Source organism: Diceros bicornis, chromosome 13 (genome assembly GCF_020826845.1).
Source record: "Diceros bicornis minor isolate mBicDic1 chromosome 13, mDicBic1.mat.cur, whole genome shotgun sequence".
In the NCBI taxonomy this organism is placed as follows: Eukaryota; Metazoa; Chordata; class Mammalia; order Perissodactyla; family Rhinocerotidae; genus Diceros; species Diceros bicornis.
The window spans coordinates 13,699,639-13,937,602 of record NC_080752.1 but is presented as its reverse complement, the minus strand read 5'-3'; the positions used below and the strand labels follow the sequence as shown (position 1 = coordinate 13,937,602).

The 237,964-nt window shown below is 41.8% G+C and overlaps 3 protein-coding genes and 2 non-coding genes across 16 annotated transcripts in view; all 5 read left to right on the top strand.

The window, feature by feature from the left end:
• LOC131413241 (calreticulin-like) overlaps nt 1–653 on the top strand; it is a 24,167-nt gene extending 23,514 nt beyond the window's left edge. The window contains exon 9 of the mRNA XM_058553854.1: nt 1–653. This exon is cut by the window's left edge and continues 305 nt beyond it. The gene's annotated coding sequence lies outside the window, so the exon portion shown is untranslated.
• A 9,929-nt stretch (nt 654–10,582) lies between these two features.
• LOC131413264 (U6 spliceosomal RNA) lies at nt 10,583–10,693 on the top strand. The gene has a single exon (XR_009221927.1). It is a non-coding gene; the product is annotated as a U6 spliceosomal RNA (small nuclear RNA).
• A 1,213-nt stretch (nt 10,694–11,906) lies between these two features.
• Nucleotides 11,907–12,013, top strand: LOC131413256 (U6 spliceosomal RNA). The gene has a single exon (XR_009221920.1). It is a non-coding gene; the product is annotated as a U6 spliceosomal RNA (small nuclear RNA).
• Nucleotides 12,014–31,935: 19,922 nt separating this feature from the next.
• EPS15 (epidermal growth factor receptor pathway substrate 15) lies at nt 31,936–168,595 on the top strand. Of its 6 annotated transcripts, none has more exons than XM_058552386.1 (25): nt 31,936–32,038; nt 69,315–69,356; nt 73,174–73,263; nt 74,216–74,263; nt 77,663–77,758; nt 79,955–80,020; nt 81,476–81,601; nt 83,970–84,029; nt 93,767–93,856; nt 95,810–95,955; nt 98,291–98,447; nt 102,681–102,766; nt 116,005–116,077; nt 129,230–129,391; nt 129,807–130,004; nt 135,435–135,638; nt 136,808–136,924; nt 137,151–137,241; nt 142,019–142,054; nt 143,380–143,516; nt 148,286–148,355; nt 158,523–158,599; nt 160,169–160,331; nt 163,091–163,275; nt 166,170–168,595. In XM_058552386.1, exons 1-25 carry the CDS (start codon nt 32,006–32,008, stop codon nt 166,314–166,316), a joined length of 2,700 nt encoding a protein of 899 aa, XP_058408369.1. In that variant the 5' UTR covers nt 31,936–32,005; the 3' UTR covers nt 166,317–168,595. The 6 variants fall into 6 exon arrangements, with proteins under 6 accessions (XP_058408369.1, XP_058408368.1, XP_058408370.1 ...); XM_058552385.1 differs by having other exon boundaries at nt 142,019–142,078; XM_058552387.1 differs by lacking the exon at nt 83,970–84,029 and having other exon boundaries at nt 142,019–142,078.
• Nucleotides 168,596–187,653: 19,058 nt separating this feature from the next.
• TTC39A (tetratricopeptide repeat domain 39A) lies at nt 187,654–229,606 on the top strand. Of its 7 annotated transcripts, none has more exons than XM_058552375.1 (19): nt 187,654–187,939; nt 196,065–196,169; nt 204,556–204,687; nt 205,527–205,603; nt 206,902–206,969; nt 208,706–208,770; nt 210,799–210,898; nt 212,227–212,292; nt 214,258–214,366; nt 214,868–214,935; nt 215,012–215,071; nt 215,996–216,157; nt 221,011–221,102; nt 222,585–222,705; nt 225,007–225,118; nt 225,530–225,644; nt 226,759–226,875; nt 227,172–227,256; nt 227,438–229,606. In XM_058552375.1, exons 1-19 carry the CDS (start codon nt 187,818–187,820, stop codon nt 227,705–227,707), a joined length of 2,046 nt encoding a protein of 681 aa, XP_058408358.1. In that variant the 5' UTR covers nt 187,654–187,817; the 3' UTR covers nt 227,708–229,606. The 7 variants fall into 7 exon arrangements, with proteins under 7 accessions (XP_058408358.1, XP_058408363.1, XP_058408359.1 ...); XM_058552376.1 differs by having other exon boundaries at nt 187,655–187,939; nt 227,172–227,243; nt 227,438–227,624; XM_058552378.1 differs by lacking the exon at nt 187,654–187,939 and adding an exon at nt 188,541–188,673.
• The last annotated feature ends 8,358 nt before the right edge of the window (nt 229,607–237,964 follow it).

Here is a 237,964-nt window from a genome sequence, read left to right as displayed (position 1 = left end):
GAGGTGGCAACATCTGGGGAGCAACATTACTTGCTCTTTTTGAATGAACTTCGGCTTTGTATTTCTACCCCACCTCCTTTGCTCTGTACGACCTTGCGAAAGTCGCACCACCTCTTGGGGCCTCTATTTCCTTGTCCATGGAAAGGGAGTGATGATTACTAGTTCATGAAGTTGTAGGGATCAAATGAGCTATGTGTGTAAAGTGCCTCATATAAATATACAGTCAACAAATAGTACCTATTACTACTAGCATTATGGTGTTTCTAAAACTAACTGTTGGTAAATAAGCTTCTGTATAAACTTGATCCTCACTTTCAATTTATCCCAGTACATCCCGGGATTTTATTTTGTTTAAATATCTGTATTACTTAGTATTTACTGAGCAGTTCTGATGGTTGTACTTGTGGGTGGTATGTTTTCTTCTTGTAGATGTATCAAGCCTTAAAAACAAAATTAGACTTCCTCTTAACATAAGGAAAGATACTTGGTGAAAGTTCTTTTGCTTCTCTGCTGTTTTGTGACCTAATTTTTAATTAATTATTACTTGTTTGCTGGTTTGCTGGTCTTACATTTATCTTTTCTGTACCATCTGCTCACAACATCATTATCATATGCATTCATGTAGCTCTTTACAGATTGCAAAGTTTTCTGTAAATAAACTTTCCTATAAATTTGAGGAGCTCCTGCAATGCACTCCTTTAACCCGCATAGCAGCCATTGTAGAGGAAACTGTTATTGTATTCCTTTTACAGATGCAGAAACTGCTCAGAACGGTCAAGTCACTTGCTCAGGTTACCTGCTGGGTCAAACAGCTGATAAGGGGCAGGGCCAGTATCTGAATTCAAGTTTGTCTGATTCCAAAGATTATCCTTCCATTGCATTAGGCTGTTGAGTGAGTGACTGAATATCTAGCACTATTGAATACACATAGTAGGCAATGTTCCACACGGAAGAAATACTCTTTTAAGGAAAATAAGCACAAAGTAATTTTCCTCTTTTAAAAATTTTCTCAAAAAAACCAAACACACAAACAAGCAATTGAGTGAAGTGTGACAGCCTTTTTATATTAAGAAGTGATACAGCCAGTGTGGTTGCCAGTTGTTTAAGCCACCATGGTTGATTCCTGGTTCTATTTACTTACCAGTTGTATTACCTTCGGCAAGTAATCTAACTTTCCTGTGCCTCATTTTTCACATTTGTGAAATGGGGTTAATAACAGGACTCGTTGCAAACATGGCTGTGAGGATGAAATGCTGACTCCTTCTGTCCTTTGTTTTACTAGGACTACACCAAAGGCTAATGAGAGTCAGGCCTAGTCATAGCTGTCATATGACAGCACAGGGTCTGTAGTAGGTGCTCAATAAATATTAGTTGAAAGAATGAGTAAAACCGTGGCTAGTGGTCTCAGGGAAGATTTTATGACGGAAGTGATTTTTTTTTTTTTTTTTTTTTTTTTTTTTGGCTGAGAAAGATTCGCCCTGAGCTAACATCTGTGCCAATCTTCCTCTATTTTTTATGTGGGTCACCACCACAGCATGGCTGATGAGTGATGTAGGTCTACTCCTGGAACCAAACTCGGGCTGCTGAAGCAGAGAGCGCCGAACTTAACTGCTAGGCCACAGGGCCGGCCCCCTGAAGGAAGCGATTTTTGAGCCAACTCTTGAAGAATGTGTAAGAGTCTGTCCAGTGGAGAAGGGTATGTGTGGACCAAATTCCAGAGTCCAAGAGCGGGGGACCAGGATTACAGGTATGGGTGGTGAGGTCAGGAAGGAGCAGCAAGAACTCCTTCTTCCTTCTTTCCTGTAGGTTGGTGCCTGGTGTAGTTTCTGGGCCTTACAATCTTTGGAATATTCTGGTTTAGGAAACTTGCCTTCTTGGGGGAAGCAAAACTTTACCTCTACCTTCTTAGGGTCTTCAGCTGAGCCTGAGAATTTAATTGACATAGACAGGTTAACACGGGAAAAGCATACAGGTTTATTTAACGGAAGTTTTATGTGACACTGGAGCCCTCGTAAGGAAATCAAGACCCAAAGAAGTGGCAAAACCTAAATGCTTTAATCCTAGGTCGAACAAAAAGAGGCAGTTGTAGAAAAGTTACCAAATTATACAAGGAGGCTGAAGGAAGATAAGAACTATTTTAACAAGGTCTGTTTGTGTAGAATTCTCTCGGTATCAACTTCCTGTCCTTGATGATAAGAATGTTTCTTTTCTCCTGGTATATGGAGGGCAGCTCTCACATGGGAGTTTTATCTCCTGTTTTCAGGAGGAAAAGGGGAGATCAGAGTGTCCCTTTTGTATCTGCTGTTTTTCAAGTGCCTTTAGCTCAATAGAATCCTTATGCCAAAGTGGCATATTCTGGAGTGACATATTTTGGCACCCTTCCCCTTTCTATCTGTTTCTGTAACGTGAGTCTTTCATTATGAAAAAGGGCAAGGCTTCAGGTGCTGAGTCTGAACATTGTCTTCGGGTTGGAAGGCTGGTGTGTGAAGTGATCCACATTTTAGGGCTGCCAGTCTGATATGAGCATTGTTTACTACTAATGTCTGCTCTGACTGGTCAAGCATATGTTCTACCAATTGCTACATATTTTCAAATATCACCAGGTAAAGATACTGATTTTCATGCAGAATTTTGGGGAAAGAGTAAACAATAAGGATCCATTTGAACATTGTTTTTAAAGCTGTTGCTTTTACTTTTGTTAAATTTTCTTTTGCCTTTATTTTGAATGATTGTACAAACATTATTTCAGAAATTAAGGTAATTTTAACAAGAAAAAATTCATGCATAGTTCCACCCATTCTGCACACAGACTTTGAAATTTTTTTCATTTCCTTCTAGGAGTTGTTTTTGAACACCATCATTCTGCTGCTGAACCATACTCTTCCAGATGAGGTGGTTTTTTTTTTTTTTTTTTTTTTTTTTTTTTTTTTTTTGGTGAGGAAGATTCGCCCTGAGCCAGCATCTGTTGCCAGTCTTCCTCTTTTTCTCCTTTTTTTATGTGGGCTGCCACTACAGCATGGCCGCTAACAGATGAGTGGTGTAAGTCTGCACCCAGGAACCCAACCCGGGCAGCCCAGGTGGAGGGTGCTGAACTTAAACCACTAGGCTACCAGGGCTGGCCCCAGTGATTATCCCTTTTAAATTTTGTTGTTTATTTTTTCCCTTTAATTCCGTTTCCTTTCCACACACAAGCAACTAAGTTCTATTTGATGTATATTTTTTTGTTTGTACATGTTCTTACAAAATGTGAATTTTTGTTTTGCATGGATGTATTTTTAATTTATGTAAATAGTATAGTGTTTTTTTTTATTATTATTATTTTTTAAAGATTTATTTATTTATTTTCCCCCCAAAGCCCCAGTAGATAGTTGTATGTCATAGCTGCACATTCTTCTAGTTGCTGTATGTGGGACGAGGCCTCAGCATGGCGGGAGAAGCGGTGCGTTGGTGCCCGCCCGGGATCCGAACCCGAGCTGCCAGCAGCGGATCACGCACACTTAACCGCTAAGCCACGGGGCCGGCCCATTATAGTATAGTGTTTAAATCTCATTTTGTTTCTTCATATTTTTCACTGAGCACTGTTTCAAAAATGCATGCATGTTGCTGTGTATATCTCTAATCTATTGCTTCTGATTGCTGCGTAATATCTCATTATCCAACATTTAGCACATTTTAGCTATCTACTCTCCCAGTGATAGACAGCCAGGTTGTCTTCGAGTCCCCACTGTCATAAAGAACACAGCAATGACTATTTTAACGCACAACCCTTTATGTGCCTGCAGAAGAATTTCTTTGGAATATATCCCAGGAGTGTTACTGAGGGCTCATGGAATATATGAGTTCTTAACTTGCATAATTTATGTCAGATTGCTTTCCACAATGGCTAAACTGGTCCATATTCCCACCACCATGCATAAAGCTTCCAGCGTCCCCACAACCCCACCAGCTAGCATTAGGAAATTTTTATAGTTTAACGGATAGAAAAGGATAGCACATTGCTGTTTTAATTAACATTTCTCTGACATTTTTGAGCATCTTTTCATATGCCTTTTGATTTTTGGATTTCCTCTCTGTTCGTACTTTTTGATTATTTTTTTCTAGGGGTTACTGCCCTCATTTGCTCACAAGAGTTTTGTATATTAAGTATTTCAAGTATCTTCTCTCATTCTCTCATCTAGTTACTTTGTCCACAGCGTCTTTTGTTGAACAGAAATCCTTATTATTCATCAATATGTCTTATAGTTTGTGCTTTTGAAGTTTTGCGTTTCCCTTCTTTCAGTCACAAACGATAATAGTCTCCCATTTTTTTTATAATTTTATTTTTCACATTTATTATATCTTTAATTCTCCTAGAGTCCAACCTTGTATAAGGAGCAGAATTGTTGAAATATGGTAATTATACTTCAAGCCTTGATATATCAGTTTCTGAGAGGGGGATATTAAAATCTTCAGCTATGATCATGCATCTATCTACTTCTCCTTGCAGTTCTGCATATTTTAAGACTGTATAATACGGTGCATCTATGTGTTTCGCCTGTTGCATGTATGTTTCCCTATTGTTTCTTTTACGAGTATATGATGACTTTTTTTTTAATTCAAACCAGTTCTGCTTGTTAGTTTCCAATATGAAATAAAAGAGATTTCAGAAAGAAACCCAATGTAACAGTGATCTTTGTTATACAGTCTATGCTTCATTCTAGCCTGTGCATGTGTCAGCAAGCACAATAATTCTATCAATGACCCACTGCTTGACAAACAGCGGAAAGACCAGCTTGGAGGACAGGGCTCTGCCCACTGTCTCAGCCTGCTCCCCCTTATCTCAACAGGGCACCCAGACCCCCTCCCTCTGCCCAGGATTTTATTTTATTTAATTAATTAATTAATTAATTAATTTTTTTATTGTGAAATTTTTGTTGTACATTATTGTTTATCAGTCACCATGTAAGTGCATCCCTCCACCCCTTGTGCCCACTATAATGACTTTTTATCACTTGTTATCTTTTGAGACTAAAATTCCTTTTTGACAGATGTTAAGATCACAACCCAGTTCATATTTTCCTGGTGTATCTTTTTTCATCTTTCTATCTACCTCTTTAGGTTTTTCTTTTTTGGTGAGGAAGATTAGCCCTGAGCTAACATTTGTTGCCAATCCTCCTCTTTTTGCTGGGGAAGATTGGCACCGGGCTAACATCTGTGACCACCTTCCTTTACTTTATATGTGGGATGCCTGCCACAGCATGGCTTGATAGGCTGTGCGTAGATCTGCGCCTGGGATCTGAACCTGTGAATCCTGGGCTGCCGAAGTGGAGCACGCGAACTTAACCACTATACCACCAGGCCAGCCCCTATATCTCTTTAGGTTTTAAGTGTGTGTGTGTGTGTCTCTCTCTCTTTTTTTTTTTCGCTGAGGAAGATTAGCCCTGAGCTAACATCTGTGCTAACATCCACTCTACATGTGGGTTGCCACCACATGGCTGATGAGCAGTGTAGTTCCTCACCTGGGATCCGAACCCGTGAACCCAGGCTGCTGAAGTGGAGCGTGCTGAACTTAACCACTATGCCAGGGGGCCAGCCCTTAAGTGTGTCTCTTATAGCCCATTTATTGTTGGATGTAATTTTTAAAAATCCAGTTGGTGAGACTAACTTATTTGCATTTAATGTAATCACTATATATTCAGATTTAATCCAACCATCCATTTACTATGCATTCTTTTTTATTTTTAACCTCCATTTCTGCTTTCCATTGGCTAAGCTGAATTTTCTTCTGTGGGTTTAAAATTTATAGATAATATTTTTACCTTGTGGTGGTAGCCATTAACTTCAGATTCATACCCATGGGTTTAAGAGAGTTCCTCCATTTCAACAGTTTGAACAAAAGCCCAAACAGAAGTTCTAAGCTTGACTCTCAAAGATCTGATGTATCACATGCTCATGTTGACCCAGTCACTGTTGCTGAGGTGGGAAGTGTTTGATCTCCAAAGGAAACACAAGGTACCATTACCAAAAGAAGGTGGAATGGAGGCTGGGAGACCATAAAACAATATATATCCACTTCTTCTTTATATTCAATAAACTTCTTTGAGTCTCAGTTTCTTCATCTGTGAAATGGCAATGATAATACCCATCCCAAAAGGGTGATGTGAAGAGCAAATTGGGTAATAGATATGAATGTCCCTTATGAATCATAAAGTTCTGTACCAAAATTAGTTGTTATTCTTGCTCTTGCATTCCTCACATGGTATTACCATCATTTGTTTAGATGTTGGTATTTATCTGTTCTGCTACATGGGGAAGTACATCCTAGCCAGCATTTTCCCTAAATTGTACTGATGCCTGTAGAATTAATTTTCCTTTCCCAAGAATAATGAATGTGCAAGATGTCAGGATCATGTTTGACCTGGGAGTCAGTTTCCATCCAACGAGTCCTGAAGTTGCAGGGCAGGGTAACTTGCTAGTTAGACTCACCAGACTGCACACAGCTGAAAGCTCGGTGCAATGGTGCCAAACTGGGCTCCAGTTCGTTCTCTACCCGATATTAGATGTGTGACCTTAGGCGGGTCACTTAAACTCTCCGAGTCTGAAAAACGGAGGTCATAAGAAGACCCACTTCTTAAAATTGTGGTAGGGTTAAATAAGATTATATGTAAAATGCCCTGGTCTTGGAGGAAGTCTTAAGCTTGTCAGACACAGATTCAAATCTCTTTATTGAGCACTTACTAATCTCCCTTCTACTACATTATGGCTAGGTTGAGTGCAGGTTATTTCTCATCTCTGAAGTACATTGAATTGCTCTGTTTCCTTAGAGAATAACTGTTGTCTCCATCCCTTATGTCTTCAGAATTTGGACCATAACTTGCCAGCAGGATAGAGTCTCACAAGAGATCCCGTTCTTTAAAGGCGAATGAAGTTGATAATTCTGCTTCTTTTCACATACGAAGATTTAGATTCAGACTAAACTGAATGTTTCAGAGTAAAGTGAAGGATGGTGTGTACCTGCTATGTTTACTGGACTAGGTTCTTCTGCCACATGACTGCTCATGAACCTAAAATAATACCTTGAATTAGGTACTAATGACCCCACTTTACTGATAAGGAAATAGACGGTCACACAAATTAAGTAACTTGACCAAGGTGACACAGTGGATAAGGGGAAGGGAGACAGTCTAGTGTAATGTAAGGAGGAAGGGCTTTGGAGTCGGATCTCAATTAGGATCCCAGCACTGCCATTTACTAGATCTTGAACTTTGGCCTGGTGACCTAATCTCTTGAATCTCAGTTTCCCTATCTGTAAAGTGGGGATTATAATAATATCTACCTCACCAGAATGTTGTGAGGTTGAATTGAGAGACTATACATAAAGCAGAGTGCCTGGCACACAGTAGGGGCTCCGTAAGTCCTTAGGTACTTGATAAGTGTGCTGGGAGCCCAGAGTCCGTAGGGCCCACCCATCGTGCTGCCTTAGAGGAAATGAGAGTCATCATGAGGCTCCTTTAGAACATTTCACTAGACATTCAGATGGTTAGCCTTACAAATCCCTTGGGCTGATTCAAGATGACAGTCCCAGAAAAGAAATGAGGCAGAAAGATACAGTGAAAGGAGCCCAGGTAGGGGAGTCTGGAGACCTGGGGTTTGGTGCTGGCTCTTATTTGGCATGTGTGTGACTTTGGGCAAGGCACGTTGCCTCCCTGAGCTTCAGTTTCCTTATTTATAAAATGGAGACAATATTCTTTGCCTCACGGGATTGCTGGAGGTACAAATGCAGCAGATGGATGCAAACACTCTTTTTACAGTTTTAGAAACACGATGTAAATGTGAGGGTTTTCAATTTGTGTTTACTATTCTCCTCAGAGGGAGAGTAAACAGGACTCAAGACAACCTGAGACTTGCCTCCTAGAGAGCACGCCTTTAAGTGAGGCCTGATTAACTATTTACTGCTGCTGCTGCTGCAGCTACAACTTGTCCTCAAATATCAATTACCGTCCCTGCTAAATCCTCAGCCCTGTGGAAAGGCAGCAGTGCGCAGGCCATCCCCAACTGCACCCTGCCCAACACAGCTGTTTGGAGCAGGACTGGGACTCTGACCCAAAGGCAAGCAACACATGAGCTTTCCAACGAGCTACAAATGTGGCCTGGTTCCTAAAAAAATGAGTTGGACAAATCAATATTTCTCTCTCAGGAATTTGAGTTGGGAAATACAAGGTGATTGAGGCAATTAGTAGCAATAAAAACTATGACTAAAAGGATGTGAAGAGAGAGGCCATAAGGTTGAGTAGAGGTATTTGTTGGACGAGACAGAGTCTGCACTGTGACAAACCAAAGTGATGAGAAAGCAGAAATTATGAGTAAACAGAAGCTATGAAATAGAAAAAGATAATATATGTTTATTCAACAAATATTTCTAGAGTTCCTTCTATGAACTAGGCACTTTGTTAGGCTCTGAATATACAAAAGTGACTAAGACACAGCCTCTGTCTTCACAGCACTTAAGTTTAGTGGGGAAGACAAACAAAACAAGTAAACAAACAAATAAATAATTACAGATCATTTTAGGGGCTAAAAAAAAAACCAAATATGGGGCTGAGATAGAACATGCCAGGAAGGGAGCTACTTAAGAAATAGCATGGTGAGGGAAGTTCTCTCAGAACAGATACTTAAAGTGATACCTGAAGAATGAGAACGAGCCAGGGAGAAGAGTATTTGAGGTAGAGGATGTGTGATGCCTGCCGGGAGGAAAGGGCTTAACACGTTTAAGGAAGCTGGAAAACAAAACAAAACAAAACAAAACAAGCCACATGACTGGAGAAAAGTGAAGGAAAGGGAAGCAACATGAGTTGGAAGGTAAGCAGGAGGCGTGTCACAGGACCCAGCAGGCCTCAGTATGGAGCTGGAATTTAGTCCCAGCCGAGTGAGAAGCCATTAGAGTATTTGAGGTGGGATAGAAACATTATCCAGTATAATGTGGTAGATAACCTTGAAGACCAGTCCAGGTCCAAACTTAAGTTCTACCATTTATCAGCTGTGTGACCTTGGGCAAATTACTTAATCTCTCTGTGCTCCAGTGTCCTTTTCTATAAAATTGAAGAATTGAGTTTTACCTTATGGAGTTATTGTGAAGATTAAATATATATTTAAAGTGCTCATAGCAGTTCCTGGCACATAATAAACACCCAATAAATATAAGCTTGTATTATTATTTTGTTTTTAAAAAGGTCATTATATAGGGCCGGCCCCGTGGCTTAGTGGTTAAGTGCTCGCGTTCCACTACTGGCAGCCCGGGTTCGGATCCCAGGTGTGCACCACTTGTCCGGCCATGCTGAGGCGGCGTCCCACATACAGCAGGTAGAAGAATGTGCAACTATGACATACAACTATCTACTGCGGCTTCGGGGAGAAAGAGGGGGAAAAAAAGGAGGAGGATTGGCAATAGATGTTAGCTCAGGGCCAGTCTTCCTCAGGAAAAAGAGGAGGATTGGCATGGATTTAGCTCATGGCTGATCTTCCTCACAAAAATAAATAAATAAATTAAAAGGTCATTATAGCTACTATATGGAGAATGAATGTGTGGGGGATAAAAGGGAGGCCAGTCATGTGGCTGATGAGTACTTGGGGTGAGAGATGATCAGTGAGATGGTGGTAGTGGAGACACAGAGAAAATGACTAATTTGACATAATTTTGCAGGTAAAATTTTCGTATTTTACTGACAGATTAGACATTGTGGTTGAGGAAAATAGAGGAATCAAGAATGACTCCTAGGTTTCTGGCTAGAGCAACCAGGTGGATGGAGATGACATTTACTGAGAGGGAGGAGCCTGGGGGAAGCAGATTTGGCAGGGAAATTAGGAGTTCTATTTTAGACATGTGAAACTTAAGATGTCAGTGAGCTATCCAAGTAGGTGTCAATTAGGCAGTTGGTTATAAGTTTGGAGACCAGAAGAGAGGTCTGGGATGAAGATATGAATTTAGAATTCATTAGCACAATCTGCATTTGAAGACATAGAAATAGTCAAGATCTAGGAAGAGAGTATACAGAGAGAAGTGAAGGGAGCCAAGAAGAGGCCTGAGGAGCAACCAGTTTTAGGGTGATTGAATAGACAAGGAGAATGAGGAGAGGCCTGCGAACAGAGAGTAAAACCAGAAGAATGTGCTATCAAAAACCAAGAGATGAGGGGCAGGCCCCGTGGCGTAGTGGTTAAGTTTGCATGTTCCACTTAGGTGGCCCGGGGGTGGTGGGTTCGGATCCCGGGTGCAGACCTAGGCACCGCTTGTCAGGCCATGCTATGGCGGTGTCCCCTATACAAAATAGAGGAAGATGGGCACAGATGTTAGCTCAGGGCTAATCTTCCTCAGCAAAAAGAGGAGAATTGGCAATGGATGTTAGCTCAGAGCCAGTCTTCCTCACACACACACACACACAAAAACCGAGAGGAGAGCATGTCAAGAAAATTGCAGAGGTCAGCTGAGTGTGGAACGCTCAAGTAAGGTAAAGATAGAAAAATATTGGTCACCGATGACCTTGACAAGAGCAGTTTCAGTGAAAGGGGTGCATAAGTAAGCATCAAATAGGTTGAAAAATGAATTGGAGGTGTTCTTGCTTTGACGGCACCCTATACTAAAACTGGAACAATACACAGAAAATTGGCATGACTCCTACGCATGGATGACACACAAATTCGTGAAGCAGTCCCTATGTTTTGTATGTGGATTTGACTTTTGGACAATGTTAGCTTTTACATATTAAAAAAAGAAAATTGCATCAACAAGAATGAAAGAGATCCTAAAACTAAATATAAACAGAAACAAATAAACCTAACTAAATTTAAGTAAGCAATATGACCACTCTGAAGGAAAAAAAAAAACTAATCCAAATAACTTTTGAACACCGTATTTTGAATAGACATCCTTATTCTAAAAACAAGACAAAACTGCAAACAAATCTTAAACTCTATTTAGTAGACTGTTTTTGGTAGTGGAATGGACGTAGTGATTCTGAAACTATTTTGTGTGTATCATAACATTGAGCAAATGAAAAAAGACACTGATGCTGTTGAGAGCCAGAGTTCTCACTGTGGGTAAAGGAGGTGCAAATAAGGAATGGGAGAGAGCCCTGTGGTGCTGAATTGGAATTAGAGTACCAGTAATGAATTCACGGTTAAAAATAGTTGAACTATATTACATTGCCATATTGCCATTTCCCCGCCCTCAGCTCTGTTTACTTAAAGGGCCTAGAAGCAATTACACCCAGTAGCAATGAGCATATCTGGTGCCCAGATCTTGGGTTCTAACTACCATTCCCCACTGAAAGAGGAGCTCTTTGGAGAGATGGATGATTTCCAAAGGCAGGCAGGGAGAGTGCAAGACGAACTTGGAATATGGTATTATACCAGAAAGCAAGAAAGTGCCCCCCCCCAAAAGATGGGTATGTGTCAAAAGGACACCAGAGCTAGCTTGAAGGGGCTGTCACCGGCCAAATCTGGGACAAGCTGAACATTAAAATGAATAATGGGGGACCGGCCCGGTGGCGCAAGCGGTTAAGTGCGCGCGCACTCCGCTGCGGTGGCCCGGGGTTCGCTTGTTCGGATCCCGGGCGTGCACCGACGCACTGCTTGGCAAGCCATGCTGTGGCAGCGTCCCATATAAAGTGGAGGAAGATGGGCACAGATGTTAGCCCAGGGCCGTCTTCCTCAGCAAAAAAAGAGGAGGATTGGCGGATGTTAGCACAGGGCTGATCTCCTCACAAAAAAATAAAAATAAAAAAAAAATGAATAATGGCAGTAATGGATTATAATGTATTAAATAAAATAAGAACCCATGAGTCTATACTGATGATGATATATATATAAATAAATAAGAGAGAAGGGAAAGATCTTGCTTACAGTAGAATGCCGAACTAAAAAATGCTGATGGAGTGCTCGCTTCGGCAGCACATATAGTAAAATTGGAACGATACAGAGAAGATTTGCATGGCCCCTGCGCAACGATGACATGCAAATTCGTGAAGCGATCCATATTTTTATACAAAATGGTGCAGCCTCTATGGAAAACGGTATGGAGATTCCTCAAAGAATTAAAAATAGAGATGCCCTACGACCCAGACATCCCACTACTGGGAATCTATCCAACGAACCTGAAATCAACAATCCAAAGAGGCTTATGCACCCCTACGTTCATTGCAGCATTATTCACCATAGCTAAGAAGTGGAAGCAACCTAAGTGTCCCTTGAATGACGATTAGATTAAGAAAATGTGGTATATATATATATACAATGGAATACTACTCAGCCATAAAAAAAGACAAAATTGTCCCATTTGCAACAACATGGATGGGCCTGGAGCGTATTATGTTAAGAGAAATAAACCAGAAAGAGAAAGACAAACACTGTATGATCTCACTCATATGTGGAATATAAACCAACACATGGACAGAGAAAAGTGTATTGTGGTTACCAGGGGCAAGGGGGGTGGGGGGTGGGCACAAGGGGTGAAGGGAGTCATATATATGGTGATGGACAAACAAAAATGTACAAGCCCAAATTTCACAACGTTAAAAACTATTAAAACATCAATAAAAAAAATGCTGATGGAATAATAGAGTTATAAAATCACCATTTTGCAACCATCATAGTAATTGATTCAGGCAAGAATTGTCAGTGAATGTTGAAACTTTTGGGCAAAAGTTTTGAAGAGGAACAGGATATTTACCTAGTCTCAGAGTACATCTCCACATATTACTCATTATTTACATAGGAAAAAATGCTAACTTTACAGTGAATAAACCTGGCAGATACCACCTTAACCAACTGATCAAAGTGAACACCAATAATAATGAGACCAAGGGACACCATGTTTCTCCTCATGTGATGCACTGAGGACACAGCATCCCACAGGTAGTATTCCTGCCCCCTAGGAAAAAAATTACAGTGTAAATCTAATTATAAGGAAACATGAGACAAAACCAAATAGGGAAATTCTACAAAACGTTGGCCTGTACTTTTCAAAAATGTCAATATCATGAATAATAATGAAAGACTGGGGAACTGTTCTAGATTAGAGGAGACTAAAGCGTCATGACAGTTAAATGCATGCAGTACATGATTAGGGATCAGGCACTGGATCGGACTCCACATTTGAGTGGAAACTGCTATATATGATATTATCAGGCCAATTAGTGAACTTTGAATGTGGACTGTATATAAGGATTATATTAATGTTAAATTTCCCGAATTTGAGCTTATACTTGGGTGGGGGTTGTGCAGATATATAACAGAATGTCTTTGTTCTTAGAAAATACACACTAAAGTATTTAGAGTATTGGGGTAAATACTATAATTCAAATGGTTCAGGAAAAAAAGCACATTCATATATATGCATGCATGTGTACATACACACATGCACAGACAGATAAAGAGATTGCAGCAAAATATTAACTTCTGGTGCATCTGGGTGAAGAGCATATGGGAATTCTTTGTAAGATTTTTGCAACTTTTCTGAAGCTTGAAATTATTTTAAAGTAAAAAGTTAAAAAATAAATTAGAAATGAGGAAGTAGAAACAGTATGCAGATGACTCTTGAAAAGTAAAGGGGAGCAGAGAAATAGGACTGGAGAGAGAGTGTTATAAAATAGTTCTTTAAAGATAGGAGAAACTAGAATAGGTTTGTGCTGAGAAGAACAATGATGGGTCTCAGCCCCTCCTATTTATGAAGAGAGATTCACTCAGACACCCTCCCCCAGGCCCTCTAAGACTCTCCTACCTTTAGACACCGTGAGCTCCTCTGAAAACACATTTTATTCCTTAAACTACAACCAGGAAAAGACCTTTGGGCCGCCACTTGAGGGCAGTACAAAATGATGCTGCATGTCATTCTGGTGGTTTTATTGTTTCAGCAGCTGGAACAAAACAAAGCCCTTTACATGATTTTCTCCCAAACGTGACATGAAATAAACCTGGATCTAACAAACCGCTTTTTTTTTTTCCAAATATTTTAAACAAGAAAAGGCCAATATAATTCATGACAGAGGTTTGGGGAGAGGAGAGGTTTTTCTAAGGGTCTCGTGCTTAGGAAAATGCCTGGCACACGTTGTGAGTTATATGACAATAGAAAAATTAGAGCATGTCAGAGTTGGAAGGGATCATAGAGAAGGATAAATCCAGCCCCCTTATTTATAGACAGGACCTTGGGTCCAGAGGAGGGAAGGGGCTTGGCCAAAGCCACCTTGACATGGTAGAGAAAGTAATGGTTTCACACTTGTCTGGTCAGTTTTGACGACAGAGGTTCTGATATTTTCAAATGACACCATAAATATAGCTTGCCAAGACACTGACCACACCATTGGTATGGATATGGAGTTCCTGAAAGAACTGTGACACCTCAGTTGTGAGACTGTGCCCCTTGTGTCTTCCTCTCCCCTGGGAAGATATGACTATTCACCTTCAGCTCTCATCCATTTCAACTGGTCCTAATGCTCCGGACAGGATAGTTCTGATCATATCTAACCTATTTCTCACCCATTTCTGGCAGGAGCTTTCTGGCAGGACCCTAAGGGTTCACATGTTAGACTTTCCTACCAACACTGGGGAATGGAGTTGAAGGCCATTGGAAAGAAAGTGAATGGGCATATGGCAATACATTGTTTAAAAAGAGATAACAGGGCTGGCCCCGTGGCTTAGCGGTTAAGTGCGCGTGCTCCACTACTGGCAGCCCGGGTTCGGATCCCACTCACACACTGACTCACCGCTTCTCCAGCCATGCTGAGGCTGCATCCCACATACAGCAACTAGAAGCATGTGCAACTATGACATACAACTATCTACTGGGGCTTTGGGGAAAAAAAGGAGGAGGATTGGCAACAGATGTTAACTCAGAGCCGGTCTTCCTTAGCAAAAAAAAGAGGAGGATTAGCACGGATGTTAGCTCAGTGCTGATCTTCCTCACAAAAAAAAAAAAAAAAAGAATCCTTTCGGGCCAGCCCCGTGGCTTAGTGGTTGAGTGCGCACACTCTGTTGCTGGCGGCCCGGGTTCGATCCTGGGTGCGCACCTACGCACCGCTTCTCTGGCCATGCTGAGGCCGCGTCCCACATGCAGCAACTAGAAGGATGTGCAACTATGACATACAACTATCTACTGGGGCTTTGGGGGAAAAATAAATAAATAAATAAAATTATAAAAAAAAGAATCCTTTCTTGACTCCATATTCCCTTCTAGCTACTACACCATTTCTCTGCTCTCCATTTCAGCTAAACGTCTCTAAAGGATTATCTATATCCCTTGACTCCAAGTTTTCTCCTTTCATTTTCTCTTGAGCCCACTTTAATCAGCCTTTACTCCTTCCCTTAACTGGAACGGTTCTTGCCAATGTCACCAAAGACATTCATGTTGATAAATCTGGAGGTCAATTCTCAGTCCTCATCTAACTAGCTCTATGATCAGATTAGAAACATTTGCTTACTTCCTTCCTGAAACACTTCTTCCTTGGCTCCAGGACAGACACCACACTCTCCTGGTTTTCCTCTAAACTCACTGTTCCTTCTCAGTCTCCTTTGCTATTTCCTCTTCATTTCTGTAATCTCTAACATTGGAGTGGCCCAGGGCTCACTAGTTGGACTTCTTGGATCTATAGACACTCACTGTACAGATGGTCTCACCCAGTTTCATGGCTTTAAACGCTCCCATATGCTAATGACATCCAAATTTGTATCTCCAACTCAGACCTCTCCCCTGAACTCCAGACTCTTATTCCAACTCCATCCTTGACATTTCAACTTGGATGTCTAAAAGGTATCTCAAATTTAGTCCAAGGCCAAATTCCTGATGTTTTCCCTAAATTAGTTTCTTCTACAGTCTTCCCTATCTCAATAAAAGGCAACTCCATCACTCCAGTTGCTCAGCCAGAAATCTGGCATCATCTTCAATTCTTTTCTTCCTCTCATACCTCACAGTTAATCTATTAGCAAATCCAGTGGGCTATACCTTCAAAATATATATAGATCTGACCACTTCTTACCACCTCTCCCACATAATGCTAACACGCTGCCCCAAGCCATCATCATATCCAGATTATTGCAACAATCACATATTTGTTTTACTGAGTTCTGCCCTTGTTTACCTGTGATCTATTTTTCCCATAATAGTTCAAATAATCTTTTTTATTTTATTTTATTTTTTTGTGAGGAAGATCAGCCCTGAGTGAACATCCGATGTCAATCCTCCTCTTTTTTTTTTTTTTTCCTGAGGAAGATTGGCCCTGAGCTAACATCAGTGCCCATCTTGCTCTACTTTATATGGGACGCCGCCACAGCATGACTTGACAAGCGGTGCGTCACTGCATGCCCGGATCTGAGCCGGTGAACCCCAGGCCACCCATGCGGAGCACACGCACCTATCCGCTTGCACCACCAGGCCAGCCCCCCAAATAATCTTTTTTAAACCCAAGCTATATGATATTCTTCCTCTGCTCAAAACCCTCCAGTAACTTTCCATATCATTCAGAGTAAAAGGCAAAGTCTTTAAAATGGCCTATAAGACCCCACTTGATATGGGACACTATAACTTCTCTGACTTCCTTTCTTAATTATTCATCTTTTCCCTTACTCTGCTCCAGCCATATTGGCTTCATTGATGTTTCTCAAACCACCAGGCACACCCTGCCTTGCATCTGCTGTTCTTTTCACCTTGATTGCTCCCCACTTTAGATATACTCTTGGTCACTCTCTTACTTTAAGTCTTTTTGCAAATGTTTCCTTATCCACGGGGACTTTTCTGACTACCCTTAAAATCTCAACCCCTTCCCCTTCTCATATATGCTCCCACCTATCTTTCTTCCTTCCCTGATATATTTTTCTCCTTATCAACTCAGGATTATATTTATATACCTATATATACATATAATTTATTTATTTATAATTTTATATATAGTTAATATAATTGTCACTCTTCCTCCATTGGAATATAAGTTACATGAAGACAGAGTTTTGTCTATTTTGTTTCCTGCTGTATACTCAGTACCTACAACAGTGCCTAGCACATAGTAGGTACTCAATAACTATTTTTAAAATTAATGAACAAATTCTCATGATAACCCTATGAGGTAGATTCTATTTTTATCACCTCCATTTCATAGGTGCGGGAACTGAGGCTAAGGAATAGGCTAAGGAATTTGCTTCAGATCACACAACTAGCAACTGGCAGAGCTGAAGCTGGAATCAAGGGGTGTTTTCCTTTAAAGCCCACAACTTTAACCACTGTGATATACTGCCTTCTCTATATCCCTATAATCAGTCCTTTTAAGTCTATCACCACTGCCTCTGCTATAGTTTTGGCCTCAATAATGCTTACTTGGATCTCTTTAAAGCCTCCTTGACCCCACTGTTCCATCCTTTACACAGAGCCAGAGTGACATTTCTTTTTGTGTGTGCGTGTGTACAATTAAGTGGTTTTTAGTATATTCTCAGAGTTGCACAACCATCACCATTATCTAATTGCAGAATATTTTCATTACCCCGAAAAGAACCCCTGTATCCATTAGCAGTCACTCTCCTTTCCCCCTTCTCCCAGCTCCTGGCAATTGCTAATCTACTTTCTGTCTCCACGGATTGCCTATGCTGGACATCTCATGTAGATGGAATCGTATGATATGTAGTCTTTTGTGTCTGTCTTCTTTCACTTAGCGTAATGTTTTCAAGGTTCATCCATGCTGTAGCACATATCAGTACTTTACTCCTGTATAGAGCCAAATAATACTCCATTGTGTGGGTATCTATTCATCAGTGATGGACATTTGGGTTGTTTCTACTTTTGGCTATTACAAATAATGCCACTATGAACATTCATATACAAGTTTTGTGGACATATGTTTTTAATTCTTTAAGCTATATACCTAGGAATAGAATTGTTGGGGCATATGGTAACTCTGTGTTTACCTCTTTGAGGAACTGCCAAATTGTTTTCCAAAGTGGCTGTACTATTTTATATTTGCACCAGCAATGTCTGAGGGGTCTAATTCTCCAATCTTTGCCAACACTGAATTATTGCAATAATCTCAACAACTTCAACGTTTTGTATGTGGATATGCAGTTGTTATTGTCCATTTTTAAAATCATAGCCATTTTAGTGGGTGTGAAGCAGTATTTCATTGTGGTTTTGATTTGTATTTCTCTAATGATTAATGAAGTTGAGCATCTTTTTGTGCACTTTTTTGGCCATTTGTATATATTCTTTGGAGAAATATCTATTCAAATCATTTACTTATTTTTTAATTGGTTGAGTTGTAAGAGTTCTTTATATATTCTGGATAATTCACTTATCAGACATGTGATTTGAAAATACTTTCTCCCATTCCTTGGATTGTTTTTTCACTCTTTCTTTTTTTTTTGTGAGGAAGATCGGCCCTGAGCTAACATCCGCACCAATCCTCCTCTTTTTGCTGAGGAAGACTGGCCCTGAGCTAACATCCATGCCCATCTTCCTCCACTTTATGTGGGATGCCGCCACAGCATGGCCTGACAAGCAGTGCATGGGGGCCCGCCTGGGATCCAAACCTGTGCTACCAGCAGTGGAGCGCACGCACTTAACCGCTTACGCCATGGGGCTGGCCCCTGTTTTTTCACTTTCTTGGTGGTGTCTTTTGAAGTACAAAAGTTTTTAATTTTGATTAAGTTCAATTTACCTATTTTTCCTTTTATTGCTTATGCTTTTTGTGTTACATCTAAGAAATCACTGTCAGGGGCCGGCTGGTGGCAGCAGCGGTTAAGTGCGCATGCTCAGCTGCGGCAGCCCGGGGTTTGCAGGTTCGGATCCCTTGCGCACACACGCACCGCTTGTCAGGCCATGCTGTGGCGGCGTCGTATATAAAGTGGAGGAAGATGGGCATGGATGTTAGCCCAGTCTTCCTCAGCAAAAAGAGGCATGGATGTTAGCCCAGTCTTCCTCAGCAAAAAGAGGAGGATTGGCAGATGTTAGCTCAGGGCCGATCTTCCTCACAAAAAAAAAAAAAGAAAAAGATTTTGGGGCAGGCCCCGTGGCTTAGCGGTTAAGTGCACGCGCTCCGCTACTGGCAGCCTGGTTCGGATCCTGGGCGCACACTAACGCACTGCTTGTCCAGCCATGCTGAGGCCGCGTCCCACATACAGCAACTAGACGGATGTGCAACTATGACTTACAACTATCTACTGGGGCTTTGGGGAGAAAAGGAGAAAAAAAAAAAAAAAAGAAATCACTGCCAAATGTGAGGTCATGAAGATTTAGATCTATGTTTTCTTCTTAGAGTTTTATAGTTAAGAAACTCAGTTTCTTCTAACAGTTTTATGGTCTTATATTTATATCAATGATCTATTTTGAGTTGGTTTTTGAATATGGTATGAGGCAAGGGCCCAATTTCATTCTTTTGCATGTGGATATCCAGTTGTCTCAGTACCATGTGTTGAAAAGATTATTCTTTCTACCATTGAATTGTCTTGTTGAAAATCAATTGACCATAAATGTATGGGCTTATTTTTGAAGTCTCAATTCTAGTCCATTGATTTATATGTCTCTCATTATGCCAGTACCATGCTACCTTGATTACTGTACTTTTGTGGTAAGTTTGAAATCAGGAAGCATAAGTCCTCCAGTTCTGTTCTTCATTTTCAAGATTGGCTATTCTGAGTCCCTTGCACTTCCATAGGAATTTTAGAATCAGCTTGTCAATTTCTACAAAGAAGTTAGCTGGGATTCTGATAGGGATTGCATTGAATCTGTAGAACAATTTGGGGAGTCTGCCATCTCAAACTTGTTTTCTAATTCATGAACATGAGAAGTCTTTCCATTTATTTAGGTCGTCTTTAATTTCTTTCAATGACGTTTTGTAGTTTTCAGTTACAAGTCTTATACTTCTTTTGTTAAATTTATTCTTTTTTTTTATAATTTTATGTATTTGTTTCTTTTTCCCCAAAGCCCCAGTAGATAGTTGTATGTCGCAGTTGCACATCCTTCTAGTTGCTGTATGTGGGATGCGGCCTCAGCATGGCCGGAGAAGCGGTGCGTTGGTGCACGCCCGGGATCCGAACCCGGGCCGCCAGCAGCGGAGCGCGCGCACTTAACCACTAAGCCACGGGGCCGGCCCTGTTAAATTTATTCTTAAGTACTTTTTCTTTTTGATGCTATTGTAAAAAAAAATTGTTTCCTTAATTTCATTTTCAGATTCGTCATTGCTACTCTATAGAAATTTTTGTATATTGATCTTGTATCTTGCAAACTTGCTGAATCTTTTTATTCTAATAGATTCTTTTGTTGTTTCTTTGGGATTTTCTACATATACAAGATAATCTCATCTGTGAATAAAAATAGTTTTACTTCTTCCTTTCCAATTTGGATGCCTTTTCTTTCTTTTTCTTGCCTAATTGCCCTAGCTAGAACCTCCAGTAGAATGTTGAAGAGAGTGAAATTTCTAAAACACAATTCTGGATTTTTATTTCTCTCCTTTGGAACCTTTCAATGACTCCATATTGCCCTTAAAATAGACCTCATTTCTCATTAGTTTATGAAGCCAGGTTGCATCTCATCCTAGCCTTGCACCCTTCTAAGCTAAAATCTAGCCCAACTGAATTACGGACGATACTCTTCCCAGCTGCTTGCTCTCTTTTGCTTCTGGGCCTTTGTGCACATTGTTCCTGCTGCCTGATACACTCCTTTCTCCATCCGTCCTCCATCCCTTGCTTCACCAAGGTAATTTCTACTCATGTTTCAGGTCTCAGCTTACACATAGCTCCTACTAGGAAGCCTCCCCTTATCCCATAGTGCAGATGTTGTGTTCCTCCAGTGTTTCCACATCACTGGGATCTTATTCTTTTAACTTTATTACATGGTATTTGTAACTGCCATTTTACTTGTCTGACTTCTTCTAGACTTTTTGCTTCTTGAGGGTGGGGACTACGTCTTTTTCACTTTTGTGACTCCTCTGCCTTGCAGAGTGCTTGGGGCATAGTATGTACTAAAAACTTACACGTTGAAGGAATTAATTAATAGAAAGAAGCCCATTGATATGTTCTTTATAAGTCCCATTCTTCAATAAACTTGTCCTTGGGAATCCTAATGAGTAGTCTGAAAATAAGCCCGCTAGGCTAGGAGTTGCAGGATGTTGTTTAGTGTTCCATTATGGGACTGAGATAATTATTGCATCTTTGAATGTAATATTGCATCTTTGAATCAGGATCTTCTCTGTTAAATAATAAAAAAAATTCTCACAATAGCCTTTGGGTGGACATTTAATTATAGGGATAATTTGTTTTATATAAAATTTCAGATCTATAGCTTTTCTTTTTTTTTTTTAATTTATTTATTTATTTAGTGTGTGTGTGAGGAAGATCAGCCCTGAGCTAACATCCATGCCAATCCTCCTCTTTTCGTCGAGGAAGACTGGCCCTGAGCTAACATCCATGCCCATCTTCCTCCACTTTTTTTTTTTTTATATGGGACGCCGGCAGAGCATGGCCTGACAAGCAGTGTGTCAGTGCACGCCCAGGATCTGAACCCAGGCTGCCAGCAGCGGAGCGTGTGCACTTAACCCCTACGCCACAGGGCCGGCCCCTATAGCCTTTCAAAAGCAATTGGTTTTCTTTTTTTTTTTTTTAACTTTATTTATTTATTTTTCCCCCCAAAGCCCCAGTAGATAGTTGTATGTCATAGTTGCACAGCCTTCTAGTTGCTGTATGTGGGACTCAGCCTCAGCATGGCCGGAGAAGCGGAGCGTAGGTGCGCGCCCGGGATCCGAGCCCAGGCCGCCAGCAGCGGAGTGCACGCACTTAACCCCTAAGCCATGGGGCCGGCCCACAATTGGTTTTCTTGAATCCAGTTCTTCAAGATTGAGGATTTTCCCGACTCCACTACATTTTGATGTAGCAAAAATTACAAAAAAAATGTAGCTCTTTGAATGCTTGTTGTACACTTAGCATGGTACTAAAAACTTTATATAAATTACCATCATTTCATCCTTACAACTGCTCAGTGAAGTGAGGATTAGCATCCTCATTTCACACATGAAGGACAGAGTGGTTAAGCAATTTGCCCAGGTTCCCAGGGGCAGAGACAGGATTTGAACCCAAGCCTGTTTGACACTAAATCATGCTTTTAACCATTTACTTACTTCATCTTACCTACTTATAATGTATAATTTTGCAAATAGAACGGTTGTATCTTACTTGAGGTTAAGCTTGATGGTCAGTAAGTCAAAAATTGTATATTGTCAAAATTATCCCTGAAAAATTCTTGAAGTTATTCAGTATAATACAGAAATACATTGTGTCTGCATAAGGTCAACATAGCCAATTTTTTCTTCAGCCTTAGGTCAAATCCTTGCTTCTTTGGTTGAGCATCAGCTGAAATCCTTGGCTTGCATATAGAGACAATATTGAAAATGACAACAAAAAACCCTTTCTTTAAACACTGCATACTGAGGGTGTATAATTACATTCATATACAGTTAAATGCAAACATGATGCTACTCTACTATTTACATACTTTGATTTTCTGGACTGGGGGATAGAGTGGTTAGTACCTCAAGAGCAAGTACATGCCCTTTTTTGTATCTTTCAGTGCCAAATGTTGCCGTGAATTGGGACAGTCTCCACAGATGTTTAAAATTTGACAGATTTACTTCAAATATCTGTTAGGAGAGAGACACAGACAGTGTTTATTAGTAAAGCTAATGAACACGGGGCAGTTATAAAGACAGTCAAATCCTTAAACATTATTGTCATAACCATAATGTGGTAGTCCGCATTTGTTGAGCACTTCTTTCCATGTGCCAGATACTGGGCAAAGTGCTTTATAATCATTATCCATTTAATTTTCTTAATCACTCTGATGTAGTTTGCATAAAACTGAGACTCAAAGACTTTTAATAACTAGTCCATGGTGTTATAGCTTATAAGTGGAGGACCCCGATTCAATCTCAAATTTGGCTGATTCCAAAGCCCATCCTCTTAACTGCTGTCCTGATGTTAGGGTTCCTGGACTATAAACCCAACCTTCTTTTGAGAGGGAAAAATAGATTCCTGACTGTGCTTTTTAAAAATCAAGGCCCCTAGAAATCCACGATGACATAAAGAAATGGAAAGATATCCCATGCACATGGATTGGAAGAATAAACATAGTTAAAATGTCTATATTACCTAAAGCAATCTACAGATTCAATGCAATCCCAATCAGAATCCCAATGACATTCTTCACAGAAATAGAAAAAAGAATACTAAAATTTATATGGGGCAACAAAAGACCCCGAATAGCTAAAGAAATCCTAAAGAAAAAGAACAAAGCAGGAGGCATCACAATTCCTGACTTCAAAACATACTACAAAGCAATAGTAATCAAAACAGCATGGTACTGGTACAAAAACAGACACACAGATCAATGGAACAGAATTGAAAGCCCAGAAATAAAACCACACATATACGGACAGCTAATTTTCAACAAAGGTGCTAAGAACATGCAATGGAGAAAGGAAAGTCTCTTCAATAAATGGTGTTGGGAAAACTGGACAGCCACATGCAAAAGAATGAAAGTGGACCATGTGCTATCGCCATTCACAAAAATTAACTCAAAATGGATCAAAGACCTGAGGGTGAGACCTGAAACTATAAAACTCATAGAAGAAAATATAGGCAACACACTATTTGACATTGGTTTTAAAGGAATCTTTTCGGATGACATGCCTACCCAGACTAGGGAAACTAAAGAAAAAATAACCAAGTGGGACTTTATCAGATTAAAGAGCTTTTACAAGACAAATGAAACCAGAATCAAGATGAACAAACAACCAACCAGCTGGGAGAGAATATTTGCAAAACATACATCTGACAAGGGGTTGATCTCCATAATATATAAAGAACTCACACAATTGAACAACAAAAAAACAAACAACCCGATCAAAAAATGGGCAGAGGAAATGAACACACACTTCTCCAAGGAAGATATACAGATGGCCAATAGGCACATGAAAAGATGCTCAACATCACTAACCATCAGGGAAACGCAAATCAAAACAACACTAAGATACCACCTCACGCCCGTTAGAATGGCTATAATCACCAAGACAAAAAACAACAAATGTTGGAGAGGATGTGGAGAAACAGGAACCCTCATACACAGCTGGTGGGAATGCAAATTGGTGCAGCCTCTATGGAAAACGGTATGGAGATTCCTCAAAGAATTAAAAATAGAGATGCCCTATGATCCAGCCATCCCACTACTGGGAATCTATCCAACGCACCTGAAATCAACAATCCAAAGAGGCTTATGCACCCCTATGTTCATTGCAGCATTATTCACCATAGCCAAGAAGTGGAAGCAACCTAAGTGTCCCTCGACTGACGATTGGATTAAGAAAATGTGGTATATATATACAATGGAATACTACTCAGCCATAAAAAAAGACAAAATCGTCCCATTTGCAACAACATGGATGGGCCTGGAGCGTATTATGTTAAGTGAAATAAGCCAGAAAGAGAAAGACAAACACTGTATGATCTCACTCATATGTGGAATATAAACCAACACATGGACAGAGAAAACTGGACTGTGGTTACCAGGGCAGTGGGGGTGGGGGGTGGGCACAAGGGGTGAAGGGAGTCATATATGGGGTGATGGACAAACAAAAATGTACAACCCAAAATTTCACAATGTTAGAAACCAGTAAAACATCAATAAAAAAAAAAAAACTTAAAAAAAAAAAAAAATCAAGGCCCCTAGATTTGAAAATGCCATCAACACAAAACAATAATGGTCCCCTTTGCTTCCAGGGTGATTTTGCATCTCTGAGAATCTCCAGACAGACACACTTCTCTGAGCCTCTTCTGGCCCAGCAGTGATTGCCTCTGGGTATTTCCTAACACTTCCTCCATCCTTCTCTGCTAGTTCCTTCCTCTACCATCCCTACCATACTCCATTCCACCAAACATCTCAACATGCCCTGAACATACTTGCTCTTCTTGCTTTGCTGACACATGCTTTACCTGGAAAGACCTGGCCCCATTGTAGGTGACGGTCAGGAGTTTGATGAGAAGTCCCTGGTGGGTTTTAAACAGGGAAATGATAAGATCCGATTTGTGTTTTAAAAAGATCACTCTGAGGGGCCGGCCGGTGGTGCAAGCGGTTAAGTGTGCACACTCTGCTGCGGTGGCCCGGGGTTCACTGGTTGGGATCCCGGGTGCCCCGACACACTGCTTGGCAAGCCATGCTGTGGCGGTGTCCCATATAAAGTGGAGGAAGATGGACACGGATGTTAGCTCAGGGCCAGTCTTCCTCAGCAAAAAAAGCGGAGGATTGGCAGATGTTAGCACAGGGCTGATCTTCCTCACAAAAAAATAAAAATAAAAATAAAAAGATCACTCTCTCCATGATAAGGAGAATAGATGTAGGGACAAACGCGGAATTAGGGAGGTTAGTTAAGGAGCTTTAGCAGTGGTCTAGGAGAAAGATGATGGTGGTAGTGAAGATAGTGAGAAATAGTCAGATCTGGAATATATTTTGAAAATAGAATTGGAATTTTGGATATATATTAGAGGTTGAGCCAACAAAACTTGTCGATAGGTTGGGCTTGGGCTATAAAAGAAAGCACAGAATCAAGGAAGAAAACCGATGAACAAGGCACCCTCTATTTGTGTTATGAGATGTTCAATACAGTCATCATTTTAAACTGAGACACAACTGTGATTATGGCTTAGAAAATCTTTGCCTGAAAGAGTTGTCTATTTGTCATTATGTGGGTGTACGGTGTCTTAGTTTTCTCCGACTACATGAACCTGCTAAGCGCTAGACACTGTGCTAGGCTCTTTCACAAAAGTTTCATCATTTAACCTTCCCCAAAGCCTTAGAAGTAAGAATTAAAATCCCCATTTTACAGAGAAGGAAACTAAGACAATTTATGATTTGACTGAGGTTACAGAGTCAATAAGGAGCTGAGCTGAGATTTGAAGTCAAATTTGACTCTAAAGCCCATGCTCTTGTCACCACAATGATTCAAAGATACAGAATCAGAATTCCCCAAACTTTCCTCCTCATTACTTGAATCCTCTCTGTTGACTCTCATGTGTCCTACTTTAGAGCCTGAGGCTGGCAAACAGGACAGCTTTGTTCTTTCTGTAGCCCATCCACTGACTTGCCTTGTGATCTAGGGCAAGCTTCTTATTTTGATGGTGTCTCAGCATTCCCACATGTTAAGCAGGGCTAGTGATTAGTGAGGGAGACAATGCTTTGAAATCTGCAGATGAAAGGACCTACAGCCTTGAGTACAAATATTTTCTTTCCCATGGTGCTCTTTTGGTTTCTGATAGCTTCCAGGACCCTTCATAAGGAAAGAAAAATAAATAAATAAAGGGAAAAGGAAAGAAAATAGGACAAGTGTAAAACTGCATTTGCTTGCTCAGTAGAAGCCAATGCAACTTTTGGGCCATAAATGTAATAATCTCCCTTATTCTATAGAGCTCAATAAATATTACTAATGGGTGAATAAATTTTTTTTCAAAAAACCATTAGAGTAGGCTTTGGTAAATGACTGAAGATCTTTAAAAACGATTCCTGTTTTATTTCTGTCTTCTTAAACCTAAATATTCTCCAGTAGGAAAAAAGGAGCTAACGCTTACCTAGTATCTGCTGTGTGTCAAGTATCAGACTAACTGCTTTCACATGAAACCTCATTTAATCATCATAATAGCATTATCAGGTAGGTGCTATTATTACCGTCAGTTTATAGGAGAGGAAACAACGGCTTGGTATAGTTCATTGACTTGTCTAAGGTCACAAAACCAGGAAGTTGCAGAGCCAAGACTGGACCGAGCTGGGCCTTCCCAGATCTAAATTCAGGCTCTTCCCAAGACACCCTGTTGCCCTAAAAAATTAGTGATGACGACAATTTTGAACTGTCCTATCACACCCTGGGTGTGTGTGGCATTTAAAAATCTCTTACTGCTTGTTCTTTTCAGTCCCTGGCACAAGGACAGTTATTTGTGCAGCACAATTGTTATTATTGTGCAGCCTCACATATTCTTTCTGCCCCGGGCAAACATGAACAATAATGGGCTATATTTATGAAACCAGCAGCTTGGAAGCATGAGCTCCAGATTACCATTACAATTGTAGTATCATTTTTTTTTTTGGGAGCTTAGCACCATTTATGTGGAAGGCCTTTCTCAAAGTCTCATGCAAATAACCTGGTTCTTTGTATATTCAGACAGCTCTTCACAGTTGTTTTTTTTTTTCCATAGTTTCAATTAATCATCCTGCATTTCTAAATGCTGACATCACAGACATGTAGTGTTCATAAAGAGCTGATATGACAGTCACCTCCAAAAGTTGGAAAATAAAGAAATAAAAGTAGCCGTGGTTTCCCATAAGGGTAGGTTGGGAGAGGGAGTGGGAGTTAGAGCAGGATAGAAAGATGGAAAGATAGGCTGTTGACCAAGCTGTTCATGATCTAAGTTCTCCTCTTCAGGATCATCTTTGCATTTATGGTTATTAGAAATCCAGAGCCTCATCTTCAGCTTTCCCTGGTCCAAAGCCCCATTTTATCAAGTCTTCGTGGGGGTGATCAACGTCTGTAGGACTCTAGCAACATGCCCTAGTAAAAAGCACATCTGAGTCAGATCTATGTATAATTCCTAGCCTTGTGACTATGAATTTGGACAAATTCCTCTTCTGTAAAACAAAATTAATAATAATCCCTATAGGGTTGTCAGGAGGATTAAATGAAATAACACATATGAAAGCAGCTAGTGGTGGTTATCAGTATCCAGATTTAAGTCATCAGATACAACTTTACTTACGTAGGGAACATCTACCTTTCCAATGACAGGGATGTGTGTGTCAGCTGTTCAAGGCACTCCTTTCTTATAGCCAATGTATCTGCACAACTGACTTAGCAATTGTAGAGTTGTCTGAGGGGTAGAGAGTTAAATGTTGATCTAGAAGAATGGTGTCCTTATAACTACCACTTATTGAACATCTATTCCAGGCCAGGCTCTATGACAGGACACTCATGCATGATTTCTAGTCCTTACACCATCCTTACAAGGTATTATCATCTCCAATGTACACATGAGGAATATGAGGCTTAGAGACCCAGAGACATTAAATTGCCCTAGAAAAAACAGGTGAGTCATTTTCCTCTGCTTCGTGAAGCTCATTCTTGTTATAACGAATTAGATCATAACATATCTTCTATTAGCTACATTTTACTCTCTCAAACTAGATTTGGGATATGACCCAGTGCTTTGATGAGATCTGGGACATGCATTTGCAATCTGTCATTGGTGTGTCATTAAAAAAACTTCAGTTCCAGAAGGTCTAGGCCTTTTTGGGAGATTGGACCATCACTCCCATCCCCCACTACATGTTAAGTTTCTAATTTAAACCAGAACCAATGAGCAGAGAAAGAAGCCAGTACAAATTATTGGGGGTCTAGAAGGGGGCCTGGGGCAATTCCCATCTAATGATTTTTAGCTAGTCTTCTCTTGCTGAGGAGTCTGATTATCATTACTATTATTTTCAGCAAGGCCCAAACCTGCTTTAAGTGGCCCTTACTTAAACAAGTTATTTATAAAATATTTGTTCCTTGGTTTTCTTATCTGTGAAACGGGGATAAAATGAGGATCCAAAAAATAGCTACACATGAGACTATACATTCAGTTCCGTTCAACAGACTTTTATCATGTACCTATTTGACTCCACGAGTTGTACTAGATGTTGTATGTAAAAACATTTATAAACTGTGAAAAGCAATATTGTATAAATACAACTTGTTTTTAACTTTACATCACACAATAATTATAACAATAACAATTTCTTATATTTCCTCAACATTTTCCACAATGATTTGTTCATTTTTACACATCAGAGACTGAAGTTCAAATGGGTTAAAGAGTTTGTCTGAGATCATACACTAAGTGACTCCAATATTCTCCTTACTACCCCACACTGCCTTTCTAGGAACCTCTGTACACCAGGGACTCCCTCTATTCACCCAAGAGTAATATCTTGTATCTCATATGGTTTGGAGGAGTCTCCTTGAATAGCAAGTGAATTTGTACTCCATTAGCAATTTATTCCATGACTTTCGGATTTCTTAACTAAATTCGTGTATCTACATCTTTAGGTATTTTCATATATGTTATCTCATTCATCCTCAGAACAACCCTAAGGTTGTACAGCTGGTAAATGGTACAGCCGGGATTGGAACCTGGATGTTTCTGTTGTCTAAGCCTTGTTTATTCCACTACACTATACTGCTTTGGTTATTAGCTGTATAACCTTGGGCAAATCACTTAACCTCTATGACCTTCAGTTACCTTATCTGTAAAGTGGGTATGATGATTACTACCTTTCAGTGTTGTTGTGAAGCTCAAATGTGATAATCTAAAATAGGAAAGTCAAGTAGAAACATCAGTTGTGGTTACAGGTGATAAATGTACCAAGGTGGAGTAATTTAAAACAGTATCTCCCCTTCTCCCTTGAGTTAAAAAGAATAACAGCAAAAAGACGCCAAGGGAGACTCTCTTGAATAAGTGGTTGCTCACCAGACCTGCATGTCTGGCTCTTCGTGGCTGGACCTTGTAAAAGGGGTCTAAGTAGAATCATGGGGTTCTGGCGGCATTTCTGGCATGGTTTGCCTGTGGTGGTAAAGGTCTAAAAACTTGGGTGGGGCTAACTCCATCCTGGGCCTAGTTCAGTTGGCCCTCATGGTACGTCAAGTGGGGACTGCTATGATAATGGAAACGGGTGAGGGCCTGATAGAGTTGTGGTTTGTTGTTGTGGGAAGCTACCATGACTGAGAAAGGAAGACCAATTCTTGGCAAAAACACTATTATTTTTTTTTTGGGAGAAAGATCAGCCCTGAGCTAACATCCAAGCTAATCCTCCTCTTTTTTGCTGAGGAAGACCGGCTCTGAGCTAACATCTATTACCAATCCTCCTCCTTCCCCCCCCCCCACAAGCTCCAGTAGATTGTTGTACATCCTTCTAGTTGCTGTGTGTGGGCCACAGCCTCAGCATGGCCGGAGAAGCGGTGTGTCGGTGCGCGCCCGCGATCGGAACCTGGGCCGCCAGTAGTGGAGCGCACGCACTTAACCGCTAAGCCACGGGGCCAGCCGGCAAAAACATTATTGAAGCCTACTCTATGCTAGTCTAAGCTGTGAGAAGGATATAGTAGTGAGTCATCCCCCTGTCCTCAAGGATTCTACAGTTTAGTGGGGTAACGAAAAGCCCTCAACTAACTCGTAGAAACAAGGCAGAGTATAATGAGGATCGTATCAGAACAACTAAGAGGTGAGGTGGGAGTTCCTGGAAGGCTGCTTGAAGTAGGTGGCATATATGCCAAGCCTGTAAAGATGAGAGTTCCAAGTGACTGGTTGGTTAGTCCGACTGCAGATGGCAGCGTGAGAAAGTGTAGGCTGTGTTACGATTAACACAGGCAGAAACTAAGGCCATGGGCCGGCCCTGTGGCTTAGCGGTTAAGTGAGAGCGCTCCGCAGCTGGCGGCCCGGGGTTCGGATCCCCGGTGTGGATCCCGCGTGCGCTCTGAGGCACCGCTTCTCCGGCCATGCTGAGGCCGCGTCCCACATACAGCAAGTAGAAGGGTGTGCAGCTGTGACATACAACTATTTACTGGAGCTTTGGGGGAAAATAATAAATAAAATAAAATAAAAAAAAAAGAAAGAAACTAAGGCCTTTATTGAGTACATGCCACATACTAGGGTCTGAGGATATGGAAATATATCAGAAACAGTCTTTGCCATTGAGGAGCTCTCAGTCTAGAGGGGTAGACAGATGTAAACAGTCATTAAGGTGATAATGACTTCAGAAGGTAGGGAAGAAATGTTAAAAAGAAGAGGAGAGTGTGTGACTGACTTGGGGAGGTCGGGAGATGCTTTGCAAAGGGAATGATACTTGAGTTGTTCCTTGACAAAGTAGGAGGAGTTTGCCAGGTGAACTGTGGGAGCAGTTAGGAGTGCTGCAGGCACCTGAGCAGGTCCCAGTGCTCTTTTTTTAAAAAATTTTTTATGAGGGGACTAGCCCTGAGGTAACATCCGATGCCAATCCTCCCCTTTTTTCTTGGAGGAAGATAGGCTCTGAGCTAACTCGGTGTCTATCTTCCTCTACTTTATATGGGACGCCGCCACAGCATGGCTTAAGCGGTGCGTCATGCGTACCTGGGATCCGAACCTGCTAACTAACCCCGGGCTGCGCGGAAGGGGAGCGCGCCTACTTAACCGGTTGCGTCACCGGGCTGCCCCCCCGCCCTCGGTTCTTTTGGCAGGCGGCAAGCAGGCAAGGAAAGTATTTCTTCTCTCTCTCACCTAGATTTTTGGCTCCTGGAGGAAATGACTTTTTCAATATCACACCCTAATAGCAGATGGTTAAATGAAAGGTTTTGGAGTCAGACCTGGATTCTAATCCGGCTATCTAATAAACCGTATGACCTAATCTGTGTTTTAGTTTCCTCATTTGTACAATTTATTTGTGTTTCAATTCCTTCCATTCATACAATTCAAAAGTAAAGCGTGTAGCACAGAGCCTGCCATAAAGTCCTTTTATTATTTTCTATCATTATCTCATTTAATCCTCACAAGCATCCTGGACTTTCGGTATAATTTCCCCCACTTGGCAGAGGCAGAAGTTTAGAGTAGGTAGGTGACCTGCCTAAAGTTCACAGGACAATCCAGAGTCGCCTCCGCCTCCGCAGCCAGTCCGCCCTAATTGGACGTCCGCGCCGGGTTTTCCCAGGCTGCCCCAGGGGACAAGCTCCGGTCCGGCGGCGGAAACGCCGGCGCCAGAATTTGGGCGCCGCCGCGGCCTGCGCCGGGCGGGCGGGCGGGGCCAGGAGGGGCGAGGCGGGGCGGGCGAGAGGAGGGAAGTTGTCGAAGTTAAGGGAGACGCCCGCCCGCTCGCCCGGGCCTCGCCTCCGGCCGCTCCCTCCGCCTCCTCCCCGCCCCGAGCCCCCGTCCGCCCGTCCTTCCTTCCCCTGCCGTGCATGATGGAAACACCATGGCTGCGGCGGCCCAGCTCTCCCTGACACAGGTAACGCCGCCCGCCCGCCCGCCGGGCTCGCTCGGCCGCTGTCCCCGGCCCGGCCCCCTCCCCCACCGCCTGCGGTTCACCGACCCGAGCGGGTTCTCTCGGCCCGGGCGGGGCGGCCGGTAGTGAGAGCGAGAGCGTGCGTGTGACTGAGGGAGGGCGCCATCCCGAGCCGGCAGCTGCGCCGCGGCAGCCGCGACCCCGCCCGGGTCGGGGGCGCCCCCGGCCCTGGCGCCCCACAGCTGAGTGCCGCGTGCCCCGGGGTCCCCGCTCCGCTCCACTTAGTTTTCCCCCACCCAGGAAGTTTCCTGATCCCAGGCCCGCACCCCAGGTGAGCTGTGGAGCTCGCGCGGAGCAGCCTCACCCGCGGGTCAGCCCTCGCCCCGCACGAGGCTCGCCCTCCGGGCCGGGCAGCGCGCTTCCCCCGGTGAGAGTCACCCTCCCGAGCCAGACGCTCAGGGCCCCCTCTTTCCTGTCTAAACCGGCCTTTTCCCCCTGGAGTTCAACGAAAGCCCTGCCTTCCCCAGCAGTTTCCTCCAGGCGCCTCTCGTCCAGGAAAGTCTCATCTCACCCAGGTACTTCCCTGCTAGCTCTTTCCCGAATTGAGCCTCTTCTCCTGATCAGGTTTCCTTCTGGGTCAGACCCCCTATTAGTTTTTTCCTACTCAAGTTTGCTTTCACGCCCACCCGGTGGACTCGCACTTGATCGCTATCCAAGCGGATAACAGGGAAACATCCTTTAACAGGTGTGATGGTTCCACCGGTCTTGGGGCTGGGAACGACCGTAGAGATCACTCGTCCTGGGGGAATCTTCACCAGAATCTGTTCTCGGGGTTTCCTGTTGCTTCCTTCAGAGTCCAGTCCTTGTGCTTCCCAGGAAGCCTCTCTACATCACTCGCTCTGGGAGCCTCGTTCCTCCCTCCCTGCAAAGAAAGCCCAGTACAATCTTCCCATGATGTCCAGGGTGATAAGGAGTCCCCGTCAGTCCCTTGCCGCTTCTCTGACCAAACTCACCCCAGCCTCTCACTTTCTCATCCTCTTTTTTCCACAGCTGGTGGCCATGTACTTCCCTGTTTGGGCCCACCCCAACCTTCCTGCCTGCCTGGTAGTATCTCTCTGCCCCTTTGTAGTCTCTTTGGCCTGGATTTGTCAGTGCTTTAAGGCTTTAACAGTGGGATAGGGTATACATTTGGGTCATAGAGTTGTCTGTGTTAGGATCAAGAGGCTTTGGGGAGGTTCACCTAGCACTCTAGGATAGGGAGACTGAGTGAAAAATGTTCTCCCCAGAAACCAGGAGTCACAGTTAAACATGTGCCTCAGGTGAAATAGCTAACTTGAGTTTGCAGGAATTATCAGACTCATAAGTGGAGTCTATTTTGCAGTTTGTTTGGTGTTGCTTATCCTCTTTTGACAAGCAGGTAAGGGGGAAGAATTCTTGGAATGTGGTGTTGGTTGTGAATCTCTTTGGAAGGGTCCCTCCTGAAACTCAAGTTGGAGGAATGGGAACACTGACTTTTGGGTGTTCACTTTACGAGTCTAGTTAGTGACTTGCATTAAATAAGATCCCTTTGGCAGGCTGTTGCTGTCTGGCTCTGTTGGTCAGTTGGGCAGGAGTTTTCCCTTCTTGAAGATTTTGTTCTCTTGAAGACTTTTGTAGATTTGCTTCTTAGTTGTGTGCATAAATTCTCTGGGTAATACTGTGTTTTTAGTTTCTAATTACTGTCATTTATCTCTGGAGATTTTCTTCAGGCTCTGTCAGTTTTATAGACAGTTAAATAATTTAAATATATTCCTGTGGTTATGTATTAACATGTACAGAGTAAATACTGAATCAGGAGTATTATCATTAAATGTCTCACATATGAGAGAACATACCTTGATGGTTCATTTATATTAATAATTCAAAAAGTCAATTTAAAATATTTTGACTTTAAGACATTAAGAGGAAATAAGATATATTGTAAAGGCACAGGAAAAACAACCTTTCCAAGTGTTACTATACTATAATATGCCTCGTTATTTTAAAATTTTGTTGATTTGTGTTTTTTTACTTTAATTTTTTAAATTAAAAAATTTTTAAATTAAAAAATTTGTTTGAGGCAAATAAACTGAGATAGCAATGCAACCTGGTTTCACATTCGTTATTGATCTGTGTTTGTCGCGCTGCGGCCGCGCCCTCCCCCCCCCTCCGGTTCCAACAAATACCCTTAGACATAGGCATACTTAAGTGAGAGATCCTCCAGGGCAGGGACCCCTTTTAATTCATCTCTCTCCCGTCAGTGCCCATCTGGAAGAAAGTGATTAATGACTTTGTCTTATGATTGACTGAAAATTTTAAAGGGCTCTATGACAGTTAGAAAGATTAAACAGATGCTGAAGTTAGTTTCTGCCTCTGGTCATGAGATAATGATGGTTTTGGAGTAGGTTCATTCATTCAGCAAGTATTTGTTAAGGACCGATTATGTGCTAGGCGCTGTGCTGGGATTGTCTTGTTGATGATTTTTTGTTTTTATTAAGCAAAACTGACAGTTGGGGGAAAAATGTGAAAATATTTTAATTTACTCCTTCCTTCCTCTGCCTGCCAGTCAACCCTCCAACTCCCCAACCACCAAAGTAAATTATCTAAATTTTCATATTCTAGCTTCTAGAGAGGATAGAACACTAGAGAAATGAAATGTTAGTTCCAGCCCCAGCTTTGCCAAGAGCTAACTGTATGGCATGGAGTTAAATCTCCAGGCCTCAGTTTTCTTAACTTTTAATATTCATTCAACAGATATTTGTTGAGCATTCTTCATGTGCTAGGCATTATTCTAGGAACTAAGGATATAGTAATAAACAAAATAGATACCAGTTCTTAGAGCTTGGAGGCAAACAAAACATGAAGCTTACATTCTAGTAGCTGATTCAAGGACCTTTCCAACTAACATTCCTTCTTATAGATCATATTCTATAATTTGTAGATCTGTTGGTGACTTTGCTGTGTACCCTTACTGTTTTCTAATTTCAGTTGTCTTCACTAGATGTTCTGTTTTCTTCTTGTCAGTAAGAAGTAAAACTTGAGTGAGAACGATCTTGTGATTTTTGCTTATGGTGGTAGATTACAAAAAAGATATTAATACTTTTTAAACTTTTCCAATTGCCTATTTCTTCCTCAAGCTTAATAATAACAATAATACTGTTAGCTTCTCTTTGGGAGTTACTCTCTGCCAGGAATTGTACTTCACTTAATCTAACACTCCATTTTGCAAATGGGGGAAGTAATTTACATAAACCAGTAAGTGGTAAATCTAAAATTTGAACCAAGGTCTGTAGGTCTTCAAGAGCTATTTCACTGTACTTCTCTGTGTACTAGATGCTTGGCATATCCAGTGCTCCCTTGAATTTTTGATTCTCTTTTTCAGTATATGCCCTGTTGTCCTAATTAGGTAGTAGACTTCTTGAGGATAGAAGCCATATCTTTTGCTTGAGTCTCCAATGCCTTTCATGGTATCTTAACAATACAGTTGTTTGTGTGCAAGTAGAGCTCTTGATGATGATAAAGGTTTTATTTTATTGAAATATGGCATGATATAAGTTTTTAAAATAATCTTCCAGCAGCTTTATGCTGAACTTTTGTTTTAATTAGCAAGGATTCTTTTTTTTAATAATGAAAAAGCCGTTAGAATGGGACTTAATTTTAAAAATCTTAGTATATGGTCTGAAACAATACTATAAGAATACATTTCCTTTTAACCTTTTTTTAATTCTTTTTTCTTTTTTTGTGAGGAAGATCAACCCTGAGCTAACATCCATGCCAATCCTCCTCTAAAATTTTGCCCAGGAAGACTGGCCCTGGGCTAACATCTGTGCCTATCTTCCTCCACTTTATATGGGACACCGCCACAGCATGACGTGACAAGTTGTGCCTCGGTGCGCGCCCGGGCAGCCAACAGCGGAGCGTGGGCACTTAACTGCTACGCCATGGGGCTGGCCCCAACCCTTTTTTTAAATTGCAAGAGTGATATAACTGCATTACAGAAAATTTGGAAATTGGAGGAAAAATGTCCCATAATTTCACAGTTTCTGGTGTTTATTTTCAATTTCATTAAAAAAAAGTACACAATGTGTGTTAATAAATGTTTTTCACCTTAGTGATCTGGTTTAACAATTATGACAGTAAATATAGGGTGGAGTATGAAAATTACAACATGTTCTCAGAAGCAGAAAAGGATTATTTATTCAGCATGACATTTTACTTCCTATTATGTGAAAGGCACAATAATGATATATATATTTTTGCCTGCAATTACGTTCCGGTGTACTCAGGAAATCCGTGCTTCCTTGAGCCATATCTAACCATTCTCAAAAATGGCTTGGAATGTTCTACATTCGGGAGGAGTTGTCACAGTTAAAATTAATTAGGAACAGTTGGGTTTGTCCAATAGACCATCTCCTAGGAATAACCTAAGAGTGTATTCCTTTGTTTTCACTCTTATTTGCAGACACAGTGATAGTAACAGACTAACATGTAGTAGAAAAAGATTGAGCCTCTTTATTTAGCGATGAATCATAGTTCTAATCTGCGCTGTCACTAATAGTCTGGTTTAAGGGCTCAATCTAAGGTGTTTTACTTACTCTTCAAGGAATTAATAAACACAGTTTATACAATTCTTTGTTTTGTGAGTTTTGGACTTAATAAAATTGGAACTCTGGCAACCAAAGGCAGGAAAATTGCTTGAGAGAGAGAGAGAGAGAAAGAGCCAGCGAGTGAGAGAGAGATATAGATAGATAGATAGGGGCCGGCCCCGTGGCTTGGGTTAAGTGCGCGTGCTCGGCTGCTGGCGGCCCGGGTTCGGATCCCGGGCGTGCACCGCCGCACCGCTTCTCTGGCTGTGCTGAGGCCGCGTCCCACATACAGCAACTAGAAGGGTGTGCAACTATGACATACAACTGTCTACTGGGGCTTTGGGGGAAAAAATAAATAAATAAAAAATTGTTTAGATAGATAGATATCTGGTTACTTGGAGAATTGATAGAAATAAATGAAAAGTTAATCCAGGCAGAGTTCATTAGGCAAATCCATACACTGGAATTTCATTTTAAAGTGGTTGAACTTTCAACAAGATAAAATATTATGCCTTTGTTAAAAATTGTGTTTATTAAGAGCTTGTGATAATCTGAGGAATGTTATAATTTGAATGCTGTATTTCAGTAAAGTAGAAACATTTTATTTAGACAAATGGTCTAACCCAGTTAAGCATGCGTAGAAAAAAGACTGGGGCCGGCCCTGTGGCTTGGTGGTTAAGTTCGCGCGCTGCGATGCTGGTGGCCCGGGTTCGGATCCCGGGTGCGCATCGAGGCACCACTTCTCTGTCCATCCTGAGGCTGAGTCCCACATACAGCAACTAGAAGGATGTGCAGCTATGACATACAACTATCTACTGGGGCTTTGGGGGGAAAAAATAAAATAAATAAAATCTTAAAAAAAAAAAAAAAGACTGAAAGAAAAAAAACCAAGATTTTATAGTATGGTTATGGTTTTTATATACCTTCCTTTCAATAGTGAGCGTGTAGTTCTTCTGTAATCAGCTGATTTAGCATTTCTACATGACGATTTTTTGGAAAATTTATTCTTTTAAATTGAAATTAATAACTGTATGTAAAGTAAAAAATCTGTGTTTTAAGATTGCATCTATACTCATATTTCATCTTAAACATTCCTGTGTTTGGATTTAGAGAAATTGGTCAGAATAATATAATAATTATTATTATAGTTGGTTTGGAATTCAGTCAGAGGACTAATTTATAATTTTGTGTGCCGCTTTATAATTTACAAAGCATTTTATGCTCTCTCATTTGATCTTCACAATAACCAGTGAGCTAGGCTATTATTACTATCATTTCAAATTGGAGAATACTGAGGTTCAGAATTTGTGACTCAAGTTTTATAGCCAGTGAATAAAAGAGCCAGCATAAACCCATGTTAAAAATTCAGACAATAGGAGTAAGAGTCTCCTTATCTGGGCCTTCAGTCTCCTCCCTAGAGGCAGTCATTCTTGCCAGTTTCATGTGTGTATTTCCAACAGAAGTCTGTGATGTATATGCAAATATATGTGTGTGTGTGTGTGTGTGTGTGTGTATGTAGTGGCTTATTATTACATTTATTTATTTATTTTTAGCTTAATTGATCTAGGAGATTGTTCTATACCAGCACATATAGATTTCCCTCATTATTTTAAAAACTTCAGGATATTCTCTTAAATGAATATACTTAATTTATTTAACTAGGCACTTAATGATGGACATTTATGTTATTTCCAAGCTTTTATTACCAACAGTGCTGCAGTGAATATTCTTTTACACATCTTTGTGCACGTGTGTGAGTATGTGCATTAGTTTTTAGTGGGTGTAATTGTTGAGCCAGTTTTTAATTTGGATATTGCTAATTTGCATTCAGAAAGGTTGTACCAGCAACTTTTCCTCCAGTCATCAACGTAGTATATTATCAAAATTTTGATCATTGTCAACTTGATATATAAAAATGATATTTGTTAAAAGGCTGCCTTATGCACTGTGCTTTTCCTACCACATAAATTTGAACATTTTAGTATCTTGTACAAAAGTAAGGTAGAAGTGAGGCATAAGAAACTTATCTTTGTGATATAAACAATGCTTTCATAAATTGGACTTGCAATTAAAAAATAAAGGTTGGAGCTCTTTTTTTTTTTTTTTAATTTTATTTATTTATTTTTTCCCCCTAAAGCCCCAGTAGATAGTTGTATGTCATAGCTGCACATCCTTTTAGTTGCTGTATGTGGGACACGGCCTCAGCATGGCCGGAGAAGCGGTGCGTCGGTGCGCGCCCAGGATCCGAACCCGGGCCGCTAGCAGCGGAGCGCGTGCACTTAACCGCTAAGCCACGGGGCCAGCCCTGGAGCTCTTTTAAAAACATTTTTATGTGGTACAAATATAGAAAGAAAAGTAAGCCTTTGTTCCTCCCTATTTAGATTGGGGATTTTGTCATGGGATTTAATGGTACCCGGAGTTTCCCATCTGAAATAATCAAGCTGCTTATTTCTTGTGTGTGCAATAAAAATACAAATTTGGTTAAGAACATACTTTTGGGGGGAAAGCTTCTATATTACAATACTTTGGTTTTTGTAGATCATGGTTTCTCAGTCTTGGCACTATTGACGTTTACGGCCAGAAAATTCTTTGGTGTGGGGAGCTGTCCTGTGCGTTGTGGGATGTTTTGCTGCATCTTTATCCACAAGATGCTGTTAGCACTCTTTCCAGTTGAGACAATCTCCAGACATTGTTGGATGTTTCCTGGGGCAAAATTGCCCCTAGTTGAGAATCACTGGTTTAAATATATGCTTTTTACACTTAGTGATGCGCTAAGGTATATGGGAGATACAGAGGTATATGTTTTCTTGGGATAGTGACAGGGGGAATAGTTTATCTTCATATTTTAATTCTTAAACCTGCCATAAACCATGAATGACTAATGATGCATAGATATTGAGCTTAAAAAACTTAACTGATGATACAACTGGAAATTGTGAACTTAATTTTATGTGTGATTTCTCTGCCTTTCTTAGCATGATCTTATTTTAGTTGTGGAACAATTTCCTAGTGGGCTAAATATTAACGCAAAGATCCCGGAAGAAAAACACTCTTATGCCACTGTTGAGAAGGAAGAGGACTGATGTTTCTTAAACTCCTAATAAGCAGTTGGTACTTTTAGGTGATTTACATATATTATTTCACTTACTCTTCACAGCCTTTCTACAAGTAGGAATTAATGTTTTGAATTACTTACTCAGGGTTGTGTTGTAAGTGGTAGATCTGAGATTTGAACCCAGGCACATCTGTTCTCAATCACATTTGCTATGCTGCTTTCTGTAAATAGTCATTGACAATATTTCAGATAAATTTAGGGATAAGAATGAACATGCACATGATATTATATTCCTCTGTTGTTATGTAAAAGGAACAAATATTCAGAGAGTGGGGTCTGTGTGCCTGTGAGAGAGAGAGAGAGAAGAGATCAATACTGGGATAATAACAACAATAATTAATACTTATTGAGCATTTATGATGTGTCAAGCACTGTTTTCAATAATCCTTACAACCTGATGAACTTTTCAATAATCTTTACAACCTGATAACTGGATCATCCGTATTATCATTGTTTTACAAAAAAGAGAAAATTTAGGCACAGAGGCGAAGTAATTTGTTCAAGTCAAGCTGCTGCCAAATAGTAGAGGCAGGATTATAACCCAGGTGGTGTAAGCAGCTCATATAAATTGAATGCGTCTGTGTATTTTTAAGGGCAAAATATCTCTGACAGAACTAATTATGACAGTGCCGTTCCTTGGTTATAACTGAATATAAGTTCTAGGCTGCAGCATTTTCTCACTTGAAAATCAACTTATCATTGCATAGATCACATCTCTAGAAAGTGATTGTTGTACCAAGTTACAGTGGAGGGTTTTTGTAGACATGATAGAAGATAGTTTTACATTTTTGCAACCTCTAGGAATTGATTACTCGTGAAAACCTAAGCCTGTCTGGGTTAATATACATCATGCCACTGTTTACTTTCAAGCTAATATTCTCTTGGAGATAGTAGTTTGGACTTGGAGTTTCTTCAATATTTTATTGCTGGAGACGATACCATGTGTCAGAGAAAAATTCCTGAGAAACAAACTGTTTTAGTAAAGAAAACCTAGAACCACTAAGTCTAAGGATTTCTGATGCTCCAGACATGAACATTGTTGAGAAGGTGAAATAAAGGGCGACCTTGGGCTTTGCAGTCAGAATGTCTCAGGTTTAAATCCTTTATTTGATTGCGTAACAAATTTATTAGCCTCTATTTTTTTTTTAACTTATAAAATGGGGAATAAATTTAACCTCTAGGATTTGTTGTGAAGATTATGTGAAATAGTGGATATGAAGGTCCGGAATCAGTTTAAATGGTAGCAGCTATTAATAATAATAATAAAATAACAACAACAACAACTACCACCACTAGCCAAATATTTAAAATTGGTAGATTTTAGTTATTAACAGGGCTGTTAATTTTTATGAAATGTTGCACTTAATTGGAATTTTCATAGATCACTGATACTAAGGGTTATTGGTAGCCTCATTCTATCTTATATTCTCTAGGTACAACACAGGTATATCATTATGCATATACTAAAAATATGATACAGGCTTTAAAGGTGCTTCCCTTATTGCTGGTTGATCCTGTTTTATTTCAGCAAACATTTACTGAATGCCTCCTGTGTGTCACCACTGTGTTAGGCCTTGGACATAAAAGAGTATAAGACCTAGACTCATGCACTGAAGTACCTTTTAATCTTTTAGGGAGATAAACACTGACTCTCTGGCGTGATATGTACTAACATAAAGGATGATAGAAGTAAGGCACTGGGTGCTGTGGAATATCCTATGATTATGATGGAACTTTTTGTGGTAATTAGGTTTTTAATTTTTGCATGATTTTACAATGTCTGACGTTGATACTGTAGATGACATTTTAAATTGTATTGAAAGGGACAGCGTAAAACCGTAGGAATGTTTGATTCAAGTCAAATTGTATTTTGGTGCGTAGGGTTCACATTGGGGGGATATAACATCCATTTTTTTATGATTTAGTCCCTGCTTTCTCTTTGTAATGAAGCGAGAATTTTAAATGTAGAGCATAGGACGTTAGGAAGGGGTTTCAAGGATAAGCTTTAAAGGATCTGTGACCTTCTCTAAAATAGTATGTAAAATATTCAGACTCGCAAGATTTCTATCCCATGAATACTGAGAGAAGCTTTATATAGTGGGAAGAACACTGGACTCAGTACAAGACAAACCTTGAATTTGAAATTTTGAATTCTCCCTCTGCCTCTTGTACTCTCTCTGGGTGACCTTGGCAAGTTACTTTAAACTCTGAACTTCCTTTTCTTTATGTATGATGTGTATACATTGTTGGAATATAGGAGACATTCAGTAAATAGAAGTGCTGTTATTATTATTGACACTCATATAAATATTATTTTAAATTTTTTTCATTTCCAGAATTCTTTACTTATTAAAGAAAACTTGGAACATGCAGACAATCAGCAAGAAAAAGCATGGATCACCATTCATCCTATTCTTTAGATTTTAGTTTTTTTACTTCTTGTTTTTTTTCTTTACATGCTTTTTTAAATGTGATTGTAACCTCTCTGTCTCACACATACACCCATACATATATGTATAATTTTGTATTCTGTTTTCTTTAACTTAACATTATAGGTGTTTTCCTATGTGGTCTTCATAGCATCTTTTTTTTTTTTTTTTTTTTTTGTGAGGAGATCAGCCCTGAGCTAACATCCGCCAATCCTCCTCTTTTTTTGCTGAGGAAGGCGGCCCTGGGCTAACATCGGTGCCTATCTTCCTCCACTTTATATGGGACGCCGCCACAGCATGGCTTACCAAGCAGTACTTCGGTGCGCGCCCGGGATCCGAACCAGCGAACCCCGGGCCGCCGCAGCGGAGCGCGCGCACCTAACCGCCTGCGCCACCGGGCCGGCCCCTTCATAGCATCTTTTTAATGTCTTTAGAATATATTTATTGATTGGATGTTTTATAGTTTAGTTAATTAAGCCCTTATGTATACAGGTAATTTATATATCAATTATAATTAAGGCTGTTGCAAGTAACCTTTCATATACCATTCACTGAATTCTTTTCTGTAGAGTTACAGATGGTACTTAATACATAAATGAATTATTTTTCTATGTATACCTTTGAGTTTTAAAATTAAACTTGAGGGCCGGCCCCGTGGCTTAGCGATTAAGTGCGCGCGCTCTGCTGCTGGCGGCCCGGGTTCGGATCCCGAGCGTGCACCGACACACCCCTTCTCTGGCCATGCTGAGGCCGCGTCCCACAGACAGCAACTAGAAGGATGTGCAACTATGACATACAAGTATCTACTGGGGCTTTGGGGGAAAAAAATAAATAAAATTAAAAAAAAAAATTAAACGAGTGATTTTTGTTTATATTTATTAGGTCTTGAATGGCAAAGCAGACAGCAACAGTAGTTTATGCAGATAGCAACAATCTCAAAAATACTGTCGTGAAGGAATTAAGTTTGAGTGTATGTAATTTGGCTGCAAAGGCCATTTGTAGTTTGTAAAAGTTCACTTAGCATAGGAAATTAGCATTAAAACTTGTGAGCTTGAAGAAGATTGGATGATTTCAGTTTGCATACAGTTTTCATCCTTTGCAGGCTGGGTTGCTTTCATTCTTAGTCTATTCTCTACATTCTGTTCTGTGTTTTTTGTTTTTTTTTCTGGCACACTTTTATGCAGGGCGTTGTAAGATCTGGGGGTGGATTCTGGACCATCTGGCACTTGAGAATGGTTCAAAAACTTAACTCTATTGACTGTACTTTGAGCCAGACTTGCTTGAGATTTCCTGGTTTGTCTCTGTGCTTGATAGGTTTTTTCTTTTATACCCTCACAGCTTTTTATGACTTATTTTTAGTACAGGAATTTTACCACTACCAGTGTTCATAGATTAAGGTGGATAAAACTTATTTTCTTATAACCTCACCAAAGGAATTCTTATAAGGAAAACTTCACAAAACAATTTATTTTAAAAAATAAGTGTATAATTGACATGACTTGTATACTTATACATGTTTAATAAATATTTAAAAATTGATTATTTTTTAGTATAATTATAGTTTTTCATCATGAGGCTAGGTGGAGAGAAAATCGTATTCTGCAAATTGTAAATTTACTGAGTTAATTTCTAGTTCTAGTTTAAAAATAATCCACGTGTCAAAATTAATGATAATTTTTTGAACTATCTGCATTTAGGAATGTGAACCATCAAGCACTTTTAAAAAGTACTAGTGGTACTAAATTTATAAAATGTTTAAAAATTGTTTAGTTGTTAAGATACTTTCTTTGAGCTTCCTGCCCTATTTCTTTAAAAATTTCTAAATTTAAAATTTTTAAAAACCTTATTGACATATAATCCACATATCAAACAATTTGCCCATTTAAAATGTACAATTAAATGGTTTTTAGTCTATTCCTGGATGTGTGCAACCATCGCTAGAGTAAATTTTAGAGTATTTTTATCACCTCAAAAAGAAACCTCATACTCTAGGTATCATCCCCTTTTCTTCCATGCTTCCCCAGCCCTAAGCAGCCACTAATCTACTTTCTGTCTCAATAGATTTTCCTATTCTGGACTTAGTATGAATGGAATCATATAATATGTGGACTCTTGTGACTAGTTCCTTTCACTTAACAATGTTTTCGAGGTTTATCCAAGCTGTAGCAAGTATCAGTACTTCATTCCTTTTCATGGCTGAAATTCCATTGTATGGTTATACTACATTTTCCATTTGTTCATTGATGGACATTTGGGTTGTTTCCACCTTTTGGCTATTACAAAAAATCATGCTATAAACATTCATTTACAAGTTTTTATGTGGATATATGTTTTTATTTTTGCCAGATATATATCAGTTCATGTGGTAACTCTATGTTTAATTGTTTGAGGAACTGCCACAGTATTTTCTAAAGCAGAAGCACCATTTTATATTCCCACCAGCAGTGTATGAGGATCAGGATTTCTCTACTTCCTCCCCAATAATTGTTATTATCTGACTTTTTGATTCTAGCCATCCTAGTGGGTGTGAAGTGGTATCTCATTGTGGGATTTGCATTTCCCTTATGACAAATAATGTCCAGCATCTTTTCATGTGCTTTTTAGCCATTTGTATATCTTCTTTTTTAGAAATATCCTTTGCCCATTTTTAAATTGGGTCGTTTATCTTTTTATTATTAATTTGTAAGAGTTCTTTATATATTCTGGATACATGTCCCTTATGAGATATATGATTTGCAAATATTTTTTCTCATTCTGTGGGTTGTCTTTCTACTCTCTTGCTAGTGTCCTTTGATGCACAAAACTTTTTTTTTTTTTTTTTTTTGGTGAGGAAGATTGGCCCTGAGCTAACATCTATTGCCAGTCTTCCTCTTTTTGCTTGAGGAAGATTGTCCCTGGGCTAACATCTGTGCCATTCTTCCTCTATTTTGAATGTGGGACACCGCCACAGCATGGCTTGGTGAGCGGTGTGTAGATCCGTGCCTGGTATCCGAACCAATGAACCCTGGGCCACTGAAGCAGAGCACACACACTTAATCGCTACACCACCAGGCTTGGCCCCAACACAAAACTTTTAAATTTTGATGAAGTCTAATTTTTATGTTCTTTTTTGTTACATGTGCTTATGGTGTCATATCTAAGAATCCTTTCGGAAATCTCAAGTCATGAAGATTTATCCATGTGTTTTCTTCTAAGAGTTTTATAATTTGAGCTTTTACATTCTTTGATCTGTTTTGAGTTAATTATTATTATTATTATTATTATTTTTGCTGAGGAAGATTCACCCTGAGCTAACACCTGTTGCCAATTTTCCTTTTTTTTTTTTTTTTTTTTAATATAAGCCACAGCACGGCCACTGACAAGTGGTGTAGGGCCGCACCTGGGAACCAACCCGGGCCACCGAAGTGGAGCATGCCAAACTTAACCACTAGGCCGCTGGAGCCGGCCTTTAAGTTAATTTTTATATATGGTGTGAAGTAACAGTCCAACTTCATTCTTTTGCCTGGATATCCAGTTGTCACAGCACCATTTGTGGAAAAGACTGTTTTTTCCACATTGATTGATCTTGTCGGAAATCAATTGACCATAGATGCATGAGTTTATTTCTGGACTCTTAATTCTGTTCTGTTGATCTATATGTCTATCCTTGTGTAGTACAACACTGTCTTGATTATGGTTGCTTTGTAGTAAGTTTTGAAATTGGAAAGTGTTAGTCCTCTAACTTTGTTTTTTTTTCCAGAATTATTTTGGCTATTCTGGGTTCCTTGAAATTCCGTATGAATTTTAGCATTGTCTTGTCAGTTTCTACAAAGAAATCATTTGGAATTTTCATAGAGATTGCATTGACTCTGTAGATGAGTTTGGGGGGTATTGCTATCTTAACAATGTTAACAGTTCATGAACATGGGATTTTTTTCCATTTATATATATCTTTAATTTTGTTCAACAGTCTTGTATTTTAAGAGTGTAAGTTTTGTACTTCTTAAATTTATTCTTAAATATTTTATTCTTTTTTATTTAGTCTTAAGTTATTTGAATGGATGGAATTGATTTCTTATTTCATTTTCATATTGTTCATTGCAAGTGTATAAAAATACAATTAATTTTTTGTATATTGACCTTGTATCCTTCAACCCTGCTAACCTCATTTATTAGTTCTAATAGTTTTTTAGTGGATTCCTTAGGATTTTCTATATATAAGATCATGTCATCTGCAAATAGAGAGAGTTTTACAGAACGTATCCTTTCCACTTTGGATGCTTTTTATTTCTTGTTCTTGTCTAATTTCCCTGGCTAGAATCTCCAGTACACTGTTGAATAGAAGGATCCAGAGGGGACATTTTTGTCTTGTTCCTGATCTTGGGGGAAAGCGTGCATATATATATTCAGTACCTTGAAAGTGCCTAATTCAGCCATTGATTGTTCAGGAAACCTAGTATTATTTGAAAGGGGTTTAATTCACATTTTGGTTATGTAGCTCAGGGGTTCTTGAGAGCCGTCCTGTACCTTCAGCATCACCTGAGAACTTCTTAAAAATACAAATTCTTAGACCTCACCCCAGTCCTACTCTGAATTAGAATCGGAAACTTGGAGGTGGGGAATTTACTTAGCCTTTTGCTTAGTAAATGTAGTTCATATTTTTGAAAAACTAATAATGCTGCTAGTTAGTAACACATAAGGTTTTAAGTATATGAAGCATGTAATATTCACAAAGACTCCTTTAGTAGGTATTTTCTTTTTATTTTTCTTACTTTCTTTTTAACATATGTGGAAACAACCCAGAGAGGTTGTCAGTTTTCTTGCTTTTGGGCATTGGTTAAAAGAGGGAGCTCTAGCATTGTACTGCACGGTTTGAATTCTAGTTCTGCCGTTTACTAGCTGTGCGAATTTGGGCAAGTCATTTAATCTCTTTGTGTTTCAAATTCTTCATATGTAAAATGTGAGTAAGAGCGTCTGCTTTATAGACCTGTGAAGATTAGATAATAAAAGTAAAGCACTGAGAATAGTGCCTGCCCCATAAGTCGTTAATAAATATAAATATTGGCTATTACAGTTATTGTTGGTCAAGAGCACCCAGCCATGGCCCATTTCTCATACCTTTCTTCTGTACATTTTTCTTGCTGTGCCTGAATTTCTCTTCCTCTCCTTTGCTTCATTCGTTCAACAAGTACTGGGTACCTACTGTCTGCGAAGCACTGGTATCTGTACTGTGACAAAGTTACAGGCCCCATGGGTTAATATTTCTAGTGAGGGAAACCAACAGAAACAAATAGATAATAAATAGATAGTGATAAGAGCTAGGAAGAACAGTAAAGCAGGATAAGGGAAGAGAGTACTGTAAGGTACTACTTGAGGTAGAGTGGCCAGAAAGGCCCCTCTGAGGAGGTTATATTCTATCAGAGATCTGAATGAAATAAGAAGTGAGCCATATGAATATTTATGGAAATGTTCCAGGTAGAGGGAACAGCAAGTGCACGGGCCTTGAGGTAGTGCACTTTGTAGTTGCTTGACTGGTTCCTTTAAGATTTAGTTTAGGTGTTAGCTGTAAGCGACTTCCTCAGCTTTTTCAATCTTAATTTGTTGGGAAATAATTCAGACATGACTGTTATTGACTTTTCCTCTTCTGTCTCCCTTAGGTATCTCTGATCCCATAGCAACTGTGTTTGCTCCCTCTTGTTGCACTTATCACAATGTATTGTTATTGTCTGTTTTTCCCGCTAGACTCTGAATTCTCAGTATCAGGGATTATAGTTTCTTACTTATTTTAGTATTCTAGTATCTTTTCGACTTCGTATTTCCTCAGTGTATTTCTCTCTGTACTTTGTTTCTGCCTGGTAATAACCATAGTAAGTACAGTTTATTTGAATACTTTATTTGTCTTGCAGTCAGCTTAGTGCATCAAATACGTTTTTGTATTTAGCTGTTGTGTTTTAATTTTTCTTTTTTTTCTGTCTTAAGACTAAGTTCCAGGAGGGCAAAGAAGTTCTTCTATTTGTTCATCTCCATGTCTGGACTGCCTGGTATAATAAGACATAATAGATCAGCAGTTATTTGAATAAATGAGTGGTATGTTAGTATGTTAATATGTTGAGTCTTTTACTAAATCACATAGATTATATAGTATAAATCATATTTGTATAATATTCCAATAGACCCTGAACTAGGAGCTTTAAGCAAAATAGGTCATTTTAGATACTCTTAATGCTCCTAGCTGCTTTCTCTCAGCAGCACCTTATTAAGTCTAATGTACATGTAAGTTCTCCAACCAAAGTTATTGTATTTTCCTGACTAGAAATCAAAACATATGATCCAATAATTATACAGAATGCTTGAAATTCAGACTAGATGAGTATTATCTCTGTACTCATGCACCAAGATTAGCCCCTTTTTCAATTCCATAGTAGAAATTCCTGTTCCTAGTACCTCCCAGATAGAAGCTAAGCAATTACAATTTCTGGCCTAGGTCATTCTCTGCTGAGTCTGCATGAGTGATCAGTAGACAACCCCCAGAGCAATGTTTGCATTTTAAAAGAGGAGTTTGCTAAGTAGGCCAAATGACAATTGGTGGAATGTGTTTGGCTGAAGGTAACACACTGGTAATATTTTACTAAACTAGGGGTTGAAAAGCAATAGATCTTTTCACATTACAGTATAGGTGAGTTGAGAGTATTTTTCCAGTCAGAGGTTCAGTCATTTGGCTGAAAAAGGATGCTTTTTATTTCCTGGCTTTTGGATTATTTCCAGGAAAAGACAACGAAACACTTGCAAGAATGGTTCATTGTAGGAAAATCAGTCAATGTAATACACCGCATTATTACAATGAAGGAAAAAAACCACATGATCATCTCAATTGATGCAGAAAAAGCATTTGACAAAATTCAACGCCCTTTCATGATGAAAATACTCAATAAATTAGCAATAGAAGGGACCTTCCTCAACATGCTAAAGGCCATATATGAAAAACCCACAGCTGTCATCATACTAAATGATGAAAGGCTGAATGCTTTTCCCATGTGATTAGGAGCAAGATGAGGATGCCTGCTTTTGCCACTTCTGTTCAACATAGTACTGGAAGTTCTAGCCAGAGCAATTAGGCAAGAAAAGGAAATAAAAGGCATGCAAATTAGAAAGGAAGAAGTAAAATTATTTTTGTTTGTAGATGACATTTTTTAAAAATTTTATTTTGGTAAATAGCACATAACATGAGATCTGTCTCCTTAACAAACTTTTAAGTGTATAGTACAGTATAGTTAACTGTAAGCGCAATGTTGTACAGCACATCTCTGGAACTTTTTCATCTTGTATTACTGAAACTATACCCATCGAACAGCAATTCCCCATTTTCCTCTCCCCCAGTCGCTGACAGCCACCGTTCTACTTTTTGCTCTTGTGAGTTTGGCTACTTTAGATATCTCATTTAAGTAGAATCATGCAATATTTGCAATATCTGTCCTTATTTCACTTAGAATAATGTCTTCAAGGTTCGTCCATGTTGTAACATATGACAGGGTTTCCTCATTTTTTGTGGCTGAACAATATTCCGTTGTGTGTATGTACCACATTTTCTTTATCCATTTATCCACTGATGGACAGTTAGGTTGTCTCTACTTCTTGGCCATTGTGAATAATGCTGCATGAACATAGGAGTGCAAATATTGCATGTCAGTGGTAAACTCTGAGGGTTTGCCCTCTCTCCCATTTTGTAAGTCATTATGTTGATGAGAATTCCTTTTACCAAGTTCTTTGCTGTTTTGGGTATGAGAAATGGAACAACTAATAAACATGCAAAAATGTATGTTTTCTCAGTTCACTTTGATTTATTTAGGAAGTGGTGTTTATTTCAGATTATACGTGAGATAAAAAAGTGAGGTTGTGTGAATATATTTTTTAAAATGTTAGGTCTGTAGTATGAAAAGAATTGAAATAGCAAAGATTTCTGTTGGTTTATATTCTTTAGGTTAGGTTTGTATAGTTCCAGATACCAGTCAAGAAGTATAAAACTCACTTTATCAGCCGGTTTTATCCATTCTTGTATCAGAACCCTTTCGTGTGAGTGATAGGAAATGCCAATTCTGTCTTAAATGGAAAGGGAGTGTGTTTATGTAATTGAAAGGTCTAGGAGTAGAGTTGGCTTCAGATGTGTTAGGATCTCAATGATATCACTACTCAGTTTTTCCTTCATATCTTGACTCTAGTCTCAGGTAGGCTTCCTCATTGTAGCACTAAGATGATTGTAAAGCCTCAGGCTTGTATACTTTATAACTCCAAGTCCAGTGGAAAAGAGAGCCTCTTTTCTGATAGCTCCCACAAATGAACTGAAATTTTCTCTGATTGGACGAAGATCACTTTTTCCCTGAAATAGCTGTTATAGAGAGTAGGTTGAAGAGTAGGTTTATCAGAAAGAATTGAGGTTACTGATTGTTATAGGTTGAATTGTTTCCCTTTGCTCTCCCCCCACATTCATATGTTGAAATCATAACCCCCAGTACCTCAGAATGTGACTTTACTTGGAAATAGAGTCATTACAGATATAATTAGTTAAGATGAGGTTATATTGGAGTAGGGTGGGTCATTAATCCAACATGACTAGTGTCGTCATCAAAAGGAGAAATTTGGACCCAGGCACACACACAGGGAGAATGCCATGTGAGGGCTGGAGTTATGCTGCCACAAGCCAAGGAACTACCAGAAGTAGGAGAGAGACCTGGAACAGATCCTTCCCTAGTGTCTTCAGAGGGAACGTGGCCCTGCCAACACCTTGATTTTGGACTTCTGGCCTCCAGACTGTGAGACAGTAAATTTCTTTTGTTCTTAGCTACCCAGTTGGTGGTACATTAAAAATTGTTTTTTTTTTTTTACTGATGTCATAATAGTTTATAACATTGTGAGTTTCCAGTTGTACATTATTATTTGTCAGTCACCATATAAATTTGCCCCTTCACCTCTTGTACCCACCTCCCAACTCCCTTCCCCCTGGTATGTGGTACTTTTTTATAGCAGCCCCAGCAAACTAATACAGTGATCATGAATTTATGGTGATACCAGTCTGTCCTGTTGAGTGCTTTTCTCAGCTGCAGCCTCAAAGAAAAGAGGATGGTTGGGTTCATCCAGGTTTGGGATTTTGCTATATTGATGTGACCAAAATGCAAGAGGAGCAAGGAAATTTAGATTATTAGCAAGAGGATTATTGAAATGATGCATCATAGACTCAAAACTGAATGAGGATGGGCCGGCCCCGTGGCTTAGGGGTTAAGTGCGCACGCTCTGCTGCTGGCGGCCGGGGTTCGGATCCCGGGCGCGCACCGACGCACCGCTTCTCCGGCCATGCTGGGGCCACGTCCCACATATAGCAACTAGAAGGCTGTGCAACTATGACATACAACTATCTACTGGGGCTTTGGGGGAAAAAATAAATAAATAAAAATTATTAAAAAAAAAAACTGAATGAGGAGGAAAGTAAAGCAAAGAGAAGATCTGATGGATCAGAGTCAGAATGAAATAATCCATGGATAAGAGGTCTTAGAGAGGTCAAAGGATGATAACTTGAAAGAAGAGGTTACGGTTGGAAAACAAGATGCCTGAGGTAGTGATTTAGGAGGTAGAGCAGTTTCAGGTAATGGTAGAAGGGCCGGGAAGGATGTTACCATGGTAGTAAGAGGATGACTGGGCCATAACATATGTCCACACTGGTTGTGCATTGTATGACTGTGTTTTGAGGAGACCCTTGGACTTAAGGAGGTCAGGGAAGGAAGAAGCCAGGTTGTTGGATGGGTTGTCCAAGTCTGTGGTGAAGTCATCCAGTGTGATGGAGGTTTAGGGTGAAGAGGAAGACAATCAGCCAGGTGCCAAAGCGTTAGATGAATGAAATAGAGAGACCAGGAGGTTAAAAGATAACAGTGATAAGGAAGAGGAGCGAGTAATTTTGTTGAAAGGTAAGGGCCTCAAAAGAGTAGAGCTTTATTTTGTTTTTGTTTTTAAAAGAAGAGGTTGAGTACAGTCAAGTGCTCAACTGTAGTTGAGTGCTCAACTGCGTGCATAATGACTGTTTGGTCAACGATGGACCACATATACGATGGTGGTTCCATAAGATTAGCATCATATAGCTAGTGTGTAGTAGGCTATATCATCTAGGTTGTGTAAGTACACTCTATGAGGTTCACACAATGACATATTGCTCAGGACGTATCCTCGTTCATCGTTAAGTGATGCATGATGTAATGTGGACAAGTTACACAGGTGAGGAGAGAGGAATTTAATCCCATTTCTAGATCCTGAGGTAGGCAGGTTGTTAAACTGGACAGCTACCATTTGAGAAGGGTACATGGGCGGTGAGAGATTGAGTTTCATTTGGGAGTTGAAGGTAACATTCTGAGAAAAGATTGTGTCTGGCTTTCTCTTCAGGAGAGGACCACGTGTTATTTCATGTAGAGAGGTGGAGGGAACATTCTCAGAAGTAGTTAAGGAAAAAAGGACTTGCCTACTTTTTTCTTTCTCTCCGTACTAGATCGGTAAACTCCTTGAGAACGGGGACTATGTATAATTCATTACTGTGCCTAGCTCAGTTGTCAATAAATGTTGAATAAATAAATTCATACTCCCAGCAATATTTGAGAATTTACTGCAACAAGTAATTTTACTAACGATCATTCATTCAACTAATATTTATTGAGGGCTTCCGTATGTAGTACTATGCTAGATATTGGGGATATGATGGTGAACAAGATAGATGTGGTTTCTGCTCCCGTGGAGCTCATATTATAGTGAGGGCAACAAAAAAAAAGCACACATACAAAAGAAAAAGTTGTAGTAAGGTATTTGAAGGAAACAAGCAAGGCTGAGGTAGAAAATAGGAGAGAAGAGGACCTCCTTTTTTTTTTTTTGCTGAGGAAGATTCACCCTGAGCTAACATCCATGCCAGTCTTCCCCTATTTTCTAATATGTGGGCCGCCAGCACAGCATAGCTGCTAACAGAGCGGTGTAGGTCTGCGCCCGGGAACTGAACCTCGTCCGCTGAAGCAGAGCATGCTGGACTTAACCACTAGGCCACCAGGGCTGGCCACCTACTTTCTAATGATCAAAAAAGTCTCTGAGTGGGTAACTTTTAAGCTGAGTCCTAAAGAAAATGAAGACACCAACTATACTTTTCAGGAAGAGGGAGTGACATGTGCAAAGGCTGTGAGTTGAGACAGTTTGCTCTTTTAGAAGAACCAAAATATCAGAGTGAAGTTAGTGGCCCTAGGTAAGGCTGGAGAGGTGAGCAGAGGCTGAATAATGCAAGGACTTGAATCTATGGCAAGTAGTTTGGATTTTATTTTTTGTCAAATGAGAAGCCATTGAGGGGTTTAAACAGAGGAAAGTTATGTCCTGATTTATATTTTTAAATGACTACTCTGCAATCTGTGTGGAGAGAAAAATAGATTAAAAGCAGAGAGGATGGATGAAAGATTGTTGTAATAGTCAAGACAAGATACGGACTAAGATATGGAGAGAAGTGGATGAGTTCAACATATGATTTGGAATTAGAGTTGATGGGACTTGCTGATGGAGTGAAAACGGCGAGTGAGGGACAGGGTGACACTTAGGTATTTGCTTGTACATGCAGGTGGTTGGTGGTGGGGGAGGAACAGGTTTTTGGAGAAAGAAAAATATAAGTTCTGTTAAATGTTTGGGAAACATCCAAGTGCAGATGTAAAGTAGGTGGTTAATATATAAGTTTGGAGTTGAAAGAAGAACTAAAGATATCATGTAGTATTTGAACCGTGGGAATTGATGTGATCAGCTGCATTAGTGTAGAAAAAGGATGTGAGAGATGAGGTTGTGAATGTCTTTTGTAAGAGGTAAGGTGCTACACAAATACAGGAAATAGTTATTTTGTTTCATTTGTTCCTTATATGAATTTTTATAAATCCATGTATTATTTATTCATGCTTAAAGATAATGCTTCTCCCACTCATTTCTGTTTATTTTGGACTGGCTGGAATGGCACTTGTAGGACTCACTGTCTTCTGATGAGAGACCAGAGCTACTCTTTCTATTTATTCTTTGTTACTTTGCCACCTAGATTTTTTTTTTTTTTTTGTGAGGAAGATCAGCCCTGAGCTAACATCCATGCTAATCCTCCTCTTTTTGCTGAGGAAGACCGGCTCTGAGCTAACATCTATTGCCAATCCTCCTCCTTTTTTTTCCCCAAAGCCCCAGTAGATAGTTGTATGTCATAGTTGCACATCCTTCTAGTTGCTGTATGTGGGACGTGGCCTCAGCATGGCCGGACAAGCGGTGCGTCGCGGTGCGTCGGTGCGCGTGGGATCCGAACCCGGGCCGCCAGTAGCGGAGCGCGTGCACTTAACCACTAAGCCACGGGGCCGGCTGCCACCTAGATTTTTGATCAGGTTGAATTGGGTTTAACAAAAGCTAGTCCATTATTGGTTTGAGTTGCTGGTATTGTCTGTTTACACCCGTTATTTTTCAGTGATATACAGCTGTACTATCTTTTGAAATTCTTTTGTCTGCCCTACTTAAAGTCCCTTTAACCTTTCATTTCTGATAATCTCCAAAGCAAATGTCTTTTTAGATCCAGATTTTGAAAACTTTCTTTAGATTACTGTACTTAGAGTATTCCTAGGTCTTTGCCTGCTGTGTTATCAATTTGTAGTGGTTTGTTATGGAACCAACGTGAGATGTTAGCATGTTTGCAGAAGGGTGTGTTGCAACTTTTGCTAGATTGTAAACTTTTTTTTCTTTTTTTGCACTGAGGAAGATTAGCCCTGAGCTAACATCTGTGCCAATCTTCTTCCACTTTATATGTGGGTCGCCGCCACAGCATGGTTGACAAGTGGTGTAGGTCCATGCCTAGGACCTGAACCCACGAACCCAGGCTGCTGAAGTGGAGCGTGCCGAACTTAACTGCTACACCGTTGGGGCGGCCCTGAGTGTAAACTGTTTTGAGGGCAGGAGCCCTATATGATTTTTGTAACCCCAGACACAAACCTATTGTTCTGTCCCTATAAGACATCCAGTACATGTTTCTTAAACTGTTAAATGAGTTGTGGATAACAGAGCTGAGGGTTAATACTGTGCGTTCTCTAAGGGAACTGCTTGGATGGCTGCTTGTGTTTCCTTGAACTCCTCCTCCCCACCAGCTCTGAAGATGAGGACTGCTCAGATGACTTGCTTTTCTCCACCCTTTCTACCCAGCTTCAAAGTTGTTTTCCTTTCTAAAGTTTCTTTATTACTGACTTTCCCTTGATTCTTCACACAGCTTCTGCTTGCTATTTCCTTTGTAAGTTTGGGTTGCCATTGATCCCTATTGCTCCATTTTATTTTTTCATTCTTGTCTTTTTCTCTTTACTATCAGCTTTCACTCTGTTTTCCTTTGTATTGTGAAAGACATAGGTCTTTTTTAGACATCACAAGCCTATCAGAAGATTTTAGTCTCCTGCCCTACAAGCCATTCACATTGTGTAAACATACGTGTATAAAAGCATAGGCTCCTCTGGTTGTGTTCATTTGGTACTTTGGCCTTAGGAATTGCTGTTCCACCATTAAAGGAGTGGTGGTGGTGGCTGTGGTGGAGGAGTTGAAAGGATGTAGGGGCTAGTTCCCCTTCTGGGTCTCAGCTCTTTTGAAAATGGAATATTAGAAGGCTGAATTCTAAATAGCTGATTTTTTGTGTGTTAATGTGTCAAAAATACTTGTATGGCAAATTACCCAGAAAATTGTGTGCCTTATAACACTTAGTTTTTATGTTCACTAGTACTGAATTGTTACTCATTTCCTTAAATTTTTTTTTTTAAATTTTATTTATTTATTTATTTTTTCCCCCAAAGCCCCAGTAGATAGTTGTATGTCATAGCTGCACATCCTTCTAGTTGCTGTATGTGGGACGCAGCCTCAGCATGGCCGGAGAAGCGGTGCGTTGGTGCGCACCCGGGATCCGAACCCCGGGCCGCCAGCAGTGGAGCTCACGCACTTAACCACTGAGCCACGGGGCTGGCCCTCATTTCCTTAAATTTTTAGAGAGAGCAAAACTAAAAAGATTTTGAGTGGTTTATTTGAAAGAATAAAACCTGTTCCATTGTCTCATTTTCGCTACATAGACTTCTGTATCTGTTTGCCTTTACACACAGTGTTCTTTCTGTCTAGATTGTAACCTTCTCTCTACTTCACAATGGTCTTCAACACTACCTTTTCATGGGAAGTTGCAAAAAGTAGTACAGAGAGGTTGCATATACCTCTCGCCCAGTTGTCCCTAATTGTAATACCTTGTGTAACTATAGTACAATAGTAAATCCAGGAGATTGACATTGGCACAATTCACGGACCTTTTTAATTGTCATCAATTGTATAGATGCTTATTTGTACGTTTGTATGTATATAGTTCTATGCATATGCAATTTTATCATGTATGGATTCATGTAACTATAACCACAGTTAAGATAAAGAACTGTTTCATCACAGAGGTCCTTCATGCTGCTCTTTTATATTCATACCCACTCCCCTCTCCATTTTATTAATTTATTCACTGGTTATTCTTTGTATCATATGACCTTGTGATTAACTAAAAAAAGGATTGGCATTATGTTTTACAGGATATCGCTCTATTTTTACCTTTTCCACATTGGTACTATAACCAGTTACAATAAGCCTAATACTATTTCAAGTTTCAGTTCATTTTGTACACTATAGAATCATAGACTCTCAAAGTCATGTAATCCAGCATCTCCACCCCCCACATAATCCCCCTAAAAATGAAACCAAAAATTCCATATGAAGCAACTCTCGACATTTATTTATTAACCTATGAAGTTCCCTAATAACCAGGACCTCTTCCTTCTTTATTTCTTTTTTTTTTTTACTGCCTGGTATACTTTGTTATTAGATTACCTATGTATTAATTTTTGTTAGATTATACTGCAATGAGAAACAACCCCAAATATCAGTAGCTTACAATAAAAAAGTTTTATTTATTGATCACATTATGGGTTCCATAGTAATCAGCTATAGTTCTACTCCATGCTTCTTTTTCATTTCAGCATCTAGGCTAAAGGAGCACCCCCTGTTTATGACATACTGTTCTCTTGGCAGAGAGAAAAGAGCAAGAGCTGGTGAAAACAGACAATAACTCTTAAAGCTTCTGCTTGGAACTGAAACTTGCTCATATTTCAGTGGCCAAAGTAAGTCACATGGCCAGGCCAGCAGTACGGTACCCACAGAGGCACTAAAAGTCACATGGCAACAGGCAGGGATGTTAATACTCTTGTAAGAGGAGAATAAATGCTTGAGAATTATAATACAACTTACCAGGCCTTAGTGTGGTATACTATGCTGTACTTCTGTAATAACTTTTTCCATAGTAAAGTTTATTATACTTTACTTGATTTTTTTTCTTAATAAAAAGAGCAGCTTCTTTTTTTGGTCTTTGTTGCATTAGTTAGGGTATTGGTTCAAGCCAAAATCACGGTGGCTTAAACAAGAGAGAGTTTATCTCCCTCAAGTAACCGTCCAAGTAGGATAAGTGGTGTGGGGCTGATATGGCAGCTTCATGATAGTGTCAGGGCCCTAGGCCGTTTCTCTCTTGTTGCTTTTTTATTCTCAACCATGTTTCCCATCTCTCAGTCTGGACAGCTCCTCAGCCACCATATCTGCGTTCTGGCCAGGTAGAGGAAGGGCTGGGAGGTAGAAGGTATTCTCCTTCCCTGTGAGTGCACAGCCTGGGAGTTGGACACATTATTTCCTTTCAGATTTCATTGAGGAGAACTGGGATTTCAAGAGAGGCTGGGAAATGTAGCTTTAGCTAGGTGTCCACATGTCCACGTAAAGCTTAGGAATACTATTACTAAAGAAAGAAGAAAAGAAAGGATATTGGGGAGCAACTAGCTATCTCTTTCTATTTCAATTAATTGAATTCTTACAAAACCCATGAAAAATGTATATTATTAGCACTTGACAGATAAGGAGACAGGCTTTTCAAAGAGGTGAAATAAGTTTCTCAAGATCATACACGTAAGAAGTAGTGAAATGGGCTTTGAGTCTAGGCCTATCTGATACCAAAGCCTGAGTGTTTTGTTACAAAACTTTGGTGGCTTTCTAACATCTCTTATTTACAAGCACTTAACATTTTTTCAGAGTAGTAGTAAATAGCTGTTGACTGTTCAGAAGGAATTCTTCTTATATTTATGAATATTTTACTTTGTGGCAACTGATTAGAGTTTATGATATAGCTAGTGAGTACATAATTGCTTTTAAATTATAATAATGTTAGAATTTTAAAAGGTCAGATTTTGATTTTGACAACTTTAGTTGAAACTTTTCTTTTGGAAACTAATTTAGTTGCTAAAAATTCATGTGCAATTTTGCATACTGATTTCAAAGTTTTTGGATTTTTATGTTTTTCCTCAAAACATAACTTTATTGTTTTATTCTAATTATAAAAGTAGGACATGCTTATTATAAAAAAGTTTTCAGAGAATACAGAGTAGTATAAAGAAGAATGTAAAAACCATTTATGGTCCCATTATCCAGAGATAGCCACTGTTACCCATTTAGCTATGCCTTTCCAATTTTTTTCTCTTTGCATTCATTTATACGTGCTGTGTATGTGTGATTTTTTTTTTTTAATGTAAAATGATCATATTTCGGGCCGGCCCCCTGGCTTAGTGGTTAAGTGTGCGCGCTCCGCTGCCAGTGGCCCGGGTTCGGAACCCCGGGCGCGCACTGGTGCACCGCTTCTCCAGCCATGCTGAGGCCGCGTCCCACATACAGCAACTAGAAGGATGTGCGACTATGACATACAACTATCTACTGGGGCTTTGGGGGGAAAATAAATAAATTAAATAAATAAATAAATAAAAAATAAAATGATCATATTTCAGTAAAAAAAAAAAAGCCAATTTTACTGAGACACACCAAAAACACTCTGGTTATCTTGCTTGACAAGTGAATTGGCAATTTGGATGGCTTTTTCTCACTTAGCTGTATCGTATAAGTATATAGTAATCAGCATAGAGTGTGCTTTAGATCACATTAGTGAGCTAATGCCTTCTCAAATGTGTTTATGTAGTAACCAATGTGTCTAGTGCGATGATTAATAAGGTACAGTTTGGAGCTCAGGATTTTTTACTACGTATGATTTTTTTTCCTGGGTACTAAAAATTCAACTGAATTGTCTTTAAAACTTAACTCTTCATTATTGAGGGGACGTATTTTATTTGCTTTCTCTAGCAAAGTATTTACACCCTTTTCTGTAAGTAGGGAGAAGATATAATTGTTTATTCAAACTGGGATGTTTTTGAGAATGAAAGGGACATTACAAATATTTAAAATTCTATAAGTTTTTTGAAATATGTATTTTTTTTTTTGTGAGGAAGATCAGCCCTGAGCTAACATCTGATGCCAATCCTCCTCTTTTTTCTGAGGAAGACTGGCCCTGAGCTAACATCTGTGCCCATCTTCCTCCGCTTTATATGGGACACTGCCACAGCATGGCTCAGCAAGCAGTGTGTCAGTGCGTACCCGGGATCCGAACTGGCGAACCCCGGGCTGCCGCAGCCGAACGTGCACACTTAGCCGCTTGCGCCACCGGGTCGGCCCCTGAAATATGTGTTTTTTTGGCCATCAAAATGGTTTTATTACATTGGTAGATCAGTAAAATAATTCTATTCCAAGTCTGTTTTCAAAAATAAAATTTTCTAAAACATTTGTTCTATGTTACAAGATAGTCTTTACATTGATTATCAGAATATTAAAAAACATAAGCAGAATAATTATTTTTGGTAATCATATTTTTTATCAGTTTGAGTCATATCTGTCTCTCATATTGTGTCACTAATGGATTTCTGAAAAATGTAATTATTTTCCAATGTAGTTTAACTAGTTTTAATTTTTTTATAAAATTGTCTGTAGTATTTTTCAGTTACATTTTTATGGTTTGTGGGTGTTAATCCTTATAGTTGACTCTTCTCTATAACCAGTAATATTTTTAATTGCTAATATATTCTCTGTATATGTTGTGATGTACCTGGTTAGCTCAGGAAAAATTTTGCAAGATGGAGAATATTCTTTTATATTTTTGTTTTGTGAGGAAGATCAACCCCTAGCTAACATCTGTTGCCAATCCTCCTCTTTTTGCTGAGGAAGATTGGCCCTGGGCTAACAACCGTGCCCATCTTCCTCTACTTTATATGGGAAGCTGCCACAGCATGGCTTGACAAGCGGTGTGTCGGTGCGCACCCAGGATCCGAACCTGTGAACTCTGGGCTGCTGAAGCAGAGCGCACGCACTTAACCACTTGTGCCACCGGGTGCAAGATGGAGAATATTCTTCATTCTAATTTTTTTCGTATTGAAAACTATAAATTTATCAGCTCCAGTATTTTCACAGGCAGTGTCTTTTTGCCTCTAGTAAAGTTACTCTCTTTGACAAATTTTTTTATAAGGCAAATGTTGTCATATAAGTTGTCAATGTTATGATTGTTTTACATTTTCCACTAAATTTAGATGCTGCAAAATTGTAGGCTTTCATTTCCTTCCAGTACAGAATATAAATTTATCCAGTTAAAAATAGGAAGACTCTTTTGATGGAACTCCTACAATTTATTACAAAGTGTAATTATAAAATTTCAAAATCAAATTTTGTATACTATTTGAGCTCTCATCATTTAATTTGTTCAGTTCTTCCCTTGCTTTTGAGCGATATGCTTCAATGTCTTGGCAAACTTTGTTTAAAATAATTGGTATTTGCTAAAAGCTTCAAAAGCTGAAGTTTCTTTGGAGCTTTATTCATTGAACTTTAATCTTTTCTTTTTTTGGTGAGAAAGATTGGCCTTGAGCTAACATCTGTGCCCATCCTCCTCTATTTTGTATGTGGGATGCCACCACAGCATGGCTTGATGAGTGGTGCGTAGGTCCGTACCCGGGATTCGAACTAGCTAACCCAGGGCTGCCGAAGCAGAGTGTGCGAAGTTAACCACTACGCCACTGGGCCCTTCCTGAACTTTAATCTTTAATTGAAGATTTCCAACTGATTTTGACCAATATGCAACCAATTTTTAGAGGACTTGGTTTCAAAAAGATTCAATACGGAGACACTTAGGTTGGATTCAAAAAGTCAATACTTCAGAGATTCCAGACTTTAAAATCTGATGACAGGATGCAAGTAGAGCACACATACTGCCATGTTGAAGTATTTCTTTGTATTCAGTACCATTTTTATTCTTAAAATTTTAACTGTGGATATGTGAAAACATTTGTAAAATTTTTTTTGAGGTCATAATAGTTTATAACGTGAAATTTCAGATGTACGTTATAATTTGTCAGTCACCATATGTATGTGCCCCTTTATGCCTTATGCCCACCCCTCAGCCCCCTTCCCCTCTGCTAACCACAGTCTGTTCTCTTTGTCCATTTGTTTGTTTATCTTCCACGTATGAGTGAAATCATGCGGAGTTTGTCTTTCTCTGTCTGGCTTATTTCGCTTAGCATAATAACCTCAAGGCCCATCCATGTTGTTGCAAATGGCACGATTTTGTCTTTTTTTGTGGCTGAGTAGTAGTGCATTGTATATATATACCACATCTTTATCCATTCATCAGTCGATGGGCAGGCACTTGGGTTGCTTCCATGCCTTGGCTATTGTGAATACTGCTGCAGTGAACATAGGGGTGCATAAGTCTCTTTGAATAGTTGATTTCAAGTTCTTTGGATAAATACCCACTAGTGGGATAGCTGGGTCATGTAATATTTCTATTTTTAATTTTTTGAGAAATCTCCATACTGTTTTCCATAGTGGCTGCACCAGTTTGCATTGCCACCGGCAGTGCACGAGGATTCCCTTTTCTCCACATCCTCTCCAACATTTATGTTTTGTCTTGATAATTATAATCATTCTAATGGGTGTAAGGTGATAACTCATTGTAGTTTTGATTTGCATTAATGGTTAGCAATGTTGAACATCTTTTCATGTGCCTATTAGCCATCTGTGTATCTTTTTTGAAAAAACTTCTGTTCACATTCTCTGCCCATTTTTTCATTGGGTTCTTTGTGTTTTTGTTCTTGAGTTGTGTGAGTTCTTTATATATTTTGGAGATGAACCCCTTGTTAGATAAATGATTTGCAAATATTTCCTCCCAGTTGGCGGGTTGTCTTTTCATTTTGTTTGTGGTTTTGTTTGCCTTGCAGAAGCTCTTTAGTCTGATGAAGTCAGTTTGTTTATTTTTTCTTTTGTTTCTCTTGCCTGAGTAGACATGGTATTTGACAAGATGCTTCTAAGACCAATGTCGAAGACGGTACTGCCTATATTTTCTTCTAGGAGTTTTACGGTTTCATGTCTTACTTCAAGTCTTTAATCTATTTTGAGTTAATTTTTGTGTATGGTGTGAGATAATGGTCTGCTTTCATTCTTTTGCATGTGGCTGTCCAGTTTTCCCAACACCATTTATTGATGAGACTTTCCTTTGTCCATTGTATATTCTTGGCTCCTTTGTCAAAAATTAACTGTCCATAGATGTGTGGTTTTATATCTGGGCTCTCAATTCTCTTGCATTGATCTGTGTGTGTGTTTTTGTACCAGTATCATGCTGTTTTGATTACTGTAGCTTTGTAGTGTATTTTGAAGTCAGGGATTGTGATGCCTCCAGCCTTGTTTTTTTTCCTCAGGATTGGTTTTGCTATTCGGGGTCTTTTGTTGCTCCATGTGAATTTTAGGATTCTTTACACTGTCTCTGAAGAATGTCATTGGGATTCTGATTAGGATTGCATCGAATCTGTAGATTGCTGTAGGTAGTGTGGGCATTTTAACTATGTTTATTCTTCTAATCCAGGTGCATGGAATATCATTCTGTTTCTTTATGTCATCGTTGATTTCTTTCAATAATGTCTTATAGTTTTCATTGTATAGGTCTTTCACCTCCTTGGTTAAATTTATTCCTAGATATTTTTTCTTTTTGTTGCGATTATAAATGGGATTGTATTCTTGAGTTCTCTTTCTGTTAGTTCGTTATTAGAGTATAGGAATGCAACTGGTTTTTTTTGTTGTTTTTTTTTTGTTGTTGTTTTGTGAGGAAGATCGGCCCTGAGCTAACATTTGCCAATCCTCCTCCTTTTTTTTGCTGAGGAAGACTGGCCCTGGACTAACATCCACGCCCATCTTCCTCTACTTTACATGGGACACCGCTACAGCATGGCTTGCCAAGTGGTGCGTTGGTGTGCGCCTGGGATCCGAACCTGTGAAACCCGGGCTGCCGCAGCGGAGCGTGCGCACTTAACCTCTTGCGCCACTGGGCTGGCCCCACAACTGGTTTTTGTAAGTTGATTTTACACCCCGCCACGTTGCTGTAGTTTTTGATTATTTCTAATAGTTTTCCAATGGATTCTTTAGGGTTTTCTATATATAGAATCGTGTCATCTGCAAATAGTGAGAGTTTCACTTCTTCCTTTCCAGTTTGGATACCTTTTCTTTTTCTTGCCTAATTGCTCCGGCCAAAACCTCCAGTACTGTGTTGAATAAGAGTGGCAAGAGTGGGCACCGTTGTCTTGTTCCTGTTCTCAGAGGGATGGCTGTCGGTTTTTCACCATTGAGTATGATATTGGCTGTGGGTTTGTCATATATGGTGTTTATTATGTTAAGGTACTTTGTTCTGCACCCATTTTATTGAGAGTTTTTATCATAAATGGATGTTGGATCTTGTCAAATGCTTTCTCTGCATCTATTTAGATGATCATGTGGTTTTTATTTCTCATTCTGTTAATGTAGTGTATTACATTGATTGATTTGCAGATGTGGAACCACTGTCATTGCCTGTTTTATCTTGACGTCTACTTTGTCTAATATAAGTATGGCAACACCTGCTTTCTTTAGTTTGCCATTAGCTTGGAGTATTGTCTTCCATCCCTTCACTCAGAGCCGGTGTTTGTCTTTAGAGATGAGATGTGTTTCCTGGAGACAGCATATTGTTGGGTCTTGTTTTTTAATCCATGCAGCCACTCTGTCTTTTGATCGGAGAATTCAATGTATTTACATTTATATTGATATATGAGGGCTTAATACTGCCATTTTATCGCTTGTTTTCTGGTTGTTCTGAATTTCCCTAGTTTCTTGTCCTGTATATTTCCGACTGCCAGTTCAGTTTGCTGTTTCTCTATGATAGTTTTCTCATTATTTATCATTTGTGTCTCTGTTCTGATTTTGTTTAGTAATTACTGTGAGGTTTGTATAAAAGATCTCATAGATTAGATAGTCCGTTTTCTGATAGCCTCTTATTTCCTTAGTCGAAGCAGGTTCCATCCCTTTCCTCTTCCCCATCTAAGTTATTGTTGTCACAACTTATTCTGTTTTGTGTTGTGAGTTTGTGATTAAAATGAAGTGATTATAGTTATTTTTGATGCTTTCCTTCCATTTTCTTTTATGTTATAATTGTTTGCTAACCTGTTCTGATAGAGAGCTGCAATTTTCTGATTTTGTCTGTTTATCTCCATGCTCAAGCGTTGGTAAACCCTTTCTTTTTTTTTTTTTTCAGGTATAAGGGCCTTCTTGATCATTTCTTGTAGGGAGGGTCTTGTGGTGATGAACTCCCTCAGGTTTTCTTTATCTGGGAAAGTTTTTATTTCTCCATTGTATCTGAAGGATGGTTTTGCTGGATAGAGTATTCTTGACTGAAAGTTTTTGTCTTTCAGAATTTTGAATATATCATTCTACTCTCTCCTAGCCTGTAAGGTTTCTGCTGAGATATCTGCTGAAAGCCTGATAGGGATTCCTTTGAAGTTTATTTTCGTCTATCTTACTGCCCTTAATATTTTTTCTTTGTCATTGACTTTTGCCAGTTTTACTAATATATGCCTTGGAGAAGGTCTTTTTACATTGATGTAATTAAGAGTTCTGTTGGCTTCATTTACATTTAATTCCAGCTCCTTCCCCAGGTTTGGGAAGTTCTTAGCTATTATTTCTTTGAACAGGCTCTCTGCTTCTTTCTCCCTCCCTTTTTCCTTTGGAATACCTATAATCCTTATGTTACATTTCCTAATTGAGTCAGATATTTCTTGGAGAATTTCTTCATTTCTTTTTAGTCTTAGTTCTCTCTCTTCCTCCATCTGCAGCATTTCTGTATTTCCTCAAAGTTACTAATTTTGTCCTCTATAATTTAGTTCTGTTACTTAAGGACTCTAGATTTTTCTGTATCTCATTCATTGTTTTTCAACTCCAACATTTCTGATTGTTTTTTTTGTATGGTTTCAGTCTCTTTTGTGAAGAATTCCCTCTGTTCATTAATTTTATTCTTGAGATCATTGAACTGTCTTTCTGAGTTTTCTTGTAACTCATTGAGTTTCTTTCTGGTAACTATTTTGAATTCTCTGTCATTTAGATTGTAAATTTCTGTGACTTCTGGATTGATTTCTGAGTACTTGTCATTTTCCTTCTGGTCTGGAGTGTTAATATACTTCTTCATCCTATTTGGTGGGATGGACTTTTGCCATCACATGGTGGTAGTATCTGGGCACAGATTCCACCTGGGGGGCAGGAGCTGTATTTTCTGAGCCCTCTGTGACCCCTGGCACTTGTGCTTGTCCATTGGAAACTGTGCTGACAGGGACCATGTGCCTTTGCCCGCTGGCCAGTGCTGCTTTACACACGTAGGCACAGGCACTCTGGTGGGGATCCCGTGCTCTGGCCGACCGGCTGAGCTGGTGTGCCAGGCAAGGTGGGGGGGCTTTCTTTTGCGGATGTGAGCCTGCTTGTTCCTGCTCTGTGCTCACTGTCTGCCTGCCTGGGCTGCTCAGCTTGGTGTGGATGCCCCTACAATTCCTTAGCCACCTTGGCATGGAGTGTTCCCATAGACTGGGAGGCAGCTCTGCGAGTGCAAGTGTTCCCACAGAGGGCTGCCTTTTTCCCCTTCTCCTCTCAGAATCGCGTGCCGGCCACTGCCCAAGGTCCTGCGTCCTAGATCGCTGCCACTTGAGAGGGAGAGGAGATCTGCTTACGTCCTTCCACTGCCTCCTGGGGTGGTCCAGCACCCCTACCTTCAGATGTGTGGCTGTGTGGATCTCTCAGACGTCTGATGTGTTGTGTGAATGTCCTCTCTTTGTTTATGAATGTCCTTTTCATTGTAACTTAGGGGGGAGAGACTAAGGGAAGAGCTCACTCTGCCATTATGCTGATGTCACTCTCCCATTTATAAATGTTTACAAGTTGCAGCTAACTCACTAACAGTGATGACAGTAGAGCTCCATAATAAATAGAAATAGCCTCAAACGTTTAATGCAAATTCTGTCTATCCGTTTTCTGGAGAAACAGAACTTTAGTACTTAATTTTGCATTAAACATTCAGTCTCTTCTTTTTAGCTCATTGCTCCTGAAAGGGCTTATTGGATAATAAAAAATGATTGCCAAACAACAAAATAAATAAGCAGTTGTAGATTTATACCATATAATAAATGACGAAGCCACCTCAAGAGTTTTCAGACTATTGACTCCTTGCACGTACTTCATTTGTACCTAACCTGTAATTTCCTACTAACTTAGCCAGCTGGTGGCCTGGTGCATCTTGTAGATCGTTGCACATGTCACTGTACTGACTGGCACATCAAATAGCCAGCAGGAGCGCCAGTGCCAATACTTTTTTCACTACCTTGCAAGGCTATAAGGAGGTAGCTGTCCATGGTTGTTTTTGTCTGAGGATACTTTTCAATGAATCTTCTTCATGCTGTCCTTGAAAAGAAGGTGTTAGTTATGTTGTATCTATAAAAAATCAGGAAAAAAAAGATGGAATTATCACAGTCTTCTTTCAGATTTCATCACTCGTTCAAGTGGTTAAATCACTTACACGCTACTATCTGATACCTTGGACAGAAGCTAGATGTATACAGTAGAGGTGTACTAAATCCATTTTGGTGTATTTTAATGTAGTGATTAATAATAATAGTTCATTTAAGAAAATGAGAAACCTGAGGTAAATGGTAAACTGGATGGGATATGGGGACAACAGGTTGTAAATCGAGACTGTCCTGAACAAACTAGGGCATATGGAATCAGCATGGTATTGTGAAAGATGCATGGAGCTTGGAGTGGGACAGACCTGTGTTTAGGTCCAGGCTCTGCCATTTAAAAGCTTGGACAAGTGACCTCTCTGAAACTAGGTGTAATAGGTTTCTCCAGAGAAACAGAGCCAATAGGATACACACACACACACACACACACTCCTATTGATTGATTGATTTTAAGAAATCGGCTCATGCAGTTCTGGAGGCTGGCAAGTCCTAAATCTGCAGGGCAGGCCAGCAGGCTGGGGACCCGCGGAAGAGCTGAGTCTGAAGGCATTCTGGAGGCAGAATCCCTTCTTCCTCAGGGGATCTCAGTCTTTTCTCTCATGGCCTTAACTGATTGGATGAGGCTCACCCACATTATGGAAGATAATCTGCTTTACTCAAAGTTTACTGATTTAAATGTTAATCATGTCTAAAAAAATAACTTTACAGTAACATCTGGACCCGTGTTTGACAAAACAACTGGGTACCATAGACTAGCCAAATTCACACATAAAATTAACCCTCACACTAGGTTTCCTCATTTGCAAACTAGGATGATAATATGTGGCTCACAAGGATTAAGTGTGGTAGTATTTATAAAGCCCTTAGCAAAATGTGTTCTCAAAGTAGGCACTGAATGAATGTTTCTTTCTTAATCCAGTTTTGTACCCATTAAGACTATAGGCTCAACCTTGATGCTTGAAGATTTTTTCCCTGTTTATCTTTGTATTTCTAATCAAGACTCCCTTGTCCCTTCATCTACTTAATAAATCCTGTCAAATCTATCTTATAAACTTTTCTTCAAATCATACCCTTCTTTTCTGCCATTGCCTCTGTTCAGATTGTCTACTGGGCCATTAAAACTATTTCCTAAGTAGCCCTCTACATTTCATCCTACTTTCCCTCTTTATATATAAATAATCACCTAGAATTAATACTCTAAGTTAATAACTCTTGAATTTGTCCTCTTTTTTATCTTCATTTTCTTTACTTTTACAATGGCAGGTGAAGCCCTTCGTAAGTTGTCTTCTACAAAACTTCACAATCTTATCTCCAATCCCTGTCACCATTCAGACTCCTTGCTATTCTTTTCAAACATAACCGAGCTTTCTGTTGATTGCATGCATTTGCACATGCTGGTACCTCTATATAGACTCACCGTCTCTCCTTCCCCTCATACTTCAAATTCTTGTACTGTTGTCATCCCCATGAAGCCTTCCTGGATTCCCTTCCTGGTTCCATAACACTCGTACACATTCATATATAGGCAAAACTGAGCCTTCAAACATTGATACTCTTCAACTGCCTTTCAGATGAGAGAATCAATCTGTTCATCAGCTGACCCCAAGGAGCCTTTTGAACTGTGGTGTGAGTTGAATGGCACTCCTTGCCTAGAAGCATTTCAGATCTGATGATATCAGTATCATCATTCTGTACATCAGTTTGTGTATTCTTTTTTTTTTTTGTTCTTCCAAGGAAGATTAGCCCTGAGCTAATCTGTTACCAGTCCTTTTCTTTTTTTGCTGAGGAAGATTGGCCCTGGGCTAACATCTGTGCCCATCTTCCTCTGCTTTATATGGGACGCTGCCACGGCATGGCTTGATAAGTGGTGCGTAGGTTTGCAACTGGGATCCGAGCCTGCGAACCCCAGGCCGCCAAAGCGGAGCACGGGAACTTAACCGCTACGCCACCGGGCAGGCCCCCCATTTGATTATTTTATTGAAGTGGTTTTTGAGTTGTATTCGTAGGTACCTTGGGCACTTCGGTGAAGGATGAATGCTTAAGGATTTGGGCCTTTCAACTGTCTTTAACCAAAGCATTTCACCCCTAATTTGTGTTTTGGGTTTCTGAGTTAAATTTTACATGAGGAAAAGAGTTCTGATGTCAAAAATAATTTTAAGATTCTTGTTTTATTTCTTATCTACCTTATTCTCAGTCATCTATGTAGTTGCCTTCATTCACTCCCCCTTCTGCCGCAAAAGAAACAAAACCAAACTTTGAAATCAAGGATATTTTAATCTTATTCATCGTTGTTGCTCAGATATCTGTTGAATGAATGCAAATATATTAAAGAAGTTATTGAATAGCGTTTAATTTCTAATTATTTATTTGTTTTAGTTATCAAGTGGGAATCCTGTATATGAAAAATACTATAGACAGGTAAGATTTTTGTTTCTTTGTCTTCTTAGATTGAACATAAAAAATACTTTCTTTAATTTTATTTATTTTCTCCCAAAGCCCCAGTAGATAGTTGTATGTCATAGCTGCACATCCTTCTAGTTGCTGTATGTGGGACGTGGCCTCAGCATGGCCAGAGAAGTGGTGCATCGGTGTGTGCCTGGGATCCGAACCCCGGGCCGCCAGCAGCAGAGCGCGCGCACTTAACCGCTAAGCCACGGGGCCGGCCCTAAAAAATGCTTTCAACTCTTGATTGTATACATGCAGATTACTAGCCAGGTAGATAAATTTGACATGTCTTGTTTTCAGTTTCTTGTGCTTTAGCCTCCTGCTTTGAGTACTTAATGCTTTTGACAAGCTCTCAGAAAGATGATTAAGCCCAAACATTTAATTGTCTTAAATATCTATCTTTTTTCTTTTTTTTTTGAGGAAGATTGGCCCTGAGCTAACAACTGTTGCCAGTCTTCCTCTTTTGGCTTCCCAAAGCCCCAGTACCTAGTTGTGTATCATAATTATAGAGTTGTAGCTTTTCTATAGGGGACATCACCTCAGCACGGCTTGATGAGTGGTGAGTAGGTCCGCGCCCAGGATCTGAACCCTGTGAACCCCGGGCTGCCAAAGCAGAATGCGTGAACTTAACCGCTGTGCCACTGGGCTGGCCCTTAAATATCTATCTTAAAAATCCATATAACATTAGATATGTTCATCCAGATATAAATATCCAAATTAATTTATAAGCCAAATAGAAATGACTTTCATATTGTTTTTAAGACTTATTAAAGTTTAATTTTCACAAAATTAAAACCATGACTCTCATACAAATATAAAATGAACATGTGTCGAGGATATTTTATTCAACTCATTAATTATTGGGAGAACCAGTAAGATGTAAAAATGAGAATATGAGTTATAGAGATTTATATTTGGCACCAGACAAAATTCATTGGTATAAACAGGAATCATTGCATTGCTATCCGTTTTCTATTATTTAACCTCCTGCCCTACAGAATGTAAAATAACCTAGTCGGTAGAAAGTCAGTTAAGGGTGCATACCATAGATCAGATAATCTAAGGGTATAGACAGTCTCATTTGCCTGTTTCCAAATATTGGATCATTTTTCCTAACAATCTCTTCCTCACTTTCTGATCATGATGACAGAAAAGGCTAGTCTCTTTATATTTGGCTTGGCTGTCTACTTAGTTGCAGCAAATGTTAATGAACCATTATAGGTCTTGAGTGTAACTTGCAAATCTAGAGCCACACTCACTTTTTAAAAACTTCGATCGCCAAAGAATTAATTTCTGCCTGAAATTTCTAAAGAATCTCAGATTGTACTTTTTAAAGCCTCTGTTATTTGTTCCTCTATCTTGAGGCTAGGATTCAAACCTTACAAATTCCCTCCCCCCTGTTTCACCTGCAGTACATATAAATATGAGTGAATTTATCTCATCTTGAGGTTTCCCATTTCTGCTTAGGTTCCTGGCCTGCTATGTGACCTTGCTTTACTACCTGAGAGACTGGGACCTTATAAACCAGGTTGCGGGCCAGTTTTCTTGAGAGGGGTTTGTAGACATTGGCTCCACATAAAGTCAATCCTTGTTCCTTGATAGTGGCTTGTTCTATCTGAATAAAAGAAAATCATTCTCAAATATGGCCTTGTTTTGCAAAGTCAATTTACTCAATTATATCCTGATAAAAAGAAGAACAAATTATTATTTAACCTATGTAATAATTATATTATCATAAAAAATAAGGACATTCAGTTAAAGGGGTATTTTTTTGAATTCTGAAAGGTCAGTGAGAATCAGATACCATTGAAAACTATTTCTTTCAGTTTACAAAAGCAGAGCTTACTAAATTGAGGGTAAGAGAGTGTGTAAGAAAAAGAAAGGGCTTTTCCACATGTCCGTTAGAAGATAGAATATTAACGGGGCCGGCTTGGTGGCGCAAGTGGTTAAGTGCACGCGCTCCGCTGCAGCGGCCTGGGGTTCGCCGGTTCGGATCCCAGGCGTGCACCAACGCACTGCTTGGCAAGCCATGCTGCAACAGCGTCCCATATAAAGTGGAGGAAGATGGGCACGGATGTTAGCCCAGGGCCAGTCTTCCTCAGCAAAAAAAAAAAAAAAAAAAGGAGGATTGGCAAATATTAGCTCAGGGCTGATCTTCCTCACAAAAATATAAATAAATAAATAAACAGAAAATAGAATAAATAATAAAAATAATACCAACAATATTCCAAGTAAATAACCATAATTAAATTTTCCTCAACAGTTCATTCACTCCTGTGTAGTTAATTCTTGGTCCCCTGCACCTTGGGTCAGGAGTTTGCTTTCATCAAATATATCTACTTCCAGACTGCAAAGAGTTCTACAAATTCTGACTTACTCCACCAGTACAGTGTTGAAGTTAAGTGATGTCAGCTCAGAAGTCTTTACCCAAAAGTCTGTATTTTCAAGTGTTGTTAATTCAGAGTACGTGCGTGAGGCTTTGAGACTGTCTGTCTTTGTTGAAGACATGATTCTAGCTGGTAGCTTATGGCAGAGCCTTTAGAGAAGCATCAGAGTAAACAGAAACTGCCTGTAGATGACAAAGACTAAATGGCTGTGTTTAATTTATTATAGGAACCAAAAGAATGGAAGATAGTAAAATTCTTTATTGGATTATAGTACATAAGTATTTCGTAAGAGTTTGATCACTGTTTTCCCTGAGTGCCTCTATATTTAGGCTATGCTGGGGGTAGGTCCCCCCTGCCCCCCGTCAGGAAGTAGGCAAAGAAGAGGAGTTCTGGAGAATTCTAGAGGCAGGTTTTCCAACCCTTTTTGTATTTCCTTGTTACCCCAAATTTGCATTGGGCAATTCTTTCTTTTTGGCTGAGTGCCTGATTTAACCCATGTTCTAGCACTTGAAAGAAGGGATTTTTCTTTTGCTCCTTTGCTAGGGTTCGCCTGTCTGGAATGCTTTGTATATGTTTACAAGCAAACTAATCTTCTAACTAAACCGGAAAGACATCTAGCTCGCAGATAACTTAGTATCATGTTACATTGCCTGTGACTTTTTAAAATTTACTTTTCGTTTTTACAAAATAGAACTTTAAGAAATCTTGACAGAAGTGAGAGTGATTATTTTTTTGAACTGTTTTTCTGTTCTTGGTGACCTCATTCTGTCTTAAAGGAAAGTCCCCATCAGTTAAAATGATGTGTCCCTTAAAGTGCTTTAGGAATCTAACAGTTTTAAAAATGTCTTTTTAAGTGTATTATGGCATCATTGCTGGTTTTAGAGCTGATATTACTTTGATTTTTTTTTTAAAGTGTTGCAGTTTCTAAGAGTAAGTATAAAAGCAGAAGTTAATGATTTTAGGATGTTTGAAAAATCAGATAACACATGTAGCTATTCCCATTTGTGAAAAGACCTCTCCAGGAAATGCCCTTTTCCTCCTATTGCCATTTGTGTTTATTGGAATTTAAATGGCAACTGTAGAAGACTTGGAGTCAGATATGTGTTAATGTTATGACTCTACTGATTTGCTCTACTTCCCTCTGAGCTTCAGTTTTCTCATTTGTCTAATGGGCGCGGTCAAAACACTTTGTAGATTGCCCGTGCTGTCTAGATGGTACTCTATACTCATGTGGGCTTTGCACATATTCCTTGACCTTTTGTTAGTCAAAGGATTCTTGTTCCGTTTTTGAAAAAGCCAGTTCCCAAATCACAGGGAGGAAGGCAGGTAAGTGATAATTTTGTCTTTGTTGTCAACTTACGGTTTGTATCTTTTCAGGTTGATACCAGTTTGTATCTTTTCAGGTTGATACCGGTAATACTGGAAGGGTATTAGCTTCTGATGCTGCTGCTTTCCTGAAAAAGTCAGGGCTTCCAGACCTGATACTTGGAAAGGTAGTATTTGTTCACTATAACTAGATTATAATGAGTATTTAGTAATGTAGGTGAATTGGATGCAAATTCAGAAATATGCTGTCAAGAAACTTAGAAGTTAGAACTAAGTCATAGAAGCAGTTATAGTAATGAGGTGGAAGGAATTTGTGGTATAGTGATTTACCCCCTTGAAAAGTAAAAGTAAGGTGTTTTTTAGATTTTTATTAAACAAATTACTTTTTAGTAGGATGAAATGAGTAAGTAATAGTACATTTGGCTATTGTGGGGAGAAATAGTGCAGACAGGGACCCTTGCCACTCACTCAGAGTTGGCTGTATCCCTACTTCCTCTATTATAACTGTCTCTAACTTGTGTTTAATACGTGGTGAATAGAGTGGGGGATGAGAGGCTTAGGAAAGAGCACAAAGAGGTGGAAAGTCCCTCTCCTGGCTTGATCTCCTTTCGAATCCTTATAGATGATATTGCTATGTATTCAAAATCCTGAAAAATAATCATTATTAATAATTTAATTATTCACAAACAAACATATTCACAAATATTATAAATAACAAATTATTCACAACAATAACTATTTCAACTTGCCCCTAAGAAAGAATATCATCTTATAAGGGTCTAAATTCAAGGTAGTATGTTCTAGTAGAAAGAGCATTGGACTTGGAGTTAGAGCTTGGGTTAATGAAAATGGCATTGGACTGGAAGTTAGAACCTGGGTTTCACTTCTTTCCCTGATGCCTTGAATGTTCTTGAGTAAGTCACTTAACCTCATTGGGCCTTAGTATCTTTGTGAATGATTGCACTAAATTATCTTTAAGGTTTCTTTCTACTTTTAATTCTGTGATTCTTAAATCTGAGTACCAAAGAGCATGAAGTTGTAAATTGCAGGGATTTAATTTATCTTTATGATAATTTTTGTTTAAAATATAGATTGATACTTTTTTTTTCTAAATTTCAGATTTGGGATTTAGCTGACACAGATGGCAAAGGTATCCTGAACAAACAAGTAAGATTCAGAGAATTGATTTGAAAATATTTTTGAGTGATTCAGAATAAAAGATAGCAGTTTTTTGTATTTTTAAACTAAGAATTGGTTTTTTCCACCAGTCGGGTTTTGCAAGGTTAAGTGTCATAACAATGAAAATATTTCCAACCAGTAGACATTAAAGTAACTAATTCCCAAAGATTAGTGTTAGTTTGGTGACATTATTCTTCTGGAGTGTCTTAGTCTGTTTGGGCTGCTATAACAAAACATCACAGACTGGGTGGCTTATAAATAGCAGAAATTTATTGCTGACAGTTCTGGAGGCTTGAAGTCTGAGATGAGAGTGCTAACGTGGTCTGGTGAGGACTCTCTTCCAGGTTGCAGGCTTCTCGTTGCATCCTCACATGGTAGAAGGGGCTAGGGATCTCTCTGGACCCTCTGTTTATAAGGCACTACAGTCATGCACCGCATAATGACCTTTCGATCAACGACGGAACACATATATGATGGTGGTTCCATAAGATTAGTACCATATAGCCTAAGTGTGTAGTAGGCTAATACCATCTAGGTTTGTGTAAGTACACTCTGTGATGTTTGTCTGACGACACGTTTCTCAGAATGTATCCCTTATCCTTTGTGGTTAAGGGGTGCATGACTGTCATCCCATTCGTGAGGGGATGGCTTAAGCACTTCCCAAAGGCCCTACCTCTTAATACCGTTATCTTTGGGGGATAGAATTTCAATATATGAGTTTTGGGGGGACACATTCAAACAATAACATGGAATTTATTTTTCTCAGTCATTCCGAGAGACTTCGCTCTTTGTATTTTAATAAATTTTGTATGTGTACAGGGTTATAAATAAAAGTGGATATTATTAGTTAAATGTGAAGATGGTATTGCTTTATACATTTGAAAGGAAGCTCTTGGCTAATCAAATCTTGAGTATTCTGGTCTAGGGCTTACTTCTGGCCTGTAAACCATTTTTTGGTTTATATGTCAGAGGTAAGCCCTAGACTAGAAATACATGAAAGTGGTTATAGGTATTGGACACCATCAGTGTACTTTGAAGTTTTGCTTGTTGGGGATGGATTTCAGAGTTCTGCAGTATTGGATTCAAAGCTTGCTACATGCTAATACATTGGCTGAGCATTGCTACTCAAGGCTAATTTCCCCCTTAGGGATAGCTAAAGCAGGATGAAACTCAGAAAAGGGATGGAAAATATTAGTCGAGAAGGCCAGAGTACTCAGTCTCTTAATTAAGATTCCAGGGCTAGATTGTAGTTCCCCCTGCCCCCTGGGCAGGAGGGCCAGTTTGGTACATTGGAGACATAGGAAAACTAAATTCATGTGGGCTCCTAGGGTGCTCTGCACTGAGTCAGCAAGTTTTTGTTGAGTACCTGTTTTGAACCAGGCTTTGGGAATACGGAGGTGAAGATGACAGATGTGGTCCCTATCTTTGTGAGTTTACAGTGTAATAAATTCTTCACTGATATTCCTGGACTTTGGGTGTTGACTTGGAGTGGTCTTTTGTTACATCCAGGTGACTGGACTTATGGGTCTGCAGTTAAGCTTTGATGTTTGCGTTGGAGGAATAGATTTTCGAATTAACATGTGAAAGAAAAACCCCCCAATGCTTACTGAGTTTCTATGTGTCAAAAATGACGGAAGGTGCTTTTTTCCCGTAGTATGGTTTTTGTTTTGTTCCTCATAATACCTTGCAAGCTAGATATTAGCCCTCCTCTTATAGAAGAGTTTTTTTTTTTTCTTTTTTTTTTTTTGTGAGGAAGATCAGCCCTGAGCTAACATCCGTGCTAATCCTCCTCTTTTTGCTGAGGAAGACCAGCTCTGAGCTAACATCTATTGCCAATCCTCCTCATTTCTTTTCCCCAAAGACCTGGTAGATAGTTGTATGTCATAGTTTCACATCCTTCTAGTTGCTGTATGTGGGACGCGGCCTCAGGATGGCTGGAGAAGCGGTGCGTTGGTGCACACCTGGGATCCGAACCCAGGCCGCCAGTAGCGGAGCATGCGCACCCAACCACTAAGCCACGGGGCCGGCCCCTAGAAGAGTTTTATTTAACTTGCCCATGGCCTCACAACTTCTAAGGAGCAGAACTAGAATTTAATGCAGGACTATTTCACTTCAGATCCAATCTATACTATGGAAGTGGACCTGATTACCTAAGAGTAATTGAATCACATGTAGAATGGGAAGGAAAAGAGGATTAATGTTGGAATACTTAGAATACCAGCATTTAAAGGTTGGGGGAGGCATTGACTTAAACAGAAGAGACTTAAAAGGTCAGAGGAGAGCTTTATGAAGCTATGTTGGCGGAGGAGAGCTTCAGGGAGGATCATACTGTCCAGGCTGCCAAAGAAAACAAGTAGGATGAGGCTTCTTTTTTATTTTTTTAAAGAGTCTATTCTATTTGGTAGCTAGGAGGTTATTTGTGACATAGGTGGTAGTTTCTCTAATGGTGGGAGTTGAAGTCAACTTGCATAGAAGCTTGTGCAGTGAATGAAAAGAGAAGGAGAGATCTTGAAATAGCATTTTCTCAAGGAATTTATGAGTGGGGACAAAGCAAGGTTCTAAGAATATGTTAGGAATTGGGTGAGAAGGGTATATGTGAGCGTAGGAGGTTTGAGAAAAGTAGTGAAGGATTGATTGCATCAGCAGTTGTACAAGGATATTGACAAGTTACAAGTAATTATAACTGGAGTGAAGATTTTTTTATGTCTATTTCCAGACCTAATTTTAACTAAAACAGCTGAAAACCAGTTGCTTCAGCATCTTTGCATTTACTTATTAAATTTTAACTCAGACTTCAAATGCCAAAAATCCAAGGACCTTTGGGAGAGGTTTACAAGTATTTTGAAGTCAAGCAGTTATATTATTGTTTTAGATGCCACGCAGTTATTCTCTGCAGCTTTTCTGGAATAGCAATAATTGAGCCACTTGAAGGATTGATCCAGTTTCAAAATTTATAATCTTAAATCCACAGATGACTTTTGATAACATTTAGGTATTATTTTCTTCTGGGCTTTTTTTCAGATTCTTTCTCACTTAAATGATAAAAGGCATTTCTTAACATCATTAAATGTTCTTTGAAGCATGATTGTTAATTTTGTATGATTTCCACTATATGTATCACAATTTGTGTATTTTCCCATGTATATTAACACTTTTTTTCTATTTAATATGTTAGGAACATCTTTGTACATGAATCTCTTCTCAATTTTAAAGCAAGTATTTTTCGAGCAAATATACTGTTATATTTGCTGCTACATAAAAACCTTGGAGTAATTGTGAATTGTTTTGTATTTTCAGGTTATAAGTATGTGTGTAGATAGAGGGATAGATGGGTGAATGGATAGATAGATAGATAATGCTCTTAACATTCATACTTTTCTTTCTCAGGAATTCTTTGTTGCTTTGCGTCTTGTGGCATGTGCCCAGAATGGATTGGAGGTTTCACTGAGTAGCTTGAACCTGGCTGTTCCTCCACCAAGATTTGTAAGAAATGCTTTTCAATTTAAATTTTATTTAGTTAAAAAAAAATACCACATAATTTGAAAATTAACGTAACTATATTAAAAAATTTTCTCTCTAACCGCTATCACTCAGCTACCTTAATTTCTTTTTTAATGGTTACTGCTGTTATTAGTTTCTTGTGTATCCTTCCAGAGTTATTATATGTGTATATAAAGAAATATAAATACTTATTTCCTCATTTTCTGTTAATTGTAGCATACTATATACACAATTCTATACCTTTTTTAATAACTTAATATGTTTTAGAGATCTTTACATATCAGTACACAGAAGCTTTCTCATTCTTTTTTATAGCTGCATAGTATTTCCTTGCTTCTATTTACCATAATTTATTTAACTTCCTATTGATAGGCTTTTAGCTTGTCTCTGATCTTTTATAATAAAAAATGCTGCAATGAATAATAACCTCGAATATATATCATTTTGCAAGTGCAGAAGTATATATGTGTAAATTCTCAGAAGTGGAATTGCTGTTTCAAAAGTTTGTGCATTTGTAATTTTCACATATAATATCAGCTGCCTTCCATAGTGGTTGTGGTAGTTTGCACTCCCACCAGCAATTGATTGAGTGTACTTTTGCTAACATACTGCTGTCAAACTTTTGGATCCTTGTCAATTTGATAGGTGACAAATGGAACATAAGTGTGGTTTTAATTTGTCCTTTTGGTTTTGTAGAATGAGGTTGAGTAGTTTTTCTCACACTTATGAGCCATTTACATTGCCTTCATGTGAAATGTCTATTTATAGCCTTTGCCTATTTTTGTAGGGTTGTTGATCTTTTTCTTATTGAATTCCAGAGGCTCTGCATATATTAGGAAAACAGCTCTTTGTCTATATGAGTTGCAAATATTTTTTCCCAGTTTGTCCTTTTTCTTTTGACTTTGTGATGGTTTTTTTTCCATAAAGAAGTCATTGTTTTCTATGTAAATGAATTATTAGGATTTAAATTGTTTTTGTGGTTTCTTTTTTCACATTTTTGTTTGTCCTGATATAAGATAGGAGTATGGATTCAAATTTATGCTTTTTTGAAGATGGCTACTTTAGAGACCTAATACAGTTTGTTGAATAATCAATCTTTTCCTTACTGATTTGAAATGCCACCTCAATCATGTGCTAAATGCTCATGTGTATTTTGGTTTCTTTCTGGGTTTTTCTGTTCTTACCCACTGATCTGTTTATCCATATGCTGATCTCACATTGTTTTAATTATCATAGTTGGTAATTTATTTTTGTATCTGTCAGGGCTAGTCCTCCCCACCCTTACCCCGTTTTTCAGAAGTTTCATGGCTCTTCTTGCTTGTTTTTATTTATTTATTTTTTTTGTGAGGAAGATCAGTCCTGAGCTAACATCTGCCAATCCTCCTCTTTTTGCTGAGGAAGACTGGCCCTGCGCTAACATCCATGCCTATCTTCCTCTGCTTTATATGGGACGCCGCCACAGCATGGCTTGACAAGCGGTGCGTTGGTGCGTGCCCGGGATCCAAACTGGCAAACCCCAGGCCGCCGCAGCGGAGCGCGCGCACTTAACTGCTTGTGTCACCGGGCCGGCCCCTCTTCTTGCTTGTTTTTAAATTCAGTATTTTAAAAGTATTTGGTCTGAGTATTATGAATTTACCTTCAGTTTTGAGAATTTCTGCACTTCAAAGTTTAGGCATGGAATCAGAGGTTAATTTAGGGATTTGTTGCCTAAAGATGTTACTATAAAAATTTTTCAAATATATTCATCTGTGTCTATAAGCAGATAAAAATAATAAGTTGGGCATGCTGTTAGTAAGTTCATGTACTTAAAAATCTTGAGTTGGATTGTTGTCCCAGTTTGTTTTCCTTAAATAGTGTTGGGAAAAATTCATCAGTTAACAGGGCCATAAATATTTTTGTTACATTCAGATATCTTTATCTTGATTTCAGTTGTAATAGGGTTTCTTCTATAATACTTATATGTTTTAGTTTGTGTTCCACAATCATTTATGCAGCTAACTCAATTTTTTTTCATTTGTACTTAGATGAAAGTCTAATAGAGATAATGTAAAATAGTATGTCCTGTGCATTGAGATCCAACATTTTGTATGAATGTATTTAAATCCAAAGACCACTTTTTCTCCATTGTTTATTGATGTGAGGATTTCAAACCTTCATATACTGTATTTTCCTTTTTAGCATGATACCAGTAGTCCTTTGCTAGTCAGTGGAACCTCTGCAGCTGAGCTCCCATGGGCTGTAAAAGTAAGTAAACTTTGTAACTATTCTCTCCTTACCCCTGCTTTGCTTCCATATAATCCTCTCCCCCTACTTTCAAAATATATTGCAATCTGCACTAGAGTTTCATTTTTTACTGTTGGGGGAATACTGGTACTAGAAATCTTTTGAAGGATCCTATGGCTCTGTCAGCCATTGTGTGACAGTTAGTATTAGCTTGATCTCATTTCCGTTATAATGTAAACTAAAAATGGTGATGTCATAATCTTGTATTAACTAAAATATTTGATGATTAGATAGTTTACCCCACTAGTATTATTTCTTGTTTGAAAATTCTGGTTAACTATATATTCTCTTTATGGCTCTAAAACAAACAATTCTTTCTGAAATCTTTTTCTGAGATGAGTATTTTGCATTATAGCTATTTGGAGGCATCATACTGATTATAGCTATCTTATTAGATTTTAAAAATTGTAATTTTAGAATAGTATTAGAAATAGCAGATCAAATGACCTTTAATAGATGTGTATAGTTTTGTCAGAAAGCCATTTTGGTTTGTATGCTTGTGTGCTAGTAACTAATTTTAAAAATTGTAGGGATTTGGCCTTGACTGAGCAAATCATGAAAAATAGTTTTTTATGTTATACAAGTAACTTTCCAGGATTTTAGGAAATGTCTTTTTATTGATAAGAAGAAGAAATCTTGCTTTGGGAAAAATGGGGGAAACTTGATATATTCCTAGACGGTAATTTTCTATTTAAAATTTGTTTGAGTTTGCAGTGTGAATAGCACCATCTTTAGAAAGTCACTAACTAGCTTTGTTGTTATAAAAATTGCTTCCTTGCTGTGGATCTGTTTAAGTGCGAGTGTTGGGCTAGATATTCTTCTCAAAGCCCTTCTATCACTGAAATCTTTTGATTCTAACCTAACAGTAGAAAAGCAAAGATAATGTTCCAGCTACTAAAGGAATGGAGGGAATACTGAACTCTTGAGTGGAGTAACTTAAATTATTATTTACTATAATATATTTTGATGAAAGTGAAGAATGTTTTTTATTTTTTTTTGGTGAGGAAGATCAGCCCTGAGCTAACATCCGTGCTAATCCTCCTCTTTTTCCTGAGGAAGACCGGCTCTGAGCTAACACCTATTGCCACTCCTCCTTCTTTTTTTTTTTTTTTACCCCCCAAAGCCCCAGTAGATAGTTGTATGTCATAGCTGTACCTCCTTCTAGTTGCTGTATGTGGGACTCGGCCTCAGCATGGCCGGAGAAGCGGTGTGTCGGTGCGCGCCCGGGATCCAAACCCGGGCCGCCAGTAACGGAGCGCACGCACTTAACTGCTAAGCCACGGGGCCAGCCCTGAAGAATGTTTTTTAAATGATAGTTTAAAAAAATATGTCGTCTATTCTTTGAGGACTTGTTTTTATAACTGCAGTTAAATCCGTTTCACTATTATTTAACTTGTGATCTTTTTTATATTACAGTCTGAAGATAAGGTCAAATATGATGCGATTTTTGATAGTTTAAGCCCAGTGAATGGATTTCTGTCTGGTGATAAAGTGAAACCAGTGTTGCTCAACTCTAAGTTACCTGTGGATATCCTTGGAAGAGTAAGATATTCTTAAATTTGAAATGTAATTTTTATGTGTTTTAACTACCAGGAGCACTTATAGCTCATTGTTAAAAAATACAAAGATCTTCTTTTAAAGTTGCGTTGTTACAGAATTTTTTGTGTTCTGACTTAATATGTAAAGTTACTGCTGATTTATTTCTTTGGTTATTCCTTCTAAAATATGAGTGTTTGATAAGCCCCTTAAGTAGGTCCGTTTTTCTTTGTGCTGTACTCTCTGACCTCTGAATTCCTTGCCTTAATTTCCAGAGACCATTGGTATTTTACATTTGCCACCTACTCCGTGGCTGTATCATGGGGCCTTGTCATAAGGAATAGTTTCATGTCTGAAATTGTAACGTCTACTCTCTAAATAGAACTTCCTGTCTTTCTAGATCTCTTTCCTAGATACTTGCAAGACTAATTCTTTGACTTCATCAAGACCTTTAAATCTCAGACTGCTTTACTTTCCCCATCTTTTGAATTTATTTTTTTCCTCATCCAACCTGGATTTTTTTGGTCCACAGTTTCATGTCAGTATCCTAGCTCTCTTTGCCGTGTTTTCTGACTTCTCTCCTGCCTGGTGAAAATGCAACTTTACATGAAGCTAATTGTCTACCTTCTCTGTGGTTGCATATGGAGTACTGAGAAAGTCTAATAAAGATTGGTATCATCATAATTTCATGATCACCAACTTCACTGGGGCTTTCCCTACTGCCAGCTACTCTTGTGATATTTCGATAGTGATTTCTCTCTATCCCTCTTCGTATTTCAAACCTTATCTCCTTTCATTAAACCTCCAGCCCTTTAATCCAGGGCTTAGTCAGACTACATAGGGTTAAATCCTGGCTGCACCATTTCTTAGCTGTGTGACCTTTGGCAAATCATTAGAAAACCATATCTTAGTTTCTTAATCTTTAAAATGAGCATGATTTCCAGTTTATAGGGTTGTAAGAATTAAATGTGATAATGTACATAAAGTACTTAGCACAGCACTTGGTACGTACTCTTTGAATGCTAGCTGCCATGATGATGATGATGAAGGTGACAACGACTACCACCATACCACCAGTAGTAGTACTACTGGATCAGTGTTGTATAGGTTAGGTGCTCAATCAGTATTAATTTAAAATTCGTTTTCTAGTATTGTTTCCCACTAATCATTTCTCCACTCTGTGGTCAGTGTGAGATTTCTAAACTGCAGATTTAGTCCTGTTATGGTTTTTTTTTTTTTTTTTTTTTTTTGTGAGGAAGATCAGCCCTGAGCTAACATCCGTGCTAATCCTCTTCTTTTTGCTGAGGAAGACCGGCTCTGAGCTAACATCTATTGCCAATCCTCCTCCTTTTTTTTCCCCAAAGCCCCAGTAGATAGTTGTATGTCATAGTTGCACATCCTTCTAGTTGCTGTATGTGGGACACAGCCTCAGCATGGCCGGAGAAGCGGTGCGTCGGTGCGCACCTGGGATCCGAACCCGGGCCGCCAGTAGCGGAGCGCGCACACTTAACCGCTAAGCCACCGGGCTGGCCTGAGTCCTGTTATATTTTGACTTAAAACGTCTTAGTAGCTTTCTGTTGCGTTTAGGCTGAAGTCCAAACTCCTTTCAAGGCATTTAATGACCAAGCACTTGCTTATCTCCACTCCTGTTTCTCACCAGTACACTTTCTCTTCCTCCTCCAAGTAAAATTTTGTTGAATGACTTAAATATCTTTTTTCCAAGGATTTAACATAGTTTTATAATGGGTCTAAAGCTATGGGAACTACTCTAGATTTAGAGCAAATCTACCAGGACCTTTTAGATTTTATTTCTTCTTTGTAAGCCCTGGACATTAGCTAGTTAAAGGTTAATGACGCAGTATTCGTTGGGTATTTCTTTTAGTTGATTAGAGATTCTGTAGTATAGGGAAAACAATAATGGACTTAGTTGGAAGTCCTCACATTGAAAACTAGTTATGCTACTTAATAATAGTTGCATGAACCTGGATAAGTCATGTCTAAAACAGGGTTGATAGTACCACATGGATTTGTTGCATGAATTAACTGAGATGACGTTTGTGAAGAAGCATTGTAGTTTGTTTAAAGTACTGTGTACGTAATTGTTTTCTAACTTGAGAGGAACAAAATATTTTCTTTAAAAATCTGTAAAGATATTTCTATTTAAAAAATATTAAGAGTTATTACTTCTTTTTACAGTAATGTTAATATAGCACATAATAGTGATATAGTAAAATGATGAGCATAATTGAAATTTCTCAGAGAAATAGATATTATAGTGTTAGGCGAAACTTTTCCCCCATTTATGTATTTGGTTTTTACAAGTAGCAAATGAAATGAAAGAACATTAATCTTTCTCAATTCTTTGCTTTTTAAGGTTTGGGAGTTGAGTGATATTGACCATGATGGTATGCTTGACAGAGATGAGTTTGCAGTTGTAAGTAACCTACTACTCTGAAAATCTTAAACATTTTAATGGTTTTCTCAAGTGAAAATTTCCTCTTTTAGTTCATCCTTAGAGGAAAACTGTATTTCCCTAAGATTGTTGGTAGGAATATATTTTTTTTTTTTTGAGGAAGATTGGCCGTGCACGACCATCTTTTGCCAGTCTTCCTCTTTTTTCTCCCCAAAGCCCCAGTACATACTTGTGTATTATAGTTGTAGAGTTGTAGCTCTTTTACATGGGATGCTGCCTCAGCATGGCTTAGTAAGCAGTGAGTAGGTCTGTGCCCAGGATCTGAACCAGCGCACCCCGGGCCACCGAAGCGGAACACGCAAACTTATCTGCTCCACCACCGGGCAGGCCCCAGTATGAGTATTTTTCCCTAGAATTTATGGGTAGTCAATAAATATTTTTAAACAAATGGATAATAGAAAATGTATGTTTTTGCCGTCTTCATTTTATTTGACCTTAAAGTACGCAGGAATATATGCTTTGGATAATGCACTGTAAAGATGCTGAATGGTATCATCTTTTGTATCCCCACTTGACCAGGCATCTCAGTACCTGCTTCTCCAATGGAATAATTTCACTTCAAATATACCCCCAAATTTTCACATTTATTTCATTAAAGGAAAACATGAATAACACTTCAGTTTCATGTCATTTAGGAAGGCAGACAATGTTTAATGTTTTGACATCTTATCTGAAGACATGTTGTCCTTAGTAATTGGATGGTTAATTGCAAAATGAGTTGTATTCATCTCTTCCTTAAAGGTTAGATAATGCTCTGCTGTGAGCTCATGAATGGTAAATCTCTAATCCCCATTTTAATCTCTTATTTGATAATTACTCTGTTCAAATTTTCTCTCTCTATTTTGCTAAGGAATTGTCCATTGCTTTGACTTGCAAACTTGTTATCACAGATTTGTGTTATTCTTTTTAATCTCTTCTGGGTTTGTGGTTGTGCTCCTTTCTCATTCCAAATCTTATGTATTTTTGTTCCCTCTCAGTTTTGGCTTAATTGGATTTTATCTAGTTTATTGATTTTTTTTTATTTAAAAAGAGCCATCTGTTGGGTTTATTTATCTTTTCTATTATGTTTTGACTTTTTATTTCATTCTTTTCAGCTTTTAGCTTAATTTCTTCTTCCTAGTTTCTTATGGTTTACTTTTTTATTTTTGATTTCTGAAGATGAGTACCAAGTCACTTTATTTTTTATCATCTTGAATATTAAAATCATTTAAAGGACATATTTTTCCCTGAATACAGATGTAGCTGGATTCCATAGATACTGGTACAAAGTATTCTCCTTTTCACTACTTTTTAGATAATTTTTAGTTTTCTTTGATCATCTGTTTAGGAATATATTTCCTGATTTCAGTGTAGTTAAGTTTGTTTGTTTGGTTTTTGTTAACTTTGTATATACTTTTATTTTTATTTATTTATTTATTTATTTTTTAAAATAATTTTTTATTTATTTATTTTTTTCCCCCCAAAGCCCCAGTAGATAGTTGCACACCACAGCTGCACATCCTTCTAGTTGCTGTATGTGGGACACGGCCTCAGCATGGCAGGAGAAGCGGTGTGTCGGTGCGCCCCCGGGATTCAAAGCCGGGCCGACAGCAGCGAGCGCGCGAACTTAACCGCTAAGCCACGGGGCCAGCCCTGTATATACTTTTAGCTTGATTAGATTATGACTAGAGAATGTAGTCTTTAAAATCTCTACTTAAAAAAAAAATTTCCTGGGGCCAGCTCTGTGGCGTAGTGGTTAAATTCGAGCTCTGCTTCGGCAGCCCGGGGTTCATGGGTTCAGATCCCGGTGCAGACCTACACACAGCTCATCAAGCCGTGCTGTGGGGGCATGCCACATACAAAAAAAATAGAGGAAGATTGGCATAGATGTTAGCTCAGGGACAATCTTCCTCAAGCAAAAAAAGAGGAAGATTGGCAACAGATGTTAGCTGAGGGCCAGTCTTACACACACACACACAAATTTGTTAAGGTTTTCTTTGTTGCCAAGTTCATGACCTATTTTTACATTTCTGTTTGGAAGATATTAGACTTCTAGAAATCTATTGTGTTGATTTTATTGATTATTTTTCAGTTTCTCTTTGTCCGTTTGTTTTTTTTTTTGCTCTTTCATAAATTTTATTCTGTTTATATCCCAAGAGCCAAATGAAATAGGCAGAATACGTGTTATCACATTTGAAAAAAAAAAATACGGAAATAGAGACTTCAAGTTACTTGAGTTGGTGGTCATAGGTCCCTAGTCTTTTTTATTTTAATTTGGGTGATATTTGGGCCATGGCAGGGGATACTCCCTCACAATGTTAACAAAAGTTATCCTAGCTATATATCAAGGGTTGAATGTTTGTGGGATGTTTTAGGGAAAGGTGGTGTATCAAAGAGATTTGGCTGATGAGGTACTTTGAAAGACTGTCAAACTCTCTATATTAACTTTTTTTAAAATGGTTTTTGTGTTAAGAATATTAGTACAAAATCTTTGCATTGGTAAGATGTGTAGAGGGATTTTTTTTCTTAAAAAGACAAAAATTAAAAATTTCAAAGGAACGTTTGTATAAGCATAGTTAGGATAAGTAGGAAATAGTATTATCCTCGTGTGACAAACTGTAGTATATGTTAAGGTAAGTGAATAAACACAGTTTATCTTATATGCCCTGAAGCCTTTTCTTAGGCAACTTACTCTCTTTTTTTAATAAAAGTAAACCTTTATTAAAATAGTAGTTTAAGAATAAACAACATATCTGTAGGAAATTACTACTTAAAAAAATAGTGAAAACCCGTATACCTTCTCCTAGATTTACTATTTTTAACTATTTTGCCATATTTGGTTTCTTTCTATGTGCATTCATCAGCACTTGTCATGCTTAGTGCCTTTAATTTTGAAATCCAGCTTGTGTGATACTTATATTGCTTCTGCTCTTTTTTATTTGGATTACCTGATAGTTCTAAGGTTTAGAATGTCTCTCTTGAAAATGGGGCATTACTGTGTTTTAGTTTTTTACCTAATTTGACAGTTTTTGTCTTTTAAGATAACGACAGATATGTTGATTTTATTCCCCCTACCTTATCTATTTATTTTACATTATTATTTTCTCTCTTTTTTTTAGTTTCTTATTGTTACTGGTTATCAAGTTGTGGTTCATTCATTTTTCCCATCTTATTAGTGTGGAAATTCTGTAATGTCTGTTCCATTAATGGTTAATACACCTTTCCCTGTGCTTACCATACTTATTTCTCCAGTATTTGAAAACAAGATTGTTAACCCTCACTCCAGTAAAACGAGACCCTTAGACTATTTTCACTTCTTTTCTTTCTCCTTCAGCTCGACTTCTCAAGATTTTAGAACATTTTTTGCAACTAAAATTCTAGATTTTACTTAATTTACTTCTTTTGGTTCTAGGATTTTCCATGTAGTTTTGTCAATATTAATAGTCTCACTAGCATTCTTTTGGGTAGAATTTGCCTGATATATTTTTTTCCATCTTTTTACTTTCATGAATGGGGCAACATAGTCCATACTGTTTTTAAAAATTATAATTACTGGGGCTGGCCCAGTGGCACAGCGGTTAAGTCAGCACGTTCCACTTTGGCGGCCCGGGATTTGCAGGTTTGGATCCTGGGTATGGACCTGCTTACCACTCATCAAGCCATGCTGAGGTGGCATCCCACAAAGAAGAACTAGAAGGACCTACAACTAGGATATACAGCTAGGTACTGGGGGCTTTGGGGAGAAAAAAGAAAAAAAAAGAGGAAGATTGGCAACAGATGTTAGCTCTGGGCCAATCTTCCTCCAAAAAAAATTGTAATTATAACAACATAGCCAGTGTAACTTAAACTGTAAGTCATTGATTTTTATCTTTGTTTACAAGCATCAGTATTTTTAAAAGGGTTGATCTTAGTCTTCTTTGAAAATTGAAGTAATTTTTAAAATACACTTGTGATAGTGGAATAACTCTGAACATTTTAAATTATCTTCCTAAATAATTAAATGTAAAGGTAATGTACTTATTCACATGATCAGTTCTTTTGGACTGTGGCAATTTATACTCTGCCAGTTTTCTGGTTTGTTGAAGTATAGCATAGATTTTTTCATAATATCTTATATTACTAATTAAAACTGGATTCAATATGAGAATATGTTCAAGACTTACCTCTAAAATTCTTACCCTTTTGTTTTTTGGATTAAATGGTGCTTTTTGTTGGTTTTAAAGACCTAGTATCTGCTCTATATTTATTTTTTGAATGGGAACAAATAAACATGAAGTTAATGAAAGATTCTAACTTGGTTTGTTGAATTACACTATGGATTTTTTTTTTCAGTAACTTCTTTTTTCACTAATGAACCAAAACTTGATTGAACCTGAATCTTTATGTTTGAGACTTGCCTTTAAACTTCTTAACCAACTTCTTTCTTTCCTTTTATAGCATAAATGAGATTTTCAGTGGGTTTATTTTTTTTAATTGGAGTAAATAAAGTTGAAGTTAGTGAGAGATTCTAACTTGTATAACTTCTGTTGCTGTGTGAACCTTTAATGAATGGTCCTTGTTTCTTTTCAAATGTAAATGCTTTTTCATATTTTCTGAAACCTAGTGGATTAATTAAAAATCCAGAATCTAGAATATCTTTGAGATTTTTTTTTTTTAGCTGAATTTGTAAAGGTCAGGCCTTGGCATGCCTTGGGTGTTCTGGCCACAACTAAAATGACTTTTGAGAAGTGTGTGTGTGTATGTACACCCAAAAAAATAAAATGGATTTTAGAAATAATTCCCATGTCCTTGAATGTGGATTTTTAAATATCTGTGACTATTGCCAGTATTCTGTTTGCTTATTGATGAATTATATGACTCGAGTATAAGGATATTGGAAATATATCTTCCTGAGTTTTACTTCTGACTCATTTAGCTTAGTAGAAAGTCTCTGACAGGGCATTAAGTTTTGCGAAAGGGCCAGATTTTCCTCTCTGATGTCATTTTGAAAACTCAAAATGTATATAAAATTTTAGTATTGGTATTGAACCAAGGGAAGTGACTAATAATCGTGTTAAAGTTTATTGTTTTCTTTGTCGGGATGAATTCCACAAGTTTGCAGTACTATTCTGTGAAATAGTTCTTTGTTTTATTGAGGCTGAAACTACTGCTTTTAAACTTAAAGAGAAGAGTTCTAAATCTAGTAATTTAGTATTTGGTAAATGAACTTATGCTCATGTTTTTTAGAGTTGGACAAGATCCTATAAATTAGTTCCTCTAAGCAGAGCAGTTAGTAGTAGAGCCAGGGCTGAACCTGGGCTTTCGAGGTCGTGTTTTTTTTTTTTTTTTTTAAATAAACTAAATTTGGGGATGGTTTTATATTTACAGAAAAGTTGCAGAGATAGTGCAGAGAGTTCCCCAGTACCCCTCACCCACTTTCCACTATTGTTAACATATTACATTACTGTGGTACATTTGTTAAAACTAAGAAACCAACATTAGTACATTACTGTTAATCAAACTCTCCAGACTTTATTTGGGTTTCACCAGTTTTTCCTTTCTGTCCCAGGATCCACTCTAGGCTACCACATTGTATTGAATTGCTGTGTCTCCTCAGTCTCTCTGGTCTATGATAGTTTCTATCTTGCCTTGTTTTTCTATGACCTTGGCATTATTGAGGAGTACTAGCTAGGTATCCTAGCTGTCTCCCAATCTAGGTTTGTCTGATGTTTTTCTCATGATTAGCCAGGGGGTATGGGTTTTTTGAAAGGATACTGCATATGTGAAGTGACCTTCTCATCACATTTATTGGAGGGGTACATGATGCCCACATGCCATCACTGGTGGTGTTAACCTTCATCACTTGGTTAAAGTGATGTTTGCCAGATTTCTCCACTATAAAGTTAGTTTTTTTCCCCTTTTCCTACTCTATTCTTTGGACAGATAGTCTCATGCCCTTTTGACTTTGTATTCTGTCTTCATATCTATCTATTGGTTTTTACCTTCTCACCAATCCTTAACTTTTTCTGTCAGGTAAGTTCTTAGACTGAAAGTGGTCTAAATTTTGTCAGCATTTGTTGAGTCCTTATTATGCGAAGAGTTTTTGGCATTTGGAGATTTATAAAGGACCTGTACGTGTCTAATATTAACGTGTTCACGTTGTATGGAAATTAACTTTGTATATGTTTGCTTCTTTTATTTGGTTGTATAACTGAGAAATGTTTTTGCTTTTGTATTTCTAGTGCCCAGCACAGTGCCTGGTGACTAGAAATTTCTCAGTAAATGTTTTGTTGAACTAAATTGGTGAAAGAAACTTTTGTTACTTGGAAAACACAAGGAACACCTGATATTTTCATCCCGAATTGCTATTTTAAGAAATTATAACTGGCAATTCAAATAATTAAGTAGACCATTGAACAAATAAAACTCCTAAGGAAACTCTTAAAATACTAGTTCTCAAAGTATGATCTCCCATCAGCAATATCAGCATCACTAGTGAGCTTAATAGAAGTGCAAATTTTCAATCCTTGCCCCAGACCAACTGAATCAGAATGTCTGAGATAGGGTTGAAAAACCTGCGATTTAACAAACCCTCCAGGTGATTCTGATGGCCACTAAAATTTGAGAAATACTCCCAAAAAAGTATAGAGAAAAAAAAATCAAAGAAGGTAAGTAGCTACTGGTAATTGACTGCAACAGTGAAACTAAATCCCCTCTTTCCCTGCTATTCCTGAATAAGCTCAAGTTTATTTTTGATGCTTTTACTTTGAAATCATCAAAAAGATATTCTAAATGCTTCTTAGTTAAGTGTCTATCTCTAGCTGTATAAATGAATTTGCTAGTACATTTCAATTTAAAAACAAGTTGCCAGCCAGATTTCTTTTTTGGTGAGTCTGGTACATCATTTGATGTAGTTGCTGTATTTGTTTCAGTGGCAGACTTTGATTAGGATAAAGTTCAATATAATAAGAAAACAAATAAAATCACAACCCAGCAGTATATTGTTTGCTTATTCTGTTGTATTTGGTGGAAAAATTTTTGGCTTCAGTTTTGTCGGGCAAACTATTTTCAAGGCAACATGAAATTAATATATTTTTTTAACTTTCAAAAAAGGTGTTGTGTATTGGCATCAGAAGGCTGACATTGCTTTTTTGCTTCTAGTGTCCACTTTTACAGCAAATGACTCCCATCTGCAGCAAGGGGGATGCTGACCTTTAATGTGCATGTTAGTCACTTTCAGATCAGTGCCAATCTAATAATATTACATATATTGTGAATTTGCTTGAAAGTGTGTATTAGCCAGATTGTTTTCTTTCTAGAGTTTTAAGCTTTTGGAGATGGAAAGTTTGTTTCTAAAACTGAAATTCTTCAAGTTGACTAGTGAACGGGGAGAGGAGAATTCTTGGTTTGGGTCAAATGATTAAATGATTAGTGCAGGACAGACAGCATAGCATCACCTGGGAACTTGTTAGAAATGCAAATTCTCTGGCCCAACTCCAGACTTATTGATTCTAGCATTCTGGGAGCAGGGCACAGATATCTGTGCTTTATCAAGCTGTCCAGATAATTCTGATGCTTGCTAAATTTGGGTACCAATGGGTTAAAGGTTAGTTTTATCGCTTGTAGGGAAGAGCATGGTAATGTAAAATTACACTTGCACTCCTAATAAAGCTGATCAAATCTGGAAAAAACAAGAGCTTTGTAGCCAGAAAATCTTGGTTTGAACCCTTCTCTATCATTTCTTAAAATTATATTGAGCAGGCTACTTATCATCTCTGAGCCTCAGTTTCTTCATCTGTAAAATGATATTAGTAATCTCAGAAATCATGGGTCATTGTTGTATTAGGTGCTCAATCAATATTGATTTGAAGGCCCCACAAAACTTAACTTAGAAGCAAACTTCTTTTTGGGGAGAATTGTCATTTTCAATGGAATAAAAAATATTAAGAAGAAACACTCAAGCTTCCTCCCAGTTGCTGTTGGAATCTTTCTGGAGGTTCCAAGTTGCCTTGTGTAATTTCATATGCTTGAAGATAGTCATGGGAACTTTTTTCTTTTGAAAGTTTTAAAGGTGCCTTGAATTCTTTAAGATGGAGGGTATATCCTAGGTCAGTCTGTATGCAAATTGTCCCACTTTGTGCAAGTGCTTTATGTATTTAATAATTAAAATTAATTTAATAGGTAATACATTCTCATGGTTCAGAAATCAGTACAATATAAGAAGATAGTCAGTGGAAAACATATCAGTTCCAACCTTGTCCTCAACTGCTCCATTTACACCTACTCTAAAACCACCTAACTCCTTTTCTTAGTTTCTTGTTTATCCTTCTAGAATTTCTTAATGCAAATATAAACAAATATGAATAATTATTACCCCCAACCACAAAAGATAACACATTATACACACTGCTCCACACTATACTTTTTTCATGTTTAACAATATCTTCAATATCTTTTCACATAGAGAGCTCTATGATTCTTTTTCCTGGTCAGCTTTGTTGAGGATTGGTTTACATACTATGAACTACGTTTAGTTTATGTATATAATTTCATGAGTTTTGACAATTGTATATACCTGTGAAGGTTTGAAGGTACCACCACAGTTATGATACAGAGTGTTTCCCATGGGCTTTTTGTAGTTGTTTCATAGTGTTTCATACTATTTCATTGTATGGATGTACCATAATTTTTTTAACCAGTCTTCTGTTGATGGGCACTTGGGTGCTGATACAAACAATTCTGTAATTAATAACCTTTTTCATACCACATTACCTTTGTAGATGGGTAAGTCTGAGGATAGATTCCCAGGTTTGGAATTGCTGAGCCAAAGGGGCAATAAATAAATTTGGTAGATGTTGTCAGTTTGCCCTTTATGGGCTTGGTTCCAGTTTGAGCTCCCACTGGCAATGTATGAGAGTGCCTGTTTGCCCAGCCTAGCTAACAGAGTATATTATGAAACTTTGAATTTTTGCCAATTAGGTGGAAAATAGTATTTTAATATAGTTTTACAGTTTTCTTGTGAGTGAAAATGAGCATATATTAGTATGTTTTAAAGGATGGGCCATTCATAGTATTTACTTTTCTGTAAAATATCTGTTGATACTTTACTTATTTTCTTCTTGGATTTTGGTTTATCTTCTGTTAATTTCTAGGAATTTTTTATATATTAGGGAGATTAGCTCTTTCCTTGCAAATATTTTTTCCCAGATTGTTTGCTTTTTTTGAGGAAGATCAGCCTTGAGCTAACATCTGATGCCAATCCTCCTCTTTTTTCTGAGGAAGCTTGGCCCTGAGCTAACATCCGTGCCCATCCTCCTCCACTTTATATGGGATGCCGCCACAGCATGGCTTGACAAGCAGTGCGTCGGTGCGCGCCCGGGATCCGAACTGGTGAACCCCGGGCTGCCGCAGCGGAGCGTGCGCACTTAACCACTTGAGCCACCGGGCTGGCCCCAGGTTGTTTGCTTTTGACATTACAAGAACTTTAGGTGAAGAGTGTGTGTCTAAGTTTTTGCTACTCAGGATATCTTCCTAAAAGTTGCTTAGCTTTGATTTATTTCCTTTTTCCCTCCTTCCTATTGTCTTTCCCTCTTCCTCCTCCTTTCCTTCCCAGCCTAATTTCTTTAAAAAAGGATTTGAGACAGCTTGAAGATGCTTTGTTGTTGAACAATAATCAATTCAATGAGTGAATGTTGTTAAATGATTTTAATATATATGACCCTGGTTCATCTATTTTGAAGGCCATGTTTTTGGTATACTGTGCATTGGAGAAAGAACCTGTGCCAATGTCCTTGCCTCCAGCCCTGGTGCCACCTTCTAAGAGAAAAACGGTCAGTATATCAGGCTCTATGCGGTTGACCTCCTCTTCAGCATCAGCCAAGGAACCTTACCACTCCTTACCACCTGTAGGCATTTTACCTACCAAAGCACCGTTAAGACAGGTATAGATTTAGCAGTGTTAAAGGACTTTTTTTAAAAAACAAAATGCATGGCATTTAACAGTTGGTTGCTTGATGAAGATAGAAGGAGCAAAGGGAGCAAAGGTTTAGAGCTCCCTCTGATTGAACCTGCATAATGTGATGTCCCAGAGAAGACAGATAATTCTTCTCCTGCATTTGGCCTTGCTTAGGTCATATGGATGTTTCATTGGCTTTGCCTTGATCTACCTAGAATTAAAGTTGGAGATAGAAGATACTCCATGCTAATCTGGTGTGCTTGCCCTGGCATAGTTAATAGGTGTTTTTGTTTATTTAATCTCTAGTTAACTCTTGATTCTTTGGGATCAAATTATCCAATTTTAGATTGCCCAAAGCTTTTTGTCCCTCCATCCTGCTTCTTGTCAGGCTGAGTAAAGGAAAAATAATGACAGGATATGCAAATCAGCCAGTTCAGCTACAGTTAAGAATGCTGAATGAAACTATTAAAAGTAGAGATTGAGGGTCCGGGCCCCATGGCATAGTGGTTAAGTGTGCATGCTCTGCTCCTGGCGGCCTGGGTTTGGATCCCGGGCATGCACCGATGCACCGCTTGTCAGGCCATGCTGTGGCAGCGTCCCATATAAAGTAGAGGAAGATGGGTGCAGATGTTAGCCCAGGGCCAGTCTTCCTCAGCAAAAAGAGGAGGATTGGCGTGGATGTTAGCTGAGGGCTGATCTTCCTCACAAAAAGAAAAAAAGTGGAGATTGAGAATTATCTGAATATTTTGTTTATACAGACTCTCCCAGTTACCCATATTAATGTGGTCATTCATAAGTCAAGAGTTAACTGTGCTTGAATTTATTTATTATTTATTTGTTTATTTTTTAAATTTTTTGTTTATTGGAGTAACATTGGTTTATAATATTGTATAAATTTCAGGTGTACATCATTATACTTCTATTTCTGCATAGATTACATCATGTTCACCACCCAAATACTAATTACAACCCATCACCACACACATGTGCCAAATTATCCCTTTCACCCTCTTCCCTCCCCCCTTCCCCTCTGGTAACCACCAATCCAATCTCTGTCTCTGTGTGTTTGTTTGTTGTTGTTATTATCTACTACTTAATGAGTGAGATCATACGGTATTTGACCTTCTCCCTCTGACTTATTTCACTTTGCAAAATACCCTCAATGTCCATCCATGTTGTCACACATGGCTGGATTTCATCATTTCTTATGGCTGAGTAGTATTCCATTGTGTATATATATCACATCTTCTTTATCCCTTCGTCCTTTGATGGGCACTTAGGTTGCTTCCAAGTCTTGGCTATTGTGAATAACGCTGCAATGAACACAGGGGTGCATGTATCTTTACACATTGGTGTTTTCAAGTTCTTTGGATAAATACCCAGCAGTGGAATAGCTGGATCATATGGTAGTTCTATCCTTAATTTTTTGAGGACTCTCCATACTGTTTTCCATAGTGGCTGCACCAGTTTGCACTCCCACCAGCAGTGTATGAGAGTTCCCTTCTCTCCCCATCCTCTCCAACACTTGTTGTTTCCTGTCTTGTTAATTATAGCCATTCTGATGGTCGTTTACTTATTATTTAAAAGAAAAAAAGTAAAATGGGCATCTGTAAGTATAATCCCAACTGACCTATATTTTTCTTCTGTAATATTCTCTTCACCACAGCATTTCCATTGGGGTGTGATGGAAGTGATACACTGTTGCTGTAGTTAGTGGGGTAGAATTGCTCAGCATTTGTGACAGATACTGTAATGGGTTGAAAGAGTGACACTTCAAAGTTTGTTTCATTTTGGCAGAAATACTATATATATATTTTTTTTCTTGTAGTGGGTTGTGTCCCCTGCAGATAAAGCTAAATATGATGAAATCTTCCTGAGAATTGATAAAGATATGGATGGATTTGTGTCTGGATTGGAAGTCCGTGAAATCTTCCTGAAGACAGGTTTACCTTCTACCATACTAGCCCATATTTGGTAAGACTTTATTTAAATTAATTTATAATTTTATTTATTTATTTATTTTCCCCCAAAGCCCCAGTAGATAGTTGTATGTCATAGCTGTACATCTTTCTAGTTGCTATATGTGGGACGCGGCCTCAGCATGGCCGGAGGAGTGGTGCGTCGGTGCGCGCCCAGGATCCGAACCCGGGTCGCCAGCAGCGGAGCACGCGCACTGAACCACTAAGCCACGGGGCTGGCCCTAAGTTAATTTAAAAAACAAATATAGTTTTGTATCAACTCTAGTTTTGTGCATTCTTATTTTTAGGCGTTTGTAAATAGGATAGTTTTTGTTTCAGAATTCTTTTTTTTTTTTTTGTGAGAAAGATCAGCCCGAGCTAACATCCATGCCAATGCCCCTCTTTTTGCTGAGGAAGACTGGCCCTGAGCTAACATCCGTGCCCATCTTCTTCCACTTTATGTGGGACACTGCCGCAGCATGGCCTGACAAGTGGTGCGTCGGTGCGTGCCCAGGATCCGAACCCGGGCTGCCAGCAGTGGAGTGCGCGCACTTAACTGCTACACCACGGGGCCGGCCCCTGTTTCAGAACTCTTTATAGAGAAAATTGAAATCTGAGGATTTCTTCTGGGTAATGGACAAAAGCTTGAGAATGGGTTACCTGATGTTTTATAAGATTAACAGTGTCAGTTAATGATTATTAGAATGTTAAAACGCCTCATCTGTTTATATCAGATAATTAACCTTAAATTTTTAAGGGAGAATCTGAAAATCTGAAATTTAAACAGTATAAAAAACAGTATCTTCGGGGCTGGCGCGGTGGCATAGTGGTTAAGTTCGTGCATTCTCCTCAGTGGCCCGGCATTTGTAGGTTTGGATCCCGAGCGTGGACCTACGCACCATTCGTCAAGCCGTGCTGTGGCAGGCATCCCACATATAAAGTAGAGGAAGATGGGCAGGGATGTTAGCCCAGGGCCAATCTTCCTCAGCAAAAAGAGGAGGATTGGCAACAGGTGTTAGCTCAGGGCCAATCTTCCTCACACAAAAAAAAAACCTAAAAAAGTATCTTCAAGGCATCCTCATATGATACTGTAGGGTATATGTATACTTTTGTACGTTTACATAGGAATTACACATTTCCTCCTTAAAAAAGACAAACTTTAGTGTCTCTAGTGAATTTCACATTAAATGAGATAATGTATATGAAAATGCTTTATCGTGTGCCTGCCACCGTTACACTTTACTATACCAGAGGTTATCTTGAGGTTTTCAAAGGGCAGCAGACATCAGAAGTGAAGTTGCACACAGTTGCAAAGAGAAACTTAGAAAAGAACAAAGTGGGACAGTAGATCTGCCTTAAAAGGAACAAGAACCCAAGACTGGGAAAGATTAAATATGTTTAACTAATAATAGCTGCCACTTTTGAGTGCCTAGGCTAGGCGCTATGCTCAGTAAATGTCAGCTGTCGTGGGCTTGGCATTATCCCCAGACTTTTTATGTATTTTGTCTTTAATTCACACAGTAACCTTGCAAGATGGGTGTCATCTCCACTTTAGAGATGAAGAAACTAAGGCTTGGCGAGGTCAAAAAATTTGGCCGAGATCACAAGAAATAAGTAGAAAAGCTGGAATTCAAGATTTCTTTGACATCATAGCCTGTAGTCTTTTTGTCAGGCCATGTTGGCTTTCAATGAATCAAACAGATCAGGACTTCAGAGAGCTGAGCTTTAAAAAAAAGAAAAAGGAGAAGAAAAGAAAAAGCAAATAGAATAAAACATTTGGTGTTTTCTTTCAAGTGATTTTGTAAAGCTTTCCAGATTGCTGCCTTCTCTTCACATGTGATCTGTGTTTGCAGCTGTTGTTTCTGCTTTGACTTGGTGATCCTTATATCCTCCTACTCTTAAGAGTTGCAGGAAGCAAGCCGACATGGAAATTTTTGCTTGTTTTAGAATCATTCTAATGCCACTAATGAATGAAATTTGTTGAAAGTTACGTTTCATTTTAAATATCTTTTAATGTTGAAAATGGTGGGAGTAGAGAATGTTGAGATTTTTTGGCCCAACACAACTCCTACTCTGTAGTGGTTCTGGAAATTTGAAGGAAGGCACAAAGCAATCCCAGATTAGAGGCCTGTGCTCAGCACCAGGGTGAACATTCTCTTTTTTATACCTTTTTAGCTGATCTCTCTCTTTTAACATTTGAGTGCGTTTTGGGCAAACCACAAGTTTTTGTGACATTTTTTTAATTCAACTGATCATTTTTAAAAAGGTACATAGTCATATTACTTTTCGCCTGGATTTTTGGGATGGTAGTTGTGGCATTTATATACTATTCATTTTGTTTATTTGTACAGGGCATTATGTGACACAAAGGGCTGTGGGAAGCTTTCAAAGGATCAGTTTGCTTTGGCTTTTCACTTAATCAATCAAAAGTTAATAAAGGGCATTGATCCTCCTCACATTCTTACTCCTGAGATGATTCCACCGTCAGACAGAGCCAGTTTACAAAAGGTAAGACAACTTGAAAGAAAACCTGAATGCACTAAGAGAGAAACAAGTGCTATGTCAGATGATAGACTCAATTTGGATGGAATAGAGGAGAAAATGTATCAGGCTAGGAGCAGAGCAGTATACTGTTGGTGGATTAGTTTGTGCCTAGAAGTATGCTCGAATGCCTTGTATAACACCCTTGGGCTACAGCTTGTTTACCCCAGTGCGTTACACATATGGCAGCCGTGTGTTCCAATCTTAAAATTGGAAAAATGTGGTCTTATTTCTCCCCTTCTGGATTTGTGAATTAATTTTTATGAATAGGGTGTAAAATTTAAGTGAAATCTCTAAGAATTAAATTATTTTGTTTCATTTGATGATTCACTCTTACGGAAAACATACAAATTTGAAACCAAAATCTAGGAGATTATGATTGCTTGGTGCAATTTTAAGTAAATAAATTTAAAAAACCCAAGAAAAACATTATGTTGAGGAGAAATCTGTGTGGTTTTGTCTTACATATGACCATCTATTTCTGAGCATATGACTGAATTTCATATCTGAATGGCTAGAAGCAGGTTTTAGCTACGTTTGGTTTCTGGTCAGCAGTGGGAATTTTCAAAACTACGTTGTTTTAGCCATGTTGTGCCTTGATTTTTCTTTCCTCATCTAGAAACGCTTCCTAGTATAGTGCATTAACAATATCTTGGCCTTAAAAGAACTTGTATACTCTAGTGGCTATTTGCCTTTAAAAATACATAGTTTGTATCTTTAAATCTTTTGTGACCTGTAAAGTAACCATTGCTGTGGTGATTCTTCAGAGTTATATATAACAGGAGTTGTTAAATTTGTGGTATGAGGAAAGCTCTCTTTAAAATGTCAATAGAATATTTTGGTTTTGCATTAATTTTGTCACATAGGTTAAAGAATCCCATTTTAACAGACCTAATAAAAGTCAAAATTGGACTTTTTCTAAGTCAACTAAGTGGAAATTCACAGCCACCAAGTATAGAAGTTATTTAATGAGTTTTTATCCTTTTTAAATAAAATCAATATTTGATTATCTGTTTTGTGAGTTTTTGTGGGGGAAGCATTTTGTGAATTTTTCGAGATTTCTTGTGATATAGGACATGAGCTCTACATTGTGGAGAAGGCTAAAAGTGATGCCACCTAGAAAGATAAAGGTTGCAAAATTGTATTATGTCCTCTGCTATAACTGTATCTCAGTTATGGAACACTGTTGTTTCATCCTTTCTTTCACCTACATAGAGTGGTTTTTTTCCCTTGCCACCTTTACTGAATCTCCGCCAACACAAATTACAGATACGACAGAACTTTCTGAACAAATTATGTTTGTTCATTGAAGTCTCTGTAACATTAGTAGACACTTCAAGTTGCATCTGCTATACCAAGTTTTTTTGTCTGAAGTCCATTAACTAGAGCATAGACACCCTTGTCTATTTGTCAGATATCAGTATTATTCATTAAAATGGGATTTTATCATTGTTGTCTTATCTATTAACCAAAATTTTTAACCTTAAAAATTAAAATTTGCCTTGGTTTTGTCTTTCAAATAATCTCTTTATAATCTGATTTTTTTAGAACTGCATTTTTTGCAGCTTTGACTAATCCCTTTTTGAATGTCGCTCTCCTTTCTGTGTTTTTTCTAGTTTGGACTATTTTTTCCATTCTGCAGCACTCTGCTTTTCAGTTTCTTAACTCTCCTCTCTCAAGGTCAGAGCTTTACTTTATGCCTTTTTTAGCGTTACAGTTTTTGGTTTACCAGATACGTTTTGAAGTTAGAGGTTTTTTATGCAGCAAAGTTGATGCAGAGAAAATACCTAAACAGCATGCTTTGTCACATGTCTGTCACTTGGTCCTTGTGTGCATTTTAACTTGCCGTCCCTAGGCTCTGTGATCCGCTTAAAATCACCAAAGTGGAATTTTTGTGTGATGCACTAAATAGGGTGAGAGAAAATATTTTGAAAGAAGGGGACATGCTACGTTTTTTTTCATATGCCCTTCTTATACTTTATATATTGTTAGCTGAACTTTTTCCATGCTTCCTGGTTGCATGCCATTTTATTGCTTTAGAATGGGAGTTTAATTTTTGTGTCAGCAATTGAGGAGTGACACAAGCTGTACCAACTACAGTGCACTAATCTTCCTTCTAGAGTCATCTGTGGTGTCACCTTATAACTTGTTTGAGGTTAAACTTATTTGTCTCACTCTTCTTATTTGATGATGTTTGTAATAGTGAAAGACTGTCACATGTGAGTCACTTTTTTAGAGTGACAGAAGAGGTGTGGAAGTCATGAGTTTCTTGGAACGCTTGCACCTCTGATAGTGAATTTCTCAGTAACATTTAGGTGATGTAAGTTACTCTTAGTGATAGAAGTGAGACCAAGTGCTAATTTTTCATTTTGTTCACCTGTCAAACTGTCTGGCCAGGCTTAGCTCATAAGTCAGGTTTAGACAGAGTTAAAATCCTAGTGAATACCTGTCACATTTAGAAATCCACTTTAAAATTTCTGATTTAATTTAGGATGATAACGGTCTGTGTAGAAGTGAAACACAGTAAAACAGTAAGAGAGATATTTGATACAAATCTGTAGTTAATATAAAATTGAAAATAATATTAATTGAATCCTATTATATGAGTTTTAGTATTTATGGTCAAAACAACCCCCAAAACATCTGAGGACTAGTAATGCAGTGTAGCATAAAGAAATATAGAAGGAATTATTTGCTAAATTTTATGAAGTACCTGTTTATCAGGTTGGCTTTTAGGGCAACGGTTTCATTTACCTAAATGATCTTGATATGCAAATAGTATGGGTCATAGTGTAAAATAGCACTTGAATTTAATTAGAAGTCTTCTGATCAATATCTCCTATTAGCTCCATTCAACTTGAAGCAAGTCATTTAATGTGTTTCCTTAGCTCCAAAATAATAATATCTGCCCTACCTACAGCCCAGTTTTCAGATTAGTTTTGAGAATTGACTAATAGATTTGAAAGTGCTTATTAAGTTGTAAACCATCATATAAACGTGAGGAGATGGGATATTGTGAACTTTAAGGTTTCTTCTTCTGTTGTGCAAGTTGGTGACATACATTAAGTTCCTAGCAATATAAGTATTAATACGAAGTTTTATGCTCTGCTGGTAAGGTGCCCGGTGTATCTTAGTTTTACATGTTCAGACCTCAGTTTTAACATTTCCTAACTGTGATTATTCTGTTATTTGTCAGTCTGGTTGTAGCGTTGGGTGTAGTGCTTGAAGGAGCAGTTATCTTTTTGCTCTGACTTCACCCAGCTAAATAAGGAATCAGCAGTGGTTCACAAAGGAGATTGAGCCAGAGTGGAAGCAACTCATTGGGAGGCCATTCATCTTTTAAGAGCATATTCTGTTGAGGAAGTGAATTATAATATTACACTTATAAAATATCATAAAGTTTGTCGAGTGACTTCACATGCAATATTTATTTCATTTAATTTTTAAAGTGGGCAGGGCAGAGATGATTCCCCTATTTTACAGTGAAGCTCATGCAGCTAGTAAAATAGCAGAGTCCAGAATAAACCCAGCTAGATTTTGGTGCCATAAGGACCGTTCAGAGACCAACTTTGACACCTTCATTATTGGTAGAAAACCATATAAAGGATGTCATATTTGAAGACAGTTTCATATATGGTGATATTAATATTTACTATGGAACATGCTGAGCAGTTGGTTTTACTTTAAATAGGGTAGACCATTTTAGTATTTAAGTATTTAACAAAGTAAATATTTGTTGAATTGAATAAAATCAACCACCGCTATAATTCTGAGATTCAACAAAAATTTGTATACTTACTCTGTGCCATATGATACAAGTACAAATAAATCACCATCCATCTCCCCAAGAATTTTATACTTCCGTTCAGAAATTAGTTTATAAATTTGATATCTGCTTTACTGCAAGGTTATGGACAGTCTGGGATCGAATGACAAGGACATTGGGATCTGAAGTGATGGTACATATTATACAACAACAGCTTTTAGAGAATTTAAGGGAAAATGTCTTAGTATATAACTGTTATGTTCGTGTGTGTATAAATTGCACTAGATGTGGTTTCCTCAAATGAATTAAAGGTGTTAGTACTACCATAAAATATGTAATACCCTGTATCCATGTCGTGTTTTTAAACACTTTTAATGCTTTGCCACGTATAATTTTATAGTAATAATGTATGATTTTGAACTTTTTGTTTTTAGAACATCATAGGATCAAGTCCTGTTGCAGATTTCTCTGCTATTAAGGAGCTAGATACCCTTAACAATGAAATAGTTGACCTACAGAGGTATGTATAGTAAAATTACAACTGATTATGTAAATACACACACACACTCTTTTCTGTTTCTAATTGGTAAATGCTACTTTATTTGGTTAAGTACCATGGTTCTTGAATTGGGAATCAGTGTACCTTATTTCCTCAAATCTAAGACAAATTTTAATTGCAGGATGCTCTTATTTTCTTACATACCACTAAAAAAAGAAAAATCCTATAAACAATGGCATGCCATCAACTATAAGATACTATTTGATATGTACAGTGAAAAATGTGTATCTTAGAATGAATGAAATGTAGTTTTCTTCCAACTTCAGATATTTGAATAACATATTAGGAAAACATTAATACATTTTATGGAAGGAATGTTAAATGCAGACACCATGCCAAGAGGTTTCATAACTGTTCTCTCATTTGATCCTTACAAAAACCTTGTAATTTGAGATAGATGTTATTGTTCCTATTCTACAGGTAAGGAGTTAAGATGCTTAGAGAGGTTATTTTGCCTAAAGTCATACAAACCTGTCAGCAGTAGAACTAATACCTGATCTCAGGACTACTTGATTTGGAGTTGAATCTTCTTTCTTATACATAGGTACTGTGTGGAACAGACTTGAATACAAGTAGATTTGAATCTAAATACAGGAGGTACTATTGATATTTCCTTAATTCTCTTGTTCCCTGGGAAATTTATGGTAATACTCATCGTAAAAATGACCTCCTAAAATTACTTTTTAGAAGGTGAGACCATTTTTCCGTCTACAAGGCATTGGATTTAAATATCACTTTGTATTTACTACAAACCTTTTTTTTTTTTAACTTCACAACACTTTGAAGAAGATATTGGCTGATACTCCTTTGATGGTATTGAGACACAAGGGGATTAAATGATTTATCTGGGCTATATGGCAAGAACTTGGCAATGATCTTTCCTCATCCGTGAGACTACACTGAGATTGTTGTAGAGAAATTTAGTTATGATTTTTTCAGTTGTAAGAAAGAGCTCAATCCAGGCTAACTTAAGAGAGAGTGAATTTATTGACTTGTGAAACTAAGACCTCTTAGAGGTAGGGATGGCTTAAGGCATAGCTTCATACTGGGGCTCAAATAATATAATCAGTTCTCTTGCTCTCTCCATTTCCTGTTTGCACTTCCACTGGGTTGTTCCATTCTCACATAGACTTTCCCATTATGTTATCAAGGGGCCTATAGCACACCTAGCCTCATGTACTTATAATTTCAAATCTAGTGGAGTGTCTCTTTTCTGGCAGTTCGGCCCGGGTTCGGATACCAGGCAGGCACCTACGCACCGCTTCTCCGGCCATACTGGGGCTGCGTCCCACATGCAGCAACTGGAAGGATGTGCAGCTATGACAGACAACTATCTACTGGGGCTTTGGGGGGAAAATAAATAAATAAATAAATAAATAAATAAATAAATAAAATCTTTAAAAAAAAAAAAAAGAAAATCAGTGGAGATATGGAAAGCCTATATAACCTCAACAGTTAGTTGGGTAAAGAATGTTCTTTGTTATTGGTCAGAAAATGAGACGTTGTTTTCATCTCTAGTTCACCAAATTGTTTCTAGTTGAAAATATAAGACATTGAGAGCTTGAGGCAGGATACCTTTTTTTCCTTTTTTTTTTTTTTTGCTGAGGAAGATTCTCCCTGAGCTAACATCTGTACCAGTCTTCCTCTGTTTTGTATGTGGGTTGCTGCCACAGTATGGCCGCCGACGAGTGGTGTAGGTCCACGCCCGGGAACCGAACCTGGGCTGCCGAAGCAGAGTGCGCCAAACTCAACCATTAGGCCACGGGGCTGGCCCCTCATTTTTTTCTTTATATTTGTTATATGATTACTACAACATTTGCTATATAGGGATTTAATTATGTTGATCAGATTAAATTAGTATGATATTTTTGACTTCAAGAAGGAAAAGGAATGGTTGTATATAATAATCTTATCAAATACCTGGATCTCCCACCTGAGCTCAAGACCTATATTTTTCATTGTCTGCTAGTGTTTTCATCTGAATGTCCAGTTGGACATGACTTCCTAATCTTCTGCTGGTCACTGTCCTTGTCTCTTTTATTTCTCTTTCTCAGTGACATTACCATCTAGTCACTCAAGCTAGAAACCTGAGATTTTTCTTCCTCTCATCTTTATTCTTTTATCTTTGAAATGTTTCTTGAAATCACTCCTACCTTCCCATCTCCTTGGCCAGATTAACTCCTTTTCATCCTTCAGATCTCACCTTAGACATCATTTCCTCTGGAAAGGGAAGCCTTCTCTGACTACTTTACCTCCCAACTCCCGTATCTGTCAAATCTTATTTAAAGAGCCTATGTTACATAGTTTTTTTCCCCCCTCCCCAACACCCCAGTACATAGTTGTATATCTGGTTATAGGTCCTTCTAGTTCTTTTATGTGAGCTGCTGCCACAGCATGGCTATTGACAGATGAGTGGTGTGGTTCTGTGCCTGGGAACTGAACCCAGGGCACTGAAGCAGGGCGTGCCGAGCTTTAACCACTAGGTCATCAGGGCTGGCTCCATAGTTTTTATATTTACACTTGTCATAGCATTTACCATACTTTATTATAATTGTCTATTTTATTTGGATCTCTCACTAGCATATGTACTTCTTAAGCATAGGGACTATTTGTTTGTTAACTGTTGTAGCCCTAGTGCTTAGCTTATATAATAGATGAGAAAATAGTTTGTTCAATATTGTGGAAATCTGTCTGTTCTACTGCTTCTGTCTTAGTTTTAGTCTTTATCTCTTATCTGGATCACTGCTATAACCTCCTGATTGACTCTTTGCTTTGAGTCTCCTCCTTTCCTTTGGACTATCCTACCTCCAACTGCTGTATAAAATACAACTCAGATCCCTTAGTGACTCCCCATCCCCCACTGGATCCACTTTACTTTTCTGAGTGTGGTGTAAAGGCTCTTCCTTCACGATGCTCCGTTGGCATCCTGACTATCCTTTGGCCTTAGCCACCTCCCACGGTAAAGTAGAATCATCTCCCCCTGTGACACTGTAAAGCTCCTTGAGAGCAGACACTGTGTTTGCCCTTGTCCTCTCAGTGTTCAGCAGAGTGCTCTAAGCTACCATTTCAGTTTTATCCCTCTTCTCCAGCCATGTGGTGGCTGGGCTTATTACCTCTCACTTCAACATGCCACCACTTTTTTATTCCTCTGTGCCTCTATTCTTATTGTTCCCCTTTGCTTGAGCACGCCTTTTTGCCTTGTAAACTTTTACTCATGCTTCAAGGCCCAGCTTAAATATCATCTCCTTTGTCAAATGTTCCCTGAAACCTTGATTGCCAGTTGCACTTTCCTTTCTACTTCTAGAGACTTTATTCCTTTATAATAGTACTCACCACATTTCATGTGGTCTTTTTTTATATATATCCTTTTTTTTTTTAATTTGAACACCTCCAGGGCAGGAGCTATGTCTTATTTGCATAGGTCTAGAAATTAATGCACACAAGTGCCTGACATCACAGAATCTCAGTATAGGTTAGTCTATTAAATGAATGAATCAAAGTATGTTATAAATATTAGAATATTTCCTAGACTTAAATCCTACAAAGTTTATGGCAGACTAGAAGCCATATGTTAAATGAAACAAGGCAAAAGATCTTCTGAATAATAGCTTATTTTGAAGACTATAGAAGAGGATTTTATAGACAAAAGGATTTTTAATCCTCACAGGGACATTAAGGTTAAGGGCTGGTTTTTCATATTTTGCCAACCTATTTTTGTGTCAGGGGTTTTCTTTGAGAATCTGATGAAGGCTATTAGACTCTGCCTCCTGATAAAAAGAACATGTGTATCCATGTGAACCATTTGCATTTATTTCAGGAGTCCCAGATGCTTAAAAACTATCCATGGGCCGGTTTTTAAGAACCCTTGCTCTGAAAGTAAAGTGGCTCAAATAGAGAAGTTCTTGGCAGTGAAAAAGCAAAACATACCAAGAAATTGCTTCAGTCACTTAGATAGTTTGGTGGTGAATTATGCTGAGGCAGAAGTTAATATTTATTTGTCTTCTACTTCCTTCCTGTCTCTGTCCTTTTAGCAAGAACATCAGGAAGTAAAAGCTATATCCTGTCAGGCCAGTTTGTTATCCTGGTCTTGGACCAGTAAACAGGATAGATAATTATAATTATAATTACTAGACATTGTGCTATGTCTGCTTTATATGAATCATCATCTTCATCATCATCGTCCCCAACACCCAGCTCAGCACATAGAGCACAGCATTTACTGAACAGGTTCTCAGCAAGCATTGGTTGGAGAAGCTGAAGAACACTTGCCCTAGTTGAAGAGAGACTAGAATGGTGCAGCCAGAATCTGTAGATCTCTACTAAGTTATATTTAGGAACTGATTTTTTAAAGGATATTTGACAGTGTTAGCATATGGTTTGAATTTTTAAAAAATTTATGTTTTTGGTTTAGTTCAGTTCAAATACCATTAGAAACCATTAGCTCTAGCTCTGGAGAGAGCGTTGCTTATAGTGTTGAATCTGGAGCTCTTTTGCTTATATAATCCAACTTGATCTGTGTCTAGCCCTGTAAAGATCTAGTATCTGTGGTACTGATACTAGAAACTCTCAATTGTGACTCAAGAATGGCATTACTGATTGAGTAATTGAAGCTCTAGGTTGTAGTATGCATTTGTTTGGTAGTAAGGAGGCATTTTAATTCATTTTCACGTAAAGTGCATGGCTCATCATTTAAAACCTCTGTTTAGGGAGACTTCCCTTATTTGAAACCCTCTTTGCTAAAGTCTGAGTCTGCACAGTCTAATACAGTAGCCATTAGCTGTATGTAGCTATTGAGCATTTGAAATACAGCTAATCCAAATTAAGATGTACTGTTAGTATAAAGTATACTGGATTTCAGAAAAAGAATTTGGATATATTGGGTTAAATAAAACATATTACAATAAATTTCACTTTTTTTTTTACTTTTTAATATATAGCTATTAGATCATTTAAAATTACATGTGTGGCTTGCATTATATTTCTCTTGGTCCACCTTGGTCTGAATCAATTGTATTCTGTAAAAATTATGTTTCATTTGCTTGCATTATTTTGTAGCACTGGTAGCTTATTAAGGGGCACTTACCTCTTTTAAGAGAGCAGTAGTTTTGTTTGTTGTTGTTGTGAGGAAGATCAGCCCACAGCTAACATCCACACCAATCCTCCTCTTTTTTGCTGAGGAAGACTGGCCCTGGGCTAACATCTAGGCCCATCTTCCTCCACTTTATATGGGACGCCACCACAGCATGGCCTGACAAGCGGTGCATCAGCGCGTGCCCGGGATCCGAACCCAAGCTGCCAGCAGTGGAGTGCACACACTTAACCGCTATGCCACGGGGCCGGCCCCAAGCAGTAGTTTTTCAGATGTGTTACAGTATGTCTTTGGGAGACAAAAATAGCTACCAAGAAATTTTAGCACCTAAAGGATTTTGATGGAGTCAGTCTCTACCAACATATTTAATTCCTAACTGCAGTCACTCTGGATGCTTCATTACAACTTTTCAACAAGCCAGTAAAGGTACTTTTATACTAGTAAATAGTATAATGGTAATAATATAGCTGACATTTATTAAGCACTTATTGTGTGCTAGGCGTTGTGTTGAACTCTTTCTAGATGTAATATAAATTAGTCCTCCCCATCAACTTTATTATCCCTATTTTATAATTAAGAAAACTAAGGCCTAGTTTTAAAATTCTTTTCTTTTACTTTTTTCATCTCATTTGTCCTGCTAGATAAGTAGAATAAATTAACTATTTGGGGTTTGCAAAATAAACTTTTATTTCCCTCTTTAAAAAATGAACCATCTAATTTTGGATCCTGCCACTGACAGGGCAGTGGTCGTATGAGCCACACCCCAAACTTTGAGTTTTTCTTGATTCCAGTTAGGCTTTCTTTTTAATAATTTGTGCCCATGAACATATTTTCTGATTTATTTTTCAAAAATAAAACTCATTAAAACAGAACTAAGTTTAGTTATTCCCATAGTACCATAGGCACTTAAACTTTTATAGTATTTATCTTATAGTTTTATAATTAATGGCAATGTTTGTTTTCCCAGCGAATTATAAGTAGGTGCCCAACTTTAATTTTGTTTGGCATATAGTCGATATTCAATAACTAGTTGTTGAAAGAATGAAATAATACACAGTCATACAGAGAGTGTGTAATTAAGGCAACTTTTAGAGAAAAACTTAAGATACAAATCAGTATCTTGACTCTCAAACTTTAAGTTTTTATCAACTCACCAAGAATTCTTAGAGTAAAAGGCCCTCTGACTTTCAGACTGGTTTGAATTACAAGCCAAGGCTTTCTCATCAACTGTCTATAGTTGTTACTCTAATCTAGCTCAAGACTTCTGACAGTTCGCAAGATAAGCAGTGTCAGAGTGTTCTGTTGCCTTTCCAGCAGTTGTCGTCAGCTTTCTGAGCAATGAGAGCCTCTGCTTCCTTTTGCTTCCACAGGGCAGAAGCCAGCAGGGAACTTCAGAGCCGTGTTGCTAAATAATGCCATTCACAGTGCGAAAATGCATGGCTCAGAAACCTTTAGGGACTCCCATTGCCTGTATATTAAAACTCTATATGTCTTTACCTAGCACTGAAGTGCTACCATTCCAACTTTATTTAACACACATGAACCCTCCATCCTAGATAAATTAGCCTACAGAATTTTCTCACCTCTGTGCTTTCTTTTTTTTCTTTATTAATTTTTTTATTGTGGTAAAATATACGTAGCATAAAGTTTACCATTTTAGCCGTTTTTAAGTGTACAATTCAGTGGCATTAATTGCATTCAGGTTGTTGTGCAACTATCACCACTATTCATCTCCAGAATTTGATCATCGCAAACTGAATGATGTACTTGCTATCATCTTCAGTCGCATGCAATATTCTACCCTATGAGCTCTATCCTCTCCACTTTATTATTGATGTCATAAATTACATCTTTATGCATTGTATATCCACTAATATAGATTTGTAATTATTTTTTATGCATTTGTCTTTTAAATCCTATAGAAAATATAAAGGGGAGTTGCAACCCCAAATTACAATAATACTGGGTTTTTTTCCCCTATGTATTTACTTTCACTGGAGGTCTTTATATCGCTTCAAGTTACTATGTAATAGCATCCTGTCATTTCAGCCTGAAGGACTCCCTTTAGCATTTCTTGTAGCACAAGTCTAAAGGTAATGAAGTCCCTCAGCTTTTGTTTATCTGGGAATATCTTAGTTTCTCCCTCATTTCTGAAGGACAGTTTTGCCAGAATATTTTCAGTTGACAATTTTTTTCTTTCAGCACTTTAAATATCTCATTGCCTTCTGGTCTTCAAGGTTTCTGCTGAGAAATCCAGATAATCTTAGTGAGGATCCCTTGTACATATGTGACAAATCTTTTCTTACTGCTTTCAAGATTCTGTCTTTGTCTTTCATCAGTTTGGTTATAATGTGTCTCAGTGTGGGTCTCTTTGGATTTTCCTGCTTGGAGTTCACTGAGCTTCTTGCAGGGTAGATTTGTGTATTTCATAAAATTTGAGAAATTTTCTTAATCTACCTTAGTCTGCCATTTTGCTTACATCCTCTGTGCTTTCTTGCATAAGCTCTCTCTTGCATTTGAAATGCCATTTTCCTACCCAACATTCATTCTTTGCTTCAAGGCTTAGCTGACGTCTCACCTCCTTCACAAAGCATTCCCAGGTGGAGTAATTTCTGTTGATAAACATACCATTTACTATCTGCACAGCTTGTTTTGCAGTTAGTGAACCTGCCTTCACTGATACCAAGGAACCCTTTTCTGACCCTTTCCAGGGAGAGTCAAGATACCCATCTTCTGTGTTCCCACAGCACCTTGTGCTTACCTGTTGTAGCACCCGGTACACTACATTGCAATTATCTTTTTGTATTCTTCTGCCCAATCCTCACACACTGAATTGAGAGTTTCTTAATGTCAGGGACCTGTCTCATTGTTTTTTGTATCCCTAAAGTGTAGCACAGTGACTAGTATGTAGTAGGATTCAATATTTCTTTGTTGAATCAGTAGATAGGTCTTAAAGTTGCACAGAGATATATTGGGTTTCATTGTGTATTTTCTCCTTCACTCCTCACAGCAATCCCCACATATGATATGTAAAGTAGATATTCTCTTCAATTTATTTTAAGGAATTGGCTCACACGACTGTGGGAGCTGGCAAGTCTGAAATCTGTAGAACAGACCAGTAGGCTGGAGACCCAGGGAAGGAGTGGATGTTGCAGCTCAAGTCTAAAGATAGTCTGGAGATATAGTTCCTTCATCCTTCAGGGACCTCAGCTTTTTTCTCTTAAGGCCTTTAACTGATTGGATGAAGCCTACCTACACTTTGGAGGGTAATCTACTTTACTCAGAGTCTACTGATTTAAATGTTAATTTTATCTAAAAAATACCTTTACAGCAGCATCCAGACTGGTGTTTGATCAAATATCTGGGTACCGTGGCCTAGCCAAGTTAGTACATAAAATTAACGATTGGAGAGGGTGATAGGAGCCAAGGCCTAAGCCCTAAAAGATGCTCTGTCTCTCTGCCTTTCTCCTCAGCTTCTTTGTGTGACAAGTTTGTTATTCTTTATTCAGGGACAACAAGTCCAGCAGCACCTGGACTCGCAATTGTCCATCTTCATCATTTCACAGGAATGATTTTTCTTAAGAATGAGTGAGATCCATTTAAAGTGCTTATCACGTAACACCTATCCTTTAGTAAATGCTTAATAAATGCTAGTTTCTGTAATTATTACTATTATTATTAGTAGTAGTGGTAGATATCGTAGTGGTAGTAGTAGTTTTCCATTAGTTCCAAATAAAGACCTCCTAGATAAAGATTCTGACTGCCTTGGCTTTGGTCATGGGCCCGTTCTTGAGTTAATCCCTGTGATTGTGAGGTGAGGTACTGGTGACTGGTTAAGCTCCGGACAGGAGTCAGTCCCTGGCCAATCATTGCTCCGAAAGGTTGAGTCTGTAAAAAGATGGCATCTTCTACTTGAACCGTAATGGGTAGAAAGATGATAGTTGAGGGAGAAGGAGAGGAGCAGTCTCCTAAAAGAAGGGTTGCTGGTAGGGTAAGGGAGGATCAGCCAGAACAAATAGCTGTTACTGTAGTGATTTAACTAAGATGACCTCTCATGGAGCCAGTATTTGAATTCTGGACTATTTTATTCCAAGTCTTATGCTTTGAAAACCATATAATAAGTTTCTAAAAGTAGAGAGTAGTTAGATTATTTTGAATATTTAGACAAGATTTTTGGGCAGAGATTTCAGTGATTACATTACATATTCAACAACTGTGTATTAGAATCAATGTTTTCTAAACTTTTTTGTAACCCATAATTCTTTTTAACAAATTTAAAAATTACTCTATCAATGTTATTTAAAATTCTAAGTAATGTTAATATCATGAGTAAAAAGAAACCACAGCATAAGCTCAAAGCCTGCTTTTTCGTAATTACATGACATCTTGTACATTTCACCTTGCAAATCTTAAGATGGTAGAGATACTAGCATCTGCATAACGAAAAATGAGACTGAAGCTGTGAAAGGTTATGTGACCTAATCAGAGTCAGAAAAACTACTTCATGGCAGAGCCAGATTAGAGCCCAGGTCTCCAGTTTTAGTCCCCTTTTCTTGCTCTACTTAAGACCCAGATGCCTTCCTGAAGACTACATAATGAGAATAACATGCTTTTCTGTGTTGGCTTGTGAGAGAGTTATTGGCGGTTAAACTACTTAATAATAAGAGCATAAATAAGTTTCAGGACTGAAAAATATACCTTCATGAGTTTCACAACTTTCTAAGTTTCCAGCTGGTTTCTTATTTTTATTATTTTCTGGTTGGAAAGTAATAGATGCTTATGTTCAGAAAAAAAGACATAAACTATGTATCTGGGAAGGACTTTGAAGGTGACTTAATCCTGTTTCTCTGACAATATTAGCGTTATATCAAAATTAAGACAGATTGCTTGCTCCCTTCTTCCCATAAACAGAGCCTGGGAAAATGAAAGTGAATTGCATGGACTCAAGGTCCCTGAGCTTGACTGCCCTTACGAATAGCTTTTCACTGCTTCATAATAGGTTTATGCAGTTATCAACTTGAGGCTTCTGAAAGCCTGACTTGTGCTTTGCTTTCCTTGCGTATTCAGCTACTAGGATCCATAGGACAGTGAGCCTTTGGAACACCAGGGAGCTCTATCCCTGGCCCTTCTTTATGGCTTTGGTATTCCTTAGGATGTGCCAGCATCTTGGGAGTAAATAGGGCCAGGGAGAAAGTTTAAGATAGAGAGTGTGTGGGACATTTCCTTTTCCTTTCCTGGATATTACTAAGGTTAAGGCAATAGCTTTTTCTGATATCCAAGATGACTAGTGCTTTGGGCAAAATGCTCACATACCTGTTTTTGAAATATATCTTATGTCTGTCTCATCCACATATATTGGTGGGCTCCTTAGGAAACTACATCTAATTATTGTTTTTTGTTGTGGCATAGAATCTGGAAAGAATTAAGTTTTTAAATTACTAATGTTAAACAGAACGCTTTGTATAGTTATGCATCTATCACCTTTAGAAAAATATACCTGTTATTTGAAAGAGAGGAAGTAAGAAATATGGACAAGCATCCTTAGCGCACCCAAATGTGTGTTTAGATATTTTTACTTGCATGAAATGAGAAGGATAGCTATAGAGCTTAAGAGTCTATGGAATATCACAGAATGACAGTTTGGCATCTGTGAAATTATAATATAAGTTACTGAGAAAATTATTTGATTTTCAGTCTAATTTATAGGACAAATTTTCAATTGTAATGTTTTTTATAGAAAGTAATACAACTGATCATTTTATTGTTTAAGTTTTCTGTTTAGTAATGTATGTTATACACTACTTGGTAATAAAAGGAGTTATTATGAGACCAGAATTTTACTAGATGAAAGTAGATCAAAAATTAAATTTAATTGATCTTAGTACTAAGAGAAATTAATACCTGAAGATTCCCATCTTTTATTTAGTTGGGAATGATCTTCAGAATATGTTCGGAGATATCACCACTGCTCCCCACCGCTCTAACACCCAAAATTATGAAGAGAAATTTATGCTTTCTAAGCTTCCTCCATTTTACCCAGTCATAAACTGTGTTTGCTGGTTAGAGCTGAGAATCCTTTGTAATCTGTTTTCCTTTTTTACCAAGTGAGCTTCCTTCTTTTGCTCTCCCATTCTTCTGCCTTGGCTACATTAAGTCAGCTCGCTGCCTTCTTGCAGCCCTGTTTTCCTACGTGCACACTTGATCTTCTGAGCAGACACTGTCAGTAACAGCAGTTAACAGTGGAGGAGAAAGGATTGAATACAAACATGCACATGAGTGTGTGCAATGCTGATCTATGATACCGTGTAATGTTTTCTATTTTTGTTGTTATCTACTGTGGGAAATGAGGAGCTGAATTGATATTGACCTTGTATGGAATGCCTCTGAGGATTTGGGCTGCAGGGAGGGGGCTGGTTTTTCATGTGACTTATGTCTGACATGCCGCAACAGGACTGAAAACATTCTTCTGCCTACATGAGGAGGAAAGAAAAAATTTCCAAGATTGAGTTTGCAGAATTTGTGGGGTATATTTAGATTTTTCTTCCTGTGTTTTTCTATTTTTCCATTTTACCTAATTTTTATAAGGGTTGGAGGTGGGGAATGACCTTTGCATAATAAGTAGATTGAGGTATGGGAGAAATGGGTTGCAACAATGGTTTGCATGGTAAGGGACTGTTTAAAATCTCCACGACATCGAGACCCACATTGGGACCCATCTGACAAACGGTTATTGAGCTCCTTGGCCATCTGAAGTGTTTAAAAGTAGCAGTGTACAAATAGCTTTATTCTTGTGCTTTTTTTCTCCCATACAAATCTTAAGAACATTGTGTCTGCATATCCAAAACAGTTGATTTATGTCTACATTAAATCTCACCTCAAAAAGGTGAGAAATATGAATGTAGCATGCGGTTGTCCCTTAAGTATCTCATTTGGTCTAATTTTCACACTTTCTTTTATGCTACAGCTTAATGGAGCCTGAGCTTATGTTTGAGTTATGTCTGGGACAAAACTGAAATATAGTCATGAAGCTCTAAGGAGAAACTCTGCAGTACTAGTCTGGAGGACTTCTTGAATGCCATCCCGCCTTCTTCATGTTGCCTTCTTTTACCTTTGCCCCTAACCCAAAAATGTATTGCTGCAGAGTTCTATGGCTTTTTCTCTCATTTTGTAGAAAAGAAAGTGAAGAAGGACTCTGTGTGTGTGTGCGCGCGCGCGCGTGTGTGATATCAGTACAAACAGGCAGTTAAATTTATGACATCAAAAGAAATAGCTTTATTTTGTAATTGTGAATCTAAGGTTGCTTAAGATTCATTCATTAGGAATCCATCTTTGATGGAACCATATAAGAATTTAGATAATGATGTTTCAAAATGCAAGTGGATCCTAGCATGTTTGATCTGAAGAGTAGAAAGAGATAAATGCTAATGTGATTCTTTTATTACTTAGTATACGTTGTTGTATATATTTGATCAATTGAGATTGATAGGTGGTCCTAAAATAGCTTTTTGAGCAGATGCGGTATATGATGGAGCAAATGGCCTGTGTGTTGACAGTCTTTTCCATTTTCTCTATGTTGTTTCATCCACATAGATGAAAAAATAGAATTTTTAATTCTAAAATTGGTGCACACCAGTGATTTAAGGGGAAATTAACACTTCAGTAAATATCCTTTTCTTAATATTGTTGACTGTTTCTATTAGCCATTTTCATTTGATTTGACAGTATACTTAAGGGTTAAGCTTACAGAGCTGATGCAACCCCTCCTTTTATTCACCAGCAGTTTTCATTGGACAGCATTTCCATAGCAACAGTGAGGTCAGTGAAACCTGAGTGTTTCATTGATTATATTTCTCCTCGTCCTTTTTTAATCTATTCTCGTTTCACCACATTTTAGTGAGAAAGCGTTTTTATTTATTTATTTTTTACAAACAGAGCTTATATTGATTTCTATTCCATAAATAATTAAAAGAGGGTAGAAGTCTGCCCTTCGTTTAAAAATTGAATGTTTCACTATGTATTTAAAAAGCGATTCAGGATTAGGAGGATGGATAACCATACCGGCTGTAGCTGATGTTCTCAAATATTCTTGCATTGTTTGCTGGTCTTCTAGGGAAAAGAATAATGTGGAACAGGACCTTAAGGAGAAAGAAGATAGTATTAAACAGAGGACAAGCGAGGTTCAGGTACGTGAACTGTAAAATTCAGTGTTTCATTTCTGATTTAGGAGGATTCATTTTAAATGTATAGGGTCATTTACTATGTGACTGTTGTGGTATTGATGAATAGGTCAAGGGAATACCTATTATTTATATGATAGAAATATTCATCTTTGCAAAATGATTGTTTTTTTCTGAATTCTGGCCTGTGAAGATTACACTGCAATGAGAAAGCAATATTTTTCAGCATGAATTTCTAGTTTTAAAAGTATTTTTAAGATAATATTTACCTGCATATTGTATCATTAAAGGTAAGTTTGAATGACTTACAATGTAAATATTATACCAATAAAATTAAATGAGTGAGATCATCATCATCATCATGAAAACACAAATTGCTTTTTCATGGATTTGAGATTTTTTTAGCTAGACCTACTATTTTAAAGTACTGTTTCTCGTAATACTGGTAGGGTGGGAAATGATATGGAACAATTTAAAATTGCTATTTAAATTGCTACTATAAGTTGCTTAGTAGCCAAGATATCTTAAACTTTGACATAAGGAGATTTAATTCATTTTCACAAGTGCTGTGTTAAGTAGCTCCATTTTACAAATAGAAAAGAAAATAAAACTTCGGTTTCCTACTGGGAAATGATACAAAAAGGGGTATTTCAAACATTAAAAATATAGAAAATTGGGCAGTGTTGCTTTTAGAGCAGTAAGCAATGCATGTGACCGTGTTATTGGGGCACCGTTTCCTGAATGCTGCACCAGCAAATACAGGAGGTTGGATGTAGAAGCACTGGCAGCAGTTGCCACTAAGAGCTCACGGATTGGCATTTCTTAACACGTTACTTGTATGTTGGATTTCCCTGCTTGTCTTGCTAGTTTTAAATTGGTGACAGCTCCAAATTGTTAGATCCTTTGTTTTGTTTTGAGGTAGGACATTCACCAGAGATTGTCTATTAGGTGGACTGTGCTAGAGTGCGGAGAATGATTTACTGAGAGATCGAGGAAGAAGCCAGAGAGACTTCTTGTTGGAAGTTGCTTCTCTTATTGGATGACTGCATTTATTATATATTCTGGAATTTTCCTAGAGGTGATGCAGAAGTCAGGAGATCGTCTCTAATATATTTCTCTTTGTGGCAGTGAGATGAAGGGTGGTTACCTCATTATATTATTTTTGTGCAGTTTTTGAGCTTCTTAAGAAATGCAAAAGAGTCATTCCTAAAAATAGTTTAAGAATGGAAGATAAAATAATCTACAAAATTTTTCTCAATCTGAAGAGATATAGTTACTGATATAATCTTGGACAGCTTCTAAATTTAGCCAGATAATGTTTCAAAGTACAAAGGTTTTTGTGATAGATAATATTTTGTTATTTGTTTACGTCTACCTGTTGATTTTTCCCTGCTCCATCTTTTAAGGATGTGAATTTAAATAGCCAGTTTAGAAGAACATTCAAATTTACATTATTCCTTTCAGGCCAAATGCTATCCTTAGATATGTGATTTCTTATAATTATAGAAGTTTTGTTGTCAGTCAAAGTGTCTTGGGGATTTGCTTGTCCTTCTTTACTTAGTGGTGATGGTAAGATATATGTTAAACCTTAAGCTTTGCTAAATTCAAAATTTATGATTGACAGAGGAAGTCTAAATTGTTGAATTTTTCTACATAGCATGCTGTAAATAAAAGGCATCTTGGGGCATGGTTAGTACAGACAAAGTTGTAATGGTTGAACATAAGTTCATTGAAAAAGAACAGTGGATTAATGCTTTGCATTGGTAGATTTATTACTCATTCCACCCCAATACAGGTATCTCTGTGTTATCCAGGGTAATGAGACACCAGACTAAAAATGACATGGATAGTTGACATCTACAAGTAATTGAAACTTTTTATTTTAGTGATCATTTTCAATTTTCTAAAGCACAAAACAACTTAGCAGAAGTGGTAGTAAGTAGATTTCATTACGTATTGAGTTAACTCTGATTTACCCTTTGGTTAATGAGGCACAGCCTAGGAATAATATAGATAATTAAAATCTGTAAATAACTCCAGCTCCTAGTGCTTATTTTCTAATTTCTCTGGCCAAAGGTAGTTTACTAGAGCTATTAATAAATAGCAGAATCAAAGAATATGTACTTCACTGCTTCTTTTTGACCCTATTTTCTAGTAGGTGCTAATGAGAAATGCCAAAACAAAGACATCAGAAGAGAAGTAAGGGAATTTTGACCTATCAGTGAGTGTTTGCCTAATCCAAACTTGGCTTTTCCGAGTGTTCTTGCTTTTCTCCATATTTATAAAGTCACAGATAAAGATTATACAAGCTCAAATCTCAAGCACAGAAATCAAACTTTCAAAGCCTCTTTAGATGTGACCAAAGCACCAAAAGACTAGTTCTTTTTTGTTTGTTTTGCATTTATATTAATCTTCCTAATCCAGTTAAATTAGAAAATCTACTACATAATTTCTAAATTTTTGTTTCCTATCTATATTCCCGTATTCTACCATCTTGAAAACTTTCAGTTCAAGATTTTTTTCTTGAAGACCAAACCAATGATTACCTTCAAATTTTATTTCATGAGATGATCACTGTTAACTCATATGAGGTACACTGCTAGTTCATCAAGTTCTATGGAGAGGTTAGGCCCAAAGTGATCCGAGGAGGGAAAGCTATAAAAGGCCATTCTATCTCAAATGTTTATGGCTTGGGCTTTTTTGTTGTTGTTCAAGGGAAAAGGTAGACACACATTCTTTCCTACCTTAAACTGCCTGTGTACCATTTTATTAAAATTTTTCTTCTGAGAAGTCAAGAAATATTTAGGAATTCATCTTCATATGTATGCTTTCTTCAGTGTTGCATAGGAGTTTATAGGAACAACTTTATATCAGACAAACTTGAATTCAGTTCCTGGTTCTGGCTCTTCCTAGGTTTGTGATCCTAAGTAAGTAATTTAACCACTCTGCACATTAGTTTTCTTGTCTGTAACATGGGATAATAGAAATACCAAACACTTAAGGTTGCTATAAGAACAGAATGAAATACTGCAGGTAAAGTGCCTCACAGAGTGATTGGCACCAGGTAAGAGTTCAGTAAATGTTCTGATTGGTAGTAGTTTTCTATAGCCTACTGTCATCTCCTTTTTACCCTCCCTTCATCGTCAAGCTCCTTCTTCTCTGCCTTCTGTCTTGACTCAGGGCTATCTGCACATAGGGCTCACCAATTTGAAAATGCTCTTTTTTTTTTTTTTTTGCTATTGCTGCCACTTTAGCTACCAACCTATTTCTCTCTCTGTCTCTCTTTTTTTTTTTTTTTTTGCTTTGTGTGGCCGTTTTTCCCCTTCCTATCCTTTCAGTAACCCTATTTAATCTGCTGTTTACCATGCCACTTTGCTTTAATATTTCTCCCCAGGACTAGCAATAATCGCAAGGCCAAATCCATTGGTCCTTCCTGCATTGATTACTGCTTTCTTGGATGGCGCTCTTCTAGATATTCTGCTACCTCTCTGACTCTTTGTTTCTGTTGCCTTTGCCAGGGACTGACTGACATACTGTCTCCCTTCCTCACCTCCTCCTTTTCCGTACCCTCTGTCATCCATGTGCTGATGACTCCCAAATATTTTTCAAGCCTTCGACTCTCCTGAGTGCCAGTCTCACATCTCCAGTTAGGCATTTTGATTTTTATCATTTCAAAATCAGTATGTCTAAAATGAATCTGATCTTGTTGATAATTGAACTTTCCTATTTCTGTCAGTGTTTTTCTTTCTCACTACTGTCACCTTTTCACCTAACATCAAAAAGTTTAAAGTCAGGTTATGAATGCTTACCCCATCCTCTTCTTCCCTTTCTTCCTAAACCAGTTTTAGTATCATGACTCTCAGATGTGAAAATCCTTACTGCTACCCACTGTCACTGTTAATGATGGAAGGATCTCATACCTCATGGGTATATTGGAGGTAGAAAAGAAGATGAGATACAAACCCTCCTATTGTACTACTTTATTTTTTGATTGCCTCTGAACTGTGTGCCAAACACATTCTCTTTCTTATTCCCACCCTTATACCTTTTGTTGTTGTAATCTAGAATGTTCCCTACCTCCCTGCTTATGTGAGTTCTACCCAGGCCTTAAACCTCAGCTCAAATCACACGACTTCTCTAACACTTTCCCTTCTGGGGCTGGCCTGGTGGCGTAGCGGTTGGGTTTGCGCATTCCGCTTCGGCGGCCTGGGGTTTGCTGGTTCAGATCCTGGGCGCGCACCTATGTGCCGCTCATTAACCCGTGCTGAGGCAGTGTCCCACATAGAGCAACTAGAAGCATGTACAGCTATGATGTACAACTATCTACTGGGGCTTTGGGGGGAAAAAAGGAAAAATAGGAGGAAGATTGGCAACAGATGTTAGTTCAGGGCCAATCTTCCTCAAAAACAAAACAAAAAACAATTTCCATGACAAACATTTAAAAAAAAAAAAAAATTTCCCTTCTCTGTCCCTTCAGTCTACACTAGTCTTTCCTGTGTTGGAACTCCCAGAGGAGTGTGTATACACTTATATGGTGTGTCCAGTATGTTACCTTATTGTGCTAGTTTAGTGTGTGTGTATATAGATTCCAATATCTTGCGGCCTGTGTTGTGAGCTCCTTAGCTTAGAAATTGTACCTTAGATGATATCTTTCACTATATTTGGTAATATATTGTTAGATAGAGGTAAATTTAAAGAAGCTGTTGACAATAGAAATGATTAAACTTCAATTTTGTGCATGAAATTAAAAATAGGACAAGACACATCCAGAAACCACAGGCAGAAAGGATTGGGAGCACAGTAGATGTCATGAAGAGTCAGGCTTCTCCATATTGTTCAAACTGCCCTCATGCAAAAGAAACTCCCAATTATTTATACTTTATCAGTAAGATTCAGTAATTCATAGTAATTGTCCATGTTTTTTTACATTTTAATTCACTCAGTTGTTTTTTTTCTTAGATGAGAGGGATGACTTATTTTGGGTGGAAATAAAATTAGATACATGAGCTCAACATTCTTTTCCTAGCGGTAATGTTCTTAGAACATGCTGCGAAGCATATGACTGGAAACTAAAGGCAGGTTGTTAGTGAGGTTTTCTAACACCCACCCTAGTTTAATAGACTCTCTTTCTGTTCTTTGACTTAAACATCTTGCTCTGTAGTTGATACTTTTTTTATATTAAGAATATGCCTATAACTCCCATTTTGAAAATTAGGCCAACATAATAAATGTACCTGATTATTTCTAGTTTTGGATTAGTCTATAGAGATTTTTTTAATCAATTAAATGATTAACATTTTCTATAAGATTACCAAAATACTTAAAATTCCCCTTGTTCTCTTTAAGAATTCTTCATGTATAGATATACTAGTATATGTCTGTATATATGCTTTGATTTTTGTTTTTAAGTATTTTATTCATGAATTAGGGTCCTTTTTTGGCTTATTTTTTACTCTGTATTTTATATGAAACAAATGCAAATGTATTCATGTTGCTAATATTTCATAGGTTTAATGCTTAACTTCTTCAGTTGTACAACTGCCTTGGGTTCCTAAAACGAATTATTTTACTATTTAATATAGCTAAGAGTTTTTATGTATTTGTTTAAATTTTATTTCTGCTACCCACCTAGCACTTCATGAAGTGTGGCAGGATGAGGATGAGTTTATCATTTTCAGTAATTTGTGTGATTTCTAGAAAACAGGGCATTTTCCTTAAAGTTTCTTTTTAAATAAAGCCAAGATCCCAGCTCAAGGATCCCTTCATTCCTAAACAAGGAACCTTGGATGTGGCTTGCTTTGGTATTTTTCTAAAACAAACCTTGGCACTGTATTACAGTAGTCTTGTTCACTTCATCCTTACCATTCTCTCATTGCTGGTATCCTCCTTTCTTTTGCTGTTGATGGCACAGGTGGGCAAATACAGTACAATCATGAAAATAGAGCATAACTAGGAAGGCACCTGCAAACACCTTTAGTCACTCACTTGATGGTATGGCATTTGGTAGTGCTGAGGTCGTGCAGTGATTCAGGAGAGGATTTTCCCAAAGGGTTACCTTAAGGATAAAAGAAAATTATCCTATTTTAGTAGAAGACATTGTTTGCTGGGAGAACCTGCCACTGCCCTAATCACGGGTGGGGCCGTGGGGGGCCAGGGAGGGAGATGTGCATCTGTTGCCTTCACTTAGTCTCAGGATAAGTAAATCTGTACCAAAATAAAATAGCCAATTATATCTGGATACCAATATTGATGTGGAAATTGTGTTGCAGTGGTGGTAGCCTTACAAGTAATTTTGCAGTGAAATTTGATTCTTATTCTTGTTAGTGCATGTGTTTATATCTGTTCATTTTGATTTTGTGTAGTTCAATAATTTTAAGTCTGCTTACTGAAAAAGAAGACCCTTTTGTATATAGATTAGTATTGGAATTTTTTAGAGAATCTCTTTTCTCTTATTTAGACATAGATATGGGGAAACATTAATTATAATTAATTTTAATATGGACGTCTATTCAGCTTAAAATATATCACTAATATGGGGCATTTTCTCAGTAGCCTTTCTCTTAAAGGCCTGTACTTTTGTGTTACTGTGTGGATTTTTACTGTAGCTAAAAAGTGAGGTTGGGAAATTTGAGTGAATGTGTTTGCTCTTTGGAAGAGAAAGGGCAAGAATAAGTAAATATTATATTGGCTTGTTTATTCCCTTTCTTCTTGCATAATCCTATCTTCAATGTGTTTGAAATGGCTCACTACAAATACTAGTTTTGAAAAATGGTTCAGTTTATTAAAGGAAATCCTACTATTGGTAGTTCTTACATAAAAATTAAGTCATATCAGTATATTTTTATATTGGTATGAATCCACCAGAGATATGTGATTCTTGAAAAACTGCAAACACGACATTTTCTTTTTTTTTTTTTTTTTGTGAAGATGTAAGCCCTGAGCTGACATCCATGCTAATCCTCCTCTTTTTGCTGAGGAAGACCGGCTTGAGCTAACATCTGTTGCCAGTCCTCCTGCTTTGTTTTTTCCCCAAAGCCCCAGTAGATAGTTGTATGTCATAGTTGCACATCCTTCCAGTTGCTGTATGTGGGACTCGGCCTCAGCATGGCCGGAGAAGCAGTGCGTTGGTGCATGCCCGGGATATGAACCTGGGCTGCCAGCAGCGGAGCGCGTGCACTTAACCGCAAAGCCACGGGGCCGGCCCAAACGTGACATTTTCTGATTGTAGTACTAATGAGTCCATTAGTAATCCCGTAAAATATAGAAAAGTATAGAAAGAGAAAACTCCACGATTTCACAATTCTAGGGAGAGCTGTTTTTAACATTTTGCTATATTTTTATGAATATACATAAATGGCTTTATATTTATTTGTGATCATACTGTATACACCTTTGTATTCAGCTTTTAAAAATTAGCATTATGTCCTAGACATTTTCTTATATTATGTGACCCTTTTAAGGTAAATTTTATTTTTCTTAATTGAATTTACAATAAAAGCAGAGGCATCAAAATTGCATCTAATTATAAAGACTAGATATGATTAGAGACCTCAAGTCCAAGATTTTTCTTTGGGGTTTGAGAGAGGGTAGGAAATTAGATTAGAATATTTGAAGATAGAAAGAGGTAACAGATATTTTTCCTGTCCCCCCCCCGAATATTTTTAATTAAAAGGAAAGGGAAAAAATTTTTTCCCAGGATTCTTAAAAAAATGCTTTTTGGGCCAGCATATCATTATATATAAACTCTATAATAATTTTATCAACAAAGTAAGGTATTTATAATGGATTATATTTCCAAAGTAATAAAATTAATTAATTTAGATCTGCAGGTGGCATTCTTTTAAAATATTTTATAATTGAATTATAAGAATTTTTCAAACCACTGTGCTTTTTCAAGCTACTATTTTAAAGTGAAGCTGTTGTTTTGCCTTCGTGAAGAGTAAGAATAGCACATAATATAATGTAAAAAAACAAATATATAAGCTCAAAAACACAAGAAAGGTACATGCCACAGTGATGTACTAATGCAGTAAAAATTATTTCCATATGGTGGAATTTTTTTTTTTTTTTTTTTTTGCTGAGGAAGGTGCACCTGAGCTAACATCCATTGCCAATCTTCCTCTTTTTGTGTGTGAGCTGCCGCCACAGCATGGCCGCTGACAGATAAGTGGTGTAGGTCCACACCTGGGAACCGAACCCAGGCCGATGAAGTGGAGTGCTCCAAACTGCAACCACTAGGCCGCTGGGGCTGGCCCATATAATGGAAATTTGAAATGTCAGATCAATCTTGGTCTCTAGACTATAAAAATATTGAATCAGTATAGAAATTTAGGTATTTAATTTAACAAAAAGCATTTATCATAGGTCAGTTTGAGGCTAATATTAATATTTAGCTATAGTTTAAATACAGAGCGAAGCCTTTCAGTGTATATTGAAAGACAGTAAAGTTCTTTCTTTCTGTCAACCTCAGGCACATTTCCCAGGTTTCTCCCAGATACTAGAATCCTTGTGATAGTTGCAAATCATGGCTTAATTGATTGTCTGGAATGTGCTAGGCATTATACTAGGTTGTGGAACCTCAAAGAAAGATAAGGCATTGGCTCTGTCCTTCAGCAGTTTATTATTTAGGGGGGTAGCTATAATACAGTGTAGTTAGTGTGGTAACAGAGGTTAGGTACAAACTGCTGTGAGAGCACAGCAAAGTAAAGAGCTATAAAACCAGTAAAGGAAGCTCCAGGTGGGTCAGAGGAGATGAAATTTGGCTGGACCTTGAAGAATGAGTAGTGAGATTCCAGATAATGATGGTGTAGAAGAGCATTCCAGGCAGAGGAAGTCGCTTAGGAAAGGCACAGGGACATTGAAATATATGGTCTATTGGAGAAAGAAGAGTGTCTGTTGAGGCTGAGGCACAGGTGAATATGAGGAAAGGAAGGTAGTAGAAGAGGAAGGGGCCCAGATTTGAAAGTTTTAATGTCTTGTAGCCAGTTTTACTTTATCCTGCAGATAAGAGGGAACCATCATATGTTTTTGAAATAGCAGAGTGATTCAAGAAATTTCCTTTGCAATGAATTACTTTTTAAGGAAGTTGGACATTTGGAATAGGAAGAAACAAAGGCAGAAAAACCAGTTATGAAACAAGGGAGGGAAAGTGAAAACTAGCATGTATTTATTGAGAGCCAGTGCTAGGTACATATCTAAAGCTATATCTCCATTTTGAGTATGGATCAGTTAACAGTATAAGCAATGTTAGGCATGCCGGTAAATTAATGATAAAGTACTAGTGGAGCTCACCATTATGAATCTGTAATTACGTAGACTCATGGAATGTTAGCCCAAGAAGAGTCTTTCATGATCCTCCATTGTGTTGGCCTCAAAAGGAATTTTTTAAAGAAAGCAGCATGATAGTACTTGTACTTTTAGATTAATCAGTTGAGAAAATACAAGATAAAAAGCAGTTATTCTAGGCATTGTTCATTGTTTTATTTAGTCACAGAAGCATCTACATATATTTGAGAAATGGTGGCACACGTATGAGACATTTAGTTTACAGACAGTATACAGCATAGTGTTTTAGAGCTCAAACTCTGGAATCAGAACCTGGTTTGAATCCATCGCTTGCTGACTATAACTTTGGACAAGTTACTTGCCCATCTGTACCTCAGTTTTCTCATCTGTAAAATGTGAGTAAAATAGTACCTATCTCATAGATCTGTCCTATGGATTATAATTGAGTTAATATATGTAAAGAGCCTGGGACAGTACCTAACACATTGTAAGCGCTATTGAAAGTGTTTGCTATTATGATGATGATGCTGTCTTGTCTAAATCATGCAATAATTCAGAGACCTTCTTCTGATAAGTTTTTCTTCCATTGTTCTTAGATTCTTATTCTGATGAATGATTATTGGGGTCTTTGAATAGGTATGTTATTAAAAAGATACTGTTATTTTTAGAAATTTGTGTTCACGATTTTACTTCACCCTCCTTGAGATCTCTGCACACCTCCTGCCGACACATGCCTTAGAGTTATCTTTCTCACTTGTGGTTCCTGGAGAGAATTAAGTCATTATATGGAATCATTTATATATAATGAATGAACCTCTCTACTCTGCATCTACAGTGGTGCTAGTAATGTACCATTCTTCGGAGAATGGGAAAATAGTCACTGAAATGATTTTCTGTGGTTCAGATGAGAAACCCCAATTGCCAGAGGATAAGTGAGTCAGACCATCTTGGTTGCTGTGTTTCGTAGTGGTAACGATAATGGCAATGGCTGTTTTCATCTATCTCCTAGGGTCTCCTTTGTATTTTTTTAAAATAGACTTTATTTTTTAGAGCAGTTTTAGGTTGAGAGCAAAATTATGCAGAAGGTACAGAGATTTCCCATTGCATTAAAAAAAAAAATCTCTGTAGCCTTTATTGTTAAGCATAAGGTCTGGCACATAGATGAATAAATAAATATAGCATTTTCAAAATCATTTATGTTTTTTTGTTCTAAGAAATTCTTTCTTACACTGAGATCTGTATTTTCTTCTATACATCTTAAAGTTTTGTCTTTCATGTTTAGGTCTGTAATTTACCTGGAATTTATTTTTCTGTTTCATATGATTTAGAAACTTACTTTAATTTTTTTTTTCTTTTTGCCATATGGGTTTGCCTAGCATCATTTACTGAATAGTTAGTTCTCTTTTCCTCTAGTTAATTTTAATGTCATGTCTTTGCATCATTTTTTCTGTGTGCCTAGATCTGTGTCTAAATTCTCTTTTCTGTTCCTTTGATCTATTTGTCTATCCTTGCATCAACACCAAACTGTCTTAATTATTTTAGCTTTCCAATAATTCATGATATCTAGTAGGGTAAGTCCATTAACATTTTATAATGCTGTGTTTTTTTGTTTTTCATCCAAATATGTTTTAGAATCAGCTTGTCACGCTCCTTGAAAAATCTTGCTAGAATTTTTATTGGAATGTATAGATTAATTAGGAGAAAATTGACATCTTTATGTTATCATTCATCATTCACTAAATATTTATAGGGTACCTCTTGTATACTGGGAACTGGGAATACAGCATTGAACAAAACTCACAGATATCCCTGGACTTATGGAGCTTACATTCTAGTGGAAGGAAATAGACCATAAACAAGATAAATAAATTATATGCTCTATTATTCATAGTAGCCAAAAACTGGGAACAATCTAAATGTCCATCAAATGTGTATCCATACAATGGAATACTACTCAGCAATAAAAAGGAACAGACTACTTTTACATGCGACAACACAGATGAAGCTCAAAAATATTATACTAGGTATAAGAAGCCAGGTACAGTAGACTACATATTATATGATTCCATTTATGTGAAATTTCCACAGAAGGCAAAACTATAGTGACAGAAAGCAGATCACTGGTTGCCTGGGGCTTGAAATGGGAATGAGGATTGACTGCAAAAAGTATGAGGGAAATTTTTTTTTTTTTTTAAGATTGGCCCTGAGCTAACATCTATTGCCAATCTTCTTCTTTTTTTTTTTCTCTCCCCAAAGCCCCAGTGCATAGTTGTGTGTCCTAGTTGTAGGTCCTTCTAGTTCTTCTGTGTGGATGCCGCCTCAGCATGGCTTGATGAGCGGTGAGTAGGTCCGCGCCCAGGATCCAAACCAGTGAACCCCAGGCCGCCGAAGCAGAATGCGTCAACTTAACTACTATGCCACCAGGCCGGCCCTTGAGGGAACTTTTTAGGTGATGGAAGTGTTCTAAATCTGGATTGTGGTGATGATTGCACAACGATGTAGATTTACTAAAGCTTATTGAATTGTATACTTACAATGGGCAAATTTTATGTTATGTAACTTATACCTCAGTAAAGCTGTTTAAAATAATTATTTTATGCCAACACAGGTAAACCTTCAAAACATGCTAAGTCACAAAGAAGCCAGTCACAAAAAACCACGTTATGTGATTCCATTTATATAAAATATCCCGAACAGACAAAGCTATAGAGATAGAAAGTAGATTGGTAGTTGCCGAGGTCTGGGGTGATTGGGAGGGAAATAGGGAGTGACTTCCTAATGGATATGGAGTTTCTTTTTGGGGTGATGAAAATATTCTATAATTGTTGTGGTGATGGTTGCACAGCTCTCTAAAAACCATTGAATTGTATACCGTATAAATGTGTGAATGTTATGGTACGTGAAATATCTCAAAGCTGTTCTAGAAAATAAAAGTATATGCTATATATGAAGGAGAATTAGGGGAAGGAGGTGGTGGTTGGTGGTGGTGAGGAAGGCCTCACTGAGAAGGTAACAATTGACCAAAGATTTGAAAAAGTTGAGAGATTGAGCCGTGTGGAACCTGGGAGAAGAACTTTCTAGGAAGAGGGGATAATCAGTGAAAGATCCTGAGAAGGGAGCATATCTGGCATGTTTGAGGAGCAGCAGTGAGACCAGTGTGGCTGAAATAGAGTGAGCAAGAGAGAGAGTAATAGGAAAAGAAGCTGGGAGAGGGGATCATGTAGGGCCACTGTAAGGACTTTGGTGTTTACAGTAAGGGAGATGAAGAGTCAATGCAGAGTTTTGAGTAGAGGAATGGCATCATCTGACATAGGTTTTTAACAGTGGCTGCTGTGCTGAAAATAAACTGAAAGGTAGCATGGGTGGAAGCACAGAAACTCATTAGAAGGCAGCAGTCCAGGAGAGAGAGAAAAGTGACTTGGACCAAGGTTGAAGAAAAAAGTGGTCAATTGTTGAATATATTTTGAAGGAAGATGCAGCAAGATTTGCTTGACAGATTGGAGATGAGATGTGAGAGGAAGAGAAGAGTCAAAGAGGATGCAGTATTTTTTGGCCAGAAAAACTGAGAGGGAGAAGATTGAGGACAAAGTGGATTGAGGGAGGAAATGCCAGGAGTTCTGTTTTTGACATGTTAGAGAAGCTAGTCAGACACTGAAGGACAGGTGTGAGTAAGCAAATTGGATTTCTAAATCTGGAGCGTAGGGAAGAAGTCCTCAAGTAGAGATTGTATTTAAAGCTACGAGTCTTCCAGTCCACCAGCACAATAGACTTAATAAGACAAGACCTTATTTTCCCTTAAGATAGGCTTTTAAAAATTGTTGACCTTCCCCTGCCTCCAAAGAGAATAAATATGTTAATTTTCTTATATTTCAGGATCTTCAAGATGAAGTTCAAAGGGAGAATACTAATCTGCAAAAACTACAGGCCCAGAAACAGCAAGTGCAGGAACTCCTTGATGGACTGGATGAGCAGAAAGCCCAGCTGGAGGAACAGCTCAAGGAAGTCAGAAAGAAATGTGCTGAGGAGGCCCAGCTGGTAAAGTCTGGCCGTTTACTGCTGCCTGTGTCTATACCTTAGTTGCTTTTCCTGGCTTAAGATCTTAAGATGGAAACGTTCTCCGCTGCTTGTTGTTGTTGTGGTTAGGTGGCAATATGGTCAACAGTTTGGGCACATGAAGGAGATGAGTACGGTTCATCCAGAAATTACAGGCCCTCTTTAGGGGAAATAGGGCACTTAATGTACTATTTTTCCAGATTTTAGCTGGAAGTATGGTATATCTATGCCTTCAACTCTCCTCTATCTGTCCCCTAATTGCCCTTTTCTACCAAAAATATACGTCAAAAAAGACTAAAATAGTAAACTAAACTAATAAACATATTGCATTATGGAACATTTTAATGACATTTCTTTTTTTAATTTCCCTTTCTTCTAATTCACCTCTGTATTATAGATCTCATCCCTGAAAGCTGAATTAACTAGTCAAGAATCGCAGATCTCCACTTATGAAGAAGAGCTGGCCAAAGCTAGGGAAGAGCTGAATCGCCTACAGCAAGAAACAGCAGAATTGGAGGAGAGTGTGGAGTCAGGGAAGGCTCAGCTGGGACCTCTTCAGCAGCACCTGCAAGATTCACAGCAGGAAATCAGTTCAGTAAGTCTTTGTGTCAGTGAGAAATACACTCAGATGGGCCCTCACATATCCTTTTATTTTATTTATTTATTTTTCTGTGAGGAAGATTAGCCCTGAGCTAATATCCGATGTCAATCCTCCTCTTTTTGCTGAGGAAGATTGGCCCTGGGCTAACATCCGAACCCATCTCCCTCTACTTTATATGGGACGCCACCACAGCATGGCCTGACAAGCGGTGCGTCGGTCCGTGCCTGGGATCCGAACTTGCAAACCCCAGGCCGCTGAAGAAGAGTGCGCAAACTTAACCGCTGTGCCACTGGGCTGGCCCCCACATATCCTTTTAGTAAATAATACTTTCTCAACTTTTGCTCCTTCTCCCTCTGTCTAGTTTATTATTCATTTTTTCAGTCATTTTTTACAAATAGGTTTCTTGTCATTGGTCATGAGTTAAAACTATCATGCATTTTGTACATCTGATGATTATCATTGGAATCATGGTTAGATAGTTTAGGTTAAAGTGCTGGCTCTGCCACTTACTGCCTGAATTATCTTAGTATCAGATTCCTCATCTTTAAAACTGGAGCGTTAACAGTACCCCTACCTCCTAGGGCTGCTGTAAGGATTAAATGAGACAAAACCTGTGAGACATTTTTGCATAGTATTTGGTATATAAATGCTCAGTAAGTCATGCTTTTTTTTAATAAATAATAACCCAGTGTCTTCCCTTTTGTGATTACTTTTTTAAATTAGGAAATTGTTCTTTATACAGATAAATGTGCAGTGTTGTGGTGGGTCCAGAGGATAGATCCTTTGCTTTGTTATTTCTAGGCCTCCCTAAATGGAGAATAATATTTTATAGAATGGTAGTAAGATGGTTAGGTAGAAGCATAGAGATTGTGTAGTCCATTCCTTTCATTTTGAATTTGAACAGACAGAAGCCAAGGAAGGTTAAGTAACTTGCCTGTGGTTACATAGCCTTTAAAAGAGCTGCAGCCTGGAATCCAGATCTTCTCAAACCTAGTCTAGTGTTCTCTGTTAATTATTATATATAATGAAGTCCTTCCCCTCGATGTGCTTCCTTCCCCACCCTTGTCTAGCAGATGAATTACCTACTCATTCATCTTGTAAGACGTAGCTTGACCTCTTATTTCTTTATGACATTTTTTGAACCCTGCCTTTATTGGCCTCTATACTTCTGTTATACCACTAGTAACATTTTTCCCTATATATTTGTTTGTGTGTCTGTCTCCCAGCAGACTGAGCTTTTTTTTTTTTATCTCTATCGTTTAGCAGAGTTCTTGTCCCAGTGTAGGTGCTCAATAAACTCAATAAACACATAACCCAAAAGAAATTATCCTAGTGGGAATGCTACCAGATGAATGGATGTTCTTTAACATAGTTTTCTTCTTTTAATTTTTTTAAAAACTGATTTTTTGAAGTATAATTTACATACTATAAAATTCACATGTTTTAAGGGTACAATTCGTGATTTTTAGTAAATTTAGAGTTGTTCAAACATCACAATCCACTTTTGGAACTTTTCCATCACTCCCAAAAGATCCCTTCTGCTCTTGTGTAGTCAGTCCCCACTCCTACCCCTAGGTAACCACTAATATGCTTTCTGCTTCTATACATTTGCCTTTTCTGAGCATTTCATATAGATGAAATCAAACACTTTCTCATGTGGTACTCTTTCTCATGTGGTTTCTTTCACTTAGGGTAATGTTTTGAGGCTCATCCATTTTGTAGCATGTATCAACATTATATTACATTGTATGTTTATAAAGTATTTTGTTTATTCACCAGTTAATGGGCATTTGGAGTCTTTCTACTTGTTGGTTATTATGAATAATGCTGCTATGAACATTTATATACAGTTCTTTGTGTGGATGTATGTTTTCATTTCTCTTGGGTATGGCGTAGTTGGTTATATTGTAAGGTTATGTTTAACTTTTTTAAACTTTAAATTGCCAAACTGTTTTCCAAAGTGACTGTACCTTTTTACATTCCCACTAGCAATATATGATGGTTCCAGTTTCTCCACATTCTTACCAACACTTTTATTGTCTGTCTTTTTGATTATAGTCATTCTAGTGGATGTAAAGTGGTATGAGATACCACTTTTTATATCATTGTAGAGTGATATTGGTGAGGAAGATTACCCCTGAGCTAACATCTGTTGCCAATCCTCCTCTTTTTGCTGAGGAAGATTGGTCCTGGGCTAACATCTGTGCCCATCTTCCTCTACTTTATATGCAGGACGCCTGCCACAGCATGGCTTGATAAGTGGTGTATAGGTCCATGCCCGGGATCTGAACCTGTGAACCCTGAGCTGCCGAAGCAGAGCATGTGAACTTAACCACTATACCACCGGGCCGGCCCCTCATATTGTTTTTGATTTGCATTTCCCTAATGACTAGTGATGTTGAGTATTTTTTCATGTGCTTATTAGCCATGCATATATCCTTGTGGATGAAATGCCTAAGTCTTTTGCCCATTTTTAAAAATTGGGTTGTCTTATTATTATTAAATTACAAGAGTTTTTGAAAAATATATTCTGGGTATAAGTCCTTTATCAGATATTTGATTTACAAATAATTTCTCCCAATCTCTGGCTTGTCTTTTCGTTTTCTTTTCTTTGACTTTTTTTGAAAGGGGACTTCTTCCAAAGGAAGGAGTATAAATGAGAAAAGTAGAAAGAACTCTGGGTATTATAAATTATCATTGAGAAAATAAAACAGTGTTTGAGAGTAAGGAAAATAGCCTCAACAAACTATACTACCAAGTGTGCTAGAATATATTTGATATCTGTGGAAAGAATTATATCCTCGTGTCTGATCTCCAAACCTTAAGAATAAATATACTAATTTCTTACGTTTGAGTGGCTTGTGCGTCTTTCCCACAGAGGGCAGTATATTCCCATGGGTCTGTAAACATGAAAATCCAGTTGTAAATTAACCCGAGACTTTCATTGCTCTCTAAAGCTAACCTATAGCTCTTTTGGAAAAAGGAATAACTGAAGAAAATTTTTCTGACTTGCTGAATCTTCATTTTTGCTTCTTACGTCGTATTTGCAGCAAGAAAAAAAAGCAAAGAACCTCTGACCTTAACTCTATGTTAATACATTACATACTATTTTTATTCAAATGTTCCTGGCATTCCTGGCACTTCTCTTACACAATTTGCAAAGAGCTGGTGTTAGTTGCATGATTTTTTTTTTCTATATCCTCTTAAGTTTATGCAGAGACTAGGGAAGAACATGGGCTTAGTGATAGTTGCATGAGAGAGCCAGACAGAAGAAATCCTAGTTTTGTTTAAGATACTATTGATTGTCTCAGAAATAACTCTAAGGAACAAACTGTCTGAAGTAGAACTATTTGATAGGCAAGTATTTCCAGTTACTGCTTCATCTCTATTGATTGTCTCAGAAATAACTTTAAGGAACAAACTGTCCTAAATAGAACTATTTGATAGGCAAGTATTTCCAGTTACTGCTTCATCTCTATGATGGGTATTATTTTAGTGTTAAGGTTTTAAAATTTAGACTGCAAAGTTGTAGTGGATATTGAAATTGATTTAATGGTCATGATAAAAATTTTTTTGAAAAAAGAAATAAGAGAAAATAGGAAACATCAGAGTGTATTATATATAGTTAAGGGTAAGTATTACTTCACCACTTGTTTCACCACTGTATGTGCATGTATGTGTGTGTATGTATAATTATATATATATGCATGTACGTCTCTATTACACATGTGTATTTATGTGTACACATACACACACAGACATATCAAAATATATACATATATATTTACTGGATTAGGATGTAATCTGTTTCTTTCTATGGATTATAGTAAAAAAAAGTTTACAAGCCACAGCTCTATAGTACTAGGAATATACAAAGCATAAACTGTGTGTTACAAATGTGTAGTATTTTTGGATTGTTAGTTTAAGTTCTAAATACAGGTTTGGTAGATACATATGCTTACTGATGCCCAGTGTTTAAATTTATAAGCACAATATTTGTGTTCATTCACTGGACATATGCTAAGCACTTACAGTGTACAGCATTGTGCTAGGTGTTGGAGATACAAGGAACAAAATTTGTGGTCCCTACCCTCAAAGAGCTCAAGATGTTTAACTTTTTAAAAATGGAGTGAATTAGTGGAAAAGGAACAGAGGAAAACTTAATTACTGTAATAGTGAGAAATGTAGTGTGCTAGGCACTTTTATGTACATTGTCTGTCATTTATATACATTTACTTTTCTTTACATTTTGCAGAGTTCTTTTTGCTTCACATAATAATCATCTGTGGAGATAATTCTTATTCCCTTTATGCATTAAGAAATGGAGGCTTGGAAGGGTTACTTTGACTAAGATCACCTAATTAGAAGGTGACAGAGCTAGATTTACCTCTCTCTCTCAATCCAGTATAGTGTTCTTTTCCCAGGTTATGACCCTGAAAAAACCTATGGTGAATTACAGATTCCAAATTGAGCAATTTAAAAACCTTAGGGGGAAAATAAGATTAGGGAAACAGAGCCTTGATTTATGAACTGTCAATAGGTAATTTTTATGTTTGCTAAAAACAAAAAACATAGCATGCTAATAAATAAAAGGAATTCCAATGTAATTAAAAATATATATTTTATGAGAAATGAGAACTATTTGGTAAAATTCCATTTATTATTCTTTTTCACTAGAAACATTTTTTGATTCTGCCTTCTCTTCAGTTTCTTTGTGTTATTTGTAAATTTGTTTTTCTTTATTATAGGTGTTGGTATAAATAAGCATTTTTTCCTCCCTCTGATTCCCAACATTTTTCTTTTATATGTATTACAACTTATTGAATCTTGCCTTCTGTGTCCCGCCATTGTCCCAAGAGTATAAAGTCACTTGGATATTGTGGTCAAAAAAACTTTGAGTGTTCTTTATTTAACAAGTTTGGTATAGCTTAGATTGTGAGACCACCTCCTAGGGCTCTAGCCCCTTAATAAATAATGCCAGAGCATAGGTCACTAGCTCGTTTTACCTTTGTCTTTACTCCTCTCCTTCCTAATGGGAGTATGGATGGTTCCAAAGCCTTGTGTACTCCCCTTCAACTTCTTTTATCTCTCCTAAGGCTTTGTCACAAAATCTTCTCTTGCTTTGTCGTTTTGCTGTTTTTTCCCCAATACTGTGACCCTTTTTCTAATTATACCCTAAAGCACTGCCAGTATGCAGATAATTGAATCAAAATACTTGGAGCTTTCAAAAGATGTACAGAAGTGAATCTATATATACTGGGATGGATTACTAACATCTTTTCTCTAAGTCATGCTGCATTCCCAGGGGATTCTCCTTAATGGAAGCAAATTTATCCATGACCAAGTCTAAAGGTATAGCCATTTTTAGATTACGTGTCTTTCTAGTAATAAATCTTGTTTTGTGTTTCTACTTTGTGTTGACAGATGCAAATGAAACTGATAGAAATGAAAGAACTGGAAAACCAGAATAATCAATTAAATTGGTGCAGTAGCCCACACAGTATTCTTGTAAATGGCGCTACAGATTATTGCAGCCTCAGCACCAGCAGCAGTGAAACAGCCAATCTTAATGAGCATGCTGAAGGCCAGACCAATCTAGAGTCTGAGCCCATCCACCAGGAGTCTCCAGTGAGTCTAATAGTTCCATAACCTTCATAATCAACTGCAGTGAGTAGCCATTGAAGAATTTTAAGCAAGAAGTGACATGATTGCATTTACCTTTTAGAAAATGTAGAAAATGGAGTAGAGAATGAGACTGGACACAGAGAGATACGTTAACGGACTATTATAATGGTCTGTATGGGAGTTGTGTTAGCCTAAACTTAAGCAGTAACGGGAGGGGGGCCGGCCCTGTGGTGTAGCGGTTAAGTACGCATGCTCCGCTGCTGGCGGCCGGGGTTAGGATCCCAGGCGTGCATCGATGCACGGCTTGGCAGGCCATGCTGTGGCAGTGTCCCATATAAAGTGAAGGAAGATGGGCACGGGTGTTAGCTCAGGGCCGGTCTTCCTCAGCAAAAAGAGGAGGATTGGCACAGATGTTAGCTCAGGGCTGATCTTCCTCACCAAAAAAAAAAAACAAAAAGCAGTAACAGGAGGGATGATGAGAAGAATACAAGTTTGAGAGATATTAAAGATATAGAATTAACAGACATGATTTTATTTAGGCAGTGCAGTCTTGGTACATTACACAATATTCTTTTAAGCACAGAAGGCAAATTACTAGGTTATCGTTCAAAGACACAGGGTGATAGAAAATAGAGATTCCCCCTGCCACTTAAGCCTTATTACCTACTGGTCTAAATCCAGAAAGTAATGGGAAGCCGTGGAAGGATTTCTAACCAGAAGGGTCATGATCAGATTCACATTTTAGATCTATTACTTTGGCTACTATAAGGAGGATAGATTGGAAGGGCACATATTGGAGGCAGGGAGGCAGTTGGAAGGTTACTACAGTAATCTGGATGAGAAATGATGATACTGTAAATGGGTGATAGTGTCACTGGGGTTGGAGAAGAAGGGAAGGATTTGAGAAAGAGGTAGGAGGTAGACTCAGCAAGACTTGGAGGCTAGCTAGGGGATGACCAAAGGGAAGTGGTTAAGGATGACCTGTAGTTTTGAGCCTGAATGACTTCGATGCTTGGTGATACCATTTTTCTAAGAAAGATTTTAGAAGTCCTTCAATGAATATGTTCTGCTTGTCTTTTTTTATTTTTTAGTAATTTTTGGTTATCCTTTGTCAGTTTTCTCTGCCAAGTAGAAAATACATTGTTAGTCCATGTAGCATTAATATTTTGTAGGCAAGAAGTAGTCCTGAAATACCACCTTCTGGTGTGACTGATGAAAATGAAATGGTGACTACAGCTGTTAATGAAAAAGTTTGTCCTGAATTTAACAGTGACAGATGTTCAAAAGAGGTAAAAATAATTTTGTATGTAAATGTTCTTATCACTCTTTTCCCTAGATGGGTTATAGTATTTCAGGCTAAGGAAAGAGAAAAATGTGTTACGTGGACTTTATGACTATGGAAATATTTGTTATATTACCATCATTTGATTTTTCAAAGCTTGTTATTTTATTTTAAAATGTTACCTTTTAAAACTTTGGTTCCTAAAACATTTTTTAATTTAAAATTATTTTTAGGAAGACCCATTTAATGTAGAATCAAGTTCACTGACAGATCCAGTTACAGATACAAACTTGGATTTTTTCCAGTCTGATCCTTTTGTTGGCAGTAAGTACTCTTATTTTTATATCATAGATTTACAAAAAGAGGCTTTTTAATATATAAACTGTATAAGAATTAGGGCTTCTGTTTTGAGAGCCTACTTCTTGTAACAAAAGTAGAGGAGAGTGATGTAATATGCTCAGATTTGCTAGTATTTGTCCTCTTCAGGCAACCAAATCCTGAGACTAAGCCTTTGATTATGTCTTAGGAGCCCCTGATTAAAAACGTATGTTTCTCCTTCAGAATAAGGACCAAAAGGAAGACATTATGGACCAGAAGAGGAGATTGGATACTCTTAAGTCAACTAGCAATTTTTTACTAAAAGTGCCAACACCATGATTTTAAAACAGTGGAAGTCAGAGTAGTTAGAAGCCTGATGCCTGCCCGTAAGGTGCCTGCAGTCTTATTGAAGAAATATAATTTAATAAATTAAAACATCTGATGTCACTGTAAACTGTGTTAAATACTACTTGTGTTAAAGCTCTTTTTGCATTTTATTTATTTCAAAAATCAAATTGTGAAACTGATAGGTCAGTTTATATCAGCTTTAAAGATGGGAAACTGAGGCACATAGATAAAATAACTTCCTTAGAGTCCTGGCAGAAATGAGCCTAGATATTAGAACTCCTTTTAAGAAAACATCTTTATTGAGATGTATAAAATGTTAAAAGATATATTAAATTGTATGTTTAAAGTGTACAATTAAATGATTTTAGTATATTCACAGAGTTGTATAATCATCACCAAAATCTAATTTTAGAACATTTTTTATCACCGCATAAAGCAACTCCATACCAATTAGAAGTCACTTCCCGTTCCCCTAACCACTAGCTCTAGGCAACCATTAATCTACTTTCTGTCTCTGTAGATTTGCCTATTTACAGAATTATACAATATATTGTCTTTTATGTCTGGCTTCTTTCACTGACTGTAATATTTTCAAGATTCACTCATGTTTTAGTATGTTTCAGTACTTCATTCCTTTTTATTGATGAATAATACTCCATTGAATGGATATTCCACATTTTACTTATTCATTGATTGATGGACATTTGGGGTGTTTCCACTTTTTTGGCTATTATGAATAATGCTGCTCTGAACATTTATTACTAATTTTTGTGTGGATATATGTTTTTATTTCTCCTGGGTATATATCAGATCATACAGTAACTCTATGTTTATCATTTGAGGAACTACTAGACTGTTTTCCAAAGTGTTTGTACCATTTTAGTCCCACCAGCAGTGTATGTGGGTTGCAATTTCTCCTTATCCTCACCAACACTTGTTATTATCTATCCTTTTGATGATAGCCATCCTAGTGGGTGTGAAGTAGTATCTCATTGTGAGTTTGATTTGTATTTCCCTAATGGCTAATGCTGTTGAGCATTTTTCTATGTGCTTTTTGGCCATTCGTATATCTTCTTTGAAGAAATGTTTATTCAAATAATTTGCCCATTTTTTTTTTTTTTATTGATGTTTTAATGGTTTCTAACATTGTGAAATTTTGGGTTGTACGTTTTTGTTTGTCCATCACCCCATATATGACTCCCTTCACCCCTTGTGCCCACCCCCCACCCCCAGTCCCCGGGTAACCACAGTCCAGTTTTCTCTGTCCATGTGTTGGTTTATATTCCACATATGAGTGAGATCATACAGTGTTTGTCTTTCTCTTTCTGGCTTATTTCACTTAACATAATACGCTCCAGGCCCATCCATGTTGTTGCAAATGGGACGATTTTGTCTTTTTTTATGGCTGAGTAGTATTCCATTGTATATATATACCACATTTTCTTAATCCAATCGTCAGTCGAGGGACACTTAGGTTGCTTCCACTTCTTGGCTATGGTGAATAATGCTGCAATGAACATAGGGGTGCATAAGCCTCTTTGGATTGTTGATTTCAGGTGCGTTGGATAGATTCCCAGTAGTGGGATGGCTGGATCATAGGGCATCTCTATTTTTAATTCTTTGAGGAATCTCCATACCGTTTTCCATAGAGGCTGCACCAATTTGCATTCCCACCAGCTGTGTATGAGGGTTCCTGTTTCTCCACATCCTCTCCAACATTTGTTGTTTTTTGTCTTGGTGATTATAGCCATTCTAACGGGCGTGAGGTGGTATCTTAGTGTTGTTTTGATTTGCGTTTCCCTGATGGTTAGTGATGTTGAGCATCTTTTCATGTGCCTATTGGCCATCTGTATATCTTCCTTGGAGAAGTGTGTGTTCATTTCCTCTGCCCATTTTTTGATCGGGTTGTTTGTTTTTTTGTTGTTCAATTGTGTGAGTTCTTTATATATTATGGAGATCAACCCCTTGTCAGATGTATGTTTTGCAAATATTCTCTCCCAGCTGGTTGGTTGTTTGTTCATCTTGATTCTGGTTTCATTTGTCTTGTAAAAGCTCTTTAATCTGATAAAGTCCCACTTGTTTATTTTTTCTTTAGTTTCCCTAGTCTGGGTAGGCATGTCATCCGAAAAGATTCCTTTAAAACCAATGTCAAATAGTGTGTTGCCTATATTTTCTTCTATGAGTTTTATAGTTTCAGGTCTCACCTTCAGGTCTTTGATCCATTTTGAGTTAATTTTTGTGAATGGCGATAGCACATGGTCCACTTTCATTCTTTTGCATGTGGCTGTCCAGTTTTCCCAACACCATTTATTGAAGAGACTTTCCTTTCTCCATTGCATGTTCTTAGCACCTTTGTCGAAAATTAGCTGTCCGTATATGTGTGGTTTTATTTCTGGGCTTTCAATTCTGTTCCATTGATCTGTGTGTCTGTTTTTGTACCAGTACCATGCTGTTTTGATTACTATTGCTTTGTAGTATGTTTTGAAGTCAGGAATTGTGATGCCTCCTGCTTTGTTCTTTTTCTTTAGGATTTCTTTAGCTATTCGGGGTCTTTTGTTGCCCCATATAAATTTTAGTATTCTTTTTTCTATTTCTGTGAAGAATGTCATTGGGATTCTGATTGGGATTGCATTGAATCTGTAGATTGCTTTAGGTAATATAGACATTTTAACTATGTTTATTCTTCCAATCCACGTGCATGGGATATCTTTCCATTTCTTTATGTCATCGTGGATTTCCCTCAATAATGTCTTGTAGTTCTCATTGTATAGGTCCTTCACCTCCTTGGTAAGATTTATTCCTAGGTATTTTATTCTTTTTGATGCAATTGTAAATGGTATTATCTTTTTGAGCTCTCTTTCTGTTAGTTCATTATTAGCATATAGAAATGCAACTGATTTTTGTAGATTGATTTTGTACCCTGCAACTTTGCTGTAGTTGTTGATTGTTTCTAACAGTTTTCCAACAGATTCTTTAGGGTTTTCTATATATACAATCATGTCATCTGAAAATAGTGAGAGTTTCACTTCTTCGTTACCTATTTGGATTCCTTTTATTCCTTTTTCTTGCCTAATTGCTCTGGCCAAAACCTCCAGTACTATGTTGAACAGGAGTGGTGAGAGTGGGCAGCCCTGCCTCGTTCCTGTTCTCAGAGGAATGGCTTTCAGTCTTTCCCCGTTGAGTATGATGTTAGCTGTGTGTTTGTCATATATGGCCTTTATTATGTTGAGGTACTTTCCTTCTATTCCCATTTTATTGAGAGTTTTTATCATAAATGGATGTTGTATCTTGTCAAATAATTTGCCCATTTTTTAATTGGGTGGTTTGACTTTTTATTGTTGACTTGTAAGAGTTCTTTACATGTTCTGAATACAAGCCCCTTATCAAATATTTGATTTGCACGTATTTTCTTGGAATTTATGTTGTTTTAATTTTTGTGTGTGTGTGTGTGTGAGGAAGATCAGCCCTGTGCTAACATCTGCCAATCCTCCTCTTTTTTTGCTGAGGAAAACGGGCCCTGGGCTAACATCTGTGCCTCATCTTCCTCCACTTTATGTGGGATGCCGCCACAGCGTCCCATATAAAGTGCGTGCCCGGGATCTGAACCAGTGAACCCTGGGCCGCCGCAGCGGAATGCCCGCACTTAACCGTTTGCGCCACCAGGCCGACCCCAATGTTGTTTTAATTTTGATGTCCAATTTACCTATTTTTTTCTTTTGTCACTTGTGCTTTTGATGTCATATCTAAAATCCAAAGTCATGAAGATTTACTCTTATGTTTTCTTTTGCGTTTAATAGTTTTAGCTGTTACATTTAGATCTTTGATCAATTTTGAGTTAATTTTGGTATATAGTATGAGATAGGGGTCCAACTTGATTTTTTATTCTTTTGCATGTAAATATCCAGTTGTCCCAGCACCATTTGTTGAAAAGATTCTTCTTTCCCCTTTGAATCGTCTTGGCACTCTTGTCAAAAATCAAATGACCATAAATGTAAGGGTTTGTTTCTGGACTCTTCAATTCCATAAGAGTTTTTTTTTAAACTTCTGTGAATGTCAGTGTCTTTCATTTCTGATGTGGTGATGGTAATACCCATCCATTACTCTTGTGAAGGGTAGAGATTTTGTTAGTAAAAGCCTTGCTGTTGTGCTTGTCTTTTCCCCTCCATCTGGAACCTCAACTTGTAGTCAAAAGGTAAGTATAGTTGGCTCTAATTAGAATTTGCCTTCTTTATGAGGTGTGTTGATGTTTTGTCTTTACTCTTTATTATTTTAAGTATTTCCTGGAGGTGGATGACATTCATTGCTTCATCTACTTTGACGGAGTTAATGAAACAAACTTTGCTTTAAGAAACTTTGCTGTTGTTTGAACTTTAAGTAATGATGTCACAACAGTAAATATTGTTATTTTGATTTCTGCTTATTTATTTTATCACAGGTGATCCTTTCAAGGATGATCCTTTTGGGAAAATTGGTCAGTATACTTTTGGGAAAATTGGTCAGTATATTGTTGAGGTCCATCTTAGTGTTAGTCTGATTCTGCTTAATTATAAGCTTATGTTGTATTTAGGAATGAGAGATCACAGTTGGGTAGTTATAGGAAATGGACTTGCTTTTTATTCAGTTTTGAAACTATCTAAGGCCCCACTAAGATGTTGTATGTGCCTGGTATTTTCAGAGAGAAAGTGGTAGATTCTTGTGAATTTGCTTAATAAACTGTTAGCTTTACTCTTTTAAAACTGACATTAGTGTTTATACTTAGGTGCCTTTTAATAATATTTAGGCTGATTTCTCCTTCTTAGCCAAGGATTAGATGAGTATAATGATCTACACTACTGCAGGGTTTAGAACTTCTGTTTTCCTAAGATTATAGCCTATTTGTATGAATGAGGGAAAAGGAAACATCTTAAAGAATTACTAAATGTCAGACTTCTTAAGATATTCTTTCTCTGGGATTTTTGCATTAGAAGGAAGCAAATCTTGTGTACCATTTAGTTATGCTTCCCAAACCTGTTCCAGACTATTGGCTGTTACCCTTGCACTCAGGGAGAGAAATACATTTAGAAGTTTTTGTTGTTGTTTCTTTAATTATGATAGCATAGAATAAGGATTTTAAAATGGGACCCCTGGACATTCTATGCTAATTTTAAAAAGTAAGTTTAGGGGCCAGCCCGGTGGCGCAAGCGGTTAAGCGTGTGTGCGCTCCGCTGCAGCGGCCCAGGGTTCGCTGGTTCGGATCCCGGCCGCGCACCGATGCACTGTTCGGCAAGCCATGCTGTGGCGGCATCCCATATAAAGTGGAGGAATATGGGGACGGATGTTAGCCCAGGGCCAGTCCTCCTTGGCTAAAAAAGAGGAGGATTGGCAGATGTTAGCACAGGGTTGATCTCCTCACAAACAAAAAACAAAAAACAACAACAAAAAAAGTAAGTTTATTAGATGAAAGACTGTATCTTTTATCAAAACCACAAAGGAACCTGTGATCCCCACCCAAAATTAGAATCACCAGCTTAGAGGAATTGTTTAAACCTAGCATACAGGTAACATTTGTGTAGTAAGTGTTGGAATTATTGATTTGCTTTGGGTTAATGATGACCAAGTAGGAAAGAACGTTCATTAAAGCTATTTAACTAGGTGCAAATGTCTGTACTTTTTTAATGATCATTAATCATAATAAAAGTACCTAACTTAGATTCTCCAGTTCAAAATGTCTTCTAATTAAGGCAATTATGCCTTCAGGTGACAGGAAATTTAGTGTAATAGTTTTTAGTCTCTTAAATTTATGCTATATTTTCTTAGATCCATTTGGAGGTGATCCTTTCAAAGGTTCAGATCCTTTTGCGTCTGACTGTTTCTTCAAGCAATCTTCTACTGATCCTTTTGCTACTTCAAGTACTGACCCTTTCTGTGCAACCAGCAATAGCAGTAATACATCCGTAAGTGGGAGAGTTAAAAACTGTCAAATGGATAACAAGTGTCCTAAGTGAGTTTCTTGAAATATACAGTGATGAAAGAATCCTCTTTTATATTACTTCTAATGAGCCATATAAAAATTTCAGTCTCATCTAGCCCATCTAGTTTTTGATTCAGATTGGTATTTCACAGCTTGATCATCCACTGGAATTGACTAGAATAGCTTATGTCATCCAAAAATCAAGTCCATCCTTCAAAGGACCAAATATCCCTTGGGGATATTTAAAATAAATGAGTAGAAGTCCATATACCAGTCTTAAGTAAAGCTTTTCAGAAATGTTTGGTATGCATTATTGAAACAATGAAAATCAGTTTAAAAGGAACAGCATTAATGTTTTAGAAAAATCATTTGTTATTTTATAAACACATGTGGAATGTTAATCTTGTAAAAAAGTACAAATGCCCACTAAATGTCAGACTCGCTTGAGAACATACATACTACAACAATCACTATTTAATAACAACATGCTATGATCCAGGTACTTCTGTGTGCTTTACATTCATTGTTTCTAATCTTCACATGAACCTTGCAGAGTAGGTGTTGGTATCCCTGTTTTAACTATTAATAAGGACGCTGGGACTTGGAGAAATTAACGTAACCAAGGTCATACAGCTAAGTGCTTTATCATCTGAAGGCTTTAAAAACAAAATCTTTATATTATGGATATTTAAACATACTCAGAGTGATATAATGAAATATTTTAACAAACCTCCATGTGTCCATCATGCAATTTCAATAATTATGAATGATTTCGGAGTTTTTTGTTCTTAATTTTTATTTAGAGGTTTATTTTTTTATTTTTTATTTTTTTTAAATTTTATTTATTTATTTATTTTTCCCCAAAGCCCCAGTAGATAGTTGTATCTAGTAGTTTCACATCCTTCTAGTTGCTGTATGTGGGACGCGGCCTCAGCATGGTCAGAGAAGCGGTGCGTCGGTGCACGCCCGGGATCCGAACCCGGGCCGCCAGCAGCGGAGCGCGTGCACTTAACCGCTAAGCCATGGGGCCGGCCCTAGAGGTTTATTTTTGAGGCAGGATGTTTCACGTCTTTAGGTAAACCAGACCCAGAAAGGAACAGTTGATTGACAGGCATTTGAAGCAAAAATTTTGTCTTTTTAATGCTCTTAGATTAAGAATACTTCCTTAAAAGAATAATCGATTCTTTTAAAGGTAGTAGATTTTAGTATTCTTGAATTGCTTCCTTACTTTACTCGGTAAAGAGCTACTTGGCCAACAACTGGTATTTTCCATTGATGTAAACTGAGCAAATGCCTCCGTAACTGAATATTTGTGGTTTCCACAGGCTACTGGATAGTCTGTTTTCCTATAACAGTTAGTTTGCAGTGTGGACCCATGTGCCAAATTCTTGTAAAATTGGCTGCAACCTGAATTCTTTTCCTCTCACCTTATTCTAGTCTCTCATTCTCCACTCTTAGCATTTCAAGAACAAGAAAGCCGAAGCAACTCTTCCTAATTTAAAAATAAACAAGTTTCTCCTGTTCTTCTCCCCTGGTGAAATTTTTCTGCCATTCTTTCTACTTACTTTTTCTCTTTTCTCCCCAGTTTTTGAAAGCAACATTGCCCTTGCCGACAGCTCTTAATTTCCCCATTAAAAAGACAACAAAACAAAAAACCGAATTGGCAATGTAATAATAGCTACGTTTAGCTAATGTGTTCTGTGTGACAGGCATGGTGCTAAGCTTTTTTCATGTGTTGCGTCATTTAATCTTCACAATAATTCTCTGATGCTCATGTTATTATCCTCATTTTTAAGGTAAAGTAAATGAGACTTAGATTAAGTGGTAGTAAGTTAATAAGGGGTAGAACTGAATTCAAACTCTGGTCTCTCTGACCAAAATCTTAAGGTCTTTACCACTATAGTCTATGATTTAAGCGTAATTCCTCCTGGCTACAAAGCCTCTGTTTTTTGTGATCTTCCTTCTTTTCAAACAGAGGCCTCTTCTGAGTATGCCTCCAGACATGAATCTCTCCCCAAAAGTCTTTCCTGTTCCCTCAAGGCTAGTCTCTGCTCTCAGAGGGACATAATTTTAAAAACCAAACCAAATCAAAACAAACAACTATCATTTCCTACCCTCCAAGCTAGTGTGTGGTAGCGTTGTGTGGGTGCTAAGTCATGCCGTGAAAGCAGGGAGTGGAGGGCTGATGTAGGAGAGAGAGAATGTCAGTGATAAATTAGGTGACCTTGTAGGAGGATTTTGGAACATAAATCTATAAAATCATACCATCTGAATTTTAGTTATGAAAATTATTTCTGTGCACTAAATTGCCTAATTATCAAACTAAAGAGTTTTGTGACCACTTGCTCCTTTGTTTATGGGCTGCACAGTTTGTCGTGTTTCCCTTGCTATGCCAATGGCCTTTTAGAGTGGTTGCACAGTTTGTGATGAAGGACTAGTAATTAAACCTGACGTGCATATAGGCATGCTTTTTCTCTTTCTCTCTGTGATGGCAAATAAAATCTGCAAGCTATTGTTAAAAACCAGGCCTGTTAGATTTTCCTTTTCTTAACATTAAGAGAAGAAGCGGTTATAGTTGGTGACTTAAGTTATCATGTCAGTGACTCTCTCACAGTAGTATTTTGACTGTTATATTAGGAACCATGGAAAGTTACTTTGCTATATAGACCAGCTTAATTTTTTTTCTTCAGTTGCTATTTATTCATTCAGCAGATACAATCGGTATAAGATAGAGTGCAAGTTTTACAATAATATCACTGGCATTAGTTAAAATAAATACTATCGTGTTCAGTTCTGAAAACTTCATTAGTATTAATTACTTCTTTTTGCTAGTAGTTTTAATGAGTCCTCTTCTATAAAGAGAGAATATACTATAAGCCCTGGTTAGCATTACTTTTCTTTTTTCAAATACATTTGTTTTACTTAGAAATTTATAAATTGAGCTCTGCAATATCCTTTGACATTCGGTTGTAATATCCATTTTATTGATGATTAGAAATAGAGCCTGTAAGGGGCCGGCCCCGTGGCTTAGTGGTTAAGTGCGCGCGCTCCACTACTGGCAGCCCGGGTTCGGATCCTGGGCGCGCACTGAGGCACCACTTCTCAGGCCATCCTGAGGCCGCGTCCCACGTACAGCAACTAGAAGGATGTGCAACTATGACATACAACTATCTACTGGGGCTTTGGGGCAAAAAAAGGAGGAGGATTGGCAATAGATGTTAGCTCAGAGCTGGTCTTCCTCAGCAAAAAGAAGAGGATTAGCGTGGATGTTAGCTCAGGGCTGATCTTCCTCACAAGATAAATAAATAAAAAGCTGGGAGTCAGAAAAATCACAAAAAAAAAAAAATAGAAATAGAGCCTGTAATACAGAGGACATTGATAGCCATGAGTCTGAGTAGGAGATAAATATTCTCAAACTCTTTTCACACCCCTTTCACCTGTCTTTTGGCTGGCCTCTTAAAAAGAGCCTTTTTTAAGAGAAAGAGAAAGTTCAGTTATCTTCCTAAATATACAATTTGTTTGACTAAGGTTAAAAAGTAAAGTCAGAAGACAATTCAGTAGCAAGAATCTTTGGCTTATGGTAAAGTCGTCACTCTTTTAGCCACTCACCTTTGCCACTTGATCCAGATTTTTACACGGCTTATTATTGCAAGTGGCAGGATCTTTTTAGCAGGAAGCACACTTGCACACTTGCGCTTGCTCTCTCACTCTCTCTCTCTCTCTCAAGCATGTGTGTTTCCTCCAAGGGGCAGAATGCTAGAAGTATTTTTAGATAACAATTAGAAAATGGAAATCTAGCATTTTCTGATTTAAGTACTAGGATATTTGAGTTAGAATAGTATGCATCCTAAATGCAGCATATCACCCTGGAATAGGAAAAGGACATTAATGGAAAAACTGATGAAATTCAAATAAAGTCTGTAGTTCATAGTTTTGTACCAGTGTTAATTCCTTAGTTTTAGTAGATGTACCATGATTATATGAGATATTAACATTAGAGGAAGCTGGGTGAAGGGTGGATGGGAACTCTCTGTATAAGCTTTACAACAGTTCTAAAAATATAAAATTATTTCAAAATAAAAATTTGAAATAGTGTGCATCTATACAAGTAGCAAAATTATGAAGAAAAGTAAAGAAATGATTACTACCAAAGTCAGGATGGTAATTACCTCTACAGAGGAGAGATGGGATTGTGATTGGGAAGGGGTGCGCAAAGACTTCTGAGGTGTTGGCAGTTTCCTAGGAGATGATTACATAGATGTTCATTTGATACTTATTTGTTAAACTGTACATATGTTTCATACTCTTTTCTGAATGGATGTTATATTTCACAATAAAAGAAGATTAGAAAATGATATGGGGCCAGCCCCGTGACTTAGCAGTTAAGTGCATGCGCTCCGCTGCTGGTGGCCCGGGTTCGGATCCCGGGCGCGCACCGACACACTGCTTGTCCAGCCATGCTGAGGCCGCGTCCCACGTACAGCAACTGGAAGGATGTGCAACTATGACATACAACTATCTACTGGGGCTTTGGGGGAAAAATAAATAAATAAATAAAATTATAAAAAAAAGAAAATGATACGTATGGTTTCGATTTAATAAGATTGCAAATCAGTAGTGGGAGACATTTGTTCCTAATGCCTTGTATTCCTTAATTTAGAGTTTGTAAAGAATATTTTCTTTAGTGTGGCACTGAGGGTTCAGCTATAAAATATTGCCTCTCTCGGTCATAGTTTTGTGTAATTTGTTTAGGTAGAAATGTTGAAGCACAATGATCCTTTTGCTCCTGGTGGAACAGTTGTTGTTGCAGCTAGCGATTCAGGTAAGGAAATAATTTATCGATTTCTTTGAACAGTAAACATTACCCTTTTTTTTACACTTATTTTGGTCTCCAAATATATTTGTCCTGTTTATTTACTTTTATTGCACAGTTATACCCAATTGTAATTACCAATAATAATGATGATAAGTGTTTGTGTATCACTTTCTACTTATCTTCTCATTTATTGTTCATGTTAAGTATTTTACTAGAATATGTCCCATAGCTGATATCAGTAAAACCAATAAAAGTTTTTTGCTTCATAAAAGGCAGTGTTGCTTGGCAGTTTCAAAGTCAGCATTGACTCTTATGGATCTTGGCCTAAATTAAAAAATTAGTGGTTTCCAATAGGTAATGATAATAACTTTACAAATAGTGCATAGGTTGTGTTAATAATACAAAGAAAAGCTAAATGTTATTCTAGCATCCAGTCTTCATGCTTTATTTATGATATCTAATTTTCCACATATTATTTTAATAACCTTTTAAGTAATATTCCCATTTTAAAGATCAGCAAACTGAGGACCAGAACATTAAGTAACTTGATCAAGATTATATGGTTTGCTGGATTTTAATCAGGTGAAGCCAAGATTCACACCTAAGTCTACCTAAGTCTAACAGAGTCTAAAAGTTTTTTCAACTAACTCGGCTTCTTTCTCACTATTCATTTAAAAATTAAACAGACCAGCTATTGTGTAGGAGAGCAGGGAATTAGAGGGAAGTGGACTCAAAACATGTAAATATCATGCTGGAAATTGGTTGCCTTATTTTTCCACATGAAATTAGGGTGAGTTATGCAGTACACAAATTTGCTGATGGTGGCAAATTGAGGATTATGAGCATAGAGAAAGATTAGTAGAAATGCCTTCACAGTTTGGATTTCTTGTATTGTACAAATTGTAACAAGATGAGATTTAGCAGTGTGTGTTACTTGTTTTCAGGTTGAAAATTAACTTCCCACGTGAGTAGCAAGAAGAAGGAATGTAAAAAGCAGATATATAGAAAACAAGATTTAATGTAGTACTGGGTATTAGTTTAAACCAAAATTTAGAATGATAGCAAATAAGATTTCTAAAAGGCTTATTGTAGTAACAGTGGTTAAATTATATCTTTTTAAAATATATGTGCTTTTTTAGACTCTCATTATTGAACTGATAAAGTTCAATATATTGCTGGGATATTATGTGATTAGAAGGGGTAACCTAAGAGAATAAAATGAAAAGTTAATACATTTATAATTAACTTTTGATTGCCCACACTAAGGTATGGTAAGTGCTATGAGAGTTCATAAAGCTGCAGAAATTTAAAGGAAAGGGAGATCACCTCTATTTGGGGTAAATCATAAATGATTTTAAAGCAGAAGGTCGCTTTTGTGGTATGCCTTGAAAGAATGGGCTGGGGGGCTGGCCGGTGGCGTAGTGGTTAAGTCTGTGTGCTCCGCTTCAGTGGCCTGGAGTTCGCAGATTTGGATCCCTGGCGTGGACTGACCCACCACTTGTCAAGCCATGCTGTGGTGGCGTTCCATATAAGGTAGAGGAAGATGAGCATGGATGTTAGCCCAGGGCCAACCTTTCTCAGCAAAAAGAGGATGATTGGCAACAGATGTTATCTCAGGGCTAATCTTCCTCACACAAAAAAAGAAAGAATGGGCTAGAGTTTTTAATAAGTAGATATGGAACCAGAGTATGTAAAGCAGAGAGAGTGACATGAGCAAGGAGTGGAGGCAGGAGACATGTTCAAGGAAAATAGACATTTTGATAAAGCTTATTTATAGATAGAGGAATAGTCAGGTTAGGGCTGAAGTGGTCGATTGCAGCCTTACTGTAGAGGTTTCTATTGCCTCTGTTGGTCTTCTCTTTCAATTCCAGCTCCCAGCTCATTTCCTGTAAAGTGGTAGGATAAATGACTATAATAGCCTGGGAGGGGGCTAAGATTTATTGTTGTTAATCGTAACAATAATAGATACCATTTATTGAGCACTTGTGTGGTTCCAGCGCTCCATGTGCTAACCATTTTCTCATATGTACTTGGTCTCATTTAATTCTCACAGCAACTACATGAGATAATTGATATTATGTTTATTGTACAGACAAGGAAATCAAGACATGGGGAGATGAAGCTGTTTCACAAAGTTAAAGAAGTAGTAATAGGAGGACCTACATTCAGATGAGGTCTCTGATTTTCTGCTAACCTCTTTGGTCATTCCTTTTGTCTCCTTTGCTGATTCTTCTGCTTTCCCCCAACTTCTTTGTGTTGTGTTGCTTTAGGTCGTAGACTCTGGACCTCTTTTTTTCTCTATCTGTACTGCCTTGGGGATCTCATTTGGTTTCGTGGCTTTCCATACCATCTATATGCTGATTTATATCTCTAACCACATCTTTTTTCCTCAAAGTGATAGACTCAGCTTTATTTGTTTTGGAGGAAATGTTACCAGATACTCAAATCTGAATAACCATTGTTTATCTGTCACTTTTTTCAAGTAAAAATGACATTCCATGAAAAAAGCAGCTAGTTAGCTTCTTTCTCAGACTATCAGGCAAGTGCTTTTCCTCCAGATAACCATCATCCTTTGGTACTCAGCAGAAGTGCTTTATGCATATTTCCCATTTTGTCACTCAGAATTTTAAAAATTGTGTGTACCAAAGGGTCACAATTTATTAAAACTAATAATTTTTATTGATTCATCAAGGACAGACATTCTTAGGTGCAGTTGGCCTTTTTCTTCCCCCTGCGAGTTTGTGATGGGGAAGAATACAATGGCTACCAGCCAGTAAAGTTGGGTGCCACCACCTTGATTCCCACTAAGCCATCAGCAGTTTTACCCACCATTGGTTTTGTGACATTTTTGCAAATATCAACACCATGAGAAAGATAAATAACATCTTCATATTCTGAAAATAGTTTTGACCTTACAGACCTCCCTAAAAGGGTGTTGGGGACTCGGGGGTCTATGGACCGCACTTTGAGAACTGCTAATCTAATATGTTCTAAAAGATTTTCCTGTTGCCCTATATTCTGCTGGTCTCTGTTCCCTCAGGACGGCTTGCTCCCAGGAGGTATCTGGGACAGATGTCTCCTTTTATTCAAAACGAGAGCAAGAGAATAATCTCAATGTCTTGGAGAAAAAGCTAAAGAGTAGAGGTTATCTTTTTAGTTCTGTATTTAGCCTGGTGCTTCTGCTCTTCTCACTTCCTGGGGTGGCATTGTCCAGTTCTGTGCCTTCAGCTACAGCCTATTTTGTGATGACTCCTCGATTTAGTCCTCTAGTCCTGAACTCTCTTCTGAGCCTCCAGTACCTTCAAGTTACCTGCTGGATATTTCCTTTTAGGTGTCATGCTCAACAATGCTTAAAATTGAAATAGTCATCTTTTCTAATTAGTCTCTCCTTCAAAATATAGTATGAACAAAAATAAAAAGCAAATCTTTACCTCCTCCTACGTTCTTTCTGTATTAATGACACTATTACTGACCCTCAGCCAATCATCCTAGACTTCTTCTCTATCATTCCTCACCTCCAATAAATTGCCAACTCCTGATTTTTTACCCCCAAATGGACTGTGATTGTCTGTTCCTCCTTATGCTCAGCTTTGTTTGGGTCCTCATCATGGTTTACGTGGACTAGGATACTAAATTGCCTCCAGTCTCTTTACTTGCCAGTCCTTACATGACTGCCAGAGTTGTCTGTCTTAACATTTGATCATGTTACTAACCACAAGTCTAGGTCACTAGCCTTGTGCTCCAGATATGTGTTTATGTGTGTATAATTTTTATTGTCATTTATATTATATATTACCTATATTAGTATATTATTATATATTATTTATTATATTATCTGTATTATATTTGTATAATATGTATTTATATTTGATGGTCTTTTACTTAATGTGTCATAGGTATATGTCTGAAAGTAAAGTTGTCCACCCTATGAAATATAAAACAATACTAAACATCTCTGTTAATAGTATTACCATCGACTCAGTTGCCCAAGTAGAGACCTGGGAGGCTTGGTTGCATCCCTGTTTTTCTACTCCAGAGCTTCTGGGACGTGGCAGAGGCTTACCAGTTGACTGCTGAAGAAATGAATTAATGATTTGTCTCAAATCTGCTGCACTGTCATAAGATTTTGAATTGAATGCAAACATAAACAGTCTACAGAGGGGTTGTCATGATTAGAACATGGGTGCTTGAGTCCAGCTACCTGCACTTATTCAGATAAAATTGCTAGTTGCTTAGGTTTTTTTAGTCTCAGTTTCTTAAACTATAAAATGAGGTTCATAATTATACCTCATGATTTGTTGGGTAGGTTAAATGAGATAATGCATGTTCAAGTGTTTATTGTGGTTCCTATCGTAGTATATGGTAGCTGCTGTTATTATTACTACTACTACTACTACTACTTTTTGGTTTAATGGTTTCCAAACACAAACTAATGTTACTTGTAATATACTCTGTTAGTTCCAAGTTAAATAGGGACAATGGAGAGAGAGAGATTTTTATTTTTATTTTGACTTGTAAAAATTCTTTTGCCACTTCAGTATAAAGGGAGATTAGTTCTGGTGCTAGAAAATTTTTTGCATGGAATATTTTACTAACTCCTGACTGAGAAAATGCAGAGTCCTTCCAACTCTTAACTAAAGCTTTATAATATCCTGAGGATGTAGAAGGGAGCTCATGGCCTCCCCAGAGCGTCTTTGACTCTAGCAGTAGTAAAATGCCAAGTAGGTCTTCGTTTTTGTAGACAATGACTCAGGCTAAGCACACAGATGTTCGCATATTTTACTATTCTTAGGCTCTGCTTTCTTTCATGTTTCTTCTCTAATTTTCTCCATTTCCACAAACCACAGGCCGTAACTGTCTCTTCAAGGCCACTTAACTTTTTGAATGAAAAAAATGTGTGTACGTGAGCAGGTGTGGATTTGTGTACAGTCTTGCATCGCTTAATGATGGGGATATATTCTGAGAAATGCATCGTTAGGCTATTTCATTGTTGTGTGAACATCATACAGTGTATTTACACAAACCTAGATGGTATAGCCTACTACACACCTAGGCTGTGTGGCACTAATCTTGTGACACCACCATCGTCCTATATGTAGTCCGTGGTTTACCAAAACGTCACTATGTAGTGCATGAATATATTTGTGTATAGTGTGCATATGTCTCCCTCTTCTCCCACCTCTTTTCTGTCCACAAATAAAAGAAAGTGAAACATTTTTTGTAAAGTCTTCTTTGCTTCCTCCTCATAAACCTAGGTATTGCTTCTCTTCTGCTCTCTTTGAACCTTAACACTTACTGTGTGGCAGTTGTATACATGTATATCACTCAATTAAATCATGAGTTCCTTGAAGGTAGGTGTTGTGTCTTATTCCACTCTAAATCCGCAGTACCTAGCCTTGAACATAATAGATGCTTAGTAAATGTGAGTGGATGAATGGGTCAGTGAGTGAGTGAATGAGTGACTGAATGAATGAATTGGAGACCAGCTTGAGAAAATGGATCCTTTATTAATGACCAACATCTACACCTCAGATTATTCATGAGTATCTCTTGAAAGTTTTCTCTGAACTTGAGCTTGATTATCTGTGGGTCATGAATGGGTCATTTGGGGAAAAAAAGTTTTCTTCCTCTTCTCAGGATTCTCGGGTAGACAGCTGTTTTATGGAGATTATTTATGAGCCTTGAAACTGGTTTCCCTTATTCCTTGTTGGTCAGCTGGTTGTGCTAAGATATGTTATGTTATCTTTTTGGAAGATCCTTAATAAATAGACAGTTTCTGTCCCTTTTTTCTTTGAACATTTTCGATAAGTATGAGCATCTCCTATTTGCCAGACCTTGTTCTAGGCCTTAAGGATACAGTAGTGAACAAAACAAAGTTCTTGTCTTTATAGAGCTTGTATGGGAAAGATAGGCAATAAAGAAATATATAATATGTCGAGTACTGATGCATGCTGTGAATTAAATCAGGGTAATGGGATAAAAAGTGATATGCCTAAAATGTAGCTTTACCATTCACACCTCACAAAAAAAGCGTATCAGCATAGTATGATCGTCAAATATGTAAGGGAAAAAAATACCAGGAAAAAAAGCTGTTAAAGAAGTATGCTAAAATATTAGTGAGGGTTATATCTGATAATGAGCTTATAGATGATATTTTTCTTATTATGCTTTTATGTATTTTTCCAAAATGTTCATTACCTTTATTCTTGGGGGAGAAGAGGGTGTTAGTGAGGTCATGTTTGCATTTAAAGCCTCATTCTGCTGGCCCATAGCTCCTGTGTGCATCAAGAGGAAGAAAGCCACCTTCTGAGTTCTTCTCCAAGTGTTTCTGGGACTCCTCAGCAGGTGTCTTGTATGCAATCTGAACAAGTTCACATTCAGTGAGTCCTTCCAGTGTCTGTATAGGCCTCTGTTTCATATCAACCATGATCAGTATGTGAGAAAGTTCTTGCCAAAATCGTAATTCTCTAATTTGGGGCAAAAGTGCTTTGTCATTCATCCAGGATATGTGCCCCAGTGTTTGGACCAATGCTGAATAGGTCATTTATTCTAGTGAAGAAAGTGTAGAAAAACTCCAGTAGGCTACATGTAGCATATTCTTGATACACAAATGTCATATTTTTTATTAATTTCTTTTACAATATATACTTCACAATATTTCAGTCAAACCTGACCTAACTCAGTACTATTGCCACATGTGTTATGCCTTCTTGTAAAAGCTGTGGGACAACGGTGGAGAAAAAGCATGAAGCAGATTTTTCAGTCCAGTGAAATGAGCCCAACTGCTTTTCCCTTGTCACCCTCTACCAATCAGGAGAGCGTCTGCACCCTGCTGAGGCTGTACCTCAGCTGCTATGGCATCAGGAATTACAGGAAGGGGAGGAGAAAGAAGGGAAAGCTTGACACAGCACCCGTGGCTAGGCTGCGCCCCAGGCTGTGAGACTCAGCAGATAATGTAGTGATAAAACATCTTTTATAGCTAAAGCTGTAGGATTTCTTATAACTCTGGACTTGCAACCTTGCCCTCAGGTTCAGAGTGGTTGGTGTATCCCTAATGGACTGATTTTTTTCTGTGTTTCTACTCACCCCCTTTTACTTACTTCCTCCACCCTGTGATTGTCTTGGTGACAATGCAAACAAAAATAATATATATATATCTTCCTTCCCCTTCTTCTGTTTATGTCCCTGGTGTACTCATTTTTAGAGGTAAAGGCACACTTTACACATTTAAATGGCTGGGTGGGCACACTTTTGTTCTGAAACTGATTTGATGTAAAGACCAAGAGTTGAGGAAGAACAAGGAGAATTTCTTTTCTTTTCTTTTCTTCTTTTCTTTTCTTTTTCTTTCCTTTCCTTCCCTTCCCTTCCCTTCCCTTCCCTTCCCTTTTCCTTCCCTTCCCTTTTCCTTCCCTTCCCTTTTCCTTCCCTTCCCTTCCTTTTTCCTTCCCTTCCCTTCTCCTTCCCTTCCCTTCTCCTTCCCTTCCCTTCTCCTTCCCTTCCCTTCCTTTTGCAGTAACATTGGTTTATAACATTATATAAATTTTGAGTGTACATCATATTTTGATTTCTGTGTAGATTACATCATGTTCACCACACAAAGACTAATTACAATCCATCACCATACACGTGTGCCTAATCACCCCTTTCACCCTCCTCCTTCCTCCCTTCCCCTCTGGTAACCGCCAATCCAATCTCTGTCTCTGTGTTTGTTTTTGTTTTTATCTTCTGTTTATGAGTGAGATCACATGGTATTTGACTTTCTCCCTCTGACTTATTTTGCTTAGCATAATGTCCTCAAGGTCCATCCATGTTGTCACAAATGGCATGATTTCATCATTTTTTATGGGTGAGTAGTATTCCATTGTCTATATATACCACATCTTCTTTATCAGTTCGTCCCTTCATGGGCACCTAGTTTGCTTCCTAGTCGTGGCTATTGTCAATAATGCTGCAGTGAACATAGAGGTGCATATATTTTTACGCATTCGTGTTTTCATGTTCTTTGGATAAATACCCAGCAGTGGAATAGCTGGATCCTATGGTAGTTTTATTCATAATTTTTTGAGGAATCTCCATACTGTTTTTCATAGTGGCTGCACCAGTTTGCACTCCCACCAGCAGTGTATGGGAGTTCCCTCTTCTCCGCATCCTCTCCAACACATGTTATTTCCTGTCTTGTTAATTATAGCCATTCTGACAGGCATGAGGTGATATCTCATTGTAGTTTTGGTTTGCATTTCCCTGATAATCACTATGTTGAACTTCTTTTTATGTGTCTGTTGGCTATCTGTGTATCTTCTTTGGAGAAATGTCTGTTCAAATCTTTTGCCCATTTTTTAATTGGGTTGTTAGTTTTTTTGTTGTTGAGAGGTATGAGTTATTTATATATTTTGGACATTAACCCCTTATCAAATACATGGTTTGCAAATATCTTCTGCCAATTGTTAGGTTGTCTTTTCATTTTGTTGATGGTTTCCTTTGCTGTGCAGAAACTTTTTAGTTTGATGTACTCCCAGTTGTTTATTTTTTCTATTATTTCCCTTACCCGGTCAGACGTGGTACTTGAAAATATGCTGCTAACACTGATGTCCAAGAGTGTACTGCCTGTGTTTTCTTCCAGAAGTTTCATGGTTTCAGGTCTTACATTCAAGTCTTTAATCCATTTTGAGTTAACTTTTGTGTATGGTGTAAGATAATGGTCTACTTTCATTCTTTTGCATGTGGCTGCCCAGCTAGGAGAATTTTTCTGTGCCTCTTTGCTTGCTGTCTTACCCTCTCTTTTGCAGTTCTCTTTCCCCTCCTTCCTTTGTTTCTTTCTATTTTCCTGTATCAAGCAGCAATTCCTATAAACATTCTTTGACTTTATTGGTAGCCCTTATGCCTGAACAGGTGAAGCCTGTCTCAAAGTAGAGCAGTTTGTTCCAGCTGAAAATGTTAGTCCATTTGGTAAGTACACTATGATGGAACAGATAGCTTCTCATGCCTGTGGAACAGTGGTTAGATAATTGCTTTCACAATTACTGTTCCTTCTGCCTGAAATAGCTTTCTCTCCCTCGCCACCATCTATTTGGCAAACTCTGTTCCTTATTTAAAAGACCTGGCTCAAATGTCAGGGCTTCTTTGACACTTCCTGTTCTCCCAGATGGATAGTGACTCCTTATACAGGTTTTCATACCTCTCTAATAGCTCATTTAAGGTTGTTTTATTATTATTTGTTTCCGTGTCTCTCACTAGACTGTGAGATTTTCAGGGATAAGAACTATATCTTCTTATTTTTTTGGATTTACTGTATGGTCAACAAATCTTTTTTGACCTTTCATTCTTCATTAAATAAGGCTCAGTCCCTGTTTTAAAGGACCTCACAATCCAGTAGGGGTGATGTATCAGTCACAGATAACCATAGTACAAACGAGAATGCTGTCAGTGCCACAGAGAAGGAAGACATCACTTCTTGCTGTGGGAATTAGAGACACCTAGGTTATTCCAGGCTTTGTGGATGAGGTAGCATTTAAAATGGGCCTAGAAGGATGAGTGTGAAATGTGAAATTAATGGTGTCTAGCTTTTTTTACTTCTTGATGTCTTTGTGAGAAATAGTTTAAGCACATGGGAGCTATATTATTTGACATGCATTCCCAAGCCTTAAACACTTTACCTCGAGTTAGTTTACCTGCTCTTGATCTTAAATCATTCATCAGTTGATTTATATAAAGGAATATATCTTTAGGGGATATCAATGTGCTTACTGTCTTTGTGGATGTAAGTCATAAATTCAGGAACTAATATTTGGGATTAGATATTTTTCATCTGTCTGACTGTTACCAACTGAAAGAGGACATGGGGGCTGGCCCCGTGGCATAGCGGTTAAGTGCACGTGCTCCACTGCTGGTGGCCCGGGTTCGGATCCCGGACGTGCACTGATGCACCGCTTGTCAGGTCATGCTGTGGCGGCGTCCCACATAAAGTGGAGGAAGATGGGCACAGATGTTAGCTTAGGGCCAGTCTTCCTCAGCAAAAAAAAAAAAGAAAAAAGAAAAAAAAAGAGGAGGATTGGCATGGATGTTAGCTCAGGGCCGATCTTCCTCGCAAAAAACAAAAAAAAGGAAAAAAAAAAAGAAGACATGAAGTTTGATGTCTTTCTGTCCTGTTGCATTGATTTTCTTTATTCATTTTAGCCACAGACCCCTTTGCTTCTGTTTTTGGAAGTGAAACATTTGAAGATGGATTTGCTGACTTCAGCATATTGTCAAAGGTAATCTGCAGTGACTATTGGGAAGGTAAAATGTACTCTTTCCACCAAAGCAGCAGTCCTTCCTTTAAGTTATATAACCCTCTCACAGACAGTGCAACGTGATTTCAATGAGTCACAGCAAATGTTGATTCTAGATAGAAATGAAAGATAAGATGTAATTAAAGTAGACATATTTCTATACTAAAGACAATGGTGAATGGTACAGTTAATTATAATTTTCTACTGACAGGTTTGCTCAACAACTTCATTTTAAGAGTCTTCTGTGTTTTTAAACATGTTTCTTCCAACTGAACTACATTTTTCCCCTGTTATATGGCCTGGGTCAATAGCTGGTAAAATCTGGGCATTCATTCCATCTCCTCTGCGTTGGTTACTTGATTTTATGTTCTGAGGCTGTTAGGGTTAATATTAAGATAATTAATACACATAGTCCAGCACTATATGTCCCCTAACTCTTTTCCAGTTGTAGCTCTAGGATTGATTCAGGCCAAAAGAGTAAAATTAGAATATATGTCAAATTGTCTATATCACTAGTTCTCAACTGGGTGAATTACCACCCAACCCCCAACCCCTGGAAACATTTGGCAATGTCTAGAGACATTTTTGGTTGTCACAACTGGGAAGAAGGGGTATTCATATCTAGTGGATAGAGACCAGGGATGCCGTTAAACATCCTAAAACGCACTGTTCAGCCCCCCACAACATAGAATTATGTCCACCCCAAAATGTCAGTAGCAATACAGTGCTATTGTAGAGAAACACTGGCCTAAGTAAAATTGTAATGTCTGATTCATTATAGAAAAGTGATTCATATTAGAAAGGCAGGGTCTTCAGACCTACATTAAGACTTATCATTCCATGGGATCAGTGTGCTTTAAAAAATTGACTTTTTTTTTTTAATTTTATTTATTTATTTGTCCCCCAAAGCCCCAGTAGGTAGTTGTATGTCATAGTTGCACATCCCTCTAGTTGCTGTATGTGGGACGCGGCCTCAGCATGGCCGGAGAAGCGGTGCGTTGGTGCGCGCCCGGGATCCGCACCCGGGCCGCCAGCAGCGGAGCGCGTGCACTTAACCGCTAAGCCACGGGGCCGGCCCTAAAAAATTGACTTTTAAGGTGTCTCTCATGTTTTTCAAGATGCCATTTTCTTTGGTATTAGTATTAAATTTCCTATATTTAAGTGTATTGGGAAGTGTGGAATCAATATTTTTTTCTTTGATTATCATTTGGAATAGATATTCATTTGAGGAAAACCATACAGTCCCTTTACAATGGCCCTCAGGTGGTTTTATATTGCCTGAAGCTTAACAAACCTTTAATCCAGAGTTCGCTTGTTTTGGTATGATCTGTTGCCCTTAGTAAGTAGTGATGTTATAATCACTACTCATATAGAACAATTTTTTAAAAAAAATTTTCCCTTTTGGCCCTGAATACAAAATGGCCCTCAAATGTCAGTACTCTCAGAATTGAAATAAGGCTGCATAATATTGAAAATCATTCTTCCAAAGGCTACATATACAGTTTGGTTGGTATAATATAACCACATATAAACATTTCTTTTCAAACAAAGGTCAACAATGAAGATCCTTTTAGTTCAGCCACATCGAGCTCTGTCAGCAGCATGGTTGTTACACAAAATGTGCTTGAGGAGACACTGGTCAAAAGTGAAGATGTACCCCCAGCACTGCCACCGAAGATCGGAACTCCAACAAGACCCTGCCCACTACCACCTGGTATGAGAGTTGGTACCTTTCCTGCGTCAACTAGATGCTTTTTGCTTTCTGAAAAGTATTGTGTGGGCCTTATTTATAGACTTATATAAAGGGTCTTAAACAAAACACGTTAAAGAACATGGCAGAAGCCTGCTGCTATCGTCTGTTCTGACCTCAATACAGAATTATGGACATGTGCCTAAGAGACCAGCATGTGTAACTGTCTTGAGTTACTTTTCTGGCAAGAGCTAATTTCTTTTTAAATTATTTTAGGGAGGCAGTAAATGGGAAGAGGAAAGTATCCATGAAATCTCTTGCTTTTTTGGAAGCTCATTGGTTGCCATTTGAATACAGTTTCCTGCACTTTGATGTTTTAATTAATTTCTATAAGACAAGAGTAATTCAGAGTCCCCTTCTTTTCCTGCCAAATGTAAAGTCTTCCTTAAATCCTTTAATGTGAGACTATATAGCCTTTTTGGTATCCAAAATTCAGCAGTATAGTGATTTAAAAGAAAGTATTGTTTTTCTTGAAGGAAAATATTATTTACCTCACTTAATAAGAGACTCCTTTATTTTATAAAAGTGACTTTTGGTCCAGAAACAAATGCTTTTTTTTTTTTTTTTTTTTTTTTAAGGCAAGATTGGCCCTTTGCTAACATCTGTTGCCAATCTTCCTTTTTTTTTCTCTCGCCGAAGCCCCAGTACATACTTGTATATCATAGTTGTATAGATGTAGCTCTTCTATACAGGATGGCGCCTCAGCATGGCTTGATGGGTGGTGAGTGGGTCCATGCCCAGGATCCGAACCAGGGGAACCCCGGGCCGCCGAAGCGGAATGCGTGAACTTAACCTCTGTGCCACCAAGCCAGCCCCCAGAAACAAATTCTTAATATTTTTATTTTTCTGTTTTTTGTTTCATTTTGTTTTTAGCACTATGCAAAGGAAAGGTTTTTTTGTTTTGTTTTTAATGAAGATAATAAAGTTCATGAGAAGTAGCTAAAAAGGCAATCCCCTGAGTGGTTGCATTGCTGGTAGGCTGTTATGTGAGGAGACACATCTGGTACATTGTTGTCTTAATCATATATCATATCATTCCTTGATAAATTTTCAGCCACAGTAGTTATAGATTATTATTCTTGCCTTTTCATAGTATCTCCCTATGGTATTTATTGGGCAGATTATTTTTTTCTTCTTTGACTTAAAGAATTGCGTGTATAATTTTTAATACTCAATTATCTGTTGAAAAATCAGGTAAACAAGTAAAATGATTTCTATCTTTTCAGGAAAAGTAACCTACATATATATCGCTAGAGGGTAAAGTTGTCAGAATATATTAAAAAACAAATGAGTCAATTTGCTCATTTAAGTTTTACACCTATGATGCCAATAGGTTATTTTTTTAAGTCCTAAGTAAAATAATATACTAGTGCTTTAACTAAATCTAAGAATCTTCAGCAAAGCAAGTATATATCACTGTAGAAATTCTAGGTCAAGGAAAGAAGGATGGTTTGTTGGAGACAGCACTGGACTGGGAGCTTAAAGATCTGAGTTCTAATTCTGGATATCTTCTGACCTGCTCTGTGATCTTAAGTGTGCAATTTCAACAGCTGTCTGAGCTGTTAGATGGTGGCGGTAATTCTCAGTTTGCCTACCTTCACAGGGTTTTTGGAAGGATCCATTGAAATATGAGAAATGAACATCTTTTGTAAGCTGCTACAGTGATGGAAAGAATCTGTTGTTATGATTGCTATTACCAGCTTATCCCATTTTAGGAAAAATATATATTTGAAGACATTTTAACATTCTTTTGTTTTGTCTTATTTCTTGGTGAGGAAGATTAGCCCTGAGCTAACATCCGTTGCCAATCCTCTTCCTCTTTTGCTGAGGAAGATTGGCCCTGAGCTAACATCTGTGCCCATATTCCTCCATTTTATATGTGGTATGCCTGCCACAGCTTGATGAGCGTTGCGTAGGTCCGTGCCCAGGGTCCGAACCTGCAAACCCTGGGCCACAGAAGCGGAGCTCGTGAATTGAACCACTGTGCCACCAGGCTGGCCCACATTTTAACATTCTTATCTTTTCTTCAAGAAGTACTAAGTTTAAGACTTTAAAATTAGACAACTTGTTTGAAAGTAGTGATGAGTTAATGAGCAACACTATGCTGTTGTTTGGTCAAAGATTAGTTCGTCAGCAACCACAAAGGTTTTAGGCTCTGCGCTTCAAAACATTCTCTTTATTCTTAAGTTTGAAATACTGTAGGTGGCAAAAAGTGGGTGGGGTTTGTCAAGATAATCTTTAATTTTATGCTCCTAGGTGTTGTATATAGATCCAGAAAAAAATCTGAATAATATTGGCATTTTGAAAGGTCATTTGCCCTTACTGCTACTAGTGGATAACTATCAGGCAGAAGTCCTAACAGCAGAGGCCATTTCTGTCTTTATTCTTTGTCATTCTCCTCCTGTTTTATCCTTTTCTCTCTTCTTGGGAACATGCTGCTTTGGAGAAGAAAAGGTTTACTCTTTGGGCAAAAATATGATTTCTGGCCCATCTCCTCCCCCTTTGCTATTTTTTCTTTTAGCTACATAGAGCTGGAATGTATTTGAGAGATTGTGAAAAATTTGAGGACAGACTGCTATGGCCATTTAAGACCATATTAAGAATGTGTTTTAGGCACTCACCCATCCTTCACCCCCAGTTCTTTAATGCTCCCTGTGTTCATATTTGTGTGTTTGTGTTTGCCATATTTGCTGGTTGAGTTAATTGTCATGATTTTGATCCAGGGAAAAGACCCATCAACAAATTGGATTCTTCTGATCCCTTTAAACTGAATGATCCATTTCAGCCTTTCCCAGGCAATGACAGCCCCAAAGAAAAAGATCCTGATGTGTTTTGTGATCCATTCACTTCTACTACTACCACTACCAATAAAGAGGCTGACCCAAGCAATTTTGCTGACTTCAGTGCTGTAAGTACTATGAATGGGCTGTTTGGGGGAAAATCTTTCCATTGACAGCTTGAAGAGTTTTCAAAGATTACTTTGGAATCTGCCAAATTTGCATCATTTAAACTAAATTTATCAACATACTAAAAATGATCTTTCTTCTTCTCCCAACCAGAACTTCTGTTTGATTCTGTTTTGATGGTTGTAAAATTATTCAATTGCACAAATGATTTTAGTAATCTCAGTTCTCGTGGTATATACCAGTTGTTTTGCAAACTCTTCTCTTGGTCTTGGTAAACAATATAAATAAAATCCTGACAGTTGTTATTTTGCAAATTGTTATGGATGATGGGCCATTAGAGAGTCATTTGCTATCTGCCCACTGGATGAATAATGCCAATAATGAGCTTGTGTATTTGTAACTGTGTATGTGTGTTTGTGTATAAAGCTTTGATGATTTCTGGACATCAGTCAGCAACTAGTATATGAGAGGACAGGGCCAGGGATTCTTTGAATAGAAAGTGAAAGTCTGGTTTTATATGGTAGCGTTTTTAAAATGTAAATGTCAGTTTTATGAAATAAATACGAATGTCAGGAGCTAAACAATCTTTAATTATTTGGAGTGCCCTAATTCACTAGCCTTCCATATTTACTCTGCATTCTCCCATAATGACTAAAATAGACCAGTAAAAACAATGGAAGGGGGCTGGCCCCGGGGCTTAGCGGTTAAGTGCGCGCGCTCCGCTACTGGCGGCCCGGGTTTGGAACCCCGGGCGCGCACTGTCACACCGCTTCTCCGGCCATGCTGAGGCCGCGTCCCACATACAGCAACTAGAAGGATGTGCAACTATGACATACAACTACCTACTGGGGCTTTGGGGGAAAAAAAAGAAAAGGAGGAGGATTGGCAATAGATGTTAGCTCAGGGCCGGTCTTCCTCAGCAAAAAGAGGAGGATTAGCATGGATGTTAGCTCAGCGCTGATCTTCCTCACAAAAACAAACAAACAAACAATGGAAGGATACTGTGATAACAGCATAGGCAGGGCCTGGCATATAAGATCACAGAAATGGGGCAACAAACTCCGGAGGGACATAAAGCAATGACATATATTCCACCATTATTCAGGTAAAAACAGGCCTTTTTTTTTTAATAAAATTCTTAGAGTAACAAAGTTTCATTTGCCCAAATTTTTTTTCAGGCAAAATGACCTTCATTATCATTACCTATTCTGTAACAAAGGAATTTTCCTCTACTTATCACCTTAAGCCCTTGAAATGGTTTTGGAAATAGGAGATATAATGGCCAGGTGACCCTGGCCGCAGTCTGCCAAATGTCTCCCTCAGTGTAGCACTGGGTCGCTCAACCAGTCACTTTATCCTTGCAGCCGTTTCTAGTTAGAAAGGAGGTAGGCAGGAATCTGCATGCAACTAAGGCAGACAGAATAGACTGAGCTACCCACCTTTTGAATCTGTACTCTAAGTTCCAGTGGCTTTTAGTTCCAGTGGCTTTTAGTTCCAGTGGCTTTTTCTGAATGTGAAGGAGCAGAATAGGAATCAATATTTTGAATATTAGAAAATAGAGTGTCAGAATTATATTGATTTAATTTTTGTTAGATGGAATTTGAGTTGTTTCAAGCAGAGAATCCAGAATTGCTCTTTTTAGATTATAATCCTCTTAGTATAAAATAACCTTCTGGCAGTTTGTGGTATTTAATATCTTAAATATGATTTCAGCAAGTCAAAATGTGGTTGGAATAAGTCTTGAATAGTAGCTGAGGCACTTTTGCTTATTTCATACTCCAAAATCTCAATATAGTATATAATATAAAGCAGCTCATAATAAGAATGTCTTCCTTTTTTCATTATGAAAGATTTGTTAAGTATTATAAATTTCAAAGGGCCTCTAATTCACTACGAAAAAAGGCACCATTTTCAAAAAGCCTGGAAAGTAATTTCATTTCATCCTATTATGGTATGCCTCTGTATGACAGGACTTGAAACCAAGTAGAATTTATTTATTTATTTATGTATGTATGTATGTGTGTATGTATGTATGTATGTATGTATGTAGGTTTTGGTGAGGAAGATTGGCCCTGAGCTAACATCTGTGCCCATCCTCCTCTATTTTTCTGTATGTGGGATGTCACCACAGCATGGCTTGGTGAGTGCTGTGTAGGTCCACGCCCAGGATCTGAACCTGCAAACCCTGGGCCGCCAAAGCCGAGTGCATGATCTTAATCACTACGCCACCGGGTTGGCCCCAGACTTTTTTATTTAGTAACTGCCAAGGTTGCTGTTTTGAGTGGATAAAAATATTTCCCTGACCTAATAATTACCAGTGTTAAGGTTTTATTTAGACTGGGTCAAAAAGTTCTCAATGCCTGCCAAAATCTTGATAATGCATTTGAAAAAATGATTTAATGATTTGGTCCACATCTTGTTTAATATACCAGTACTACTATTTTGTATATAGGAAAATCAACATATTCTTTCTTCTGTACCTGAAGGGCTAGGATAAGGTAGGAAATCACCAGTGGGATTAAGTTGAAAATGATTTATCATGTGAGGATGCTCACTAAAGTTGAAGTAATAAATGTTTTACATTAGATAAAAAGGCTAGCCCTCTCTTGTTTTTAAATCTAATTCACCTGAAGTATTTCTGCTTTTTTTAAATGTTTTAATGTTTAGCTTTATAGATTTTCTATATGTAGACATTAATTTTTAAAGTTAAATAAGTAGTAAAACTGAATGTGTTTTCAGAAAAACAATTCAACAAGTAACAAATAAGACTGTTTTCAGAGTCCTTCAGGTGAAACAAGTAATGTCCTTTTGTAAAAAGTATTTTTCCTTCTTTCTTTTTATTTGTTTTACTCATTAATTTATTCATTCACTTCTTCATTTGTCTTTTAAATGGCAGTATCCCTCTGAGGAAGATATGATTGAATGGGCCAAGAGGGAGAGTGAGAGAGAGGAAGAGCAAAGGCTTGCCCGACTGAATCAGCAAGAGCAGGAAGACTTAGAGCTGGCTATTGCACTCAGCAAATCTGAGATATCAGAAGCATGAAGAATTCTCCTGTCCTTTGCCAACCACACAACACTCTTCTTCCTGAATACTGAAGCTATTTACAGTGTGTATCAAAACTACCTATGAGCATGGGAATACAAAACGTTTGAGATACCTGTAACAGTGACAAAAGTTTGGGGTTTTTTTTACTCCATTTAAGATTTGTCTTTTTTTTTTTTTTCCCCCTGTAAAAGCAGTAACACAGTCAGACTTCACCTAGGCCCCTGTTCTCCTGTGCATTTACTGTGAGCTTCTGCCTGCCTATACTACTTTTACTGTGTAAAGCTAGAGCACCCAAGCTTCTGCCTTCTGGAATATAGAGAAATAGTTTCACCTGTGGTACCTGTGTTCTATAGTTACTCCAATGATAGCCAGTGGGTTCTTAAAGTTTGCAATATTCTCCCGATTTGAATGGTAGAGAGGGGAAGAGAAAGAGCATGCTATTTCTGATAGTGCACATTGGCCAATTTAAAGAGCATGTTTGTATTTCCTGATAATCAAAATCTTGTTCAATTTGTTTTTTATAGACAAGGAAAAATATTTTGTGTAAATTGACTCCACTATTGAAAAAGAGATAATTTAGGTTGAACCATTATAGCTTTGGACTCAATCTTTTCTTAAAGAAAAATGTTAAAGCCTCATGTGTGAAATATACTTAAAAAAATTCTCTGGATTTAAAGAATTTTAGATAAAGAGATACCTCTCCATAATTTTAAGTGCTAGACAGTGGAGAAAATTTATTACCTGAAATATACCAATGAGAGTATAAGGTAAGCAAAAATCTTAACATGGCAACCATTCTGCCACTGCTATGGCACTGTCTTCTTTAGTTGATGGTAGGTTTATTTTTTTACTTTTGCAGAAGAAACTTCAGCAAGCTAGAACTGGAAGGTACTTTAATTTTTTGTATATATATATTTTTGTTTTCTTTATTGAAGTCTCAATTACTTGAAATGTAATAATTTTCACTGAATACAAATGAAAAAAGTGACATGTATTAAATCATATTATTGCTTTTTGTCCATCTTTGTGGTTTAAAATAGTTTATTCTCTTCTTCTCTGTTTTTCACCTATAAAATTGGCAGACTAGCAAAACAAATCTTGTTTTTTTAATTGGGAGAGAAGGGACCTGCCAAATTATCCAAGCTCTTCATGTGATAAAAGCCTATCTCCTGTAAAACTGACCTAGCAGACAAGCTGAATTGAAATAGACTGTGAAGTAGGCTGTAAATTGTAGAGTAATCTTAGTTTTTTTTAACATCAGTTACTGACTTAGATAGTGTATTGAATACCAAGATAAAGAAAAATGCACCTAAAAACTAATTAAAAGTCTCTGTGGTCACCAAGTCAAGATGGTATTGATTTGTGTTAATCAGAGTAACTTATTGCCTAGCCTATGAATAAATTCCCAAATATCCAATTCGTTTCAACTTGAAACGGTGCTTTTTTTCTCTCCACACACAATTGGACTGTTGCAGTTTAAAACAAACTTAAACCACTTTCTTGCACTGCTAACTTTTTCTACTTTTATAAATTGAAACATTTCAGCATAGAAGTCATACATATCAAGCAAGAGCTGAATTATAATGACAAGGCTTTAATTTTGAGAAACTAATTCAGTGACCTAAGGATATATTGCAAAAGTTGATTGAGAAGGTAGTGTTGGGAGTTGTGATAGGTAGTGGTTTTGGGTTTTTTCCTTCCCCTTACACTTCAGGAAAAAGGTAAGTTGACTTGAACAACCTTCTTTTGCACTGGGAAAATGAACAGATGTTTGAAATGCTTTTAAAGTATTTTTTTTAATTAAAAAAACACTCTGGAAAAACTAAATATATGTAACTTATAAACACCGACTTTCAATGTAATAAGTGTACCCTAATCTTATATATGTTTAACTGGATTACATAGATTCTTATCTTTTGTTAAAATATGTATACTCAGTGGACCAATATAAAGTATGTATATATTATATAAATATATATATATATGTATGTATCTATATCTCCATGCTCTCTTGTGTAGGGTGAATGTCTTAGAGTCGTTTGTGGTTATATTTTACATTGTTGACTCTGGCTCCAGAGCCTGTGCTGGAAAAGGGCAGATAAGTATTCCTGAGAGCGAAGTGGCACTAAGAAAGTTTTAACCATCTTCTGCATACTTGTTCAGGTTTATTTGCGCTCTCTTTATAGAATTTCCTCTTATGTTTCAAACTTCTAAATTGTAGCTTGTAATTATGAGAACAATAAACTTTTAAGTAATAATAAAGCATACTATCCACATCCTATTTGAAATGGAGTTTTACATAGTTCTCTCATGTCCATGCTGTGTCCAAGGAGGGGCAGGTATATAATCAGCACAGATTAATAAGTGTAAAGTGCTTGAGATAGTACCTGGTGTAGAATAAATACTCAATGCATGTTAACTATTATTTTTAGTTATCATGTCCTGTTTTTGTGAAAAATAGGAAATGTGTGTGCATAGAGACAGTGCCTGAAACAGGTGGCTTAGCATCTATTTGTTGAAGGAGGATTTGTGACATGGACTCTAGGAGGGCACTGTGGTCTAAAAAATTCATATAATCCTGGGGTGGAATCCCTGGTCTGCCATTTTTGAGAGTTATTTAGCCTCCTAGAGCCTCATTTTCCTCATCTAATGAACATCATAACACCTAACTCACAGGACTGTCCTGAAGGATTGTACTTGGACAGCTTTTTAATATTATTTATTTTAATTAAACAAATTCAGCCATGTTATTAATAGTGAAAATAGCTGTTGGCTATTGAGTGCACATTATGTGTCAAGCACTTTGTGTGTGTTCTTGTTTAATCTTCACAACAGCCCCAACTGGCACTATTATTATCCTCTAGTGTTTTAGAACTGGGGAAACTGCGGCTCAAAAAGGTTAAAATAATGTGCTTCAGATCATATGCCTAATAAGTAGATGAGCCAGGAATGAAACTCGGATCTCTGTGATTCTAAAACATGATACTCTTTCCAGTTTACCATGCTTTGTCTCATTTTGTGTGGAAAAAATATGCTTATAGGAAATGCTTGGAACAGGACATGATAAATAATAACAACAAGTAACATGGTAAGCTTCAGGCAGGATCGTTTGGTGCTTTACATGTCTTAGTTCATTTAATCCTCACAACAACAGTAACTCTGTAATGTATAGGAACTATTATAGTCTCCATTTTATAGGAGAGGTGCCCTCCATTTTATGCGGCTAGGGCGGGAATTAACCCAGGAGACTGGCTGTAGAGTTCTAACCACTACTCTCTATTCCTGATAAAGGTGAGGAGCCAGAGGAGAAATATCATAAATAGAATAATCCATGTAGTCTCTGCTTTGAGGATTAATGAAATAGACCTATGACGTAGCACATGGCATCTTATAAAACATTTTCCAATTCATTCTCCTGTTTAATCCTGATCAGGATTTAGAATAGTTTCTGACACATGAAAGCACTCAACCATTGTTATTAATATTACCATAAGTGATAAGTATGTAGGGGAGATGGCCAACCTTGCTTTTATTGAGGAAATACAAATTTTAAAACCATGAAGCTAGCAAAAATGAAAAATAATTTAGGGGCCGGCCCAGTGGCATAGCGGTTAAGTGCGCGCGCTCCACTGCTGGCGGCCCAGGTTCGGATGCCCGGTGCGCACTGATGCATTGCTTGTCAGGCCATGCTGTGGTGGCGTCCCATATAAAGTAGAGGTAGATGGGCACAGATGTTAACTCAGGGCTGATCTTCCTCACCAAAAAAAAAGAAAAATAATTTATCAGTGCTGGCAAAGCCCTGGAAAGAATACATAAGAAGGTAGGCAAAGAGTAGGTTTTGAAGAGTTTGCCTCACAGGGTAAGGCATTCTAGGCAGAGGCTGTGGCTCTGTAACAAGACAAAGGGGTAGGGGACCATATAGTGTGCTAGCAAGCAGCAAGGATTGAAGTAGTCCAGTGTGACTAGAGTTTAGGTTTGTGGGCAAAAGAGTGAAGTATTTGTGTTTGTATGTAAGCAAGACCTCACTGGTGGCGATTTGGAGGATTGCTTTGGGAAGGAACCAGGTAAGGCAGGAAGAGCACGTAAAGGCTGTTGGAGTCCTTCAGATGAGATGGTAGGGACATAAAGTGTGGCTGTGGCTGAAGCCTGAGGGAAGGGGACCAAGTTAGGAGAATTAACAGGCCTTAGAGTCTGATTAGATGTAGGTGGTGAGGGCAAAGGAGTGGCTCACAAATGTTAGCAAGCATCAGGATCACCTGGAGGGCTTGTGAAACCGCAGATTGTGGGCCTCATCCCCAGAGTTGCTGATTTCAGCAGGTCTAGAGTGGGACCTAAGAATTTGAATTTCTAACAAGTTCCCAGATGATGCTCAGGTTGCTGGCCCAGGGACCTCTATTTGAGAGCCACTGGAGTAGGGGCTAACTTCCAATTCTCTTTGTTCTCCTGCTAGTTTTATTCAATCTACTCAGTTAGTTTGCAGTGTTGTGGCACCTTGTCATTCTAGACTTGACCTGTGGATTCTGCTTCACAGTGTAAAGCACCTCTAGTCTTTCTTGTGGATAGAGAGAGTTTCAAAAAACAGTAATAATTGCAAGCTAACAGATGACATTTACTATGTGCCAGTACTATTTGAAGCATTTTATATATACTGATTCATTTTAATCTCCATAGCAGTCCTTTAAGTACTGTTATTCCCAGTTTAAAGATGAGAAAGCTGAGGTGCAAAAAGGTTAAATAACTTGATCACAGAGCCAAAAAAGTGCCAGAGCTAGAATTCAAACCCCGGCAATCTTGCTCCAGAATCCATGCTCAGTCAGTCTGCTCTGCTGAAGGAAACTTACATTAAAGTACTTTCCATGCATGGATCTATAATGTACCTCTTACTGCCAGAAAGCCCTATATTGTGTGAGTTTTGGAAATGCCCAGTGAGAAAATCGTTGTCATTCCATTCACTTTTGCTAAGGTGTATTGTGTTTTGGGTACTGTGCTGGGCCAGGGACAGAAGACTCCTATGAGGGCCTTGCCATCAGGGGAGATAAGACATTTACTTACAGTTAATTTCACAACATTGCATATTGAGGATTATGATAGAAATGTTGGGACACCCAGAGGACAGAGAGAGTAGTTCTAGCTGAGAGGACTGGGGAAGGCTTCCCAGAGGAGATGTCCCCAGGACACAGTATTCTTAGATGGTGACCGTTGAAATAAAAAAAGCACAGCTCTCCCAAGGCTGCATTGTTGGGTGTCAGGGCTCTGTTGACTGGAAAAGGCTGGCAGATGGTCTCCCAGGAGGCCTCATTTAAGGGCATTCATTACTTTAGTGAATTCACTCTGGTCTGAGGTCTGACCTTCAAGTGTAGAAACCTGATTTTCATTAGTAAAACAGAGATAGAGCTCCCATTAAGCAAGTTCACAGGGACTGATGTAAAGACCAGAATGTCAGTTTCCAGTAAAAGTTGCCACAAGGTTTGGAGTGCCCACAATTGGTTGAACAAGATTCCTTCTCCCTTGTTGGTGCCTGGATGCCTCCTGCCTCGGAGGCGCTTCACTCTCTGCGGCCAGGGCTGCCTGGGCCCGTGTGATGAACACGTTTTTTTAGATTAATATGTTTAATCAGGCTACAGTCTGGTTTGGCTGGTTGGGTAGCTACAATGTCTTTTTGGGGTGACTTTGCATATTTTTGCTTTCATTCATTCTATGTGGCCTCTGTAGTTTACCTCCTCCTAATGTAGATATTCCCGTTTCTGAGTTCTTAGTGAAACATCTCAGCCCCTGGGCTCTGATTCCACCCTTTCATTGATCTTATTATTTATTGAGTGGATATGTGCAGGCCTTCTCCCTGACCCATCCTCCTCCAAACCATCAACAATGTCCTAACAATTCTGCCTTTTCCTATCTCTCAACTCTGTCCTCTCCATCCCTGGTGCCACTGCCCCAGTTCAAGTCTTCTTCATCTCTTTTAGACTTTTGTCAAAGTCTCCTAATGTCCTTGCCACCAATCTGTTTTTGTCTCTGCTTCCAAACCATCCTCCATGCTGCAATCAGATTCTTCTAGACTTGGAAATCTGCCCCATCACTCCTACAATAAAACATGCCACTGATTCCTATGACACTCATGTTGAAATTCTAACTCCTTAGAATGCGTTTCCTTCATAATCTTAATTTCTGACTGGTATTTAATCAGTAATGGCTTGAATATGTAAGCTGGTTTTTCCCCTTTAAACAAATTTTGAGAAAATGCTACTTGAAGGAAATAAAGTACCCCTAATCTGATTGTAGAGTATGGAATCCTTTCGAAATGTGCATAATTTTACTCTCTAACTTGATGTTTTTCAGACAACAGGCTGTAATACATTAGTTGGGTCATGAAATCAGTTTAGTGAATTGAGCAGCATGGAAAAAATGTAAGCACAGTAGTATAGTAGAATGAAGTACCATGTACCAATAATCAGCTTCAGTAATTACCAATTCACATCCAATCTTATTTTGTTTATTTTCCTCCCCACTTCCCTCTCATGTTATTTTGAAGCATATCTTATACTTCATTTCTAAATTTTTTAGTATGTTAATGAGCAGTATTTTAAAAATCATGAGATGGAATTTGGTATTGAATATGTACTAGGTCACAAGATAAAATGTTTGAAAGCCAGTGATTTTGTAAACATCTCTTTTCAAGTAAGAAATGTGGGTCCTAATGTTATGTATTCAGGTTAATAATATAAAAGATTATCTCATGGATGGGGAGCTATGTCTTTGTAGAGAGACCCCACCTCTTTTTCTTTCCCACCCCAATAAGTGTATAGAATGTGTTCAGCTGCCCAAGACCTGAGGGCCTAGTCTCAGCCTCTCCTTTCTGTTTCCTCTGGAGTCAGAACTTGAGAGGACTGAGTTCTTTTGTGGAAAAGAGAAGAGACGAGGAAAAGTAGCTGACGCTTACTGAGGACCTTCTCTGAGCCTGGCACTGAGGCTCTTAATAGATTACCCTGTATGATCCTCACAACACTTAGAATTCTAACATGAGGTATGGAAAGATGGAAGTGACATGGCCAAGACCCCCCAACCTAGGAGAGACCAAGCCCGTTCCAGCCCAGGGGCCTCGGCTCTGAGACCTGCTCTTGCACCATACCAGGCTGCGTTTTGCATACCTGGCCTTAAAAGCAGCCCTTTGGGCCTAAGCAGTAACAGAGGTCAAACTCAGCAACCCTGGGCTCTAAGCAAGAACTGATGTTCTCAGAGAAAACCCTGATTCATTCCAGCTTTCTGAGAATGTTCCTGGCCTTGTAGAAAGAACTCAGACCTTGGAGTCTTATAAACATGGGTCTAAATTCTGGCCTTACCATTTGCTGGCTGTGTAACTTTGGGTAAATCTTTCAATCTCTCTGGACCTCAATGGGGATAACAGTTATTTCACAATGTTGTCGTGAAGATTAAAGATGATGGATATAAAGTCTTTGTTCCTGTTACATGGCAGATGTTCACTAAGTAAGAGCTGTCATGTCTGTTTAAGAAGACAGAAAAGGTAATAATACATTTTAGGAAAATGTCTATGATTAAATGAAAGGGAATAAAATTCAGTGATCTTGAAAGTTTATTGATACAGAACACTTCATTCCTCACTGATTCTGGATAAAACTATCACATAGTAGGAGGTGCACATGACACACACTGTGTGTCCAGCACTGTTCTGTTTTGTTTGCATTAACTCATGTCATCCTCACAGCAACTTTTGTGATAGGTGCTGTTATCCCCATTTTACAGATGAGAAAACTGAAGCACAGGTTAAGTAACTTGCCTGAACTTCACACAACTATCAAGTGGTGAGGCCAAGATTCCAACCCAGGCAGTCTGGCTCCAGAGCAAGGGAAAGAATAAAACCTGCTCTACCTTGGGGTTGTTCTGAGATTAAAAATAAGATAAGCTTTGGGAAGGTGGTTTATAAATGCCATGTGCATTTTAGGAGCTTGTGTGGCGGGCAGATTGGGGCTGGGGTTAAGAGATAGACTCAAATCTAGCTGCTTGGGTTGGGTCCTAGCTTTGCCACTTAACTGGCCTTTGTGATCTTGAGCAGATTACTTAATCCTCTGCTGCACTTTCTCAAGTATAAAAATTGGGCCTGTAAAAGGACATACCTGATATATTTTGAGGATAAAATGAATTGGTACATGTGAAGGGTTTAAAATAATGCCTAATATAGTTCTAAACAAATGATGGTAATGATGAAGAAGAAGATAATGGGAGTGAAGACGATGGAGAAAAAGGAGAACAGGAAACAAAGCTTGAAGTTTGGGAACCTGGGATTGAATCCCAGCTCCTGTGCTGAGCTCAGGAACATTTCTAAACTTCTGACTCAAACATTCTCAAAACAGAATTGTTGTTCAGATTAGAGCTAAATTAAAGGTCCTCAGTGCAGTGCCTGCCACTGAGTAGACACTTGATAAATAGTAGTTCCTTCTTCATTTACTCAACACTGAGCACCTACTCTGTGTAGCAGTGGTGCTAGGCTCCGTGGAAGACCCAGATGTGAGACATTCTCTGTACCTTCAGATAGAAATCTGAAGAGTGGGACTAATATGGTCATTGATGACTAATATAAGGGTTGAAAAATATGTAGTGCTGAATGCTGTGAGAGAGACATAAAAATGTAACCTCTGAATAAGGAGAGATTCCTCCATTGGGAAGAGACAGGAGGGCTTCCTGGAGGAAGTGGTGTTGGCTGTGGGCGCAGAGGCTGGGAGGGACTTGAATCCCACCTGGGATTAGACTGAGCTCTGGGCCTATAGGAGACCAGCTTTGAGGCTGTGTGGTATTGAGTCCTGTAAGCCCAGGAGGAAGTTGGCTATCTGCAGTGCCCAACGCTGCCAAGCTGGACAACGCTCTGTGTGCTGAAGGGGTTTGGGCTCTTGGGTGCACTGTAACTGGAATTTCCAGATCTGGAAGCTCAAGCTTTGTGGTCAGATAGGCAGCATTCTCAGGCCCTTGTTGATTTGCCAGGACCATGACATGAGTGCTCAGAGAAAGGGGGAAAGGTATTTTCTCTGCTGCCTGCCAAGGAATAGTGGGAGAACCTGCCCAGATAGATGATCCTTGAGGCACCTGCCCTCTGCTTTGCTTCGGCCTCCTACTCCATGCCTACGCCACCTGCGGACCACAGGCAGGCTAGAGGGAAGCGCCAGATGGGGCAGACAGACCTGGGTGTAAGACCTGGCTCCACAGCTTGGTCTCAGGGAAGTCAGTTAACCCCTCTAAACCTCAGTTTCATCAACTGTAATGTGAGAGTAAGCGAGTATTTAGTAAGATGAAACTAAATGAGTTTGTGTAAAACACCTGGCTTAGGGCTTGGCCCATTAGAGAATGTCTCAGACTTGTCAGAATCAGTCATCATTTGTTAGACACGTGATTTGTGTTGTACAAGTGCCTAGGATACAGGCCCAGCCCAAAAGGAGACAGAAATAGTCCGTCAGCCACCCTGCTTCCGCCCTGTGTTCAACCCCCATCCTCTCTTACTGAGAGAAGTCTCCAGGGACCTGTGAATCCATCCTCAAATACCTCCTCAAGGTGCTCCCCTGCTCCTTTGTCCTTAGTTGAGCTTCCCATGGAAGCCTGCTGGACTGCACCGCCGGGGGCTCACCTTGCTCCAGAGCTGATTCTTCCACTTGTTAGTAGTTATTTAAAATAAAAATCAAAAACGCACGTGACCTAAGACAAAATCTGGGGTTTCAAAGAAAGTCTCTACTGGAGACAGGCAGTGTCTCATTCCCTTCTGACTGCCGCCTCCACAGGGGTCTGGGAATCAGAAGTCTGGGAACGGGGTCATGCCCCAGTGCCTTGCCTGGCCAGCAGACTCCACTCTCAGGCCCACAGAGCTCTTTCCTACCTCCCTGCTCCCCTGCTCTGTGCCCTGCCCTTGCGGCTGTCCCAAGCCCCTGGCGCCATTTAGGTGCAGCCCTGGTTAACGTAGGTTCTGTACTTCGGCAGGAGGGAAAGGCATTGGTGACACCATCGCCCATCTGTACAGAGGCAGGGCTCTAGACTGGGAGTGGAGAGGCCTGGGGTAGGTCCTGATGCAGCCACTGGCCCTCTGTGTGACCTTGGACAAATCCTTGGCCATCCTGGGCCTCGGTGTCTCCTTGTGACTAATGATGGGTCTCCACGGCTCTGGACGGGAGTGGTCTTGCGATGGGACCCCAGGTTGGCTCGGCTCCGGGACACCGACGCCCTTGCCAGGCAGGAGGCGCCCGCCGCGGCGGGGAGGAGCCGCCGGTCCCGCCCCGCCCAGGTGCTGCCGCCGGAGCCGCCACGAGGGGCCGCCCGCGTCCATGGCCTTTCTGACCGCCCGGAAGGGGGCGGCCTGCGGGAAAAGCGACCGCAGGTACCGGGCGGGGCGAGGACTCGGCGGGAGGCGCGGATGGGACGGAGGGGCGGCTGGGGAAGAGCCGACGGCAGGGACAGCTGAGGGGCACAGCTGGGGACAGCAGTGTGCGGGCTCCCCGGCGCGGGGTCACAGCGGGAGGGCCGGGGCCCGGCGCCTCGCACACCCCCACGTGCCCCCTGTTCGCGTGTGACGGCCCCGGCAGTGCTGGGCCTGAAGGAGGCGGCCCCCCAGCCGAGTCCTACCCGAGCCCCGCCTCCAGTGCCGCAGCCTGTGGGCCACCTGCGAGGGCCGCTCGGGAGCTGGACCCTGCGCGCGCTGCGAGTCAGGTTTGGGCGCCGCCCCTCCCCTCAGCCGGCCGCTCCCGCACCTGGTCCTCCCCGGCGCCTCAGGAGCAGAGACCTGGGCGGCACCGTGTGCCCCGACAGGTGACAGCAAGCACACTGTCCCCCCAGGGGCTGTCCACATCTGGGGGCACAATGTGGGGGGAAATCCTGGGTCCCACCCAGTGCGGGTTCCAGGTGGAATTATGTGCTCCGCAGCTCCTCTAAGGTCAAACCTTCAGGGATGTGGCACTGCCTCCTGTGTGTCGCCTCCACCTCCCCAGCTGTCCCCACCTCCAGGATAAGTTAGTGTCTTGAGATGTGTTTCCAGGAGAGAGGGGATAGCCCTGATCTCTCTTCTGAGCTTTGACCCCCAATTCCTTCATATTTACGTATTTAAAGTTCACCCTGCTGCTAGCCCCCCGACCCCCTGCCCTCCAGTGCCTCTGACTGTCCTATGAGCACCTCAAACTTGGCAAACCCCAAATCAGACTCCACATCTTCCCCCCAAACCTGTTCCTCCTCCTGTGTCCCCATCTCAGTGAATGGCAGAGTCATCCACCCAGTTGCCCAAGCCCAGAACCTGGGAGTCATGGCTCTCAACTCCTTCCCGCCCACCCCAGGCTCCAAGTCCTGCTGATTTTTATCTCCTGGATGTCTCTCAAAGCTGTTCATTCCCCCTTGGACTATTGCAACAGCCCCTAACTTTCCCAGTTCCTCCAGTCTCCCCATTTCCATGCATCCTTCAGACTGGTGTCGTCTTCTTTTTTTTTGTGTGTGTGAGGAAGATTAGCTCTGAGCTAACATCTGTTGCCAATCCTGCTCTTTTTGCTGAGGAAGATTGGCCCTGGGCTAACATCCTTGCCTATCTTCCTCTACTTTATATGTGGGACGCCTGCCACAGCATGGCTTGATAAGCTGTGTGTAGGTCCACGCCCAGGATCCAAACTTGCAAACCCTGGCCGCCAAAGCTGAGCGTGTGAACTTAACCACTACGCCACTGGGGCAGCCCCAGACTGGTCTCTTCTAAAGCACAAACCAGACCATGTCATTTTGCTGCTTTAAAACCCTTCCACCAGGCTGGCCTGGTGGCATAGCGGTTAAGTTCACGTGCTCCGCTTCGGCAGCCCAGGTTTCACAGGTTGCCTCTGGCTGGAATGCCATCCTCCGCGCCTGACATTCACCCCATAAGACTCAACGTTAGGTGATCTCTTTTAGAGAGCCTGTCTGACCCCAGCCTTGAGTCAGGCTCAGGAGCTTTCAGGGCTCCAGCATCTTTGCTTTGCTCTCATGGCTCTCATTCAGACTTTCAACAAACGTTGTTGTACACTTACCCTGTTCCAGGCGTTGTGCTAGGCACTGCAGAGATGGTGTTACTTCAGACATACAGGTCCGTGCTCTAGGAGACCGTGTTCTAGTGGGAAAGACAGACTAAACCAGTAGGCAAGTAAACAAGTGGACACCAGAAGTAGATGCTGTGTAAAGCTTAAAATAGGGCAATGTGATGGACACTAAAATCGACTATGTCCAGAGCATTCCTGGCAGTGAGGACGGCTCATGTCAAAGCCTGAGGTGTGTCTGAGGAGCAGAAAGTGGGGTGGGTGGTTGAGGATCAGTGCCTGGCGGGATCTGGGGAGGCAGGCTGCCCAGAACAGCAAGGAGTTGGGATTTCATTTTGTGTTGGGAAGCCGCTAGAGGGCGTCAGGGAGGGGATTTACATATTGAAAGATGACCCTGCTACCCTATGGAGAAAGGATTTTTCAGACAGATAGGCCATTTCAGCGCTGGGTCACGGTCAGTCATCCTCTTCTGTCTCCACATTACACATGGGTGGGGGACAGAGTTCATCTGCTCCCGGATCCCGGAGCCCAGCACACAATAAAGCTTAGAGTGGGCCGTAGTTCCGATGAGGACATGGGGGAATGATTTCTGAGAAGGGTGAGATCCCCTGGCTGGGATGGGAAGGAGTGGCCGTGTCCAGATGGATTTCTTGCCCGAGGCCCGCCCTACCCGTGAGAACTCAGTTGTGCTCTGTCCTGCAGGCACCGGGGAGCCTTCAGAGTTTCAAATGTGTGTATGTTGCTGATGTCACAGTGAGGAGGGAGACAGGGAGACCTGAAGGGAGGCTGGCGTGGTGATCCAGGACGGACGCTGGAATGTGGATTAGGAGAACAGAGGCAATGGGGGAAAAGCAGCTGAGAAGGCAGAACTGAGAAGTGGTGAATGGACAGGCTGGGAGGCGAGACCCAGAATCACTACTGATGGGAGGGACGTGAGAGACAGCGAGGAGGAGGGGAGAAGGGGCCCTCTGGCCAAGTAGGGAGCCTGGACACATGTGAGGGCCTGGACACATGTGCCTTGTACTTCAGGTGGAACTTGCTGGACACAAATACCCAGAGAATTTTTCACTCTCAGTTGTCCCCACAAGGTCTCCCACCTGAGGCACAAACCTAGGTCTCTGTTCTCCCAGCTCAGGACCTGTGACTTCTCCACCTCAGCCCCTCACCCGTCTCCCACAGCCTGGCTGAAGGGTGAAGGGCTTAGGACGGGGCTCATCCCCTACTCTGCCACTTACTTACTGGCTCTCTGACCTTGATTCAGTTACTTGATCTGTGTGAGCCTCAGTTTACCCAGCTGTAAAATAATGGCTACTCACTGAGCGGTGGGAAACCTAGTGAAGTCACACTGGTAAAAGACCTAACAGACAGCCGCCGTGGCGTATTTGGTATTCAGTAAATGTGAGTTCAGGGGCCAGCCCCGTGGTGCAGGTGGTTAAGTGCACACGCTCCGCTGCGGTGGCCCGGGGTTTGCCGGTTCAGATCCCGGGCGCGCACCGATGCACCGCTTGGCAAGCCATGCTGTGGCAGCGTCCCATATAAAGTAGAGGAAGACGGGCATGGATGTTAGCCCAGGGCCAGTCTTCCTCAGCAAAAAAGAGGAGGATTGGCATCGGATGTTAGCTCAGGGCTGGTCTTCCTCACAAAAAAATAAATAAATAAAAGTGAGTTCACTGCCATGAGGTAATCTTCCTTCTAAGGTATTTGCATTGAACAGAGGGAATTCTGAAAGGCTCGGGAGCCAATGGTGGGTTTCCAGGCACTAGCTGGGAACTGTTAGGATAGGAAAATGATGCCCATGCATGTTATGATGGGGACTGCCATCTACTCAGCCTACAAATAGGGCCCCTTTCTAGCCATACCAGTAGCCCCCACTCATGGCTGTTCCTGCAGGAGACACACCAGGAACAAAGGAGCAGGCAAGTGCAGGCAGGCAGATTGCTTTTGAGAGAGCAATTAAGTGGCAAGCTGCTGTGGGAGGAGGGGTCTCCCCAAGAATGGAGGGGCCCAGCTGAAGAGGCTGGGGGCCTGTTGGGACTGCTGTCCACAGAATTCTCGCCGTGGCTTGAGCCCAAGCTCAAGGAGTTCTCAGATGCTTTTGGGTAGGGTGTTTCACATTTGGTGACTGGAACTCTTGGGCGGCTTTGGGGTCCTTTTCTTGGGACTGGATCTGGACTCAAGGCCAGTGCTGAGTTATCACTCTGTAATTGCCAAATTCTGCGAATTGAGGCATTTATTACCAGACTTGTGATTTAAAACTCCAAGGTTCTACAATGTTGGGGCTACTGATCCCAGGATTCTGATCTACCTTTGTTGAGGGCAGCTGCCTAGGGTAGGAGAGGGCCCTGGTGTTGGAGGCACATTGTGGTCCCTCGGATCCTCAATCCCTGGTGAGGATACCATGGAAATCTCCAAGTAACCTTTGTCCCTCTTTATCGTTTCCAGAGGGATTCTGACTTGGGACATTTTTGGTCCTTTCTTGAGGTTGTCAATGGGAAATCGATTATTTAGGTTGCAATTTCAGTTCTGCCAGCATGCCAGTTTCTGATGTATCTTCAAATCTGTGACTTTAGTTGTTTGAGTTTCTTTGTCCTCCCGAAAACTTCTGCCTCTCAACTCAGTTTGTCTCTGTGGTCAGCTCCATTCTCTCTCAATGCTCACGGACTTCTCCGCTCAGTGCGAGGCCGGGCTGCCAGCAGCTTCCAAGCTCCAGCCCTGGGACAGTAGGACAAAGCAGCGCAAAGTGCTCTGGAGCCACACAAGCTGATTTTGGATCCTGACTCTGGGACTTCCCAGCAGTGTGACTTTGGACAGGTTGTTTAACCTCTCTGTGCCTCAGTTTCCTCGTCTGTAAAATGAGGGTAATGTTAGCACTTGCCTCACAGGGTTGTTGTGAGGATGGCATGAATTCGTTTATGGGAAGCACTGAGCGCAGTGCCTGACACGTAGTCAGTGCTATATCAACCAATGTTCCCGATTATTCTGATTCGTCTCCCCAGGCCAGGCCAGGCCAGGAAGGGGCATCGCCACCAGCCCTCCCTTCAACCAATCACTATGTCCTAAGAGGTAGGGTCAAGTAAGAGGATGCACCTCCCATTCAGCCAATGGGGCTGGAGAGGAGGGAAGGAGAAATAGTTCTCTGAAAACAAGCTGGATGGGGCAGGGGTGTAGCATAGATGTGGCCACTAAGTGGGCCTTGAAATAAAGCCACAGTTTCATGAAGTACCCTAGTTACGACTTACTTGGAGCACCCCTGCCCATCTGTCTCAGAGTCTTCCAGCTGTTTTTGGCACCCTGGGAGCTGGGAACTAGTCCCTCATGGCCCCCTCTGGGGGCCTGTGCCACCCACCACCCTTCTGCAATTGTGGCTTTGCCAGCCCCAGCCCCATTCTCTCCCTGACGACCACCCCTACCCTGACCTGGAGGGGGTCTGGGGGAGTAGTCCCTCAGGCTCTTCCCTTTATCACCCCATCCCCAGGGTGAGACAGATCCTTTCTCTCATTCCCCACTGCTTGACTAGGACCTGGCTGTACCTTTGAAGAGCAGCTTAGGAAGCAGGGAGTGAGCAACAGAAGATTTTTATCATTCTGTGGCCCCTCTTCAAGCCCCTCAGCCATCCTGGAGAACTTCCTCTTCTGGGAGGGCCCAGTGTATGTCTTCCAGCATCTTCCTTCCCAGGAGAGAGGAGGAAATTTCTTGCTTAACCCAAGACAATCAAGATTTCTTTTCCTTTCCCAAGATCAGCCTTTTCCCAGGTGAATGGCGGTGCAGAAATCTACTGCTTTCAGGTGAAATCCTTCCTCCACCCTACTAAGTGACTGATTATATTATAACCAGGACAATTATGTTGGGACTTCTGACAGCGGATGGGACACCAGGCACCCCATCCAGGTAGACCTGGGTCAGACACTCCATTCCTTTTGATTCCCTTTTTTCCCCACGAGATGAAGTTTGTCCCTGCTTGTTCCCTCCCACAGCCTCAAGTGTCCCCTTCTCCCTTGCAGAGTCAGCTCTGGCAAGCACCCACCACCTGCAAGAATTCATCTCCAGCTAAGAAACACCCCGCCCCAGATAGAGCAACTGAGTCTCCCATTGAAGGTAACTCTGCTGCCTTCTTAAGTAAAGGAGCGGGGGGTACTTCCTGAAGGGCACTGAAGGGCACACCGAGGCACTGTCCCTGAGCACAGGATAGGCCAGTCAAGGGGGATGATGTCTCCACAGGCTCAGTGCACAGCACTGCTTTCAAATCGTCACCCTTCTCCCCCTTCGCTTGCCACTGCTCCCTCCAGCCCCAGCTTCTCTCCTCGGACACCCTCTGAACTCAGCCCCTGCCTCCAGAATGCCCCCGTACCCTGCCCCCTGCTGCCTCAGTCATCTGTAATAACAACGAGATCTGCCCTTGACTGTGCCTGACTTGACACGCGTCATCACCTTCAATCCACCGCCTCTGACCAGGGAGGCCTTGCTGTCTCCAGTTCTAACAGATGAGGAAATCGAGGCCTCCTCAGGCTTTCTCAAATGCATAGACATGAGGGTTTTCTTTTCAGTGCTAATTTTGTATTCTAGTTTTTTTTTTTTTAAAGATTTTATTTATTTATTTCCCCCCCCCAAAGCCCCAGTAGATAGTTGTATGTCATAGCTGCACATCCTTCTAGTTGCTGTATGTGGGACGCGGCCTCAGCATGGCTGGAGAAGCGGTGCGTCGGTGCGCGCCCGGGATCCGAACCCAGGCCACCAGCAGCGGAGCGCGCGCACTTAACCGCTAAGCCACGGGGCCGGCCCCATGTAGTCTACTTTTTAAATATTTTCCCACTTTCTAGAAAACTCACTCCTGCAACCAACATTTATTGAATACCTACTATGTGCCAGGCACTGTTGTGGGCACTGGAAATATATTAGAGAACAAAACCAGAAAAAACAATCCCTGCCCTTGTGGAGTGTAGAATTTAATGAGGAGAGGCAGAGAAGAAATGAATAAGCAAAATATACAGGATGTCAGATAACAAGTGCTATGGAAAAAATAATGCAGGGCAGAGGAATTGGGAGTACGAGGGCGAGGGTTCCATTATAAATAGAATAATCAGGGAAGGCCCCACGGAGAAGGTGACATCTGAACTGAGACCTGAAGGAGGTGAGGGAGTCATAAGGGGAATATCTGTGGGCAGAGCATTCCAGGCAGAGGGACTAGCAAGTGCAAAGGGCATATTTGGGTGCGTGCCTGGCATATTTGGAGAAGAGCAAGGAGGCCAGTGCGGCTGAGTGAGAGAGAGTGAAGGGAGATGGTATCAGAGAGATATGGGGTGCAGGCCATGCAGGCCTTGTGGCCATGGGAGGACGTTAGCATTGTACTGAGCAACACCGGGCGCCAGTGCAGGGTTTTGCACAGAAGAGTGACATGCTCTGACCAAATGGGTCTGATGCTGCATGAGGAGCACACAATAAGGGGACAGGGCTAGGAGCAGAGAAAGTAGTTAGGAGACAATGCAGTAATCCAGGCAAATAAATTCTCTATGAACACAATTTAAATATCTACAGTATGGTTCACCCTGCAAATTCACCATAATTCTTTGAACTAATTCCTTGTTGATGGGCATTTAGGTTATTTCCAGCTGTAACTTTATTACAGAAAACACTGTGATGAACATCCTTGTCCCATAAATCTTTGTGTCTGTGGTTATTTCTTAAGACACTTTTGCTGCCCAGGTGTCACTGGGTCATCTTTCTAAGGCTGTCAGTCCATGATTCCACCTGCCCTTCAGAAAGACGGTGCCACTTTCTATTCCCACCGGCAGTGCCTGAGGAAGCACATTTGCCCTGAGGTATGTAGTAGGTGTCCAGTGAATGCTGCTCTGTCCTCGTGCTCCTGGCCAGGTCTGGGTGCACATCTTCGGGGAAATCTCTCTTCTCTGGACAGCCCTGCATGGCTCCAAAGCGCTTTCAGGTCCATTTGCTTATTTAACGCTCACGCCAATCCTATTATCCCTACGTTATAGGTGAGGAAACTAAAGCTCAAACAACAATGATAAGGCCCTGTTCAAAGTGCTTTGTGTATATTGCCTCATTTAATCCTTGTGACAACCCAGTGAGGTTGGTGCTGTCATGATCCGCGTTTCAGAGATGAAGTCGCTGGTCCAGGGTGTCAGAGCTCAGGTGAGCAGGTCAGACCTGCTCTCTGAGCCACTCCCTGCCCTGCCTCCAGCTGGTAGGCTGACTTGCTTGGGGCTGCCAGCTAGGACGTAGTGGGGCCAGGAGTCCAGCAGATCTTCCTGGCTCTGCAGCCCAACTTCTAACCTCCAAGATGATGCCATTCAATGCTGGAAACCCCTCGTTAGAGCTCTGCCTCTTCTTTTCAGTCAGGACTGTTCTTGGTCTCTGGTGCCTGACCACGGCTGCTCCTTAGACCCACCCTTGGCTGCTCCTGGAGACCAGACTGTAGAAGAGTTCAGATCCCAGAACCGAGAACATCCAAGCAGGGAGGGCCCTTGAGCTCCAGGTCCAACCTTCTCTCCCCTTTATATTTGGTGGGAAGAGGGAACCTAAGGGCCAGAGTGGGGCAAAAACTTGCCCAAGGTTACACAGCGAGTGAGGGTCCGAGTCCATGGGAAGGGAGGAGGCTCGCCCAAGGAGCAGGTCTAGGTCCTCCCTAAGGGCCCCTCGCCAGGGAACGTTGGGCCCTTTGTTGATGGGCCTGTTTACTTGTGAATTATTAACGAGCCCAAGCCTGTAACCTACTGAGTGGTGCTCACTCACTTTAAGAAAACTCGCTTCACAGTCACCAGCTCAGCTGGGTTGGGAGGGTTCTGGAGTCTCAGAAGGGGAATTGTGGGCTGGTAGAGACAGTGGGGGTTGGGGTGAGGGCACTTCATGTCAGGGAAAGGGCTGGAGGAAGGGACTGAGAAGGCGGCTGAGATGGGGAAGGGGGTCGGGGGTCACCCGAGTAATGCTCAGTAATCCTCACACATCCCTGAGAGCTTGGCACTATTATCCCAGGTTTACAGACGGGAAGACTAAGGCTCAGAGACGTAGAGGCAGGGCTGACTTCACAGCTTGAGCTCTTTCTACTACAATGGCATCACTTTTCACATGCTCGCACCCCCATTTCTGTGACCCCCGCCCCCATTTCCACACACTTCCCCTACAGGATAGAGTTGAGACCTGGGTTCAGGCTATGGCTATACGTGAGTCCCAGGCACACTTGATCCAAACCTCAGTGTTCTTCTCTGTAGGATGGGAGATAAAGCTACTACAGAGATTTCTGGAGCATCTTGAGGAGGTTTCACTAAACAGATATTTATTGAGGGCTGCCTTCAGCTGAGAGATGGTATAGGTGAAACAGTCCATGGAGGTCCTCAGAGCCAGTGAGAAGTGCGTGAGCCCAGTGATTTGTTCTTGCAAGTTGGGGAGAAAATGAAGGAGGAAAGCAGGCCTGGCATCTCTCAGGCACAAAGCACCGGGAAACAGGTGCCCTGGCAGTGGGGGAAGGGGCCGAGGACTCAGGATGCTATCCTGGTCTCCAGGGCCCGCCTGTCAGCTGGAGGTCAGGAGGGGCAGGTGATCTGAGCAGGGTCACCTGGGTGGGAGGCAGAAATCATGGTGACTCACAGGCTCCCCAGGGTTGGGGCTGGGCCATAGCTCCTGGGGGCTGCCTAGGTGGAGCCCTCCTGAGGGTGGACCACTCCGATGCTCTGACTCACCAGGTGAGTGGCCCAGCATCACTGCTGCTGTTGTGGTGTGGGGAGAGTTGCAGCTCTGAAAGCAGCCGGGCTGCTTATCTTGCTGAGGCTCAGCTGTCATCTGTAAAGGGGGAGAATGACAGCACGTACCTCACCACCACCACCCTCAGAGCACCTACACAGCACTGTGCTACATGCCGGGCACTGTTCTGGGCACTTTACAGACATGAATTCTTCATCCTCCCTGCAACCCTTTGAAGCGGGCAGTATTTCCATTTTACTGAGCAGGAAACTGAGGCTCAGAGAAGTGGTGAAAAGGGAGCAGTAAAGGAGATAATCCGTGTTATACACTTAACATGTGTGGCACGTAATAAGCCTTTGATGAACGTCAGTCATTATTACAATCATTACCTCAGAGGAAATTGTCAAGTGCTGGGCCCAGTGTTAGTGTCTGACACAGAGACGTCTGACCAGGTCTGACCACCAGAAGCTCCCAGTCTGATGGCAGAGCCAGTCACATACAAACCTCACTCCCCCATCACCCCACGCAGATGGTGTCAGCCCAGGGTGATTTGGGGAGGTCAGAAGGGGTTAGGGCAGTGTGTGCCCAGGAAGCCCCTGACCCATCCAGCGTGGGAGAGCTTCCTGGAAGAGGCAGCGTCTGAACTGAAACCTGTAGGGTGAGTAGAAGCTTTGGCATATGGCAGATTCTTAATAAATATTGGTCGAATACAGTAAAGATTTAGCTTCAGAACTCCTCACTCACCTGGTCCCTCCCAAGGCTCTGGGAGGACCCTGGCAATTTTATATTGGTAAAATTGTATTCTCTTTTTTTTAAAAGAAGACTTCCAATTGTAAGCTTCTGGACTGACCTGGTTAAATGAATGAATAATAAAGTGACAAGGAAGAAGGGTGTGTTCCAGAGGGTGGGAACAGCATGTGCAAATGCCTAGAGATCTGAATGTGCATGGCGTGTGTGAGGGCCCCCCAGCCTCATCACCCAGGCTCGTCTTTACACACATTGCTGGCCTTCTCGCCAGCGTCACAAACTCCAGCTGTCAGCAGTGTGCTTTTGCCCACCCCGGTGCCTTCATCCATGCTGTTCTCCCATCTGGTACACCCTTTCCACGACTTCATTGTGTATAAATAATAAACTTCAAGGCTCAACTCTGTGCCCACCTTCTCCACGAAGCGCCCCCACTCCTCCAGCCTAGGTGGCACTCTCCCTTATCTGGAATCTTATAGCTGATGGTGGAAGTCATGATAGCCTGCTCCTTATAGTTGATTATCTTTTCTATGCCTATGTGTGAGAATCCCAGAGGTGAGATGATCCTTGAAAGTGAGCATCTGGCCTCTGCCCACATATGGGTAAGATTAAGAACTCACGACCTTTCCAGGCAGCCTGTTTAGATTTAAACAGTAATCCCCTAAACCTCACCCCTCTGCCACCAGGCCCAATCTGCCTGGCTCTTCCTGGACCTAAGCAGAGCCCTCTTCCCACTATGGCTGCTTCTGCAGCCTCCTCCTCTCTCCTCTTCTGACATCCTGGTGCTCAGGGCTGATCCAGGGGCGCTGGAGTCCCTCCTCCCTCTGTCCCCTGCCTTTGTGAAGGGACAGCTCTAATGGCTGCCACGTGCTCTGATGAGTCACTGTTAAGAGCATCTGGGGCCTGGAGGTGGTGGCTGGTTAACTCCTCATGGGCCGGTGGCTCTTGCCAGAAGACCAGGTTGGCTTCCACCCCTGACCCTAGACGTGTACCTCAAGGTTGGGCTCACAGTGGATATCTGAGGAGTGTCATGGGTGACCCCCATATAGGCACTGTGGATTCAGGGGAGAGGGGACCAAGGGGGCAAGAGGCAAGAGTGTGCACTGTGGAGTCAGGAGGGCTGGGTTCCAACCGCAATTTGACATTTATTAGGTGAGTGGCCGTGACGAAGTCACATGAACTCTGTGCTTGTTTCCCTGTCTGTAAAATGGCAGTTATGGGGATTATTTGAGAAGGCGAGTGTGAACTGCTGGCTAGCATGAGTGCTAAACGGCGTTATTTCCCGCCCTCTGGCCTCCTGCACACACAGTATGGCAGTGGGCAAGTGGGTGGGATTAAAATCCAAGCCCGACTCTGGAGGCAGCGTCCCTCTCTGCATGAACGCCCCCCACCAATGCGGTGGGGTGATGGAGGGTCCGGGCGGGGGCCCTGCGAGACGGGGCTGTGGGGGAGGGGACAGTGACAGGGAGGGAGACCTCAGGTCTAGGAGAACTTTCTGGCCCCAAATAGGCGGGGCCGTGCGCGGCAGGCGCGAGCTCCGGGTCCCGGGGGCTGCGCGCAGAGGATGCTCAGGCCTGGGCCGGCAGACCTCGGGCGCCCCTGCTCTCGCCTGGCGGAGGCGGGGATGGGGGCGCACTCCGCCCCGCTGGGCCCGAAGCCCCGGGCGGCGGCGCGGCCCCACTGCGCGGGTGGGCAGACCGAGGCCCGCCCGGCCCCGCCGCCTTCCCCGCCCCCGGCGCGCCCCTCCCCGGCCGCCGCGTCCGCACCGCACTCGGCTCGGGGTTCCGGCGGCAGCACCTGGGCCACGGCTGGCGTCCGGCGGGGCGCGCGGCCCGCCCGCCCTCCCCGATGACCACGGCCGGCGCCCCGGGCGCTCCGCCCGCGGGGTAAGTGCTCGGCGGGGCGGCCCCGGGGACGCGGGCGGCGCTGGGCCCGGGGCGTGGGGCGGGCGCCGGCCGGGCCTCCCCGCGCCCCCGCCCGCGGCCGCACTGCGGCTCCAGCCGCTGCCCCCGGCGGCCCCGCGCCCCCGCCCGCCGGCCTCCGGGCCGTGCCGGGGAGCGGAGGAGGGGGCGGCCGAGAGGCGCGAGCGGAGTGGAGGCGCTGGGCGCCCGGGGCGGCCCCTCCCCTCTGGGTCCCAACTTTCTCACTGTAGTAACCGCCACGTTCGGAGCCGCCTTCCTCCTCTCGTGGCGGTTACACCTGTGGGTGGGCTCACTGAGCCCCTCCCTTACAGATGAGGACACTGAGGCATAGCTCTTAGGTGACTTGTCTTCGGTCCCCCGAGAGGTGAGAGGTGGGCTTGGGAATTGAACCCATATGCCAGAGCCCCCACCCGCAGGCCACACTGCCTCATCTTCAGGGATATTTGGAGGAGTTAAAAGGCTAAGATATGAACCGGCCGGCCCATTGGGCGCAGCAGGAACCGGAGTAGTGCAAGTGGGTGTTGTCACTTTCAACATGGCTCTCCTGCCTGCCCCCACCCCCACCCCCACCTCACTGAGGAACCCTGTAGGACCCCGACACTGCCTCTGTAGCAGTGACAGCTGCCAGTTGGTGGGAGACCTGGGCATCTCTTTCCTTTCCTGGGCCCCAGTGGATAGGGGGTGGCTGCTGGGAACCCCCACTGCTGGGAGGTTGCTGGGTGGAGATCCGGCCCAGGTGAGCTGGGAGGGGTGCCTGCCGTATCTGGAGCCTCACCGCCAGTGACAATATTTGCCAAGGGCCTCAGGGCAAATACACGAACAGGGAGGTGACAAGGCTGGTGCCAGCTGTCAGCTGGAGGCCTCCACAGGGCCTCTGTGCGCCCCAGGCTGAGGGCTTGGAAGTGGGGTGGCTGGGGGACACCCTGGCCTGGGGAAGGGCTGCGTGGTGAGTCTTCTCTTGACCATTTTTGTTGTATGACTTTGGCTAAATCCTTTATCCTCTCCAGACTTCTGGTCCCTCCTGGAACAATACAGAGGCTGAGCTGGCTGCTCCCTTCCTGCTCTGGGCTGGATTTGTAAATCTGGGGCCTGGTGAGGTCCCTCTTGCCTAGCCCTGACTGAGCACCACCCCATTGGGCCAAGAAGAGTGGTTTCCAGGAGAGAAGGCAGGCATGGAACAGGACACCTGTCAAAGAATCCTGAACTCCCACATTCATCCCTCTTCCTTGCGCGCTCGCATCCCTGCCTGAGTCCCCTCTACAACTCCGGGCTGCTGTGGCCCCTGGAGCTCGCTCTGGTAGCGCTGGCGGGGGTGTGGGGGGTGTGGGGGGTCTTCCTCATACTGAACCTTTCCTGCCCCGCTGCATACTCCCCAGGTCCCACTCTTCTTTGAGGCCACTCAGGTCCATCTGCTCCTGCCCCTGGTCAGAACCAGCCTGGTGGGGTCTGAGCAGAGCAGGGCAAAGCAGTTCCACCTTCACCATAGACACTCATCCAGTCACTCAACACTCCGAGGCCTGCTCTGGGCCCCATGTCTGAGAGTCAGTGGTGAACACACCAAGCTTTACATCTCCACCACTTTAACAATTATGAAATATTTTAAACCTTCAGAAGAATATAGCAAATAATAAAATGAACCCCATGCCCTTGCCACCCCACTTTTTCAGATATTAACATTGTGCTCCATTTATTTCCTACTCCTCTTATTAAGAACTAGGTGGCAGAGATCTTTGAAGCCCCTGTAGACGCCTCTCCCCCTTCCTTCTCCAGAGATAATCACCATCTTGAAGTTTGGGTTTTATCATTTCTCTGTTTGTATTCCTTTGCTGATTGTGTATAAGTCTAAAAAATATGTAGTTCTTTAAAATTTATATAAGTGGAGTCATACAGCGTGAATCATTCTGCAGCTTGGTTTTTCTCACTCAGCTTCAGGTTCCCGAGGTTTAGCCTTCTTGATCCTCCTAGCTCCGGTGCCCACTTCCCCTGATGTATGATATGCCACCGGATGTGGAGACCCTCATCTGTTCATTTAGCCAGCCTTCTTGATGGACACTGAGGTGGTTCACAGTGTCTTGCTATTTGAACAGTGAATATTCTCGTATCATTGTCCTTTGCACATACATGGGTGTTCTTCTAGGTTGCCCCGTAGGAGTGGAATCGTTGGGTCATTGGATAGGTGCCCTCAATCTTTTAAAGTTACTTAGTTTCATTATGAAAGTGGTGCTACTTGAGAAAAGAATTGATGAAATACATCATCTTAGGAAAAAAATAACAATTGCTACCATTTCCTGAGTACTTCTTATTGTGCTTTACATTGTCTCGGTTATTCTTCACAACAACCCTGGGAGGTAGGTGCTGTCATTCCCATTCCACTGATGAGGAAACTGAAGCTCATAAAGGTTAAAGAACCTTCCCAAGTTTCTCCAGCAAGTAACTGCTGAGCTGCAGCTTGAGTCCAGGGTTGTCTGCTTTCAAAACTCTCCAAGGCCGCGCCGCACCACTCCAGGCCACGTGATACTCACTTTATGTGCAGCTAATGGGGACTCTTTGGAAGCAGAGTCACAATCATATTTGCAATTTACAAAGGTCTCTTTGGAAGTGACAGGTCCCCATGGACAGGTTGCCTCACCCTCTGAGCCAAAGTTTCCCCCGAATGGTGGAGCAGGGAGGAAAAGCCAGCTCTGACTCCGGTCTGCTCCCCAAGTGACTTCCTTGCCCTGCCTCCGCTGCCCCACAGCCACCTCACCCTGACTGCGGTCAAGGTAGGAAGGACACTGAGAGTCCCCCAGCTCCACCCAGCTCTGCCCATCAGGCGCTAAGGTAGCAGCTTCCAGGCAGACTACAGCGGGGAGGTGGGAAGGAAGAGGAGAGTGGGGTGGCTCCACGCTGCCTGACACCCCCTCCCACCCTCCAGCTCCCTTCTCACTTGGGCCTCAGGCCCCCCTCCCCCACTATGCCAAAGCTCCTGGCGTTGGTCACCAGCCCTGCTCCACGTTCCATCCAGCTCAGTGCTCCCCACGCCTCAGTTTCCTCAAGGCACAGTGGAGAGGCCACCATCACCGCTCGGGAGCTCAGGCATATATTGGCCATGGCCTGGCAAGGTGGCTTGGAGCAGAGACGCCTTGAAGACACGGGGGCAGCTGGCGGAGAAGTAGGGACGTCAGTCACAGCCAGGGGAGGAGAAAGATTTGGTGAGGTTGCTTTTGCAGAAGGCATTTCTGTCTTCTCTCAGGCTCCTAGGAGGGGGAGACTAGATTCCTGTCTTCACTGTCTTCACTTCCTTATCTGTCAAATGCAGATAAGAGCGTCTGCCTCCCAGGGCTGGTGGGAGGACTGAGTGACATAATGCAGTCATCAATTTAGATAACTTGAAGCGATATTCTTATGGTGGTGATGGGGTAGTTGTAAATGCTGTTATTAAGTCAAGTAGGGCCAGTGTCTCCAGCCCTCTGGAGCTCCCCAGCTGGCCAGGATGCCCCCGCCTCACCTTTCCACTTAGCGGGCCTTCCAGAGCCTCTGTCTTCCTGCCCTGCCTTGTGCCTCCTCCTCACTATGGTATCATGCCTTCAGCACTTTGCTCACACTCTTTCCCCTTCTTTGACTTTTTTCTCCGTCTTGTCCTCAAATCAGTGCCATCTTTTCTAGAAAGCTTCCCTGAGTGCCCCACCCCCACTTCTGGACCTCCTCACACCCAGTCATTTCCGTGATCGCAGCCCTGATGGCTCTCGCTGTCACTGCCTCTGCCTGTATCTGTCACTTCTCTAGACCATGAGTTCCTTAAGGGCAGGCCCAGGTCTGGGTCAGCTCTGTGTCCCTAGAGCTCAGCCCCAGGCCTGGCCCAGAGCCAGAGATTAGTGGGTGTTTGTGGAAGGGAAGGAGGCAAGAAATCAGCCCCAGGGCCAGCCTGAAGCAGCTCCCTGTCTGGAGAGGTCACCTCAGACCCCCTCACTACAGTTAAGCAGAAGAGGTACTGGGGCTGCCAGGGGAGGGAATAAGGCTCTTGGCTGTCTGTCCGTCTGTCTCTCCAGGTAGACCAAGAGGGCAAAACCTCTTCCTTGGGGGGTGCAGATGGTGGTGGGGTGTGTGCAGAAATGAGAGGCAGGCTCTTGACTCTGGAATTGTTTAGAGACGGACACGATCCAGGACAATGGACTTGACTCTCTGGGGCTGAGCTGGTGGGCACTGGCTCAGTCAGAAACAGGTTAGAACCCGTGTTTGGGTGTGTGATCTTGGCAAAGTCACCCCTCCTCTGTGCCTCAGTCTCCACATCTGCATTCAGGGTGATAAGCCCTCCTCACACGGCTTTGTGAGGGCTCAAGGAGAGAATGCAGTTACATGTCTGGGGCAGTAGGTACTCACTGCCTCTTCATTGATTCATCCAACAGAGATGAGTGGACTGAGCAGCAGTTACTAGGTGAAGCCCTGGGCACGAAGGAAAACACTGTCCCTGCCTCATGGAGAGAGGGACAGAGGCTGCTTGCGTTCGGGCCTTTTTTGGCCATGGAAAGGAGCTTGGTCTTTATGCTAAGAGTAATAGGAAGGCAGTGAAGGATTTCAGGTCCTGAAGCGACATGGTCAGATTTGGGTTTTTGACTTTAGCTGTAATGAGACAGACGGATTAGAGGGAATAATGCTTCCAACATCCTCCCTTATAAAAACTACCCAGAGGCTGGATGGTTGACAGCAAACATCCTTTAAAATACATTCCTGAGCTCCCACAGAGGTAACAGAACTCCTCTCAAGCCAAGAATAAGGAGGGAGCTGAAATCAGGGTGGAAAACAAGAGGAAGCCACAGGAACCTGGGAGTATTTACAGATTCCAGAAACCCAGAACCTTGAGTTTTAACAGCCACTCAAGGGATGAGAAAGAAGGTGTTGGGCCTACCCAGTGACAGCGTGAAGAGCTGGAACTGAGCCCTCCTACCACCACCACATGAATCTAGGACCTTCAAGGACCACACCCTCAGCAAGAAGGGGCACTGACCAGAAAAAAATATCTACCCGCCTGCAAAGACAGATGACAGTGGTGGTGGGGGGAAAAAAGGCTCCCTAGAAAATTATACATATTGATCGGCCTTCACCACAGATTTTGTGTTTGAATACATACTCCCTTTGTGGTCCTGGAAATACTAAACTAAAAAAGGAACTTAAGTGTCTCAAGGTGGTAGTGCCCCAGGGAACCTGGCTGAAGTAAATGCAAATCCTCTCTGGAGGAATAGATCCTCATCCTAAGATCCCTTTGGGATCAGTCAAATAGGAGCTCATGGTAAGATTACAAAACACAGAGAGAAACAAGTCATTGTGAGCAATAGACGCTGGAAAGAAGAAAGAGCAGAATTAGTTTCTCTGAGAGTGTAAGGTGCTAGAATTATGAGATATAGAATATAAATAATTGTGTTTAAAATGTGTAAAGAAATCAAAGATGGACTTGAAACAATAAGCAGGGAACAAAGTACTGCCCAAAATGACCAAGCAGATTTGAAAAAGAACCAAGTGCAATTTCTGGAAATGAAAAATATAATCACTGAAATTAAAAACTCGGTAGAGGGGCTGGCCCGGTGGCGTAGTGGTTAAGTTTGCACACACTGCTTTGGCGGCCCGGGGTTTGCAGGGTTGGATCCCAGGTGTGGACCTACGCACTGCTTATGAAGCCAGGCTGTGGCAGGCATCCCACGTATAAAAAGTAGAGGAAGATGGGCACAGATGTTAGCCTGGAGCCAATCTTCCTCAGCAAAGAGAGGAGGACTGGCAACAGATGTTAGCTCAGGGCTGGTCTTCCTCACCAAAAAAAAATCAGTAAACAGGATAAGTAACAGATCAGACACCCTAAAGAGAATTAGTGAAGTGAAAGATCTAAAGAAGTTACTCAGAATCTAACAGAGAGTGTGAAAGAGATGGCAAAGGAGAGTTAAAAGACATGAAACACAGAGTAACTTGGTCTAACGGAGAGAGAGCAGGGATGAGGGGGGTGAGAGTGAGGAGGTCTTCCATCAGACCTGGGTACAGATGGTAGTGGGCTGCACCGGAGGGCACTGAGCGTGGAAGGTGGTGGATTTAGAGATATTCAGGAGGTAGAACTGATAGGGCTTAGTGATGGAGTAGGCAAGGGAGGCCAGGGAGTGAGATGTGTCAAGGATGGCTATCAGATTTCCGGCTTGAGAAACTGGGTAAAGGGGTGTCATTTATTAAGGTGGCAAAGATTGGGGAAGACCAGATTTGGGAGAACAAACAGGAGTTCAGGTTTGAACAGGACGCATTTCAGTTTGCCTGGGAAGATCTGCTGATGCATCAGAGGAGGAGACGTTAGAGCTGGGCCTTAAGGTACGTGTAGGCGTTCACCTGGCGGAGAAGGAACTTGCTCTTAACTAACTTGGGGAAAAAGGTCTCCTTTCACTGAGATCCTTGAGGCCCTTTTTTGGAACCTGCTCTCACTCAAAAGAGACCTCTTGACAAGAGACATTCTCAAGACCATCAGATAGGACTTTTGGGATCTCCTACTTTCCTCTCTCGTTTTTCTGATTGGGAAGCTGAGGCCCAGAAAGGTCAGGGATTTGGTCTCCTAGCTTTACACTCTTCATTCATTCACTCATTCATTCACTTAGTCACTTAACATATTTATCAAAAGCCCACTTTGTAGCAGATGCTAGATACTGGGGATACAACAGTGAACTACACAAAGATTCCTGCTCTCAGGAAGCTTCCATTTTAGTGGAGGGAGACAGACAATAAATACAAAAATAAGTAAAAAAAAACACATGTCAGAGAGTGATAAGAGTTGTAAGTGTAAGGACTGGAAGGGGGGGTGTACTGGAGGTGCTGTTGGGAAGGTGACCCTTGAGCACAAAAGGCCCTGGGAAGCTCTTATAGGTCTGCTGCCACCATAGCCCATTGTGACAGTGTCTCTGGGGTTCTAGAGTGCAGGCCTGAGGAGGGCAGGAGAAGGCGGGAAGAAAGAGGAAGAAAAGAGTTGAAGTGGGACCTAGTGGGTGGGCTGTGCCCCACCTAGGGGGGCAGAAAGCCCAATGGGTCAGAGGGGCCACAAAGGCTCCCTTTACCCTTGTAGGGGGTAAGATAATTTATTCCTCAGGCTTCTTTGCCCCCCTGTCCTTGGCCCCTCCCCAGCCCCCTCCACCAAATCTCAGATGACATCCCCACTGTGCTCTCCTCCTACCTTCGGGAACGTTAGAGGTGGGTTCACATTGTCCCTGTGTCCCGGTATGGAGTGGGCAGCCTGGAGGAGCTCGTGACAGGCGTCCAAGGCCCACCAGGAAGGTCGAGTGGGCTCTGTGAGGCTCTGTTCTGGCCAAGATGGGGGTTGAGGGCTCCCGAGTCACACCCTGTATCTCTCCCATCAGGACTCCTGTGAGCAGCCTCCATGAGGCCCTGGACCAGTGCATGACCGCCCTGGACCTCTTCCTCACCAACCAGTTCTCAGAAGCACTCAGCTACCTCAAGCCCAGGTGAGGCTTCAGCCCAGGTTGGGGGTGGGGGCATGTGTGCGCACGTGTGCATGAGTCCACGTGTGAGTGTAGGGGTGGGCGGTGTCAGAGTGAACCAGCGGTCTTATCTGAGAGCAACCCCGAGTAACTGAATGCCTTTGGCCTTCTGGGTCACTGTGACCCCTGAGAATCTCATAAAAATGGCTCAGGCTCCCATTCCACAGCCATGAGCAGCCAGGCCCTCCCCAATGTCACTGTGACTTCCTTCCCCTTAGGTTCTCTCGGCCTCTTCCACTTTGATTTCTTGTTGCCACTGAGTCCACTCGGGGTTTCTCCCCGTCAGCTCTAACACAGCCCCTTTTCTGTATTTTTCCGCAACCTGCTCAAGACTTGACTTGCCTTTACTCAAGCCGTTTAGGGTGCTCACGATGGTTAACCATTTCTTCTAGTGTTTACTGCCTTATTTCTTTTTAAAGATTTTATTTTATTTTATTTTTTTCCCCCCAAAGCCCCAGTAGATAGTTGTATGTCATAGCTGCACATCCTTCTAGTTGCTGTATGTGGGACGCGGCCTCAGCATGGCCGGAGAAGCGGTGCGTCGGTGCGCGCCCGGGATCCGAACCCGGGCCGCCAGCAGCGGAGCGCGCGCACTTAACCGCTAAGCCACGGGGCCGGCCCTACTGCCTTATTTCTAAATAGTATGCTTTTACTGCTCTTTCTTTGCTTATCACTTTTTTCAGTCTTTTAGAGACTGAAATTAAATTGAGATATATAATTGACATAGTACAAAATTCACGCTTTTTTACTTTTATTTATTTATTTATTTATTTATTTATTTATTTATTGTGAGGAAGATGGGCCCTGAGCTAACATCTGCCAATCCTCCTCTTTTTTTTTTTCTTTGCTGAGGAAGACTGGCCCTGGGCTAACATCCATGCCCATCTTTCTCCACTTTATATGGGACGCCGCCACAGCATGGCTTACCAAGCAGTACGTTGGTGCATACCCGGGATCTGAACCGGCGAACCCTGGGCCACCGCAGCGGAGCACGCGCACTTAACCGCTTACACCACTGGGCCGGCCCGCCAGTGTTTTTTACTTTTAAACATCATCTATTGGTAGATAAGAGTTTAGCTTTCTTGTACCCCTGCCCCACCTCCCTTCCCTCATCTTCCTCTTATCATTCTATCACAATATTTGGCTAAATCAATGATCAATATTTACATTATTGTAACAGTAATAGTGTTCATTGTAGAGACAAGTTGTACATTGTAAGATCACATTCCCTTTCTGGAGTTAATAATTGTCTTGTTTTTCATTTGCCTAATTTGCTATACATTTATCCTGAATGTTCTATAACCACTCCATCCGATCCTCCTATTGTGAGTTTTTCCCTAAATGCTCAGACATATCAGGTAAGTGCTCAGTCCCTCCCTTTCCTGGAAACCCGTCTCCTGCAGGACAGACCTGTCTACTGGCCAGCTCCCAGCTGTCTCCTGGAACTTGCTGTGCTTCTTTCCTGTTTCCTTGATCCGGCTTTTTCTCTCTTGTATCCTCCCTTATTTAACCGGAGCTTGTCCTCTAGAAATTTCCTAAGAAAGAGTTGCATGGATATAATCTTCCCTCTCAGAATTTTGAAGGCATTACACTCCTGTTTTCTAGCATCTACTGTAGCTGTGAGAACCTGAATTCTTCTAACTTTGCATGTGATCTTTATTCCCTCTCCAGAAATGTCTAGGATCTTCTCTTTTATTCCTGCAATTCTGAAATTTCACAGTGATGTGCTTCCTGGAATGTAGGTCTTTTTTATTTTTTTGAGACTCTGTCTTTCAGTTCTAGGAAATTCTCTCATATGATCCCTCCATGTTCTGTTTCCCTTTCCTGGGCTTTTTTTAAGTCAGATATTGGACTTCCTGGATCATTCCTCTTCTAAGCTTTTATCTCTCCCTACACTTTTTGCATTTCTTTTTTTTTCCCTCTGATTTTTGGGAGCTTTTCTTAACTTTATCATTAAATCCTTCTATTGACTTTTCTTTTTTTGTGTAATCGTATGATTAATTTCCTAGTACTCTGTATTGTTCTCTGAATGTTCTTTTTTTCCCTAAAACATCTCATTCCTGGTTTATGAGTGCACTTTGTTCTTTATATCTGTATCTGGAATATGAGAATCCGTAGGACAGGGCCTGGCATGTTAAGTACTCTAATAAGTATTATTATCACAGAATATTATCTCTTTTAAAAATGTTTTATTCTTTTTCTGCATAATCTTGGCTCTCTCCAGGTTCCCTTTTTCTGTTTAATGGGGGAATCTTCTTCTCATGGGGGTTTTCCTCAAATGCCAGATGGTCCCTGGCTGTCTGTGTGATCATATTTAAGAGCAAGTTTGCTTAAAGGCCTACTGGAAAGTCTGGGCCAAGCAGCCTTATAATTGGTGGGATTGGCTTTTGGATGTTATTGCCCCAGATGTCAGCTTCTCCAGACAAGAATCCTCTGCTCCTCAGCCTGGGCAGAGAAGCCCTGGCTGTCTGAATTCAGGGTTTGGAGTAGGGGTGAGGGGCCAGGGGTCTGATCATGTCTGCTGCCTACTTGCCTCATCCCCTCTTTTCAGCTCTAGGTTGGCCTGCTGGGTTCCCCCAAGCCCCCAGGGAAAGCAGATGCTGAGGCAGGGGGACTACTTTCCCCAAGTCCCCAAGTCTGGCCTGTTCAATTTCTCTAGACTTGACTGACCCGTCATTCTCTTGTCTGGGGTCAGTGGCCCAGCTTCTGGAGGGGGTCAGGGTTCCGGGGTGTGATGATCATGAGTCTTATAACAGTCCTTCCAGTGGCAGTCCCCACACCTCATCCCCACCCTCTGAGGGGATCTGGGCTTGAGGTGGGGCAGGGCCGGGTCTGCAGCAAGAGTGTGGCCACGTCTGAGGCAGGCCAAGCCCCATCCTGCTCTCTCACCGAACAGCCAGGTGCCCCTCCCAGTGTTTTTGGAAGGGTACCTGGCTCCACTTCTCTCCTGGTCATCACCTGTCCCTAAGTGGCTGCCTGCCTCACCACCCCTCCTGCCAGTCTCCCTGCCTCCCCCCACAGACCCCTCCTGGTTGAGGGGCTGCCTCACCCTCCTTCACCTCATGGGGACATTCTCCCAGGAGTCCTGCAACTCAGGCCCCTGAGAAGAAATGCTTTTCCTGAAGGAGGCACCACAGAGAAAGCAGTCTTCCCCTGAGGCCACCGTTTATCTCACGCTTAAGGCAGTGTAGCTTCTCTTTATCTTAACCCCTGCCCTGTTCCAGAAACAGACCTTTCCTTTCTTTTTGAGTTTAAGAGCTGTCTCCCCAAACAGTAGATTTCATTAGCACACTCCCCACCCTGCCTTGTGACAACGAAGAAATGTTTCCAGAAATTGCCAGACGTGTGTGTGTGGGGGGTGGTGGTGGTATAAAAATACCTCCCCATCTCTGTTTTTTTTTTTTTGTGAGGAAGATCGGCCCTGAGCTAACATCTGCCAGTCCTCCTCTTTTTGCTGAGGAAGACTGGCCCTGGGCTAACGTCTGTGCCCATCTTCCTCCATATTATATGGGATGCTGCCACAGCATGGCTTGCCAAGCAGTGCGTCGGTGCGTGCCCGGGATCCAAACCCGTGAACCCTGGGCTGCCACAGCGGAGTGCGCGCACTTAACCGCTTGCACCACCGGGCCAGCCCCCCATCTCTGTTAAGAACCGCTGGTCTAGAGGAAATAATTCTTGCTAAAAAATGGCCTCCCCTGCCCATTTGTAACCCTATAAGCTTCAAAGATGTTGGGGTCCAGTTTCATTCCCTGCTCCTCATTGTACACACAATGTCTCATTTAATTGTTATCCGTGCTTTGCCCATGGGGAGTAACAGGGCTCATCAAGCTCCCCTCCCCGCACCCTCAGCATTTGCCTTCCGTTGGTCCCTTCTTTGAGTAGCTTCTAGTTTATTTTACTTTGCGCCGTGTCTGTCCCTGAGCACTGTCTCTGGCACATGGTAGCTACTCCATTCGTTTTCCTTGATAAATAAATGCTCGCGGTTGATAAGTGGCAGAGGCAGGATTCAAATCCAGGCCCATACGATTCCACCACCCACGCTCTGCCTCCTGGGCCGTCTTGGATCTCAAGCAGGTGGAGGCCTTTGCCTTGGATGGGAGGCGTCACCCTTGCCTCCTCCACCACCCGGAGTGAAGGAGGTAGAACAGGTGTGTGTTGGGGGGGGGTGGGCAGGAAGTTCTGGGTGCGTCCAGCGAGGGAAGAGGCAAAGTCCCCTGCCGAGAGTGAGGGGCCAGGCTGGTGCGGGGGGTGACAGGGATTGGGGAGAAGTTTCTTTGTTTTTTTCCCCCCCAAAGCCCCTGTAGATAGTTGTATGTCATAGTTGCACATCCTTCTAGTTGCTGTATGTGGGACGCGGCCTCAGCATGGCCGGACAAGGGTGCGTCGGTGCGCGCCCGGGATCTGAACCTGGGCCCCCAGTAGCAGAGCGCGCGCACTTAACCGCTAAGCCACGGGGCCGGCCCCAGGGGAGAAGTTTCTGAGTAGCATGTGGGGCCTGGCCAAGGTTGGTGCCCCTGCTCAGGGTGTGCCTGTCCGTTTGGCTGGTGGCTTCCTCCAGCGTTGCTCGGTGGCAACACGGAGAAAGTGGACAGTGGCTGGCTCCTGGGCCGGGCTTCCTAATGGGGCGCAGCAGGAGATTGGAAGGCTCAGCAGTGAGTATTTTGACAAGAGAGTGGCTGGTATGAGGAAGCTAAGTTGGGTGGGCAGGAAGAGAGGACAGGCTGGAGGTGGGGTGATGGGGCAGTGGGAGTGATAAAGGAGAGAGCGGGGAGGTGGGGAGGTTGTGGTTGGGAGGGGGGTGGTATCACTTAAGACTCCAGAAGCAGAGCCACTCTGTGGGACGATGAGGAGGTCAAAGTGTGATGTGTGGGTTGGGGTGGTTGGGCACCTGTCGCTGGTTCATTTGGTGACACCTCCTGAGTGCCCTCGTGTGCCTCGCAGGGTGCTGGGTGCTGGGGCTGCAGGACTGAGTGAGACGGAGGCTGTTCTCAGGGTTCCTTCTGCGGGGAAACAGTGAAAGAAGCAATAAGGAGTGGTGCTGAGAGTTGTACAGGGACCCCAATTCATATGGGGAGGGGCTGGTCAGGAAGGCTTTAGGACCAGCTACATAATTTCCCTGGGTGCATTGCAACATGAAAGTGTGAGGTCCTTTGTTCAAAAATTGTTAAGGATTTCAAGACAGCAACAGCAGAACATTAAACCAAGCACGGGGCCTTTTTAGGCATGGAGCCCTGTGTAACTGCACAGATCACACACCCTTGAAGCCAGCCCTGGACGGCTTCCTGGAAGAAGTGACATTTAAGCTGCGATAGGCTGGATGAGAGTCAACCTGATGGAGAGGGCATTTCCAGGCAGAGGAACAGCCTGTGCAAAAGCCTGGCAGGGAATGAGAGTCTAGTATATTTGAGGAACAGAGACGTGTGGCCTGGCTGGAGTGGAGAGAGCTGAGGCAGGTCCCAGAAGGGAGAGGGCAGGGTGATGGAAGGTGGACTGTGGATATGGGTCCCCCAGAAGATTCTTGGGCTGAAGAGGAGGGCAGTGAGGTGGGATCCTGAGAGAACCAGGAAGTGGGGTGGGGGCTTATAAGGGTGAAGGAAAGCCGCTTGGAGGCAGGGTGGCTGCCTCTGCCTTCCAGCCTGGAGCAGCCTCACCCAAAGAAGTCCTTGGGAACTGAGGGCTTAGGCTGGGACTGGGGTGGTGAGGCGGGGCCATGAAGGAGCTGGGGGGGTTGGGTCAGAGTCAGGAGGCCTGGATGGTGGGGATAAGGATGGCTGACAAGGAGCTGACAAGGGCCTGAGCCTTGGCTACTGGCAGAGGAGAGAAAGACTGGGGGCCACTGGGCTCAGCTGACCTCCAGGTGGCCATGGAGTCTCTGGTTCCAACACCCTGCTCTTCTGATGGCTCTTCCAGTGCCCTCCCCATCTTGACAGCTGGTCTGGGCCCAGAAGGTGGGACCCCAGTGGGCGTCATGTCCCAGAGCTCAGTCTAGCTCAGAGGTGAGGGGACTGTTGCTCCTAGGGGTCTGGATGCTATATGTGCAAACAAGAACTTTGTGGAGTGCAAACTAAACTTGGGGTGTCTGAGGTCTGGGGGGTTGTCATACCTCTGTCCCAGATTCCCATCCAGCCCATAGTTGGGCTTCCAAGTGGTGGGCTGGGGAGGGGCCAGGGTTCCCAGCTGCAGAGGCTGTGTCAGGGCCTTGGGCCTCAAACTAGAAATTCCACTTTGCCTGCCAGCTGCCCAGGTGGGGCTGTCGCTCCTTCTGGGCCCAGCACCAGTGAGGGCTCAGCAGTGGGGCTGGATGGGTGGGGCTGAGTCCTGGCCTGCCGCCTGGGCAGGGAGAGGAAGAGAGAGGCAGGGGCTTGAGAGCTGGAGAACCCTGCAGGGAGGGGGTTATCTCCGGGCTGGGTCCTGTGCTGCCAGGGAAACCCCTTCTCCGGTAGAAAGTTTTTATCCGGGGCAATGACTCTTGACCCTGGCAGGACACGGAGGGACTCACATTTATTGAGCATCTGCGATGTGGCCCTGGCCTGGGCATCCTATTTAAGCCACACAAAATCCTGAGAGAGAAGGGTTATTGTATCCATTTTACAGAGGAGAAACTTGAGGCTCAGAGAGGGTACGAGACTCACCGGATCACAGAGCTGGTAACTGGCGAAGCCACGATTCCAGCCTGTTCTGAGGGACTCTGAGCCTGAGTTCTGTCCCCACTGTGGGCCATGGCCGCCTTTCCACGAGCCACTGCCCTCAGATTAACAGTTCTAACAAAGACCTGGGAGGTGTCCTGACAGCTACCAGGGCTGGTGAGGGGTGGATCAGCCTTTGGTTTCCTTCAGAAACCTTTGACTCCCAAGGTTAATATCACCTGAGGGTCACCCAGAAGTAAAAAAGTAACTGAATTTACAGAGGTGTTTTATGAATGAAAAAGGCAAGAAAATAGGTAAAGTCATGTGATTTTACAATAGAACAGTCTATAAACCTTACTCATAAACTCTCTCCCCTGAAGTTCCCAGCGTCAGCCTGGCACTGAGGAGTTTTGTAAATAATTAACAAGGGATGTGGGGAAGGAGCTGGCAACCGCTCCAGTGCCTACTGTGTGCCAGGCACTGGGAATCCCAGCCAGTCCCACGCAGACTGGGGCAGGCCAGCTTTATTGTCCCCATTTTGCAGAAGCATAAATCAAGGCCCAGACTCGTTGTGACTTCCCCAAGTACAGAGAGGGACTGGCATCGTTCCTATTTCTCCTTACCCCCTGCTGTTTCCATGTGTTAGACTAAATGTTCCCCTCTGCCAGCACACCCTTCAGTCGGGAGGCCTGGGGCTATGGAGGAGCAGGGAGGCCGGAGGGAAGGCTTCCTGAGGCCGGCTGGCCCAGTCCTGTCACACTGGTGCTGAGGACAGAGATGAATCCACACCAGCTCTGTCCTTGAGGTGCCCACGGTCTGGGGAGAGAGCAAGCCTCTGCTGATAAAAATTCAGTGTGATTCGTGCCTCAGTTATAGACACATCCTCCCTGAGGAGGGAGCCCTGGACTCCCAGTGGCCTTTGAGGCATTTGAGGGCCTTGGCAGATGAGTCAGGAGATTTGGGGGTAGGGGAAGGGCATTTCAAGCTGAGGGAACAGCATGGGCAAAGGCCTAGAGAACGGAAAGTGTGGGATTTTCTTGAGGAGAGCGTGTGTGGTTCAGTGTGGCCAGAGGTACAATCTTGAATGTGACCAGATCATGGGGCAGAAGTAGAAGTGCCAAGAGGGCTGGGCTGCAGAGGTGGGCAGGGCCTGTATCGTGGAGCCTCAGGCTCGAGCATCATCTCATAGGATGTGGAAGCCACCAGAGGGTTTAAGCAGAGCAGCGTGATCAGATGATGGGATGGAAGAGGCAGGAGGTGGCGAGGCCAGTGAGGTCCAGGGACGAAGGATGGGGTAAGTCCAGGGGTGGGGCTTGAGGATAGAGGAGGTCCCACAGATGGGACTTGGGCTCAACCTGTGGGAGGTGGGGCAGAAGGCGAGAGGCAGGCCCTGGGCACAGGGGAGTCTGGCCTCAGGCCAACACATTGCTAAGCCCTTTCTGAGTCCTGGCCAGCCTTGCTGCTGCCATGCCTGTGGAACAAATGAGAAACTGAAGCTCAGATTTGGAAAGTCACTTAGGGCCACTCAGCAGGAAGAGGAGGAGCTGGGATCCGAGGTCTTTTGAGCAGCATTGGAAGGGTCAGACCTTGGGCTAGTCCCTTCCCCTCTCTGGACCTCTGTTCCTCCCATGCAGGATGCGGGGGGGATGGTGAGTGATCAACACAGGGTCAGCTACCTCTGGAGTCCTAGGAGTTGGCACTCTCGTGTCCCTTCTCTCTGGCAGAACCAAGGAGAGCATGTACCACTCACTGACATACGCGACCATCCTGGAGATGCAGGCCATGATGACCTTTGACCCTCAGGACATCCTGCTTGCTGGCAACATGATGAAGGAGGCGCAGTCGCTGTGTCAGAGGTCGGGGCTGTGGGGTGGGCAGGGATGAGGGGTTGTGAGGCCCATCTTTCTGTCACCTAGGCCTATCCCAGTGCCTAAAATGCCACTATTAGTGCTTCTCCTTTTGGCTAAGAGGACGTGTCCCCAGGTGCTAAGAGCGGTTCCTGTCAGCACTGCCTCAGGAGGCTTGTCTGAGCCAGTCACTGAGCAGCTTCCAGGGGCCAGGCCTGACTGGAAGGAGACAAATTCTGGCTCTGTCACGTAATAACTCTTTGACCTTGGGCAAGTCCCTCTCTGGACTCAACTTTCCTCGTCTGTAAAATGGGTGTGATGATAGGACGGTTGTGGGACTGAATGAAGACACTGGTCGCAGGATCTGGTGCATAATTGGTGTTCAGTGCACATTAACTGCTTGAACGAATGAATGAATAGACCCTGTGTTCGTGCACAGGTGGTCATCGTTCACTGGGCGCACACTCATGCCTGCCCTAGGCCAGGCCCTGTGCTGGGCACTGGCCACCCCGGGAATCACCCTACCCCGGCCCCTCTGATGCCCTGTGCTTGGGCGGGGAGAAAGGCGCACACAGTGGCATCCCGGCATGATTCACGGGAGCTCAAGGGGCCCTAGGTGTCCAGCTGGAGGAACAGGAAAGCTTCTTGGAGGAGGTGATGCCGGAGCTGGGTCCTGAAGGGTGACTAGGAACTGGCCAGGGTAGAGGGAGGAGGGGCGGGGGTGTGAGAAAGCCTGGATTTGGGGAGTTGCAGTTCAGTGCGTGTGGAGTCCTTTAGGAGGGGCGGGAGATGCTGTCTGAGCCTCGCTCACCCTCACTGAATGACTTGAGGCCCCTTTTCTTTTTCAGGCACCGGAGGAAGTCCTCTGTAACAGATTCCTTCAGCAACCTGGTGCACCGCCCCACTATGGAGCAGTTCACAGAAGGTATGGCACTCGGGACATCCTCTCCAGCCCACTGACCCCAGGCAGCCTGGTTCCAGGCCCAGGGAGGGGCGGGAAGGGACAGTTATCTTCCCAGTCGTTGCCCAGGGGGTGCTGGGCCCTGGCCTAGATGCTGGGACACAGATGGGTCAGACCTGGGGCCTTTTGAGGAGTGGCTCTCAGGTGAGGGGGAGCAGGTGAGACTCACTGACCTGACAGCATGACCTGCCGAGGACCTGGAAGTCGGGGAAAGAAAATGCTGTCACATGGTCGGTGCACTTTGCTCCTCAGGCCAGGGTGGGCTTAGAATTGTGCGTGGTTAAACTACCGTCACTGGTTTAATTATCGTGGTGATCTCCTGTGCCCCAGAGGGGAATGTGGTTTTAGAGGCTGACAGCCTGGGGTGAGAGCTGAAAGCAGTGGAAGAGGTGGTCTGGGCTGCCAGAGCCCACGTGGCGTCTTTGTGCTGTGGCCACGTGTGGCAGTCCTGGAGGCAGCAGCAGCCAAGTGTGGGGCTCTTCAGTACAGGGCGGATGGCCTTCCCACCTCGAGAGCCCTTGAGGGTTCCAGCACGAAACAGTGCATCTGATGGTGCCCCTCCCTCCGCCATACCTGCCATGGCTCCCTGCTGCCCACGGGACCAAGCCTGCCATCCTCCATCAGTGTTCGAGGCCCTTTGCAAACAGACCTCTGCCTCTCCTCATCTTTCCCTGCCCCCTAAATCTCTCTCCACCTCATCCCCATTTCAACCTTCCATGGCTCAGCTGTCCTCAACATCTGAGTTGTTTGGCTCTCCTGGGCCTCTGCCTAGAAAGCTCTTTCTGCCTCATCCTTCCAGTCCTTTCTCAATTCAAGGGCCCAACTCAAATGTCCTTTCTTCTGGAAGTCTTCCCTGACTCCCCAGGCTGTGTTAGCTCTCCTTCCGTGCCTCCCACAGCCAGTGGGCTTCCCTGGATCAGCATCTTTGTTCATCCGTTCAGCCCAGCGCCTTCTCCTTGCCCAGCACCCTAGGGGGTTGTTGCACGGCACATACAGGGATGCTCGGAGAACAAGAGAGCGAGGCCCAGGGCCGTGTGCTGACATTCTGGGTGGTGGGGTGGGGAACCAGGTGGAAGACTGGGGGAATCGTAAATGAATTCAGGACAGTGGTGAGTGCAGTGACAGACCCAGAGCTGGGGGCTGGGGAGGGCGTTGCTGACTCAGGCTCCCTTTGCCTGTGGGAGGTGGGGGTTGGAGGACTTGGCCTGGGCCTCCTGCCAGGAGTCCCAGGAGGCCACAGGGCTTTGGTCTTCTCCCCGCAGAGGAAATCCACGCGGAGGTGTGCTACGCGGAATGCCTGCTGCAGAGAGCCGCCCTAACCTTCCTGCAGGTAGGAGCCCTCTACCTGCACAGGCAGCCTGGGGATTTAGAAGATCCATCACCATGTCCAAGCCAGAAGGGTCTGTAGCAGCCACACTCAGCCCCCTTGTGGTTCAGGCGAGGACTGGGGCTCAGTCACCCTAACACTCCCGGCCCTGGCCAGTCTCCGTGGCAGAGGGGAGGGGCTTTACCTCGTCCACACTGAGCGCACGAGTTCCTGTCCACTACCAGGATGCACTTCCACCTCGGGACTGCTGTCTTCCCGCTACGGGTCACATGGGGTGACAGGCATTGTCACAAAGCCTGCTTTACACTTGATTCATTCAACAAACAAGTGTAAGTGAATCAAACTTGATTCACTCAAGAAGTTGACTTGTAGCACCTACGATGGACCAGGCTTTGTGCATACCTGACAGGTGTGTAGTCTTTATCTACCTTACACACATGGCATGTTGGTTTTTACATGTGTTTAATTTAATCTTCACCTCACAGGCCTGCAAAGGCAGAGTTTAGAAGAGAGGGGCCATTTTCCCAGGGTCACATGCTTAGCAAAAGGCAGAGCTGGGATTTGAACCCAGGTCTGGCCAACTCGGAGCCCGTGCTCCTCACCACACAGCAGTAATTATGAAAACCATTACCCCATGATTTTACCAAAAAGCCTGAGTTATAATTATGACATATAATCATGTGAATTTGTGTATTGGGGTGAAGAGGCACATATAAATTTTATTCTTGGGGTGCTATTTATTTTTGTTTGCTACTTTTTGGATCTCAGGTGATTAGAATTAGATTAATCCTAATTCTTCATTAGGATCACTGTAAAAATTGCATTGTGAATGGCCTTTTATTTAGTTTGTTGATTCTATTATTGCACATCATAAATGAACAACCGCCCACAAACTGCACCCAGAGAACAGACACCGCCAGGCAGTCTCCTCACCCCAACTCCTCCCGCCTGGCCCCTGCCCCCCTTCCAGGGGGAAGCGCCACCCAGAGCTTAGGGTATCATTGTCCAGCTTATTTTTAAACAATAGGTTTCTCAGCTTCCTATTCATGTCTGCACAGCATATTGTTATGTTTTAGTTGGCTTTGAGCTTGTTAAGGCCTCAGGCTGTGTGGACTTCGTTCCTTCCCCCAGCCTTGTGGCTATGTAGTATGCCCTTCTATGAATATACCAGTTTGTCCATCGTTCTCTTGCTGAAGGGCATTTGGGCTGTTTCTCATGCTTGGCTACCATGAACGGTGGTGCCGTGAACATTCCTGAAGGTGACCCTGCAACCCGTGTTCATCCCTTTCTCTTGGGGGTACACCCAGGAGTGGAACTGCCGGGCGGGCTGAGGATATTGGTGCTTTAAATTACAAATGTGATAAATACCTACTTGTAAAAAACCCAAACAGTCCCAAAATGAGCATCCCTCTTCCTTTCCCACCCTTCCCCTACCAGGAGGAGGCACTGCTAATCACCGGGAGCTCTCCTCCGGCGCTTTCTCCCAGAGCGTAGTCTGTGTACATGCGAGACTGTAAAGGGGGATGATGGTCGAGCCGTGGGCATTTTGGAGGTCTTGTTTGGCAAGCAAGACCCTCATCTCAAGTCCTAGGGGTAGAGGGCCTCGTTTGGCTGACCTCTGACCCCCATCCCCCCAGGGCCCCTGATAGAGGGCAGGCAGGGCCAGAGCCTTGTGTGATCCCTCTCAAGCCTGTGGCTACCCACCCAGGCCCTGCTCTCAGCGTCTCTCCCTCCTGCAGGATGAGAACATGGTGAGCTTCATCAAGGGCGGCATCAAAGTTCGCAACAGCTACCAGACCTACAAGTGAGTGGGGCTAGCCTGGGGGTGCCTGGGGCCACAGCATCCAGTACCCTTCGCTCCTCAGGCTGCTTTGTGGGAGGTAGAGAGCGCTGGCCAGAGGCAGGAAGCCTGAAATGCCGCGTGACCTCAGATTTCTGCACCCTCAGGACGTCAGTTTTCTGGAATATTATTCCCCTGGTTTTCTGGGTGTATCTGTTCATTTGTTTCCCCTGAGTGCTTAGTCTGTGCCTGATCCTGAGCCAGGGGAAACTGAGACACAGAATCTGCACGAACAGCTTGGTGTGGTGGGGGCGGTGGGAAAGACCCAGGGACAGTAATTTTGAGAACAGCCACAGAACTCCTACACGTCTGTGAAGGCCCTGTCCAAATGCCACTTTCCCCATGAAGCCTTCCTCGAGCTCTCCGGTACGCAGGGGTGGTGTCCACACACACGCCCCGCCCCCCCCCCCCCCCCAAGCTGGGAGCTCCCCAAGGGCCAGATGATTTCTCAGCACTGGGCGGGACATAGGCCATGTTTATGGATGAAAGAATGAAGACTCAGTCCAGAGCACTTTTACCCAGCGTGGTGCTGCAATCCTTATCCACAGTTCCAAAATCAAAAAAGCTCTGAAAGCCCATTTTCCCCTCAAGTTTGGCATTAAAACTCATTTTCCATTAAAAGTTGACCTGAATTGACTTGAGACTATTTATCATCTTTATTTTCCCCATTTAATGTGACCATTTCCCTGTAGAGATATTGCGAGCTTGATTTCAGGGTACTGCGGGGGTATTCCACACTGCGCAGTATACATGGGCACCGCGTTACCTGGTGGCTCTGTGCTGGAGTTGTGGGAGGGAACCAGGCAAGTGTTCTGGCCCCTCCAGTCTCTCCACCAGCCGCCAGAGTAACGTTTCCAGAGTACAAACCTTGTCAGGTCACCCCCTGCCAACTCCTGACGCTCCTCTTGCTCTTAGAATAAAGTCCCTGGTCGTTGCTGAGACATTCCTGGGAGCTCCCCCTGCCCTCCTGGCCACATCTCCCACCCCTCTCTACCTCAGACATTTGGGCCTTCCCTCAGTTCTTCAAACATGTCAAGCTCGTTCCTACCTCAGGGCCTTTGGACATGCTGTTCTGTCTGCCAGGAGCACTCTTTCAGTGCCAGGCTAACCCCTCCTCATCCCTCTGGTTTCAGCTCAAATGTTGGCTCCTCAGGGAAGCCTTCCCTGAACCCCAGACTAGGTCAGGCCCCAGGGTTCTTCTCCTTTGAGGCCCTCCTCACCCTCACAGTGACTTATTGGGGTCCGTCCACTAGAGTAGGAGGGTTGTGAGGGCAGCAGCTTGGTGGCTTTGCACCCTGCTGTCCTCCAGGGCCTGGCACAGAGAGGCCTCAGTTTGCTGATCGAAAGCCCTCAGGATGCTCATGGTCCGGGAAGGAGGCAGGCATGTCTTTAGAGCCTCTGTCCTGCCCCAGGAGGGCTGGAATATGGGCTCTGCACAGTTGGTGACCAGGGGAAAGAGGGTTGGATTCCAACCAAGAGACTCCAGGAAGACTTCCTGAAGGAGGAGGGGTGTTGGAGTTAGTCCAGTGGTTCTCAACTAGAGGCATTTTGCCCCCACGAGACATCTGGCAATGTCTGGAGACATCTGGTTGTCACAGCTGCGGGGAGGTTGCTCCTGGCACTGCCTGGGTGGAGGCCAGGGATACTGCTAAACATCCGACGATGGGCAGGACAGCACCCCCACCCGAACAAAGAATTATCCGGCCTAAAATGTCAGTAGTGCCGAGGAGTGTTCTAGACAGAATGGAGAGCACAAGCAAATCCCAGACATTGGACAAGGCAAGTGCACTAGGGCCAAGATGGCTGAAATTCAGGGGCAAGGAATGTGTTATTACCATGGGAGATGGGGTTAGGAATTCCTCGAATATCAGCTCTCTGGATTGCCAGAAGTGTTATAAATCTACCAGCAGCGAGTTCTGAGATCAGCTGGGAGTGGGGGGCAACCTTAGGCCCGCAGTATGTGCCTGAAACAGCCTTTGCATCCCCCCACAGGGAGCTGGACAGCCTCGTGCAGTCCTCACAGTACTGCAAGGGAGAGAACCACAGGCACTTTGAAGGAGGAGTGAAGCTCGGTGTGGGGGCCTTCAACCTGGTGAGTGGGGTGCCCCTCCCAGTGCCCACCGTGTCTGGGCCCCTGCACGGCCCAGCCCTACACGTGGTCTGCTGGGCTGCTGTTCTGGGCCCTGTGCCACCCTGGGACCCAGCGGTGAAGCAGACGTGTTGCCAGCCTGGGGGGCTCACAGCTGGGGTGGGGGTGGGTGCTGGCTCTGGCTCCAGGGTCTCTTCTATGCGGTCTTTTCCAAGGCAAGTTGAAAGCTTGAAATCCACCATGGTGCAGTGTTTATAGCATCAGAAACTGACAAACACAGTAAGGCAGGGCCTTTCTGCCCTGGAGAGCGGGCGGTTAAACGTTGACTTGCGGGCAGGGAAGGAGACAGGCCTGGAAACAGTGGCTGACCCACAGCGAGCAGAGAGCCAAGACCCTGCCTGGGAGAGGTGGGGAAGCTTTCCTGGAGGGGGTAGTATTTGAGCTGGATCTTGGAAGATCCATAGGCAGGGAAGGGCATTCTAGGCAGAAGGAACAGTGTGAGCCGAGGCAGGGAGGCTCGGAATAGCTGTGCCTGCTTCTGGGAGGAGGAGCTGCTCCTGGATGATTAGACTCCTGGCCCTGGGTGGCCAGGGGCCTGTCCAGAGTGTGTGTGTGGGGAGTGGCTCTCTCCCCTCTAGGCAAAGCGTGTCCAAAGAGCAGGCGCTGGGGCGGGGGTCCCTGCCTCATTCTGGGTTCCAGTTTCCTTGCATGTAGAGTGGGAGCAGAGATCCTGGCCTGGTGCTGAGAGGTGCAAGCTGCAGGGTGCGTGGGACGCTTTAGCAGCTTACAGCCGGACTGTCCTCTGAGGAGCTGCGGGGCCTTGGACGTATCTTGTCACTTATCTGTGCCTCTGTTTCTCCATCTGTCAAAAGGGGCAGTAATCCCTTCTTTGCGGGACTGTTCTGAGGATCAGATGCAGTGCCAAAGCCCCTGGGATTCAGTGTACTGACACTGAATAGCTAACAATTATGTGCAGGCCTGTTACATGCTTCACGTACAGAAATCTGATCCATCTGCACAGTACGCCTGTGAGATAGGGGCTATTGTTATTCCCATTTTACAGATGAGGAAATGAGGCATAGAGAGGATATGTAGCTTACCCAAGGTGACCCTACTGGCAGTGGTGAGGTCAGGATTCGGATGCAGTCTGCTCCTAATTGTCACACGGTGGCGCCTCTCTATCTGGGGACGCTGGCTTTCCAGGAAAGCCGGGGCCTCGTGGACATTCTGCAGGCAGGGCCTGCAGCCCCGAGTTACCCCAGGCCTCGGGGGTTTGGGGAGTGGGAGGGGCAGCCCCCCATGCACGTGCCCACCTGCCTTTGTTCCTGCAGACGTTGTCCATGCTTCCTACCAGGATCCTGCGGCTGCTGGAGTTCGTGGGGTTTTCAGGAAACAAGGTACCACCTGCCTTCTGGGGCCCCCAGCTTGCTCAGCCCCAGGACTGGTGCTTGGCTGACAGGGTGGGGCTGCGGGGCCTGAGTGCCAGTCCTGCCTCCACCCCCTTCAGTGTGTGGCCCTGGACAAGGCCCAGACCTCTCTGGGCCTCAGTCTCCTCTCCTGTCAAATAGGGCTGGTGATCCCTGCCTGTCCTCTAACAGGGTGAAGAGGCTCTAGGGTAAGGGTGGGTGTGAAGGGCAACTCCATGCAGTGGCCTGGGGTCGTGTTCTCTGAGCCTAACAGGTGTCAGGAAACTGGTCCTTCTCCCCTGGGAAGATCTTGAGCAAGTCCCTTCCCCTCGCACCATTTTCTGGTCTGAGAGATGCCCAAGGGAAGCCCTACTCTGCATCAGGCCTTGAGGGTAGAAACTGGAGGACTCAAGTGCCCAGAGGCTATACTGAGGACAGGAACCTGAGTACCAGGTAGCCGATCAGGGAGGGCTCCCTAGTGGAGGAGGCCCAATGTGGTGGAAGGAGCATTGGCCTGGAAGTCAGGAGCCCTGGGTTAGACCAGCCTCACCCCCTTCTCTCTGTGACTCTGAGCAAGTCCCGCCCTCCTCTGGGCCTCTCTTCAGTAAAACAAGAGGCTTTTTTCAGATCAGGTCAGTGTTTTTCAAACTTGGATTTTTGTTGGCCCTTCCTGATTTTGCCATGTCCACTGACCTCTATGTTATTATTTGTGTATTATTTTTCCCAAAAGTGGCTCATATTTTTTACTTAAACTTACCTAAAGAAAACTTTACTACACAGAAAACCCATGTTATTTGGCATGATAAGAACGTAATCATAACAATGGCGACTACCATGACCAGGCAGTGTCACGAACGCCCAGCTGGACTGTGTGGTCTGCCGAGGCCATTCTCTCTGTGAGAGAGGGAGCTCACGGCGCACGCCTGCCCGGGACCGAGGCTCTCTCCTAGACGCTGGCGGAAGGACAGACAGACAGCTGAGAAGGGAAGACCCTCACTTGGGACCCTGCCTCGTGCCTGTCCGCGGGCCCCTAAAATCTTGGCTGCCATCTGTGGTTCATGGCCCCGGCCCTGTTCCTGGGAAACACTGCCCGGAGGCTCTGAAGGTCCCTTTCGGTTTTATTTTCGTAAGAAGGCCCGTGGTCGTGAGTAGGATTTCAGGATGATGATGAGAGAAGAGCACGAGAAAGGCCCAGAGGTGGGACAGCGTGGCCTGTCTGGCCAGGAAGAGGGGGTGGCGAGGCCAGAGTGGGAGAGACTTCCAGCACCAGCTCCGGCTTTGATTTTATCCTGAAGGCAGGAGAGTGATGGAGGGTTTGAAGCAGGGGTGAGGCAGGTCAGATTTGTGTGTTAGGAAGAACAAGAAGGCCCTGGAGGACAGACAGAGGGGCAGAGACTGCAGGCAGGGAAACAAGTGGGGTCTGGCCTCTTGCTCCTCCCCAGCCTCCTCTGGAGCATTCTCCTCCAGGAAGCCTTCCCAGACTGCAGTCTTCACAGCCCCATCTATACCCTGAGCCTGTGGTTAGGATTCTCTGTCTCTCTCTTTCCTCTTCCCCCATCAGACCTGGGACTGCTCAGGGCCTCAGCGCCCACCGTCGGGGGGTGGGGGGCTGAGCCTGTGAATAAAGGGGGCAGTGGGGGAGGGACTGTTCAGGAGGCGGGGGACACCCAGACCCAAGCCTTTGCCCTGGCCTTGGCAGCAATGTCCTCTGCCCCCAGGAAGGCGGCTGAGTCACTGAGAGGGGCAGCCACTTGCTCAGGGTTGCACAGCCTGGGAGCAGCTGACCCGGCCTCCAGGGTTCCCGACTCAGAGTCCAGTGCTCTCTTGCCTCTGTTCCAGCAGTGTTGCCCTCACAGCTGTCCAGTGACCTCCCAGGCCCTGCCCCTGGCTGGGTCCCAGGGTGGGCCCTGGGGAGCTCAGGCCCTGCTGGCCTCGGCCTGTCCCCTCTCTCACCAGGACTACGGGCTGCTGCAGCTGGAGGAGGGCGCAGCGGGGCACAGCTTCCGCGCCGTGCTCTGCGTCATGCTGCTGCTGTGCTACCACACCTTCCTCACCTTCGTGCTGGGTAGGAGCACCCCGGGGCGAGGACTGGGGCCTCTGGGGTTTGGTTGGCTCTAAGGGCAGGTGTCTGAGGGCGAGGGGCTGCAGACCCTGCTCCGCCCAGGACTGGGGGTGGGCGCTGAAAACAGACACAACAGAGCCACATAAGCTGTCCTGGGGCTGACCACTGACTTCCTCACAGTGTGACCCGGGTCCAGCCTCAGTTTTCTCGTCTGTGGAATGGGGTCGGGCATGGCCACCTTGTAGAGGGTGTGAGGACGCTGTAGGCAGGCCCTTGGGGTTCTGGGCCCAGCCTTGGTGGGCAGGGGCTCTTGGTTGGTGAGCCCTGTGGTGTGCCGGGGCCGGTACCTGCACTGACTAATTTACTCCTCACATCTCCCTGGAGACGGAAGAGTTATTTCACAGAGGGGGAGGCGGAGGCCCTGAGAAGCCCCTGGTAGCTTGCTGGGAAGTCACAGGAGCCAGTGGTGGTGACATGTGTTGTTGTCCCCCCGACCTCCTTCAGGCACCGGGAACGTCAACATCGAGGAGGCAGAGAAGCTCCTGAAGCCCTACCTGAAGCGATACCCTAAGGTGAGCCCCCCTCCCGCCAGATCCCCACAGCCCGTGCCCCTGTGGACCCACGCGGACCACCTGCCTGTCCTTGCAGGGCGCCATCTTCCTGTTCTTCGCTGGGCGGATTGAAGCCATTAAAGGCAATGTAGACGCAGTGAGTAATGGAGTCCGGGCCGGTGCTGGAGACCCTCGGGGTCTCCCAGGTCAGCAGGAAGACGCACACAGACATGCTCAGGGACGGGGCAGACGGGGGAGGGCCCGAGAGGGAGCCAGCAAGAGAGCAGGGGCGGGAGAGGCACTTCCGACGGAGACGACGAGGAGGAGGTGGCATTTGTGGTGAGCAGGATTGACAGGGAGCTGTAGGACCGTGGCCTTCCTGGAGAGGGAGATCCCCAGGTGACGCAGAGAGGTGGGAAGACCCGCTTGTCCGGGCGTGGTGAAAGGCTGGAACCTGGTGAATGGAGTGGTGGTGCCGGGAGGGAGCAGAGGGGTGAGGCCGGCCCCTTGATGGCCTTGCTGGGGAGTCTAGACTCCAGAGGTGGGCGGGAGCCATCGAAGGGGTGAGGGAGTGGGGAATCAGGGTCCTGGCAGAATCCCCAGCACTAAGCCAGGGCCCAGGACGGACTCTACAACGTGGAGTTCTGGTGCCTCCAGCTGGCCCCAGGACAGATGCCTCAGGTCCAGGTCCCTTTGCGGGAGCTACTGGAACCTTCAGAGTTTGGTCTGAGGCATAGACATTACTATATCACTTGAATATTAACACGTTCCACTGCCTGTTATCCCTCCATTATAGCTCAATCCTGTCCTTTCATTTTGTGCTGAAAGACTCGTGTCCGAGAGAGGGGCAGTAACTGGGCCTAAGGTCGTGTAAGCCTTAGGGGGCAGCACCAGGCCTGGAGGCCAGATCGCCTGTCTCCCCAGCGCTGCGCCCCTGCCCCCTGAGCCTGGCGCGGGGCTGGACCACTGTGCGCTGGAGGAGGCTGGACCGCTGTGGAGTTGGGCGGGGCAGAGGGGGCAGAGAGTGGGCGGGGGCAGGCCAGGGGGGCGCCCACGGAGGCTGACCAGCAGGTGCCCACAGGCCATCCGGCGGTTCGAGGAGTGCTGCGAGGCCCAGCAGCACTGGAAGCAGTTCCACCACATGTGCTACTGGGAGCTGATGTGGTGTTTCACCTACAAGGGCCAGTGGAAGATGGCCTACTTCTACGCCGACCTGCTCAGCAAGGAGAACTCCTGGTCCAAGGTGGGCTGACACCATGTGTCGGGGACTGTGGGAGACCAGGCCAACCCAGACTGGCCACGGCCCCCAGACCACAGCCAGTCTAACTGGCCCAAACTGAACACAGATGTCCCAGCTGGAATTGAAACAGAACCATAAATTCTAATAGGACTCAGGGTTGGAAGGAACTAAAGACCAGGAGGAACAGGGAAACTTTAGAACTACAGTGTGTCAGTTGAGTTTTAGTCACAAGGACAGAAACATGGCTCACACTGTCTAGGCGAGTGCTGTCCAATAGAACTTTCTGTTAGGGTGCAAATGTTCTATTTCTGCACCATCCAGGGTGTAGCCACCAGCTGCCTGTGCACACTCAGCGCTTGAAATGTGCCTAGGGCAACTGAGAAACTGGATGTTTTAAATTTTATTTAATTTTAATTAATTCAGATTTAAATTTTAAAAATCCCGTGGGGCTGATGGCCACCGTGTTGGGCTATGCAGGTCTAAAACACAAAAGGTTCATTGGTTCATATTCAGTACCTGAAAATTCTAGGCACATCTGACTTAAGATAGGGCTGGATCCAGGAATTCAAATTAAATCATCTGAGCTTGGTTTTTCCATCTGTGGCTGTGCTCTCCTCTATGACATCTGTTATGCCGGCAGGTTCTTTCCATGTAACAGGCAGGATGGCCATGGGCTGCCTGCCCCTAACTCCCATCTTCCCTTTGGTTTCGACCAAAATCCCATAGTGGAGTCTCATTGGTCTGGCATAGATTGCATGTCATTGCCTGGAAACAGAGGGGTGGGAAGACTCCTCATGGAGTGGGAGTAGGAGAGGGGTGGTTCTGCAGAAGAGAAGTATTGGTGGGGAGGTGGGCATTAAAGAGATGCCATGAAAGCAAAACAGATGCCTACCATAGACAAAAACTTGTAATGTCATGGTAAGTGGTGAAATGAGCATTAGTCGTTATCATCACGGTAATGATAGCACAGAGTTCTGAACCATGAGTCTTAGAATCATCTAGATCATCAGAGAGCATCTCATCTGGTACTGGCAAATACACAGCACATATGTCTCAATGACCTTATCCCTTGCCCACAGCAGACATTGCTAGTCAATCCTGGTACTCTTCCCCGTAGCCTGACCGTGACCTTAGAAGCCTTCTCCACACTACACTCCAGGCAGCCATTAGAAGTGATCTGAGTTGGCACATGTTGGGAGAACTATTTGTCATCTGCATCTAGTCCCTCTTTCTTGTCCCTCCGCCACCCCTGCATGGAAGTCCCTTTCCAGTAACCCTGCTGGGGACCAGACTGAAAGGAAGTCTCTGGGTCTGGGGCAGGCGAGGCGGGGGGAGGAGCAGCTTCCACTGAGCTGTGTGCCCAGCACTTGCCGTTTCCTCCACGCCACACCCAGTGAGATGGGAGTTATTACCTCCATCGAGCACTTGAGGGACACTGAGGCTAAAAGAGGGTGTGTGACTTTCTGGCCCACACAGCTGTTGGTGACAGACACATCTGTGTGACTCAGGGGCCTCTGCTTTTCCCCTGCTCCTCAAGTCCTGAGGAGGCCAGCTTGCTTTGAGACCCCCTCTGCTGTTCCTCACCATCTCCCACTCCTAACAAGAACACAGCCTGGGGCTGTGTTCTTGAGCTAAAGTGACGTAGAAGCCTTCCTGTGGAGTGAGGCAGGAAGCTGGGTCCACCATCACGGCAAGAGGCCTGGGGTGGCCACACAGCTGCTGTGAGAAGCAGAGGGAGGACCAGGCCTCCCAGGTGTCAGGAAGTCTGGCTGAGTCAGCTCAGTCTCCAGCTCGCTGTGTGACTTTGGGGAGGTCAGCCCCTCTCTTGCTGCTACACTTTCCTCAGAAGGGTTTCCTGTGAAAGTGGGGGTTGCAGCGCTCTGAAATCTGGGGCCTCATTCATTCCTAATCTCTAGCACTTGGCCGCCATAGAGTCCACCAACTTCCAGCTCTAGGGACTTGGCCTGTGGCCATTGCCATATGCGCCGGCCCCTCTCCTCAGCCTTCCCTCTCTCTGGGCTATTCCCTGTTGTCCCTGTGGAGCCTTCGCGTTTCCCCCAGTACTTGCAGCTTGAGATGGCCAGAAATGAGGTAGTGACACCTGTGCTCAGTGCTGTAATGAGGGAATCCAAGGGGAGCTCAGAGGCAGCCCTGGGCAGCCCAGCCAAGGGACAAGGAAGGCTTCTGGAAGAGGAGACATCTGAGCTGAGCCTTGGAGGAGGAATTAGGGTGGCCGAGTAGAGGAAATGAAAGGACCCTCCAGTCCAACATAACAGCGAGGCCAAGCCTCAGAAGCTAGGGTGCCTGCCGCCCAGAGTGGTGTGTCTCCAGGGAGGAGGGTGTGTGGGTGCAGGGGGCCTGCCGAGGGACCCTTCCCCCTCTAAGCCACTCACTGTTACCTTCTTGAGGACAAGGACTGTCTGACTGCACAGACGCTGGTAGAGTAATCCAGCAAAATAGGTGTGGAATCAGTGGGCAAATAGTCAGACAACCCTGGGGGACGAGACTTTCATCAGGGGAGGTGGCTGCTGCTTTCCATCAGTGTGTCCCCATAACGTCCCTTGATAACTTGGATGTCCGTGGGTCTCACAACCCTAGGTCACTGCACCCATCCTAACTCCTGGTGACTCAGTGGGGGGAGCTGTCTGAGGGGAGAAGGCTCTTGGTGGAAGCCAGTGGATGAGCCTGGCAGAAAAGGGACAGTGGCATCCCAGGCAGAGGGACAGCGTGGGCAAAGGCCTGGGGTGAGTTTAGGGAGTGATGGGGAAGAAATGGAAGAAGGTGGGCCACAGGTCACGAGGGCCACAGGTCAGGAGGGCTGTTTGGGCTTTAGGCTGACCGTGGGGGAGCCCTTGATGCTTGTGGCTTATATCTGTGCTTTAGAAATCCCTCCCACAGTTACTGGGCACCCCCATGTGCCAGCTCCTGTTCTAGGCCAGGACATACAACAGTGAACAAAACAAAGACCCCATCTCAAGGCTCATGTTCTAGTGAGGAGAGAGACAAGAAACACACAAACAATAGGTGTACAGTAAATATAATGTCAGGCTCCAGTAAGGATGCAGGGTGTGATGGGAGGGGCTCTTTTGTACAGGGTGGTCAGGGGAGGCCTGAGAAACACCAGAATGAAGTGAAGGAGCAGCCACGCGGATATCTTAGAGAAGAGAGTTCCAGGCAGAGGGCGCTGTGGAGGCAAAGGGCGGGGAGGGGGAGCTGAAGATGAGAGCGTTTGATGTATTCTAGAAACAGGAGTGTGGCTAGAATGTTGTGAGTTAGGGGGAGACTGTAGGAGATGAAAGTGGAGAGGAAACTGGGGGAGACGGAATAGGGTCTCGTGACCTCGTGAGAGGGAGTTTGGATTTTATCCCAAGTGCGATGGGCTGTCGTGAGACGGTTTCGAGGAGGGACTGACATGATCTGACTTAAAAAGACCAGAGTGGTGATGGTGTGGGGAGTGGCTTGCAGGGGGACGGGGGTGGGAGCAGGGGGAAGGGTTAGGAGGCCTTATGGACTAGGACAGGAGGAAGACATCCCCGGTGGCCTGGGGCCGGGAGACGGTGTAGAGGCTGGTGCAGTCATGGAGAGGAGCGAGAGGGCAAGGCCAGTGGATTCAGGAGCCAGATAGGAGGTAAACTCAGGTGGCCTTGGTGACTCAGTGCCAGGGCGGGGAGGGGGAGAAGGCAGGGATGACAGCGCGATGAAGGTGTGGTGGGAAGGTTTCAGGGAGGGGAGATTCTGCCCACCACACCCTGCGAAGACCAGCTTCTCCTCCTCTTGTGAGGCGCAGGCTGAGTGAGTGCTGAGGGCAGAGTGGAACTGGGCGTGGCCCTGGGCTCCAGCAGGGGTAGGGCCGCCAGGTGGAAGCTGCTTTCCGCCTTCTCCAGAGAGCAGACTCCAGGATGTCCAGCTCCCTCTCCTCCCCGCCATTCACTTCTTTCTCCGCTACAGGCAGGTATTAGTTCCTTGGCAGCAGCCCTGGGAGGCAGAGCTGTAGTGAAAGGCTCGGCCACTGGAGGGCAGCACAGAGCCAGGCTCCTCGCCGGGAACCAATGGCGCAGGGGCGTGGCTTTCAGGGCTGCTCCACGGCTGGGGGAGGGGGTCTCTGCACGGCCACACCTTCCCTGTCAGGAGTGGCTGTGGATCCAGTGGGCAAGGACCTGGCTTGAAGGCACACAAACCTAGGGTCACGCCCAGCTCTGCTGCCAGCAACTCTGCGGTCCCAGGAAGCAGAGGTGGGGTATGGATGCCTTTCTGGCATTGTCTCTGGGGTCCAGTGAGGTGATATATGTCAAGTGCCTGGCACACAGTAAGGCAGTTTCACCAAGGGACCCCGAGCGGAGCCCTGACCCAGGGCCCTGCGCACTCTTCTGGCCTCACACCTTTTCTTTTGTGCATCTCGTGCTTTATACTACCTATTTGTATCTTACTTACACACATCTCTGCCCCTCTCTGGCTTTGCTCAGGCTGTTCCCCTTGCTGGAAGGTCCTTTCTTGGGTCTCTGTGAATCTTCTCATTGGCCTTCCAGTCTGAAGTAATTCTTTCCCAGAAGCCCTTGCTGCCCTGCCCTGTGTCTCCATCCCAGCCTCAGCACTCTCTGTGCATCCCCGGTTGCCTGGGTCCTTCTCTCTGCTGCTTCACAGTGGAGAGGGTGGCTGCTTTGACCTGGGCCCGTCCTGGATTGCACTGACAGCTCAAGTCCCTAAGCTTCCTCTCCCTCAGTTTCCCCCCTGTGGCGTGGGGATAACGTTAGCTGCTCTGCTGGGCCATAGTGAGGGCTGAATGAGGGATTTGTGCCAGTCTGGGGCTGTGACTGGAGGGCAGGTTGCTCACATCTGACTTGCTCTGCCTTGCACAGGCCACCTACATCTACATGAAGGCCGCCTACCTCAGCATGTTTGGGAAGGAAGACTACAAGCCCTTCGGGGACGATGAAGTGGAGTTGTTTAGGTGGGTCCTACTATTTCACCCCCGTCATAGGCCTCAGCCAGGCTTTGCCCACAGCCACCCTGAGCTGTGGGCGCCAGGGAGGGAGCTGGTGGGCTTGTCATCTCCCCTGGCCCTGAGCTTCTTGACCCTCCCCCAGGATCACCCCATGTGCCGGTTATTCCTTCCATCACCTCCTGCTGCTGCTTGCTAGAGCCCTTTGAATCTGGTCAGAGGTTTTCTTTTGCAAAAGTGGTCTTGTTAACATCCTTCCCACTGGGCCTCTGTCGTCTGGTCAGTAGGACAGATATGGACACTGAGGTCCAGAGAGGAGTGGGTCCTTCCTTCTGCTGAGTTAACCTGATACACTCCGAGAAGTGCAGTAGAGAGCCCGAATTGGAATCAAGCAAGCAGTATTAAATCCAGCCTCTGCTATGTCTTAGCTGTGTCACCGTGGACAATATCAGCGTCTATAAAATGGGAATAACCACCTCTACCTTGCGGGGTTGTTTTGATAATCAAATAGAGAATATATTTAAAGAGCCTGGCATAGGGCCTGGAGCCACGAAATGGTGGCTGTGTTTATTCTTATCTGCACTGCTGTATCTGCCTTCTGTGAAGAGTCGAGAGCAGGGCTCAGCCTTGGCAGGCTGAGGATGGACCCGAGGCCCTCCCCTGGTCGTGGTGAGGGTCGGCCCTGCCTGGCAGACCTGGAAGCGGAGGTAGCCCGAGCTTCCTGAGCCACTCTGTCACAGCCATAGGGTGTTGATCATTTACTGACTGGCTCTGTTTCTCCATCTCATATAACTTCCAGAAAGCCCGTGAAGGTAGGTATCATCATCTCCATTTTAGAGAAGAGAAAACTGAGGCCCAGAGAGGTTCCAGAGTGAATAAGCAGGGGACGTTTTTGGTGGGGGACCTCACAACTGGGTCCCGCTATTTCCTGGGCCTGGACAGCTCAGGCCTGAGGGTCACAGCCAGACCTGGTGACTGTGGCAGAAATTGGAGGGTGGGGTGGAGTGGCTGGGTGAGGCCCCAGATGTAGAGGCTCGCCTGGCTGCACGCACACTTTTCTCTGCCTTTGGAAACAGTGGAGGAGGCCACAGCTCACGTGGCAAGAGTTAATTGAGGGTTTGAGCTGTGTGGTTTTGGGCAGGTCCTGCCCTCTCTCTGGCTGTTGGTCCCCCCCTTAAAATTGGGGTCAGATTTCCTCTGAGCCCTCCAGAAGTGGGGCCTGGGAGTGGAGGAGAGACAAGTAGGAGGCCTGGGGATGTTTGGGTACATTGTCCCCTCTGCCAGCTGGTGTGAAGGAGCCCTTTGCCAAGCCACAGGAAGTGGTCAGGTCTTGGGACAGGGCCTGTGAAATAAGGCCACAGCCACAGGCTGTGAGTCCAACACTTGTCACACCGCTGGGGAAGCTGAGGCTGAGAGGGGCCAGGCAGAGGCTGGGGACTGTCGGTCCTCTCCAGCTGTTTCTTGCCCTCTCCCTGTCCTCATCTCTTGCAGAGCCGTGCCAGGCCTGAAACTCAAGATTGCTGGGAAATCTCTACCCACGGAGAAGTTTGCCATCCGGAAATCCAGACGCTACCTCTCCCCGAACCCTGTCTCCTTGCCAGTCCCTGCTCTGGTGGGTAGGATAGTCTTGACTGGGCCTGCACTCCAGTCTGGGATTGTGGGCATCAGCTGAGAGCCAGGGATACAGCGATGGCCCCGGGGGCCAGTGGATGAGAGAGAAAGACCTCATGCCTCAGGGGCTTGGAGAGGATTTCCCAGTTCATCTAGGATTGGGGGGAGGTACACAGAGGAGTGTGAGCCAGCCTTGCCTCTGAGGAAGTGCTGGTCTCCTGGGGGTGGGGTGGGGCGACAGGCAAGCTGTTGGTGTTCCCACCCTGTCTGTTTCAGTCTTGTCACATGATTATAACTGTTTACACTGTCTCCCTCACTGGACTGAGCTTTTCTGAGGCCTGGGACTGGGTGTATTCATCTCTGAAACGACGGCAATAATAACAACAATAGCTGACGTTGCTGTTGGGCACGTGCTGTGTTCAAGACTCCTGACACCCATTGCCTGTTGCCTCATCTGATCCTCACAGCAACCCTCTGAGTAGGCGCTGCTGGGATCCCCATTTTACAGATGGGGATAATAAGGCCTAATAGATAAGTAGAAAAATAAAATCACTTGTTCAGGTTGCACAGCTAGTGAGTTAGAGAGTCAGAATTTGAACCCAGATGGTCTCGTCCCAGATCCCGTATTCTGAACCACTGTTATAATGCTAATCCTCTGCAAGATTTGAGCAGGCGTCAGAGAAGGTTCCAGTTTGCATAGAGTCCTTGTTGTTATTCAAATAGTAAGGCAGCCAGAAAAGTAGAAAGGGCCTTGCTTCAGAGACCTTTCTCTGGTCCTGGCTCTACTATCTACTAATTGTGTAACCTTGGATAGGGTCCCCCTTCCCTTAATGTAAAGTGGGAATAATATATACCTTGCCCATTTCCTAGAGCAGTTATGAGTATGAGCTGATAAAATGTGTTAAACGCTTTATAAATCGAAAGGTTCAATATTTATATAGAATTTATTTATAGCTTATATCCTGAATATCTCTAAACAAATTTTGAAATATTTTATAGTTTAAAATATACTGTAAAGCTATTATTGTCAAAATGGGGGTGGGTGGGATGTTGCAAGAAAGAGCAGGGGAAGCAACTATACCAACAATTTAGGGGAGAATTTCCCAAACTACAATCTGCAAAATGCTATTTATGCCTAAAATGATTTCTGTGATTAAATATATTTGGGAAAGACTGGCCTAAACAAAGTTTATATACTGTAGACCTTCTTGGAGCCTTTATATGTTAACCTGCATGGTGAGTCCCCAACAAGCTTGAAGATGTGGTTTTTCCCTAACTTATTGGGCCACAGAACCTTTTTTTTTTTTTTTTGTGAGGAAAATCAGCCCTGAGCTAACATCCATGCCAATCTTCCTCCACTTTATGTGGGATGCCGCCAAAGCATGGCCTGACAAGCGGTGTGTCGGTGCGCACCCGGGATCCAAACCCGGGCTGCCAGCAGCGGAGCGTGCACACTTAACCGCTACGCCACAGGGCCGGCCCCAGAACCATTTTTTTTAAATGGAACGTTTGCTAACTTGGGACCATATAATAATTTGAGAAATACTGGTGTAAACTCCAGTTCCCTTCCTAAAACATAATAACAAGAACCATAACAATAATGTCTTTCTAGAACTTTATGTATGCAAGTTACTTTCACAGCCATTACCTGGTTTGATAGTTTAGGGAATGCTAACAGAATTACTATGAATGAAAATTTAATTTAATATTCTGAGCTTCCTGGCAGTCAAGGCAAAAAAAGGAATCAGGATATGTTTCATAGTTTTCATCATGGTGACTCAAGTCCAGGCTTTAGGGGAAGAGGAGAGGAGATGACATATTCTTAAGCTCTATTGTAAATCCTGAAGTGCTTAAGTAAATTATGGTCCCTCCAACATAGAAGGAGGCCCTGCCAGCTAGAGCAGGGAGGACTTCCTGGAGAATGTGGGGCATGGCCTGGTCCTCAAAGGATGGGAAGAGTTTGGACACAGAAAGTTGGGGAGAGAGCATAATAGTGCCCCGGGAAATCACGAGCAGAAAAGTAGCTGAAAACTCTTCGCAGCTAGAGCAGAACAGCGAGGATATGGGTCCCTCTTAGCTCCTCCCTGGGGTAAGGTGAGATCTCAGTAATAAATAAGTCATGAGGCGCCTCCATAATCCTCTCAAGCCCACAGCTTCAGAGGCTAGGTTGAGACTTGTCATGAAGGTTAGAGCTCGAAGGGCCTTTAGTGATCCTCTGATCTCAGCTGCCCATTTTACAGATGGGGAAACTGAGGCCCCACTGGGGAGGAAACCTAGGACTGACTTGCTCCCCTGCCCTCAGGAAATGATGTACATTTGGAATGGCTACGCTGTGATTGGGAAGCAGCCGGAACTGACAGACGGGATGCTTGAGGTTATCACCAAGGCTGAAGAGATGCTGGAAAAGGGCCCAGGTGATTACCCCCAGGCCCTTGAACCTGCCAGGCTGGGTCAGACCATAGGCCTTTACAGTTGAAGGTTCCCTCTACCAAAAATGTCCTTCCTTACTTCTCTACCTAGTAACTATCCTTTGCTTTTCTAGACTGGGCTCCAGTGGCAGCTCCTCCAGGAAGCTGTCCCCTGTCCCCAGGTAGGGTCAAGGGCTCTGGGCTCCCGCAGCCCCCGGGCTTCCTTCAGTCAGTCCTGACCTCACTGCGTTGTCATCGTCTCAGTATCCGTCTTTCCTTCCCAGATGTGAGCTCCCTGAGGACGGGGACCATGTGTGAGTCCCTCTGTGTCCCCAGGGCCCAGCACAGAGTAGGGGCTCTGTGAGCGCCTCTGCAGAAGTGAATAGGCCTGTCTCCCCTCTCGCTGCCTGTCCCCAGAGAACGAGTATGCAGTGGATGATGCGTGCTTGGTGAAGCTGCTGAAAGGCCTGTGTCTGAAATATCTGGGCCGCGTCCAGGAGGCCGAGGAGAGTTTCAGGAGCATTCCTGCCAAGTAAGTGCCTCTGTGGCTGCTCCTGCTGCAGATGGCCTGCTGCTGGGCCGGGTCTCCTGGGTGGAATTTTCAGAGCTTCTCCACCCTCACTTGCACTCCAGTGCCCGACCCTAGCCCACCCCCGTTCACCACACGTGCACTAGTGTCTACCCTGTGCCAGGACCCTTGCTGGGTACAGATCATTCAGCCCTGGTCCCCCAGGGCCACCAGATTGCCCAGCTACAGGAGTCCATCCACACTGAGTTTCCTGTGAATGGTGCCCCCTGGAGTTTGTAATTCAGCAGCCCTGCCCTTGCCCTCGGGGAGCGCAAATGTTGCAGATGGACAGCCGGGGCAACCCAATCTGGTATAATTAGGGCTGTGCTGGAGGAGAGCAGAGGACAGCAGGTGCCCTGAGGAGGGGCCTCAGCCTGATGTGAGGTACCAGGAAAGGCTTTCCAGGGATGCTATTTAAATTGGGAAGTGGATCAAGCAGAGAAAGCAAGGGAGAAGGAGTTTTAAGTGGAGTAGGTACAGTGTGTGCAAATGCCTGGACACAGGAGAGATACCTGAGATCAGAGTGACAGTGGTCACTAATGGTCCTTCTCTGCCTGGGTGAAGTTATGGAGGGAAAGAGTTGCAGATGAAGTAAGGGGGGGCTAGACTGAGAAGGGCCTGAATGTTTTGCTTACAAGGCTGAACTTTATCCTGTAGACAGAAGAGAGCCAGGAAGGATACCGGGCAGGGCAGATTTGGGTTTTAAAAGGATGTCTGCAGGGCAGCACGGAGGGTGGGTCAGAGGGGCCAGATTTGAGACAAGGGAGTTCCCAATTTAATAAACCATTCAACCTGGCAAAGGGGGTTGGGGATTGAGGCAGGCGTAGGCTCAGGACACGACATGAGCCATAGGTTTGTCAGGGAGTTGGGGCCCCAGCTGCAGAGGACTGGAAGGCTCTGCTGTGGATCCTAAGCCTTTCTGGGGTTAGGTAGGGGGAACCTTCCTAAATTGGAATTCAGGTCAGGAAAGCTCAAGTGAGGGCGTGGGTCGGATCCTCCCACTTGTGAAGGCTCGGGAGGAGCCTGAAGGACATCTCGAGGGCTGAGCCCGTAAGCCATGTCCTCCTCTCTCCTGCAGTGAAAAGAAGATTAAATATGACCACTACTTGATCCCAAATGCCCTGCTGGAGCTGGCCCTGCTGTTTATGGAGCAAGGCAGAAACGAAGAGGCTGTCAAACTCTTAGAAACTGCCAAGTAAGGCTTGGGTAGCCTTGGTCTGTCCTTTGCCGCCCCTGAGCTCAGCTTCACCCAGTTGGCTGGGGGCAGAGGAGCCCAGGCAGCCATTGGGGGGGACGCTGGCAAGGGCAGTATGGCAGTCCAGAGGCCAGGGTCGTGTCCCTGGGCACCAGCTCTCACCTGGCGTAGGGAGGCTTCTTCCTCAATTTACCAACAGGGAATTGGAATCCCAGAAGCAGGGAGTGAGTCACTCAGGGTCACACCACAAGCTAGCTGCAGGGCTGGTGTGAAGACCCACGTCTCCTGCCTTCCAGCCCAGGGATCTGTCTCTTGAAACGACTCCCTCAAGCTTGGGGACCCAACAGGACCAAGAGTGGTTCCAGAGGGTATGATACCTGGGTGAGAGGCTACATACCCTTTTTGCTAATCCTTATTGGCCAGGGCCCAACTCTTTCTTTGGACAGGGACGGGATTTAAGCCTGTAAAAACCTTCCTTGGCTGGTGGGCTCCCACAGCGCAGACTGAAGGAAAAGCACTTCCTGGAGCAGCTTCATATGTCTGATTCTCTGGTGTCTTCCAGGCAAAACTACAAGAATTACTCCATGGAGTCAAGGACACATTTTCGAATCCAGGCAGCCACACTCCAAGCCAAATCTTCCCTAGAGAATGGCAACAGATCCATGGTCTCCTCAGTGTCCTTGTAGTTTGGTGCAGCACTCCCGGGCTGGAAGACGGAGACAGCTGGACAGAGCTCCTGGAAACATTTCAGAAAGCCCCCTTCCCCCTGCCCTCCCCTGCCCTGACCTGCCTTTGGGGTCCACTGGTGCTCCAATGGGATGGCACGACATAGGTATCCGTGCAGCAGCGAAGCTGGCATTGTCACCAGTGTGACCAAGGGCCTTTGCCAAGGACAGAGCAGGTGGACCCTCCGCCTGCCCTATCACACATACGGGTACTTGTTTTTCACTGTGATGTTTAAGAGAATGTATGAACAGTTTACATTTTCCTTAGAAATACATTGATGGGATCATAGTTTGCTTTTAAAAAAAAAAAAAAAGACCAACAACCAACCACCTGTAAATCTTTGTTTTAACCCATACTGATCTAGAGGTAAATCTATATGATGCCAAAGGCCAGACTGCTGTTCAGACTTCAGCAAGGTCTCAGCTTCCGGGCTGAGAGGACCCTTCCTGTCAGGAGGGTCTGCACCTCAGGCGTTGAGGCTTTTGGGGTCCGGCATAGAGGTCGCACACAGACACCCACTACTTTACTTCTTGCACTTCATTGTCACTCCCTTTGTAACTTTCCAATTTAAGAAAATCAAACATGTCTTTTTAGTGAGATAATTTTCATTTGAGTCCATCCGTAGAAAAATCAGTCTCCACCGGTAAGGAATGGGGATGCCCAGGCCTGATGGAAGGGGCCCTTTCTATGCCAAAGCCAAGGAGTTCGGGGTGGGGAGGTTTCGCTGTATGCCAAACTGGACCACTGGGAATAATTTATGAAACGTGAAAATCTTCTGTACTTCAGTCTGAGGTACATTTATTTACTGACAGCATTTTTCTTAGAAGTAGAATAGTTATTCTTGGCTTGTTGTATGTGTCTTAGATTTTTCAGTTAAGATAAAAGAAATATTTAAGTAATAAAACTTACACACTTAAGAGATCATGCAACATCTATTTCCGTAAAATATGTGTTGCTTGAATTCCTGGGCAGGGCAGAAAGTCTGGAGCAGAAGCCATGTGGCCCATGTATGTTTTATTTAGACAACATGATGTTTTAAAATTTTTAGAATAAGTTATTAACATTTAAAAATGGGGAGATTTCACAAATAAATATGGTTTCTGGCCTCTTACTTAAAAAAAATGATCTGGGAACATTGGGCCTTATTCCCATGAGCCAACAATCAGTTGCAGCAGAGTAGAGGCTGCTTCAAACACACCCTACCTTTCTGGCCCCTAAAAGTATCTGAATTTGCAGCCTCTGGGACTGTTCAAGTGAGAACTCAAGTTCAGTGACCAACACCAATTTCCACCATTCACGATCTAATGACAGCGTACTTCAATTTAACTGTTTCCCTGGAGGAAAATTGTACACAGTAAAAAGATTCATCTATGAAAACATGACTCCTCATCTACATGAATGCAATTTCTGTAAGGGAAGAACCACAGACAGCTTTCCCAGTCTTCCAGCATTGCTGTATTTAGCAAACTCTTCTGAACATTTGCCAGGGGCTGGGTGGGTTAATCTATTAATATACAGTTAACCAGCCTCCTGTGACTGATACTGAATGAAGTCATGGGTTTTAGGTAACGCATATTCTCAGTAGGAAAAAAAGCAGAAAACTCGCATCTAACCCTTACTTTTGCACTGAGTACTGTCAAAGCAGAAATGCTATGAAAAAAAAATTTCTCATTTTGTTAGAACCAGACGAGAGAATGCTCTCCATAGAGAGTGAGCCCTTTGCAAGCCCTCTCTCTACCAAAGCCTGGATGCTGGAAGACCAGCCTGCTCCTAGGTTGTTGGGCAGGGCAGGGTGAATGGGGTGAACTGGAGCCAGCCTGCTGAATGAGGGGGGCCTTTTGTGGCTCCTCCATATTAGAAGCTTCCTACTGCTGTGTCAAAGCAGCCCTGGTCACAGGATACCAAAGATATAATTTGCAAAATTGCAGTTCAAAAAACCTTTTATTCATTGTACGTGTTTTTGCTTTTATTTTTAAAATTTTATGCCAGGGTGGTTTCCTTGTCAGTGTTTGTTGTTGCTAATTTCCTGCTGGGCTTCATTAATTAGCCTACGTCACCTTTACCTCTGCTGCCTTGGCTGCAGTCTGGCTGATAAGAGAAATCCGTGGGTTTCGCCTCCTTGATCCCACCTGCAGCTTGAGATAGTCTATCAAAAACATGGATGTGAAGGAGGGTGGAAACTTTGGGTGTCTGATACCATATCCTTGTGCAGAGGCTTTTGAAGGTGAAAATTCTGTCATGGGCTTCTCATTGTGTCTTCTGTGAACAAGTTTTGGTCGTTGCTTCTCTCTAATAGGGCAGACCTTTCCAGCACATCTGCCCCCGGAGAGGCAGCTGATCAGGTGGAGAGTTTTGGTCTGGAAATGAGGAGACCTGAATTCTAGTCCCTGCTTTGCTACTGATTTTTGGAGTGACCTTGGAAAAGTCATGGACCCTCTAAAAATTAGTAATTTGGACTAGATTAAGGCTCTTTCTTGCTGTCAACAGTTCTGAATCTAACTTTGGTCAAGTTAGAATCTGTTTCTCAGTTTTCATCTCCAAAATGAGGCAACAGATATATACCACCCCTACCTTTTGCCAAAGCCCTATATCCCCAAGCAACTCAAGTGGAAATGATAGGCTTCCTCAATCAGGGGCCTCTACAGTAGCCCAGGAGACCTGGAGAGCAAATACTCCTCATTTGGGAAGAGTCTAAATCCTGTGCCCCACAGAGGAACTCAGTTGTTAGGAAGTAGCAACTGTGTAACATGATCTGAACAGGCCCCTGGAAACAGAAAGTCTACGTCTGCCTCTCGCTGGTAGCAGGCCCTTGGACTGGCATGCCGGCTTCCAGCAGTGTGTTGGTCCCTATCAGCTCTCCCACGTGTTGGCAGGATGCCCTATTCCTTATCTCTCAAGTCAGAATGGGAGTTTTTCCAAGACAGCTATCGTCATTCACAGCAAAAAGCTATGACCTGACCACAAAACCAGGACCCTAAAAGGCCAACGCCAATCCAAGACTCGGCTGAGGTCCAGGTGGGAGATTCCCAGCAACTGAAGAATGGCGCCAGGTTTTCCGAACGCCGCAGCCTGCTGAATGCTAGAATCATTCAACAAGGGAATAAAATCCAAAGACACGTTTCTCCAGAGTTACTCCCAAGTGTACTTCTAAGATGAGGGGGGTGGACAACAGTCTTCTTGTTTGCTTCAAATTTAAAGCCTAACAGTGTGCCTTTCCAACAACTGTTTCCTTATGTCCTTACCACCATCACATTAATTCAATAATAAATGAAAGGTGCCTGGATTCCAAAAACCAAGCAGCAAATAAAAACTTCACATCCCTGCCCTCAGATGCAGCGTTCCAAGGGTGGAAGGTGCCTTTCTGTTTGGGTTAGCACAGCAACTTTGAAATCTATGCAAAGTTCATTACTGCCCAACAGGGTAAGTCCACAAACAAGGAGCCACGTTTAGGGGCTTGAAAAATCCATTTCTAAATGGGCAATCTATGAATTGCTTCTACTGTATAAGTCAACTGTTAAGTGACGAAATGTAATAGAGCCCTTCCTTTGAGAAGACATACAATTACTGAAGATCGCTATGGACTTCTAAAAGTTGATCATCAGACACATCACAGCTAACACCTCACAAATGACTGGACTGGATTGTTTTTCTTCATATGATTAACAAACACTTCAGAACACCAGACACCGTATGCTCTGGGTGGAAGAATAATAGCTAATATTAAGTGCTCACTATTTACCAATTGCTATTCTAAGTACTTTACATGTATCTAGTCCTCATAACCACCCTGTGAAGTAGGGACTGTTACTGCCATTTTACAGTTGAGAAAACTGAGACACAGGTTACATAACTTGCCTAAGATCACACACCTGTTATGCAGCAGAAAGATTTGAAGCCAGGCAGTTGAACTCTTAAAGGCGGTGCTTTGCTAAACTGCTGGTCAAGCTGTAGAATTATCAGTTTAAAGTTGGATCTAACTTATATTCACTCTTGGGCCTCTGTTAAGGATGGAAAAGGTACGGGCTAATAACTCAAAACACTAGAAATCCTTGGCTAGGAACACATGGAGCATGTGTCTGTGTGGCACGGTTCCCCCAGCCACTTGACATCATGAAGTAGGGATAGGGTCTAAGTTGGACAAAGCCAAAAGAAAAAAGGCAACCTTTAAGCAACAGTATTTGCTCATAAAATCATCCAGGGCTGTTGGAGGAAAAGGCATGATCTAATCCCCAGATTGGTAGGTAGAGTTCCAGTCAGGTACTCCCGAGATGGGAAGTGAAGCCTGAACAGATGCAGAGGCTCAGGCCTGCAGGGAGGCCTGAGGGGTAGCAAGCTAGAAGAGGTTTGGTATAAGACAATAAGAGGTAGGAACATTGGCAAACTGGGAAGCATATCATGCTAAAGGCACTCAAAGAATTTTGTTTAAGCACTTGAGTGCTGGCTGGCCAAACACATCACATCTGTGGGTCAAAGTGGTCCATGGGCCAGAAATCTGTTCCCCTGGACTAGAGTTGACTTTCAGACAACTATCTATGGAAGAGAGGTTGTGAGCAAATTCATAGTAAGATAAAAGCCTGATCTACTGAAAATCCAGCTTTAAGTTCTAGTAATTACATGCGGTAGTGGATAAAAGCACAGACTGGATTCAAATTTAGTTGGAAGTACTTCACTGCTTTGAGAGTCAGTGTACTCTTCTGTAAAATGGTGCTAATGCCAACTGCTTCACAGGGTTGCTGAGGATAAATAGAAAGCATAGCTCATCCCTTAGAGTATATTAATTAGGTGAATTTACTGGCCCTTTATTGTGGGAAGGCAGTGGTGGGTTTGGCCTGGGGGATGATCAAATCAAGGGCTTTAGTGCCTTAATTAGGGCTTCTCCACCTCTTGGCTTTGCTCCCGTGTTAGAGCTATTCTCTTGAACTGGCTTCTCTGCATGGCAAGGGTACATGGCAGCTCAGACCTCACGTCCTTACAGCTCTGTGATCAGAAGAAAAGGGCTTCTTTTCCTACCTCCTGTATGAAAAATCCCAGATATGGATTCTGATTAGTCTGTCTTGGCTCAAATGTCCATCCCTTAGACCAGCGGTTCCCCAGATCAGCATCAGATCATCAAGGAATTTGTTAGGAATGCAAATTATCAGACCCCACCCAGACTGTATCGGTGAGGCTGAGCAATCTGAATTTTAATAAGCTCTCCAGGTGGATCTGATGCACATAGAAGTTTGAAAACCACTGCCTTAGAAAGGGAGCGAGGTACCATAATTGATCCGACTTAGGTCATATGTTCAGTTGGGGATAATTACTAAGAAAGAAGATGGGGTACTGGGCAGACAAAAACGTGTATTCACTATATGTCCTTTCTTCAAAGCTGCCCACTCAGGAAGAGCTTTGCCTTTGCCCTTCTTGCCACTCTCAGAAATCTTTATCATAAGATCCCTATTTTCCAAAGGGAACCTCCTTGATGGTGGCTTCCTCTCTGTCAGAAATGCTCAGATTCCTTAGAGCCTGTCTTCTTCCCCACCTTCTCCTTACCTTCCTTTAATAAATCTGTTGAGCATCTAACTGTCCTGCTCTCATGGAGTTTATTCTGGTAAGGAAGACATACAAGTAAACAAAGATTCAGAGCCATGGAGTAAATAAACAGGGGATGTGTCTGGTCCAGAGGATAAGAAGCCAGCCATCTGAACAATCTGGGGAAGTGAACTACAGGGCAGAAACTATAGTCCCAAAAGACAGACAGGAAAGAGCTGGGCATTTCAGGAGGCACAAAAAGAAAGTCTAGGAGGCTAGAATGTAGAGTACTATGAAAAGAGGCAGAAAGCCAATTATCTCCCTTAAGAAGTTTGGATTTTATTTTCAGCATAATGGGAAGCTATTAAAGTTCTCAGCAGGGAATGATATCATCCAATTTACTCAAAATTATTTTAGCTGCTGTGTGAAGAATGGATTATATAGGGTTAAACACGGAAGTTCGTTCAGAGGCTGGTGCCATGCCAAAGGCCTCCAGCACCAATTGCTTCTGCTGCCTGTGAACTGCTGATAAAAATACCGTATCTTCCCTTCACCAGCTACTAGACATAGGGAAAAAAGTACTTTCAATATGCTAGGTGATTGATAATCAGGCTCTAAGAGTCGATGTGAGTTGGCATTTCATGTTCTTGGCTCTTCACAGTAAATCAGAAACCCAGTTTATCAAAATCTATACCTATAAATACGATTTCTTACTTCAAAACCATTAACTCTTAAGAAATAAATAGTCCTGAGAACAGGACTTGCAATAACAGCCCATCTGAAAATACCCACTACAGTAGCACCTGTCTCACTGCCAGAAAGAAGAATGTTGATGAATTCTTCTTCCTCGTGTCAAGATAACATTATAGATATTAATTATCAGTGTGAGCAAGGGCCATGAGGACAAGTGGTTTGTGAAAAACAACTTCCCTTCCCCACACACTGGACACCCCTAGAAAATTGTAGCTATTAATTTATAATGTTTGCTGAGTTCAGCTACTCTCATGAACAGAGATCATTATTCTGCACTGTTTCAAAGCTGCAAGATTGGCTCTGATTCTGGAATTGGCAGAATGTAGCCTATTCCCACACCTCTAGTATGGATAGTGCTGGAAGCCAACTTCAGTGTCTTTCTGATAGCATAGTCCAGGCTTCCCAATTCACACAATGCCTAAGACTTGCTTTTGGATCCTAAATGACTAGATTAACTGTGGGCCCCCAGAAAAAAGCTAGGCTCATCACCTTTGCAGACCCAACCAAGTCTTCTCACGAGTATTCCGAGTTCATCACTATGACCAGACTCTTGAGGCAAACCCTGTTACTTTTTTCAACTGTTTTCTCAGTGCCAAGAAATCTGGGGCCTACAAGCACTGATGTTATGGAAGGGGTTCAAAGCCAACACGTGCTGCTCCTCCTTTGATTAGAATCACTTTTAGATGCCTACAATCTGTACCTTATTGATAATGCTGCTTCATTCATATGCAGAGAAAAACTTTCTGTGGAAAGCATCCAAAGATGACTGAATCTTTCAGTGGACAGTAAACTTTTCTCAAGAAACAAAAATCTAAAGAAAAGTTAGTATCTCTCTTAAAGTTTCCTTAAAAATTTTATGAAATGGTAAATGGTTTTAGTCTATCATCATTAATATTAATCAGATGGATTATGCCTATTACTCAAAGAGTGATAGTACAAACAAGGACAATGTGGACAATTAAAACATGCAGATAAATCCAAACCCCTTCTGTAAAATTTCACTGATGCCACTAACAAAAATTTTATGGATCAGGAAGTGGGCTGTAAAGGGATTCATCTGGATTTTCTTTTTTTTTTTTTTAAAGATTTTATTTATTTATTTTTCCCCCCCAAGCCCCAGTAGATAGTTGTATGTCGTAGCTGCACATCCTTCTAGTTGCTGTATGTGGGACGCGGCCTCAGCATGGCCGGAGAAGCGGTGAGTCGGCGCGCGCCCAGGATCCGAACCCGGGCCGCCAGCAGCGGAGCGCCCACACTTAACCGCCAAGCCACGGGGCCGGCCCTGGATTTTCTGTTTCAGTGCTAAAGAGCAAGGAAATAGTCAAAGGACAAATGGAAAAGCAAAGTCTGGATACTCGTATCTGGACAAGCAACCTCTGAATAATCAACAAGCACCTAGTACTGCTGTTGTTGTTTACATTACCCCTGTATGGTTTAGAAAAGGACTGATTAGAATTAAGCAGGCTAATCATTTTTTTGTGGGATGTTTTTAGACCCCAAGACTTTCAGAATAGAAACTACAAAGTATATTTAAATTAATATTCCAAAAATACATGTGCCTCATCGATTTACTAACTTCTACATGTCATTTTAATATAAACGTTAATGTGCTGTAATGTAACTCTTAGGAGCTAAAAAAAAAAAAAAGAAAAAGAGGTTATTTTTCTCTAGTTAAAATTAATACTTTATGTGCAGAGCTAGCAAACAGTCCAGTTAACTTTTCCTAAATGCATAAAATTCACTTACTATATCTTTTGAACCACTTAGAAAAGTACTATTTTAAGATGTTTATATAATGCAATGAAACATTTACAGTTACTCCATTAAACCCTTATGTTTCACTAGAATTACCACAAACTAAAGCCCTGTCTAAATCTGAATTGTGAGCATTAAACCATTGCCTGACCACAGGCAAATACCTATTCTGACATATGCAGAACTGAGAAAAAATTCTTACAGAGAGCATTTTTGATAGCTCTCAAGAAAATCTCACCTAACAAATAGGTTAATCAGTAATTATGTTCAGTGCAACAATGGAAATTTTATAGTTGGACATTTTTACTCTCTACTTTTTTATTTAACAAGCATTCATTAAGCACCTAGGTTTTGTGTACATCTTCCTAAGGAAAAAAATGTATTTAAAGAGATGAATGAGTGGATCCAATCTTTTAACAGGCCAGCCTATCCAGTCATGCGTTGCTTAATGACGGGGATATGTTCTGAGAAATGTGTCGTTAGGCAATTCCGTCGCTGTGTGAACATCATAGACTGTACTAAAGGGGAGCAAAATTTGCCACCCCAAAATGTCTCTTTAACATGAGGATTATTTTAAACTGATTTTTTGTGTGTGTGTGAGGAAGATCAGCCCTGAGCTAACATCCATGCCACTCCTCCTCTTTTTGCTGAGGAAGACTGGCCCTGGGCTAACATCTGTGCCTATCTTCCTCCACTTTATATGGGATGCCGCCACAGCATGGCCTGACAAGCAGTGTGTTGGTGCGCGCCCAGGATCCGAACCTGGGCCACCAGCAGCGGAGCACGTGCACTTAACCACTACGCCACGGGGCTGGCCCCTAAACTGATTATTTTTAAGACACAAAAGACAAAGTTTTTCTTGTTACCTCCCCCTTAACTGCCTAAAAGAATTCAGATTAAAAAACCCAGTCTCAGGAAGCGAGCTATCACCTTAGCATAACATGAAGTAGGTGGTAGAAAGGGAGGAATCTAGAAAAGCCTGTTTGTTGGGCTCCCCTCTGTGTTCTTCTGTTTCTGTGTGGCCAAACACTTGTTTCCCAAACATTTACTCCTTTTCACCTACCTGTGAATTGCCTTCCTTCTCTTTGAAGTCCCTGGCTCTCCCCACCCCCAGCATCTTTTGGGGCTTTGGCCATTTTGGCAAGTCACTTGGTTTTCCTGGATTTCTCCCATGTATGCATGTTATTAAATTTTTGTTTTTCTCTTGTTAATCTGTCTCATGTCAATTTAATTCTTAGACCAGCCAGAAGAACCAAGAAGGGTAGAGGAAAATTCCTTCCTCCCCTACAGTACTTAGACAAATCTAGATGGCATAGTCTCCTATATACCTAGGCTATATGGTACTCATCTTATGGGACCACCACTGTACATGCGGTCTGTCATTGACCAAAACATTATGTGGTGCATGACTACATGTAATACTGATTCATTTTCTCAAGAGAGCATGAGCATCAAATAGCCTTCATCAGTAAGAGGGGCATGAAATTGATAGAAACGAGAGACCTCAATGGCAAAATACTTAGAAACTAGGACCAAGAGGGAAGAAATGAGAAGGAATTTGGCTAAGTCTCCAAACGATTAATATCACGCAGTCAGGAGAAGACTGCTCAGAACTCTAATGGCTCTCATGCCCATGCCTCTCATGATGGGGACATCCAAACCAGGCATGTGTCTTAGGGAAGTCTAGTTGACTGTAAGACTGGAGCAGGGGAGTTGTAAAGAAGGAGGATTTACAAACTATCTTCTCTGACTGTCTCCCCACTCAGTGAAAGAGTGGATGACCTTTAAATTCAAATGAGTAAATTTAATATTATTTCAGGAGATACTAACCAAAAATCCACCTTTTCTCATGTCCATTAATTTCAAAATTAAAGGCTTAAAAAATTAGCTGAGGTCATTGCATTGGCTATGATGCACTTTCATGCAAGTGTAATCAGTTAACTCTAAGAAATTCATGGCTAGCCAACGCCTTTATAAGCAGAGGTAGCCACCAAACTGCCTACGTTTCTGAATTATGCCAAAGAAACTTACCTTCTTTACTGTTTACCATTTATAGTCTCAGGACCATAGGCAGCTCTGCTTTTGACTACTGTTTTATTGTTATTCCTTTTTAAAAATGCATGCTTTCTTATGAAGGAGCTTTGTACGCCGAGAATTTGTACCTCAATGCTCACTGTATTCTGTAAAATCAGACTGTTTTAGATCACATGGTAGGGGGAGAGTCTTCTAATACCTAGTTTAAGAGATTCCCCATAAAGAATACTCATAGAATTGAAAAGGTTTGTGTGAACCAAACTATAAATATCTGAAAGTATTTCAACTTGTTGGGTTTATATTTAAAAGA

Bases quoted from the DNA above. Each gene is read 5' to 3' on its own strand.
- EPS15 (XM_058552385.1), top strand. From the start codon at position 32,006: ATGGCTGCGGCGGCCCAGCTCTCCCTGACACAG. The intron at 84,030-93,766 runs GTAAGTAACCTA...TCTATTTTGAAG, and splicing joins ACAGAGATGAGTTTGCAGTT to GCCATGTTTTTGGTATACTG. The intron at 95,956-98,290 runs GTAAGACTTTAT...TTATTTGTACAG, and splicing joins ACCATACTAGCCCATATTTG to GGCATTATGTGACACAAAGG.
- TTC39A (XM_058552375.1), top strand. From the start codon at position 187,818: ATGGGTGACCCCCATATAGGCACTGTGGATTCAGGGGAGAGGGGACCA. The intron at 214,936-215,011 runs GTGAGCCCCCCT...CTGTCCTTGCAG, and splicing joins ACCTGAAGCGATACCCTAAG to GGCGCCATCTTCCTGTTCTT. The intron at 216,158-221,010 runs GTGGGCTGACAC...TGCCTTGCACAG, and splicing joins AGGAGAACTCCTGGTCCAAG to GCCACCTACATCTACATGAA.